This window comes from Pseudoliparis swirei, chromosome 3, assembly GCF_029220125.1.
Source record: "Pseudoliparis swirei isolate HS2019 ecotype Mariana Trench chromosome 3, NWPU_hadal_v1, whole genome shotgun sequence".
NCBI lineage: Eukaryota > Metazoa > Chordata > Actinopteri > Perciformes > Liparidae > Pseudoliparis > Pseudoliparis swirei.
Genome location: NC_079390.1, coordinates 24,335,834 through 24,621,383, shown reverse-complemented (window position 1 = coordinate 24,621,383; position 285,550 = coordinate 24,335,834). Strand labels below are relative to the sequence as shown.

General features: G+C 47.0%; 13 protein-coding genes, 2 long non-coding RNA genes and 1 pseudogene across 28 annotated transcripts; 5 read left to right on the top strand and 11 right to left on the bottom strand.

Moving 5' to 3' along the window:
* Positions 1–8,519: 8,519 nt before the first annotated feature.
* On the bottom strand, positions 8,520–30,197 carry LOC130191014 (stromal interaction molecule 1-like). Of its 2 annotated transcripts, XM_056410688.1 has the most exons (14): positions 30,052–30,194; positions 27,325–27,435; positions 21,121–21,275; positions 20,937–21,051; positions 17,985–18,096; positions 17,634–17,749; positions 17,144–17,318; positions 15,674–15,878; positions 15,422–15,589; positions 14,776–14,876; positions 14,053–14,288; positions 11,948–12,034; positions 10,713–10,776; positions 8,520–9,987 (listed from the first exon to the last, which is right to left on the bottom strand). In XM_056410688.1, exons 2-14 carry the CDS (start codon positions 27,431–27,433, stop codon positions 9,615–9,617), a joined length of 2,016 nt encoding a protein of 671 aa, XP_056266663.1. In that variant the 5' UTR covers positions 27,434–27,435; positions 30,052–30,194; the 3' UTR covers positions 8,520–9,614. The 2 variants fall into 2 exon arrangements, with proteins under 2 accessions (XP_056266663.1, XP_056266668.1); XM_056410693.1 differs by lacking the exons at positions 8,520–9,987; positions 10,713–10,776; positions 11,948–12,034 and having other exon boundaries at positions 14,277–14,364; positions 30,052–30,197.
* A 5,225-nt stretch (positions 30,198–35,422) lies between these two features.
* LOC130191071 (organic cation/carnitine transporter 2-like) lies at positions 35,423–47,490 on the top strand. Its single transcript, XM_056410742.1, has 11 exons — positions 35,423–35,626; positions 40,867–41,049; positions 41,220–41,323; positions 41,534–41,688; positions 41,839–42,010; positions 43,264–43,396; positions 43,615–43,715; positions 45,265–45,479; positions 45,930–46,112; positions 46,933–47,068; positions 47,305–47,490. The coding sequence occupies exons 1-11, from the start codon at positions 35,423–35,425 to the stop codon at positions 47,372–47,374; spliced, it is 1,656 nt and encodes a 551-aa protein (XP_056266717.1). The 3' UTR covers positions 47,375–47,490.
* Positions 47,491–81,387: 33,897 nt separating this feature from the next.
* Positions 81,388–83,822, bottom strand: LOC130191206 (ATP-sensitive inward rectifier potassium channel 1-like; annotated as a pseudogene).
* A 1,050-nt stretch (positions 83,823–84,872) lies between these two features.
* LOC130191324 (uncharacterized) lies at positions 84,873–86,184 on the bottom strand. The gene is made up of 2 exons (XR_008831166.1): positions 86,001–86,184; positions 84,873–85,706 (listed from the first exon to the last, which is right to left on the bottom strand). It is a non-coding gene; the product is annotated as an uncharacterized LOC130191324 (long non-coding RNA).
* A 6,012-nt stretch (positions 86,185–92,196) lies between these two features.
* On the bottom strand, positions 92,197–95,949 carry LOC130191180 (ATP-sensitive inward rectifier potassium channel 1-like). 2 transcript variants are annotated; one of them, XM_056410842.1, is made up of 3 exons: positions 95,002–95,949; positions 94,664–94,922; positions 92,197–93,673 (listed from the first exon to the last, which is right to left on the bottom strand). In XM_056410842.1, the coding sequence occupies exons 2-3, from the start codon at positions 94,678–94,680 to the stop codon at positions 92,518–92,520; spliced, it is 1,173 nt and encodes a 390-aa protein (XP_056266817.1). In that variant the 5' UTR covers positions 94,681–94,922; positions 95,002–95,949; the 3' UTR covers positions 92,197–92,517. The 2 variants fall into 2 exon arrangements, with proteins under 2 accessions (XP_056266817.1, XP_056266814.1); XM_056410839.1 differs by lacking the exons at positions 94,664–94,922; positions 95,002–95,949 and adding an exon at positions 94,354–94,618.
* An 83-nt stretch (positions 95,950–96,032) lies between these two features.
* Positions 96,033–115,927, bottom strand: foxred1 (FAD-dependent oxidoreductase domain containing 1). Of its 2 annotated transcripts, none has more exons than XM_056410779.1 (11): positions 115,640–115,927; positions 108,536–108,756; positions 106,179–106,289; positions 105,937–106,055; positions 104,911–105,005; positions 104,681–104,782; positions 104,133–104,209; positions 103,478–103,638; positions 97,314–97,443; positions 97,141–97,245; positions 96,033–96,854 (listed from the first exon to the last, which is right to left on the bottom strand). In XM_056410779.1, the coding sequence occupies exons 1-11, from the start codon at positions 115,776–115,778 to the stop codon at positions 96,600–96,602; spliced, it is 1,515 nt and encodes a 504-aa protein (XP_056266754.1). In that variant the 5' UTR covers positions 115,779–115,927; the 3' UTR covers positions 96,033–96,599. The 2 variants fall into 2 exon arrangements, with proteins under 2 accessions (XP_056266754.1, XP_056266757.1); XM_056410782.1 differs by having other exon boundaries at positions 108,581–108,756.
* Positions 115,928–117,053: 1,126 nt separating this feature from the next.
* On the top strand, positions 117,054–148,109 carry LOC130190996 (F-BAR and double SH3 domains protein 2-like). The gene is made up of 20 exons (XM_056410673.1): positions 117,054–117,251; positions 119,993–120,090; positions 123,824–123,869; positions 127,296–127,372; positions 127,705–127,849; positions 127,952–128,085; positions 128,785–128,839; positions 128,923–129,051; positions 132,773–132,895; positions 134,531–134,626; positions 137,159–137,275; positions 140,855–140,953; positions 142,048–142,200; positions 142,284–142,418; positions 142,496–142,579; positions 143,207–143,369; positions 143,769–143,983; positions 144,437–144,602; positions 144,703–144,767; positions 146,074–148,109. Exons 1-20 carry the CDS (start codon positions 117,231–117,233, stop codon positions 146,155–146,157), a joined length of 2,205 nt encoding a protein of 734 aa, XP_056266648.1. The 5' UTR covers positions 117,054–117,230; the 3' UTR covers positions 146,158–148,109.
* Positions 148,110–150,613: 2,504 nt separating this feature from the next.
* Positions 150,614–171,333, top strand: rsf1b.1 (remodeling and spacing factor 1b, tandem duplicate 1). Its single transcript, XM_056443905.1, has 16 exons — positions 150,614–151,424; positions 154,444–154,535; positions 155,086–155,178; positions 159,384–159,589; positions 159,675–159,766; positions 160,507–162,935; positions 164,252–164,530; positions 164,601–164,705; positions 166,085–166,164; positions 166,433–166,487; positions 166,566–166,684; positions 166,776–166,843; positions 166,923–167,139; positions 167,206–167,399; positions 167,498–167,677; positions 168,715–171,333. The coding sequence occupies exons 1-16, from the start codon at positions 151,271–151,273 to the stop codon at positions 169,311–169,313; spliced, it is 4,962 nt and encodes a 1,653-aa protein (XP_056299880.1). The 5' UTR covers positions 150,614–151,270; the 3' UTR covers positions 169,314–171,333.
* Positions 171,334–171,676: 343 nt separating this feature from the next.
* LOC130212743 (aquaporin-11-like) lies at positions 171,677–174,430 on the bottom strand. Its single transcript, XM_056443917.1, has 3 exons — positions 173,753–174,430; positions 172,992–173,108; positions 171,677–172,617 (listed from the first exon to the last, which is right to left on the bottom strand). Exons 1-3 carry the CDS (start codon positions 174,342–174,344, stop codon positions 172,520–172,522), a joined length of 807 nt encoding a protein of 268 aa, XP_056299892.1. The 5' UTR covers positions 174,345–174,430; the 3' UTR covers positions 171,677–172,519.
* LOC130212751 (uncharacterized) lies at positions 174,096–176,909 on the top strand. The gene is made up of 3 exons (XR_008835414.1): positions 174,096–174,132; positions 176,274–176,772; positions 176,846–176,909. It is a non-coding gene; the product is annotated as an uncharacterized LOC130212751 (long non-coding RNA).
* A 706-nt stretch (positions 176,910–177,615) lies between these two features.
* Positions 177,616–185,972, bottom strand: vps26c (VPS26 endosomal protein sorting factor C). Of its 2 annotated transcripts, XM_056409299.1 has the most exons (8): positions 185,803–185,970; positions 185,629–185,675; positions 185,236–185,379; positions 181,712–181,942; positions 181,557–181,631; positions 180,871–181,021; positions 180,646–180,798; positions 177,616–177,862 (listed from the first exon to the last, which is right to left on the bottom strand). In XM_056409299.1, exons 3-8 carry the CDS (start codon positions 185,308–185,310, stop codon positions 177,780–177,782), a joined length of 768 nt encoding a protein of 255 aa, XP_056265274.1. In that variant the 5' UTR covers positions 185,311–185,379; positions 185,629–185,675; positions 185,803–185,970; the 3' UTR covers positions 177,616–177,779. The 2 variants fall into 2 exon arrangements, with proteins under 2 accessions (XP_056265274.1, XP_056265266.1); XM_056409291.1 differs by lacking the exon at positions 185,629–185,675 and having other exon boundaries at positions 185,803–185,972.
* Positions 185,973–186,725: 753 nt separating this feature from the next.
* Positions 186,726–188,997, bottom strand: kcnj15 (potassium inwardly rectifying channel subfamily J member 15). Its single transcript, XM_056411353.1, has 2 exons — positions 188,419–188,997; positions 186,726–188,239 (listed from the first exon to the last, which is right to left on the bottom strand). The coding sequence occupies exon 2, from the start codon at positions 188,078–188,080 to the stop codon at positions 187,055–187,057; it is 1,026 nt and encodes a 341-aa protein (XP_056267328.1). The 5' UTR covers positions 188,081–188,239; positions 188,419–188,997; the 3' UTR covers positions 186,726–187,054.
* Positions 188,998–189,102: 105 nt separating this feature from the next.
* Positions 189,103–195,137, bottom strand: smg8 (SMG8 nonsense mediated mRNA decay factor). The gene is made up of 6 exons (XM_056411354.1): positions 194,554–195,137; positions 193,760–194,307; positions 192,405–193,296; positions 192,102–192,247; positions 190,612–191,496; positions 189,103–190,539 (listed from the first exon to the last, which is right to left on the bottom strand). Exons 1-6 carry the CDS (start codon positions 194,894–194,896, stop codon positions 190,327–190,329), a joined length of 3,027 nt encoding a protein of 1,008 aa, XP_056267329.1. The 5' UTR covers positions 194,897–195,137; the 3' UTR covers positions 189,103–190,326.
* A 10,510-nt stretch (positions 195,138–205,647) lies between these two features.
* pdlim4 (PDZ and LIM domain 4) lies at positions 205,648–231,303 on the bottom strand. Its single transcript, XM_056408634.1, has 7 exons — positions 231,011–231,303; positions 224,588–224,739; positions 220,756–220,837; positions 214,243–214,496; positions 213,340–213,497; positions 210,006–210,144; positions 205,648–207,729 (listed from the first exon to the last, which is right to left on the bottom strand). The coding sequence occupies exons 1-7, from the start codon at positions 231,101–231,103 to the stop codon at positions 207,525–207,527; spliced, it is 1,083 nt and encodes a 360-aa protein (XP_056264609.1). The 5' UTR covers positions 231,104–231,303; the 3' UTR covers positions 205,648–207,524.
* Positions 231,304–231,344: 41 nt separating this feature from the next.
* Positions 231,345–240,539, bottom strand: LOC130210013 (uncharacterized protein DDB_G0271670-like). The gene is made up of 3 exons (XM_056439999.1): positions 240,529–240,539; positions 239,127–239,835; positions 231,345–231,371 (listed from the first exon to the last, which is right to left on the bottom strand). The coding sequence occupies exons 1-3, from the start codon at positions 240,537–240,539 to the stop codon at positions 231,345–231,347; spliced, it is 747 nt and encodes a 248-aa protein (XP_056295974.1).
* A 14,294-nt stretch (positions 240,540–254,833) lies between these two features.
* p4ha2 (procollagen-proline, 2-oxoglutarate 4-dioxygenase (proline 4-hydroxylase), alpha polypeptide 2) lies at positions 254,834–285,340 on the top strand. Of its 10 annotated transcripts, none has more exons than XM_056442147.1 (17): positions 254,834–254,977; positions 266,104–266,157; positions 267,106–267,203; positions 267,410–267,506; positions 267,840–267,960; positions 275,292–275,429; positions 275,926–276,165; positions 277,186–277,382; positions 277,482–277,658; positions 278,908–278,978; positions 279,064–279,163; positions 279,338–279,391; positions 282,440–282,499; positions 282,568–282,633; positions 283,489–283,557; positions 283,776–283,872; positions 284,233–285,340. In XM_056442147.1, exons 1-17 carry the CDS (start codon positions 254,858–254,860, stop codon positions 284,307–284,309), a joined length of 1,836 nt encoding a protein of 611 aa, XP_056298122.1. In that variant the 5' UTR covers positions 254,834–254,857; the 3' UTR covers positions 284,310–285,340. The 10 variants fall into 10 exon arrangements, with proteins under 10 accessions (XP_056298122.1, XP_056298131.1, XP_056298165.1 ...); XM_056442190.1 differs by lacking the exon at positions 254,834–254,977 and adding an exon at positions 264,589–264,675 and having other exon boundaries at positions 266,104–266,143; positions 267,809–267,960; XM_056442182.1 differs by lacking the exon at positions 254,834–254,977 and adding an exon at positions 264,589–264,675 and having other exon boundaries at positions 267,809–267,960.
* The last annotated feature ends 210 nt before the right edge of the window (positions 285,341–285,550 follow it).

The window sequence follows — 285,550 nt, the reverse complement described above, 5'->3', positions numbered from 1 at the left end:
AGGGAAGCAGACAGGAAGGAGGAGGGAAGCAGACAGGAAGGAGGAGGAAGCAGAGAGGAAGGAGGAGGGAAGCAGAGGAAGGAGGAGGAAGAGGAAGGAGGAGGGAAGGAGAGGAAGGAGGAGGGGAGGGAAGCAGACAGGAAGGAGGAGGAAGCAGAGGAAGGAGGAGAAGCAGAGGAAGAGGAGGAGGGAAGTAGGCAGGAAGGAGGAGGAAGCAGACAGGAAGGAGGAGGAAGTAGGCAGGAAGGAGGAGGGAAGCAGAGAGGAACGAGGAGGGAAGCAGACAGGAAGGAGGAGGGAAGCAGGCAGGAAGAATGAGGAGAGAGGAAGGAGGAGGGAAGCAGACAGGAAGGAGGAGGGAAGTAGGCAGGAAGGAGGAGGGAAGCAGAGAGGAAGGAGGAGGGAAGTAGGCAGGAAGAAGGAGGGAAGCAGAGAGGAAGGAGGAGGGAAGCAGACAGGAAGGAGGAGGAAGGAGGAGGGAAGCAGAGAGGAAGGAGGAGGGAAGCAGACAGGAAGGAGGAGGAAGGAGGAGGGAAGCAGAGAGGAAGGAGGAGGGAAGCAGACAGGAAGGAGGAGGGAAGCAGACAGGAAGGAGGAGGGAAGCAGACAGGAAGGAGGAGGGAAGTAGGCAGGAAGAAGGAGGAAAGCAGACAGGAAGGAGGAGGGAAGCAGAGAGGAAGGAGGAGGAAGGAAGAAGGAGGAAAGCAGACAGGAAGGAGGAGGAGGGAAGCAGGCAGGAAGAAGGAGGAAAGCAGAGAGGAAGGAGGAGGGAAGCAGACAGGAAGGAGGAGGGAAGCAGACAGGAAGGAGGAGGGAAGGAGGAGGAAAGCAGAGAGAAAGGAGGAGGGAAGGAGGAAAGCAGAGAGGAAGGAGGAGGGAAGCAGACAGGAAGGAGGAAGGAGGGAAGCAGACAGGAAGGAGGAGGGAAGGAGGAGGAAGCAGACAGGAAGGAGGAGGGAAGTAGGCAGGAAGAAGGAGGGAAGCAGACAGGAAGGAGGAGGAGGGAAGCAGGCAGGAAGAAGGAGGAAAGCAGAGGAAGGAGGAGGGAAGGAGGAGGAAGGAGGAGGAAAGCAGAGAGGAAGGAGGAGGGAAGTAGGCAGGAAGGAGGAAAGCAGAGAGGAAGGAGGAGGGAAGCAGACAGGAAGGAGGAGGGAAGCAGACAGGAAGGAGGGAAGCAGAGAGGAAGGAGGAGGGAAGGAGGAGGAAAGCAGAGAGAAAGGAGGAGGAAGGAGGAGGGAAGGAGGAGGAAGGAGGAGGAAAGCAGAGAGAAAGGAGGAGGGAAGTAGGCAGGAAGGAGGAAAGCAGAGAGGAAGGAGGAGGGAAGCAAACAGGAAGGAGGAGGAGGGAAGCAGACAGGAAGGAGGGAAGCATAGAGGAAGGAGGAGGGAAGCAGAAAGGAAGGAGGAGGGAAGCAGACAGGAAGGAGGAGGGAAGGAGAGAGGAAGGAGGAGGAGGGAAGCAGGCAGGAAGAAGGAGGAAAGCAGAGGAAGGAGGAGGGAAGGAGGAGGAAGGAGGAGGAAAGCAGAGAGGAAGGAGGAGGGAAGCAGACAGGAAGGAGGAGGGAAGCAGACAGGAAGAAGGAGGAAGGAGGAAAGCAGACAGGAAGGAGGAGGGAAGCAGAGAGGAAGGAGGAGGGAAGCAGACAGGAAGGAGGAGGGAAGCAGACAGGAAGGAGGGAAGCAGAGAGGAAGGAGGAGGGAAGCAGACAGGAAGAAGGAGGGAAGCAGGCAGGAAGGAGGGAAGCAGAGAGGAAGGAGGAAAGCAGAGAGGAAGGAGGAGGGAAGCAGACAGGAAGGAGGAGGAAGGAGGAGGAAGAGGAGGAAGGAGGAGGGAAGCAGAGAGGAAGGAGGAGGAAGCAGAGGAAGGAGGAGGAAGGAGGAAGGAGGAGGAAGCAGACAGGAAGGAGGGAAGGAGGAGGCAGGAAGGAGGGAAGCAGAGAGGAAGGAGGAGTGAAGCAGACAGGAAGGAGGAGGAAGCAGACAGGAAGAAGGAGGAAGGAAGGAGGGAAGCAGAGAGGAAGGAGGAGGAAGCAGAGAGGAAGGAGGAGGGAAGCAGAGGAAGGAAGGAAGGAGGGAAGCAGACAGGAAGGAGGGAAGGAGGAGGAAAGGAGAGAGGAAGGAGGAGGGAAGGAGGAGGAAGAGGAAGGAGGAGGAAGCAGACAGGAAGGAGGAGCAGAAGGAAGGAGGGAAGCAGAGGAAGAAGGAGAGGAAGCAGGCAGGAAGGAGGAGGAATGCAGAGAGGAAGGAGGAGGGAAGCAGACAGGAAGGAGGAGGGAAGCAGACAGGAAGAAGGAGGAAGGAGGAGGGAAGCAGACAGGAAGAAGGAGGGAAGCAGGCAGGAAGGAGGGAAGCAGAGAGGAAGGAGGAGTGAAGCAGACAGGAAGGAGGAGGGAAGCAGACAGGAAGGAGGAGGGAAGGAGGAGGAATGCAGAGAGGAAGGAGGAGGGAAGCAGACAGGAAGGAGGAGGAGGGAAGCAGGAAGCAGACCGGAAGGAGGGAAGCAGAGAGGAAGGAGGAGGAAGCAGACAGGAAGGAGGAGGGAGGAGGAGGACAGGAAGGAGGAGGAAGGAGGAGGAAAGCAGAGAGGAAGGAGGAGGAAGCAGAGAGGAAGGAGGAGGAAGCAGACAGGAAGGAGGGAAGGAGGAGGAGGAGGAAGCAGACAGGAAGGAGGAGGAAGAGGAAGGAGGAGGAAGCAGACAGGAAGGAGGAGGAAGGAGGAGGAAGAAGCAGGAGGAAGGAGGAGGGAAGAGAGGAAGGAGGAGGGAAGCAGACAGGAAGGAGGGGAAGGAGAGGAAGGGAAGGAGGGAAGGAGGAGGAAGGAAGAGAGAGGAAGGAGGAGGAAGCAGAGAGGAAGGAGGAAGGAGGAGGGGAAGGAGGAGGAAGCAGAGAGGAAAGAGGAGGGAAGCGGACAGGAAGGAGGAGGAAGCAGGAAGGAAGGAGGAAGGAGGAGGAAGCAGAGAGGAAGGAGGAGGAAGCAGACAGGAAGGAGGAGGGAAGCAGACAGGAAGGAGGGAAGAGAGGAAGGAGGAGGAAGGAGGGAAGCAGACAGGAAGGAGGAGGGAAGCAGGAGGAAGGAGGCAGAAGGAAGGAGGAAAGCAGAGAGGAAGGAGGAGGAAGCAGGGAGGAGGAAGCAGACAGGAAGGAAGGAGGAAGGAGGAGGAAGGAAGGAGGGAAGCAGAGAGGAAGGAGGAGGAAGCAGACAGGAAGGAGGAGGAAGGAGGAGGAAGAGACAGGAAGGAGGAGGAAGGAGGAGGAAGCAGAGAGGAAGGAGGAGGGAAGGAGGAGAGACAGGAAGGAGGAGGAAGCAGAGGAGAAGGAGGAGGGAAGTAGACAGGAAGGAGGGAAGCAGACAGGAAGGAGGAGGGGAGGGAAGCAGGCAGGAAGGAGGAGGGAAGCAGGAGGAGGAAGCAGACAGGAAGGAGGAGGAAGCAGAGGAGGAGGAAGCAGAGAGGGAAGGAGGAGGAGGAAGAAGGAGGGAAAGGAAGGAGGAGGAAGGAGGAGGGAAGCAGACAGGAAGAAGGAGGAGGGAAGCAGACAGGAAGGAGGAGGGAAGCAGACAGGAAGGAGGGAAGCAGAGAGGAAGGAGGAGGAAGCAGAGAGGAAGGAGGAGGGAAGCAGAAGGAGGAGGAAGGAGGGAAAGAGGAAGGAGGAGGGAAGGAGGAGGAAGGAGGAGGAAGCAGAGAGGAAGGAGGAGGAAGAGAGGAAGGAGGAGGAAGCAGACAGGAAGGAGGAGGAGGGAAGCAGGAAGGAGGAGGAAGCAGGCAGGAAGGAGGAGGGAAGAGAGGAGGAAGGAGGAGGAAGGAGGAGGAAGCAGACAGGAAGGAGGAGGGAAGCAGAGAGGAATGAGGAGGAAAGCAGAGAGGAAGGAGGAGGGAAGCAGACAGGAAGGAGGAGGGGAGCAGACAGGAAGGAGGGAAGCAGAGAGGAAGGAGGAGGGAAGCAGACAGGAAGGAGGAGGGAAGCAGGCAGGAAGAAGGAGGAAAGCAGAGAGGAAGGAGGAGGGAAGCAGACAGGAAGGAGGAGGGAAGCAGACAGGAAGGAGGAGGGAAGGAGGAGGAAGGAGGAGGAAAGCAGAGAGAAAGGAGGAGGGAAGCAGACAGGAAGGAGGGAAGCAGAGAGGAAGGAGGAGGGAAGTAGGCAGGAAGGAGGAGGGAAGCAGGCAGGAAGGAGGAGGGAAGCAGAGAGGAAGGAGGAGGGAAGGAGGAAGGAGGAGGGAAGCAGAGAGGAAGGAGGAGGGAAGCAGACAGGAAGAAGGAGGGAAGCAGGCAGGAAGGAGGGAAGCAGAGAGGAAGGAGGAGTGAAGCAGACAGGAAGGAGGAGGGAAGCAGAGAGGAAGGAGGAGGGAAGCAGAGAGGAAGGAGGGAAGCAGACAGGAAGGAGGAGGAGGGAAGCAGGCAGGAAGAAGGGGGAAAGCAGAGAGGAAGGAGGAGGGAAGCAGACAGGAAGGAGGAGGAAGGAGGAGGGAAGCAGACAGGAAGGAGGAGGGAAGCAGAGAGGAAGGAGGAGGGAAGCAGACAGGAAGGAGGGAAGCAGACAGGAAGGAGGAGGGAAGCAGACAGGAAGGAGGAGGGAAGCAGACAGGAAGGAGGAGGAAAGCAGAGAGGAAGGAGGAGGAGGAAGGAGGAAGGAGGAGGGAGGAGGAGGGAAGCAGGAAGGAGGAAAGCAGAAGGAGGAAGGAGGAGGGAAGGAGAAGGAAGGAGGAGGAAGGAGGAGGGAAGAGGAAGGAGGAGGAAGGAGGAAGGAGAAGGAGGAGGGAGGAAGGAGGAGGGAAGGAGGAGGAATGCAGAGAGGAAGGAGGAGGGAAGCAGACAGGAAGGAGGGAAGCAGAGAGGAAGGAGGAGGGAAGTAGGCAGGAGAGGAAGGAGGAGGAAGCAGAGAGGAAGGAGGAGGAAGGAGGAGGAAGCAGAGAGGAAGGAGGAGGGAAGCAGACAGGAAGGAGGAGGAAGCAGAGAGGAAGGAGGAGGGAAGCAGGCAGGAAGGAGGAGGGAAGGAGGGAAGCAGAGAGGAAGGAGGAGGGAAGCAGACAGGAAGGAGGAGGGAAGGAGGAGGAATGCAGAGAGGAAGGAGGAGGGAAGCAGACAGGAAGGAGGAGGGAAGCAGACAGGAAGAAGGAGGAAGGAGGAGGAAGGAGGAGGAAGCAGAGAGAAGGAGGAGGGAGGAGGAAGAGGAAGGAAGGGAAGAGGAGGAAGGAGGAGGAAAGCAGGCAGGAAGGAGGAGAGGGAAGGAAGAGAGGAAGGAGGAGGAAGGAGGAGGAAAGCAGAAGGAAGGAGGGAAGCAGGAAGGAGGAAGCAGAGGAAGGAGGAGGGAAGCAGACAGGAAGGAGGGAAGCAGGCAGGAAGGAGGGAAGCAGAGAGGAAGGAGGAGGAAAGCAGAGAGGAAGGAGGGAAGCAGAGAGGAAGGAGGAGGGAAGCAGAGAGGAAGGAGGGAAGCAGACAGGAAGGAGGAGGAGGGAAGCAGGCAGGAAGAAGGGGGAAAGCAGAAAGGAAGGAGGAGGGAAGCAGAGGAAGGAGGAGGGAAGCAGACAGGAAGGAGGAGGGAAGCAGACAGGAAGAAGGAGGAAGGAGGAGGGAAGCAGACAGGAAGGAGGGAAGCAGAGAGGAAGGAGGAGGGAAGCAGAAAGGAAGGAGGAGGAAGGAGGAGGGAAGCAGACAGGAAGGAGGAGGGAAGGAGGAGGAAAGCAGAGAGGAAGGAGGAGGGAAGTAGGCAGGAAGGAGGAAAGCAGAGAGGAAGGAGGAGGGAAGCAGACAGGAAGGAGGAGGGAAGCAGACAGGAAGGAGGGAAGCAGAGAGGAAGGAGGAGGGAAGTAGGCAGGAAGGAGGAGGGAAGCAGGCAGGAAGAAGGAGGGAAGTAGGCAGGAAGGAGGAGGGAAGCAGAGAGGAAGGAGGAGGGAAGCAGACAGGAAGGAGGAGGGAAGGAGGAGGAATGAGGAGGAAAGCAGAGAGGAAGGAGGAGGGAAGCAGACAGGAAGGAGGGAAGCAGAGAGGAAGGAGGAGGGAAGTAGGCAGGAAGAATGAGGGAAGTAGGCAGGAAGGAGGAGGGAAGCAGACAGGAAGGAGGAGGGAAGTAGGCAGGAAGGAGGAGGGAAGCAGAGAGGAAGGAGGAGGGAAGCAGACAGGAAGAAGGAGGGAAGCAGGCAGGAAGGAGGGAAGCAGAGAGGAAGGAGGAGTGAAGCAGACAGGAAGGAGGAGGGAAGCAGAGAGGAAGGAGGAGGGAAGCAGAGAGGAAGGAGGGAAGCAGAGAGGAAGGAGGAGGGAAGCAGACAGGAAGAAGGAGGGAAGCAGAGAGGAAGGAGGAGGGAAGCAGACAGGAAGAAGGGGGGAATCAGGCAGGAAGGAGGAGGGAAGCAGACAGGAAGGAGGAGGGAAGCAGACAGGAAGGAGGAGGGAAGCAGACAGGAAGAAGGAGGGAAGCAGGCAGGAAGGAGGGAAGCAGAGAGGAAGGAGGAGGAAAGCAGAGAGGAAGGAGGAGGGAAGCAGAGAGGAAGAAGGAGGAAGGGAAGAGAGGAGGAGGGAAGGAGGAGGAAGGAGGAGGAAGCAGAGGAAGGAGGAGGAAGCAGGAAGGAGGAAGGAAAGGAAGGAGGAGGGAAGCAGACAGGAAGGAGGAGGGAAGCAGACAGGAAGAAGGAGGAGGGAAGCAGACAGGAAGGAGGAGGAAGGAGGAGGGAAGCAGACAGGAAGGAGGGAAGCAGAGAGGAAGGAGGAGGGAAGCAGAAAGGAAGGAGGAGGAAGGAGGAGGGAAGCAGACAGGAAGGAGGAGGGAAGGAGGAGGAAAGCAGAGAGGAAGGAGGAGGGAAGTAGGCAGGAAGGAGGAAAGCAGAGAGGAAGGAGGAGGGAAGCAGACAGGAAGGAGGAGGGAAGCAGACAGGAAGGAGGGAAGCAGAGAGGAAGGAGGAGGGAAGTAGGCAGGAAGGAGGAGGGAAGCAGGCAGGAAGAAGGAGGGAAGTAGGCAGGAAGGAGGAGGGAAGCAGAGAGGAAGGAGGAGGGAAGCAGACAGGAAGGAGGAGGGAAGGAGGAGGAATGAGGAGGAAAGCAGAGGAAGGAGGAGGGGAGCAGACAGGAAGGAGGGAAGCAGAGAGGAAGGAGGAGGGAAGCAGGCAGGAAGAATGAGGGAAGTAGGCAGGAAGGAGGAGGGAAGCAGACAGGAAGGAGGAGGGAAGTAGGCAGGAAGGAGGAGGGAAGCAGAGAGGAACGAGGAGGGAAGCAGACAGGAAGAAGGAGGGAAGCAGGCAGGAAGGAGGGAAGCAGAGAGGAAGGAGGAGGGAAGCAGGCAGGAAGGAGGAGGGAAGCAGAGAGGAAGGAGGAGGGAAGCAGAGAGGAAGGAGGGAAGCAGAGAAGAAGGAGGAGGGAAGCAGACAGGAAGAAGGAGGGAAGCAGAGAGGAAGGAGGAGGGAAGCAGACAGGAAGAAGGGGGGAATCAGGCAGGAAGGAGGAGGGAAGCAGACAGGAAGGAGGAGGGAAGCAGGCAGGAAGGAGGAGGGAAGCAGACAGGAAGGAGGAGGGAAGCAGGCAGGAAGGAGGAGGGAAGCAGGCAGGAAGGAGGAGGGAAGCAGACAGGAAGGAGGAGGGAAGCAGACAGGAAGGAGGAGTGTGTTAGTCTTAACTTAGAACTTGTTGTTCAATGTTTTTTTTGCTATTTTTGTGACTTTATCTTGAAAAGTTGGACCTTTTATTTTGAAGGAACATTTTGAAGTATTTTCTTTACATTTATGACTGATTCGTTTCTCCTCCTCAGTCTGCTGCTGTTCCTCAGCGGCTCGGTGGCGCCCCCCGGTGGCGAAACGTCCCGAGCAGCTGACAGGTCAGTGAACGCACCACCAGCAGCATATTCAGTTCTAAAGGAAGTGGAGGTTTAATAACTTTTATTTTCAACAGTTTTATCTGTTAAATCATCTGAAGGCTGAAATATTGTTGAGAAAATAGCCAAATTAATTAATTACTACGCTCAAAGACAACAGTAAGTACTGTAAGTGATATTAAGGGACTCAAGCTAATTATTTGATAAAATAATCAAATTAATTCAAGAAAAAAAAGGAATTATTTCGAGAGCATCAAAGTTAAATTTGTGAGCACGATTCAAAGTTATGAGGGAAATTTATTTCAAGAACATTAATAAAAAAATGTTTGATTGAGAACCATTCATTAAATCCAGACTGAATGGAGTTATTTAAGAGCAAGAATAGAGCAACTTGTTTCGTTTTGTTAATTTAATTCTAATTGTTCGTATTATTATTATATCATATTTCCTGTATATATTCTGCATTTTTTAATTGTTTTGCTTAAGTTAAGAGTAACAATGAAGTCATGGAGAGCATTAACGCAATGAGAGAATGTTATATTTATACAACAATTCATTTGACGTCTTAAATTAAACTATTTTTAAAGTGCATCATTTATCAAATTAAGAGCATGAATCTTTAGTTATTAATCAGAGAGTTATTGATTATTAAAGAGCATGAATACAGTTCAGTTGGTCTCCAGCTGCTGTGTTAACAACATAAACAAACCAGAGAAGAAGAAAACATCAACATCAACGTTTGTTTATTGCAAACTCTTCTTCAGGTTCATAAATAGAAACACACGGATGAAACTCCTGCAGGCTGTGGCGACGTGCGAGTTCAGCTTCAGGGCACAGGTGACAGGCATTCTGGGTAATTGAGTCCGCACGTCGCAGCTCCTTAAATAAACACTTTGTGACACTTGTTTGTGTTCAGAGTAAATAAAGTTAAAGTTAAGCTTCACATCCTGTCTCAGAAAACACACACACACACACCAGCTGAGTGTGTGTGTGTGTGTGTGTGTGTGACACACTCGACTTCTAACTAAAACATTTCTTCTACAGGTGAACATCAAACTGAGAATCAGTGAAGGAAGCGACCTAGAAAACAACCATGAACTTTGAATCTCTGATGTTTGTGTTTGGAACCGGACGAGATCGTCGGCTTCGGTTTTGGTCCAAAACGCCCAAAATGTTCAGTTTAACGTCATAAAACAGCTGAAAGTCGTAAATTATCTGAGACTCAAAGGTTTGACTTTTATTTCTGGCAACGGTCTGAAACCATAAATGATCAGAAACGACTTTGTGGTAAAACCGTCACCAAAATAAAAGCCCGTCAACCTTCAACCACTGAACCTCCATAGCATCATAAACTCTGATACACGTGAACCGTGAGATACACTGAAGACCGCGGGAGTTCCCAGCATGCACCTGATGGCCGTGAACTGAAAGGGCGCCGCCGTGGAGGTCTGCCGGTCCCACGACACTTTACAGGAAGTGGACGTCGGTTAATAGGCCGATGTTTTGAAGCCGCCAGTTCGGCCATCTTGTTTTTTGTGCAACGAGCGTACAAGACGGACAGGAAGTTACATACAGGAAGTGACGGACAGACGGCGTATGTCGACCTGTCAATCAGTGTGTAGCCCCGCCCTGAAGCGTACCCTGCCTTATGGTCAGTTTGACTCCAGATGGACGTTCTTCTTCGTTGGTGGGCGTGGGAGGCGTGTCCCGTGTCCTACTTCCTGCCTCGTTACGCCACGTTGGATCTTCACAAGTTTAACGGAGAGAGAAAAAAGATGCATTGCCAGAAGAGTTGCGTAAGAGCGTCCGGCGGGCGGCGGCTCAGTGGCGCCCCTGCTTCTTCTTGAAGACCTTGTTGAAGGCGTTTCTCCTCCGGCTGACGGACGACTCGCTCTCGTCTCCGGCGTCCTCGTCCGCGGGGATCGGGCCGGCGGCGGCGGACGCGACGCAGAGGGAGCGGGTGGAGCTCGAGGAGGCGAGGACGGCGGCGGCGGGGGCGGGGTCGGGGACGAGGCCGCCGCCCCTCAGCTCCCCGAGGCTGGAGCTCTTCTCCAGGCCGCCGAACCCGGAGCCTTGAAACTGCGAGGGGTGGAGCCTGGACGAGAGGAGGAGGGGCTTGGAGCCGTACGAGCCTCGTGATTCGCCGTGAGAGAGCGGGAAGGCGGAGTCAGAGTCCGAGAGGTTCACGATGTCCCTGAGAGACGGAGAGAGAGAACGGCGTCAACACATTCATATCGATATTCTACCGCAGCGCGAACACGACAGCAAACAATATGATTATTGATTAATAGAAGTTTAAATACAGCAGCAAAAACCAGAAGATTAGAAAACAAATATTCTCTTTGAAATTGTTTGTAAAAACAGAAGCAGAGATATATAAGATCAGCCTGTGTTCATGAAACGCGTGAAGACCACTCATGTGTTCGTTTCTAACAGGTTAGATGTTTTGTTAAAGTTAGAGAACTCTGCAAGAAATTAGTTTTTCGAAGGAAAAAAAATGCCAAAATTCAAAAACTCAAATTCTGAAAATTTCAGAAACTCAAAATTCTGCATTTTTCTTCACTCTAAATCCTGAAAACATGTAAAACTCTTAAATCCTCAAAGCTATTAAAACAATACCCAAAGCTGCCGGAGCGGGGCCGCTGCTTCTGGGCGGTCGCAGCGCCCCCTGCAGGCGAGAGGCTGCAAGCCGTCTCCACAGAATGGAAGCAGGAAGACCGCAAGAGCAGAGCCGAAAAGTGGGCGGCGCCCTCAGCGTAGGACGAAGAAAAAGAAGAAGAAGAAGAGGCCGGGGAGGGCACAGCGAGGAACTCTAGCTGGCCAATAGAGAGGCTGCGAATCTGCTGGCCGCTGGGAGGGGGGGGCGGTGCGATCAAGCCACGCCCCTCCGGTTGAGGTAAGCCCTGCCCTTCAACCAACCTCTGAGAGCTGAAGGTCAAACCGGGGTCTACCATCCTCTGTCGCAGGGGCATCAGGCTCTGAGCTGTGGAGACACAAAGAGGCAGAGGAGAGTCGGTTGTTTTATTTTGAAAAGCAGAAACACAGGAAGTTCAGGCACTGAAGAAAAATATGCAAAAGAAGGAAGAAAAAGCTTTTTAAGAGTATTGAAGAGCGTCAAACTGCAGATGAATGTGATTCCAAAACAAGATGCCCAGGATTTAATTTATTCATTTTATAAATCAATGTGACGAAAGCCGTCAAATATTATAAAAATATAAAATGCGATGTTCTAAATAGTTGTAAATGAATCTGTGTTGTGGAATCAAAAGATTCAACTGAAATGAATCGACTTGTGCAAAAGCTGAAATAAAAATAATAACTGATATATATTAATCGAAGCATTAATGTTGTGCTGCTGCAGACCTGGAGGTGGATGTTAGTGCAAAGAGGGAACGCCGGGAAATAGTAAATAGTGTTGAGTGTTCCTCGTCTTCAGAGGTGAAGAGAGGAAGATGTTCTTCTGGGAAACATCCAACAGCTTTGTGGGATCTGGCCAGAGGGAGGAAGAGGAGGAAGGTGGAGGAAGAGGAGGGTGAAGCTGCACAGATGAGGAGGCACTCACATGGACACCTGCTGAAAAGCTAGCCAGTTAGCTAAACAGCTAACGCAAGTCAGCAAAGTTGCCTTACGTTAGCTAAACGGCTAACGTAAGGCAACTAACATGGAAAACAATTTAATCTAATTTAAAATAGCACATGAAATGTATTTTATTTATTTCTAATTTTTCTGTTGACAGTGTAAACTTTGTTAGATCAATTTGATTCCATTGAATTTTGATGAAATTCTCTAAATTCTCTCTAAAGGCATTAAATGATACATTTTATCATGTTATTTATATATATTTAGGCTTTCTAGATGTAATTGTGTTTTTTATAAATGTATATAAATTAACACTTCCACATTAAATATAATTTTTTTTAAAGTCACATATTTTAAGAAAATATTTTTCGGACGTTTAAATTTTTTTCGTAAATCTTTAAATATATTTTAATATTTTTTAAATGCATCTCATATTGCAGTGTTTTGTTTTTCACTTATTTAATCGTAAACTAATCGTGGGAACCCATGGGGGTTCGGGCGCTCGTCAAGTGGACAGCGGTGTGGACCAATCAGATTGTGGGTGAGGGGGAGGGCTGAAAGAGGGAGGGGCTAACCAGAGTGCTTCCATGGTGACTGGGTGTCTGCGATGCCACTCAGGGGCCAGAGGTCGCTCACTCGCCGGTCCATCTGCCACGCTGCGTCTGGAGGGACCCAATCAAGAGACAGATGCCAAGAGAAGAGGAACCAATCAGAGGAGGGGGCGGAGACAACGAGGTCAAAGGTCTTTGATTATTATCTTTTCTTTTTTTGTTGAAGTTCTCAAACAGGAATGTTGCCAGAGTAAATCTCTGGCTCGGTTTGGCCCTCATGAGCCTCCGTAACAACCGGAGGGATAAGAGGCGCTTTAAGGAGATTTAAAGAGACAGTACCACATTGATTACTCAGTTTGAATCACTTCAATGGCCGAAGCATTTTTACCACTTGAAGACGTGAACAGCTCTCAACTTCAGTAGAAGTTCCTCTGATGTTCAACAACTTTAAAAACACATCAAACACGAGTGTTGAGGAGTCAAGAATCAGCGGCTTCGCTCGTATGTTTAATAATAACTATTATAATAATAATAACTATATAATAACTATAATAACAACTATTGTAATAATAACTATTATAGTAATAATAACTATTATAACAATAACTATTATCATAATAATAACTATATAATAATAACTATTATAATAATAATAACTATATAATAACAACTATTATAACAATAATAACTATTATCATAATAACTATTATAACAATAATAACTTAGAATAACAGCTATATAATAATAACTATTATAATAATAATAACTATATAATAACTATTATAACAATAATAACTATTATCATAATAATAACTATATAATAACAATAACTATTATAATAATAACAACTATATAATAACTATATAATAACAACTATTATAACAATAATAACTATTATAATAATAATAATAACTATATAATAACAACTATTATAACAATAATAACTATTATAATAATAATAACAACTATTATAACTAATAACTATTATCATAATAATAACTATTATAATAATAATAACTACTATTATAACAATAATAACTATTATCATAACTATATAACAATTATTATAACAATAATAACTTTTATAATAATAACTATATAATTATATAATAATAACTATATAATAACAACTATTATAATAATAATAACTATATAACTATTATAACAATAATAACTTTTATCATAATAACTATATAACAATTATATAATAATAACTATTATAATAATAATAACTATTATAACAATAACTATTATCATAATAATAACAACTATTATAACAATAATAACTATTATAATAATAACTATAATAATAATAACTATATAATAACAACTATTATAACAATAACAACTATTATAACAATAATAACTATTATCATAATAATAACTATATAATAATAACTATTATAATAATAATAATGACTATTATAACAATAATAACTATTATCATAATAATAACTATATAATAACAACTATTATAACAATAATAACTTTTCTAATAATAACTATATAACAACTATATAATAATAACTATTATAATAATAATAACTATAAAATAACAACTATTATAATAATAATAACTATAATAACAACTATTATAACAATAATAACTTTTATAATAATAACTATATAATAACAACTATATAATAACAATAACTATATAATAACTATTATAACAATAATAACTATTATAATAATAACAACTATATAATAACTATAATAATAACTATATAATAACAACTATTATAACAATAATAACTATTATAATAATAATAACTATTATAACAATAATAACTATTATCATAATAATAACTATTATAATAATAATAACGACTATTATAACAATAATAAAGACTTTTTTTCGTCCCGATGCGCACGCACACGCCGGCATCGGAGCTCTGCAAGTACGCAAAAGCGCGAAGTAACACAAGTGGCATTACGCATTGTTGATTATTTTCGCCCATGCGTACCTGCGTACCAGTTATGTGCACTCCTGATTATAACAATAATAACTATTATCATAATAATAACTATATAATAACAACTATTATAACAGTAATAACTATTCCAAATGATCCACATGTATACTCAGACAGGCGACCAGAGGACAGAACACCTTCCTGTGGACTTACACTGCAGCGTCCCAGGAGACATGATGTCCTCGTCCAGGTCGTCCAGGTCGTCGGACAGCAGCAGGTGCTGCGGGGTCGGAGGTCGCAGGCCCAGGAAGGCCGGGTCCAGGTTGAGGGCGGCGGCCAGCGCGCCCAGCCCCGGGTTGCTGACCAGGCCGAAGCCCGTCAGCGCCTCCAGCTGCTGCCAGCGGTGCAGCTGCTCCCTCAGGGCCGCCGTCACCTCGGCCAGGGCCTGTCTGAGGGGGCGGGGCGTTACCGGGAGGGGGCGGGGCCTCCACAGGTGTGAAGCATGTTCAACGAGTCTTTGGGCTCCTTAGAGGAGAAACGCATCATAGAGCTCAAAATATAACTTTTAGATCTCTGGTTATGATTTTATTGATCGTCAGTGATTATTGATCATCGGTGATTATTGATCATCGGTGATCCGTATGAACAGGTTTAGGAAGTTAAACAGCTCATAATTTATCCCGTATATCTATTTTATTTATTTATTTCATCTGGATTTATTCTAGTGTCAAATGTTTTAAATAAATAATTGAAATAAAACACAATAAATGTTTTCCTGTTGTTGTTCTGCAACTAGTCGAAGCACAACGTTGAGAATGATCGATTTCTTTGTTGTTGCCTGTTTATTATTATTTATTGATTAGCGTAATGTTCTCTGTCCTCACGACGCTCTAAAGGGAACACGTCTCCTCGCCTCCTCGTCTCCTCGTCACTCACTTGGCCGACAGGATCTTGTGGTCGACGTCGTCCAGCGACGAGCTGTGAGCCACGTGGAACGTCCCGAACAGAGAGCTCCTCTTCTTCTTGATCTTCTCAGCCTGAAACACCATCATCATCATCATCATCACCATATATAATATATATATATAATATATGTATATAATATTATATACATATAATTTAATAAATAAATATATATATTATAGACATATATTATAAATAGTACATATAATATATATATATATAATGTATTAATATAACATATATATTATATGTATATAATATATATATATGTAATATAATATATATATATAGTATATATATATTACATATAATATATATATATTACATATAATACATATTATATATTAAATAATGTATTTATACATATATATATTAAATAATGTATATATATAATATATGTGTATAATATGTATATATATACATATATCCTCTGGTTTTTATGTTCCATCTTTAATCCTGAATGTTTAACGTCCCGTTGCTATGAATTGTGGGTAATTCCCTTGGGGCAAAGTCTGCATCTGATGCTGACGTATGGAAAGAGTTCATAAAGGACTCAAGACGTCTCAAACACGCCATGTGACCGTGTTGTTGTTGTTGTTGTTGTTGTTGTGCTCCTCACCCCCTCTCGGGCCTGCAGCAGCTGCCTCTCTGCGCTCTGCTTCTTGAGGGTGTAGTTCTGGACCTCCACCTCGTGGGTCAGCTGCAGCCACGTCTGCAGGCCGTCCGGCGCCGCCCACTGCGCCCGCGACTCCAGCTCCCGCTCCGCCTTCCTGAGCGCCGTGCGCACCTGGGGCCACGGACAGGAAGCAGCGGTGAGGAGGGGGAGGGGGGAGGGGCCGAGACCCGGGTGGGCGGAGCCGACGCCGCCTACCTGGTCCAGCTCCTCCTCGGCGTACTTCTGCCGGCTCCTCTCGTTGCCGGCTCCCCGCCGGCTCCTCTCGTTGCCGGCTCCCCGCCGGAGGTCTCGGAGCCGCCGGGCTTCCTGCTTGGCCGAGTCGATCTCGCTCCGCAGCTCCTCCTCCACCTTCAGCTTCTCCACCCGCACGCTGCGCTGCTCCTCCTGCGCCCGCTGCAGCCTGCAGGGCGAAGCGCTCTGATTGGCTGCTCCAGACAGGAGGTCAGCTAGCTGGTGGTATACTAGCTGCCAGCAGGAGGAGCTGTGCCTCTGCGTGTGTGTGTGTGTGTGTGTGTGTGTGTGTGTGTGTTTGTGTCTGTGTGTGTGTGTGTGTGTAACAGAACACTGGAGGTGACCCGTCCTCAACACATCTCCACCTGTTGTAAACTAATTGTCCGTCACATGAAGTTCTACAAGTTCAACAACAGAACTACAGAACTGCAGAACTACAGAACTACAGATCTGCAGAACTGCAGGTAGTACGAGTAACACTTCCAAGTGGCGTTAACAATACTCATGTCGTCAATAGAGGGTAATAACATGTTAATAACATGTTAATAACATATTAACAACATGTAACAGGAGCAGCAGTAGAGGTAGTACATGTGGTGTGTAGGAGTTGTATTTGTGGTTTAAGGAAACAAAAGTCAGCGGAAGAAGAGAAGAGCTGTGAAACATGTGACCACACACACAGACACACACACACACACTTACACCGTGCAAGTGTGTGTGTGTGTGTGTGTGTGTAGACTGAGCTGTTGGTTATTCTGTGACCATACAGGACTGTCTCAGAAAATTAGAATATTGTGATAAAGTTCTTTATTTTCTGTAATGCAATTAAAAAAACAAAAATGTCATGCATTCTGGATTCATTACAAATCAACTGAAATATTGCAAGCCTTTTATTCTTTTAATATTGCTGATTATGGCTTACAGCTTAAGAAAACTCAAATATCCTATTTCTAAATATTAGAATATCATGAAAAAGTATACTAGTAGGGTATTAAACAAATCACTTGAATTGTCTAATTAACTCGAAACACCTACCTGAAACACATTTTCAAATGTTTGATTTTGTTATAAATTGCTATATAAATCTTTTTCTTTACTTGGTCTGAGGAAATATTCAAATTTTATGAGATAGGATTTTAGAGTTTTCTTAAGCTGTAAGCCATAATCAGCAATATTAAAAGAATAAAAGGCTTGCAATATTTCAGTTGATTTGTAATGAATCCAGAATGCATGACATTTTTGTTTTTTTAATTGCATTACAGAAAATAAAGAACTTTATCACAATATTCTAATTTTCTGAGACAGTCCTGTATAAGGACTCTAGACGAAAAGCTTCTGCGGAGACTGACTGCACTCACACACACACACCTACACTCTCTGACACTCACACTCACACACACACACACACACACACACACACACTCACACACTCACTGCAGCTGCAGGTCCAGCAGGCTCTGCTCGGCCCTCTGCAGACCCTCCAGGTCCTTCAGCAGCCTCCCCAGGTCGTCTCTGGACCGTCTGGTTTGGACGAGGGCGAACCAGCAGCCGGCCATCGCCATGACGACGGACACGGTCAGAACCAGGTCCTTCAAGAGGCTGTGACGGGCTGAGACAGTTATGTATTTATATACATACATGTACAGAAATACACTATATATATATATATATATATCTTCATAAATATATAATATATATACACATATATTATATATATTATATATGTCTATTATGTATGTAAATATATTTTTATATACATAATATATATATGTATTATTTGTGTATATATATATATATATATATTATATAGACACACACAGAGACACACACACACACAGAGACACGCAAACACAAAGACACACACACACACAGAGACACACACACACACACAGAGACACGCAAACACAGAGACACACACACACACCTGGTGGAGGTCCAAACAGAACGATGTCCAGCGCTTTGAGCTGCAGCTTCTGAGCGTGACTTCTGTCCAGAACCTTCAGCACCACCACGGTGAGGGTGGTGTTCTTCACCGCCAGCCTGGACACACACACACACGCACACACACACACACACACACACACACACACACACACACACACACACACACACACACACACACACACACACACACACACACACACACACACACACACACACACACACACACAATGTAAAGATACTCGTTTCTGGGTTCATTGCAGGCCGGAGCTGCTCATAGCTAACGTGGCCCCTCCCCCTCCCCCAGTGCATTGTGGGAAGTGTAGTGCTGTACCTGGGTAAGGCCTTCCCGTCCAGCTGGTGTTTTTTGAAGGTTTCTGTGTACTGAGGAAGCTCCACACTGAGGAGCAGCCAGTCCTCCACCTGCTGCCCCGTCCAGTTATACACTACACACACACACACACACACACACACACACATACACACACACACACACACACACACACTTCCAGTTTTATTAATTTGTCTACGTTTCGTTAAAAATATAAAATATATTTTTATATTTTTCTTCCTTTGTATCTTGTTTTTGTCTCTAATTATTCATCTTTCCTTCTTTCTATCGTTCCTTCCTTCTCTCATCCCTTTTTCCCTTTCCATGCTTTGTTTTGTATCTTCTCTTCTCTTTTCCTCCCTTTCCTTGTTCCTTTATCTCTCTTGTCCATCTTCCTTCCTTGGTCTACATTTTTACTTTGTTTCTGCCATCTGATTTCTTTCCTCCCCTCTTCATTCCCCCTCCCTTCCGCCACCTCCCTCACTCCCTCCCTCCCTCACTCCTTCCTCTCTCCCTCCCTCCTTCCCTCCCTCCCTCCTTCCTCTCTCTCTCTCCTTCCCTCCCTCCCTCCTTCCTCTCTCCCTCCTTCCTCTCTCTCTCTCTCCCTCCCTCCCTCCCTACCTCACTCCTTCCTCTCTCCCTCCCTCCTCCCTCCCTCCCTCCCTCCCCCCTCCCTCCCTCCTTCCTTCCTCCCTCCCTCCCTCCTTCCTCTCTCCATCCCTCCCTCCTCCACTCCCTTCCTGCCTCCCTTCCTCCTTCCTCTCTCCCTCCCTCCTCCCTTCCTCCCTCCCTCACTCCTTCCTTCCTCTCTCCCTCCCTCCTCCACTCCTTCCTTCCTCTCTCCCTCCCTCCTCCACTCCCTTCCTGCCTCCCTCCTTCCTCTCCTCCCTCCCTCCTCCTCCCTTCCTCCCTCCCTCCCTCCCTCACTCCTTCATTCCTCTCTCCCTCCCTCCTCCACTCCCTTCCTGCCTCCCTCCCTCCCTCACTCCTTCCTCTCTCCCTCCCTCCTTCCTCTCTCCCTCCCTCCTCCACTCCCTTCCTCCCTCCCTCCCTCACTCCTTCCTTCCTCCCTCCCTCACTCCTTCCTCTCTCCCTCCTCCCCTCCCTCCCTTCCTCTCTCCCTCCCTCCCTCCTCCCCCCCTAGCAGATCCATCTTCATATCCGACATCTGGAGACATGAACCTTAACTCTGATCCTAGAGGACCGTCTGGTTCCCTGAGCCAACGTGTCGTTGTTTTATTTACAGAGTAAACAAACTTTACTTTGTAAATGAAGTGTTTACTTTGTTTACAAAGTGTTTACTGAGAGGAAACTTGAGACGAGTTCCTGTGTTGATGTTTATGTGTTTTTTTCTTCTTCTGCATTTTATCAGCTAAATTCTCTCAGCAGGAAAATAAGAAGACCATCCATACAGGTCTGTATGTGAAGATATATATACAGATAGACATATATATAAATATAGATATAGAAATATAAATGAATACATTTTTATATAAATATATATTTTTATATAAATGTATATATATACAGGACTGTCTCAGAAAATTTGAATATTGTGATGAAGTTCTTTATTTTCTGTAATGCAATTTAAAAAACAAAAATGTCATGCATTCTGGATTCATTACAAATCAACTGAAATATTGCAAGCCTTTTATTCTGATTTATTGCTGATTATGGTTTACAGCTTAAGAAAACTCAAATATCCTATCTCTAAATATTAGAATATCATGAAAAAGTATACTAGTAGGGTATTAAACAAATCACTTGAATTGTCTAATTAACTCGAAACACCTGCAAGGGTTTCCTGAGCCTTGACAAACACTCAGCTGTTATAAATCTTTTTTTTTACTTGGTCTGAGGAAATATTAAAATTTTATGAGATAGGATTTTAGAGTTTTCTTAAGCTGTAAGCCATAATCAGCAATATTAAAAGAATAAAAGGCTTGCAATATTTCAGTTGATTTGTAATGAATCCAGAATGCATGACATTTTTGTTTTTTTAATTGCATTACAGAAAATAAAGAACTTTATCACAATATTCTAATTTTCTGAGACAGTCCTGTACATATTATATTTATATATAGAAATATATATATATAAAAATATAAATAAATACGTTTTTATATAAATATATATTTTTATATAAATATATATATATACATACAAATTATATTTATATATATATAGATATATATATAAATATATCTATATACATACACATATTATATTTATATATAAATATATACAGGACTGTCTCAGAAAATTAGAATATTGTGAGAAAATTCTTTATTTTCTGTAATGCAATTCAAAAAACAAAAATGTTATGCATTCTGGATTCATTACAAATCAACTGAAATATTGCAAGCCTTTTATTCTTGTAATATTGCTGATTATGGCTTACAGCTTAAGAAAACTCAAATATCCTATCTCTAAATATTAGAATATCATGAAAAAGTATACTAGTAGGGTATTAAACAAATCACTTGAATTGTCTAATTAACTCGAAACACCTGCAAGGGTTTCCTGAGCCTTGACAAACACTCAGCTGTCATAAATCTTTTTTTTAACTTGGTCTGAGGAAATATTCAAATTTTATGAGATAGGATATTAGAGTTTTCTTAAGCTGTAAGCCATAATCAGCAATATTACAAGAATAAAAGGCTTGCAATATTTCAGTTGATTTGTAATGAATCCAGAATGCATGACATTTTTGTTTTTTTAATTGCATTACAGAAAATAAAGAACTTTATCACAATATTCTAATTTTCTGAGACAGTCCTGTATATATATATATAAATACATATGTATATATATATAAATACATATACATATAAGTGTATATATATATAAATATATTTATATCTAAATATGTATATATATTTATATAAAAATATATATTCCTATACATATATATATATATATATATATATATATAAATAAATAAAGGCGTCTCACCCGTGGAGCCCTTCCAGGCCGCCCACATGTCCTCTACGCTGATGTGCAGGTCGGCCCGGTGGAAGCTGCTGTGCTTGGCTTTGGGGTCGTGGGACATCAGGTCCTCCCTGAGGAACTGAGGCAGCGAGCGGTTACAGACACGAGTCCTCGGTCCTCAGTGAGACCTTCTCTCCCGTCCTCTCACCTCGTCCGTCTCCGTCGTGTCCACCGAGCCGTCGGCGTCGTCGTCCATCAGCTGGTGGATGCTGCAGATCGACTGGAAGCTCAGCAGAGAGTTCTGGTCCTCACAGAGAGGCCTGTCGATCACACACAGGTCTGCACCGCCGAGGACACGGTCACCTAGTAGAGAAACAATAGAGAAACAATAGAGAGAAGTAGAGAAACAATAGAGAAACAATAAGAAAACTAGAGAAACAATAAGAAAATAGAGCGCAGTAGAGAAACAATAAAGAGCAGTAGATATATGTATATATATATACAAATATATATGTATATATAAATAAATAAAGAATACAGTCATATACATAAATGAATAAATATGTTAATATAAATGAATAAATACATATAATAAATATATATGAATACATATATATTTATTAGGGCTGTCAGCGTTAACGCGTTAATCTATGTGATTAATTTGGCCGCGTTAACGCACTAAAATATTTTAACGCAATTAACGCAACTTTGTTTACTTCCGGTGTTCGTTGAAGTTTTTACACTCAAACCGAGTGTCAAACCGCGGCAGTACGGTTTAACACTGTTTCCGTTTTTAAAACAATTATTTCTCCACGAAAATAAGGAGCATAAATCAGTTTAAACTGGTGGATGAATCAGTCGGGTTTCCTCCTGCTCCTCCTTCCTCCCGTCTCCCCCTCTGACACACAGAGGAACGGAGGGGCCAGGGTTGCCAGGTCTGTGTGACAAAACCAGTCCAATGGCCAATCAAAACCAGCCCAAACCAGCCCAATGGCCAATAAAACAAGCCCAAAAAACAAGCCCAATATCAGAACTCAAAATATGCCTGTGCCAAACCATATACACTGCTTTTAAAGTCCAACAACATTGCTATCATTTCCAAATGTATTGTAATATCTACAAAGTAACAACAAATGGTTAGTATGCCAGCATTAAAAGCAGTTTTCCCAAAACAGTTATTTCACCTAGGTCCTAAAATGGCCTTGTGTAATTAGATACAGTATATTATCATAAATAAAATATAGCTCTGTGAAGGTGTAGACCAATTCACTGACGGACAAACTAACCTGTTGCTTTGTCTTGAGGCTTTCTTCCTTTTCTCTTCCTCCCTGCCTGGACAACATGAATGTACTGTTTTACTTCATATGCATTTACTGTAGTTAATGCAATACCTTATTTCAACTGAAACACCTTATGTTGCTTCACTATATTTTTATCATATACTTATAGTTCAAACAATGTACGACTCGACAACTGGAGAACGGAGCAGCATTTTGAATGTGTTTCCCGCTTTGCTGTGGTTTTGGAGATCACTGTGGTGCGCACGAATCTCGGTTTTGCAGTACCGACAAAAAGCTTTGGTATCATCCCCAGCCACACGTTCTATCCATTCTTTAATTCCGTTTTCACTTTCCCATTCTTTCGTATATTTCTTCCCGTATTTAGCCCACTTACCGGGTGGCATGTTTCCCAGTGTAGCTAGCTACACTAACTACCAGACCAGAGTTGGGATCGAGCGGTCATGGGAGGAGCGAGAGCTTTAGGTGCGTGTGTGTATGTGGGCGTGTCCCATGTCCATGTGTGTACGTGCTGATCTGGAGTCAGTTTGGTAGGATTTGGGTAGAAATAAATTATTTCATTTAAAATATGGATTTTTATTTAAAGATATTCATGTAATTTGCATGCAAAATAGGTCTACCCGAACCAGCGGACAAGAAATTTAACCCGCGGCAACACTTCAAAAGTAGCCCAATTCCGCGGGAAAACCGCGGACCTGGCAACACTGGGAGGGGCGACGTGTCGGGGGACGCGGCGCGGAAAGAACTCGTCACACGAAACCTTCACCGTGATTGGTCAATCCGTTTGTCTGTCAACATTTTGGGAAAAAAACAACCAATGAACACTCAGTAAATCACAAAGGACCTCCCACCTCACAGGTGAGGCTCATTAGCAGCCTGTCAGTCAGAGAGCAGAGAACACGGAGTGAGGACAATGAGCCTCATTGAATAGAGCTGAGATTGTTCTGGAATGTTTGATGTGTAACACGTGGGGGTGTGTCATATGCAAACGCCTTTAAAAGGTGAATTTAATTTGTTTTGGTAAAATGTATAAAATGCCCCCAGCCTCCAGAGGGTTAACGTGACATATTTGAATGTCAGTCAGTTACCAAGGCCACTGGTTCTGCTGTTCAATGTTAAAGATGACAGGACCAATGGGGTCTCAATATACTTTTTTTAAATTACTAATCTGATGTTTCACTGAAGAAACAATTTATCATCCACAATATTAAATACCTCGCTGGCACTTTATAGGTAGGAGCCTCTTTGAAAACACAGCTCTGTGTGAAGTTTGGTCTTTAAAAAGAATGAACTTTTAACTTTTAACTTTTAATTGCGATTAATCGCGATTAATGAATTTCAAAATGTGCGATTAATTAGTTAAATTTTTTTAATCGATTGACAGCCCTAATATTTATGCATATAAATTAATAAATACATATATATCTATATATACAAAAATAACTATATAAATGAATATATAAATATATAAATGAATATAAATATATATAAATGAATATAAATATATATAAATGAATATATATATATTCACAAAAACTGAATACACTCATCAACATCAGGAAGAACTTCCGTTAGCCTCCGTTAGCAGTTAGCGTTGGCTCCTCAAACAGAACTTCATTCATGCCTGTTCATGGTCATCCAGCCTCCAGAAGCATCGGAGAGGCTCTGCATGATCGCTCAGCTGAGAGTGTGTGTGTGTGTGCGTGTGTGTATGTGTGTGCGTGTGCGTGTGTGTGTGTGTGATACTCTGATGTGTGTCTCCAGTTGATGACATCATGATGGAGGCGACTTGCTGCGTCGAATGTTTCACACTTTTCACTCTCAAACACAGTAGAGAGCAGTAGAGAAACAATAGAGTCCATTGAAGAAACAATAGAGTAGAAAAGAAACAATAGAATCCATAAAAGAAACAGAAGAGAGCAGTAAAGAAACAATAGAGTCCATTAAAGAAACAGTAGAGAGTAGTAAAGAAACAATAGAATCCATTAAAGAAACAGAAGAGAGCAGTAAAGAAACAATAGAATCCATTAAAGAAACAGTAGAGAGTAGTAAAGAAACAATAGAGTCCATTAAAGAAACAGTAGAGAGCAGTAAAGAAACAATAGAGTCCATTCAAGAAACAGTAGAGAACAATAAAGAAACAATAGTCCATTAAAGAAACAGGAGAGAACAATAAAGAAACAATAGAGAGCAGTAAATAAATGATAGAGAATAGTAAATAAAAAATAGAGAGCAGTAAAGACACATTAGAGTGCATTGAAGACACAATATCACTTCTTTATCTTCAGTAAACACTTCTTAGTTTTAAAGTCGTGTTTTAAGGTGGAATCACTTCTTTATCTAGTTACTGTCGTTTGGGCCGATGATGTCGCCGCTCACAGAGAAATGACTCGGCCCAATCAATAATATATATACATTAGGGCTGTGAAACGATTAAAATTTTTAATCGGGTTAATCACAGGTTTTTGTGGATTAACCATGATTAATCACATATTACCGATATTCTCGGTATATTTTGTGAGAACATAGAGATTTATGACAAAAGACGGATATATACATTTATACATTCTTCTATACAATGGTGCTGCAACTCAGCAGTTATTTAGCAGTTTTCTTCCATATGGAACATTAATACATCTTCATCCTAAACAGAATGTTTAACCCTCCTGTTACCTTTAGGGTCACTTTGACCCCATTCAATGTTTAATGTCGGTGTTCTTTGGGGTCAATTTGACCCCAGGCTGTTTTTCACTGTGTCAAACATATAAGAAATATCAACTTTTTTATTTATTTAAAGGGCTATTTAGGTAGTCAACAAACAAACATAAAGTACCTCACACTTAAACTTGGGAAGCAATATTAATTCTAATAATTTTCTGGAGGTTTTAATTGCTGGGGTCAAATTGACCCCGAGGGTAAAATATGTTAGTAAATGTAAAGGTAACAGGAGGGTTAAACAGAGCATGTTTCTCTTGTTTGTCAACCATTAACTCCACCATGATACAATCTAAAGGCCTCTAGTCTTCCTCTAGCAGCTGCTGAGGCAAACTGACTGTGTGGGTTTTCTTCATGAACTGGGCCGTGATGAAAGGGACGGCGGGACACCGCTGCAAAGCTGAAACCTCACCGCCCGGACAGGTGGACAGATTGACAAGTGACTTTTTTTTTGTTCGGTCCCGATGCGCGCGCACGGAGCTCTGTGGCGCGCGAGACGGAGATCGATAAGGGTTAACGCAACGCGAAGAGACAGAAATGACATGCTGCTGTGGAGATACGATCAACAACAGACGTTTAGTTTAATAAAAGAACAAAGACGTGCTCTAGAGAACATGTCAGGGGGCGGGCCAATCTCTTTAATGTCATGTGATCTACCGACACTACGCCGCGATCGACTGGCAGGTCGCGATCGACGTGTTGAGACCCTGATCTACAGGAAGTAAAAGTCGTCACAAGGTTTCCGGAGGTGAACCTGCGGAAGGATCATTACCGATGAACAGACCGTCTGCATGAGAGCGGACAGAGTTCAGATTGAAGTGGTGGATTGGAAGCTCATTTTGCAAGTGACTTTTTTTTCGTCCCGTCGACCAATAACAGACGGATTGGAAGCTCATTCTGCGCATGCGTTAAATGCGTAAAAAAAAAAAAAACTAGTTAAACCTGTAATTGAATTAACTGAGTTAACGCGTTATTTTTCACAGCACAAATATACATATATGTATTTTGTTCTTTATTTCTCTCTCTCTCCCTCTATATATATATATATATATATATATATATATATATATATAAATATTTATAAACATATATATATGTATATAAATATATATATATAAATATTTCTATACATATATTTATATATATATGTATATCTAGAAATATATATATATATTTATATATGTATATATACATTAATAGATGGCCGTGAAGCTGCTGAGAAATCAGAGGAACTAGGTTCCTTTAAACTGATGAACTTTTGAAGAGTTCTGAGAGTTCTCTTTAGTTTCAAGGCCTCTCAGAGATACTTGTACATACATCAACGTGTACTTGTACATACATGAACGTGTGCTTGTACATACATGAACGTGTACTTGTACATACATCAACGTGTACTTTGCATAGTTTTAATCTTTTAATAGGGGGGGGGGGGCATGTGCGGCTGCCTTCACACCAACAGTACCAGTCTGGAATGTGACACTGACTGTGACCGCGCAGCACCACAGAAGAAGACGGGAGGCTCAGAGGGACAGGTGAGGAGGCGGAGTCAGATAACGGTCTGAGTTTAGTGCGAGGATTAAGATCAACAACTGTGAGGATAAAATACTGAATTAACACGACAAGAGGAAGGTTGAAGCCAAGGTCACAAATACATACATATATATATATATATACACGTATATATGAATGTATATATACATATAAATATATATATACACACACACGTATATATGAATGTATACATATAAATATATATATAAATACACACGTATATATGAATGTATATATATAAATATATATATACACACACACGTATATATGAATGTATACATATAAATATATATATATACACACGTATATATGAATGTATATATATATTTACATTCATATATACACGTATGTATGTGTATAGATATATACATGTGTCCATATACATAAATGTATATATATACACAGACACATATTTATATTCATGTATATATATATGAATAACTTTGACTTCAAAACAAGATAACTGACTAACTAGTCAACAAGATAACTGACTAACTAGTCAACTTACGAACTGTGTAACTAGTCAACTAAGTAACTAGTAAACTAACTAGCTAACCAGTAAACTGGCGAGCTTCAATCAAACAGTTCAAACTAAAGCCATTAAATGTCCGTTCTAAATCTGACTGAGAAGACTTCACTTCCCATCATGCACCTGTTAAATAAGAGTCGAGCGGATCAAGCAAAGTGAAAGCAGAACTTCCAGGTTCTCGAGGACAGAGAGCGTCCAACAACGACTCAGAGACAGGAAGTGACGAGACTTCACTTCCTGTTGGCCTCCTCTGTTCCTCCAGGAAGCTGAGGGGCAGCGATGTCTGCCACGCACACGGCGAGAGGAAGTGGCGTCCTACCTGAGGCGGGCACCAGGTGATGGTGCTGGTCCAGGTGGGCGTGGTCACTTGATGAACCGTGAGCCCAGCCCAACACACTGAGCACACACAGCAGCACACACACCGCCATGTCTGTGGAGAGTCAAAACACACACTTCACACATTTCAAAATAAAAGTTTATATTACTTAGGTATTGTTTTTAGTCTCTTTGAGGTCGTTCTGAGTCTTTGTGGTCGTCTGGAGTCTCTTTGAGGTCGTTCTGAGTCTTTGAGGTCGTCTGGAGTCTCTTTGAGGTCGTTCTGAGTCTTTGTGGTCGTCTGGAGTCTCTTTGAGGTCGTTCTGAGTCTTTGTGGTCGTCTGGAGTCTCTTTGAGGTCGTTCTGAGTCTTTGAGGTCGTCTGGAGTCTCTTTGAGGTCGTTCTGAGTCTTTGTGGTCGTCTGGAGTCTCTTTGAGGTCGTTCTGAGTCTTTGTGGTCGTCTGGAGTCTCTTTGAGGTCGTTCTGAGTCTTTGAGGTCGTCTGGAGTCTCTTTGAGGTCGTTCTGAGTCTTTGTGGTCGTCTGGAGTCTCTTTGAGGTCGTTCTGAGTCTTTGAGGTCGTCTGGAGTCTCTTTGAGGTCATTCTGAGTCTTTGAGGTCGTCTGGAGTCTCTTTGAGGTCGTTCTGAGTCTTTGTGGTCGTCTGGAGTCTCTTTGAGGTCGTCTGGAGTCTCTTTGAGGTCGTTCTGAGTCTTTGTGGTCGTCTGGAGTCTCTTTGAGGTCGTTCTGAGTCTTTGAGGTCGTCTGGAGTCTCTTTGAGGTCGTTCTGAGTCTTTGTGGTCGTCTGGAGTCTCTTTGAGGTCGTTCTGAGTCTTTGAGGTCGTCTGGAGTCTCTTTGAGGTCATTCGAGTCTTTGAGGTCGTCTGGAGTCTCTTTGAGGTCGTTCTGAGTCTTTGTGGTCGTCTGGAGTCTCTTTGAGGTCGTCTGGAGTCTCTTTGAGGTCGTTCTGAGTCTTTGAGGTCGTCTGGAGTCTCTTTGAGGTCATTCTGAGTCTTTGAGGTCGTCTGGAGTCTCTTTGAGGTCGTTCTGAGTCTTTGAGGTCGTCTGGAGTCTCTTTGAGGTCGTCTGGAGTCTCTTTGAGGTCGTTATCAGTCTTTGTGCGATTGTTTTTATTCCTCTGGTCGGTTTTTTACCTTCGCATTGAAAATGCCGGAAGGTTATGTTTTGATCGCCGTGTATTTATTTATTTATTTATTTATTTATTTGTATGCGTGTTATTCGCAAATCTCAAAAAGTATTGAACCGAATCGCATGAAATTTGGTGGGATGATTGTTTATTATCCGGGGACCAGTTGATTAGATTTTGGGATCGATCGGGTCAAAGGTCAAAGGTCATGAACAGGTCAAAATCTTTCGCAGAACTCAAAAAGTATTGAACCGAATCGCATGAAATTTGGTGGGATGATTGTTTATTATCCGGGGACCAGTTGATTAGATTTTGGGATCGATCGGGTCAAAGGTCAAAGGTCATGAACAGGTCAAAATCTTTCGCAGAACTCAAAAAGTATTGAACCGAATCGCATGAAATTTGGTGGGATGATTGTTTATTATCCCGGGACCAGTTGACTAGATTTTGGGATCGATCGGGTCAAAGGTCAAGGTCAAAGGTCATGAACAGGTCAAAATGTTCTTGAATCGCATGAAATTTGGTGGGATGATTGGTTATTATCCGGGGACCATTTGATTAGATTTTGGGATCAATCGGGTCAAAGGTCAAGGTCATGGAAAGGTCAAACTCTTTTTTTTACCATAGCACGATACATTTTTGTCCAATTGGCATGCAACTAATGCCTAAATGTTCATAATTCAATGCCCAATCTTGTGATATGCGAAGGTATGCGCTCTACCGAGTGCCCATTCTAGTTGTGGTTGTTTTTGTCACTTTAAAGTTGTTTTGAGGTTGTTTTGTGTCTCTTTCTGGTTGATTTGAGTCTTTTTGTTGTATCTTTGTTTCTCTTTCTGATTGTTTTTACTGGTTGAGGTTGTTTTGTTTTCATTCATGCCTCTCCAATAGTTTCCTGTCTTTTTGTGGTTATTTGAGGTGTTTTTGTGGTTGTCTTTTTGCCTCTTTGAAGTTGTTGCGAGTCTGTTGTGTCTCTTGACAGGAGCATGTTGACACGGTCGTCATCCATCACGTCATGGAACAAACAAACAATAAATAACTGGGTTTCTAAAACCCAAAAGGTTTTCCTTGGTAAACCGTCGGTCGACTATTTTATGTGTTCTGAATGAAGTTTAAAGAATATATATTTTAAGTTAAATTTCTAAATTTTTATCTAAAGGTAATACATATATTATGGGGTTAAATTCAAGGAGCCAGTTTGTTTGTTCTTTTAGACAATAGTTACACAAACAAAGTCATGTTTAAATGACCTGGAGAACAAACGAAGAGGCGTTCACGGTCTTCTGAAACACCCGGAACAAGTAAATCAACTCAGAAAGGTTTGTTTGAGCCGTAAATGAGCCTCAAATCAATTAAGAAACCTCTCATTAACGTCAGGAGCCTGAAGCCGCTCAGATATCACTCCGTTATTGCTCTTCTCTATTCCGGCATCACGTGATTCATCCACGTCCATCTGCCTTGTGAATCAAGGGAAGCTGGTGAAGGACTCCAAGAGGTCAGAGGTCAAACAGCTGTGCAGTTTCACATCGAAAAGCAGCTTCCTCTCCCGAAACGCTGCAGAAAAACGCGCGTGAAGCCGTCATCACTCACCTCTGATGCAGCTCTCCTCTAATCCATCGATCCGATCAGCTCCGATCGATCCGACCACGAGCCGATCGAAAGGTCTCGAGACGGATGATGAGGAAACAAGTTAGTTAGAGGCTCAGTTCTCAAACTCAACAAACTGCTGGTGAGAAGAAGCAGAAGAAAAAACACGAGGAGTTCCGCCTATGCTGCGTTCAGGGGCCCGCAGAAAAGTCAGAAATGACATAATAATTTGTTCATATCTGTATAATTCTAGAAAACATCTTAAAATAGAAATTGTCATATCATTTGGTCAAAATGTATTTAATAAGAATGTGTACAAAAATAATAAAAACGTATTTCCATGATACTAACTTTTATTTAAAATCAAGTGTTTTTGTCATACTTTATAAATGCTAATTATAGTAAATTCATCTTCATTACAAAAAATGTAACCTTCAATATTTTTTAAAGAGAATGTTGAGTACACAATTAACTTAAATCGTAGTTTATTATTCTATTATTATACTATTACTCTATTAAAGTTACCAGCTGGCGCTGTTGTCATGGTAACTTTAATGCAAATATATACTTTAATGCAAATATACATGCAAATATCTATATATAGATAAAAACATTTATATTCTTATTTCCGACAGCACGGAAAGGCAGCAGACGTCCATATCGGCGGTGTAATGCCGCCCCCCTGCGGCCAGAGAGGAGAGGTGCAGGAGAAACGACAGGGATTCCCTTCAGGTGGAGTTTCAGTGTCAATAACAACAACCTTAAACCTCACATACTAGAACCTCTCTAAGAATGTTCGACTGTACTTGATCAATGTCAAACTGTACAGAGAGACTGGTAACATGTTGGTGTATGATATGGTCAAGTTAAAGCTTTATTCATTATAAAATGCATTATAAACAGATATTCATCCTGGAAGTCTATTACTTATTTTTCATCTTTTCTGTGTCCACAACTTTTAACCAGTAACACAAATATTGTTTTTACACGTGTTAACTAATATGACAAGTAATAATAATAATAATAATAATAATAATAATAATAATAATAATAGTAATTAAAGCTGTGAGCAGCGATGAACCTCGCTCATTTGCGCCGGTCTGGGGCGCCGGCGGGACGCTGGCCCGCTCGGCCGAGGACGCGAGCACGCCGGTCGGACGTTTCGCGGTTTGTCACGTAACGCTGTATTTATTTCGCCAGTAGGTAGCGCTGTGACTAAGAGTGCAATTAGGCTTGTTGATAAACTCAGGCCGTGACTTGTAACGAGCACGACAAGTTTGGGGCAGATTCGACAAAGTCCAGTTTAGCCACTAGGTGGCGCTTTAACTACGTGAACATATTCATGCATCATGTGTCCCTACCTGAAATGTAGACCACGTCATGTAAATTCAATGTAAAAAACAATGCATGTGCTCCACCGTCCACTCCCTCATTACATATTATTCCTCGTCACTCAGTTTAACCCTGTCCCAGTTCAAGCCGGTTACTTTAAGGCAGGGGTGTCCAAACTTTTTGCAATGAGGGCCAATTGTGATAAAGTCAAGATGCCCGAGGGCCAATAGTTCATTTAGACATTTTTTTAAACCACAAAAGTTACATGAATATAGACTGTTATAAAACAATGTATTTTAACTGTCACAATTACTTTTATTTTTTAAATGACAATGTAACCACATATAATAGAACCAAGTCTGCCTTTCATTCAGTCAGATAACAATGAAAACGCTGTATATAGAATACCTTACATATCTATGAGTTACATAACGTTGCTTAATGAACATTTTAAACAGGAGTTATGAATAATGCAAAGTGGTCTGTTATCATTACACTTACAAACTAATTAATTTTGCCCTTATCTTTTACTAGATCTTTTCAGAAACACAATAGTTTGTCACATCTACAGGTTTTTCACTGTTAATGACATATGTTACCGTTCAACACACTTCACATTTATCTTTTTGTGGTTGCAATTAACCTGTTTTGCACTGAATACCTTTTCAAGATAATATCAATAAAGTGCAACCTGTGACAAATTAAACCAAATAAGATCAAGAATTTGGGCATAAAGAGTTTTACTGAGTCTTAGTTACACTGCATATATTTTCAAAATAACAAAAACGCGCAACCTTTGAAAAACAAAACAAGTGCAGATATGTTTGAGTCATCACGTTTTACTCTGTGTGATGAAATGGGCTTTCCACTACACCTCTTTTTAAAATGGGGTTGCAGGCTTGATACGGCCACTCTGAATAAAGCTCAATGTTGAGCTCTTGTTTTGAAGGGCAACAGCTGGAACGCTGAGAGGTAACACCTGGCAAGTCGCCAAGAATCTCGTCTGTCGCGCATGCGCAGCGTAACCGGTTAACGTCGTAACGTACACGTTTACACGAAAGTCGGCGACAGGCATTTCGCTCTTTATTTATTAATGACTTAGTTTTATGTCCGTGTAGTTTGTAATATGTGAAGTTCTCAAACAAGGTCTTGAAATAAAAGAATCAGCATTCCCCCTCGCGCCCCACCTCGTCTCTGCTCTTGAACCCGGAGCAGAGAGCGACTCTGAGACGGCGTGTCTTCACCACCGTGGGAACGCAGAGGTGTCGGTTTGCTGTTCCCGCGACATATTGGACGCTCTCTGCCGGCTGGTTGGAGCGCGCTCACCTGTCTGTGCGCACCTGTCTGTGCGCATGGGGGCGGAGCTCCGCCGCGATACCGAGAGCCAGGAGAAGTGTGAACGCCAACACGTAGAGACAGAAATGACATGCCGCTGTGTCGATACGATCAATAATATACGACCGTTTAGTTGAATAAAACAACCTGACATTACTTATGTTGTAATCTGGCGCTATAGAGAACATGTCAGTGGGGCGGACCCCCACCCTGTTCTCATGGGAGGGGAAACACTCGTAATTCCCACCGCTCCTGAAAGCGGCGGCCCTCACTGTCAACTTTTCTCCTTTTTTTTGCCGTCGCCATGGCAAATAGGTTTCGAGAAGGGTTCACGCCACGGATGCAGAGCCAGATACATTAGAAAGGAGGAATTACGTCTTTCAAGTTTTTATGATATATTTATTCTGACAGATCTGGCGGGCCACAAATAACACATTATATGACCGATGTCGCGGGCCGTATGAAATCTGACCGCGGGCCGCCATTGGCTCGCGGGCCGGACTTTGGACACCCCTGCTTTAAGGAATGTAGAAGTTGAATCTAATCTAACCTCATCTAATCTTAGGTTAGATTAGACGTCTCCCCCCTCGTCTCTCTGATCGTTATCTGTCTCAGCATCCCGGCCCTCGCTCTGCAGTCTCCTCTCTACCTGTTAATTCTGGACCAGCACCAGGCCGCTGGGTCTGTCTCTGTCTGCCGTTCTTGTACCTTGTGTTAGGGAGAGAGCTGTGTGTGCCCTCTAGGTCATCTGTGCAGTTGTAATTTAAGCCTAATATAACACAATGGAAAAGTTTAACACACACTATTTGTATATGTTGTGGAAGCACACAATTCAAAACATTATATCCACCACAAATATAACAAATTGAGGTCAGAGTTATATCACTGAAAGCCTGAACTCACAAATATCCAAAGTTCTCACGCTGGTGAGTCCAAATCATTGCAGAATGTTTGATGCTTATATTATAATTGCTTATAATTATATACTAGATAACTTGCGTGAAAATATCACAGCAAACAGTGCAGCAACATAAAACAATTATGTGTCCAATCACCTGGACCGTCCCTGTGTATTTAAGCCCTGTTTGTCTCATTCCCCAGTGTTGGTTTGTACTGTTGGCTTGTGCGTTGTTGACCTGTTATTTTGTAATGAATTAAGAAGATACAAGTTTCTGTGGAACGTTGTCAGCTTTCGGGTCCCCTCTCTCTCTGGCTACAACAGTTGTGACAGTCCGGGGTCGTTTGGGGAAAGTTCGGCCTTTGAGCCAATTCGCTGGTCCTTCCGCAAATCTCCTGAAAATCACCTCAGGGTCACCAAGTTGTCGTGTTCAACATTTTCAAGAGAGTAATAAGGACGTCTTGGATAGGTACTTATTATATAAAATGTATTTATGAACTAGGTTGTAATACAGAGTATGGTATCAGCTGAGGTTGCATAGGTTTCCTTGGTCCACAGTCTGCAAGCAGTTCTCTGTCTACACATTCACTTATCTGCCCCAAACTGAAATTGCAGACATGTCAAATACTTTCAGGTGACTTCCCCATTGGTCAAGAATACAAGCAATACATTGGCGCAAAGTTTACATATAGGTGGAGTCGTCTTGGTTGCTTACAGTTGGTGCACCGGCATGTCGACGCCTCTTGGCACGTGATCCCCATCTCCGACATCACTCAAAATAGTCAATAGCGTTGCGTCCGGTTCTTTCTTTCGAGGCCGCCTGTCAAACCATAACACCGCCATGAAAACAAATATGAAGTACATAACAAATACAACCCACCATTACCCTGAATTATCGCCATATTATTCAATATGAAAATAACCTGGAGCAGTGAACACGTATTTTAAGCAGGACCCCTGATATTGCTTTCTTTTTCTTGTAAGTCGTAGCTCTTCTTCTGTCTCCTCATTGGGCCTTTTCCCATTACAAAGAAGCTCTCCAAAGATTTTGTCTTTTTATTCGCTTGTAATCGCTTACGGGATTTAGTTTCAGGGGAAACGTGTCACGTGACCAAGACGAGCGTCTTGACCTGCGCCAAGAGGCACAAGCGGATGTATCCGGTCATTTTTCTAAAGAAAACATCTTTCACACCGTGATAATAAACACAATATGTTTTTCATTCATTCTTTCTGTGCGGCCCGATACCAAAGGACCCATAGACCACATGATCTCAACCTTTTTCCAGTGATGAACCGCCTGTGAAATATATTTCTAAACCATTTTTTAATGGATGCTAATTTTAAATCTTTTGTGTCCCCTGGAGTGGCTCCACGTACCGCAGTTTGAGAACCACTGGTCTAAATCACAGTTGATTTCTGATTATAATTGTTTATGGTTGTTCTTGAGGAATATTACACAAGACAATATTAGACTGTATTGTAAAACATAATAAATACATGAAATGTTCATTTAAATTGCCGAACACCAACAACCCCCAACGGTGCTTTATTGGCTTGTTTTTCAAAAGATATGGACTCCACGTCTATGGCTTTCATATACGGGCTGATGTTTTTCATCCTCATTGGGAAATAGAAACACACACACACGTGAAACACTAACTGACACATACACAGTTAAAGATAACAAAGTTATATCTGACAAGGCGTGGCTTGTATGCATGAGATGGGAGCGTAAAACTCTCTTTGTTCCGTTGCAGTAGAAAACAAGTCCACAGCCTCCACACGGTGGACGGTCTGGGCTCTGAGACCATGAAGGATTACGAAGACTCCGTCGCTTTTCTGGGCCAGTGGGGACGTTTCCAGCAGGTCGTCTTCTTCCTGCTCTGTTCCAGCATTTTTCCCAATGGATTCACTTTCTCTGTTGTCTTCTTGACTGACGCTCCCCGTCACCACTGCCTGGTTCCTGAAGTCAACTTGACCCAAGACTGGCACAACGCCAGCATCCCGATAGAGGTAGTTATTTTATGTTGCTACACTGGTTTCTCATTATAAGTTATAAGTAGGGCTGTCAATTGATTAAAACAAATTAACTAATTAATCGCACATTTTGAAATTCATTAATCGCGATTAAAAGTTTTTTTTCTTCTAAAGACTAAATCTTCTAAATGAACGAGTAATCCCTTCAGACAGCGTGTATTTCAGACACTTGTTTTATTGTATTCTTTTTTAAAGACCAAACTTCACACAGAGCTGTGTTTTTAAAGAGGCTCCTACCTATAAAGTGCCAGCGAGGTATTTAATATCGTGGATGATAAATTGTTTCTTCAGTGAAACATCAGATTAGTAAAACAAGGTGTATTAGAGACCCCATTGGTCCTGTCATCTTTAACACTGAGCAGCAGAACCAGTGGCCTTGGTAACTGACACATATGTCATGTTAACCCTCTGGAGGCTGGGGGCATTTACTCCATTTTACAAAACAATGTAAATTCACCTTTTAAAGTCTTTTGCATGTGACACATCCCAGTGTTTCCCCACCATTCTATCAGGGTGAGGCCCCGCCCCCCTGTTATGTTCTCTATAGCGCCAGATTACAGCTGAAGTAACGTACGGTTCTTTCCTTAGAGACGTCTTTGTTCTTTATTAAACTAAACGTCTGTTGTTGGTCGTCTCTCCAGCAGAAGTAATGTACGGTTCTTTCCTTAGAGACGTCTTTGTTCTTTATTAAACTAAACGTCTGTTGGTCGTCTCTAAAGCAGAAGTAATGTACGGTTCTTTCCTTAGAGATGTCTTTGTTCTTTATTAAACTAAACGTCTGTTGTTGGTCGTCTCTCCAGCAGAAGTAATGTACGGTTCTTTCCTTCAAGACGTCTTTGTTCTTTATTAAACTAAACGTCTGTTGCTGGTCGTCTCTCCAGCAGAAGTAATGTACGGTTCTTTCCTTAGACGTCTTTGTTCTTTATTAAACTAAATGTCTGTTGTTGGTCGCCTCTAGCAGAAGTAATGTACGGTTCTTTCCTTCAAGACGCCTTTGTTCTTTATTAAACTAAACGTCTGTTGTTGGTCGCCTCCAGCAGAAGTAATGTACGGTTCTTTCCTTCAAGACGCCTTTGTTCTTTATTAAACTAAACGTCTGTTGTTGGTCGCCTCCAGCAGAAGTAATGTACGGTTCTTTCCTTCAAGACGCCTTTGTTCTTTATTAAACTAAACGTCTGTTGTTGGTCGCCTCCAGCAGAAGTAATGTACGGTTCTTTCCTTAGAGACGCCTTTGTTCTTTATTAAACTAAACGTCTGTTGTTGGTCGCCTCCAGCAGAAGTAATGTACGGTTCTTTCCTTCAAGACGTCTTTGTTCTTCATTAAACTAAACGTCTGTTGTTGGTCGCCTCCAGCAGAAGTAATGTACGGTTCTTTCCTTAGAGACGCCTTTGTTCTTTATTAAACTAAACGTCTGTTGTTGGTCGCCTCCAGCAGAAGTAATGTACGGTTCTTTCCTTAGACGCCTTTGTTCTTCATTAAACTAAACGTCTGTTGTGGGTCGCCTCCAGCAGAAGTAATGTACGGTTCTTTCCTTAGAGACGTCTTTGTTCTTGTATTAAACTAAACATCTGTTCTTGGTCGTCCCTACAGCAGAAGTAATGTACGGTTCTTTCCTTAGAGACGTCTTTGTTCTTTATTAAACTAAACGTCTGTTGTTGGTCGTCTCTCCAGCAGAAGTAATGTACGGTTCTTTCCTTAGACGTCTTTGTTCTTGTATTAAACTAAACATCTGTTCTTGGTCGTCCCTACAGCAGAAGTAATGTACGGTTCTTTCCTTCAAGACGTCTTTGTTCTTTATTAAACTAAACGTCTGTTGTTGGTCGTCTCTACAGCAGAAGTAATGTACGGTTCTTTCCTTAGACGTCTTTGTTCTTTATTAAACTAAACGTCTGTTGTTGGTCGTCTCTCCAGCAGAAGTAATGTACGGTTCTTTCCTTCAAGACGGCTTTGTTCATTATTAAACTCGACGTCTGTTGTTGGTCGTCGCTCCAGCAGAAGTAATGTACGGTTCTTTCCTTAGAGACCTCTTTGTTCTTTATTAAACTAAACGTCTGTTGTTGGTCGCCTCCAGCAGAAGTAATGTACGGTTCTTTCCTTAGACGCTTTGTTCTTTATTAAACTAAACGCCTGTTGTTGGTCGCCTCCAGCAGAAGTAATGTACGGTTCTTTCCTTCAAGACGTCTTTGTTCTTTATTAAACTAAACGTCTGTTGTTGGTCGTCTCTCCAGCAGAAGTAATGTACGGTTCTTTCCTTAAGACGTCTTTGTTCTTTATTAAACTAAACGTCTGTTGTTGGTCGTCTCTCCAGCAGAAGTAATGTACGGTTCTTTCCTTAGAGACCTCTTTGTTCTTTTATTAAACTAAACGTCTGTTGTTGGTCGTCTCTACAGCAGCATGTCATTCTGTCTCTAGTGTCGGTCACTCTTCTCTCTCCGTCCCGCGCGCCGCAGAGCTCCATGCCAGCGTGTGTGCGCGCGCATCGGGGCGGAGCAACAACAAAGTCCCCTTCACCTTCCGCCCCGCGTCACCGACAGGTCGCCCTCTGCTCCTCTGTGAATATGGAGGAGCAGACGGGAGGAAGGAGGCGGACTGCCGCGGCTTGACACTCAGAGGAGTGCAACAACTTCAACGACACCGGAAGGAAACAAAGTTGCGTTAATTGCGTTAAAATATTTTAGTGCGTTAATCGCGGCCAAATTAATCGCATAGATTAACGCGTTAACGCTGACAGCCCTAGTTATAAGCTATAATTATAAGCAATTATAATATAAGCATCAAACATTCTGCAATGATTTGGACTCACCAGCGTGAGAACTTTGGATATTTGTGAGTTCAGGCTTTCAGTGATATAACTCTTACCTCAATTTGTTATATTTGTGGTGGATATAATGTTTTGAATTGTGTGCTTCCACAACATATACAAATAGTGTGTGTTAAACTTTTCCATTGTGTTATATTAGGCTTAAATTACAGCTGCACAGATGACCTAGAGGGCACACAGCCTCTCCCTAACACAAGGTACAAGAACGGCAGACAGAGACAGACCCAGCGGCCTGGTGCTGATCCAGAATTAACCGGTAGAGAGGAGACTGCAGAGCGAGGGCCGGGATGCTGAGACAGATAACGATCAGAGAGACGAGGGGACGTCTAATCTAACCTAAGATTAGATGAGGTTAGATTAGATTCAACTTCTACGTTCCTTAAAGTAACCGGCTTGAAATGGGACAGGGTTAAACTGAGTGACGAGGAATAATATGTAATGAGGGAGTGGACGGTGGAGCACATGCATTGAGTGTGATGTATAAATAATATGTTTGTTCGGCAGTTGGTAAAGACAGATGTGGGGAGGTCGTTGTTTTTAATACCCAGCTCAGGTCTATTTGTGAAACTGTTGGTTACAAATAAATCTCCATGAAGTGAACTCTGATCCAAACTCTCTGTGTCCTGTGGGTGTTACGGAGGTCCAGAGGGTGAGTCTCCTGTGTGTGTGTGTGTGTGTGTGTGAGTCTCCTGTGTGTGTGTGTGTGAGTCTCCTGTGTGTGTGTGTGTGTGTGTGAGTCTCCTGTGTGTGTGTGTGTGTGTGTGTGTGAGTCTCCTGTGGCGTCTCAGCAGCAGTCAGATAGAGAGAAACACGTTTATATGCATCAGGTTAAGAGATCAGTCAGAATCGACTAGAAGGAAGAAATCCAGCCACAACATATTACAATACTTTGATAATCAAATGTGTGGCTTTGGAGTTAATTAATGTACAGTGTTTTTCTGCATCTGCAGTATAAAGTTTAACCTTTTGAAAACCACTCGAAAAAGAAGCACTTTCAAGATGAATATCTCTTGGAAGGAAGCACAGCAAAGGCCTAAAATCAGCCATATAATAGCACAACTTGTGGACAGTCTCTCTGCAAAATGTGACTTTGAAAAAGTAATATAATAATAATAATCATTTATTTTATATAGCGCTTCTCTAGACACTCGAAGTCGCTTTACAGAGTGCAGAGTCCAGTAGTCACACACAGTCGTCCCGGTGGTGGAGCTACATCAGGAGCCACAGCTGCCCTGGAGCAGACTGACGGAAGCGTGGCAGCCAATCAGCGCCTCCGGCCCCTCCCCCACCACCAACACTCATTCACATCCATACGAACCGGGGTGAGGCTGCGGTGCATGTCTTTATGATGGAGGGGGAAACCGGAGGACCCGGAGGAAACCCACACAGGCACGAGGAGAACATGCAAACTCCACACAGAAAGGACCTGGAACGACCGGGATTCGAACCCAGGGCCTTCTTGCTGTGAGGAGACAGTGCTAACCACTGAGCCACCGTGCTGCCCAAAAGTGAAACAGAAAGCAGCGAGGGAGTTTTTAGTAAAGAGTTCTTCAAAATGTGCATTTTAGCACCATCTCATCACCATTTGACTTTTCTCATGTACCAAACCATATATTTCACTTGTATATTACTTATGGTGTTCAATACATCTAAACACATTAGTCTGTGGCTTTACAACAGTAAACCAAAGATAAAAGAACGATAAAACAAAGTGGTGTGTGTCCTCTGCGTTATGGATATTCTCCTCTCTGTCACTTCTGAGCTGTTGCTAGGCAGATATCTCTGCAGGGGAAGGGTGGGTTTGAAAGAACAACACGTCTTAAAACAAGATTGACAGCAATGTGAGCCAATAGGATACAGAAAGGCGTCGCCATATTTGAAACATGGAATCCGATATGCTGAAATCGAAATGCCTCAAAGCTGATTTTCACGTCTTCTCCAAATGTCCGCCATGTTTTTTAAAGGGACATACACGGAACATATGTTCTTTAGCTCATATCTCTGTGATGCTTTGGTGCAGAATGATTCTGTAAAGATATTTAGAACCTGTGTGGAGTCTTCTTGCTTTCTAACTTTTCTTTTTTTCCAATAGCACGTAGCTACATGTCGCTAGTTCCGGAAACATTCTAAATAGGCCGTCTCCGACAAAATTATGATTATGATATTTTAATGATTATTTTAGTTGGTGTTTGAGTTGTGTTGAAATGGCTAACTGGTTTTTATAGCCCAAGTTGTGTTCTTTATTTTGATGTCCAACTTCAATTTATATTCTCATGTTTATTATCATGTTTTAGACGGTTTAACCACAAAGTCCAAAAAGTCCCCCGACGGTTTACGGTTTTATGTAAAACATGACTAACGCCACTAACAGGTGTGTGCCGTTGTGCCCGTGAGGTGGTGAATGGGAACCAGCAGCTGAGCAGGTGCAGCAGGTTCAGGCTGGACGTGGTCAGAAATCTCTCCGCTCAGGGATTGGTTCCTGGCCGGGACGTCAACCTGACGGACCTGGAGCAGGAGGGCTGTGTGGACGGGTGGAGCTACAGCAGAGACGTCTACCAGTCCACCATCGTCTCGGAGGTGAGGGTTGTTGTATGTAAGCCTACAGTTCAGTAACTGGACTAAAGTCAATCAATAAACCTCAATGGAACACAAACTCAACTGTGATTTGCTAAGGAAGGAAATGTTTGGTGTATTTTTACATTTTTTGTATAAACGGAGGTTATTTGTCTTTGTTCACGCTCCTCCAGTTTGACCTGGTGTGTGGAGAGCAGTGGAAGCAGCCGTTCACCACAACAGTTTTCTTACTGGGGGTTCTGGTTGGATCCTTCTTCTCAGGACAGCTCTCAGACAGGCACTGAACACACCATCTCATATTACAAATCATGTACACATCATATTCCTAAAGCCTTTTCATTCTTGATGAAAATGTCCATGCTTAACTTTTGCCAAATAAAAAAACACAGTAGATAAAAAATGGATACATTTAAACTGAAAGGATCTTTAGTAACCGTTAGTGTAAAGGATTCAAAAATGTTGTTGCTCCTATTACTTCTCATTCTAGGTTTGGAAGAAAGCCTGTTTTTTTTTGCACAATGGCAGTTCAGACCATTTTTTCTTTTTTTCAAATCTTTTCGACTTCATGGATTGTGTTCACCATCCTCGGCTTCATCAGTGGAATTGGACAGATCTCCAACTATGTGTCTGCTTTTGTGCTGGGTAAATGTTTACATGTTGTGCTGTTGAACAAGAAATACTACCGTTAGTGATGTTGAACAATTTACATATATTGTGTGTACTGTGCAAGTCCTGTTGTACCACTTCTTATAACTAACTTCACCTATTTGCCTGCATTTCTCTCTCTTTCAGGCAATGAGATCTTGACTGGTAATGTACGGGTCCTGTTCTCTTCTCTGGGGGTGTGTCTGGGGTATGCCTTTGGCTACATGATGCTGCCTCTTTTGGCTTACTTCTTCAGGGGCTGGAAGTCTCTCCTGCTGGCTATCTCTCTGCCTGGCCTGCTCTACATACCGCTCTGGTGGTAGGTTGTACTCATGACAATAAAGCATGGTTTCATATTAACTTTACCATATCATCCATCCTTTTACTTCCCCTTATCTGGGGCTGGTTAACATTGGCAGAAGGCTATGCAAGATAGTCAAGGTACCCCTCACTCCAGCAACGTTTCCCAGCTCTTCCTGGGGATCTTTTGGGGTTCCCAGGCCAGATAATATATATAATCCCACCAACGTGTTTATGGTCTTCTACTAGTTGGACATGCCCAGAAAACCTCCAAAGTAAAGTGCCCCGGAGGCATACTGACCACTTCAACTAGCTCTTTATGAAGGTGAAAAAGCTTTTTGAGATCCTTCCGAATGTCTGAGCCCCTCTTGCGATCTCTGAAGTTAAGCCCAACCACCCTATGGAGGAAAGTAATCTTACCCGCAATTGTAGTCTTTCGACCACTTGAAAGGTTGAATGATAATTTAATTAGTAACAACCTTGGCAGACGCCAATAATCGGCAAGAACAAATTTGACATTGTGCTGAGAACACAAAAACAGCTTTCAGTCAAGGAATGTACAAGGAATGTAAGACCAACAGTCCGGTGCCCCATACTCTCGCAATACTCCCCGCAGGAGTCCGTAAGGGAACCTATTGTAAGCCCCCAAGTCCACAAAACACATGAACCTGGGCAAACCCTGAGCTGTTGAGTGTCCTGCATGAGGTAGGAGGTGTTGTCCATCAGGGATGATAGCTTCGCCATCACTAGCCATTATTTGGTGCTCCAGAAGACCCCTGATTTTGCTCCTGTCAGAAGATGAAAATAAAGTAATTGTATATTTTTACAGGGACAATGCACACCAATCAAGAGTAACACTATAAGTGAGCCAGAGTTAGCCAGAGAGGTTCATTTTCATCTGCTGTCCCAGACCAGATTCGTTTGAAGGCAGCCAGAAATTACAACATTTCTAATAACATAGATAGACAGACAGTAATATATGGACAAAAACATTTCACATAAAAGCAAAGGAAAAGTGTAGCTACAGTATGAGTACATATATATCACAGAGGCACATAACATACATCAACACTGAACAAGACAAATGCACGTATGTACCAAACAAGCAACCAGGACAGAGGGTACATTAATGTGTCCTTAAGGTTATGTTTTAATGTTTAATATTAATGTGCCTAATTTACTATATAAATATCCTAACTTGTCTTCACGTGTCATTTAAGCCTCTCTGATCCGACTCGAACCTTTTTGCCTCCCTCTTTCAAACTGAGGCAGGTTCATCCCAGAGTCTCCTCGTTGGTTGCTCTCTCAGGGAAGAGTGGAGGAGGCTGAGAACATTGTGAGAAAAGCTGCGAAATGGAACAAAGTCGATGCTCCACTGGTCATCTTTGAGGACTACGGCGTACATGTAGGTCTGCCCAAACCTAAATCGTGTAGGACCGGACACTGAACACAATGTGTGCTTCAAGAGACACACTGTTAGAACTATAAATGCCATTAGTAGCAATGTACGTATCACATTTCATGACAATTCTTCTGCCAGTTGTTGAGATATTTCATTCTGGACCAAAGTGGTGGAATGATACGGTAAACTACTGGTGAGATGAAGGTTTTTGTATGTTGCAGGTTGATGAGACAAAGACGAACCCGAAGGAACAGCACAATGTCTTCAACCTGGTGAAGACAAAAAACATCAGAAACACGACGTTCATTCTGTGCCTGCTGTGGTGAGTGTGTATTTGTAACAACTCCTGTCACAATCCCCAGGGTCCCCCCCCCCCCTTTAGCGTGATGTTTGGCAAGATACTTTATTCAGTGTCTCTGCTCTGCCGGTCTCGTTCTTCCATCTCCATTGCAGCTGATATAGGGGAGAGACACAATAGCCCTGATTCCCTACAGCTGCGGCCAATTAGGCCTCTTCAAGGCACCTGTTTTCTGAGCCACTCCCCCACTCCACTCGGCAGCTGAGCCTAACCACCACATACCCCCACCGCCTGACTTAGGATAGGGTGCCATCTGGCCTACTGTCAGTCTGCCGAGTAAAAGGGAGAGAGAAGTTAGGTGTATGAAGGAGTGCTTCCCCACAGAGAGTTTGTTTTACCTCCTCAAATACCAACTGGCACTGCTCCGTCCACTGGACCGGAGGCACCTTTCTGGGTCAGGTCAGTCATGGGGATGCCCAAGTCGTACCCCAGATACCGTACCTCCCTCTGTCCAACTGCACACTTCCCTGGGTTGGTGGTGAGCCCTGCCTGCCTCAAGGATTCCAGCACCGTGTCCACCCGCTGAACATGCTCCACCCAGTTGGTGCTGTGGATAACTACGTCATCCAAGTAGGCCACAGCATATGCAGCCTGCGGACGCAGAACCTGGTCCGTGAGGTGTTGAAAAGTAGCTGGGGCCACGAACAACCCAAAGGGAAGTGTGGTGAATTTGTATAAACCAAACGGAGTGGAGAAGGCCATTTTTTCCTTGGACTCTGGCTATAGAGGAATCTGCCAGTCGCCCTTGGTTAAATGCAGGGTCGTAAAGAAACTCACAGTGCCCAGCCGGTCCAGGGGTTCGTCGATCCGAGGCATTAGGTAGGCTTCAAAACGTGACACAGGAGGCAGGAGTGAGAACATGTCAGCAAACTGCTCTTGCAACTGGGCAATGTCTGTTCTCTGGGTCCCGAAGAGATGGTCTTCGCAACTGGATTGGTGCATTTTGGGACCTCAGGCCCCAGCTCCTCTCTCTCAGATACCGAGGACACCAGAGAAACAGACTCCGCCTCCCTCTATGCTTTTAGGAGGTTGAGGTGGTAAAGCTGTGTAGCTCCGCCCCTGTCAGAACGCACCACGTCATAGTCAACATCCCCCACTCCCTGTGTGACCACAAAGGGCCCTTGCCACTTGGTGAGGAGTTTAGAGCTGGAATAAGGAAGCAATACAAGTACCTTTTCTCCCGGTGTGAATTGTCTCATTGCAGCTGATATAGGGATAGACACAATAGCCCTGATTCCCTACAGCTGAGGCCAATTAGGCCTTTTCCCGGCACCTGTTCCCTGAACCACTCCCTCACTCACCACCGCAGCTGAGCCTAACAATGCCCCAGCCACCAGAGTATTGTTTTTACATTCACTCATTTACAACGAGGAAATTACTTGGTTTTTTTCCTTGGTTAGTTTTATTTCTCTCTTTTTACGTGAAAGTACTGAGTTTAATCGTTTTGGTCATGTCAAATGTTGTTTCTGTGCTAATTTCCATTGATACCTCTTGGTTGTCTGTATCTCCCCAGGTTGACTCTCAGTATGGGATACTATGGCCTGTCCCTGAACACATCCCGACTTCATGCTAACCCCTACATCAGCTGCTTCCTCTCAGCAGCTGTAGAGGTACCAGCATACACTTCCAGCTGGCTGGCGCTGCGATACTTCCCACGACGGCTTTCTGTTGTTTCTACTTTGCTCGTTGGAGGATTGTCGCTGTATTTCCTTCAACTGGTGCCTGAAAGTAAGCAGTGACGTGACGTGTGGTGCATCATGGCACTTTTATATTTCCAAGCAAATATATCAAGCCCTCCTTAACTAGAGTACTTAACAGATTCAAAATTGCACTCCTATAACATTTAGAATTGTTTTAATTTGTTTTATGTATGCAGCAGACCCAAAGATATTCCTTATTTGTACCATGCATCATTCCTATTATTTAGAATCTGGTGCACGCATTAAACAGAACGCAATCCCAACTGTCTGTGTCATGCTAGTAGAAGCTAATAATGTAGTCTTGAGCTACTTGGTTTCTGAGGTTAAAGACTTGTTAAGAAGGCTTTGGAGTTTTTAAAGCAGCAGAGAAAATGGTTTTATTGAGTGAAGGCATGGGTACAAAATGTCACAAATGCATCTGATCTGCTGCTGTGGATCATTCAGGAGCTTTCTCAGACAAACTGTTCTCTCCTTTCAGGTTTATCAGAACTGGCTGTTGCTCTGGAGATGCTGGGTAAATTTGCCATGACTGCTGGTTTTACCCTGATGTATGCCTACACTGCAGAGCTTTACCCCACTGTGCTCAGGAACACAGCGACAGGGACATGCAGTGCTGTTTCCAAAGTGGGCAGTTCCATTGCTCCTTTTTTGTCACAGCTAAGTGAGTCATTGGTTACCCTGAAATATCATTTAAAGTTACTTCAAGGGATTTTTAACCGATTATGAAACTGTCTCAAATCAAGACTAAATCCTCTACATGACCGTCATAGATTGGGTTTTCCTTCATAGTTATTCTTAATACTTGTCATCAGGGCCGCCGGGTCGGTTTCCATGCTTTTCATTTAGCTGCTGCTTTTATCCAAAGCGACTTAAATGTTACAGTCATACACCGTAGATAGAGATACAGTGAACAATTCAGGGTTCAGTGTCTTACTCAAGGACCGCCAATCCCCTGATTGAATGACGGACCTGTGAACCACAGTCGCCCACAAAATGCAAAGTTGAAACCATGCAGGTTCACCAGAAACTCATCGGTCCAGACACCAGTTGGGCCTCCGGCAACGACCGAAACAAGCTTCACTGCAGATTTTAACCTGGCTGACCGGAGGAGAGTTCTCCAAAATCTGTCCGGGAGCAGAGCGTCACTTTGCTGCCGGTATCCCCTGGTAGTCGACACCGACACCCCGCTGCTGGAGACCCTGGCTATACTAATAGACCCACTGGAGGAAAAGGAGGCACCAGAACCAGGACCAATCAGAGCATGCCTCTCCTGAAGTAAAATTAGGTTTTATAAAGTGACCCTGGTGCTCTTTTGACCACAGGAACCGCCAAAATCAACACCAAATTGTTCCTTGGAGTAACTTCAAATAGAAAAGCATCTGATTTGCTATACACACTGATTCATTCACATACAGTAAATAGTAACAGTGCACAATAAACACAGGACTTCCTTCATCCAAATGTCCTCTTCTCTTTCACAGGTGGAGACTTTGAGTACCTCCCTTATGTTGTCATGGGGACTCTGGCTGTTGTGTCGGCCTTTGCTGCGCTCTTCCTTCCAGAGACTTTAGGACGACCTCTACCTCAAACTATTCAACAGATGCACAAAAGACAAAGGTGGGTTCCTTAAGGAATACATACGTCTTCGTAAATGCATCCTATGTCAATACTCGTATACTGTCGAAGTAGAAACTGAAATGTTGATTTATATGCACCGTCACTGGAAAATTATTAAATAAATGAACATTAAATATAATTTAGTAGACAGTCACCGTGGCTTGAAAAATATAAAAAATACATATTAAAAGCTTCTGATATAATTTGGTTTGTTTATGTGTCTTTTGTCTCTACAGCTTGAAGTGTCCATTCATCACAAGAAGAGGGCATTCAAACCCTCAGGTGCTTCTCCAAAGTCGCCTCTGATTGTCTAAAACAGGGGTGCTCAATACGTCGATCGCGGCGACCTGCCAGTCGATGGCGGCGTAGTGTTGGTAGATCGCATGACATTAAAAAAAATTGGTCCGCCCCCCTGAAATTTTCTCTATAGCACGTCTTTGTTCTTTTATTAAACTAAACGTCTGTTGTTGATCATCTCTACAACAACATGTCATTTCTGTCTCTACGTGTCGCGTTAACACTTCTCGGCTCTCCGTCTCGCGCGCCGCAGACTGTGCCCATCGGGAAGGAGCAAAAAAAAAGTCTTTTTTACTGTATTTTAATGCCGCAAAACTTTACTCCAGTTTGGTGGACATATTTAAAACATTATATTGTTTCTCTCGCATTCCTCGGCCCGGTTGTGGTCACATAAAAATCCAGTGACAAATGAATCCTCTTCAGTTTTTCCTGACAAGTTTCCAGAAACATGGACGGAGACGTGATGGCCGCCCAGTTATGAACTATTATTCACTCAAAGTGGATATTGGTGGGCCTACGTGCTCAAGGGACAACCGACGACTTCCAGCTCCAACATCACCGACCACCGTCCCAGTTGAACATCCTGTGGTCTGCCTGTGAGATAGTCAGTGATCCAGTAGACCAGGGGTCCTCAAACCTTTTCCTGTGAGGGCCACATAACTTTCCCCTTCTCTGATGGGGGCCGGGGTCAGTTTGTCACAGAAAAAGTGTGATGATCGCAGGGGTGCCTAAATGTAAACATTTATTGTTTTCCAGAAAGCCACACATAACCAAATATTAATAACCCTTTCCGGGATCTTACCCCACCTTTTCGCCATTATTCCACCCCACTTAGCAGGGGAAGGACAAACATACAAAAGGTTGGTGAGAATGGTAGACTAATCCAATTTATATCTAGATGTTTCCAATGTACCTAAAAAAATAGTTTGAACATGTATTTTTCATTAAAACGAGTGAGTTATCCTGATTGAACTCTGATCTATGGAGAGGTGACTAACGTAAGTTATGTCCATAACTACGGATCTATGAGACCGAAGGATGACCGTCACCACGGTCTTCACCTTGAATGAAGCCTTCTTCTTCCTATCTGCGAGATCATAATATCAAAAATGTCATGTGACTGACCGTAAGAGGCTGGCCGTAGGCTATAAAGCAACCGGAAAACCACGCCTCTTCCTCCTGCCTGAAACGCCTCAGCCCATTCTGAGCGACAAGAGATGGTGACGGTCATCCTTCGGTCTCATAGATCCGTAGTTATGGACATAACTTACGATCTATTTCGACCTCACTCTGACCGTCACCACGGTCTTCACCTTGGATGACTAATATCAGCATTGTCGCGAGGAACGGAAGATTCCACCGCCTCACCAACATGCTCGGCGGCCGACATGAGAACTGTGGCACCAATTGCCATAGACGTTACATTGACTCTATAAAACCTTGCAAACGTGCATGGAGTACTCCATGATGCTGCTGCACAAATGTCCCCAACAGCAACTCCCTTTAGAGCTGCCCATGAAGTAGCAACACTGCGTGTGGAGTGGGCCACCAGACCTTCTGGGACCGGGAAATCTTGGTTAGAGTAAGCCTGAGCAATTGTCTCCACCAACCAGTGGGACAGACGCTGCTTAGACAGGGGGTGACCAAACTTCTTGCCCCCATAACAAACGAACAGCTGAGTGTGTGCCTGCCTCAGCGTCCGAGTACGATCAACATAGGCCTTCAGTGCCCTTACTGGACACAATGTATGAAGAGCCACTCCCTCTTGGCAAGATGGATCAGGTTGGAATGTTTCCATTTCAATCGCCTGATTCACTGTCTGAGGGCTTACCACTTTAGGGAGGAAGAACGGGTTCGGCCACAGAGACACCCCTGCATATTCTGCTCTCCACCTCAAGCACTCGCTGCTCACAGACAGTGCGTGTAGCTCCCTCACCCTCTTGGCAGAGCAAATGGCCAAAAGGAATGCAGTTTTGTGTGACAGAAACTTAAAATCTGACTGTTCCAGTGGTTCGTATGGGGCTGGAGCCAAGGACCTCAACACCAAGGGTAGGTCCCATGATGGAGCCCGTAAACTCCTGCCTGGGCGCAGGCGGTTAGCACCTTTTAGAATCTGGGACACTATGGGGTGCTTCCCTACCGAAAGCCCCCCCAGTGTGTCATGGAAAGTAGAAATAGCCACAGTCTAGCCCCTCGGGGTGCTAGCTGCCCTACCTGCCTCCAGCAGCGACTGGAGGAAGTCAAGTACCAAAGCCACCGGGCAGGTGACGGGATCTGCCCCTTTATGGTGGCACCATGATGAGAACAATTTCCACCTTTGCTTGTAATTGTAGCGTGTGGAGGGTGCTCTAGCATTATCTATGGTCTCCCGAACAGCTTCACTCAGGTCATGAGAGACGGACTGAGAAGGGGCCAAGCCCACAGCTGCATTACAGCTGGCTTGGGGTTCCAAATTTTTCCTCCCGCCTGGGACAGAAGGTCCGCCCTGAGTGGCAAGGGCCAAAGTCGGCCGTGAACCAGGCGAAGGAGGGCCGGAAACCAATGTCTCCCCGGCCACCGTGGGGCTACCAACAGAACCTTGTAGTGCCCCCGGTTGATTCTGTCCAACACATGAGGAATCAATGGTAGTGGGGGGAAAGCGTACAGTAACCCCTCCGGCCACTCGTGAGACAGAGCATCCAGGCCCAGAGGACCGCCTGGGGGCCTCAGGGAAAACCACAGCTGGCAATGGGCTGTTTCCTTGGATGCAAACAGGTCTACCTGAGCCATGCCAAATTGAGTCGACAAACTCGCTACCACTTCTGGGTGTAGTCTCCATTCCCCCGGGAGAGGCCCCGATCTGGAGAGGAGGTCTGCAGCCTGATTCAGCACCCCTGGTACATAGACAGCCTTTAGCGAGGCCAGGTGTGGAAAAGCCCAAGGCAGAAGCCTCTGTGCAACCTTGAGGCAACGAAGAGACTTCGTGCCTCCTTGATGATTGACATGGTAAACTGCGGCAGAGCTGTCCGACTTCACCAGGACATGCCTGCCACGTATGAATGGGAGAAAGGCCCTGAGAGCCAGATGCACAGCCCTCAGCTCGAGCACATTGATGTGTTCGGTGTCCCATGGAGGTTTCCAAACACCTCTCGCCATTCTGCCCTCCCAGACTGCTCCCCAGCCTGTCATGGAGGCATCTGTGGACACCAACGTCCTCCTTGAAGGCAGATTGCCCAAGGGTACACCTTGTGTGAGCAACTTGTGGCCTCAAAGCTTTCTGACATGACTGAGTCACTCTGAGCTTCACCTGCCTGTCCCTCCGTGGATGGAGGTTGAACGCATTCAGCCACCGCTGTAGGGGCCGAGCCCTGAGCAGGCCCAGCGGAATCACCAACACTGCTGCTGATATCAATCCCAGCAGTCTCTGAAAGTGAACCAACTGTAGGCGTTTGCCCAGTCGTAAGATACGCAAGACCGCTTGGATTCTCGCCACCCTCTGAGGGGTAAGGGACGCCTTCATCATAAGAGAGTTCAGGTAAAGCCCCAGGAATACAGTTTCCTGCCTCGGTTCGAGGTTGCTTTTCTTTAAGTTCACCCTGAAACCAAGGGCTTGGACATGAGCTAAGACCCTCCCGGTATGCTGCATGACCTGTTCGCGAGATGAAGCGCAGACCAGCCAGTCGTCCAGGTATGGCAGGATCTTTAAACCTGCCCTCTGGAGTGGTGACAGAGCGGCTGCTACCACTCGGGTGAAGACTCTCGGAGAAAGGGAGAGACCAAACGGAAGGACCTTGAACTCGTAAGCTTGCCCTTGAAAAGCGAACCGTAGAAACTGCCAATGTGCCCGACAAATGGGGACGTGGAAGTACGCGTCTTCTAGATCGATAGTGGTGAACCATTCCCCTTGCTCTATCGACTCTAGAATGTGCCGTGTGTGCAGCATTTTGAACGGCAGAACCTTTATGTAAGAATTTAGTCGCCGCAGGTCCAGGATGGGACGTATCCCACCATCTTTTTTGGGAACAAGGAAATATGTTGAATAAAAGCCAGCTTGCTGTTCGCTGGGCCTTACCTTCGCAATTACTTTCTTCCGAAGGAGGTTTGCAATCTCCTCGGACAGAACTTTTGCCTGGACTGGGTGCTTAACTAACGTCATATGGACGCTGGAAAAAGGTGGCCTGATCACCTGCACTAGCGGTCCTTCTGAGCACTGCTAACAAAAGCGCGAGTGCATTTCCTGCACGTGCCTCGCGGGTTGCTGCATTATAGGACCTACAAACCAATTGGTCTGTCTTCTTGCACTCCTTACGAGGACAGTGTGGATCAGTGGTCACCCTATCTGGGCCTAGAGGGGTTAAAGCTGCCATTTCCCTCTCTACAGGCGGCATATCACCCAAACCAGACTCATGGGGGTACTGTGCCTTGGCTAGCCTCCTGCACCCTGAATTAAACTGAGGGGCGCCACCAGGATTATTCCATGACCTCCTTAGCATCTGACAATAATCCTCGGCTGCAGGAATAGTCACTGAGGGGCGAGACTGCGAGATGCCAGCCCAGACTCCCTCCGATGAGCTAGGGGTTTCAATTGGAATTGAAAAGCCTGTAATCTTAGCCGCACTCAAAACCCTTGAAAACACATCACTGGGAACACCATCGCCAGTACCATTGTCTATGGACGCAGACTCACCTGCGTTAGATAGGCTAAGGCAATGTGACTCTTTGGCAATCTCTGGGTGGCACTCGTCCCCCAAGAGAGAAACCTGTGCGTAAAGTGATAAAGCATCAGGGTGATCTGTCTGATGGTCTTCATATGCCGGCAAGTCCCAAGGGGAGATCCCCCCCGAACAAGCCGCAGTCAGTGGAGCTGCTCTCTGAGCTTCCATTCTACTCACCCTGTCTGCCAGACCACGGATGGCGGCCAGGATTTGACACTGAGTATCCTCCTGCCCCCCTGCCCCATCTATAGGTGGGGCTGGACTCTGCAGTGGCTTAGAGTTAGTCTCTGGGGCACGTTTTTTTCCCTGGGAGTGCCCCCGTTTACGCTTGCGGGAGTGGCTTTCCATGCAACGCTCTCGTTCCCTACTAGGGGGAGCAGCTGTCACAGTGTGTTGGGAATGCCCCTCAAGCCTAGCCCTTCGGGCCCTTTCTTCCAGAGGCAGATCAATGGCTGCTGAACATGGGCAATCAACGTCATCCATTAAATGGGCCATGCCCAAACAAGACGGACACTCACGGTGACCGTCACGAATGTCCATGGCTGCCCCACAGAACCGACAGGTCTGGGGAGCCATAATAGTACCAAGTAACCCCTCCTGCTGCGAACAGTAGTCAATGGGGATATATGCTCACTGGCTCGAAGTATAAACAAAAATACAGTTCATAAGAACCCAAAATCACCCCTTTCCTGTACGCGGACGTACCAGGGGGAACAAATGACCAAACCCACGTCAATGGGGATATATGCTCACTGGTTTGAAGTATAAACAAAAATACAGCTCATAAGAACTCTAAATCACCCCTTTCCTGTACGCGGACGTACCAGGGGGAACAAATGACGAGACCCACCTACTGCGCACAGAGGTTTAAGGGTAAAATGAAAACGCCCTTTTAAATACAAGGGGAATGCAAGGCAAAATTCTTGGCTAAAATAAGAAATGCCGAGGGTGGATTCGAACCTCGGTCTACCGCTTACCGCAGCTAGAGCGCTCGCTCTACCAGGTGAGCTAAAACACTCAGTGGCAAAAAATTGCGCGCCACTATTTAAATACAGACACCACTCGTGTACGCACGTGTACGAAGAGCAGAAACTTAATTTGCGAAACAGCTGAAAGCAATAACTCCTCTCTTGCAACTGCTTCCAAGAGGAGAAATAAGCAAAGATACTCACCCAAACGTCAGCTTATGCAAAAATACCAAACAGGCTATGGGCAATCAGCCGCAGGTGATATCATTTATCTTACCTGCAACAGCCAGAGAGTTACATACATAACTCATGGGAAAAACCACAGAAATCCTCAGGGACACGAGGCACCTGCACACTAAGTGACGGATTATTGGCTTCCCGACATACTTACCGATCTCCGATGAGGCGAGAAGGCAAAGAGGAAGAGGCGTGGTTTTCCGGTTGCTTTATAGCCTACGGCCAGCCTCTTACGGTCATGACATGACATTTTTGATATTATGATCTCGCAGATAGGAAGAAGAAGGCTTCATTCAAGGTGAAGACCGTGGTGACGGTCAGAGTGAGGTCGAAATAGATCTCCATTCCACTAAAAACTGCTTGAATTGTTAGTAATGGTGTTGGTAATGAGGTACAAACTATATTTCTTAGGATTATTTGGTTACATTGACGTGACATGAAACATATGTGAAATCACCATCATTGCTGTACCGAAGAAACAAACTTAACAGAAGGGTTTTCTACAATAGCTAACTACTGCTAGCTAAACTTTGCCCTAAACAATGTCTTAAATGTCATTAAAAACTATTTACTCCAAGCATATCCGGCATGACGAACAATCGAGGTTAGTAAGTAGTTATTACAAGTGTTGTTTCCTCTTGCCTTTACTCGTTTCAGCCTCTGTAATTAAACTGGAACAGACCAAACAAAGAGAAATACATCATGGAGCATTTCGGGGAGTAATTCTCACAAATAAATGCCCCGTCAGATAGGGGTCTACCTGTGCACGAGCCTGCTGACGAGGGGTCTACCTGTGCACGAGCCTGCTGCCTAGAGGTCTACCTGTGCACGAGCCTGCTGCCTAGAGGTCTACCTGTGCACCTAACTGGAGAAGAGAAGTTTATAATAATGTTTGTTTATGCTTATCGTGTTAAATCGCATTCGCCCTCTGGCGCCCTCTAGTGGACAGGCGGGTTTCTGCTCGAGTTCAAATGGTGTCTCAAGTATAGTTATCCCCCTGCCTCCCTTAATGATAACGATACATGCAACAAGTGTAGTTTATTTGCTAGGTTGGAGGCAGGTCTAAGTGGGTTAGATGCACGGCTCCGCGCTATCGAAGCTCAGACAGCTATGCTAGTTAGCCCGCCCTCTCCCGTAGTCGGCGCGGAGCTACAGTCAGCTGTTAGCTGTTCCCCGGCGGTAACCGTGCAGCCGGATGGTTGGGTAACTGTTCGCAGGAGTAGTAAGTCTACACAGAAGCCCGCTGTGCACCAACCACTTCACGTTTCCAACCAGTTTTCCCTGCTCAGCGACACACCCGCTGAGGAACACACCCTGGTTATCGGGAGCTCTATAGTCAGGAACGTGAAGATAGCGAAGCCGCGGACCACAGTCGTGTGCCTCCCGGGGACCAGAGCGGGCGACGTGGAGTCTTGTTTGAAGCTGCTGGCTAAGGACAAGCGGAGATACAGTCAGATTGTAATACACGCCGGTGGTAATGACGCCCGAGCCCGTCGGTCGGAAGTCACTAAAATTAATGTGGAATCGGTGTGTGCTTATGCCAAGACGTTGTCGGACACCGTAATTTTCTCTGGCCCTCTCCCAAATTTGCAGACAGACGAATTGTATAGCCGAATGTCGTCTTTCAACCGCTGGCTGTCGAGGTGCCCAGCGAATAATGTGGGCTACGAGACAACTGGAAGACTTTCTGGGGAAAACCTGATCTGATGAGGAGAGACGGCATTCATCCCACGTTGGACGGAGCGCCTCATTTCTGCGAATATGACCAAGTTGATCACCGGACTTAATCTATGACAACCCAGGGTTCAGATCAGGAACCGGGAGCAGAGTTGTAGTTTAACACCCTTCTCTGCTCTTCCATTCGAGCAGTTACCCACCCATGACTTTAGAGTAGAGACTGTGTCTGTCCCACGGCCACTTCAATTAAATAAATCAAAAGTAAGCAGAAGAGGAGTCGGACACAATAACCTTATACAAGTTAACACCATTATTTCAGCAGTGCAACAAAACAGGACTATTAAATGTGGTCTCCTAAATATTAGATCTCTGTCATCTAAAGCTGTGTTACTAAATGATTTAATATCAGATAATCACATTGATTTATGTTGCCTAACTGAAACCTGGCTGAGCCATGAAGAATATGTCTGCCTGAATGAATCGACTCCTCCAAGTCATATTAATACTCACATTCCTCGAGGCACCGGTCGAGGAGGTGGAGTAGCAGCCATCTTTGAATCGAGCCTATTAATTAATCCTCAACCAAAATTACACTACACCTCATTTGAAAGCCTTGTTCTTAGTCTTTCACATCCAAACTGGAAAACACTACAGCCAATTCTATTTGTGATTCTGTACCGGCCACCAGGTCCATATTCAGAGTTTATATCTGAATTCTCAGAATTTATATCTAGTTTGGTTCTTAAAACCGATAAAGTTATTATTGTTGGAGATTTTAATATCCATGTGGATGTTGATAATGATTGCCTTAGTGCTGCATTCATCTCCTTGTTGGACTCGATTGGCTTCTGTCAGAGAGTACAGAAACCCACTCACAGCTTTGGCCACACGCTTGATCTTGTTCTTACTTATGGCGTTGACATTGAGCATTTGAACGCCATCCCACAGAATCCTCTTCTGTCAGACCACAACCTCATAACTTTTGAATTTATACTACCGGAGTGTACTCCGTTAGTCAAAAGTTTCTACACCAGATGTCTAACTGACAGTGCTGTAGCTAAATTTAAAGAAGCGATTCCTTCTGTATTTGATTCGATACCACGTCTCAATATAACAGAGGACTCCTGGTCTAACTTTAGTCCGTCCCAGATTGATCATCTTGTTGACAGTGCCACAGGCTCTCTGAGAATGACACTGGACTCGATAGCCCTCTGAAGAAGAAGACAGTGAGGAAGAGGAGGTTTGCTCCTGGTATAACCCTCAGACCCGCAAACTGAAGCAACGTCACGAAGCTTGAACGCATATGGCTCAACTAATCTCGAAGAATCCCGCTTAGTTTGGCGAGATAGTCTTAAAACATATAAGAAGGCCCTCCGTAATGCCAGAGCAGCCTATTACTCATCAGTAATAGAAAAAAATAAAAACAACCCCAGGTTTCTCTTCAGCACTGTAGCCAGGCTGACAGAGAGTCACAGCTCTGTGGAGCCGAGCATTCCTATAGACCTCAGTGGTAATGACTTCATGAACTTCTTTAATGAAAAGATTTTAGGGACAAGATTAATATTCTCTTGCCCATAACCAGTGCCAATCTGTCCTCAAGTGGAATGGCCTTGGAAACCGCTGTATGCCCTGGTGTATATTTGAGGGCTTTTCTCCCATCAACCGTGACCAATTATCTTCAACGGTTTCTACTTGAACACGTCTACCTGTCTCTTGGACCCCGCTCACCTGTCTCTTGGACCCCCATCCCGACGAGGCTGCTTAAAGACGTTTTGCCTTTAATTGGCAGCTCTCTATTAGATATTATCAATGTGTCTCTGCTAACAGGCCACGTACCACACTCCTTCAAGGTGGCTGTTATTAAACCTCTCCTGAAGAAGCCCACTCTGGATCCAGAGGTGTTGGCTAACTACAGACCGATCTCTAACCTCCGTTCCTCTCCAAGATCCTTGAGAAAGTGGTCGCAAATCAGTTGTGCGACTTTCTACATCATAATAGTTTATTTGAGAAATTTCAATCAGGATTTAGAAAACACCACAGCACCGAGACGGCACTGGTGAAAGTTACAAATGACCTCTTAATGGCAGCAGATAAAGGACTCCTCTCTGTCCTGGTCTTGTTAGACCTTAGTGCTGCATTCGACACCATTGACCATGACATCCTGTTACAGAGACTGGAGCAGTCGATTGGCATTTCAGGCACGGCACTAATTTGGTTTACACCTATTTATCAGATCGATCTCAGTTTGTATTTGTAAACATGACGCCTCGATAACCACCAACGTTAATCACGGAGTTCCACGGTTCTGTGCTTGGACCAATTTTATTTACCTTATACATGCTTCCTTTGGGCAATATTATCAGGAAACACTCCATAAACTTTCATTGTTATGCAGATGATACTCAACTATATTTATCGATAAAACCAGAGGAGAGCAACCAACTCGGTAAAATTCAAGCATGTCTTAAAGACATAAAACCATGGATGACCTGCAACATCTTGATGTTAAACTCAGACAAAACCAAGTAATTTTAATCGCCCTGAGCACCTCAGAGATCAATTATCTGGTGATGTGGATTCTGTAGACGGCATTGCCCTGGCATCCAACACCACTGTAAAGAATCTTGGCGTTATCTTTGATCTACGTGCAGCCTTTAACTCCCACGTAAAGCAAATCTCAAGGACTGCATTCTTTCATCTACGTAATATTTCAAAATCAGGCACATCTTGCCTCAAAAAGATGCAGAAAAATTGGTTCACGCGTTCGTTACTTCGAGACTGGATTACTGCAACTCCTTATTATCAGGCTGCTCTAATAAGTCTCTTAGGTCCCTCCAGTTGATCCAGAATGCTGCAGCTCGTGTTCTCACTAAAACTAAGAAAGAGATCACATCACTCCTGCACTAGCTGCTCTGCACTGGCTCCCAGTAAAATCAAGAATCACTTTTTAAATTATTCTCTTAACGTACAAAGCCTTGATTGGTGATGCACCATCATATCTTAAGGAGCTTGTAGTACCATATTGCCCCACTAGAGAGCTACGCTCACTAAATGCAGGACTACTTGTAGTTCCTAGAGTCTTAAAAAGTAGAATGGGAGCCAGAGCCTTTAGTTATCAAGCTCCTCTTTTATGGAACCAGCTTCCACCTTCAGTCCGGGAGGCAGACACAGTCACCTCGTTTAAGAGTAGACTTAAGACCTTCCTCTTTGACAGAGCTTATAGTTAGGGCTGAATCAGGTTCACCTGGTCCAGCCCCTTGATATGCTGCTATAGGCTTATAGCTGCCGGGGGACGTTTTAGGATGCACTGAGCTCCTCTCTCCTCTTTTTTCTCTCCTTAAGGATGAATTTTCATCTCTCAATCACACGTTACTAACTCTGCTTTCTCCCCGGAAGTCCTTTTGACTTCACGTCTCATGGGGTCATCGGACCCTATGAGACGGCATAGATCCTATCTGCCTGATGGATCATCGAGGTCTGGGTCGTGGAATTCCTGCTCCTGACTACGCCACTGTCCTGTTGAGACTCCGCCCACTGTTGAGACTCCGCCCACTCCTCCTCCCCACCGCCATCTGTCTGATGTTGGTCGCCTCCAGCAGAAGTAATGTACGGTTCTTTCCTTAGAGACCCTTTGTTCTTTATTAAACTAAACGCCTGTTGTTGGTCGCCTCCAGCAGAAGTAATGTACGGTTCTTTCCTTAAAACCCTTTGTTCTTTATTAAACTAAACGCCTGTTGTTGGTCGCCTCCAGCAGAAGTAATGTACGGTTCTTTCCTTAAGACGCCTTTTGTTCTTTATTAAACTAAACGCCTGTTGTTGGTCGCCTCCAGCAGAAGTAATGTACGGTTCTTTCCTTAAGACCCTTTGTTCTTTATTAAACTAAACGCCTGTTGTTGGTCGCCCTCCAGCAGAAGTAATGTACGGTTCTTTCCTTAGAGACCTTTTGTTCTTTATTAAACAAACGCTGTTGTTGGTCGCCTCCAGCAGCATGTCATTCTGTCTCTAGTGTCGGTCACTCTTCTCTCCGCCCCCGCGCGCCGCAGAGCTCCATGCCGCGTGGCGCGCATCGGGCGGAGCAACAACAAAGTCCCTTCACCTTCCCCCCGGTCACCGACAGTGCCCTCTGCTCCTCTGTGAATATGGAGGAGCAGAGGGGAGGAAGGAGGCGGAGGCCCCTTGACACTCAGAGGAGTGCAACAACTTCAACGACACCGGAAGGAAACAAAGTTGCGTTAATTGCGTTAAAATATTTTAGTGCGTTAATCGCGGCCAAATTAATCGCATAGATTAACGCGTTAACGCTGACAGCCCTAGTTATAAGCTATAATTATAAGCAATTATAATATAAGCATCAAACATTCTGCAATGATTTGGACTCACCAGCGTGAGAACTTTGGATATTTGTGAGTTCAGGCTTTCAGTGATATAACTCTTACCTCAATTTGTTATATTTGTGGTGGATATAATGTTTTGAATTGTGTGCTTCCACAACATATACAAATAGTGTGTGTTAAACTTTTCCATTGTGTTATATTAGGCTTAAATTACAGCTGCACAGATGACCTAGAGGGCACACACAGCTCTCTCCCTAACACAAGGTACAAGAACGGCAGACAGAGACAGACCCAGCGGCCTGGTGCTGATCCAGAATTAACCGGTAGAGAGGAGACTGCAGAGCGAGGGCCGGGATGCTGAGACAGATAACGATCAGAGAGACGAGGGGGGAGACGTCTAATCTAACCTAAGATTAGATGAGGTTAGATTAGATTCAACTTCTACGTTCCTTAAAGTAACCGGCTTGAAATGGGACAGGGTTAAACTGAGTGACGAGGAATAATATGTAATGAGGGAGTGGACGGTGGAGCACATGCATTGAGTGTGATGTATAAATAATATGTTTGTTCGGCAGTTGGTAAAGACAGATGTGGGGGAGGTCGTTGTTTTTAATACCCAGCTCAGGTCTATTTGTGAAACTGTTGGTTACAAATAAATCTCCATGAAGTGAACTCTGATCCAAACTCTCTGTGTCCTGTGGGTGTTACGGAGGTCCAGAGGGTGAGTCTCCTGTGTGTGTGTGTGTGTGTGTGTGAGTCTCCTGTGTGTGTGTGTGTGAGTCTCCTGTGTGTGTGTGTGTGTGTGTGAGTCTCCTGTGTGTGTGTGTGTGTGTGTGTGTGAGTCTCCTGTGGCGTCTCAGCAGCAGTCAGATAGGAGAGAGAAACACGTTTATATGCATCAGGTTAAGAGATCAGTCAGAATCGACTAGAAGGAAGAAATCCAGCCACAACATATTACAATACTTTGATAATCAAATGTGTGGCTTTGGAGTTAATTAATGTACAGTGTTTTTCTGCATCTGCAGTATAAAGTTTAACCTTTTGAAAACCACTCGAAAAAGAAGCACTTTCAAGATGAATATCTCTTGGAAGGAAGCACAGCAAAGGCCTAAAATCAGCCATATAATAGCACAACTTGTGGACAGTCTCTCTGCAAAATGTGACTTTGAAAAAGTAATATAATAATAATAATCATTTATTTTATATAGCGCTTCTCTAGACACTCGAAGTCGCTTTACAGAGTGCAGAGTCCAGTAGTCACACACAGTCGTCCCGGTGGTGGAGCTACATCAGGAGCCACAGCTGCCCTGGAGCAGACTGAGGGGGTGGCAGCCAATCAGCGCCCGGCCCTCCCCACCACCAACACTCATTCACATCCATACGAACCGGGGTGAGGCTCCCATGTCTTTATGATGGGGGGGAAACCGGAGGACCCGGAGGAAACCCACACAGGCACGAGGAGAAATGCAAACTCCACACAGAAAGGACCTGAACGCCCGGGGATTCAACCCAGGGCCTTCTTGCTGTGAGGAGACAGTGCTAACCACTGAGCCACCGTGCTGCCCAAAAGTGAAACAGAAAGCAGCGAGGGAGTTTTTAGTAAAGAGTTCTTCAAAATGTGCATTTTAGCACCATCTCATCACCATTTGACTTTTCTCATGTACCAAACCATATATTTCACTTGTATATTACTTATGGTGTTCAATACATCTAAACACATTAGTCTGTGGCTTTACAACAGTAAACCAAAGATAAAAGAACGATAAAACAAAGTGGTGTGTGTCCTCTGCGTTATGGATATTCTCCTCTGTCACTTCTGAGTGTTGCTAGGCAGATATCTCTGCAGGGAAGGGTGGGTTTGAAAGAACAACACGTCTTAAAACAAGATTGACAGCAATGTGAGCCAATAGGATACAGAAAGGCGTCGCCATATTTGAAACATGGAATCCGATATGCTGAAATCAAAATGCCTCAAAGCTGATTTTCACGTCTTCCAAATGTCCGCCATGTTTTTTAAAGGGACATACACGGAACATATGTTCTTTAGCTCATATCTCTGTGATGCTTTGGTGCAGAATGATTCTGTAAAGATATTTAGAACCTGTGTGGAGTCTTCTTGCTTTCTAACTTTTCTTTTTTTCCAATAGCACGTAGCTACATGTCGCTAGTTCCGGAAACATTCTAAATAGGCCGTCTCCGACAAAATTATGATTATGATATTTTAATGATTATTTTAGTTGGTGTTTGAGTTGTGTTGAAATGGCTAACTGGTTTTTATAGCCCAAGTTGTGTTCTTTATTTTGATGTCCAACTTCAATTTATATTCTCATGTTTATTATCATGTTTTAGACGGTTTAACCACAAAGTCCAAAAAGTCCCCCGACGGTTTACGGTTTTATGTAAAACATGACTAACGCCACTAACAGGTGTGTGCCGTTGTGCCCGTGAGGTGGTGAATGGGAACCAGCAGCTGAGCAGGTGCAGCAGGTTCAGGCTGGACGTGGTCAGAAATCTCCGCTCAGGGATTGGTTCCGGGCCCGGGGACGTCAACCTGACGGACCTGGAGCAGGGGGGCTGTGTGGACGGGTGGAGCTACAGCAGAGCGTCACCAGTCCACCATCGCTCGGAGGTGAGGGTTGTTGTATGTAAGCCTACAGTTCAGTAACTGGACTAAAGTAATCAATAAACCTCAATGGAACACAAACTCAACTGTGATTTGCTAAGGAAGGAAATGTTTGGTGTTTTTTTACATTTTTGTATAAACGGAGGTTATTTGTCTTTGTTCACGCTCCTCCAGTTTGACCTGGTGTGTGGAGAGCAGGGAAGCACCCGTTCACCACAACAGTTTTCTTACTGGGGTTCTGGTTGGATCCTTCTTCTCAGGACAGCTCTCAGACAGGCACTGAACACACCATCTCATATTACAAATCATGTACACATCATATTCCTAAAGCCTTTTCATTCTTGATGAAAATGTCCATGCTTAATTTTTGCCAAATAAAAAACACAGTAGATAAAAATGGATACATTTAAACTGAAAGGATCTTTAGAAACCCTTTAGTGTAAAGGATTCAAAATGTTTTGCTCCTATTACTTCTCATTCTAGGTTTGGAAGAAAGCCTGTTTTTTTTTGCACAATGGCAGTTCAGACCATTTTTCTTTTTCAAATTTTTTCGACTTCATGGATTGTGTTCACCATCCTGGCTTCATCAGTGGAATTGGACAGATCTCCAACTATGTGTCTGCTTTTGTGCTGGGTAAATGTTTACATGTTGTGCTGTTGAACAAGAAATACTACCGTTAGTGATGTTGAACAATTTACATATATTGTGTGTACTGTGCAAGTCCTGTTGTACCACTTTTTAAACTAACTTCACCTATTTGCCTGCATTTCTCTCTTTTTCAGGCAATGAGATCTTGACTGGTAATGTACGGGTCCTGTTCTTTTCTCTGGGGTGTGTCTGGGGTATGCCTTTGGCTACATGATGCTGCCTCTTTGGCTTACTTCTTCAGGGCTGGAAGTCTCTCCTGCTGGCTATCTTTTGCCTGGCCTGCTCTACATACCGCTCTGGTGGTAGGTTGTACTCATGACAATAAAGCATGGTTTCATATTAACTTTACCATATCATCCACCCTTTTTACTTCCCTTATCGGGGGCTGGTTAACATTGGCAGAAGGCTATGCAAGATAGTCAAGGTCCCCTCACTCCAGCAACGTTTCCCAGCTCTTCCTGGGGATTTTTTTAGGCCAGATAATATATATAATCCCACCAACGTGTTTATGGTCTTCTACTAGTTGGACATGCCCAGAAAACCTCCAAAGTAAAGTCCCCCGGAGGCATACTGACCACTTCAACTAGCTCTTTATGAAGGTAAAAAGCTTTTGAGATCCTTCCGAATGTCTGAGCCTCTTGCGATCTCTGAAGTTAAGCCCAACCACCCTATGGAGGAAAGTAATCTTACCGCAATTGTAGTCTTTCGACCACTTGAAAGGTTGAATGATAATTTAATTAGTAACCCTTGGCAGAAATAATCGGCAAGAACAAATTTGACATTGTGCTGAGAACACAAAACAGCTTTCAGTCAAGGAATGTACAAGGAATGTAAGACCAACAGCCCGGGTGCCCCATACTCTAATACTCCCCGCAGGAGTCCGTAAGGGAACCTATTGTAAGCCCCCAAGTCCACAAAACACATGAACCTGGGCAAACCCTGAGCTGTTGAGTGTCCTGCATGAGGTAGGAGGTGTTGTCCATCAGGGATGATAGCTTCGCCATCACTAGCCATTATTTGGTGCTCCAGAAGACCCCTGATTTTGCTCCTGTCAGAAGATGAAAATAAAGTAATTGTATATTTTTACAGGGACAATGCACACCAATCAAGAGTAACACTATAAGTGAGCCAGAGTTAGCCAGAGAGGTTCATTTTCATCTGCTGTCCCAGACCAGATTCGTTTGAAGGCAGCCAGAAATTACAACATTTCTAATAACATAGATAGACAGACAGTAATATATGGACAAAAACATTTCACATAAAAGCAAAGGAAAAGTGTAGCTACAGTATGAGTACATATATATCACAGAGGCACATAACATACATCAACACTGAACAAGACAAATGCACGTATGTACCAAACAAGCAACCAGGACAGAGGGTACATTAATGTGTCCTTAAGGTTATGTTTTAATGTTTAATATTAATGTGCCTAATTTACTATATAAATATCCTAACTTGTCTTCACGTGTCATTTAAGCCTTTTGATCCGACTCGAACCTTTTGCCTCCTCTTTCAAACTGAGGCAGGTTCATCCCAGAGTCTCCTCGTTGGTTGCTCTCTCGGGGAAGAGTGGAGGAGGCTGAGAACATTGTGAGAAAAGCTGCGAAATGGAACAAAGTCGATGCTCCACTGGTCATCTTTGAGGACTACGGCGTACATGTAGGTCTGCCCAAACCTAAATCGTGGGACCGGACACTGAACACAATGTGTGCTTCAAGAGACACACTGTTAGAACTATAAATGCCATTAGTAGCAATGTACGTATCACATTTCATGACAATTCTTCTGCCAGTTGTTGAGATATTTCATTCTGGACCAAAGTGGTGGAATGATACGGTAAACTACTGGTGAGATGAAGGTTTTTGTATGTTGCAGGTTGATGAGACAAAGACGAACCCGAAGGAACAGCACAATGTCTTCAACCTGGTGAAGACAAAAAACATCAGAAACACGACGTTCATTCTGTGCCTGCTGTGGTGAGTGTGTATTTGTAACAACTCCTGTCACAATCCCCAGGGTCCCCTTTAGCGTGATGTTTGGCAAGATACTTTATTCAGTGTCTCTGCTCTGCCGGTCTCGTTCTTCCATCTCCATTGCAGCTGATATAGGGGAGAGACACAATAGCCCTGATTCCCTACAGCTGCGGCCAATTAGGCCTCTTCAAGGCACCTGTTTTCTGAGCCACTCCCCCACTCCACTCGGCAGCTGAGCCTAACCACCACATACCCCCACCGCCTGACTTAGGATAGGGTGCCATCTGGCCTACTGTCAGTCTGCCGAGTAAAAGGGAGAGAGAAGTTAGGTGTATGAAGGAGTGCTTCCCCACAGAGAGTTTGTTTTACCTCCTCAAATACCAACTGGCACTGCTCCGTCCACTGGACCGGAGGCACCTTTCTGGGTCAGGTCAGTCATGGGGATGCCCAAGTCGTACCCCAGATACCGTACCTCCCTCTGTCCAACTGCACACTTCCCTGGGTTGGTGGTGAGCCCTGCCTGCCTCAAGGATTCCAGCACCGTGTCCACCCGCTGAACATGCCCAATCTAGTTGGTGCTGTGGATAACACGTCATCCAAGTAGCCACAGCATATGCAGCTCATGGACGAGAACCCGGGTCCGTGAGGTGTTGAAAGTAGCTGAAGCAATAACCCAAAAGGGAAGTGTGGTGAATTTCCATAAACCAAACGGAGTGGAGAAGGCTATTTTTCCTTGGACTTGCCAGGAGGAATCGCCAGTCACTTGGTTAAAAATGCAGGTCGAAGAAACTCACAGTGCCCAGCCGGCCCAGGGGTTCGGCTGATCCGAGGCACCAGGTAGGCTTCAAAACGTGACACAGGAGGCAGGAGTGAGGAAGGCTGCAACTGTTTCTTGTAACTGGGCAATGTCTGTTCTCTGGGTCCCGGGAGAGATGTAATCAAGAATTGATTGGTGCATTTTGGGACCCCAGGCCCCAGCTCCTCTCTCAGATACCGAGGACACTAGAGAAACAGACTCGCCTCCTCTATGCTTTTAGGAGGTTGGAAGCTGTGTAGTCTGTCAGAACGCACTACGTCATAGTCAACATCCCCACTCCTGTGTGACCAAAGGGTCTGCCACTTGGTGAGGAGTTTAGAGCTGAAATAAGGAAGCAAATATGCACCTTTCTCCCGGTGTGAATTGTCTCTCATTGCAGCTTGATAGGATTGTAATAGCCCTGATTCTCATAGCTGAGGCCAATTAGGCCTTTTCCGCACTCCGTTCCCTGAACCACCCCTCACTCACCACCGCAGCTGAGCTCTGCCAATGCCCCAGCCACTAGAGTATTGTTTTACATTCACCATTTACACCCAGGAAATTACTTGTTTTTTTCCTTGGTTAGTTTTATTTCTCTCTTTACGTGAAAGTAATTGAGTTTAATTGCTTTGGTCATGTCAACAAGTTGTTTCTGTGCTTAATTCCATTGATACTCTTTTGGTTGAAGTCTGTATCTCCCCAGGCTGACCCCTCAGTATGGGATACTATGGCCTCCGTCCCTGAACACATCCCGACTTCATGCTAACCCCTACATCAGCGTTTCTCTCAGCAGCTGTAGAGGTACCCAGTATACACTTCCAGCTGGCTGGCGCCAAGGGACATTCCCACGACGCTTTCTGTTGTTTCTACTTTGCCTGGAGGATTGTCACATTTCCTTCAATCTCGGTGCCTGAAAAGCAGTGACGGTATCATGCACTTCTTTATATTTAAGAAATATATTGCTTCCTCTGAATTCAGAGTACTTAATAGATTCAAATTGCACTCCTATAACATTTAGAATTGTTTTAATTTGTTTTATGTATGCAGCAGACCTAAAGATATTCCTATTTGCATTTGCTTAATCATTCCTATTATTTAGAATCTGTGCACGATTAAACAGAACGCAATCCCAACTGTCTGTGCTGCTAGTAGAAGCACACGTCTGAGCTACTTACTGGAGGTTAAAGACTTGTTAAGAAGGCTTTGAGTTTTAAAGCAGCAGAGAAAATGGTTTTATTGAGTGAAGTACGGCACAAATGTCACAAACGCATCTGATCTGCTGCTTTGATCATTCAGAGCTTTCAGACAAACTGTCTCCTTTTCAGGTTTACTGTGAACTGGCTGTTGCTCTGGAGATGCTGGGTAAATTTGCCATGACTGCTGGTTTTACCCTGATGTATGCCTCTACTGCAGAGCTTTACCCACTGTGCCCAGGAACACACAGGATATGCAGTGCTGTTTCAAAGTGGCAGTTCCATTGCTCCTTTTGTCACAGCTTATGAGTCATTGGTTACCCTAGTATCATTTAAAGTTAGCCTGGCGATTTTAACCCATTATGAAATTGTCCTAAATCAAGACTAAATCTCTACATGACCGTCATAGATTGGGTTTTCCTTCATAGTTATTCTTAATATTGCTACTAGGGTTGGCCAATGGTTTCTATGCTTTCATTTAGCTGCTGCTTTATCCAAAGTGACTTAAATGTTACAGCCATACACCGAGATAGATACAGTGAACAATCTAGGGTTCAGGGTTTTACCTATGACCGCCAACTTCTGATTGAATGATCGGACCTGTGGAACCATACCACAAAAATGCAAAAAGGAAACCGATGCAGGTTCACCAGAAACTCATCGGTCCAGACACCAGTTGGGCCTCCGCAACGATCAAACAAGCTTCACTGCAGATTTTAACTGGCTGACCGGAGGAGAGTTCTCCAAAATCTGTCCGAGCAGAGCGTTACTTTGCTGCCGGGTATCCCTGGTAGTCGGATGACCACACTCCCGCTGTTGAGACCCTGGCTATACTTAATAGACCCACTGGAGGCAAGGAGGCACCAGAACCAGGACCAATCAGAGCATGCCTCTCCTGAAGTAAAATTAGGTTTATAAGTGACCTGGTGCTCTTTTGACCACAGAACCATGCAAATCAATAATTAAATTGTTCCTTGGAGAATCTCAAATAGAAAAAGCATCTGATTTGCTATACACACTGATTCATTCACATACAGTAAATAGTAAGTAATAATAAACACAGTACCTTTCCCTTCATCCAATGTCCTCTTTCCTTTCTGTTGCAGGTGGGAGACTTTGAGCCTCCCTTATGTTGTCATGGGGGACTTGGCTGTTGTGTCGCTTTGCTGCGCTTCTCTTCCTTCCAGAGACTTTAGGACGACTCCTACCAAACTATTCAACAGATGCACAAAAGATACAAAGGTGGTTCCTTTAAGGAATATATACCGTAATGCATCCCAGTGTCAATACTCAGATACTGTCAAGTAGAAACTGAATGTTGATTTATATGTAATCACTGGAAAAATTATTACGAATAAATGAACAGTATAATTTAGTAGATGTCACCGTGGCTTGAAAAATATAAAACATATATTAAAAGCTTCTAGATATAATTTGGTTTGTTTATGTGTCTTTTGTCTCTAAGCAGCTAGTGTCCATTCATCAAGAAGAGGGGCATTCAAACCCTCAGGTGCTTCTCCAAAGTCGCTTCTGATTGTCTAAAACAGGGTGTCAATACGATCGCGATGCACTCGCCAGCTCTAGATGGCGGCGTAGTGCTGGTAGAACGATGACATTAAAAAAATTGGTCCTACTTCTGGAACTCTTCTATAGCACGCCTTAATTTTTTATTAACTAAACGCCTGTTGTTGATCGCTCCTACAACAACATGTCATTTCTGTTCCCAGCGTGTCGCTGGGTTAACACTTCTCGGCCTCCGCCTCGCAGACTGTGCCCATCAAGGAGCAAAAAAAGTCTTTTTACTGTATTTTAATGCTGCAAACTTTACTCCAGTTTGGTGGATATATTTAAAACATTATATTGTTTCTCTCGATTCCTCGCCCGCTGTGGTCAGCATAAAATCCAGTGACAAATGAATCCCTTCAGTTTTTCCTGACAGTTTGTGAAACATGGACGGAGACGTGATGGCTGCCAGGAAACTATTATTCACCAAAGTGGATAGTCAGGCCTTACGGTTTGCGACAACCGACGACTTCCAGTTTTACTATCACCGACCACCGCTTCCCAGTTGAACATCCTGTGGTCTGCCTGTGAGATAGCCAGCATCCAGTAGACTAGGGTCTCAAACCTTTCCTGTGAGGGCTACAATCCTCTTTCCCCTCTGATGGGGGGCCGGGGTCAGTTTGTCACAGAAAAGTGTGATGATCGCAGGGTGCCTAAATGTAAACATTTATTGTTTTCAGAAAGCCACAGTTACAATCAGCCATCAACCCTTTCCCGGATCTTACCCCACCTTTTCGCCATCATTCCACCCCACTTAGCTATGGAAGGACAAACATACAAAAGGTTGGTGAGAATGGTAGACTAATCCAATTTATATCTAGATGTTTCCAATGTACCTAAAAAAATAGTTTGAACATGTATTTTTCATTAAAACGAGTGAGTTATCCTGATTGAACTCTGATCTATGGAGAGGTGACTAACGTAAGTTATGTCCATAACTACGGATCTATGAGACCGAAGGATGACCGTCACCACGGTCTTCACCTTGAATGAAGCCTTCTTCCTATCTGCGAGATCATAATATCAAAATGTCATGTGACTGACCGTAAGAGGCTGGCAGAGTATAAAGCAACCGGAAAACCACGCCTCTTCCTCCTGCCTGAAACGCCTCAGCCCATTCTGGCGATTAAGAGATGGTGACGGTCATCCTTCGGTCTCATAGATCCGTAGTTATGGACATAACTTACGATCTATTTCGACCTCACTCTGACCGTCACCACGGTCTTCACTGGATGACTAATATCAGCATTGTCGCGAGGAACGGAAGATTCCACCGCCTCACCAACATGCTCGGCGGCCGACATGAGAACTGTGGCGCCAATTGCCATAGACGTCACATTGACTCTATAAAACCTTGCAAACATGCATGGAGTACTCCATGATGCTGCTGCACAATGTCCCCAACAGCAACTCCCTTTAGAGCTGCCCATGAAGTAGCAACACTGCGTGTGGAGGGCCACCAGACCTTCTGGGACTGGGAAATCTTGGTTAGAGTAAGCCTGAGCAATTGTCTCCACCAACCAGTGGGACAGACGCTGCTTAGACAGTGGGTGACCAAACTTGCCCCCATAACAAACGAACAGCTGAGTGTGTGCCTGCCTCAGGCCCCGAGTACGATCAACAGGGCCTCAGTGCCCTTACTGGACACAATGTATGAAGAGCCACTCCCTCTTGGCAAGATGGATCAGGTTGGAATATTTCCATTTCAATCGCCTGATTCACTGTCTGAGGCTTACCACTTTAGGGAGGAAGAACGGGTTGGCCACAGAGACACCCCTGCATATTCTGCTCTCCACCTCAAGCACTCGCTGCTCACAGACAGTGCGTAGCTCCCTCACCCTCTTGGCAGAGCAAATGGCCAAAAGGAATACAGTTTTGTGTGACAGAAACTTAAAATCTGACTGTTCCAGTGGTTCAGATGGGGCTGGAGCCAAGGACCTCAACACCAAGGTAGGTCCCATGATGGAGCCCGTAAACTCCTGCCTGGGCGCAGGCGGTTTAGCACCTTTAGAATCTGGGACACTATGGGGTGCTTCCTACCGAAAGCCCCCAGTGTGTCATGGAAAGTAGAAATAGCCACAGTCTAGCCCCGGGTGCTAGCCTACCTGCCTCCAGCAGCGACTGGAGGAAGTCATACCAAAAGCCACTGGGCAGGTGACGGGATCTGCCCTTTATGGTGGCACCATGATGAGAACAATTTCCACCTTTGCTTGTAATTGTAGCGTGTGGAGGGTGCTCTAGCATTATCTATGGTCTCCGAACAGCTTCACCAGGTCATGAGAGACGGACTGAGAAGGGGCTGCCCACAGCTGCATTACAGCTGGCTTGGGGTTCAAATTTTCCTCCCGCCTGGGACAGAAGGTCCGCCCTGAGTGGCAAGGGCCAAAGTCGGCCGTGAACCAGGCGAAGGAGGGCGGAAACCAATGTCTCCCGGCCACCGTGGGGCTACCAACAGAACCTTGTAGTGCCCCGGTTGATTCTGTCCAACACATGAGGAATCAATGGTGGGGAAAGCGACAGTAACCCCGGCCACTCGTGAGACAGAGCATCCAGGCCCAGAGGACCGCCTGGGGCCTCAGGAAAACCACAGCTGGCAATGGGCTGTTTCCTTGGATGCAAACAGGTCTACCTGAGCCATGCCAAATTGAGTCGACAAACTCGCTACCACTTCTGGGTGTAGTCTCATTCCCGGAGAGGCCCGATCTGGAGAGGAGGTCTGCAGCCTGATTCAGCACCCCTGGTACATAGACAGCCTTTAGCGAGGCCAGGCGTGGAAAAGCCCAAGGCAGAAGCCTCTGTGTAACCTTGAGGCAACGAAGAGACTTCGCCTCCTTGATGATTGACATGGTAAACTGCGGCAGAGCTGTCCGACTTCACCAGGACATGCCTGCCGCGTATGAATGGGAGAAAAGCCCTGAGAGCCAGATGCACATCCCTCAGCTCGAGCACATTGATGTGTTCGTGTCCCATGGAGGTTTCCAAACACCTCTCGCCATTCTGCCCTCCCAGACTGCTCCCCAGCCTGTCATGGAGGCATCTGTGGACACCAACGTCCTCCTTGAAGGCAGATTGCCCAAGGTACACCTTGTGTGAGCAACTTGTGGCCTCAAAGCTTTCTGACATGACTGAGTCACTCTGAGCTTCACCTGCCTGTCCCTCCGTGGATGGAGGTTGAACGCATTCAGCCACCGCTGTAGGGGCCGAGCCCTGAGCAGGCCCAGCGGAATCACCAACACTGCTGCTGATATCAATCCCAGCAGTCTCTGAAAGTGAACCAACTGTAGGCGTTTGCCCAGTCGTAAGATACACAAGACCGCTTGGATTCTCGCCACCCTCTGAGGGGTAAGGGACGCCTTCATCATAAGAGAGTTCAGGTAAAGCCCCAGGAATACAGTTTCCTGCCTCGGTTCGAGGTTGCTTTTCTTTAAGTTCACCCTGAAACCAAGGGCTTGGACATGAGCTAAGACCTCCCGGTATGCTGCATGACCTGTTCGCGAGATGAAGCGCAGACCAGCCAGTCGTCCAGGTATGGCAGGATCTTTAAACCTGCCCTCTGGAGTGGTGACAGAGCAGCTGCTACCACTCGGGTGAAGACTCTCGGAGAAAGGGAGAGACCAAACGGAAGGACCTTGAACTCGTAAGCTTGCCTTGAAAAGCGAACCGTGAAACTGCCAATGTGCCCGACAAATGGGGACGTGGAAGACGCTCTTCTAGATCGATAGTGGTGAACCATTCCCCTTGCTCTATCGACTCTAGAATGTGCCGTGTGTGCAGCATTTTGAACGGCAGAACCTTTATGTAAGAATTTAGTCGTCACGAGGTCCAGGATGGGGCGATCCCACCATCTTTTTGGGAACAAGGAAATATGTTGAATAAAAGCCAGCTTGCTGTTCGCTGGGCCTTACCTTCAAATTACTTTCTTCGAAGGAGGTTTGCAATCTCCTCGGACAGAACTTTGCCTGGACTGGGTGCTTAACTAACGCCATATGGACGCTGGAAAAAGGTGGCCTGATCACCTGCACTAGCGGTCCTTCTGAGCACTGCTAAAAAAGCGCGAGTGCATTTCCTGCACGTGCCTCATGGGTTGCTGCATTATAGGACCTACAAACCAATTGGTCTGTCTTCTTGCACTCATACGAGGACAGTGTGGATCAGTGGTCACCCTATCTGGGCCTAGAGGGTTAAAGCTGCCATTTCCTCTCTACAGGCGGCATATCACCCAAACCAGACTCATGGGGTACTGTGCCTTGGCTAGCCTCCTGCACCCTGAATTAAACTGAGGCGCCACCAGGATTATTCCATGACCTCCTTAGCATCTGACAATAATCCTCGGCTGCAGGAATAGTCACTGAGGGCGAGACTGCGAGATGCCAGCCCAGACTCCTCCGATGAGCTAGGGGTTTCAATTGAATTGAAAAGCCTGTAATCTTAGCCGCACTCAAAACCCTTGAAAACACATCACTGGGAACACCATCGCCAGTACCATTGTCTATGGACGAGACTCACCTAGATAGGCTAAGGCAATGTGACTCTTTGGCAATCTCTGGGTGGCACTCGTCCCCAAGAGAGAAACCCAGCGTAAAGTGATAAAGCATCAGGGTGATCTGTCTGATGGTCTTCATATGCCGGCAAGTCCCAAGGAGATCCCCGGACAAGCCGCCGTCAGTGGAGCTGCTCTCTGAGCTTCCATTCTACTCACCCTGTCTGCCAGACCACGGAAGGCGGCCAGGATTTGACACTGAGTATCCTCCTGCCCCTGCCCCATCTATAGGTGGGGCTGGACTCTGCAGTGGCTTAGAGTTAGTCTCTGGGGCACGTTTTTTCCTGGAGTGCCCCGTTTACGCTATGGGTGGCTTTCCATGCAACGCTCTCGTTCCCTACTAGGGGGAGCAGCTGTCACAGTGTGTTGGGAATGCCCCTCAAGCCTAGCCCTTCGGGCCCTTTCTTCCAGAGGCAGATCAATGGCTGCTGAACATGGGCAATCAACGTCATCCATTAAATGGGCCATGCCCAAACAAGACGGACACTCACGGTGACCGTCACGAATGTCCATGGCTGCCCCACAGAACCGACAGGTCTGGGGAGCCATAATAGTACCAAGTAACCCCTCCTGCTGCGAACAGTAGTCAATGGGGATATATGCTCACTGGCTCGAAGTATAAACAAAAATACAGTTCATAAGAACCCCAAATCACCCCTTTCCTGTACGCGGACGTACCAGGGGGAACAAATGACCAAACCCACGTCAATGGGGATATATGCTCACTGGTTTGAAGTATAAACAAAAATACAGCTCATAAGAACTCTAAATCACCCCTTTCCTGTCGGGACGGTATCAGGGGAACAATGACGAGACCCACCTACTGCGCACAGAGGTTTAAGGGTAAAATGAAAACGCCCTTTTAAATACAAGGGAATGCAAGGCAAAATTCTTGGCTAAAATAAGAAATGCCGAGGGTGGATTCGAACCTCGGTCTACCGCTACCGCAGCTAGAGCGCTCGCTCTACCAGGTGAGCTAAAACACTCAGTGGCAAAACTTGCGCCACTATTTAAATACAGACACCACTCGTGTACGCACGTGTACGAAGAGCAGAAACTTAATTTGCGAAACAGCTGAAAGCAATAACTCCTCTCTTGCAACTGCTTCCAAGAGGAGAAATAAGCAAAGATACTCACCCAAACGTCAGCTTATGCAAAAATACCAAACAGGCTATGGGCAATCAGCCGCAGGTGATATCATTTATCTTACCTGCAACAGCCAGAGAGTTACATACATAACTCATGGGAAAAACCACAGAAATCCTCAGGGACACGAGGCACCTGCACACTAAGTGACGGATTATTGGCTTCCCGACATACTTACCGATCTCCGATGAGGCGAGAAGGCAAAGAGGAAGAGGCGTGGTTTTCCGGTTGCTTTATAGCCTACGGCCAGCCTCTTACGGTCATGACATGACATTTTTGATATTATGATCTCGCAGATAGGAAGAAGAAGGCTTCATTCAAGGTGAAGACCGTGGTGACGGTCAGAGTGAGGTCGAAATAGATCTCCATTCCACTAAAAACTGCTTGAATTGTTAGTAATGGTGTTGGTAATGAGGTACAAACTATATTTCTTAGGATTATTTGGTTACATTGACGTGACATGAAACATATGTGAAATCACCATCATTGCTGTACCGAAGAAACAAACTTAACAGAAGGGTTTTCTACAATAGCTAACTACTGCTAGCTAAACTTTGCCCTAAACAATGTCTTAAATGTCATTAAAAACTATTTACTCCAAGCATATCCGGCATGACGAACAATCGAGGTTAGTAAGTAGTTATTACAAGTGTTGTTTCCTCTTGCCTTTACTCGTTTCAGCCTCTGTAATTAAACTGGAACAGACCAAACAAAGAGAAATACACCGCGGAGCATTTCGGGGAGTAATTCTCACAAATAAATGCCCCGTCAGATAGGGGTCTACCTGTGCACGAGCCTGCTGACGAGGGGTCTACCTGTGCACGAGCCTGCTGCCTAGAGGTCTACCTGTGCACGAGCCTGCTGCCTAGAGGTCTACCTGTGCACCTAACTGGAGAAGAGAAGTTTATAATAATGTTTGTTTATGCTTATCGTGTTAAATCGCATTCGCCCTCTGGCGCCCTCTAGTGGACAGGCGGGTTTCTGCTCGAGTTCAAATGGTGTCTCAAGTATAGTTATCCCCCTGCCTCCTTAATGATAACGATACATGCAACAAGTGTAGTTTATTTGCTAGGTTGGAGGCAGGTCTAAGTGGGTTAGATGCACGGCTCGCTATCGAAGCTCAGACAGCTATGCTAGTTAGCCCGCCTCCCGTAGTCGGCGGAGCTACAGTCAGCTGTTAGCTGTTCCCCGCGGTAACCGTGCAGCCGGATGGTTGGGTAACTGTTCGCAGGAGTAGTAAGTCTACACAGAAGCCGCTGTGCACCAACCACTTCACGTTTCAACCAGTTTTCCTGCTCAGCGACACACCCGCTGAGGAACACACCCTGGTTATCGGGAGCTCTATAGTCAGGAACGTGAAGATAGCGGCCGCGGACCACAGTCGTGTGCCTCCCGGGACCAGAGCGGGCGACGTGGAGTCTTGTTTGAAGCTGCTGGCTAAGGACAAGCGGAGATACAGTCAGATTGTAATACACGCCGGTGGTAATGACGCCCGAGCCCGTCGGTCGGAAGTCACTAAAATTAATGTGGAATCGGTGTGTGCTTATGCCAAGACGTTGTCGGACACCGTAATTTTCTCTGGCCCTCTCCCAAATTTGCAGACAGACGAATTGTATAGCCGAATGTCGTCTTTCAACCGCTGGCTGTCGAGGTGCCCAGAATAATGTGGGCTACGAGACAACTGGAAGACTTTCTGGGGAAAACCTGATCTGATGAGGAGAGCGGCATTCATCCCACGTTGGACGGAGCTCGTCTCATTTCTGCGAATATGACCAAGTTGATCACCGGACTTAATCTATGACAACCCAGGGTTCAGATCAGGAACCGGGAGCAGAGTTGTAGTTTAACACCCTTCTCTGCTCTTCCATTCGAGCAGTTACCCACCCATGACTTTAGAGTAGAGACTGTGTCTGTCCCACGGCCACTTCAATTAAATAAATCAAAAGTAAGCAGAAGAGGAGTACACAATAACCTTATACAAGTTAACACCATTATTTCAGCAGTGCAACAAAACAGGACTATTAAATGTGGTCTCCTAAATATTAGATCTCTGTCATCTAAAGCTGTGTTACTAAATGATTTAATATCAGATAATCACATTGATTTATGTTGCCTAACTGAAACCTGGCTGAGCCATGAAGAATATGTCTGCCTGAATGAATCGACACCTCCAAGTCATATTAATACTCACATTCCTCGAGGCACCGGTCGAGGAGGTGGAGTAGCAGCCATCTTTGAATCGAGCCTATTAATTAATCCTCAACCAAAATTACACTACACCTCATTTGAAAGCCTTGTTCTTAGTCTTTCACATCCAAACTGGAAAACACTACAGCCAATTCTATTTGTGATTCTGTACCGGCCACCAGGTCCATATTCAGAGTTTATATCTGAATTCTCAGAATTTATATCTAGTTTGGTTCTTAAAAACCGATAAAGTTATTATTGTTGGAGATTTTAATATCCATGTGGATGTTGATAATGATTGCCTTAGTGCTGCATTCATCTCCTTGTTGGACTCGATTGGCTTCTGTCAGAGAGTACAGAAACCCACTCACAGCTTTGGCCACACGCTTGATCTTGTTCTTACTTATGGCGTTGACATTGAGCATTTGAACGTCTTCCCACAGAATCCTCTTCTGTCAGACCACAACCTCATAACTTTTGAATTTATACTACCGGAGTGTACTCCGTTAGTCAAAAGTTTCTACACCAGATGTCTAACTGACAGTGCTGTAGCTAAATTTAAAGAAGCGATTCCTTCTGTATTTGATTCGATACCACGTCTCAATATAACAGAGGACTCCTGGTCTAACTTTAGTCCGTCCCAGATTGATCATCTTGTTGACAGTGCCACAGGCTCTCTGAGAATGACACTGGACTCGATAGCCCTCTGAAGAAGAAGACAGTGAGGAAGAGGAGGTTTGCTCCTGGTATAACCCTCAGACCCGCAAACTGAAGCAACGTCAAAAGCTTGAACGCATATGGCGTTCAACTAATCTCGAAGAATCCCGCTTAGTTTGGCGAGATAGTCTTAAAACATATAAGAAGGCCCTCCGTAATGCCAGAGCAGCCTATTACTCATCAGTAATAGAAAAATAAAAACAACCCCAGGTTTCTCTTCAGCACTGTAGCCAGGCTGACAGAGAGTCACAGCTCTGTGGAGCCGAGCATTCCTATAGACCTCAGTGGTAATGACTTCATGAACTTCTTTAATGAAAAGATTTTAGGGACAAGATTAATATTCTCTTGCCCATAACCAGTGCCAATCTGTCCTCAAGTGGAATGGCCTTGGAAACCGCTGTATGCCCTGGTGTATATTTGGAGGGCTTTTCTCCCATCAACCGTGACCAATTATCTTCAACGGTTTCTACTTCGAACACGTCTACCTGTCTCTTGGACCCCGTCTACCTGTCTCTTGGACCCCATCCCGACGAGGCTGCTTAAAGACGTTTTGCCTTTAATTGGCAGCTCTCTATTAGATATTATCAATGTGTCTCTGCTAACAGGCCACGTACCACACTCCTTCAAGGTGGCTGTTATTAAACCTCTCCTGAAGAAGCCCACTCTGGATCCAGAGGTGTTGGCTAACTACAGACCGATCTCTAACCTCCCCTTCCTCTCCAAGATCCTTGAGAAAGTGGTCGCAAATCAGTTGTGCGACTTTCTACATCATAATAGTTTATTTGAGAAATTTCAATCAGGATTTAGAAAACACCACAGCACCGAGACGGCACTGGTGAAAATTACAAATGACCTCTTAATGGCAGCAAATAAAGGACTCCTCTGTCCTGGTCTTGTTAGACCTTAGTGCTGCATTCGACACCATTGACCATGACATCCTGTTACAGAGACTGGAGCAGTCGATTGGCATTTCAGGCACTTTACTAATTTGGTTTAAATCCTATTTATCAGATCGATCTCAGTTTGTATTTGTAAGCGATGACGCCTCCATAACCACCAACGTTAATCACGGAGTTCCACAAGGTTCTGTGCTTGGACCAATTTTATTTACCTTATACATGCTTCCTTTGGGCAATATTATCAGGAAACACTCCATAAACTTTCATTGTTATGCAGATGATACTCAACTATATTTATCGATAAAACCAGAGGAGAGCAACCAACTCGGTAAAATTCAAGCATGTCTTAAAGACATAAAACATGGATGACCTGCAACTTCTTGATGTTAAACTCAGACAAAACCAAGTAATTTTAATCGCCCTGAGCACCTCAGAGATCAATTATCTGGTGATGTGGATTCTGTAGACGGCATTGCCCTGGCATCCAACACCACTGTAAAGAATCTTGGCGTTATCTTTGATCGACTTGTCCTTTAACTCCCACGTAGCAAATCTCAAGGACTGCATTCTTTCATCTACGTAATATTTCAAAATCAGGCACATCTTGTCTCAAAAGATGCAGAAAATTGGTTCACGTTCGTTACTTGAGACTGGATTACTGCAACTCCTTATTATCAGGCTGCTCTAATAAGTCTCTTAGGTCCCTCCAGTTGATCCAGAATGCTGCAGCTCGTGTTCTCACTAAAACTAAGAAAAGAGATCACATCACTCCTGCACTAGCTGCTCTGCACTGGCTCCCAGTAAAATCAAGAATCACTTTTAAATTATTCTCTTAACACAAAGCCTTGATTGGTGATGCACCATCATATCTTAAGGAGCTTGTAGTACCATATTGCCCCACTAGAGAGCTACGCTCACTAAATGCAGGACTACTTGTAGTTCCTAGAGTCTTAAAAGTAGAATGGGAGCCAGAGCCTTTAGTTATCAAGCTCCTTTATGGAACCAGCTTCCACCTTCAGTCCGGGAGGCAGACACAGTCACCTCGTTTAAGAGTAGACTTAAGACCTTCCTCTTTGACAGAGCTTATAGTTAGGGCTGAATCAGGTTCACCTGGTCCAGCCTTGATATGCTGCTATAGGCTTATAGCTGCCGGGGACGTTTAGGATGCACTGAGCTCCTCTCCTCTTTTTCTCTCCTTAAGGATGAATTTTCATCTCTCAATCACACGTTACTAACTCTGCTTTCTCCCGGAGTCCTTGACTTCACGTCTCATGGGGTCATCGGACCCTATGAGACAGCATAGATCCCATCTGCCTGATGGATCATCGAGGTCTGGGTCGTGGAATTCCTGCTCTGACTACGCCACTGTCCTGTTGAGACTCCGCCCACTGTTGAGACTCCGCCCTCCTCCTCCCACCGCCATCTGTCTGATGGATCGTGGAGGTCTCCATCGTGGAATATGCCTACTATGAACTATTCATCCACTCTGTCATATTCATTGAATGTATTTTAACTCTAAATCTGTCCTTCTGTACACATGACATCTATTGCATCTGTCCATCCTGGAGAGGGATCCTCCTCTGTTGCTCTCCTGCAGGTTTCTTCCTTTTTCCCTGAAGGGTTATTTGGGAGTTTTTCCTGGTCCGATGTGAGGTTTTGGGGCAGGGATGTCTATGTGTACAGATTGTAAAGCACTCCGAGACAAATTTGTAATTTGTGAAATTGGGCTATACAAATAAACTGAATTGAAATTGAATTGAATTGTAAGTATTTATTTAAATACCATGTTATACATGTGAGGGAGAGGGGATTATTTATATGAGACAAAAGGAGGGTGTTAAAAAAGTATTCAGATCTTTTACTCAAAGATAATAAAATACAACAATGTGGAAACGCTCTCTTCTGAGTAAAAGTCCATCAAATATACAAATGTCTGGATTATAATTGTAGAAGCATTAAAAGTGTAAACATCTCTATAGTTGCAGCTGGTAAACATGGATATTGTTTTAATTGTTACCTCGATTTGCTGTTTTCAGTGTCATTATTTATTAGGAATAAAAATGTTGTTGTTGTTGTCGGTCACGGTTGAGCTCATTTAAAAAACGTTATATTAGATTTATCCTGACGATAATAATCATTATTGATTTGTGTGTCGATTACTGGGATTAATTGATGAATTATTAGTTTTATTAAATGGTAAAAAATATCTGCCACAATTTTTCAAATCTTGTTTTTTTATCCTGAAGACAGTAAATTATTGATCTATTGAATTATTGATCTATTGAATTATTGATCTATTGAATATCTCATATCCTCAAAGTTACACGAGAGCAGTTTACAACCATAAAAGATGAAAGGAAACCATAACATGTGTTTAGTGGTGGATTCAGTATACAGGACTGTCTCAGAAAATTAGAATATTGTGATAAAGTTCTTTATTTTCTGTAATGCAATTTTAAAAAAAAAATGTCATGCATTCTGGATTCATTACAAATCAACTGAAATATTGCAAGCCTTTTATTCTTTTAATATTGCTGATTATGGCTTACAGCTTAAGAAAACTCTAAAATCCTATCTCATAAAATTTTAATATTTCCTCAGACCAAGTAAAAAAAAAGATTTATAACAGCTGAGTGTTTGTCAAGGCTCAGGAAACCCTTGCAGGTGTTTCGAGTTAATTAGACAATTCAAGTGATTTGTTTAATACCCTACTAGTATACTTTTCATGATATTCTAATATTTAGAGATAGGATATTTGAGTTTTCTTAAGCTGTAAACCATAATCAGCAATAAATCAGAATAAAAGGCTTGCAATATTTCAGTTGATTTGTAATGAATCCAGAATGCATGACATTTTGTTTTTAATTGCATTACAGAAAATAAAGAACTTCATCACAATATTCTAATTTTCTGAGACAGTCCTGTATATGTTGATACATATATACATATGTATATATGTGTATACATATGTATATATACACATATATACATATGTATACATATATATATATACACACACATATAGACATATATATATTTACATATATATATATACACATACACATATATACACATATATATATTTACATATATATATTTACATATACATATGTATTTATAGACATATACATAAACACATATATATACATATATACACATATGCATACATATATATATATATATATATATACATATATATGTATATATATATTTTCTTTTCAAAGTAGCTAGCAGATTATGAATTACATTTTGACTGCAAGAAAAAAATCATATTTCTAAAGTAGCTACAATTGAAGAAAAGTATTTATAATTCTAAATTAGTAATCGGTATTAATCATAATTCTGATATTCCTGCATAATCAGACAACATATTCAATGTAGAATACTAAAAGGACATGAAGAACAAACACAAATGCAAAGACTTGTGAAAGGTTATTTAAATAAAAGGTTATTTAAAAATATATTGTTTGCCCGAGAAGAAGTTTCATAGATACGACAGAACGATGGTCACAATTGAAATAATCTCATTTATTTAGCAGCTGGGTTCAGTTCCCTCGTACAGAGCGTTTTAGTTTGACTAATGACAAAACTCCAGTAACTCCCCCCCCCCCCTTCTCTTCCACATTACCTAGAAGAGTCCAAAGAGCTTAACTTTCATCCACACTTTGACTGTTTCTGCTATTACAGGCAAATACAAATAAAAGTGCTGACGAATATCTGAAAAACTGACTGGAGGAGCCGATGTCCGTGTCCAGAGAGCCTGAACAGTGAGGCTCAGAGAGGAAGCAGGAAATGGATCTTCACAGTGTCCTTCCCACCTGTCTCACACCTTGGTGATGTCCATGCAGTCGTGAATGTCGATCACCTGAAACCCAAATTTGTCGATCCCAGACTTCTGCTGCTGGTCGTGGTTCTCGCCGTCGAGGCCGCCGTGGTTTCTCTGGTCGGCGTCCGTCCTCAAGCATCGGGCGCAGTGTGGCGGTGACCGGACGCTTCTAGAAAAGTTGGAGAAGTCCACGCGGTACTTCCCGTCTTGGTGCGGGAGATGATGGGCAGGAAACTGAACCCCACTGGATCTCCTGAGGGACGAGGGAGGTCCGGACCTGACAGCAAGAGCTGGTGGACTCGGCCGTGCCGTCAAAAACACCACCAACTCAAAGTCCTGGTGGGAAGGGAGTCCGCCGACAGCTCGTGAAGGACTCGACCGGTCGATCACGTGGTAGAGGGTCATCGGGCAAACAAAGAACAAGTTGTCCTTTCGGCGTCGACCATGAAGTCGATGTCCACCTGGTCCAGAATGACGGTGTCTCCGTCCGCGTGGTGGTCGTCCTCAGCAGCTTGCCGTAGATCTGGCTGCCGATCAACAAGGTCTTCGAAGGTTCGCCACTCGGATCAGGAGACACAGACGTCCTTTCTTCAGGCAGACGGCCGTGTCGCTGAAGGTCACCGTCTTCGCCTATTTTTGGGCAAGGAGATCTTGGCCAGGATGACGCCGCACATGAAGCAGTTGATGAAGACGCCGATCAGCGATTGGACGACGAGGAGAGCCACGGTGCCGCGCGGTGGCCCGGCGCCGCCGCCGCATACCGATGGTGGTCTGGGTCTCCAGGGAGTAGAGGAACGCCGTGGTGAGGCCGTCCACGTTGTCCACGCACCGGACGTGTCCGGCGGCGCGGTCCTGCCCCGTCAGATCCCCGTTGCTCTTGGCGATCCAGTACCACAGCAGGCTGAAGAGGAACCAGCTGCCCGTGAACGACGCCACGAACAGGAGGAGGACGAAGCGCCAGCGGATCTCCACGAACGTGGTCCAGAAGTCCACGAGGTACGCCACGTGGTTGCTGTATTCAATGTTGCCGAACTCGATGTTGCAACGGCCGTCTTTGCTGACCAGGCGGGTTTTGCGGCTTCGGTGTCCAGCCGGCTGGATGTGACCCTGGAGCACCTGGAACATCCTGGAGCTGCAGGGAACAGGAGGTCGGGACCCATGAGCACCGACGGCTTCAGAGCAGACAAAGTCCCCCAAATCACTCGTGTGGCTAAAAAGGTTCAAATCAGGAAAGAAACCAACTGAGCCCCAAACAGTCTAAACTAAAACATGCTGAATATCTGCATATATTTTATCATTCAATTCACTTTGTTTGTGTTTCCACTGTAAACCGAGGACGAGTCTGCAGAAGTCTATATTCCTCTTTCTGTTTTTGAACTAACTCTTGATTATATAACTGAAGACATTTCCGTCGTGTTGCTCCGTCTTTTCGAGCTGTCAGCATAATATCGCTGTGCAAAATAATCCCCAAACATAAGCACTTTTACTCTTGTTTGAGTCAGGTATAAAAAATAAAAAGAGAACATGAAGTCCTTTCAACCCAACGACGGAGCTCAACGTCCTCCAGCCGTCAGAACACAAACAGAGAGAATGAAAGACACCCGTCTCCCGCTCATCAGATCAGTGAGACGGGATGAAGCCGGGTCGGACCACTCGGTCCACTCTGAGTCCACTTTGAGTGTTGCGTAACAAGATTTACATTTCAGGAAAGAAAATGGGGGACAACTTGAAAAACGAATATTTCTGCAATACAAACGTTTTCAACGTTGATAATAATCTTAAATCTTCCAACTGTTTTCAATCGCACCAAAGTATAGTTCTCATTAAGTCGTCTCCGGGGAGAACTGCTTGTGCTTGTTGTGGTTTTTCCAGCTTGAAGGTCCCGTTAGCTTTGGATTCCTCTTGTGTTTGCATTACATCATCGGCAACGCCACGACTGAAAATTCTGCTCGGGAGTTTACAATCAGAGAGAAGATATCAATGTTGAGGTAACTTTGTTCTGAGCAGCTGTACTTCAAACACAACGTTTTAAAGGTGGATATTCGTCTCATTTGGGTTGTTAGAGAAATGAAAAACAGTGAAAAATGAATCCCCCGCGCTCGAGGGAACAAAGGACCTACCTGCTTGGGGAGACCATGGGCCCAGAGTGCTCCTTGCATCCGGACTCGTTGCAACGATTTTAATCCACAGTGAAATGTCCTAATCCCAGCCACATGCCGCCGTGTACACCGGCTCCAGGAGCCAGCCGGAGAGCTCCCACCGGGCGTCACTTCAGGGCGACTCCCGTCAGCACGGGCGGGTCGGCGACGAGAGGAACACGCATCCATTGAAGGGGCCTCCGGGGCCCGAGCAGCACCCATGCTGCTTTTGTTTTCAGCCCTGAGAACATTTGGGATTTGCTTTGGGCCTCACAAAGAAATCCCTCAATTGAGTTTCCCCTGCCCCCCCCCCCCTCACATTTGCATTAAAATGAAGAGCTGCAGGGACAAAATGTCTTGTACATGCAGAAGATCCCCCTGATGTGTGATTGAGTGGATGAGCTGCATGTCGATGAAGGAGATGGAGGAAGACGTTGAGGCCTCTTCACCGTCTCCAGAACCAGTCACCCTGAGAAGATTAAAAAATAAACAAAAACCAGATCAGTGTTGCTGTTTCCTTCCCAATGAAAGTCCTTCAGTCATCAGCGCTGAGTCACTTCACTGGACTTCACTTCACTCACTTCACTCACTTCAGGCCTCTTTTCAAGACTCACCCCAAAATGATAAATGTGAACCAAAACATGTATATGTTTATTTGCATATTGTTCTGACTCACAGCTATAAAGAAAACAGCTGTTAGAAGACTCCAATGATGTGAGTAGCTGAAACCTCTCCTGACCACCAGGGGGCGACTCCTCTGGTTGTATAGAAGTATATGCTTCATGTGTTAAAGCTGCATTCTCTCCTGACCACCAGGGGCGACTCCTCTGGTTGTATAGAAGTCTATGCTTCATGTGTTAAAGCTGCATTCTCTCTCCTGACCACCAGGGGGCGACTCCTCTGGTTGTATAGAAGTATATGCTTCATATGTTAAAGCTGCATTCTCTCCTGACCACCAGGGGGCGACTCTTCTGGTTGCATAGAAGTCTATGCTTCATGTGTTAAAGCTGCATTCTCTCTCCTGACCACCAGGGGGCGACTCTTCTGGTTGTATAGAAGTCTGTTTCCTGCATTTGTGCTAAGCTAACTGTCCTACCGTAGCTTCATATTTACCATTAAAACATGCGCGCTATAAAACTCTTCCTCCATAAATCTAATTTCATTTATAAGTTACTCTCCCAGGATTCAGATTTGACTTCTGTACTTTCTTTAAATCGGGTTGCAGGAGGAACTCTGCATGGTAAAACCATCAGTAAACAGAGCGATATGTAGACGACTTCCATCATCATGTAGGGTTTTTCAAGCTTAATGTGCCAAATATGAGCTCAATGAATAAGTGACGAGTTAAAGAATTAAACAATTATTTTTATTATCATAGATTAAAAAAGAGAAAGGAGTACACGGTAATGGTCACACATTAATGTTTCCAATTATATGACATGTACTATGTTAAATTAGGCCAATTGCATGAAGTGTATTTAAATCCCTTTTATTTTTAATAATTAAGATACTATGCAGTTATACATCACCTTAAACATTACTTTAGTCTTTTCTTGGGGTTTCATACGTTTTCTTGTTGTATTAATTTGCACGTGTCGTCATGTCAACGGTCTAATAGCTTCATTTCTCTTCACCGTCGTCTGGTTCCGGCTGCCAGCGCTAATTAAATATCACTAATACCACAAATATTTAAAAACATACATTTTATTTGCCACTTTCTCAAGATGTTTAAAGTCAAGAGGACAGGAAGCCGGACACAGCCTTTTGGTTACAAGCTAAATGTAATGTAGTGTAGTAGTGATAAGCGTGTTTTGTTCCAGTCACACCAGCAAGACCGGAGAAACCAGAGACTGATCCAGTCGATCACCACAGGTCAGAGTTCTTCATCCGGTGCGTTCAATGTCACTAGAAAAAGACCGGCTCCTACACGATGTTCCTCTCCAGCCTGGGCTCCCGGGCCAGGATGCGCTGGAAGCCGAGGCTGCTCAGGTTCAGCGTGGTGAAGTTCCCGTCCAGGATCAGCTCGGCCACGGAGCGGCCCACGGCGGGCGCGTGCTGCAGGCCGTGGCCGCTGAAGCCGGTGGCGAAGTACATGTTGTTGATCAGCGGGTGCATCCCGATGATGCCGTTCTGGTCGAAGGTGTTGTAGTCGTAGTAACCGGCCCACGCACTCGTCACCTGAGGGAGAGGTTCAGATGCCTTAAGTGGACCTCCCTAAGGGGACCGCCTTAAGAGGACCGCCCTAAGGGGACCGGCCTAAGAGGACCGCCCTAAGGGGACCGCCTTAAGAGGACCGCCCTAAGGGGACCGGCCTAAGAGGACCGCCCTAAGGGGACCGCCTTAAGATGACCGCCCTAAACAGACCGCCTTAAGAGGACCGCCCTAAGGGGACCGGCCTAAGAGGATTGCCTTAAGAGGACCGCCTAGGAGGTAAGCCCTAAGGGACCCCTAAGGGACCGGCCTAAAACCGACCTTCAGCTTCTCGAAGGCTGGGCAGGGAGGCCAAGCTGGGCCAGATCTTGTCCTCAAAGAACTGGTGGTCCACCTCCAGGTTGCTGGTGTCTGGCTCCTCCCCCTTGGAGGAACAAAAACACTTTATTTATTACATCATGAAGCAGTGATCTCTTTATGAGGGGAACAAACCTCCTCTGGCGACGCCCCCAATGTAGTTCCCTCCCAAGCCTTCTCTCCTGAAGTAGATGCCGGAGTAGTCAACCACGAAGGGCGTGTCGAGGCCCGGGCCGTCGGCAGTGGTACACATACACAAACCTGGGAAATAAACGGGATATGTCTTACATTCAAAATATATTCTGATAGTCCTGATACTTTTTGGCATGAAAACCGTGAACATTTGAAGTGCTTTTCATTCCGTGGAAAAGCTCCAACAAAAGCGTCCGTTCGGGCCGAGAGCCTCCTGAGGACTTGGGGGGTTGAGCTGGAGCCAGGAAGGAAACTTGGTTTTTATGACCGGCTGCTGCCCGACACGTTGAACTGATCTGCGGCCATTGTTCACTTCAGACTTGACCTCCGAACACAGCTGGTGTTCACGAGGTTCGTTGGGATCAAGATAGCTAGATAGATACTTTATTAATCCCCAAGGGGAAATTTGTCGTAACAGTAGCAGCACCAATAAACTAAACACAAGAATAAAAAATAAAATATAAAAAACAGGGATGAAAGATATAGATATATACAAGAAGTATACAAAGTAAAATATAAAATATATATACAACATATATGCATACACAATACTAATGACAAATTAAATTAAATATAAAAATATTAAATATAGACAGTGTGCAAAATGAAAAGTGTGTGTAGTGTAAATAAATGAAATGTGTGAAGTTCAGATCAACATAGTGTAAATATTACGATCTGGCAAGAGGTGATCTGTTGTAGAGCCTCATAGCCGTCGGCAGGTTCTCCTGTATCTGTCCTTGTGGCAGCGTGAGGAGACGTCTGGAGAAAGTCCTCCTCTGTCCCTGCAGGAGGTGGTGGAGAGGGTGGTCCGGGTGGTCCGGGTGGTCCAGTATGGACAGCAGTTTCTTCAACGTCCTCCTCTCCACCACCTGTTCCAGGTGCTCCAGCCTTCCTAACCAGTCTGTTAGACGGCTGGTGTCACCGGCTCCGATGCTGCTCCCCCAGCAGACAATGGCAAAGTGCAGCACACTGGCCACGCCCACTGGCCACGCCCACTGGGAGAATAACTCCAGCATCTTGCTGCACACGTTGAAGGATCGAAGCTTTCTCAGGAAAAAGAGTAGACTCCTCCCCTTCTTGTACACAGCGTTGATGTTGGCCTTCCAGTTCAGTCGATGGAGACGCCCAGGTACTGGTCCTCCACCAGGTACTGGTCCTCCTCCACCAGGTACTGGTCCTCCTCCACCATGTCCACGTCCACTCCCAGGACACTCAGAGGGGGAGGAGCTCTTCCTCCTGAAGTCCACCACCATCTCTCTGGTCTTGGCCACGTTCAGCCGCAGGTGGTTCTCATCGGCCCACTTTACAAAGTCGCTCACCACTGCCCTGTACTCCTCCTCCCGTCCATCCCTAATACACCCGACCACTGCAGAGTCATCAGAGTACTTCTGCAGATGGCATGACTCCGTGTTGTACTGGAAGTCACTGGTGTACAGGGTGAAGAGGAAGGGAGACAGAACAGTTCCCTGTGGGGCTCCAGCATCACTGACCCCCGTTCAGCACATGGCCCATTCTGACAAACTGTGGCCTGTGAGGTCGTCAGTGATCCAGGAGATGGTGGACGTCCACACGCCACCGCAGCTTCTCACTCAGCAGCAGTGGCTGGATGGTGTTAAATGCACTGGAGAAGTCAAAGAAAGTGACTCTCACAGAGACACCGGTTCCATCCAGGTGCGACTGAGCTCGTTGCAGCAGGTAGATGATGGCGTCGTCCACTCCCACATGAGGCTGGGAAGCAAATTGCAGAGGGTCCAGCGACGATTTCACCTGCGGCCGGAGGTGGGCCAAGACCAGCCTCCAGCACCTTCATCACATGGGAGGTGAGGGCGACCGGTCGGTAGTCGTTGAGGCCAGATGGTGTTGACTTCTTTGGGACAGGGACCAGGCACGACGTCTTCCACCGGGACCTCCTCCTGCCTCAGGCTGAGGTTGAAGAGGTGCTGCAGGACACCAGACAGCTGGGTGGCGCAGGTCTTTAGGACCCTGGGGCTGATGCCATCAGGACCTTCCGCCCTGCGCTGGTGTAGTTTCTCCAGCTGTCTTCTCACTTGACTCAAAGCAGTCCTGCAGAGCGTCGTCAGCCTCCAGAGACCACCTCCTCACAGTCCTGGTGGTCACAGCCTCTTCACCAGAGGAACAGACCTGGTGTCAGCCGGACCAGGTCATGATCAGACCTGCCGAGGGGGGGAAGGGCAGTGGCGCTGTATGCGTCCTTAGTATTAGCATACAGCAAGTCCAGAGCTGTATTGTTCCTTGTTGGGCAGTCTATATACTGATGGAAGGTTGGCAGAGCTTTATCCAGTGTGGTGTGGTTAAAGTCACCAGTGATAGTCATGAATGCTCCAGGCTGATGATTCAGCAGAGCAGACACAGTGGAGTGGATGGTGTCCACAGCTTCCTCAGCGTCAGCTGATGGCGGCACGCACACGACAACCACAATGGCGGACGTGAACTCCCTCGGCAAATAATAAGGGCGCATCCCCACGGCCAGCAGTTCAATGTTCCGGCTACAGAAGCGCTGCTTCACGCACACATGGTCTGGATTACACCACCGTTCATTCACATAAACAGCGATCCCGCCCCCCCTCTTCTTACCGCTCAGTGTAGCTTTATTTACCTTATACATGCTTCCTTTGGGCAATATTATCAGGAAACACTCCATAAACTTTCATTGTTATGCAGATGATACTCAACTATATTTATCGATAAAACCAGAGGAGAGCAACCAACTCGGTAAAATTCAAGCATGTCTTAAAGACATAAAACATGGATGACCTGCAACTTCTTGATGTTAAACTCAGACAAAACCAAGTAATTTTAATCGGCCCTGAGCACCTCAGAGATCAATTATCTGGTGATGTGGATTCTGTAGACGGCATTGCCCTGGCATCCAACACCACTGTAAAGAATCTTGGCGTTATCTTTGATCGGGACTTGTCCTTTAACTCCCACGTAAAGCAAATCTCAAGGACTGCATTCTTTCATCTACGTAATATTTCAAAAATCAGGCACATCTTGTCTCAAAAAATGCAGAAAAATTGGTTCACGCTGTCGTTACTTCGAGACTGGATTACTGCAACTCCTTATTATCAGGCTGCTCTAATAAGTCTCTTAGGTCCCTCCAGTTGATCCAGAATGCTGCAGCTCGTGTTCTCACTAAAACTAAGAAAAGAGATCACATCACTCCTGCACTAGCTGCTCTGCACTGGCTCCCAGTAAAATCAAGAATCACTTTTTAAATTATTCTCTTAACGTACAAAGCCTTGATTGGTGATGCACCATCATATCTTAAGGAGCTTGTAGTACCATATTGCCCCACTAGAGAGCTACGCTCACTAAATGCAGGACTACTTGTAGTTCCTAGAGTCTTAAAAAGTAGAATGGGAGCCAGAGCCTTTAGTTATCAAGCTCCTCTTTTATGGAACCAGCTTCCACCTTCAGTCCGGGAGGCAGACACAGTCACCTCGTTTAAGAGTAGACTTAAGACCTTCCTCTTTGACAGAGCTTATAGTTAGGGCTGAATCAGGTTCACCTGGTCCAGCCCCTTGATATGCTGCTATAGGCTTATAGCTGCCGGGGGACGTTTAGGATGCACTGAGCTCCTCTCTCCTCTTTTCTCTCCTTAAGGATGAATTTTCATCTCTCAATCACACGTTACTAACTCTGCTTTCTCCCCGGAGTCCTTTTGACTTCACGTCTCATGGGGTCATCGGACCCTATGAGACGGCATAGATCCTATCTGCCTGATGGATCATCGAGGTCTGGGTCGTGGAATTCCTGCTCCTGACTACGCCACTGTCCTGTTGAGACTCCGCCCACTGTTGAGACTCCGCCCACTCCTCCTCCCCACCGCCATCTGTCTGATGGATCGTGGAGGTCTCCATCGTGGAATATGCCTACTATGAACTATTCATCCACTCTGTCATATTCATTGAATGTATTTTAACTCTAAATCTGTCCTTCTGTACACATGACATCTATTGCATCTGTCCATCCTGGAGAGGGATCCTCCTCTGTTGCTCTCCTGCAGGTTTCTTCCCTTTTTTTCCCCTGAAGGGTTATTTGGGAGTTTTTCCTGGTCCGATGTGAGGTTTTGGGGCAGGGATGTCTATGTGTACAGATTGTAAAGCACTCCGAGACAAATTTGTAATTTGTGAAATTGGGCTATACAAATAAACTGAATTGAAATTGAATTGAATTGTAAGTATTTATTTAAATACCATGTTATACATGTGAGGGAGAGGGGGATTATTTATATGAGACAAAAGGAGGGGTGTTGCGAAAAGAAGTATTCAGATCTTTTACTCAAAGATAATAAAAATACAACAATGTGGAAACGCTCTCTTCTGAGTAAAAGTCCATCAAATATACAAATGTCTGGATTATAATTGTAGAAGCATTAAAAGTGTAAACATCTCTATAGTTGCAGCTGGTAAACATGGATATTGTTTTAATTGTTACCTCGATTTGCTGTTTTCAGTGTCATTATTTATTAGGAATAAAAAATGTTGTTGTTGTTGTCGGTCACGGTTGAGCTCATTTAAAAAACGTTATATTAGATTTATCCTGACGATAATAATCATTATTGATTTGTGTGTCGATTACTGGGATTAATTGATGAATTATTAGTTTTATTAAATGGTAAAAAATATCTGCCACAATTTTTCAAATCTTGTTTTTTTATCCTGAAGACAGTAAATTATTGATCTATTGAATTATTGATCTATTGAATTATTGATCTATTGAATATCTCATATCCTCAAAGTTACACGAGAGCAGTTTACAACCATAAAAGATGAAAGGAAACCATAACATGTGTTTAGTGGTGGATTCAGTATATACAGGACTGTCTCAGAAAATTAGAATATTGTGATAAAGTTCTTTATTTTCTGTAATGCAATTAAAAAAACAAAAATGTCATGCATTCTGGATTCATTACAAATCAACTGAAATATTGCAAGCCTTTTATTCTTTTAATATTGCTGATTATGGCTTACAGCTTAAGAAAACTCTAAAATCCTATCTCATAAAATTTTAATATTTCCTCAGACCAAGTAAAAAAAAAGATTTATAACAGCTGAGTGTTTGTCAAGGCTCAGGAAACCCTTGCAGGTGTTTCGAGTTAATTAGACAATTCAAGTGATTTGTTTAATACCCTACTAGTATACTTTTTCATGATATTCTAATATTTAGAGATAGGATATTTGAGTTTTCTTAAGCTGTAAACCATAATCAGCAATAAATCAGAATAAAAGGCTTGCAATATTTCAGTTGATTTGTAATGAATCCAGAATGCATGACATTTTTGTTTTTTTAATTGCATTACAGAAAATAAAGAACTTCATCACAATATTCTAATTTTCTGAGACAGTCCTGTATATGTTGATACACATATATACATATGTATATATGTGTATACATATGTATATATACACATATATACATATGTATACATATATATATATATACACACACATATAGACATATATATATTTACATATACATATATACACACACACATATATACACACATATATATATTTACATATATATATTTACATATACATATGTATTTATAGACATATACATAAACACATATATATACATATATACACATATGCATACATATATATATATACATATATATATACATATATATGTATATATATATATTCTTTTCAAAGTAACTAGCAGATTATGAATTACATTTTGACTGCAAGAAAAAAATCATATTTCTAAAGTAGCTACAATTGAAGAAAAAGTATTTATAATTCTAAATTAGTAATCGGTATTAATCATAATTCTGATATTCCTGCATAATCAGACAACATATTCAATGTAGAATACTAAAAGGACATGAAGAACAAACACAAATGCAAAGACTTGTGAAAGGTTATTTAAATAAAAGGTTATTTAAAAATATATTGTTTGCCCGAGAAGAAGTTTCATAGATACGACAGAACGATGGTCACAATTGAAATAATCTCATTTATTTAGCAGCTGGGTTCAGTTCCCTCGTACAGAGCGTTTTAGTTTGACTAATGACAAAACTCCAGTAACTCCCCCCCCCCCCCTTCTCTTCCACACATTACCTAGAAGAGTCCAAAGAGCTTAACTTTCATCCACACTTTGACTGTTTCTGCTATTACAGGCAAATACAAATAAAAGTGCTGACGAATATCTGAAAAACTGACTGGAGGAGCCGATGTCCGTCGTCTAGAGAGCCTGAACAGTGAGGCTCAGAGAGGGAAGCAGGAAATGGATCTTCACAGTGTCCTTCCCACCTGTCTCACACCTTGGTGATGTCCATGCAGTCGTGAATGTCGATCACCTGAAACCCAAAGTTGTCGATCCCAGACTTCTGCTGCTGGTCGTGGTTCTCGCCGTCGAGGCCGTCGTGGTTTCTCTGGTCGGCGTCCGTCTCGAAGCATCGGGCGCAGTGTGGCGCGGTGACCCGGACGCTTCTAGAAAAGTTGGAGAAGTCCACGCGGTACTTCCCCGTCTTGGTGCGGGAGATGATGGGCAGGAAACTGAACCCCCACTGGATCTCCTGAGGGACGTAGGAGGTCCGGACCTGACAGCAAGAGCTGGTGGACTCGGCCGTGCCGTCCAAAAACACCACCAACTCAAAGTCCTGGTGGGGAAGGGAGTCCGCCGACAGCTCGTAGAAGGGACTCGACCGGTCGATCACGTGGTAGAGGGTCATCGGGCAAACAAAGAACAAGTTGTCCTTTCCGGCGTCGACCATGAAGTCGATGTCCACCTGGTCCAGAATGACGGTGTCTCCGTCCGGCGTGGTGGTCGTCCTCAGCAGCTTGCCGTAGATCTGGCTGCCGATCAACAAGGTCTTCCGAAGGTTCGCCACTCGGATCAGGAGACACAGACGTCCTTTCTTCAGGCAGACGACGGCCGTGTCGCTGAAGGTCACCGTCTTCGCCCTATTTTTGGGCAAGGAGATCTTGGCCAGGATGACGCCGCACATGAAGCAGTTGATGAAGACGCCGATCAGCGATTGGACGACGAGGAGAGCCACGGTGCCGGCGCAGTGGCCCGTCGGCGCCCGGCCGCCGTACCCGATGGTGGTCTGGGTCTCCAGGGAGTAGAGGAACGCCGTGGTGAGGCCGTCCACGTTGTCCACGCACCGGACGTGTCCGGCGGCGCGGTCCTGCCCCGTCAGATCCCCGTTGCTCTTGGCGATCCAGTACCACAGCAGGCTGAAGAGGAACCAGCTGCCCGTGAACGACGCCACGAACAGGAGGAGGACGAAGCGCCAGCGGATCTCCACGAACGTGGTCCAGAAGTCCACGAGGTACGCCACGTGGTTGCTGTATTCAATGTTGCCGAACTCGATGTTGCAACGGCCGTCTTTGCTGACCAGGCGGGTTTTGCGGCTTCGGTGTCCAGCCGGCTGGATGTGACCCTGGAGCACCTGGAACATCCTGGAGCTGCAGGGAACAGGAGGTCGGGACCCATGAGCACCGACGGCTTCAGAGCAGACAAAGTCCCCCAAATCACTCGTGTGGCTAAAAAGGTTCAAATCAGGAAAGAAACCAACTGAGCCCCAAACAGTCTAAACTAAAACATGCTGAATATCTGCATATATTTTATCATTCAATTCACTTTGTTTGTGTTTCCACTGTAAACCGAGGACGAGTCTGCAGAAGTCTATATTCCTCTTTCTGTTTTTGAACTAACTCTTGATTATATAACTGAAGACATTTCCGTCGTGTTGCTCCGTCTTTTCGAGCTGTCAGCATAATATCGCTGTGCAAAATAATCCCCAAACATAAGCACTTTTTACTCTTGTTTGAGTCGCGTATAAAAAAATAAAAAAGAGAACATGAAGTCCTTTCAACCCAACGACGGAGCTCAACGTCCTCCAGCCGTCAGAACACAAACAGAGAGAATGAAAGACACCCGTCTCCCTCGCTCATCAGATCAGTGAGACGGGATGAAGCCGGGTCGGACCACTCGGTCCACTCTGAGTCCACTTTGAGTGTTGCGTAACAAGATTTACATTTCAGGAAAGAAAATGGGGGACAACTTGAAAAACGAATATTTCTGCAATACAAACGTTTTCAACGTTGATAATAATCTTAAATCTTCCAACTGTTTTCAATCGCACCAAAGTATAGTTCTCATTAAGTCGTCTCCGGGGAGAACTGCTTGTGCTTGTTGTGGTTTTTCCAGCTTGAAGGTCCCGTTAGCTTTGGATTCCTCTTGTGTTTGCATTACATCATCGGCAACGCCACGACTGAAAATTCTGCTCGGGAGTTTACAATCAGAGAGAAGATATCAATGTTGAGGTAACTTTGTTCTGAGCAGCTGTACTTCAAACACAACGTTTTAAAGGTGGATATTCGTCTCATTTGGGTTGTTAGAGAAATGAAAAACAGTGAAAAATGAATCCCAGCTCGAGGGAACAAAGGACCTACCTGCTTGGGGAGACCATGGGCCCAGAGTGCTCCTTGCATCCGGACTCGTTGCAACGATTTTAATCCACAGTGAAATGTCCTAATCCCAGCCACATGCCGCCGTGTACACCGGCTCCAGGAGCCAGCCGGAGAGCTCCCACCGGGCGTCACTTCAGGGCGACTCCCGTCAGCACGGGCGGGTCGGCGACGAGAGGAACACGCATCCATTGAAGGGGCCTCCGGGGCCCGAGCAGCACCCATGCTGCTTTTGTTTTCAGCCCTGAGAACATTTGGGATTTGCTTTGGGCCTCACAAAGAAATCCCTCAATTGAGTTTCCCCTGCCCCCCCCCCCCCTCACATTTGCATTAAAATGAAGAGCTGCAGGGACAAAATGTCTTGTACATGCAGAAGATCCCCCTGATGTGTGATTGAGTGGATGAGCTGCATGTCGATGAAGGGAGATGGAGGAAGACGTTGAGGCCTCTTCACCGCCGTCTCCAGAACCAGTCACCCTGAGAAGATTAAAAAATAAACAAAAACCAGATCAGTGTTGCTGTTTCCTTCCCAATGAAAGTCCTTCAGTCATCAGCGCTGAGTCACTTCACTGGACTTCACTTCACTCACTTCACTCACTTCAGGCCTCTTTTCAAGACTCACCCCAAAATGATAAATGTGAACCAAAACATGTATATGTTTATTTGCATATTGTTCTGACTCACAGCTATAAAGAAAACAGCTGTTAGAAGACTCCAATGATGTGAGTAGCTGAAACCTCTCCTGACCACCAGGGGGCGACTCCTCTGGTTGTATAGAAGTATATGCTTCATGTGTTAAAGCTGCATTCTCTCTCCTGACCACCAGGGGCGACTCCTCTGGTTGTATAGAAGTCTATGCTTCATGTGTTAAAGCTGCATTCTCTCTCCTGACCACCAGGGGGCGACTCCTCTGGTTGTATAGAAGTATATGCTTCATATGTTAAAGCTGCATTCTCTCCTGACCACCAGGGGGCGACTCTTCTGGTTGCATAGAAGTCTATGCTTCATGTGTTAAAGCTGCATTCTCTCTCCTGACCACCAGGGGGCGACTCTTCTGGTTGTATAGAAGTCTGTTTCCTGCATTTGTGCTAAGCTAACTGTCCTACCGTAGCTTCATATTTACCATTAAAACATGCGCGCTATAAAACTCTTCCTCCATAAATCTAATTTCATTTATAAATTACTCTCCCAGGATTCAGATTTGACTTCTGTACTTTCTTTAAATCGGGTTGCAGGAGGAACTCTGCATGGTAAAACCATCAGTAAACAGCGCGATATGTAGACGACTTCCATCATCATGTAGGGTTTTTCAAGCTTAATGTGCCAAATATGAGCTCAATGAATAAGTGACGAGTTAAAGAATTAAACAATTATTTTTATTATCATAGATTAAAAAAGAGAAAGGAGTACACGGTAATGGTCACACATTAATGTTTCCAATTATATGACATGTACTATGTTAAATTAGGCCAATTGCATGAAGTGTATTTAAATCCCTTTTATTTTTAATAATTAAGATACTATGCAGTTATACATCACTTTAGTCTTTTCTTGGGGTTTCATACGTTTTCTTGTTGTATTAATTTGCACGTGTCGTCATGTCAACGGTCTAATAGCTTCATTTCTCTTCACCGTCGTCTGGTTCCGGCTGCCAGCGCTAATTAAATATCACTAATACCACAAATATTTAAAAACATACATTTTATTTGCCACTTTCTCAAGATGTTTAAAGTCAAGAGGACAGGAAGCCGGACACAGCCTTTTGGTTACAAGCTAAATGTAATGTAGTGTAGTAGTGATAAGCGTGTTTTGTTCCAGTCACACCAGCAAGACCGGAGAAACCAGAGACTGATCCAGTCGATCACCACAGGTCAGAGTTCTTCATCCGGTGCGTTCAATGTCACTAGAAAAAGACCGGCTCCTACACGATGTTCCTCTCCAGCCTGGGCTCCCGGGCCAGGATGCGCTGGAAGCCGAGGCTGCTCAGGTTCAGCGTGGTGAAGTTCCCGTCCAGGATCAGCTCGGCCACGGAGCGGCCCACGGCGGGCGCGTGCTGCAGGCCGTGGCCGCTGAAGCCGGTGGCGAAGTACATGTTGTTGATCAGCGGGTGCATCCCGATGATGCCGTTCTGGTCGAAGGTGTTGTAGTCGTAGTAACCGGCCCACGCACTCGTCACCTGAGGGAGAGGTTCAGATGCCTTAAGTGGACCTCCCTAAGGGGACCGCCTTAAGAGGACCGCCCTAAGGGGACCGGCCTAAGAGGACCGCCCTAAGGGGACCGCCCTAAGGGGACCGGCCTAAGAGGACCGCCCTAAGGGGACCGCCTTAAGATGACCGCCCTAAACAGACCGCCTTAAGAGGACCGCCCTAAGGGGACCGGCCTAAGAGGATTGCCTTAAGAGGACCGCCCTAGGAGGTAAGCCCTAAGGGGACCCCCCTAAGGGGACCGGCCTAAAAACCGACCTTCAGCTTCTCGAAGGCTGGAACGCGGGAGGCCAAGCTGGGCCAGATCTTGTCCTCAAAGAACTGGTGGTCCACCTCCAGGTTGCTGGTGTCTGGCTCCTCCCCCTTGGAGGAACAAAAACACTTTATTTATTACATCATGAAGCAGTGATCTCTTTATGAGGGGAACAAACCTCCTCTGGCGACGCCCCCGCAATGTAGTTCCCTCCCAAGCCTTCTCTCCTGAAGTAGATGCCGGAGTAGTCAACCACGAAGGGCGTGTCGAGGCCCGGGCCGTCGGGGCAGTGGTACACATACACAAACCTGGGGAAATAAACGGGATATGTCTTACATTCAAAATATATTCTGATAGTCCTGATACTTTTTGGCATGAAAACCGTGAACATTTGAAGTGCTTTTCATTCCGTGGAAAAGCTCCAACAAAAGCGTCCGTTCGGGCCGAGAGCCTCCTGAGGACTTGGGGGGTTGAGCTGGAGCCAGGAAGGAAACTTGGTTTTTATGACCGGCTGCTGCCCGACACGTTGAACTGATCTGCGGCCATTGTTCACTTCAGACTTGACCTCCGAACACAGCTGGTGTTCACGAGGTTCGTTGGGATCAAGATAGCTAGATAGATACTTTATTAATCCCCAAGGGGAAATTTGTCGTAACAGTAGCAGCACCAATAAACTAAACACAAGAATAAAAAATAAAATATAAAAAACAGGGATGAAAGATATAGATATATACAAGAAGTATACAAAGTAAAATATAAAATATATATACAACATATATGCATACACAATACTAATGACAAATTAAATTAAATATAAAAATATTAAATATAGACAGTGTGCAAAATGAAAAGTGTGTGTAGTGTAAATAAATGAAATGTGTGAAGTTCAGATCAACATAGTGTAAATATTACGATCTGGCAAGAGGTGATCTGTTGTAGAGCCTCATAGCCGTCGGCAGGTTCTCCTGTATCTGTCCTTGTGGCAGCGTGAGGAGACGTCTGGAGAAAGTCCTCCTCTGTCCCTGCAGGAGGTGGTGGAGAGGGTGGTCCGGGTGGTCCGGGTGGTCCAGTATGGACAGCAGTTTCTTCAACGTCCTCCTCTCCACCACCTGTTCCAGGTGCTCCAGCCTTCCTAACCAGTCTGTTAGACGGCTGGTGTCACCGGCTCCGATGCTGCTCCCCCAGCAGACAATGGCAAAGTGCAGCACACTGGCCACAACCGACTGGGAGAATAACTCCAGCATCTTGCTGCACACGTTGAAGGATCGAAGCTTTCTCAGGAAAAAGAGTCGACTCCTCCCCTTCTTGTACACAGCGTTGATGTTGGCCTTCCAGTTCAGTCGATGGAGACGCCCAGGTACTGGTCCTCCTCCACCAGGTACTGGTCCTCCTCCACCATGTCCACGTCCACTCCCAGGACACTCAGAGGGGGAGGAGCTCTTCCTCCTGAAGTCCACCACCATCTCTCTGGTCTTGGCCACGTTCAGCCGCAGGTGGTTCTCATCGGCCCACTTTACAAAGTCGCTCACCACTGCCCTGTACTCCTCCTCCCGTCCATCCCTAATACACCCGACCACTGCAGAGTCATCAGAGTACTTCTGCAGATGGCATGACTCCGTGTTGTACTGGAAGTCACTGGTGTACAGGGTGAAGAGGAAGGGAGACAGAACAGTTCCCTGTGGGGCTCCAGCATCACTGACCCCCGTTCAGCACATGGCCCATTCTGACAAACTGTGGCCTGTGAGGTCGTCAGTGATCCAGGAGATGGTGGACGCGTCCACACCGGCCACCCGCAGCTTCTCACTCAGCAGCAGTGGCTGGATGGTGTTAAATGCACTGGAGAAGTCAAAGAAAGTGACTCTCACAGAGACACCGGTTCCATCCAGGTGCGACTGAGCTCGTTGCAGCAGGTAGATGATGGCGTCGTCCACTCCCACATGAGGCTGGGAAGCAAATTGCAGAGGGTCCAGCGACGATTTCACCTGCGGCCGGAGGTGGGCCAAGACCAGCCTCTCCAGCACCTTCATCACATGGGAGGTGAGGGCGACCGGTCGGTAGTCGTTGAGGCCAGATGGTGTTGACTTCTTTGGGACAGGGACCAGGCACGACGTCTTCCACCGGGACCTCCTCCTGCCTCAGGCTGAGGTTGAAGAGGTGCTGCAGGACACCAGACAGCTGGGTGGCGCAGGTCTTTAGGACCCTGGGGCTGATGCCATCAGGACCTTCCGCCCTGCGCTGGTGTAGTTTCTCCAGCTGTCTTCTCACTTGACTCAAAGCAGTCCTGCAGAGCGTCGTCAGCCTCCAGAGACCACCTCCTCACAGTCCTGGTGGTCACAGCCTCTTCACCAGAGGAACAGACCTGGTGTCAGCCGGACCAGGTCATGATCAGACCTGCCGAGGGGGGGAAGGGCAGTGGCGCTGTATGCGTCCTTAGTATTAGCATACAGCAAGTCCAGAGCTGTATTGTTCCTTGTTGGGCAGTCTATATACTGATGGAAGGTTGGCAGAGCTTTATCCAGTGTGGTGTGGTTAAAGTCACCAATGATGGTCATGAATGCTCCAGGCTGATGATTCAGCAGAGCAGACACAGTGGAGTGGATGGTGTCCACAGCTTCCTCAGCGTCAGCTGATGGCGGCACGCACACGACAACCACAATGGCGGACGTGAACTCCCTCGGCAAATAGTACGGGCGCATCCCCACGGCCAGCAGTTCAATGTTCCGGCTACAGAAGCGCTGCTTCACGCACACATGGTCTGGATTACACCACCGTTCATTCACATAAACAGCGATCCCGCCCCCCCTCTTCTTACCGCTCAGTGTAGCTTTATTTACCTTATACATGCTTCCTTTGGGCAATATTATCAGGAAACACTCCATAAACTTTCATTGTTATGCAGATGATACTCAACTATATTTATCGATAAAACCAGAGGAGAGCAACCAACTCGGTAAAATTCAAGCATGTCTTAAAGACATAAAAACATGGATGACCTGCAACTTCTTGATGTTAAACTCAGACAAAACCGAAGTAATTTTAATCGGCCCTGAGCACCTCAGAGATCAATTATCTGGTGATGTGGATTCTGTAGACGGCATTGCCCTGGCATCCAACACCACTGTAAAGAATCTTGGCGTTATCTTTGATCGGGACTTGTCCTTTAACTCCCACGTAAAGCAAATCTCAAGGACTGCATTCTTTCATCTACGTAATATTTCAAAATCAGGCACATCTTGTCTCAAAAGATGCAGAAAAATTGGTTCACGTTCGTTACTTGAGACTGGATTACTGCAACTCCTTATTATCAGGCTGCTTTAATAAGTCTCTTAGGTCCCTCAGTTGATCCAGAATGCTGCAGCTCGTGTTCTCACTAAAACTAAGAAAAGAGATCACATCACTCCTGCACTAGCTGCTCTGCACTGGCTCCCAGTAAAATCAAGAATCACTTTTTAAATTCTTCTCTTAACGTACAAAGCCTTGATTGGTGATGCACCATCATATCTTAAGGAGCTTGTAGTACCATATTGCCCCACTAGAGAGCTACACTCACTAAATGCAGGACTACTTGTAGTTCCTAGAGTCTTAAAAAGTAGAATGGGAGCCAGAGCCTTTAGTTATCAAGCTCCTCTTTTATGGAACCAGCTTCCAATTTCAGTCCGGGAGGCAGACACAGTCACCTCGTTTAAGAGTAGACTTAAGACCTTCCTCTTTGACAGAGCTTATAGTCAGGGCTGAATCAGGTTCACCTGGTCCAGCCCCTTGATATGCTGCTATAGGCTTATAGCTGCCGGGGGACGTTTTAGGATGCACTGAGCTCCTCTCTCCTCTTTTCTCTCCTTAAGGATGAATTTTCATCTCTCAATCACACGTTACTAACTCTGCTTTCTCCCCGGAGTCCTTTTGACTTCACGTCTCATGGGGTCATCGGACCCTATGAGACGGCATAGATCCTATCTGCTGATGGATCATCGAGGTCTGGGTCGTGGAATTCCTGCTCCTGACTGCGCCACTGTCCTGTTGAGACTCCGCCCACTGTTGAGACTCCACCCACTCCTCCTCCCCACCGCCATCTGCCTGATGGATCGTGGAGGTCTCCATCGTGGAATATGCCTACTATGAACTATTCATACACTCTGTCATATTCATTGAATGTATTTTAACTCTAAATCTGTCCTTCTGTACACATTACATCTATTGTTCTGTCCATCCTGGAGAGGGATCCTCCTCTGTTGCTCTCCTGAAGGTTTCTTCCCTTTTTTTCCCCTGAAGGGTTATTTGGGAGTTTTTCCTGGTCCGATGTGAGGTTTTGGGGCAGGGATGTCTATGTGTACAGATTGTAAAGCACTCCGAGACAAATTTGTAATTTGTGAAATTGGGCTATACAAATAAACTGAATTGAATTGAATTGTAGCGTCTCTGTCCGCCCGAACAGTCCTGAAGCCGGGTACAGACGCGCTGTGATCCGGATAGTCCGCGTGTAGCCACGTCTCAGTAAAACACAAGAGACTGCTCTCACGGAAGATCCTCTCAGTCATTACCAGCGCGCCGAGCTCATCCGTCTTATTCGCCAAAGACCTCACGTTCCCCATTATGATTGCCGGTACCGAGGGTTTGTATCTCCTCGTTTTAGCCCTTCTCCCGGCACCCGATCTGCAGCCGCGAGCTCTTCTCCGTAGCTCCACCGGGATCACAGGTCTGTCTCCAGGCAGAAGCTGCGGCCTGCACAGCGATCAGCTGAGCGCGCGAGTAGACAACGGACCCAGTCATTGTTTGTTGTGGCTCTCCGATACAAACGACAAAGTGAACAAAAGCCACGGGAAAAGTTGCGAAAAAAGTAGTTACTGTCCATTGTCCGACCGTAACTTAGACCAACGTGAAAGAAAAGGAAAAGAAAGAGGAAAAGTGGAAAAAAAGACAATAAAATACAAAGCATATGGGCAGCTACTGCGACAGGCAGCCGTTGGCACGGCGCCATCTTGCAAAGTCGAACAATAAACAAGAAAAGCTGTTCAGTTCATCAATGAGTCTTAGAGATAACAGATCCTCAAGGATCCCAAAGAGGTCACCCAAACTGATCTCTAATCTGGAATACGTTCAGCAGAACATTCTCACTCATCTAGTGCAGTAATACACAGACTGTGTACAAGTACACACAAAAACATCATCCACGTTAAACATTCAACACCAGACCGACGAGCATTAAAGATACAGCGTTAGTCTGTAGTTAAAAGATACAGCGTTACAGTCTGTTGTTTAAAGATACAGCGTGACAGTCTGTTGTTTAAAGATACAGCATGACAGTCTGTTTAAAGATACAGCGTGACAGTCTGTTGTTTAAAGATACAGCGTGACAGTCTGTTATTTAAAGATACAGCATTACAGTCTGTAGTTTAAAGATACAGCGTGACAGTTTGTTGTTTAAAGATACAGCGTTACAGTCTGTAGTTTAAAGATACAGCGTTACAGTCTGTAGTTTAAAGATACAGCGTTACAGTCTGTTGTTTAAAGATACAGCGTGACAGTCTGTCGTTTAAAGATACAGCGTGACAGTCTGTAGTTTAAAGATACAGCGTGAGTCTGTTGTTTAAAGATACAGCGTGACAGTCTGTTATTTAAAGATACAGCATTACAGTCTGTAGTTAAAAGATACAGCGTTACAGTCTGTTGTTTAAAGATAAAGCGTGACAGTCTGTCATTTAAAGATACAGCGTGACAGTCTGTAGTTTAAAGATACAACGTGAGTCTGTTGTTTAAAGATACAGCGTGACAGTCTGTTATTTAAAGATACAGCATTACAGTCTGTAGTTTAAAGATACAGCGTGACAGTTTGTTGTTTAAAGATACAGCGTTACAGTCTGTAGTTTAAAGATACAGCGTTACAGTCTGTAGTTTAAAGATACAGCGTTACAGTCTGTTGTTTAAAGATACAGCGTGACAGTCTGTCGTTTAAAGATACAGCGTGAGTCTGTTGTTTAAAGATACAGCGTTACAGTCTGTAGTTTAAAGATACAGCGTTACAGTCTGTTGTTCAAAGATACAGCGTGACAGTCTGTTGTTCAAAGATACAGCGTGACAGTCTGTTGTTTAAAGATACAGCGTTACAGTCTGTTGTTTAAAGATACAGCGTTACAGTCTGTCGTTTAAAGATACAGCGTGACAGTGTTGTTTAAAGATACAGCGTTACAGTCTGTTGTTTAAAGATACAGCGTTACAGTCTGTTGTTTAAAGTGATGAACTTGTTTCTCTTAAGGAGGCGCCGCTCGTCCCTTTCACAGACAGACATGTGGACATGTACCAGCGCTCGCCGGTTGTCGAGCTGTACACAGACCGTCGGCGCTTCACCTTTTGCGCGGCTCGACGGGCAGCGGCACGCCGGCCACCGAGTCTTTGGGGCCGAAGCCGATCCCCAGCTTCTCCACCAGCCGAGCAGAAAAGGCTCCGGCTGCGTTCACCACGATGGCACATTCCACCGGCTGGTACTCCAGACTGTTGGGCATCTGCACCTGCTCGACACCACAGGACGCCACCGTGTGGACACGCTGCTCTACACACACACTCCCTTTAAGATGTCTTCATTTGCAATATTCAGTGTTTCATTGTGTTGTGTTTACAGAACACAGAAATACCACCTTTAAAAAAATTACCAGAATATTAAAAAAAGTGAAAAGGGAAGATAAATCTTTTTTTTTTTTTAAAGGAACAATCTGTCTTATCTGACCATGTAAACTAAGTTCTTTAAGAGGCTCTTAAATGTTCCACCATGTCCCCCAACATGTGAATTAATTCTCCTGAACTGGCCTCCTTCATCTCGACATTAAATACACAAACAGACACATTCATGTTCAGATTTTGGTTTTCCTTGTGGACAAAAGAAAGGCCAATATTTATGGAAAATGTTATTACTTCTTTAGATCTCCAGGTTTTGGTCTTTTATTAGACAGATTCTGGTTTTAAAGAACAACTTGGTCAACACATTTGTATTTTAACGCTGACTCACTTTCACAGATTTGATCCTCCTGAGATCCATTTCCTTTCCATCGGGGGACAGAACTCGGCTGGTTACGTAGTTAAAATCTGGGGAGGAAATAAAAACGTAAGAAACATTCAGGCAGCAGGAAGGAGAACACGACGGCGGAGTTTAGTTTCTTTTGCACAATTTCAATATAAAAACGTACATTTTAACTTATTCTGGGGTCAGATACACAACACTGGGCCTCGACGTTTACTTTAATTGTAACATGAATGTCGCCCAGCCGTCGACTAATAATGATGTCTGCTAATGAAATTACATTTTTAATGCAATAAAAGTTTCCATTTCCTTTTATTCCCGTGGAAAGTTTCCACCCCGAGACTCAACGCGTTTCTAGGAGTCGTTGATGTTTAACTGGAAGACTTCAAACTGCATATTAATGAGGTAAAGAGAAGATGCAACGTAAAAAAAGTAAAATATTGTTAACCAAGTTGGATGCTGAGCGTCTATTAGATATTAATAATAATATATAATAAAGTGATACTTGAACTGAATCTAAGACAACAACAACAAACCTGTGACTTCTCCGCGGCACTGAATGACCCCCATGGAGACGGCCTTCCTCCTGAAGGCGTTCAGCAGAGTCCACGGGTCGAACGAGCCCTCGTTCTCCAGCCCTGGAAGACCGAGAGGTCAGGTTTACTGGTGTGTGTGTGTGTGTGTGAGAGAGTGAGAGAGTGTGTGTGTGTGAGAGAGTGAGAGAGTGTGTGAGTGTGTGTGTGTGTGTGTGTGTGTGTGTTCTCACCGTATGAAGCCAGTGCCACGCCGGCTGTGTTGATCCACGGGAACTTCTGCTTCACTTGTGCCGGAGAGAGAAGCAACACTTTGGCTCCGGCGCCCCTAAGACCACAAAATGTTTCAGTCACAATAAACCTGAAGCCAGGAGGTCCCTAGAGAGTCTAGACCCCCAAGGTCCAAAGAGAGTCTGGACCCTGAAGCCAGAAGGACCAAACAGAGTCTGGACCCTGAAGCCAGAAGGTCCAAAGAGAGTCTGGACCCCGAAGGTCCAAAGAGAGTCTGGACCCTGAAGCCAGAAGGTCCAAAGAGAGTCTGGACCCTGAAGCCAGAAGGTCCAAAGAGAGTCTGGACCCTGAAGCCAGAAGGTCCAAAGAGAGACTGGACCCTGAAGGTCCAAAGAGAGTCTGGACCCTGAAGCCAGGAGGTCCCAAGAGAGTCTGGACCCTGAAGCCAGAAGGTCCAAAGAGAGTCTGGACCCCGAAGCCAGGAGGTCTCAAGAGAGTCTGGACCCTGAAGCCAGAAGGTCCAAAGAGAGTCTGGACCCAGAAGGTCCAAAGAGAGTCTGGACCCTCGAGCCAGAAGGACCAAAGAGTGTCTGGACCCCGAAGGTCCAAAGAGAGTCTGGACCCTCAAGCCAGAAGGACCAAAGAGAGTCTGGACCCCGAAGGTCCAAAGAGAGTCTGGACCCTCAAGCCAGAAGGACCAAAGAGAGTCTGGACCCTGAAGCCAGAAGGTCCAAAGAGAGTCTGGACCCTGAAGCCAGGAGGTCCCAAGAGAGTCTGGACCCTGAAGCCAGAAGGACCAAAGAGAGTCTGGACCCTGAAGCCAGAAGGACCAAAGAGAGTCTGGACCCTGAAGCCAGAAGGACCAAAGAGAGTCTGGACCCTGAAGCCAGAAGGACCAAAGAGAGTCTGGACCCAGAAGGTCCAAAGAGAGTCAGGACCCTGAAGCCAGAAGGTCCAAAGAGAGTCTGGACCCAGAAGGTCCAAGGAGAGTCTGGACCCTGAAGCCAGTGGCAGTCTGGAGGAGTCACCTCTGGGTGCTGTAGTTCTCCTCCATGATGTGAGCCACCTTCTCACTGGCCAGGAAGAGGTACCCCGACTGGTTGAACTGGAGGTCCACCGGGTCGTCGTTCAACACGCCGAGATGTTCCTGAGGCGACACGGAGGAACCGACGGCAAGTTAAAATGTTTAACGATGTCAGAACCCGGCGAGGGAGGACCGCCACACATTGTTCTTTCATTAATCATTCAGCTGTTTTTAAATATGACCCACGTTGATGTTCCTCATGAAGTCCGCCGAGGCCAGAGACAGGTGGATGTTCTCAGGAAGAGAGAACTGCTGCCGGATCCCCCCAGCAGACAGAACCGTGGAGGCCTGGGAGTACTGGGACAACCAGGAAGGAAGCAGTCAACAAGGGAACAGGGACAACCAGGAAGGAAGCAGTCAACAACGGAACAGGGACAACCAGGAAGGAAGCAGTCAACAAGGGAACAGGGACAACTAGGAAGGGAACAGGGACAACCAGGAAGGAAGCAGTCAACAAGGGAACAGGGACAACCAGGAAGGAAGCAGTCAACAAGGGAACAGGGACAACCAGTAAGGAAGCAGTCAACAAGGGAACAGGGACAACCAGTAAGGAAGCAGTCAACAAGGGAACAGGGACAACCAGGAAGGAAGCAGTCAACAAGGGAACAGGGACAACCAGTAAGGAAGCAGTCAACAAGGGAACAGGGACAACCAGTAAGGAAGCAGTCAACAAGGGAACAGGGACAACCAGGAAGAAGCAGTCAACAAGGGAACAGGGACAACTAGGAAGAAGCAGTCAACAAGGGAACAGGGACAACTAGGAAGGGAACAGGGACAACCAGGAAGGAAGCAGTCAACAAGGGAACAGGGACAACAGGAAGGAAGCAGTCAACAAGGGAACAGGGACAACCAGGAAGGAAGCAGTCAACAAGGGAACAGGGACAACCAGTAAGGAAGCAGTCAACAAGGGAACAGGGACAACCAGTAAGGAAGCAGTCAACAAGGGAACAGGGACAACCAGGAAAGAAGCAGTCAACAAGGGAACAGGGACAACCAGTAAGGAAGCAGTCAACAAGGGAACAGGGACAACCAGGAAGGAAGCAGTCAACAAGGGAACAGGGACAACCAGTAAGGAAGCAGTCAACAAGGGAACAGGGACAACCAGGAAGGAAGCAGTCAACAAGGGAACAGGGACAACCAGGAAGAAGCAGTCAACAAGGGAACAGGGACAACTAGGAAGAAGCAGTCAACAAGGGAACAGGGACAACCAGGAAGGAAGCAGTCAACAAGGGAACAGGGACAACTAGGAATGGAACAGGGACAACCAGGAAGGAAGCAGTCAACAAGGGAACAGGGACAACCAGGAAGAAGCAGTCAACAAGGGAACAGGGACAACTAGGAAGGGAACAGGGACAACCAGGAAGGAAGCAATCAACAAGGGAACAGGGACAACAGGAAGGAAGCAGTCAACAAGGGAACAGGGACAACTAGGAAGGGAACAGGGACAACCAGGAAGGAAGTAGTCAACAAGGGAACAGGGACAACCAGTAAGGAAGTAGTCAACAAGGGAACAGGGACAACCAGTAAGGAAGCAGTCAACAAGGGAACAGGGACAACTAGGAAGGGAACAGGGACAACCAGGAAGGAAGCAGTCAACAAGGGAACAGGGACAACAGGAAGGAAGCAGTCAACAAGGGAACAGGGACAACCAGGAAGGAAGCAGTCAACAAGGGAACAGGGACAACCAGGAAGAAGCAGTCAACAAGGGAACAGGGACAACTAGGAAGAAGCAGTCAACAAGGGAACAGGGACAACTAGGAAGAAGCAGTCAACAAGGGAACAGGGACAACTAGGAAGGGAACAGGGACAACCAGGAAGGAAGCAGTCAACAAGGGAACAGGGACAACCAGTAAGGAAGCAGTCAACAAGGGAACAGGGACAACCAGGAAGGAAGCAGTCAACAAGGGAACAGGGACAACCAGTAAGGAAGCAGTCAACAAGGGAACAGGGACAACCAGGAAGAAAGCAGTCAACAAGGGAACAGGGACAACCAGTAAGGAAGCAGTCAACAAGGGAACAGGGACAGCCACGAAGGAAGCAGTCAACAAGGGAACAGGGACAACCAGGAAGGAAGCAGTCAACAAGGGAACAGGGACAACCAGGAAGGAAGCAGTCAACAAGGGAACAGGGACAACCAGGAAGGAAGCAGTCAACAAGGGAACAGGGACAACTAGGAATGGAACAGGGACAACCAGGAAGGAAGCAGTCAACAAGGGAACAGGGACAACTAGGAAGGGAACAGGGACAACCAGGAAGGAAGCAGTCAACAAGGGAACAGGGACAACCAGGAAGAAGCAGTCAACAAGGGAACAGGGACAACTAGGAAGGGAACATGGACAACCAGGAAGGAAGCAGTCAACAAGGGAACAGGGACAACAGGAAGGAAGCAGTCAACAAGGGAACAGGGACAACAGGAAGGAAGCAGTCAACAAGGGAACAGGGACAACCAGGAAGGAAGCAGTCAACAAGGGAACAGGGACAACCAGGAAGGAAGCAGTCAGCAAGGGAACAGGGACAACCAGGAAGGAAGCAGTGGTTCTCACCGTGAGGTCCTTCTCCACCACGATCACCTTGACCCCCCCCCTCACCCTCTCCTTCTGCTTGAGCCAGTAGGCGACGGACCAGCCCACCACGCCGCCGCCCACGATCACGATGTCGGCCCTCTCGGGCGCCAGGTCCGGGTTCTCCTGCAGGGGGGTCCAGCTGCCCCCCGGCAGCGCATCGGACGCCTTCTTCCTCATCGCCGCCAGCTGAGTCTCCAGGTCTGGAGGCGCAGAAGCAAGAGCTTTGTGATCTCGCCGTGAGAGAAGTGAGCCGGCTGCACGCTGAAGCAGAACTCATGGAGTCCTGGACAGGATGTCAGGAGCAGGTGGAGCAGGTGGAGCAGGTGGAGCAGCACCCAGCAGGTGATTAGTGGCCGGTCACTGCGACCCCGTCTGAGCCAGCGGTCAGAGAGGGAAACAAAACCTGGACCTCAAAGGAGATCAGTGGCCCCGACCAGAAGGACTGGCCCCAGCTCTCCAGGCCTTCACTGTGTGGCGAGTCATGTGACTCTGATTATGTTGTGTATTTAGGACATGGTGTTTATTCATGTCCCATGAGGTCCTTAGTGCCCTGCTGTATATGTACCTGCTGCTGCCTCTGGGCAGCTCGTCCCGGAGAGGAGACTCGGTTCTCAGGTGGTTCACCTGGGTCAGTAAAGGTCATACATATACACATATATATACAGTGGTGTATAGTAACGAAGTAGAAATACTTCGTGACTTTACTTAAGTCGTTTTTTTGCGTATCTGTACTTTATTTTACTACTTATATTTCTGTTTACTTTTACTTTTACTTCACTACATTTTGCAATGAAAACTTGTACTTTTACTCCGATACATTTCCCCTGAAACAGTATCGTTACTCGTTTCTCCGGAAAAAAATAATCATGAGACTGTTGTGGAACACACCGCAGCGCACCTGAACGCAGCACGAACACCAGGTTGGGGATCAGTGGTCCTTGCCGCGTGTTTTCTCTTCCCAGTGATACCCAGGATGCTAGCGAGCGAGCGGCTACAGAGACGACTCATTTCATGTGGAGCAGCAATGGAAGCTACTCGTTCAACCACGGGGACCAAGATCAACGTCCGTGGCCATATTTGAGCGAACTCTTTTCTTTTGTCGGAGTGAAAGTTTCTTCCTACCGGATGAAATGCCTCTTATGCCGACGGAAAGCTACAGAGATATTGCCTTCAACAACTCACCAACCTCAGGAAACACATTGAGGTAAATTAAGATTAATCCCATGAGCCGCAACGTTAATGTTTAGTCATCATAAACCTGTTAAGATATCTAGCAGTGTTGCCCTCAGGATTGTAGTCAGTTATATCTTTGGCAGGAGGGGGGAGGCAGGTGTCTGATTGTCCTACGCATGTTGTACGTTAGGCTAACGTTCGCTAGCTATCGTCAATTAAATGAGACAATCAGCGTGAGTGGAGCAGACGGATCGCTAGCGAGTTAATGAGCTGAAGAAGTGTTGACAGTTGTGAGAATTTGTTGATTTGAGTTGTCTTAGCTATAATATAATGCTAATCATTACAGCATTATTGTCATTATTTGTTTTAATATTATAAGAGTGACGGTCCAGTAATGGCGACGATATTGATTTGGGACTGTTGCTGTGTTTAACTACAGATACAAGTACATATTCACAAATCAACTCTGGATGCACGGACAGTGCATTAAACTAAATGCATAAACCTCAAATTAAAACAAACTATTTTGTACAAAACTGTTGGTTGGGTCATGACATGTTAGGAAGTGTTATTAATTATATCATGTCTGTAATACTCTCACTTTATTTCAGGAATGGACTACATCAAGCAGCACATGGAAGAACCCTCCCTGCAGCTATGTGATGCCACCAGGTCCAGTTCATCTGATGAAGAGGACTTCTTCATCATCTCAAGCGCATGACAGCAGCAAACAGCTGGATGGAGACGTGGATCACGTTGACTTGCTGAAATGCTTCCCAACTGTGTGCAGGCTGTCTGTGAAGCTAGACACACTCTACCTGCACCATCAGGGCCTGTGAAGCTAGACACACTCTACCTGCATCAGGGCCTGTGAAGCTAGACACACTCTACCTGCATCAGGGCCTGTGAAGCTAGACACACTCTACCTGCATCAGGGCCTGTGAAGCTAGACACACTCTACCTGCACCAGGGTCTGTGAAACTAGACACACTCTACCTGCATCAGGGCCTGTGAAGCTAGACACACTCTACCTGCATCAGGGCCTGTGAAGCTAGACACACTCTACCTGCATCAGGGCCTGTGAAGCTAGACACACTCTACCTGCATCAGGGCCTGTGAAGCTAGACACACTCTACCTGCATCAGGGCCTGTGAAGCTAGACACACTCTACCTGCACCAGGGCCTGTGAAGCTAGACACACTCTACCTGCATCAGGGCCTGTGAAGCTAGACACACTCTACCTGCATCAGGGCCTGTGAAGCTAGACACACTCTACCTGCACCAGGGCCTGTGAAGCTAGACACACTCTACCTGCACCAGGGCCTGTGAAGCTAGACACACTCTACCTGCACCATCAGGGCCTGTGAAGCTAGACACACTCTACCTGCATCAGGGCCTGTGAAGCTAGACACACTCTACCTGCATCAGGGCCTGTGAAGCTAGACACACTCTACCTGCACCATCAGGGCCTGTGAAGCTAGACACACTCTACCTGCATCAGGGCCTGTGAAGCTAGACACACTCTACCTGCATCAGGGCCTGTGAAGCTAGACACACTCTACCTGCACCATCAGGGCCTGTTTAGCTAGACACACTCTACCTGCACCATCAGGGCCTGTGAGGCTAGACACACTCTACCTGCATTAGGGCCTGTGAAGCTAGACACACTCTACCTGCATCAGGGCCTGTGAAGCTAGATACTCTACCTCAGGGGTCTCAAACTCAACTTACCTGGGGGCCGCTGGAGGTAGACTCTGGGTGAAGCTGGGCCGCATCAAGTATTCCACAAAAAAAGGGTTTCAAGTATTCAAAAAAAAACTGACAACTGATCCAATCTTCTCAATCTTTACTAATAATAAGTCAGAACGTGCAGAACATTAACGGTTCTTCAGAACATAGGCTTCAAGTATTTAAAAAAAACTGACAACTGATCCAATCTTCTCAATCTTTACTAATAAGTCAGAACGTGCAGAACATGAACGGTTCTTCAGAACATAAGCTTAACTTACTTCCTCCTACTCCTTGATGCCAGAGACTTGGCAGCGCTTCCTCTCACACAGCTGATCCACATTTGGCTTGAGGGAGGAAGCAACTGAGACCCTCAGTATGGCTTTAAGATGGTCATCTTTAAGTTTGGACCTGAACTTTGATTTATTAAAGTTCATTGTGGAGAAGAGCTTTTCACACAGATAGGTGCTGCCAAAAAGGCACATGATCCGCTTAAACATCCTGGAAAGCTCAGGGAAGGTGGGGGGCAATTCTCTCAAAAATTGTCCAAGCTTGTCTGTTTTTCCACTCACCTCTCTGAACTTGGCTTTGAGTTCAGAATTGCACTGCAGGTCAATTAGCTCCATCTGAAGCACAGGGGGGGGCATCTTCCACATCGAAAGAGAAGGGGTCAGCAAAAATTTGAAAAGTGGCTGTGTGTCTTGAAGTCTGCAAACCTGTTGTCAAATTCATCCTGTAGCTTTCCAATGGTATCAGCATACTTCTCACCACTGAATGTTGTGCCTGAATCCATGAGTGCCTTGCATGCTGGGAAATGGCAGAGGTTTGTCTGGGAAAGCTGGGCTTTCCATAATACAATTTTTGTGGAGAATGCTCTGACATTGTCATATGCAGCACTTACAAGCTGGCCCTGGCCTTGTAACTTCTTATTAAGTACATTCAGCTCCTGTGTGATGTCAACCAGAAAAGCTAAGTCCATTAGCCATTTGGGATCACTTAGTACAGGAACAGTCATCCCATCCTTCTCCATGAAGGCTTTCACTTCTGCTCTCAACTCAAAAAACCTCTTCAATACCTTCCCCTACTAAGCAACGTACCTCGGTGAAGTAGAGCACGTCCTCATATGCTGAATCTATTTCCTCCAAAAAAGCGCGAAACTGCCGGTGCTTTAAACCCCTGGATCTGATATGGTTGATGAATTTCACAACGTCAAACATCACATTGTCAAACTTCAGGCATTTGCTGCAAAGGGCCTGCTGGTGGATAATGCAGTGCAGAGTAATGGCCTCTTCCACACCCTCCTCTTCCAGTTTTTTTTTAACAAGTGCCACCAGTCCATTTTTCCTCCCTGTCATTGATGGCGCTCCGTCAGTTGTTATTCCAGCAAAACGCTTCCATAGTAAGCCGGCATCCACAATGGAATCACACAGCTGGCGGAATATTTCCTGACCGGTGGTCTGGCCATGCATTGGAATCATTGTGAGCAACTCCTCCGTCACTTCAAAATTATCAACACCACGGACATATATTGCGAGCTGCGCAGTGTCAGTGACGTCTGTGCTCTCATCAAGAGCGAGTGAGAATGAATGGAAATGTTTAGCTTTCTCACGCAGTTGATCGTAAATGTTTCCTGACATGTCAGAAATGCGCTCTGCCACTGTGTTGGCTGAAATGCTAATATTACTAAACTGTCCCTTTTTTTCCGGGCAGACTATACTTGCAGCCTGTAACATGCACTGTTTGATGAACTCGTCTTTGAATGGCTTTCCTGCCTTAGCGATCATCTCACTCACCACGTAACTAGCTTTGACAGCCGCATCACTCTCTTTGCTTGCTTTCTTGAAAAACCTTGTTGCCTCAGTAGACATGTTTTAAGTCTGGCGACCGGTCCTCTCGCTCATCTCCCAGGTATTTTGCATACTCCTCAGCATGTTTAGTTGAGTAATGCCGTCTGATATTATACTCCTTGTGCACCGCAACTTTATCCGTGCATATTAGACACGTTGGGATGCCCCTGTGCTCAACAAAAATATTCCGCTCCCACTTCTCCTGAAATTGTCTGTGCTCATCGCCAACTTTTCTCTTCACAGCAGGTTTAGAAAAAGACATGACTGGGGCTGGGTGAAAAAAACCGTATAGCACTGGGTGACAGGATATATTTTCCCTCCACTCGGTGACAGTCCCGAAATATGTTACAAGTGACCAATTGCTAATTCGCGTTGTTGTCACGAGCCTGAGCTATGGTAGCCCACAAGTGTTAAAAAAAATAGAAAACGCCCAGATGCATGTGAGAAAAAAACGCGCGGGCCGCACTAACACCAAGCTTTGATTTCAGGCAGGGGGCCACAAAATATCGTTCTGCGGGCCGCAATTGGCCCGTGAGTCTGAGACCCCTGCTCTACCTGCATCAGGGCCTGTGAAGCTAGACACACTCTACCTGCATCAGGGCCTGTGAAGCTAGACACACTCTACCTGCACCAGGGCCTGTGAAGCTAGACACACTCTACCTGCACCAGGGCCTGTGAAGCTAGACACACTCTACCTGCATCAGGGTCTGTGAAGCTAGACACACTCTACCTGCATCAGGGCCTGTGAAGCTAGACACACTCTACCTGCATCATCAGGGCCTGTGAAGCTAGACACACTCTACCTGCACCAGGGCCTGTGAAGCTAGACACACTCTACCTGCATCAGGGCCTGTGAAGCTAGACACACTCTACCTGCACCATCAGGGCCTGTGAAGCTAGACACACTCTACCTGCATCAGGGCCTGTGAAGCTAGACACACTCTACCTGCACCATCAGGGCCTGTGAAGATAGACACACTCTACCTGCACCAGGGTCTGTGAAGCTAGACACACTCTACCTGCATCAGGGCCTGTGAAGCTAGACACACTCTACCTGCACCATCAGGGCCTGTGAAGCTAGACACACTCTACCTGCATCAGGGCCTGTGAAGCTAGACACACTCTACCTGCACCATCAGGGCCTGTGAAGCTAGACACACTCTACCTGCACCAGGGCCTGTGAAGCTAGACACACTCTACCTGCATCAGGGCCTGTGAAGCTAGACACACTCTACCTGCATCATCAGGGCCTGTGAAGCTAGACACACTCTACCTGCATCAGGGCCTGTGAAGCTAGACACACTCTACCTGCATCAGGGCCTGTGAAGCTAGACACACTCTACCTGCACCAGGGCCTGTGAAGCTAGACACACTCTACCTGCACCAGGGTCTGTGAAGCTAGACACACTCTACCTGCATCAGGGCCTGTGAAGCTAGACACACTCTACCTGCATCAGGGCCTGTGAAGCTAGACACACTCTACCTGCACCATCAGGGCCTGTGAAGCTAGACACACTCTACCTGCATCAGGGCCTGTGAAGCTAGACACACTCTACCTGCATCATCAGGGCCTGTGAAGCTAGACACACTCTACCTGCATCAGGGCCTGTGAAGCTAGACACATTCTACCTGCACCAGGGCCTGTGAAGCTAGACACACTCTACCTGCACCATCAGGGCCTGTGAAGCTAGACACACTCTACCTGCACCATCAGGGCCTGTGAAGCTAGACACACTCTACCTGCACCATCAGGGTCTGTGAAGCTAGACACACTCTACCTGCATCAGGGCCTGTGAAGCTAGACACACTCTACCTGCATCAGGGCCTGTGAAGCTAGACACACTCTACCTGCACCAGGGCCTGTGAAGCTAGACACACTCTACCTGCATCAGGGCCTGTGAAGCTAGACACACTCTACCTGCACCATCAGGGCCTGTGAAGCTAGACACACTCTACCTGCACCAGGGTCTGTGAAGCTAGACACACTCTACCTGCATCAGGGCCTGTGAAGCTAGACACACTCTACCTGCACCAGGGCCTGTGAAGCTAGACACACTCTACCTGCACTCTTCTGACCCTTTGTTTTAGTTTTTAACAGTATTTACTTTTACTTTCAATACTTAAGTACATTTAAGATCAGAAAATTACTTTTGATACTTAAGTACAAAAAAATCAGATACTTTAATACTTTTACTCAAGTAGTATTCTCATAGGTGACTTTTACTTTTACTTGAGTAATTTTCCAGTCAAGTATCTTTACTTTTACTCAAGTATGACTTTTGGGTACTTTATACACCACTGTATATATATATATATATATATATTAAAGGCTCACCTTTGAAGAAGTCATTCCGGAGAGGTGAGCCAGTACTCAGGCTCCGGCTCCACTCTGCGGCTCCTTGTTCGGGTCGTCTGGGGGCAAAGAGTCCGCGAGCCGCGCGCACCGTCGCGTGCAGCCTGCGCCACGAGGACATCACCGCGAGCGGACGAGCTACTGAGACGGTCCGCTAACTGAACCGGAACCCGCTGCGATGCGGGACCACATGTCCCCTCGAGAGGGTCTGCGCGGGTCCAGAGGTCCAGTCCGAGGGAGAGCTGTCAGCGAGGTCGACTTAAAGTCGGAATAATCACAAGGAGGAAGCGGAATAGCGGCTCCACGGCGCGTGCTTTCAAAATAAAAGCGCATGTTTGTATTGGGCTCCTCTAGTTTGTTAATACTGAGGTTCACACATTGGTGGAAAATTAAGCAATATTTTATTCTGGAAACTGTTGATTCGTTTCATTCACGCTTGATCCTGGTTCGTGACGAAGGCAGTGGCTCGTCACGTGACGGCAGAGGACCAATCAGACGTGGGGCACAGCGGTTTACGGCGTTTCTTTCCATTACATATAATTTTAGGCAAAATAAGAGGGAAACAAATGTATACACACACGATGTATGTATACATATATATGTGTGTGTATATGTATTTATATATATTTGTATATATATACATATATATGTATAAAGTATACATACATTAAGTGATCCACGTTAGAGAGGACAGAGCCACTAGAGGGCTCACGAAGATGATTTATGGAGAGAAGATTTAATTCAATACAAAACAAGTTCCACGGCAAACAAACAATCAATGTGTGTTTTTATTGGGTGTCTCCCATTCCTACGTACAATTTCTTCTGTACATGACACGTTTATAGATTCAGATCATTCCAGACTTCCAGTCAGACTTTTCTTTGCTGCTGTCATATCGAGTAAAAACATTTAAAAGTGGCACAATACATCACTTTTGAGTTGTGTAATAAATTATAATAAAGTCTAATAATCTCTCTCAATTAAATAATATATTAAACAATACTTTTTTGGCATTACGAAGCCACTGAAATGTAGTAATAGGCATAAGTGTGAGACCTGAAGACGTATCAGTGTCTCGTGGAATAATCTGCAACTTTTTACAAAACTTTTAATAGGTGGCCACTTATCATAATAATGCTTTATTAATATAGCACATTCAAAAAGTGCTTCATATAATAATAATAAATACATTATATTTACTTAATGTGTATGAATGACATAACATGTATTATAACGTGTTATTGATGAGGATAAACATTTTAGGAAGAACAACTTTTATTTTGAAGTCTGTACACGGAAATAGCATTTCAGCTTCATACATTGTTTTATTTTGAAAAATACGCCCGGAAGTCGCGCCTAACCCTTCTGCCGCCAGCTTGACGCTGGTGTTTTCTTTTCCCCGGGGCCACAGTGTTTTCAACGGGACTCAACTCACCCGGACCTGCCATGGCCGCCTGACCCGGGCCGAAGATCCTCGTTCCCGTTACAATCTGTTCCAAACCGTTCGGCGCTAAACTTTTCTACCGGACGCAACTTTCTCCTTTCCGGTTAGTTTGTATGTCAAGAAATAAGGATGCAGCCCCCACCGAGGAAGGTGAGTTCGCCCAGTCGACGAAGTGCTGCATATTTAACGGGAAGAGAAAACGTTCCGCTTTGTTGCTGCTCGGCCGTTTGAACCACTGAACTCGCTTACTGAGTGAATCCTGCACGCGCAACCAGTTCTCTGTCGTGCGACTTTCATGAGATTCTGTTTCTTTAAATGGCAACGAAGAAAAACTTGTTTTAAAAAAAAGTCCCATGTGCCACTTTTTTTAATTTTTTTAGGGAACCGCATCGTTCCCTCGGAGGAGAGAACCGGTGTTACGGTTCAACCGGCTCCCCCCGACGGGCCGAGTGAGACGTTATTCACGGCGTGGCGGAGGTGATGCGTTCAGGGGAGCATCTTTAAAGTGCAGGAGCGAAAGACTGTGCAGACAGCGCCGAGCAGCTCGTTACGACGTTTATCCGAATCACGCGCAATTATTGATCAGGAATGCAATCTGCACTTCCTAATTGATCTCCTGGCCAATGGGAAGCCGTCGCCGCGGCAACGAGAGGAGCATCTTCACCAACGTCATGCTGAACGAGTACTTTATATTTAAAATATGCAGAATTAACTTTTGTTATGTGACGAATGTTCTCCTGATTCTTATGTTGAGATCAGGAGAGAAGGTACCTGTAAAGTACTGTAGAAAAGGTACTTGTAGAGAAGGTACTTGTAGAGTAGGAACTTGTAGAGAAGGTTCCTGTAGAGAAGGCACTTGTAGAGTACTGTAGAGAAGGTACTTGTAGAGTAGGAACTTGTAGAGTACTGTAGAGAAGGTACTTGTTGAGAAGGTACTTGTAGAGTAGGAACTTGTAGAGTACTGTAGAGAAGGTACTTGTAGAGTAATGTTGAGAAGGTACTTGTAGAGTAGGAACTTGTAGAGTACTGTTGAGAAGGTACTTGTAGAGTAGGAACTTGTAGAGTACAGTAGAGAAGGTACTTGTAGAGTACTGTAGAGAAGGTACTTGTAGAATGCTTGTAGAGAAGGTACTTGTAGAGTAGGAACTTGTAGCGTACAGTAGAGAAGGTACTTGTAGAGAAGGTACTTGTAGAGTAGGAACTTGTAGAGTACTGTAGAGAAGGTACTGTAGAGAAGGTACTTGTAGAGAAGGTACTTGTAGAGTAGGAACTTGTAGAGTACTGTGGAAGGTGCTTGTAGAGTGCAGTGGAAGGTGCTTGTAGAGTGGGAACTTGTAGAGTACAGTGGAGAAGGTGCTTGTAGAGTGCTTGTGGAAGGTGCTTGTAGAGTAGGAACTTGTAGAGTACAGTGGAGAGGCTTGTAGGTGCTTGTAGAGTGGACTGTGGAAGGTGCTTGTAGAGTAGGACTTGTAGAGTACTTGTGGAGAAGGTGCTTGTAGAGTAGGAACTTGTAGAGTACAGTAGAGAAGGTGCTTGTAGGAGTGAGTACTGTAGAGAAGGTGCTTGTAGAGTGGGAACTTGTAGAGTACAGTGGAGAAGGTACTTGTAGAGTAGGAACTTGTAGAGTGCTGTGAGAAGGTACTTGAAGAGTTGGAACTTGTAGAGTGCTGTAGAGAAGGTGCTTGTAGGTAGGACTTGTAGTGTACTGTAGAGAAGGTGCTTGTAGTGTAGGCACTTGTGGAGTACTGTAGAGAAGGTGCTTGTAGAGGTGGAACTTGTAGTGCAGTGAGAAGGTACTTGTAGAGTAGGAACTTGTAGAGTACTGTAGAGAAGGTACTTGTAGAGTAGGAACTTGTAGAGTACAGTAGAGAAGGTACTTGTAGAGTACAGTAGAGAAGGTACTTGTAGAGTACTGTAGAGAAGGTACTTGTAGAGTAGGAACTTGTAGAGTACAGTAGAGAAGGTACTTGTAGAGTAGGAACTTGTAGAGTACTGTAGAGAAGGTACTTGTAGAGTAGGAACTTGTAGAGTACTGTAGAGAAGGTACTTGTAGAGAAGGTACTGTAGAGAAGGTACTTCAGGTAGGAACTTGTTCTAGTTTCCTCCTCCAACAAACCAGATGTTCCACGGCTGCTTTTATCTGTCTGAAAACTTAAGGATACAATATATTTTAAATAGATGGTTTATGTGGATACTTTGATGACATCGTTGCTGGTTGTTTTTCTTCTCACTAATTGACAGAAGCCACTATGTAGAACAAATGTTCTTCAGGTATAATAAACATTTACTGTTTCACTGCCAGATCTTCACACTAAAGAAACATCAGCACTAAAGATTTATCATTTCTGCTAAATTTCAACGACCATTTAATCACCAAATAAAGATATTTGTGTTATTAATGAGACGCGTTCTTTCGTCATTAACTGTAGTTTACACGGGGCCTCGGCCATAAATACTCCCCAGATGGGGTATTAAGCCGCCGCTAAAAATAGTCCCTAAAAAATGCACCATTGCTCCAGCATGACAGACGGAGGAGAAGGTGAGTCATGTGACCCGGGAGAAGATGTAGGTCCTGAAGAGGAGATCCAAACCCAGATATCCAGTAACACATCTGTTGAGTCAGAAAAACATTGATTATCTATGCATTTGCTCATTATGTTAATAATTATATCTTATTGGTTGCATATGTTAACCTTACCTCCGGCTCATAATGGAAGTAAAGGATCCTCCCAGTTGACAGTAATGAGACCCAGTCAGTGTTCTTCATCATTAATCTAACAGCCAATTAGAGGCCGACTCTCACCCGGCTGCAGCTGTGAGCTCCGGAGTCGTTGGTAAAGAAATATTGAGCCAACGTCTCTTTAATAAACCGTCTTTTCTTCCCTCTGCAGGTCCGGGTCGCCCAGGAGCTGAAACACACTCACGCAGAGCAGATGAGTCGACTCCAAGCGAAACACCAGACAGAGTGTGAGCTCCTGGAGGACCTGAGGTGAGCTGCATTCTCTCTCTGACCACCAGGGGGCGACTCCTCTGGTTGTATAGAAGTCTATGATTCATGTGTTAAAGCTGCATTCTCTCTCTGACCACCAGGGGGCGACTCCTCTGGTTGTATAGAAGTCTATGCTTCATGTGTTAACGATGCATTCTCTCTCCTGACCACCAGGGGGCGACTCCTCTGGTTGTATAGAAGTCTATGATTCATGTGTTAAAGCTGCATTCTCTCTCCTGACCACCAGGGGGCTTCTCTGGTTGTATAGAAGTCTATGCTTCATGTGTTAAAGCTGCATTCTCTCTCCTGACCACCAGGGGGCTCCTCTGGTTGTATAGAAGTCTATGCTTCATGTGTTAAAGCTGCATTCTCTCTCCTGACCACCAGGGGGCTTCTCTGGTTGTATAGAAGTCTATATAGTGACTCTACTTCTCTTGATGTATTCCCTCAGTAAACATTGTAAACATGAGTTCATGTCTCAGTCTCTAGTTTCCAGTCTTCTTCTATACAGCATGATGTCATCATTGATACTTTATGGTCATTTAGAGTCAGACCATAAAGCAGGGGACGCTTTAGGGGCGGAGCTACAGGGTGATTGACAGCGTCCAGATACGGTCACTTCCTGTTCACTGGTTGTAAAAAAACAAGATGGCGACGGCCCGAATCACGAATTTGATGCTTCAAAATGTCCACAAACCAATGAGAAAGAACACAAATATAATGTGTAGTGAGCATATTTGTTGTTGCCAGCGGCAACTTGAAGGTGCCCTCAATTTCACACATGCTCTGAATTAACCCCCCGCTGTAGCTCGTCTAGTTCTTGTCCTTTGAGCTGCTGTGACTCGGGGATCTGCTGTGTGAACAGGTGACGAGCTGAAGTTGCTTCTTTGCACCAGTCGTTGTTCTTTTGGGCGCATCGAGTTGCAAACGCTGCGTTTTGACCTCCAGACTATCTGCACTGGTATGTTTCCACTTTAGTGACCTGAGGTCTCTATATTGGGTTCTGAAGAACATCTGCAGCGCAAACCAAAGATCAAAGAGTGAACGTGTTGCATCGCCAGACCGGCGTGTTGCAGCTGGAAGAGCCAACGGCCGCAGTTGAGTTTGAGCTGACCACTTCCTGTCGCTGGCGAAGCGCCGAACCGCCAAACAGCTGGAAGGTCGAGACGTCGATGCGAGCTCACGGCGGCCCGTAGGCACGGGCCGGTCGCCTGAGGAGACACGCCGAGTCGGCAAACTGGAAACTGCATCTGCTCGTAGCAGAAGCGACAGGAAGTGAATGTTTGGAGGGAGGGGGGGGGAGGAGGAAGAGGGGGAAGCTCCCAGGAAGTAGGCCAGATTGTCGAGTGGGGTGGAGCGGCGCTGCCGTGTCTCGGCACGTCTGAAGACTCGGTGATGAGCTGTTGTTCCCAGAGCTCTGACCTCTGACCCCTCCTGAGGCTCTGAGGGAATCTGATGGATTCATCCACCGCCGGCTTCCTGAGGCCGAAACATTTTAGGAATGTTTTTGAAAGGAGACGAACATTTAGGAACGTCTAGCAGGCGAACAGGAAGTGACCGTTTCATGGAGGGACGAAACGCCTCTTTAAGTCACACGTTACAACGACAGAGAAGGTACTTTCTCTAAAGTACTCTACAGTACCTTCTCTAACGTACTCTACAGTACCTTCTCTAAAGTACTCTACAGTACCTTCTCTAACGTACTCTACAGTACCTTCTCTAAAGTACTCTACAGTACTTTCTCTAAAGTACTCTACAGTACCTTCTCTAACGTACTCTACAGTACCTTCTCTAACGTACTCTACAGTACCTTCTCTAACGTACTCTACAGTACCTTCTCTAACGTACTCTACAGTACCTTCTCTAACGTACTCTACAGTACCTTCTCTAAAGTACTCTACAGTACCTTCTCTAACGTACTCTACAGTACCTTCTCTAAAGTACTCTACAGTACTTTCTCTAAAGTACTCTACAGTACCTTCTCTAACGTACTCTACAGTACCTTCTCTAAAGTACTCTACAGTACCTTCTCTAACGTACTCTACAGTACCTTCTCTAACGTACTCTACAGTACCTTCTCTAAAGTACTCTACAGTACCTTCTCTAAAGTACTCTACAGTACCTTCTCTAACGTACTCTACAGGTACCTTCTCTAAAGTACTCTACAGTACCTTCTCTAACGTACTCTACAGTACCTTCTCTAACGTACTCTACAGCACCTTCTCTAAAGCACTCTACAGGTACCTTCTCAACGTGCTCTACAGCACCTTCTCTAACGTGCACTCTACAGTACCTTCTCTAACGACTCTACAGCACCTTCTCTAGCGTGCTCTACAGGTGCCTTCTCTAACGCTCTACAGTACCTTCTCTAAAGTACTCTACAGCACCTTCTCTAAGCACTCTACAGTACCTCTCTAAAGCACTCTACAGCACCTTCTCTAAAGTACTCTACAGTACCTTCTCTAAAGTACTCTACAGTACCTTCTCTAACGCACTCTACAGTGCCTTCTCTAAAGTACTCTACAGTACCTTCTCTAACGTGCTCTACAGTACCTTCTCTAAGACTCTACAGGTACTTCTCTACTCTACAGTACCTTCTCTAAAGTACTCTACAGGTACCTTCTCTAACGTACTCTACAGTACCTTCTCTAACGTACTCTACAGTACCTTCTCTAAAGTACTCTACAGTACCTTCTCTAACGTACTCTACAGGTACCTTCTCTAACGTACTCTACAGTACCTTCTCTAACGTACTCTACAGTACCTTCTCTAAAGTACTCTACAGGTACCTTCTCTAACGTACTCTACAGTACCTTCTCTAACGTACTCTACAGTACCTTCTCTAATGTACTCTACAGTACCTTCTTTAAAGTACTCTACAGTACCTTCTTTAAAGTACTCTACAAGTACATACTTTACAGGTACACACTCTACAGGTACCTTACTTATCTACAGTACTCAACAAGTACCTTCTTTACAGTACCCTACAGGTACCTTCTCTACAGTACTCTACAGGTACCTTCTTTACAGTCCTCTACAGGTACCTTCTCTACAGTACTCTACAAGTACCTTCTTTACAGTACCCTACAGGTACCTTCTCTAAAGTACTCTACAGGTACCTTCTTTACAGTCCTCTACAGGTACCTTCTCTACAGTACCTTCTCTACAGTACTCTTCAGGTACCTTCTCTACAGTACCTTCTCTACAGCACTCTACAGGTACCTTCTTTACAGTCCTCTACAGTACCTTCTCTACAGGTACCTTCTCTAAAGTACTCTACAGTCCTCTACAGTACATTCTCTACAGTACTCTACAAGTACCTTCTTTACAGTCCTCTACAGTACCTTCTCTACAGGTACCTTTTCTAAAGTACTCTACAGGTACCTTCTCTACAGGCTCCTCAAATTCCTCCTTGACGGCCTTCATGACTCGAGGCCTTCAGGTCGTCCGGTGGCTTCATTAGATTGAATCCCGTGTTGAGCGCCGCAGGAAGAGGGAGGCGGGGAATACAAACACCCGCTGTGAGCCGTGTGTTCCTGCAATGAATCATGTGTCCTGAGATGTTGTTGCATCATCAGGACTGGACTGCCGTCAATTAATAAGTTATTTGGAGAAACTAACATTTACTTTTTAAGAGTATGTGATGTGAAATATTGAGTGAAATTATACCAATACGGTCAATGTGTATATTAAAATGTTTTCTATAATTTGTGTTCCGTTTCTCTTTTTTTAGGACTTTCAGCCAAAAGCGGGCGGCTGTGGAGCGAGACTACGCCCAGGTGAGCAAACCATCGCCGCCCTGCCTCGTCATTAGTCGGCTTTTATGACGGCGTCCCCTGAAGACGCCTTATGACACGGTGGGGGGGGGGGGGTTGAGGATCCCTGCTGGCCTCTTGCCATGTTCACGTTTTTCGCAGCGCTGTGAGGAATGTCCACCGCGGCTGTGAAGAGAGGGGCGTGTCTGCCGTTATCCAACCAGCAACCTCACATTTCTGTTTGCCCATGAGCATCTGGTCCTGGGGGGGGGGGTTTGTTCAAAGAGCAGCAGTTGTTGTGAACGTCTGGTTTTAAATGAGCCAGACTGAACCAGTGTTAGAAAAAGTTGCTTTACTTTGAGTCCATTTCATTACTTTATGTAACAATGTCAATTAAATGGAAATCTGTACGAGAGAAAAGCCAGATGGCCACTAGGAGGCGACTCCTCTGGTTCTGTAGAAGTCTATGCTTCATGTGTTAAAGCTGCATTCTCTCTCCTGACCACCAGGGGGCAACTCCTCTGGTTGTATAGAAGTCTATGCTTCATGTGTTAAAGCTGCATTCTCTCTCCTGACCACCAGGGGGCGACTCCTCTGGTTGTATAGAAGTCTATGCTTCATGTGTTAAAGCTGCATTCTCTCCTGACCACCAGGGGCGACTCCTCTGGTTGTATAGAAGTCTATGCTTCATGTGTTAAAGCTGCATTCTCTCTCCTGACCACCAGGGGGCGACTCCTCTGGTTGTATAGAAGTCTATGCTTCGTGTGTTAAAGCTGCATTCTCTCTCCTGACTACCAGGGGGCTCCTCTGGTTGTATAGAAGTCTATATAGTGACTCTACTTCTCTTGATGTATTCCCTCAGTAAACATTGTAAACATGAGTTTATGTCTCAGTCTCTAGTTTCAAGTCTTCTTCTATACAGCATGATGTCATCATTTATACTTTATGGTCATTTAGAATCATAAAGCAGGAGATGCTTTAGGGGCGGGGCTACCGGTGATTGACAGCTGATTCTTTAGGGGCGGGGCTACCGGTGATTGACAGCTGATGCTTTAGGGGCGGGGCTACCCGGTGATTGACAGCTGATGCTTTAGTTAACACAACATGGAGTCAAACTGACATCTTTTGGACAGCGATTGCTAAACACTAAAAAGAGGAAACGATGAAAATCTTTGACGCCCGTTTGTACGTTATTTAAGTTATTGTGTCACCTCGAATACATGATTCACGAGGTGTGCGTGTGTGTGGGGACAGGAAACATGTATTTAAATGCTGTGAGGATGTAAAAGGAAAAAAACTGATGAATTCAGGTCTGAGATCTCTCGTTGCAGCGTCTCAGGTGTGAATATTTTACGAAGTCGGGATTAACAGTTGTTGTTGTGAAATCCAGATTTGTGTTGACAATGAAGCTCTAAGATGGAGGAGGAACCTAAAGTAATTAAAGTTTAAGTTATATTCTGTAAGTATAGTTTGTGATCTGGAGATCGGCTTCATTAGTTTCTCCCCGATGACGAGGAAACGTGAGCTAGAAGCTTCACGAGGAGGTTAAGTGATGCGTTCAGGCTCCATTCAGCAAAACAAGTAAAGTGTGTTTTCATAATGTGTTTAAACAGATCCAGTTGTTTTGAAGACGTTTTCACATTAATGTAAAACAGATGTAGGAGATGAATTATTGAAACTAGTTTATAATACATCAGTAAAAACTGCAAATGAAATATTTTAATTCCCAATTGAATTGTGTGTTTTTATGCAAATAACATCTAAGTAATCTTAAGTAAAAGGAAATGGTTGATTATAAATATTTTCCGAAATATTCTGGTTAAATGAGATTTCCTCTGCCAATAATTACAATATGAACATTTAATAATGTGATATTCCTAAGTACACCTCATGGACAGTAAATTGATTAATTGAGAAACACAACGTCAACGCTGAAAATAATCAATTATTGGAGAGTGTAGTGGACGGTTGTGAAACTATTAATAGATCAACTAAATGAAGCCCCAGATATCTGAACCATTGGTTAATTAAACAGATTAATATGTTTGGATTTCACGATGTTGATTGAATAACAAAGAAATATGAAGATGTCGCCATTTTTATAGATGAAACAATAAATTGGTTAATTGGAAAATAATGATTTACATCCAGTAAGTGTGTCAGTCATGTGATCATTTAAAACGTGTCAGTCATGATCAATAAAACTCGAAAACGTGTCAGTCAGAGCGTCGCTGCAACTCTTCGTCCTCTTTCTGGTTTCAGGCTCTTCTTTATTTTTATTTTTTTCTGGGTTCTCTTCCACCTGCGAGCTGCTTCATCCACGAGCCCATTGCTATTCCACTCACACAGTGGAGATAAAATGTCCTCCTCTGTGTGGCTCTTCCTCCTCCTCCTCCTCTGATCCCACAATGGTCGTGTTTGTGGCGGCTTTTTGAGGCGTTGGCAGCGAGCTGAGGCCGGTGTTTCCTCCTCAGGGCTTCAGAGGAAGCATGGACGCCGCTCAGTTCCTTGATGGGAACGCCGGCGTGTATCTCAAAAACATAAATAAAATGTAGATATTAAATTCACAAGTGGGAATTTACCACATTTATACACGGACACTGTTGACGAACAAGCATCAAGTGACGGACAGGCGAGGGTCGGGTGACGGACAGGCGATGGTCTGGTGACGGGCAGGCGAGGGTCGGATGACGGACAGGCGAGGGTCGGGTGTCGGACAGGCGAGGGTCGGATGACGGACAGGCGAGGGTCGGGTGACGGACAGGCGAGGGTCGGGTGACGGACAGGCGAGGGTCGGATGACGGACAGGCGAGGGTCGGGTGACGGACAGGCGATGGTCTGGTGACGGACAGGCGATGGTCTGGTGACGGACAGGCGATGGTCTGGTGACGGACAGGCGAGGGTCTGGTGACGGACAGGCGAGGGTCGGGTGACGGACAGGCGATGGTCTGGTGACGGACAGGCGATGGTCTGGTGACGGACAGGCGAGGGTCGGGTGACGGACAGGCGATGGTCTGGTGACGGACAGGCGATGGTCTGGTGACGGACAGGCGAGGGTCGGATGACGGACAGGCGAGGGTCGGGTGACGGACAGGCGATGGTCTGGTGACGGACAGGCGATGGTCTGGTGACGGACAGGCGAGGGTCGGATGACGGACAGGCGAGGGTCGGGTGACGGACAGGCGAGGGTCGGGTGTCGGACAGGCGAGGGTCGGGTGACGGACAGGCGAGGGTCGGGTGACGGACAGGCGAGGGTCGGGTGACGGACAGGCGAGGGTCGGGTGACGGACAGGCGATGGTCTGGTGACGGACAGGCGAGGGTCGGATGACGGACAGGCGATGTGAAGACGAGGTCAAAGGTCACCCTCTTGATGTGAAGACGAGGTCAAAGGTCACCCTCTTGATGTGAAGACGAGGTCAAAGGTCACCCTCTTGCTTTGTGTCTTCCAGGCCCTCCAGAAATTGGCCTATCAGTATCTGAAGAGGGAGTGGCCCGACAGCTTGACGGAAGAACCAGCAGACGAACGGTAATTGTCTTGTTGTTTTTTTACCCTTTGGCTAAGTCCCGCCCCTCACAAGCAAACTCACCAATCAGAGCGCAGCATCGGCTCTGACTTCTATCCGTCTCTTTCCCTCAGCTTCTCAAATATTAATTTCTTTATAAAAACCTGTGGAGCTCAACATCACAGGAACCTTTTAGTTTCCCAAACGGGATCAAAGGTCACCGTGACCTCACGAAAGAACCAAAAGTCCAGTTCTAGTTTTAAGAAAACTTTAGCTGTCTCCAGTTTCAGAACTGTGAGGATTTATTTAGTCATTCTCCGCGTATGAAAGTAAACTCATGGTGTGTGTGTTTTAGGAACATGTACTGGGTGTGGAGGGCCTACCTGGAGGGCACGGTCCAGGTCACCCAGTCCAGAATCGGCTCCTGTGACAACTACAAAGTCCAGATCGCCGATCCGGCCAAGACGGGCCGCATGCAGAAGGAACAGCAGCTGAGGAAGGTAATGCGGGTCAAAGGGACGGGGTCTTGGTCCTCTGGGGATGAGGTCTTTGTCTTCTGTGGACGGGGTCTTCGTCCTTATATTATTACCCCCTCCCCCCAGTGCATAGACCAGCTGGCGGTGGTCCAAGCCGAGGTGCAGGACTCGGTGAAGGAGCTGACGAAGAGCAGGAAGAAGTACCAGGAGGCCGAGACGATGGCTCAGGCCGTCAGAGAGAAGGCGGAGCTGGACGCCAAGTAAGACCCCAAAGACCGGTGACGCTTCTCTAGAGGTCAAAGGGTCAACATGTCCCCTCGTTGAAACAATACCAGAAAGTTAAAACGACCAAATAAAATATATGAAATAATCTTGCGTCATCGCAGGAGGAACATCTTTCCAACGACACCGTGGGGCGGATTGTGTCTCAAAGTTCTGGTGTTCATCTCCACCAAAACAACACAAGAGGCTCAATAGATTAGTCGTGTTCCATATGGTCTTTCAATAAGTTTAATTACTGAAATAAATAAATAAATCGACAGCACTTTATAATCTTCTAACTAAAAGTGTGTAAAGATGACAACAGATAGAAGAAAAGCAAAGACACAAGAAAAAGAAAAATTATTCTAGAACTCTTTCAGTGGAAGTCTAGATTTCTGTAATTCAGGTTCCTGGTTTTTTGATCATTTAAAGAGACAGTGTGTCGGGTCTAGCGCCCCCTAGTGGTGAGGTTCAGATTGTTTGTCCGCTCTGGGCTCCGGTAGAAACGCGGCGACTCCTTGAAGCTCCTGTTGGACATGAAGGCTCATTCTGAGATAGTGACAACACAACTATTAGTTTCAGGTGATTTATAAACTAATAACAATGTAGTTTGAATATTGTATTACATTTCGGCCAATGGATGCCCAGGTGTGCGTCACGCTGGCCCTTTAAGGAAGTCTCATGTCTATTCTCTTCAGGTCCAGACTCAGCCTCTTCCAGTCCAGGTCCAGCCTCCAGAGGGCCAGTGTGAAGGTGAGACCGCGTCCATCACACAGAACACCCCAAAGCTCTCCTTGTTGTCTGTGAGTCAGCCGCCGTGACCTTTGACCTTCCAGCTGAAGGCCAAGAGGAGCGAGTGCAACTCCAACGCCACGCACGCCCGGAACGACTACCTGCTAATGCTAGCCGCCGCTAACGCCCACCAGCAGCGCTACTATGACACCGACCTCATGGACTGCATCAAGGTGAGGGGGGGGGGGGATGGAAGGATGGAGGGATGTATAGTTGGAGGGATGGATGGTGATAGGGATGGAGAGAGGGAGAGAGGGATGGAGAGAGGGGTGTGTAGTGGTAGGGAGGGAGGTAATGGCTGGAAGGATGGAGGGATGTGTGGTTGAAGGTAGGGATGGAGGGATGTATAGGGATGGATGGATGGAGGGAATAAAAGGAGGGAGGTAGGGCGACGTGGACTGTAAACATGTGTGTCTTGGTGTGCAGCTGTCGGATGAAGGATGGATGAAGGATGGATGGAGGTGGAGGTCTAACGTGTGTCTCCTGCAGCTGTCTGATGGATGAAGGATGGATGGAGGTGGAGGTCTAACGTGTGTCTCCTGCAGCTGTCTGATGGATGAAGGATGGATGAAGGATGGATGGAGGTGGAGGTCTAACGTGTGTCTCCTGCAGCTGTCTGATGGATGGATGAAGGATGGATGGAGGTGGAGGTCTAACGTGTGTCTCCTGCAGTTGTCTGACGGATGGATGAAGGATGGATGGAGGTGGAGGTCTAACGTGTGTCTCCTGCAGCTGTCTGACGGATGGATGAAGGATGGATGGAGGTGGAGGTCTAACGTGTGTCTCCTGCAGCTGTCTGACGGATGGATGAAGGATGGATGGAGGTGGAGGTCTAACGTGTGTCTCCTGCAGCTGTCTGATGGATGGATGAAGGATGGATGGAGGTGGAGGTCTAACGTGTGTCTCCTGCAGCTGTCTGATGGATGGATGAAGGATGGATGGAGGTGGAGGTCTAACGTGTGTCTCCTGCAGCTGTCGGAGGGATGGATGGAGGTGGAGGTCTAACGTGTGTCTCCTGCAGCTGTCTGATGGATGGATGGAGGAGGGATGGAGGTGGAGGTCTAACGTGTGTCTCCTGCAGCTGTCTGATGGATGGATGGAGGAGGGATGGAGGTGGAGGTCTAACGTGTGTCTCCTGCAGCTGTCTGATGGATGGATGAAGGATGGATGGAGGTGGAGGTCTAACGTGTGTCTCCTGCAGCTGTCTGATGGATGGATGAAGGATGGATGGAGGTGGAGGTCTAACGTGTGTCTCCTGCAGCTGTCTGATGGATGGATGAAGGAGGGATGGAGGTGGAGGTCTAACGTGTGTCTCCTGCAGCTGTCTGATGGATGGATGGAGGATGGATGGAGGTGGAGGTCTAACGTGTGTCTCCTGCAGCTGTCTGATGGATGGATGAAGGATGGATGGAGGTGGAGGTCTAACGTGTGTCTCCTGCAGCTGTCTGATGGATGGATGAAGGATGGATGGAGGTGGAGGTCTAACGTGTGTCTCCTGCAGCTGTCTGATGGATGGATGAAGGATGGATGGAGGTGGAGGTCTAACGTGTGTCTCCTGCAGCTGTCTGATGGATGGATGAAGGATGGATGGAGGTGGAGGTCTAACGTGTGTCTCCTGCAGCTGTCTGATGGATGGATGAAGGATGGATGGAGGTGGAGGTCTAACGTGTGTCTCCTGCAGCTGTCTGATGGATGGATGAAGGATGGATGGAGGTGGAGGTCTAACGTGTGTCTCCTGCAGCTGTCTGATGGATGGATGGATGGAGGTGGAGGTCTAACGTGTGTCTCCTGCAGCTGTCTGATGGATGGATGAAGGATGGATGGAGGTGGAGGTCTAACGTGTGTCTCCTGCAGCTGTCGGATGGATGGATGGAGGATGGATGGAGGTGGAGGTCTAACGTGTGTCTCCTGCAGCTGTCTGATGGATGGATGAAGGATGGATGGAGGTGGAGGTCTAACGTGTGTCTCCTGCAGCTGTCTGATGGATGGATGAAGGATGGATGGAGGTGGAGGTCTAACGTGTGTCTCCTGCAGCTGTCTGATGGATGGATGAAGGATGGATGGAGGTGGAGGTCTAACGTGTGTCTCCTGCAGCTGTCTGATGGATGGATGAAGGATGGATGGAGGTGGAGGTCTAACGTGTGTCTCCTGCAGCTGTCTGATGGATGGATGGATGAAGGATGGATGGAGGTGGAGGTCTAACGTGTGTCTCCTGCAGCTGTCTGATGGATGGATGAAGGATGGATGGAGGTGGAGGTCTAACGTGTGTCTCCTGCAGCTGTCTGATGGATGGATGAAGGATGGATGGAGGTGGAGGTCTAACGTGTGTCTCCTGCAGCTGTCTGATGGATGGATGAAGGATGGATGGAGGTGGAGGTCTAACGTGTGTCTCCTGCAGCTGTCTGATGGATGGATGAAGGATGGATGGAGGTGGAGGTCTAACGTGTGTCTCCTGCAGCTGTCTGATGGATGGATGAAGGATGGATGGAGGTGGAGGTCTAACGTGTGTCTCCTGCAGCTGTCTGATGGATGGATGAAGGATGGATGGAGGTGGAGGTCTAACGTGTGTCTCCTGCAGCTGTCTGATGGATGGATGAAGGATGGATGGAGGTGGAGGTCTAACGTGTGTCTCCTGCAGCTGTCTGATGGATGGATGAAGGATGGATGGAGGTGGAGGTCTAACGTGTGTCTCCTGCAGCTGTCTGATGGATGGATGAAGGATGGATGGAGGTGGAGGTCTAACGTGTGTCTCCTGCAGCTGTCTGATGGATGGATGAAGGATGGATGGAGGTGGAGGTCTAACGTGTGTCTCCTGCAGCTGTCTGATGGATGGATGAAGGATGGATGGAGGTGGAGGTCTAACGTGTGTCTCCTGCAGCTGTCTGATGGATGGATGAAGGATGGATGGAGGTGGAGGTCTAACGTGTGTCTCCTGCAGCTGTCTGATGGATGGATGAAGGATGGATGGAGGTGGAGGTCTAACGTGTGTCTCCTGCAGCTGTCTGATGGATGGATGAAGGATGGATGGAGGTGGAGGTCTAACGTGTGTCTCCTGCAGCTGTCTGATGGATGGATGAAGGATGGATGGAGGTGGAGGTCTAACGTGTGTCTCCTGCAGCTGTCTGATGGATGGATGAAGGATGGATGGAGGTGGAGGTCTAACGTGTGTCTCCTGCAGCTGTCTGATGGATGGATGAAGGATGGATGGAGGTGGAGGTCTAACGTGTGTCTCCTGCAGCTGTCTGATGGATGGATGAAGGATGGATGGAGGTGGAGGTCTAACGTGTGTCTCCTGCAGCTGTCTGATGGATGGATGAAGGATGGATGGAGGTGGAGGTCTAACGTGTCTCCTGCAGCTGTCTGATGGATGGATGAAGGATGGATGGAGGTGGAGGTCTAACGTGTGTCTCCTGCAGCTGTCTGATGGATGGATGAAGGATGGATGGAGGTGGAGGTCTAACGTGTGTCTCCTGCAGCTGTCTGATGGATGGATGAAGGATGGATGGAGGTGGAGGTCTAACGTGTGTCTCCTGCAGCTGTCTGATGGATGGATGAAGGATGGATGGAGGTGGAGGTCTAACGTGTCTCCTGCAGCTGTCTGATGGATGGATGAAGGATGGATGGAGGTGGAGGTCTAACGTGTGTCTCCTGCAGCTGTCTGATGGATGGATGAAGGATGGATGGAGGTGGAGGTCTAACGTGTGTCTCCTGCAGCTGTCTGATGGATGGATGAAGGATGGATGGAGGTGGAGGTCTAACGTGTGTCTCCTGCAGCTGTCTGATGGATGGATGAAGGATGGATGGAGGTGGAGGTCTAACGTGTGTCTCCTGCAGCTGTCTGATGGATGGATGAAGGATGGATGGAGGTGGAGGTCTAACGTGTGTCTCCTGCAGCTGTCTGACGGGCGGCTCTTCGACCAGGTGAAGGACTACCTGGTGTCTCTGTGCCAAACGGAGCTGGACGGTCACCGAGAAGTCAACGACACCTTCAGCCAGCTGCTGAGCCGCTCCAATGGGGTGAGGCTCCGCCTCCAGCTGCTGTCCAATCAGCTGCTGCTCTGCTTCTATTAGCCACACACACACACACACGGGTCAACGATCCTCATATGCACGGAGCGGCAGAAAAAATACATACTTTATTTATTAAAAGATTCAACACATTAAGTTGATCGTTAAACTGAAAAGAGAAGAGGTGTCACTCTGTTGGAACCTAGAAACACAAACCCACTCTTTGTGATTACAGACGTTTTTAAGTTTGAAGGTTAATTATTGATCCAGCTGCCGTGAAGTAAAGCTGTGATCTGATTGGATCCCTAGTGACAGACGTCAAGGATTCAAGAGCAGAGAATGTCCCACTGCAGGCGGCTCAACACTCCATGAGTTAGAGGTTCTGTTGAGGATCCTTTCCCAAAGGGTTCTCTGGCTGCAGCTGTTCTTCAGGAAGAACCTCAGCCCTTCAGGTAGAACCTTCTCTCAGCCCGAAGTGGACCTTTGAGCCCATGCAGCCAGATCGTCTCCGATGCCGACCTTCAGGGTGCGTTCAGGGTCACTCGATTTCTTCGGCCGGCTCCTTTTGGAAGGTGTGCGTTACCGCTCGGCTCCTCGGTTACCTGAACCCGAGCCGCCGGCCTGGTCCGGTCAGGCTCAGCTTTCCTCGCCGGAGCCGCTCTGACATTAGTTCTTCTGCCAGAAGACGGAGGAAGCGTCCGAGAGGGAAGCGTGGCGTCTCCAGCTTCCTGTGAAGCGTGGCGTCTCCAGCTTCCTGTGAAGCGTGGCGTCTCCAGCTTCCTGTGAAGCGTGGCGTCTCCACAGCTTCCTGTGAAGCGTGGCGTCTCCAGCTTCCTGTGAAGCGTGGCGTCTCCACAGCTTCATGTGAAGCGTGGCGTCTCCACAGCTTCATGTGAAGCGTGGCGTCTCCACAGCTTCCTGTGAAGCGTGGCGTCTCCAGCTTCCTGTGAAGCGTGGCGTCTCCAGCTTCCTGTGAAGCGTGGCGTCTCCAGCTTCCTGTGAAGCGTGGCGTCTCCAGCTTCCTGTGAAGCGTGGCGTCTCCACAGCTTCATGTGAAGCGTGGCGTCTCCACAGCTTCATGTGAAGCGTGGCGTCTCCACAGCTTCATGTGAAGCGTGGCGTCTCCACAGCTTCCTGTGAAGCGTGGCGTCTCCAGCTTCCTGTGAAGCGTGGCGTCTCCACAGCTTCCTGTGAAGCGTGGCGTCTCCACAGCTTCCTGTGAAGCGTGGCGTCTCCACAGCTTCCTGTGAAGCGTGGCGTCTCCACAGCTTCCTGTGAAGCGTGGCGTCTCCACAGCTTCCTGTGAAGCGTGGCGTGTGTTTGGTGGACGTCGGTTTGACTCGTTGTGTTTCACTGGATCGATTTCACTCACACAAATCTGGGGAAACTGAACCGGTGAATCTGAGAAGTGGACGAAGCCTTTCCAGATGAAGTTACATGCCGCGTGGGACGCCCCCTGCAGGGCGTTGTCCTTCATTCAGGCTCCGCCCCCATGAAACCAGAGGCCTTCGTCTCTGAAAGAGACTCAATGAGCACAAAGAAACCACAGAAAGGAGGTTTTAAAATGTATTTAATGTGCATAAAGAGTTCAGCTTCACTGGCATGGGGCCTGAACGTGTTTCCTCTTCCCCTCAACACTCACAGGTTCAGCAGGAGTTCCACCAGCAGCAGTTCGTCCTGAAGAACCTCGTGTTCCAGAGAGCGCCCGACTTCTGCTTCCAGCCCATCGACGCCGACACGGTGAGCCCTCTGCTCTGTGGGCCCTCACGGGGGGGGGGGTCAATGGAGGTCAATGGAGGGAGTCAATGGGGGTGGATTCAATGAAAGTGGATTCAATGTATATTTTGGTTGCTTAGAGTTGCATGACGTGTCCGTGCCGTCGTTGGACACCTGAACGTCACGCTCTGGTTTCACAGACGTTGGCTAACTCTAAATATAGCCGCTGAGCCTGAGGGGAACGGATCACCTCCAGCTCCATGGTGCATGGAAAATATGAAATAATAAGAAAATATGAAATAATAAGAAAATATGAAATAATAAGTTTTTGCTCGACAGAAAAACTCTTTCAAGTCGAGATGTTAAAGAACTTTAGTCGTGACCCGGAGGCTGAAGCTTGGTGTTGATGGACGGTTCTGACCGGGGTCACCGGGGGTCACCGGACCTTTCCTCAAGTGAAACATCTGGACACCGGCCCAGTAATTTGAGATGATGAAGAGACGGATATCTTGTGGAAGGTCTTCCTCATTGAAGGTCTCGGCCAACAGGAAACCCTTTAAGGAGCTTCAGCTTCATGGAGCTTCAGCTTCAAGGAGCTTCAGCTTCATGGAGCTTCAGCTGGACCTCCTCGGCTTGTGTTTCAGGATTTCACAGCAGCCCTGTTGGTTTGTGTCTGATTCTCCCGCTGAAATCTTATCAAAGTCTGCTCTCCCAGCTGTGTTGCCCCCAACGTGTGTGTGTGTGTGTGTGTGTGTGTGTGTGTGTGTGTGTGTGTGTGTGTGTGTGTGTGTGTGTGTGTGTGTGTGTGTGTGTGTGTGTGTGTGTGTGTGTGTGTGTGTGTGTGTGTGTGTGTGTGTGTGTGTGTGTGTGTGTGTGTGTTAATTACAGCTTCACACACTTGTTCAGCGAGTCCGTGGCGTCTCGGCTTTCCACCCAAAGTGTGATTTATAGCGTTGAAACCTTAAACATCTGCATAAGTGTCGAGGCAGCGTCTCACTCGGCGCGTGGATCGTCCCGCGGTGTTTGGCTGCACTTGAACGCAGCATCGCGGCCCGTCGCCGGTCAACACTGGACAATTTGTTCAAACTGCAAAATACTGACGTTGTTTTCGTTGGAAGTCAAACAAGCAGCAGCTTGTTCCTCAAGAAAACATTAGTGGTGGAGAGAGAGCCTCCCTCGCTCCCTCCCTCCTTCCCCACCTCCCTCCCAAACCTCTTGCACCAGACAGAGGGATCCGGTAAGGAATAGAGCTGAACTAGGAGGGAGGGGCAGGAGGTGGCCGGGCCCAGTGGACCTCTGTGAAAAGGGGTCATTGTGAGTGCCCCCCCCCCCCCCCCATGCACACACTGCTGTTGTCATGACGAAACCTCCCTCACATTTTAGGGATGTTTGAACCTAAAAAGTCAAATGAAGGACTTCTTGCACATGACCTGTCTAATCAATTTCTAAGACTGTTTTATCACGACTTCTGTTATTAGAGCTTTATTTCTATTTTATTACATTTAAGTGGTTAAATTCTTATTTTTTTTGCTCTGTTATCTCGGTCCACACTCGAGTCATGAGTGGAACACTTCTAACTGCACTGCATGTCAGCTGCTCCCCAATAAAGTGGGAATGATTGAATTGATTAAGGGGGGATGATACATTTTTTAAACTATTTTATTTAATGTATTTAGATCAATTATTCACAAACAGTTCTTCAGAGCCCCCAGGAGGCATTTCTCCAACAGGAGAAGCATGAAGCTTTAACACATGAAGCACAGACTTCTACACAACCAGAGGAGTCGCCCCCTGGTGGTCAGGAGAGAGAAGGCAGCTTTAAGACATGAAGTATAGACTTCTATACAACCAGAGGAGTCGCCCCCTGGTGGTCAGTTGAGAGAAGGCAGCTTTCTTACATGAAGCACATACTTCTATACAACCAGAGGAGTCGCCCTCTGGTGGTCAGGAGAGAGAATGCAGCTCTAACACATGAAGCATAGACTTCTATACAACCAGATGAGTCGCCCCCTGGTGGTCAGGAGAGAGAAGGCAGCTTTAAGATACTTGTAGGAACGTGGAAACGCCCAAATAGAAATCCAATCAATCCGTCTGTGTAAATGTATATTTGTTCTCTCTTCCTCTGATATAGTTGAGAGGCAGCTGGGTTTGGACTTTGTGGTTCAGATGAATGTTTGGAGGAGGAGGAGGAGGAGGAGGAGGAGGAGGAGGAGGAGGAGGAGGAGGAGGAGGAGGGGGTACCACCTAGCAGGCTGCAGAATGAACCTGCATGAGCGCTGGTAAAAGCTCCTGTGTGTATTTCCACCCTGACACAACAACAGGGTGGAACTCACACTGGTGTCTGGCCTCTTGGGAAACCACAAGCACCTCTTAGAGGGGTTCTGGTGGGTCAGAACGTCAAACCAAAGATTTTATTTTGGAAACATTCATTTTACAATGAAGTATTTGTACTTCTATGTGACGGAATTAGCGGGAAATGTATTATCTACGTCTACGTGAGTCTGAGTCCGACTTTGAGCTCTTCTCTGATATTGTATGTGCCGTCTGTGTTTGTAGGTGATGCAGCTGCAGAAGGAGAGTGGAACGTCGGAGGAGCACAGTCTGGACAAGGAGGCGAGGAAGTGGGCGAGCCGCGTGGCCCGGGAGTACAAGAGCGCCATCCACACCCAGCGGGTGAGAGCCGATCACATGGGCACCTCCTTTTATAAAAGATAAGCTCATAGGCCATCTAGGACTCGATGCGGTTCCTCCGTGTCACGGGGAGAAACCCCTTAATGCGGTTCCTCCATGTCACGGGGAGAAACCCCCTCAATGCGGTTCCTCCGTGTCACGGGGAGAAACCCCCTCAATGCGGTTCCTCCGTGTCACGGGGAGAAACCCCTTAATGCGGTTCCTCTGTGTCACGGGGAGAAACCCCCTCAATGCGGTTCCTCTGTGTCACGGGGAGAAACCCCTTAATGCGGTTCCTCCGTGTCACGGGGAGAAACCCCCTAAATGCTGTTCCTCTGTGTCACGGGGAGAAACCCCCTAAATGCTGTTCCTCTGTCACGGGGAGAAACCCCTTAATGCAGTTCCTCCGTGTCACGGGGAGAAACCCCTAAATGCTGTTCCTCTGTGTCACGGGGAGAAACCCCTTAATGCAGTTCCTCTGTGTCACTGGGAGAAACCCCCTAAATGCTGTTCCTCTGTGTCACGGGGAGAAACCCCCTTAATGCTGTTCCTCTGTGTCACGGGGAGAAACCCCCTTAATGCGGTTCCTCCGTGTTACGGGGAGAAACCCCTTAATGCTGTTCCTCCGTGTCACTGGGAGAAACCCCTCAATGCGGTTCCTCTGTGTCACGGGGAGAAACCCCCTCAATGCGGTTCCTCCGTGTTACGGGGAGAAACCCCTTAATGCTGTTCCTCCGTGTCACTGGGAGAAACCCCTAAATGCTGTTCCTCTGTGTCACGGGGAGAAACCCCTTAATGCAGTTCCTCCGTGTCACGGGGAGAAACCCCTAAATGCTGTTCCTCCGTGTCACGGGGAGAAACCCCTTAATGCAGTTCCTCTGTGTCACTGGGAGAAACCCCCTAAATGCTGTTCCTCTGTGTCACGGGGAGAAACCCCCTTAATGCTGTTCCTCTGTGTCACGGGGAGAAACCCCCTTAATGCGGTTCCTCCGTGTTACGGGGAGAAACCCCTTAATGCTGTTCCTCCGTGTCACTGGGAGAAACCCCTCAATGCGGTTCCTCTGTGTCACGGGGAGAAACCCCCTCAATGCGGTTCCTCTGTGTCACGGGGAGAAACCCCCTAAATGCTGTTCCTCCGTGTCAAAGGGAGAAACCCCCTTAATGCGGTTCCTCCGTGTCACGGGGAGAAACCCCTTAATGCGGTTCCTCCGTGTCACGGGGAGAAACCCCTTAATGCGGTTCCTCCGTGTCACGGGGAGAAACCCCTTAATGCGGTTCCTCTGTGTCACGGGGAGAAACCCCCTCAATGCGGTTCCTCCGTGTCACAGGTAGAAACCCCTTAATGCGGTTCCTCCGTGTCACGGGGAGAAACCCCCTCAGTGCGGTTCCTCCGTGTCACGGGGAGAAACCCCTCAATGCGGTTCCTCCGTGTCACGGGGAGAAACCCCTTAATGCGATTCTTCCGTGTCACGGGGAGAAACCCCCTCAATGCGGTTCCTCCGTGTCACGGGGAGAAACCCCTTAATGCGGTTCCTCTGTGTCACGGGGAGAAACCCCCTAAATGCTGTTCCTCTGTGTCACGGGGAGAAACCCCTTAATGCGGTTCCTCCGTGTCACGGGGAGAAACCCCCTAAATGCTGTTCCTCTGTGTCACAGGGAGAAACCCCATAATGCGGTTCCTCCGTGTCACAGGGAGAAACCCCTTAATGCGGTTCCTCCGTGTCACGGGGAGAAACCCCCTCAATGCGGTTCCTCCGTGTCACGGGGAGAAACCCCTTAATGCGGTTCCTCCGTGTCACGGAGAGAAACCCCTCAATGCGGTTCCTCCGTGTCACGGGGAGAAACCCCTCAATGCGGTTCCTCCGTGTCACGGGGAGAAACCCCTCAATGCGATTCCTCCGTGTCACGGGGAGAAACCCCTTAATGCGGTTCCTCCGTGTCACGGGGAGAAACCCCTTAATGCGGTTCCTCCGTGTCACGGGGAGAAACCCCTCAATGCGGTTCCTCCGTGTCACGGGAGAAACCCTCAATGCGGTTCCTCCGTGTCACGGGGAGAAACCCCTCAATGCGGTTCCTCCGTGTCACGGGGAGAAACCCCTCAATGCGGTTCCTCCGTGTCACGGGGAGAAACCCCTCAATGCGGTTCCTCCGTGTCACTGGGAGAAACCCCTTAATGCGGTTCCTCCGTGTCACGGGGAGAAACCCCCTCAGTGCGGTTCCTCCGTGTCACGGGGAGAAACCCCCTCAGTGCGGTTCCTCCGTGTCACGGGGAGAAACCCCTCAATGCGGTTCCTCCGTGTCACGGGGAGAAACCCCTTAATGCGATTCCTCCGTGTCACGGGGAGAAACCCCTCAATGCGGTTCCTCCGTGTCACGGGAGAAACCCTCAATGCGGTTCCTCTGTGTCACGGGAGAAACCCCTAATGCTGTTCCTCTGTGTCACGGGGAGAAACCCCTCAATGCGGTTCCTCCGTGTCACGGGGAGAAACCCCTTAATGCGGTTCCTCCGTGTCACGGGGAGAAACCCCCTCAATGCGGTTCCTCCGTGTCACGGGGAGAAACCCCTTAATGCGGTTCCTCCGTGTCACGGGGAGAAACCCCTCAATGCGGTTCCTCCGTGTCACTGGGAGAAACCCCTCAATGCTGTTCCTCCGTGTCACGGAGAGAAACCCCTCAATGCTGTTCCTCCGTGTCACGGGGAGAAACCCCTTAATTCCTATTTTTTTTTACGACTCTTAAAAAGCTTCTAAATAGTATTTACTGATGTATTTTATGTCGGAGATCAAAACTTTAAAATCTCTCCAGCTCTTGTTGAAACACCTCATTTCATGCACCCAACCACAAACACTTAAAAACAACAATAACAACAACATGGACTAAGGAACCGTAAGAGCAGAGCAATCATTTTCAGGTTTTAGGACTAGTTGTTAACGCAGTGAACAAGTCGACGTCGTCGGGCCGTAAATCCCGTTGATTAATTATGAAAGCGTCGTAACGTTGAGTCATTTCCTCGTGCGCTGCAACAACAACAGATATCGTATCAGTTATCTGAGATAGGAGAAACTATGAAGTGTTTTATTGCGCTACAATAAATAATATTGGGCTTTGAACCAGGAAAGAACCAGTTACTCCACAGATAAGAAAATATAAAACATCAGCAACCTGGAAGAGTTTCCATAGCAACGGTCTGAATTCACTACGGTGCAACTTCAGATGTGAAGAACGTTGGACAGCCGATGTTACTGAAACGAGCACATCTTAAAGTTTTGCAAAGCTTTATGTGTTTCCCATGTGTGAACAGTGTTTAATGACGTCCTGTAGACATACGAGTGATCCGCTTAGAGAGGAACGACGTTTCCAACGGCGGTCAGTTTGATAACGGATCATATAGTCTTCCAGCTAGTGATGACGCAATACAGAGATAACTCCTCTTCATCACCTTTTAACCCCTCTAAGGGTGAAAGTCAACAGGTAAACTGTTTTCATTGAACAGGAAGTGAGTCACTCACTGAGCGCCATCGAATTCAATCAATCGATGTGTTTTATTGTTGTTGTTTTACACATGTTGTTGTTTGTGTTCAGGCTCTGGAGGGACTCGGGACGCCGGAGCCATCGGAGAACAACAACACTGAGCTGGAGACCAAGATGGAGGCGGCCAGGCAGAGCCTACGCCGGGCGGAGGTGTGTGTGTGTGTGTGTGCATGTCTCTGTATGTGTGTGTGTCTCTGTGTGTGTGTGTGCATGTCTCTGTATGTGTGTGTGTCTCTGTGTGTGTGTGTGTGCATGTCTCTGTATGTGTGTGTGTGTGCATGTCTCTGTATGTGTGTGTGTCTCTGTGTGTGTGTGTGCATGTCTCTATGTGTGTGTGTGTGTGTGTGCATGTCTCTGTATGTGTGTGTGTCTGTGTGTGTGTGTGTGTGCATGTCTCTGTATGTGTGTGTGTGCATGTCTCTGTATGTGTGTGTGCATGTCTCTATGTGTGTGTGTGTGTGTGCATGTCTCTGTATGTGTGTGTGTGTGTGTGTGTGTGTGTGCATGTCTCTGTATGTGTGTGTGTGTGTGTGCATGTCTCTGTGTGTGTGTGTGTGTATGCATGTGTGTGTGTGTGTGCATGTCTCTGTATGTGTGTGTGTCTATGTATGTGTGTGTGTGTGCATGTCTCTGTATGTGTGTGTGTGTGTGCATGTCTCTGTATGTGTGTGTGTCTCTGTGTGTGTGTGTGTGTGTGTGTGTGCATGTCTCTGTATGTGTGTGTGTGTGTGTGCATGTCTCTGTATGTGTGCGTGTTTGTGTGTGTGTGTGTGTGCATGTCTCTGTATGTGTGTGTATGTGTGTGTGTGTGTGTGCATGTCTCTATGTGTGTGTGTGTGTGTGTGCATGTCTCTGTATGTGTGCGTGTTTGTGTGTGTGTGTGTGCATGTCTCTGTATGTGTGTGTGTATGTGTGTGTGTGTGTGTGTGTGTGTGCATGTCTCTGGATGTGTGTGTGCATGTCTCTGTATGTGTGTGTGTGTGTGTGTGTGTGCATGTCTGTATGTGTGCGTGTGTGTGTGTGTGTCTGTATGTGTGTGTGTGTGTGTGTCCTGTACTTAGTGGCCCCAGTGCGCCCCCTGCTGGTTACAATGATGAATCAACAAAGTAGTAAATATAAAATGAAACAATTATTTTGTCCAATTAATCGCGAAAATAATCTTGAGATGAATTAATGAAGATCGTCGTTAAACAAGAGGCTCAACATGACAACAACCTTGTTGTTGTTGTTGTTTGTTGTTGCAGACGGTCAAAGTGAAAGCCGAGGCGCGGCTGGACCTGCTGAGGCAGGCAGGCGTTGCCGTGGAGACGTGGCTGAAGAGCGCCATGAACCAGGTGATGGAGGAGCTGGAGAACGAGCGCTGGAACAACCTGGGGACCCACGACACCTCGCTCTCCGTGAGGACCGCCGCTCACGACCTCCACGACCCGTACGGACTTATTAACGAACCAAATCACCGAGCCGCCGGGTCTTTGTTTAGGGGACGGCGGACCTGGAGCGAGAGGACGAGGAGGAGCCGGAGGTCAGCGGGGAGGTGATGGACGACAGCAGCTCCAGCCCCTCCAGCACCTTGAGGAACTACCCGCTCACCTGCAAAGTGCTCTACTCCTACAAGGTACGCACGCGGCCAGAACCTCCAGAACCGTGTGAGCCGTGAACCGTGTTCTGACCCGGCTCCGTGTTTCCCTCCAGGCGTCGCAGCCGGACGAGCTGACCATCGAGGAGCAGGAGGTCCTGGAGGTCATCGACGACGGGGACATGGAGGACTGGGTCAAGGTACTTGGACCGAGGGAACGTTCCCTGACCGAGAGACGGGGAACCTCCAGGGAACTGTGTTCTACACACACAAGAAAGTCTCTGGTCGGGAGATACTACCTTAAAGAAAATACGACCTTAAAGAAGAATAGTACCGTAAAGAAGAATACTACCTTAAATATGAATACTACCTTAAAGAAAAATACCGTAAATATGAATAGTACCTTAAATAAAGATACTACCGTAAATAAGAACTACCGTAAAGAAGAATACTACCTTAAAGAAAAATAGTACCTTGAAGAAGAATACTACCTTAAAGAACAATTATACTGTAAAGAAAAATAGTACCTTAAAGAAGAACACTACCTGAAAGAAGTTTACCACCTTAAAGAAGAAATCTGAAAGAAGAATTATAATGTAAAGAAGAATACTAGCTAAAAGAAAAATACAACCGTAAAGAAAAACACTACCTTAAAGAAGAATACTACCTTAAGGAAGGCCCCCTGTTAGCCTCCGAGAGACGAGTAGTTTCACGATTGTTTGTACGTTCTAAAGCTCGATTAACCAGATGCCTCATTGTGGAGAACCGGGACCGACGCTACCGGGAACTCCTTGTGAGTAACGAGGTTCTCTGTTCCGGTTCTCCAGGCCCGGAGCCGCGGCGGCCAGGTGGGCTACGTGCCGGAGAAGTACCTGCAGCTGCCGTCCTCCAACAGCCTGCTCAGCATGCTGCAGGCGCTGGCCGCGCTGGACGCCCGCTCACACTCCTCCAGCAACTCCACGGAGCCGGAGGGCGACGCGGCGGCTGGCGGTGAGGCTGCTCTGGAATACAGTATTCCCTCTAGGGGGCAACTGGGGTACTGCTAGTCAGGATGTAGACACAGTATTCCCTCTAGGGGGCAACTAGGGTACTGCTAGTCAGGATGTAGACACAGTATACCCTCTAGGGGGCAACTGGGGTACTGCTAGTCAGGATGTAGACACATTATACCCTCTAGGGGGCAACTAGGGTTCTGCTAGTGAGGATTTAGACAATATATATATATACCCTCTAGGGGGCAACTAGGGTACTGCTAGTATGGATGTAGACACAGTATACCCTCTAGGGGGCAACTGGGGTACTGCTAGTGAGGATTTAGACTCAATATACCCTCTAGGGGGCAACTAGGGTAGTATATATATATATAATGTTAAACCTGCCCCCCCTCAGTGGCCTTCGCCAAGGCGCTGTACGACTACGCGGGCCAGACGGAGGGCGAGCTGTCTTTCCCTGAAGGCGCCATCATCCGCGTCCTGAGCCGCGAGACGCGCGAGGACGACGGCTTCTGGGAGGGCGAGTTCAACGGCGTGGTGGGCGTGTTCCCGGCGGTGCTGGTGGAGGAGCTCACCGGAGCCAGCAGCGACAACGGAGACGCAAGCTCACAGGTATGTTTTGATGCTGAGGACAACAACAACAACAAAGACGGTAACCGGGGAGAAACGTGCTTCTCCTACGTGTTTGTTCTGATTTGTTGGAGTACGATTAAAAAATGTTTGGCTTGTGCCTAAGTCCTGACTAGCAGTACCCTAGTTGCCCCCTAGAGGGAATACTGTATCTACATCCTCACTAGCAGTACCCTAGTTGACCTCTAGGCGGTATATTGTGCCTAAGTCCTGACTAGCAGTACCCTAGTTGCCCCCCTAGAGGGAATACTGTATCTACATCCTCACTAGCAGTACCCTAGTTGACCTCTAGGCGGTATATTGTGCCTAAGTCCTGACTAGCAGTACCCTAGTTGACCTCTAGGGGGTATATTGTGCCTAAGTCCTGACTCGCAGTACCCTAGTTGCCCCCTTGGTGGTATCTAGTGTCCTCACTCGTCCTCTTGCTGTGCTCAGTCTCCTCAGACTCCCTTCCAGCCCCTCCACAGCAGCCCCCTGCAGACCCCCACCACGCCCTCCCCTCTGTCCAGCCCCTGCAGCGCCACGGCGTCTCCCATTGGCCGACCGCCCTCCTATCACAACGGACACCACCGGCCGGCGCCGCACAAGAGCCCCTTTCAGAGTAAGAGCCCCTTTCAGAATAAGAGCTCCTGATCTGCGTCTAGACGGGTTGGACGTCTGGGGGTCTGAGGGTTGATGTGTGTCCCCCTTGTGGTCTGCAGGTCCGGTCCAAGGCTCCCCTCAACCCCCCAAGTACCCAGAGACCAGCTCCGGCACCATTCGGCCGGTGAGTCATCAACAACAACAACAACAACAACCCAAAGTTTACATTTTATTGAAAGATGCTCGATTTACAGAAGAATTTTCTTTTGTGAGATACATTAACTTCTATTTTTAATAATATTTTGAGAATGTTTTGTTTTGAATACTGAGAAAAAAAATCTTCTTTTTTTTACATTTTATTCTCATATTATTCAGGTAGTATTTCATGTTCGTTTCACGTATTTACATTTTAATGTTTCGGATATTTTTTTAGGCATTTTATCAAAACAATCTCCACATTGACTATATATATAAATATATACATAGAAACATATACATATATATGTATATATATATATATATACATACATATATAAACATATATATATTATATAAACATAAATATATATAAACATATATATTTATTATATAAACGTATATAAACATATATATACATATATATGTTTGTATAAATATATACAAATATATATATAAACATATATGTATTATACAGGACTGTCTCAGAAAATTAGAATATTGTGATGAAGTTCTTTATTTTCTGTAATGCAATTAAAAAAACAAAAATGTCATGCATTCTGGATTCATTACAAATCAACTGAAATATTGCAAGCCTTTTATTCTTTTAATATTGCTGATTATGGCTTACAGCTTAAGAAAACTCTAAAATCCTATCTCATAAAATTTTAATATTTCCTCAGACCAAGTAAAAAAAAAGATTTATAACAGCTGAGTGTTTGTCAAGGCTCAGGAAACCCTTGCAGGTGTTTCGAGTTAATTAGACAATTCAAGTGATTTGTTTAATACCCTACTAGTATACTTTTTCATGATATTCTAATATTTAGAGATAGGATATTTGAGTTTTCTTAAGCTGTAAGCCATAATCAGCAATAAATCAAAATAAAAGGCTTGCAATATTTCAGTTGATTTGTAATGAATCCAGAATGCATGACATTTTTGTTTTTTTAATTGCATTACAGAAAATAAAGAACTTCATCACAATATTCTAATTTTCTGAGACAGTCCTGTATATATATAATATAAACATATATATATTATATAAACATATCTAAATATATATAAACATATATTATATAAACGTATATATATAATATAAACATAAATATATATTATATAACCATATATTATATAAACATATCTAAATATATATATATATATTGTATAAACATATATATATTATATAAACATATACATTATTTAAACATATATATAATATAAACATATATATATTATATAAAAATATATGTATAAACATATATATAAAATGTTTCACGACCACTGGCTGTCTGCAGGTGCGGGCCGCCCCTCCGCCCCCGAAGCAGCACCCTCGTGGGCAGGTGAAGCGGAGGGAGGAGGTAGAGATCACGCTGGTGTGACGGTGTTCTGCTGGGACTGAACGTTCCCCCAAAGGAACCGAGAGAACCCCCTGAAGGCGCCATGAGGCCCGTTGAGGGTCCGTGTGGAGGAGGAACATCTTCCTCGAACAGACTCCATGTCCTCCTCTTCTGGACCGGAATCACCTTCACCCACAGACTCAGACACCTTGATCACGGCTTCACACCTCCAGGTGTCGCTGTTCACATCCTGATCAGGTGATGGCCGCCCTCACGTCCAATCAGACGCCGTCACGTCTTCACGCCATTCACTCGTTTACTGACGATACATTTCTGGATTCACAAAAAGAGGCTAGCTGTTTCCCCCCGTTTCCAGTCTTTGTGCTAAGCTACGCTAACTGGGCGGAGCTTCATATTTACCGTAAACACCCGACATCGATACGAGTCATTCCCAAAGTCTTTGACTAACCGCTCGGCTCCATTGATCGGACGGCTGATCAATACTTAGTGATTATAGGAAAACATCCTCCGAACTTCAGCCGATCAAGAATGAGGATTCAAACCATACGCAGCTCGCGGCCTAACTTCCTGTCTTCCTCTCCGGTTTCTTCTATGCAAAGACGTCAGACTTTATCGGAGGTCAAAGGTCGCCGAAGGTCGTCGAGGTCACGGAGCCTCGACACCGGACATCTGGTCGTCTCCACACACCCGATCAATAAATAATAAATCAATAACCCCTCGGGGGACGAGGCTGGTCCTCTCCTCCAACACGCAAACAAGGGAAAAGTGGCAATTTGAGTTGAGTGATTGTTGTGGAAGGTTGTGATCACAGCGATGGATCCGTGATCGGTTTATTGATCCCGTTGGCTAACCGCGTTCCTCGTCTTTGCACCGAATGTTCACAAAATCCTAAAAGGGAGAAAAACGTGTAAAATAAAGATCTAGAAAGGTTGTTATGACACTAATGTTATACGATGGAAGCCCATTGACGCCCACGTGGAAGGATAACGCTCAGATCCCGTAAGTTATTAAAATCAGAGACTTTCTGAGAATAAGGATAAACTTTCTGAAAATAATTAAACCAATTCTGAAAATGGAAACAAATTCTAAAAATATTCTGAAATAATAACTATCTCAAAATAATTGACTTTCTGAAAATAATGAGTTGGTGTCTCAGAAATAATGACAAACTTTCTCAAAACATTGAGACTTTCTTGAAATGAAGGGAAACTCAAAATAATGAACTAGTTTGTCCCAAAATATTGAGAAAAGTAAATACAAATAAAAATACAGACTTGATTTCCCGATAATAAATCATTATTCCGAGAAGCAGAGAGAGAGTTATGGCGAAAGGGTCTTTTTTTAAGTGTTCCTCTTCACTGGTGGGGATGGGTTTCCATAGCAACCAGTCAAATGCTGGTGGTGACAGTTTACACTGAAGTATTGTGCAGTTTAAACGCGCCTTTATTTTGAAGGAGGGGAACATCCTGAGCTGCTAGCTGTCAAATAAAGTGAGAAAAAGATGTATACTGTCATAGTGAAGCACTTTCTGATGCCTTGTGGTTCCCTCTCAGTATTGTTGATCCTACGTTGTTCAATATTTGTTGCTTTTGTTTACCTATATATTGGTATGAATACTTTTCTGTTATTTAGCCTTAAATAGCCGTTGAGCGTCTGATTGAAACGCCGATAGTTTACAGAGAAGGAGAGATCTGTACAAATTATAGCTCAGCTTTTTTTAATGTTTCCCTTATGTTGTTAGGATTTAGTGTTTTTGAGAACCTGTTGAGCCGTTTCAGTTGATGTGAGGAAAGAGGAGATGTTGATCTCCTGGAGATCTGATGACATGAACTTATTTTTGAAGTTTGCCCCGTTGTATTAAAGCAGAAACACGTCGAGCTGAGACTAACTCACACATTTCAACATGGAGTGTTTAACTGTATTTATTGTGTACAAATAAATGTGAAATAAAGATAGCTTAAATAATAACAAGACTCTGTCCTCGTGTTTCTATTGTGTCTGTTGGTTTTTAATCAAGCCTCCCAAGAAAAAACCGCGGAAATACCACTTCCGGGTCAGTCACGTGACATAACAATAGCGGCTAAAAATAACTTATTTCCCTCCCCTCACAGACTTCTAGCAACACATTAACAGCTGTTATTTAAATACTAATAACAATACTTCGCCCTCAAAGTTTCTAAATGCACTCAAAGATGAATCCAGAGTTATTTTCTTTCCGTTCATGTGAATGAGAACCAAGCTGCAGCGGGACGGAGGGCAGGGGGCGTGGCTAGAGAACTCCCAGTGCGCATGCTCTGCGGGCCTCGGAATGCGGAAGATCCGGGTCACTTCATCTGAATCGTATACCCGGAAGTCGAACGTCTTTTTGCATCGTGCGCCACTAATTTAGGGAGCAAAACGAGTACATGTAGTGTACTTAAGTACACATTCGAGGTACTTGTACCTGAGTATTTACCTGTTATGCTCCTGTATACTTCTGCTCCACTAGCATACTTCACCTCATTTATCTTTTTTGATGCTTTATTTTTAATTAAGAAACATTTTAAATGCAGTATTTTCAGTGTGTTATTAGTAGAATTATGTGTGTTATGAGTAGAAGTATTAGTGTGGTATTAGTACCATGATTAGTGTGGTATTAGTACCATTATTAGTATGGTATAAGTACCATGATTAGTGTGGTATTAGTACCATGATTAGTGTGGTACTAGTGCAATATTAGTGTGGTATTAGTACATTATTAGTGTGGTATTAGTACCATGATTAGTGTGGTACTAGTGCAATATTAGTGTGGTATTAGTACATTATTAGTGTGGTATTAGTACCATGATCAGTGTGGTATTAGTACCATGATTAGTGTGGTATTAGTACATTATTAGTGTGGTATTAGTACATTATTAGGGCGGTATTAGTACCACACTTAGTGCTGTTTGTCCTGAAGATCAATGAAGATGATCACTGAGATGAGCCAATACACATTCATCCGTGGGTCAGTGAACGCATCTCCGGGAGCAGAAATTAAAACCATGATCTCGTTTGTTTACATTGATTTTTTTAGCTGCAGATTATCATCAAGAGAAAATAATTAAAATCACCCACTTCCTGTCAGAACTTTCAAAGTAAAACACATGTTATTTTGATCAACGTAAAATTCCTGAATAAATCTAAATACATATTTAGGAAACAATTGTTGGTAAAAGTAAACAACAATATATTTGGGTGAAATTATGCTTTGGTGCTTGTTTTTAATTGTGTAAAAAATATAATATTTGTGTGGTGTTCAAAAAAATACCAACAAAGATGAAATTACGCAAACCTAATAAGCCGAATATGTCCAACGTTAAAATAATTAAAGGTGTATTTTTCTTTATTTGTGAAAGGATTGCTACACGTCTGGTTCGGCAGAGACAACTCCCGCGAGCTTGACATAAACTCTCTTTTAGTTTTATGTTGAATTATTAACAGAATTAACAAGATAGAAAAGAGGAAATAAATTAACATGAACGTGAAGATTTAGACATTTTATCAAAATAACTTTATTGTTTAATTTAGTAAATGTTTCTGTTATTTTATCGATTAAAAGCGTTGTGAATAATTCCACTTCATTCTACACTTCCACAGAATTATGTCAAACTATACAGAAATATGTTTTTCGATGAGAAAAAGTTAAAACTGTATTAGTAAAATTATTTAAATGATATGTATGGAGTTGTATTTGTTTTAATTTATGTTTTCTTTTGTCGTCCCATTATTATATTTTATTTTTTTAATTCTTTACCTTTATAAATATAATTAAAACAACAGCATACTCGGAAACACAATTAATCTTTACAATATCTAAAAAACAGACAAATGTGTATTCGGAAATAAGATTTCAGTTTTAAAAAAGTATAAATTGAGAGCGAGATATTTTTAGTGGGGCGACAAAAGGAAAACATCCCGCTCCGCACTGCCCCCTGGTGGCGGCGCAACAGAACACAGGTTACTCCCCCAACGTGAGCGCACAACGTCCCTCTGACCCACAGTGCATTGTTATTAAATCACAATCAAGGTGTGAAACCTGTGCCTTTTATATAATAAATGATATAAATTTTGCTAAATAAAAAAATAAAAAACGTACATTTTGTGTTCAAAATTAAGAAAAAAGCTTTATGTGACAATATAACAAAAATACTATAATAAATATTACTATGATGCAAAGGTTGAAGTTTACAAGCAAGACAGTTGAAGTCTGTCACACTGAAAGATACGTAAAAAAGTGTGTTAAGTTGAATGTTTATTTGTAATATAAATGAGCAGGTAGGTTGTTTAATTTATTTTCCAAAGTCTGTTTTTGTGTCCAGTCCATTTGTATAATTTGTATTCATCCATGTTTATTAGAAAACCTAAATAAAACTGAATACAAGTTAAAAAAGAGCAGACTAAAATAAATGTTATGGGTTCACATACAACATTCTAATATATATATAATATGTAGATGCCTTTCAATAATTATGTAAATTGCGCTTCATTATTATGTTACACATACACAGAATTGTATTTTGTTGAAAGGTGCGTAACAAGAAACAAAAACAATAAACACGGTACAATAACATGAGACGCACATATATATTTTGTATGTACACTACAAATATGGTAAACAACCAAACAACAGTACTCCAAAACAAGTGTATAATCAAAGGGGCCATTTAGATATAACAGTTTCTAAATTAGTGGAGATATTATTTGTATTTGTTGTCATTTGCATCTGGGGCAATCAAAAAACGTTTGTGTAGATTACAATGTGTTAAAACAGGATGAGCATTGTGTACGATGTGTACTGTACACATCTGTTGTACTTCCCGATGGAGGGACCCTCCTGTTTCTTCCCAGGTCCGATGTGAGGTCCCAGCACAGAGGATGTGGTATCTGCACCGATAGTTGTTGTTGTTTGTTTACCATGTTTATATTGGACACTTTAATATGTTTATATTTTGTAACGACGTTTTAATTTATTGTACTGTTTTTTTGTGCAGTGTTTACAGTCCTGTGACTTTAAAACAATACTACAACAAAAATCGATCGGCGCTTTTATTTTGTTAACACCGGAAGTGCCGCGCTCCAATTCCGGCCGGCTTGACACTGGTGTGGAAAAAAGATGGCTGCTTCGGCGGCAACGGCGAGTTCTTCCCCCAGCCTGTGTCCGAATTACGCCGCGATCTGCTCCTTTCTGGAGCGGTACGGAGCGCTGCTGGACCTGCCGGAGCTCACCTTCCCCCAGCTGGAGCGATACCTCCGGGACACGTCGGCAGGTGAGGCCCGCGAAACCCTCCGCGACGGCCAGCGTGGAGGAGGCGCGTCGCTGCGCCGAGCTAACGGGCACGAGCGCGTTGTGTGTTATTGTGCGTTCCTCCGCTTCTTCTCCACTTACATCAAACTCACAACGTCCCGCCGCCGCCACTCGAAGTGGAAAACACGCCCCGCGTCAGAAGACGAGTATTCGGTCGCTAAACGGCCGCATTCGTCGAGGTTTTCTTTCACTTTCTAGCTTTTCTTCTTTTGAATAAGGGGGCTTAATTATGTCCTCCAGCCTCTTTTCATTCTCTGCCGTTAAACGCAGACGGAGCTGCGTGCGCGAGGCGGGAAAAGATGGCGCTGGGTTTGGGGTTTAATTGGAGGCGGCGGCGTCGTCGTCTCGCGGGCGCGCGATTGTGCACTTTATTTACAGTTAACGTGGTTTTTTTCCGCCGTGTAGTGGCGTCCACGGGAGCTTCCGTCACGCTGAAAGCCAACGACTTCCGGTGGACGCTTTCAAAATAAAGATGCGATAAGATAAGAAATTAGCTATTAAAATAAAGATATTCATATTAAATGTCATAGTTTTATATATATATATATCAACACACATATATATATATATATCAACACACATTTAAATAATCTGTCTTTGAAGAACGTAGTAAAAATATCTTTAGTGGATTTTATAGCTCTTTAAAATATCTTTAGTGGATTATATATATATATATATATTTCTCCAGTGGATGCTTTTATATAAGTTAAAGAAATTATCTATTTAAAAAAAGATATATGTAAAAAATTTTTTTTTTACGATGTACAAAATGTCTTTCTTTAAAAAAAAAAAAATCATGTATAAGTGGGTGTAAAGTGTGTATATATAAGCGGTTTGAAGTATATATGAGTGGGTTGAAAGTGTATATAAGTTAACAATATATAAGTGGGTTAAGAGTATATATATATATATGTGTGTGTTGAGTATAGTGCATTTAAAGTATATATAAGTGGGTTTAGAGTGTATATAAGTGGATTAAAGAATATACAAGCGGTTTAAAAGTTTATATAAGCGGTTTAAATCATATACAAGTGTTTTAAGAGTGTATATGTGTGTTAAAAGTATAAACATATAAGTGAGTTTAAAGTATGTCTGTTTGTGTATATATCTATATATATATATATATTCATGTTTCTTTGACTATGAATTAATCTCTTGTTTTGGTAGAAGTGAATGTGTTAAAGTAACATGATGTAACAATTGTACCTTAAAATAACAGCTTGAAAAAAATTGTGCCGCTACAATGACTTTTAATATGGCGATTTGCGGCTCCGTCATCGGGGGTCTGTGGGGAAATAACTCCGCTATGTAGGGTTCTGGAGCCGCCCGCTCCGGGGCGGATGGACTTCGACCTGCTTTCCGGCAGTGATTACGCAATGTCATATAGTGCCACTCCACGCTCGCAGCTCCAGTATAAGGGAAGCTTTTTTATCTAGCTTTTTGGTGTTGTCAACAATATTGTATCCGATCACACGTACTCCACATTCAAACATTTAGAAAACAACGTATATAGGCTGTAAACGCGATCGGTCTTTCATCTAAACTAAATGTCATTCTTTTGGTTATGTTGTAACAATTCGCCCTTAGCAACTCAATCAAGGGGAAAAGGTACAATACGCTAAAAAAAAGGGAATGGGCGGATCTGCGAATTCTGGTGTTAACTCTCTCATCTCAAATGGTCGTGAAAGAAAAACACAGTCGATATGCGGAAACCCAAATGTTATTATATTAAATCAAATTCAATGCATCTGCAAGCCCCCAAAATGAACACATACACTAAAAAATCAAACCCACTCAAAACGAAGTATAATCCCCGGATCCCGACAGTCCCAAAGTCTTTGCAGTCCCCCAAAACAAAAGTAAATGACTGCACGCGCACCCCCCCCCCCTCCCCCCAAAAGCCGGTAAACAGCTGACCGACCAGGCGGAAACGTGGCGAGGCGCCGCGTTCACTCTCCGCGCTCCTTCACCCTGGTCCGGTAGGTGCTGGCCCAGTTCAGTCTTCCTGCCAGTCTTCTATTAGTGATCCCGCCCGTTGGTATAAATCCAAAATAGAAACAGTCGCCGGATTGCTTCTACCGGGCTGCATCTATCGTAACTGGGTATTTACGACACTGAAGTAAACATTAAATACCTCAAAAACTGAAAGGGGCGCTAAAAGGGAAAAACTACATAATGGGGCTTTAAAGATGTGAGTTTCCAATAAAAACAATATCTCGGGGTTCATCTCTGGTTCTGCACGTTGTAAATATGAATTTCTCGAACAATTACAATCTTTTTAATAACTCACTATACGTATAATAACATGTTTTATTAACTCGGTATAGGTATAATAAAATGTTTTAATAACTCAATATATATAATAACATGTTTAATAACCCAGTATATATATATATATATATATATATAATAACATCTTTAATAACTCAGTATATAGATAACTTGTTTAATAACCCTATATATATATAATAACATCTTTAATAACTCAGTATATAGATAACTTGTTTAATAACCCTATATATATATAATAACATCTTTAATAACTCAGTATATAGATAACTTGTTTAATAACCCTATATATATATAATAACATCTTTAATAACTCAGTATATAGATAACTTGTTTAATAACCCTATATATATATAATAACATCTTTAATAACTCAGTATATAGATAACTTGTTTAATAACCCTATATATAGATATAATAACATCTTTAATAACTCAGTATATAGATAACTTGTTTAATAACCCTATATATATATGTATATATACATATATAATAACATGTTTAATAACTCAGTATATGTATATAATATATATAAACATGTTTCATAACTCAGTATATATATGACATGTTTAATAACTCAGTGTATATCTATATCTATATATATATATAAACATGTTTAATAACTCAGTAGATATATAACATGTTTAATAACTCAGTGTATATATAAAATAACATGTTTTAATTCCCCTCAGTGCCGAAGCTGCTCGTCGATCTTCACGTGAAGCTGCTGAGGAAGATCGGAAAGTCTGTGTCTGCCGACCGGTGGGAGAAATACCTGGTGAAGGTATTTGAGCTTTATGATTATCACCTTCATGTTCATCACTTTTCTGTTCATCACTTTCATGTAAAGGACATCACGGGACAGTTTGTTACAAACATTTAAAACACAATCAAAACTGCATGTTTCTTTACATAGTTATGGGTTTGTTTTTATTCTTTTGAACAAACATCTAATATATTATTTTATATATATATTTTATATATCACCTTCTCATAAAGAAAACGTCCGACACGTCCAGCCGGTGCAAAAGAAACAACATAAGAGTTAATTTAGAGAATTTAAAGGGATCTTTTGTAGGATTTTAGGGGATTTATTTGGAGTAATGCGATTATAATATTCATAAACATGTTGTCATTAACGTTTCTTATCGACGTCAACCCAAAACAATTGGTTGGTTTCACACGACAATCATTATCTTCAGATTAAAAGTCGACCTTCAAACCCTCATCAGTCACGACGTTTACATCCCATCGCCATGACGACGTCCGACAGGCGGGAAGACGGCCGACGGGTTTCACGCGTGAAGCTGATTGAAGTCTTCTTTCTCCTGCAGATCTGCCAGGACTTGAACACAACGTGGGCGTGGGAGCTGGAGCAGAGCGGCTACAAGGAGCTGTCTCTGGAGAGGAAGACGGGCATCCTGAAGGTGGATGTTTAGTCTGGAGCAGTACTCTTTAGTCTAGAGCAGTACTCTTTAGTCTGGAGCAGTACTCTTTAGTCTGGAGCAGTACTCTTTGGTCTAGAGCAGTACTCTTTAGTCTGGAGCAGTACTCTTTAGTCTAGAGCAGTACTCTTTAGTCTGGAGCAGTACTCTTTAGTCTAGAGCAGTACTCTTTAGTCTAGAGCAGTACTCTTTAGTCTGGAGCAGTACTCTTTAGTCTGGAGCAGTACTCTTTAGTCTAGAGTAGTACTCTTTAGTCTAGAGCAGTACTCTTTAGTCTGGAGCAGTACTCTTTAGTCTAGAGCAGTACTCTTTAGTCTAGAGCAGTACTCTTTAGTCTGGAGCAGTACTCTTTAGTCTAGAGCAGTACTCTTTAGTCTAGAGCAGTACTCTTTAGTCTGGAGCAGTACTCTTTAGTCTGGAGCAGTACTCTTTAGTCTAGAGCAGTACTCTTTAGTCTAGAGCAGTACTCTTTAGTCTGGAGCAGTACTCTTTAGTCTAGAGCAGTACTCTTTAGTCTAGAGCAGTACTCTTTAGTCTGGAGCAGTACTCTTTAGTCTGGAGCAGTACTCTTTAGTCTGGAGCAGTACTCTTTAGTCTAGAGCAGTACTCTTTAGTCTAGAGCAGTACTCTTTAGTCTGGAGCAGTACTCTTTAGTCTGGAGCAGTACTCTTTAGTCTAGAGCAGTACTCTTTAGTCTGGAGCAGTACTCTTTAGTCTAGAGCAGTACTCTTTGGTCTAGAGCAGTACTCTTTAGTCTGGAGCAGTACTCTTTAGTCTGGAGCAGTACTCTTTAGTCTAGAGCAGTACTCTTTAGTCTGGAGCAGTACTCTTTAGTCTAGAGCAGTACTCTTTAGTCTGGAGCAGTACTCTTTAGTCTAGAGCAGTACTCTTTAGTCTAGAGCAGTACTCTTTAGTCTGGAGCAGTACTCTTTAGTCTAGAGCAGTACTCTTTAGTCTGGAGCAGTACTCTTTAGTCTGGAGCAGTACTCTTTAGTCTAGAGCAGTACTCTTTGGTCTGGAGTAGTACTCTTTAGTCTGGAGCAGTACTCTTTAGTCTAGAGCAGTACTCTTTAGTCTAGAGCAGTACTCTTTGGTCTGGAGCAGTACTCTTTAGTCTGGAGCAGTACTCTTTAGTCTGGAGCAGTACTCTTTAGTCTAGAGTAGTACTCTTTAGTCTGGAGCAGTACTCTTTAGTCTAGAGCCGTACTCTTTAGTCTGGAGCAGTACTCTTTAGTCTGGAGCAGTACTCTTTAGTCTAGAGCAGTACTCTTTAGTCTAGAGCAGTACTCTTTAGTCTGGAGCAGTACTCTTTAGTCTGGAGCAGTACTCTTTAGTCTAGAGCAGTACTCTTTGGTCTAGAGCAGTACTCTTTAGTCTGGAGTAGTACTCTTTAGTCTGGAGCAGTACTCTTTGGTCTAGAGTAGTACTTCTCCTTTAGTTTAGAGAAGTACTTTGTATGTTGTTTTAGGGAAAGGGGGATTACACTTCTCAATTATTAATATATCCTAAAAAATACCCTCAAAAAAACATATTTCATTTAAAGTATGTAACAATTGTACCTTAAAATAACAGCTTGAAAAAAATTGTGCCGCTACAATGACTTTTAATATGACGATTTGCGCCTCCGCTATTGCCATCGGGGGTCTGTGGGGAAATAACTCCGCTATGTAGGATTCTGGAGCCGCCCGCTCCGGGGCGGATGTACTTCGACCTGCTTTCCGGCAGTGATTACGCAATGTCATAAAGTGCCACTCCACGCTCGCAGCTCCAGTATAAGGGGAGCTTTTTCATGTAGCTTTTTGGTGTTGTCAACAATATTGTATTCGATCACACGTACTCCACATTCAAACATTTAGAAAACAACGTATATAGGCTGAAAACGCGATCGGTATTTCATCTAAACCAGGGGTGGGCAAACTTTTTGACTTGCGGGCCACAATCGGTTCTAAAATCTGACAGAGGGGCCGGGCCAGGAGCATTTGGACACGCAATGTAATTTATTAAACCTGGAGATTGCGTCTGATTTTTATACATTTCAATTAAAGGTGCAAAGTTAAAGAAATCAACATTTACTGAAAAAAGATCAATGGAATCACTTTCTACATTCAAAACATGTTATTACCCAACGAAATATTCAAGCTCAATAATTTCTAATTGTTTTAAACCCCGCAAAATAATGGACGGATTGTCTCAGCTCTATATAATGAGGCACAATTGTCTTCAGGTACAAGTGGAAAGAGAAAATATGGCCCTAAAGCTGAAAATTGAAGTTCGATTTTTTAAAATTCTTCATATCGCTTCTGGAAATACACCTTTACTCATGTGGACCAACTGTTTTTGTAATTGGTTTACCAAAGGTCATAGGTTCACAAAAGCAGTGAAATATCTGAATACAATGCTAGATACATGTAAATAAATGTGGAAAACTACATTTTGTATTATCGTTTTGAGTAAAAAATTATGTGGTCTGTCACACATTCACCAAAATGATAAAGATGGGACTGAGAAATTACTTCATATTGCAGATAAAGCTTCATGAGTTGTGTACAAATAAAAAATGACCATTACATATTTTTTTTTCTTCAAATAAATATGTATTGTACATAAATAAATAAAAAAATCTACATTATATACATGTTGAGAAATATGAAACAGAACACAACTATTGGCACACACTATTTACAATATGGCTTCACTATAATAACATGTCATCGTGTCACGAGAGCTCTCTGCTGGCCGGGCAGGTGGAGCTGCAGGTGGAGCTTAAGGTTGAGCTGTAGGCGCTGGTGAATCCTCTCTGTAAAATACAATACTAGTCAGCAGTGCGCACGCGTAACGGACACCGTGACGGGACACGTAACAGACACTGTAAAACAGACACGTAACGTGTAGTAAAGACTCTTACCCGGTCCAAGTGGCTCTCTTCTGGCTGCGTGTTCCTCCTCGTGGCTCTGCAGCTCCTCCAGGCTCCGCGCTGCTCGCCAAAATCACTGCGGCTGTTTCTAAATGAGCCTCACCAGTGTGGTGGGCGGGTCCTTTGTGATTTACTGAGTGTTCATTGGTTGTTTTTTTCGCAAAATGTTGACAGACAAACGGATTGACAAATCACGGTGAAGGGTTTTGTGTGATGAGTTCTTTCCGCGCCAACGCACACCGGAAGTAAACAAAGTCGCGATTTGGACAAGTTCGGCGGGCCGGATTAAAAAGCCTAACGGGCCGGATGTGGCCCGCGGGCCGTAGTTTGCCCATGTCTGATCTAAACTAAATGTTGTCATTCTTTTGGTTATGTTGTAACAATTCGCCCTTAGCAACTCAATCAAGGGGAAAAGGTACAATACGCTAAAAAAAAGAAGGGAATGGGCGGATCTGCGAATTCTGGTGTTAACTCTCTCTGCTCAAATGGTCGTAAAAGAAAAACACACAGTCGATATGCGGAAACCCAAATGTTATTAGATTAAATCAAATTCAATGCATCTGCAAGCCCCCAAAATGAACACATATCTACAAACAATCAAACCCACTCAAAACGAAGTATAATCCCCGGATCCCGACAGTCCCCAAAGTCTTTGCAGTCCCCCAAAATGACTGCACGCGCACACACACCCCCCTCCCCCCAAAAGCCGGTAAACAGCTGAGCGACCAGGCGGAAACGTGGCGAGGCGCCGCGTTCAATCCCCGCGCTCCTTCACCCTAGTCCGGTAGGTGCTGGCCCAGTTCAGTGTTCCTGCCAGTCTTCGTATTAGCAGGGCTCTCAAGTTTTGAAGACAGGCAAGAGTGACATTTCCATCAGCATGTTTGGAGCGCGCCTGTCAGCGCGCTCCAAACAAAAAAAAACTCGCGTCACCTCCCCCTCGTCACCTTTTATAACCCGTGACACGTACAAATAATAACAATAATTATAATTATAATACAGGACAACACACGATCCCAACTCAATACAAGTGTATGCGAGGCTGCATCTATCGTAACTGGGTATTTACGACACTGAAGTAAACGTTAAATACCTCAAAAACTGAAGGGGGCGCTAAAAGGGAAAAACTACATAATGGGGCTTTAAATCCACCGTTGTCACAGTGAACCTTTTATTGATTATTTCCTCCTCCTTCTACCGTTACTTCTTCTTCTTCTACCTCTTCTCCTCCAATCTTTTCTCCTTGTTCTTCTCCATTTCCTCCTCCTTCTTTCAGTATTTGTGTGAGTGTCAGTTTGATGAAAATGTCAAGTTCAAAACCGCCGTCAATGACGAGGAACCGGACAAGATGCGCCTGCAGCCGATTGGCCGCGACAAAGACGGCCAGATGTACTGGTTCCAGCTGGACCAGGAGGACAACGTGCGGGTCTACCTGGAGGAGCAGGACGACGTGGACGGGTCCTCCTGGAAGTGCATCGTCAGGTGAGCGACTCCACCTGCACCGGGTTTATGTTAAGAGAAGTGGTTATGTTTATTCATCCTCCTCTTCATCCTCCTCTTCCTGCAGAGAGAGGAACGACCTGGCCGAGGTTCTGGCTCTGCTGAAGACACAAATCGACCCCGAGCTGCTAAAAAAAGATCAAGAAAACAAACCTGAAGGTGAGAGAAGACTTTACTGGTCTGATAAAGTATTCTGATAGAGGTCTGCGGAGGGTCTGATAGAGGTCTGTGGAGGGTCTGATAGAAGTCTGATAGAGGTCTGATAGAGGTCTGATAGAAGTCTGATAGAGGTCTGATAGAGGTCTGATAGAAGTCTGATAGAGGTCTGATAGAAGGTTGATGGAAGTCTGAAGTCTGATAGAAGTCTGATAGAGGTCTGATAGAAGGTTGATGGAAGTCTGAAGTCTGATAGAGGTCTGATAGAAGTCTGATAGAGGTCTGATAGAGGTCTGATAGAAGTCTGATAGAGGTCTGATAGAAGTCTGATAGAGGTCTGATAGAGGTCTGATAGAGGTCTGATAGAGGTCTGATAGAAGGTTGATGGAAGTCTGAAGTCTGAGAGAAGTCTGATAGAAGTCTGATAGAAGGTTGATGGAAGTCTGATTGAAGTCTGATATAGGGCTGATAGATGTCTGATAGAGGTCTGTGGAGGATCTGGAGGGACCGGGTCTGGGTTTTCTCTAAGGAACCACAAGCCGAGTGAAACACGGTCCAATATGATGGAGATGAACGCCTCTAAAACATGACGACGCACACCAAAATGATTAACAGAGGATTTTGGCGTGGACGTCTCTCAAACGAGCCGACCAATCACACGTCGGCACCTTCTTAAACCTTCATGTCACAGTTTAGTTTCATGTCTCTATTATATAAAACCGTGTGATTTGCTTCCGTTCCAGGTGAAGTGAAAAAGGTTGAGGATACCTCGGATGAAGACTGCAAAGACTCCACCAAGGCCGTCGCCCCGAAGACGGAGAACCTGGAGAACCCGGAGAACCTGACGCAGAAAGAGGACCTGAAGTCAGAACCTTCCGACGCCAAGTCGTCCCTGAACGGCGTCGCCGAGGGAGGAAGTGAAGCCGAGCTCCACTCGGAGAAGTCTGCGGTGGATCTGGACATCGGAGATAAAGCCCAGAGCATCAAAGAGGAGCCGATGGAGGAGACGGACGCCGGAACCACGACGATCACCACGACGACCACAACGGCCGGCCAACCCGTCTCCGAGACGCCGCGCTTACCGGTGAAGGCTGAGCAACGAGAGGAGGCCAAGAAGAGCACGGCGGACGGGATCCAACAGGCTCTGAACGACCAGCAGGCCAAGATCCCCCTGAAGAAACGGGGGATGAAGTTCACTGAAGACTTTGAGAAGAAGAGCGGCTTCGTGGCACAGAACCCGGCGGCGGCGGTTGTGAACGTGAATGGAGAAGCTCCACCAGCTGAAGGAAAGAGAGGCGAGGAAGCAATGGGGAAAAGAGAGGAAGAGAAGAACAAAGAAGGCTCGGGCAAAAATAATCCAGATCCGGAAAGCGCTCCACCAAAAGAGAAGGCGGAGCCTCCAACAGGACCGCCCCTTTTACCGAAAGACGCGAATAACGCGGCGGAGAAGCCGTCCGATCACGAAGAGCGAGAAAGAATAAAAGAAACTGCAAAAGAGTCAAAGAAAACCGGAGAGCCGGTGAAGGTCAAAGCCAAAAATGTCGAGTCGACAGTGGCGCCGCGCGCCGCGGAGAAGTCCCCGGCTAACGGAACGCCGGGCGTCATCAAACCGACGCCGTGCGAAGACAGAGGCGCCGCAAAGAAACCTGACGACCTGCCGTCCGTCATCAAGAAGACGGACGCTCTGAAAGACGCTGACGGTGCGCTCATCAAGGTCAGCGAGGTCATCAAGGTCAGCGAGGTCATCAGAAAGGCAGACGGACCGTTCGTCTGTGAGCGATCCGGACGAGAGAACGTCGGGTCTTCTGTCATTAAGAAGCTAGACGCGTCGTGTAAATCTGCCGAGAAGAACGATGACACCGAAGAGGCGGAGCCAAGTAAGAAGACGGTGGCCTGTGAGGACCGAGCGGTGCGTCATGTTTCCAAGATGGCTGCACCCGGACCGGTGGAGGCCGCCAAACTCTATCCAAAGCCTCGAGGAGACGACAAGGCAGAGACCTCAGTGGCAAAAAGGAAAGAGGAAGCTTCTGGAGGATCTGATAACTCATCCAGGGCCTCCAAAGAAAGTGATAAAACAACCGACAGACCAGACCAGGAAACAGAAAGAACAGAACGCCCGTCATCAGAGAGTAAAAAGGACACAGACATTGGAAAGAAAAAGGACACAGACAAGGACACATCTACTGACCAGAAGAAGGACACAGACATTGGAAAGAAAAAGGACACAGACAAGGAAACATCAACTGGCCAGAAAAAGGACACGGACATTGGAAAGAAAAAGGACACAGACAAGGACACATGCACTGGCCAGAAAAAGGACACAGACAAGGAAACATCTACTGACCAGAAGAAGGACACGGACATTGGAAAGAAAAAGGACACAGACAAGGACACATGCACTGGCCAGAAAAAGGACACAGACAAGGAAACATCCACTGGCCAGAAGAAGGACACAGACGTTGGGCAGAAAAAGGACACAGACAAGGACACATCTACTGACCAGAAAAAGGACACAGACATTGGACAGAAAAAGGACACAGGTGAGGAAACGAAAAAGGACACAGATGAGGAAATGAAAAAGGACACAGGTGAGGAAACGAAAAAGGACACAGATGAGGAAATGAAAAAGGACACAGACGAGGAAACGAAAAAGGACACAGACGTTGGAAAACAAAGGAATCAGAAACTGTGTCAGAAGAATAAACCTCCAGAAACAAAAGGGAACAAACGCGCTCACAAAGAAACTGAATCTTTGACCAAATCCTCAACCGAAGCGTTGAAAGACGGCAAAAAGCCCGCCGGCGAGGACGAGGACTCTGTAGCCCCGAAAGAGGTGGCGAACGGCGACGACGCTCTGACTTCCCGTCGCCTCATCCGGCCCCGGGGCCACCGGAGGAAGGTCCGGCTCCAGAGAGAAGAGAGACCGGCGGACTCAGAGTCCGACGCCAACACGGGGAGGTCTCTCCGGAGATCGCCGAGGATCTCCAGACCCACGGCGAAGGCGGTGGAGATCCACGACCGGAAGCTGGAGAGGACGCACGGCGAAGAGAAGGAGGAGAGCGAGGGGGAAAAGGAAAAAGAGGAGGACAAGGAGGAGGAAGAGGAGGTGAAAGCTGTTCAGAAGAAACCGAGAGAGAAAAAGGTGGATCAGGAGGGTCAGCCCAAACCGAAGGTAAGACACAAAATAGATTACAACTGCGAGTAACTGAGTGGAAACAGGCGTGTCGGGATCCTCAGGCTGCGACTTGTAACAAGCACGACAAGTTTAGGGCCGATATGAGCAAGTCCAGTTGAGCCAGTAGGTGGCGCTGTGACCATGAACATGTATCATGTGTCTCTGCGTGAAGACCACTTGCCCTGGCTTGGACGTGAACTCGAGTCTGTGGGTCACTGGGCGAACGCTTATCCTGTTGAGCCACCGATCAGAGGGAAAACTGTTTGCGTTTACCGACTATAGAGATAATATTACGCTCTAAGTAGAATACATTATGGTCTCAAACTTGTCATTTTATGTTTTTAGAAGGTGTTCCTGTGACCAATGATTATGTTTCTTCATGTAAATGTGTTCAGGCATCATGCATGATTATTTTTGAAAGGATTGGATCAGTTTAAGCTTTAGTCTGAACATAAGTTATAGAAAGTGGACGTTTATTGGGGTCCACATAACGTCTCGGTCTTGCGGTGAACAGACACCGTTCTGAACTTTGAGGCCTTCAGATCGTCTTTGAACTAGATTGAAGTCGATGGAAGTCGTTTTGAGGGAGGGGCTCATTACTGTATATTGGTGAAAATTGGCAATCAAGCAAAAGATCGCCCAACTTTGGCAAATGACTGTAGCGCCCCCTATTGTTTAAATCGCAGAAGATGTGTGGTGCAGGTTCCAGGATGCAATGTGCACATTTACTGCAAGTTTGGAGTGATTACTCCCAAAAGCGTTGAAGTTATGAGCATGGAAAAACAAGACACGCCCCTAAGAGGTTCATTGGTCCATATCATCTCAACACGATGAGATATCAGAGAGTTGTTCATGTATCTAGTCGATATAGATTCATTCATGATCCACAAGACGTTTGGTGTGAATCTGACCCAGCGGGTAGGAGAACTGATCAATTGTGTTTTTCACAAAATTCAAAATGGCGGAAAATCTAAGTAGGTGGAGCTTAGGGGTCTGAGAGGCTTTTTTGTAGAGCAGGTCCAAGTGGACATGTGTGACATTGTGGGTGAGGGGCGTCCCCAGTCAAACCTTTAGGGGGCGCTAGTGAGCAAAAAAAAAATGTACCCACAATTTGACATCTTTGTACGTAATCGTTTCAAGTTTGGGCAAAACGCTCCATAAGAGTGAAAACTGACAGAGCACCCTCTGCTGGACCAGAAGGTGAACTACAGTTCGAGCCATAACTTCCATATTGATTATTGATCATGTTGAACCGGAGCCTGGAGGAATCGGTGGCTTCCCGAGCGACCCTCAACACGCTGTTCTTCTTCAAGGGGAGGAAGAGGAGGAGGGTCCGGTGGTCCAACACGAGGACGCGCCGCAAAAAGAAAGGCTCCGAAGACGACGGCAGCGACGGGGAGTCCAGCGAGGAGGAGGACGAGGAGGAGAGCGAGGACGACAGCGACGAAGACTACAAGGTGGAGCGGAGCAAGAAGAGGCGGAGTCGCCACCGAGAAAGACGAAGCTCGGACTCGGCGACGTCCACGGACGACGACCTGCCGCCCAACGACGACCCCTGTAAACACTGCGGTCTCCCCAACCAACCCGAGCTGGTGGGTCCCCTCGCCTTCACATCTCATCAATAGTGAGGAAGAGGATGGTGACTGAGTAACCTCTCTGCAGATCTTGCTGTGTGACTCCTGTGACAACGGGTACCACACCGCCTGCCTGAGGCCGCCGCTCATGATCATCCCCGATGGAGAGTGGTACTGCCCGCCCTGTCAACACGTAGGTTATTAGAGATTATAGAGACACCACATGTAGTTTATAGAGATACCTCATGATGTAGATTATAGAGACACCACATGTAGATTATAGAGATACCTCATGATGTAGATTATAGAGACACCACATGTAGATTATAGAGACACCACATGTAGATTATAGAGACACCTCATTATGTAGATTATAGCGACACCACATGTAGATTATAGAGATACCTCTAGATGATAGAGATACCTCATTATGTAGATTATAGAGACACCACATGTAGATTATAGAGACACCACATGTAGATTATAGAGATACCTCATTATGTAGATTATAGAGACACCACATGTAGATTATAGAGATACCTCTATGTAGATGATAGAGATACCTCATTATGTAGATTATAGAGACACCACATGTAGATTATAGAGACACCACATGTAGATTATAGAGATACCTCATTATGTAGATTATAGAGACACCACATGTAGATTATAGAGACACCACATGTAGATTATAGAGATACCACATGTAGATTATAAAGATACACCACATGTAGTTTATAGAGATACCTCATGATGTAGATTATAGAGACACTACATGTAGATTATAGAGATACCTCATTATGTAGATTATAGAGACACCACATGTAGATTATAGATACCTCATTATGTAGATTATAGAGACACCACATGTAGATTATAGAGATACCTCATGTAGATTATAGAGATACCTCATTATGTAGATTATAGAGATACCACATGTAGATTATAGAGATACCTCATTATGTAGATTATAGAGACACCACATGTAGATTATAGAGATACCTCATTATGTAGAGATACCACATGTAGAGATTATAGAGATATCACATGTAGATTAGAGACACCTCATTATGTAGAGATACCACATCTAGAGATTATAGAGATACATCATTATTTAGATTATTAAAATACCTCACGTAGAGATTATATAGATATCTCATTATGTAGATTATAGAGATATCTCATTATGTAGATTGTAGAGATATCTCATTATGTAGATTATAGAGATACCCGTATTATGTAGAGATACCACATTATGTAGATATTATAGAGATACCACACTGTATATTATAGAGATACCTCATTATGCAGATTATAGATATACCTCATGTAGATATTATAGAGATACCACACTATGAAGATTATTGAGATTCCACAGTATGTATATTATAGAGGTACCTCATGTAGAGATTAGAGATACCACACTATGAAGATTATAGAGATACCTCGTAGAGATTATAGAGATTACAGAGATACCTCATTATGTAGATTATAGAGATTCCACATTATGTAGAGATTATGAGATCATTAATAAGAAACGTGTTCTAACATTTTTATGAATCTCTTCTGCAGAAACTGCTCTGCGACAAATTAGAAGAGCAGCTCACGAACCTCGACGCTGCTTTGAAGAAGAAGGAACGGGCCGAGAGAAGGTGAGGAGGAGGAGGAAGAGGAGGATGACATCATTCTCTCATTGCAGACTTTATTGACTTACTCGTACACTTCTTCTTACACACTTATTATTATTCATCTTTGACCAAACTGGCACAATAAATTATAAATCGTACCTTTTTATTGTGAAATCTCAGCTCCTTCACAATAAAAGCTTTGAACACCAACGTGATGTGAATCATCATAACAATGAAAGCATGTTTGGCACATTCCACCTTGTTGACGGTGACGTTTCTTTGTGTTCTCCAGGAAAGAGCGTCTCATCTATGTCGGCATCAGCCTGGAGAACATCATCGAGCCCTCGGTAGGTGCATCATGGGAGATCTGAACGTCTCGACTGTTGATCTGTGGACGTTTGTGTAACGCTCGCTCCTTCCTCCAGGGGGAGGTGGAGGAGGTGGAGGAGGAGGAGAAGCCCGAGATCATCATCAAGGAGGAGAAGAAGCGGAGAGGGAGCTGGGGTCGAAGGTCAACGAGGACGAAGAAGTCCATCAGCTACAGGTCCGTGCACTAATATATTTAAATATAAACTTATTCTGTTTATTTTGTACAATTAATGGTACATAAAATGTATTTCTTGTTTTTTTACTAGATTTGATGAATTCGACGAGGCCATCGAGGAGGCGATCGAGGAAGACCTCAAAGAAGCGGAGGGCGGAGGTACGAGTCCCGGAACCTTTAATGTGGAGTAAGAGCGACCAAAGAGACGACTCCTCTTCCTCCTCCTCTTCTCCTCCAGGAGCCGGGCGGGGCAAAGACATGGCCAACATCACGGGCCACCGAGGGAAGGACATGTCCACCATCCTGCAGGCGGACGAGGGCAAAGAGGACGCCCCCCCGCCTCGCCCCGCCCCCGTCGGCCCGCGCAGGAAGAAGCGCCGGCGGCTGAACGACCTGGACAGCGACAGCACGACGGAGGAGGAGGAGAGCGAGGACGAGTTCCGCGTCAGCGAGAGGTGAGTTATTTCAAAATAAAAGCCCGAGTGGCGAGCGCTCCGGCCCGACGCTCCGTCTCCGCGCAGCTCGGAGGAAGAGTTCGTCGTGTCGGAGAACGAGACGGACGGCGAGTCGGAGTCCAACAGCGAGGCGGGCGGCGGCGCCAAGCGGCGCGGGAAGCCGCTGAAACGGCGGCGCAGCGTCAGGAAGAGGCGGAGGCCGAGAGGATACTCGGACGACGAAGAGGAGGAAACGGACGAGGAGGACGAGGAAGAAATAGGTATATTTCATTAAAGGATCGCAAGCTAATTATTATTGAAATAAGTGAACGTTATTGAATCATTTCCTCCGTAACCCTCGTGGTCGTTGTGGTTCCAGTGACCGAAGGCTCCAGCGGCTACAGCGACAGCGACCTGGATGTGAGTCGCCGGCGGTCTCGGCGGAGTCAGAAGAAGCAGGTCAACTACCACGAGACCTCCGAGTCCGACGGCTCCCGCAAGGAGAGCAACCGGCCCAGGATGAGGCCCAAAGCCCGGCCGGACAGCTCGGACAGCTCGGGTCAGAACAATGACTTGTGTTAGCATGGATACGAGCGCTAACAGCTAATGTTAGCAATCGGCTAAAGTTAGAAATTGGTTAATGTTAGCCACCGTCTCATGTTAGCTACCGGCTAATGTTAGCTACCGTCTCATGTTAGCTACCGGCTAATGTTAGCTACCGTCTCATGTTAGCTACCGGCTAATGTTAGCTACCGTCTCATGTTAGCTACCGGCTCATGTTAGCTACCGGCTCATGTTAGCTACCGTCTCATGTTAGCTACCGGCTCATGTTAGCTACCGGCTAATGTTAGCTACCGTCTCATGTTAGCTACCGTCTCATGTTAGCTACCGGCTCATGTTAGCTACCGTCTCATGTTAGCTACCGGCTCATGTTAGCTACCGTCTCATGTTAGCTACCGGCTCATGTTAGCTACCGGCTCATGTTAGCTACCGGCTCATGTTAGCTACCGGCTCATGTTAGCTACCGTCTCATGTTAGCTACCGGCTCATGTTAGCTACCGTCTCATGTTAGCTACCGGCTAATGTTAGCTACCGTCTCATGTTAGCTACCGGCTCATGTTAGCTACCGGCTCATGTTAGCTACCGTCTCATGTTAGCTACCGTCTCATGTTAGCTACCGGCTAATGTTAGCTACCGTCTCATGTTAGCTACCGGCTAATGTTAGCTACCGTCTCATGTTAGCTACCGGCTAATGTTAGCAATTTGCTAATGTTAGCAATCGACTAATGTTAGCTACCGTCTCATGTTAGCACCGCCTGATGTTAATGTTAGCAATTGGCTAATGTTAGCGATAAAGGGGAAAGAAAAGCTAAAACAATAGAATTCAAGATTAAAAATGTGCACAACAGCACATGTAATCTAAGTGCCAGTCAATATATAATAATATTGGAATATTTGAGGAGTCTGAAAAGGGGGCGGTCTTAACGCTCCAGAGGGGCGTCGGCTTTCATCAGCTGTTTAATTGTTTAAAACATTAAATACATTGAAGGTCAGCCAGAGGTCATTGTATTGACGCCGTTTGTTTGTTTTCTTCAGAGAGTTCCTCCAGAGGCTCGGAGGAGGAGTCGCGGCATCGGAGGGTGAAGAGGAGAGCCGACTCCTCGGAGGAAGAGGAGAAGGAGGAAGGCTCCCGGCAGCGGCGCCGGCGGCTCGCTCTGAAGCGCCGGAGAACCTCCGAACGCGACGACTCGGACGACTCGTCGGACGACTCGTCGGAGGAGGACCGCCCGGTCCGCAAACGGGTGAACCGCATCGACTCCGACGACAGCGAGGAGGAGGAGGAGAAACAGAAGGAGGGGGGGAAAGAGGAGGAAGAGGAAGGGAAAGAGGAGGCGAAGCAGCAGGAGGAAGAACCAAAGGAGGAGGAAACGAAAGAGAAGAAAACGGCTGAAAAAGCAGACGAGGAGTCAAAGGGGACAGCCCCGGTGGGCGGAGCCCCGGTGGGCGGAGCCCCGACGGAGCCGACGCCCACCAACAGAAAGAGCCCGGCAGCGAAGGGCCTGGAGGGCGGAGCCAAGAACACGGGCGCCAACGGGCAGGCCGGCCCGGAGGCGGCGCCGCAGGAGGAAGACGAAGACGACCTGCTGGGGGTCACCGACCTCGTGGATTACGTCTGCAATAACGAAGATTTGTAAAAACAACAACAAAAACAAATGTGTACTGTTTCATTTTTTGTGGTATTGTATTTTTATATTGCTTAACTTTATTATTCCCACCAACACTCATCTGGACCTCGAGGCTCCAGCCCGTCCCTGTGGGACGGTTCTACGGCTCTTCCTCCTTTACCCTCATCTTCGTCTTCATCGTCGTCCAGCTCTACTGCCAAACCACTTCTTTTTTTTACCGGTTTTATCTCACAGCCACATAGATGGAAAATGAAATGAAGATCTGAACTGTGACTTTCAGTTCTCTCACGACTAAAATAACTTGTTTTTAAATGATTTTATGATAATCTCGATGGTCATTTTTTCCCCGTGAAATCAGTTTGACTTAAAGTCATTAATGTGACTTCAGGCAGCAGCCGCTTAGCTTAGCTTAGCTAGCAGGGGGCCTGTTTCTCTGGGTCACGTCTGCTTCTAGCTAGCGTGACTATGCTAACGGCGATTTTGTTCCGTGCTCGATCTTTTAATAATTATGTTAATGAGCGACCAACAACATGAATTAAAACATGAAAGTGATAAACTTTTAAATCTTTTTTTTGTTTTCCATAAATCATTGTTATCTGACACGACAGTCGAGATGTAACGCGAGCAGTTCCCCCCACTTCCAGTCTTGCTAAGCTAAGCTAGCGACATGTTTTTCATGTTTGTGTAAACTGTTGGATGTTTGTTGACCTCTGGACTCGACCTCCAGCTGTGATGGTCGCTCTGTATATCGTACACATCGTTACTCCACCTGAGTCGGGTTGACTCCGCCCTCATAACCTTCAGCTCTAGTCTAGTTTCCAGTTATTACAATTATGTTAACTTTTATTTTTTAAATGTTTTTATTATATCTACTTTTATTTTATTCGTCTGAGCGAAATGTAAAGTGTCTTATTTTTTATTTGTACATCGTCCTTCATAGAAATGTTAAAACACGTTTTTATTAACTAAAATGACATTAAGCTCCAAAAACGCCCTTTTTCCTCTCTTCCTCTTCCTCCTCTTCCTCCTCTGGATCTCCCTGGTCCCTCTTCACATTCTCTATTTCCAGGAGTTATTTGGGACTTAAGACCTGAAATCAATATTGTGCAGAAATAACCAACTTAATGTTTAGTTTTTATGCGACGGAAACAAACCAAGGACATCGTGGTGACATCACGATGACATCACGTGACGTCGCGATGACATCACGTGATGTCACGATGACATCATGTGACGTCGCGATGACATCACGTGATGTCACGGTGACGGCACTGACCTCTGCTGAATCAGTCTGTATCTGTAGTTCTTCTTTCTGTAATATATTTAGAAGCATTTTTTTTTTTTTATCATGGAAAAATATATATATTGGGCAATTCTTTGGGATTGCATGAGTTTGTAATAGTTTTATTTTGTAGGTTTTATCGGCTCAGACCCACAAAGCGTGGGCGAGTTAAGGATCCTCTCAACCCGTTAAGGATTTAGAGAGAGAGAGAGGATCCCCATGGAAGTTAATCTAGAACGCCCGCTTGTAAAATATGTTGTACAATAGTCTGCATGGTCAAAAACCACTTTATCGTTTTATAAACCGACTTAGAGATCCCCACGAAACCGTTGTGTGGTTCTGGCCGTGCACACACACACACACACACACACAGCTTTTAGATTAGCCTGACCGAAACAAACCAATTCTACAAATGTAATAATAGAGGTTTGTGTTCTGGGGGAACGTATTAACGTACGAAGATAACGTATTAACGTACGAAGAGAACGTATTAACGTACGAAGAGAACGTATTGTCGTAAGGGGAGGGCGTATTGACGCACTACGGTGCATCGCGGTTCTGAAGAACCTTTGCGGGAGGAGGAGTGGCGGCTGCGACGCGGCGGAGGTGAAGCGTCGTTACCTCGTGGCGCCGGAGAGGCGCTAGTCCGCTGGTTGTTGGTGTTTCATCTGCTTACTTTTGTTAACTTTACTGTTATTTCATATGAATCTTGTACATTTGTCATAATAAAATGAGTTTCAAGCCTCACGTCTCGCCGACTTTTGCCGTGTAAGCAATTAATGTCAATATATTTATTTATTGGGCAAATTGAAACGAGCAGGTAGTTTTTCTGGGCTAAATGCTAACGTTAGCATGATGAAGCTCCAGAGACGTCTTTAAAGAGGCGACGCATGAGGGGGGGGGGGGGCACAAAGGTCGTGTACATACCGAGCCGGTCAACGGTCAGGAGGTTTCATGTTTTGTGTCTCGAGGTATTTAAACACGTGTTGAGGTACTTGTACTTCACTCGAGTACTTCACTACATGTACTAGATTGCGCAATAATACAATTTAAAACAAAACTTTCTAAGAACCGTAAACCAGACAACGTGAAGTTTTAAAATAAATCTTTTATTTAAAATCTGAATGTATGAGACGTTACAGATGAATTCAACTCGCAGCTGTTCTCTAAACCCCGTGACGTTCAGCTGATCACGTGATCACCACCACAGCTGCTGGTTGATCACCAGACGTCAGGGAGGTTTAAAGTTGTTCTTGTTCACACAAAGAAAATCAAGTCCCAGAAACCTTTTGGTTGAACACTTAAATAATTATAAACCATGAAAATCACAAAACCCCAAACCGAGAACACATAATTCACCTCAAAACCCTCTCGACCATTTAAAGCGTGTAAGTGTGTTACGTCGTGTTGTTGTTGTTGCACACCTGAGTCTCATCAGGTTCATGAGTGGATCAGACGTCCATGACGTCACATTAACCCCGTGTGTGCTGCTCTGACGTCTCAAAGTGTTGAGTAACTCCGTGACACGGCGACTCCACGGGACGTTGTGCTAGAGATATAAAGTCCTTCAGGACAAAAATACATCGATATGCCTGGAGTGAATGTCCTGTGTGTGTGTGTGTGTGTGTGTGTGTACATGTGTGTGTGTACATGTGTGTGTACTTTGCTCCCTGAGTTAAACATTAAAACATTTAAACTTGAGCGTTCTGAAGTCGTTTGTTCTCAGACTTTGAGGCATATTGAATCTATAATTATCAAATGAAGATAAAACCCTGTGGAGAGTTAGAGCTGTGTAAAGGTCAAAGGTCAGAGACCTCGTCCTGCACTCTATTGTAGTGTTAAATTTAAAAGATATAAAAGTCTGCTGTATTTTGCACTAAGACACGTGGAATAAAAATCTTAAGACACAAACATGAATATGACGCTTCTTCTTCTACTGCATCTTCTTCTTCTGGACCTCCGGCCTGACGGCGTTCTGTCCAGACAGGAAGGGGAGGAGCTTCTCAAACAGCAGAATGCAGCTCGCCATTCCTGAGGACAGGAGGTCAAAGGTTGGTGGAAGTACAGGAGGAACAGAGATATATATATATATATTTATATACATTATTTAAATTATATATATTATTTATATTATATATATACACATTATATAATATGAATTATATATATGTAATATAAATTATATATATGTATATTATATATATAAGTAAAATATATATACTATATATAATATATATATATATATTATATAAATAATATATATATTATATATATATATATAATATTAGATATTATGAATAATATATATTATAAATAATATAGAAATATTAAAAATATAAAATATAAATTATACATATATATTATATATAAATAAAAAGCTGTATTTCACTGGAGGGGCCACAGACCTAGCCCGGGTCCCAGCCAGTACACAAAGCCGTACTCCAGGTACGTGTGTCCGCTGCAGGGGAACTGGACAGAGAAGGCCAGGACGGGGTTAAAGATGGCTCCAGACACACCTCCACCTGCAGAAGGAGCACCTGTTACACAGCGCTGGGCTCTGGAGAGCTCCTCAATACAACCATGTCAGTTATTACTTCAATGATTGACTTAAAATCCTGTAACCTGAGAACTGATCCCAGGTAAGAGACGCTTCACGCCTGTTAGGAGTTTAAAAAAAAACATTTGCAGCAATTTGGACATTTTAATCCCTCTAAAGTATTTAAATCTTCTGGTTCCAGTTTCTCCACTGAGAATATTTGCAGGTTTTCTCAGGCTTATAAAATAGTAAATTAAATGTTGTAAAATAAAAGGGAACTTGTGGTTGTCGTTTCTTATTTTCTTGCATTTTAAGCAACGATAATTTACTCGCAGCCCCATTTGTGTTACATGCTGTTTATTTAAGTTTTGTCTTTACAATAGTTTCTCCTCTTTTATAGTTATTTATTAATTTGACTGGTTTTCTTCATGAGTAAATTAAATGTGTTTTGGACAACTTGTGACTCATAAAGTTCTTCTTTTAACCACTATTTACTAACGTTATCGTATTTTATTTTAATGTAATTCTTTTATTTTATTTAGAATGATTCACTTTATTATGCAGCTATTTATATTATTCTGTTCGGGTCGAGTGGATGAGCGTGAAGTGAGCGCCAGGTAATCAACACACCTGTGTACACCAGAGCGGTGATGACAGCGGCGATGAAGTGAAGGCGAAGTTTTTCGTCCAGCTTGTGCGCGTGCATGGCGGCGGCTTGGACCGCGAAGGCGCAGCCGAGCTCCACGGCCGCGGCCTCCAGCAGAGTCCCGCCGAGTGGGTCGAAGCATCGGAACCCGAACCTCTGGTGCCGGACGTGGAGGTCAGAGAGACCCAGCGACCAGACGGAGGCGGCGAAATACTGCGCGGCGACCCCGGCGGCGAACTGACAGGCGATGAGGACGGCGGCCGCGCCGACGCCGCTCACGCCGCGGCAGACGCCCTCCAGAGCCGCGTAGGGGCTGCACGTGGCCCCGCGGAAAGTGGCCAGGTGGACCGCCGTCATGACGTAGGTGAGCGTGAGCCCGAGCGGCAGCCCGAGCGGCACCGCGCCGCTCAGCAGCTTCAGCTCGTGCGTGCAGCTGCAGAGCTGGAAGGTGGCCGCCGCCTCCAGCGCGCAGCGCCAGTAAACTCCTGGAAGCAGGCGCGCGGCGGTGCAGCGCGCCGCCTCGCTGAGCAGCACCGCGGCGCCCACCGCCGCCAGGGACACGCGCAGGTCCGCCATGTCTCCGGTGGGTCCGGCCGAACCTCGCGGTACCGATCCGTTCCGTCGGGATGCAACTTTTTAGAAAGCTGCTCAAAGTTGCTCAACGCCGCGGCGGCTGCGTCAAGCGCGCGCGCGGCGCAACAGGAAGCGAGGCGGGTACGCCTTCACAATAAAAGCACCATTGTGAATCGCAGCGCCTCCAGTTGTTGTATAAGTTAAAGTAGCAGTACTCCAGTGTGGAGTTACTGTAGTACAAGTACACGCTATGCATCAGTACTAGTACATAAAGTATTAGCAGTATAACTCGTCGTCGTGTCCTTTATTCACTCGTCATGCACAAGATTTCAGCAGCAAGCAAGATTTCATTTTGGCAGGCAACAGGATGTGCTGTTGTTAATTGTGAAGTGATCGATGCTTGATGTTGTGTGTGTGTGTGTGGGGGGGGGCATAGTGTGAACTATGTACACCGTGTGAAATATGTACTTTATGAGGAAACCGTGTTGGCACTGAAGCTGTCGTTTGATAAGAGCCGGAGGCCCAACGTTCACGGAACGAGCTTTTATTGTGAAAATATAAATACTGTGGCACATTTTCCACTGAGTGTGTATGCCCATAATCCTAATGAAAGTCTTCTTTATGGGGATTAAGAATATAATCCGTCCAGATTGAGTGTTTGCCTTAAATAGACAAAGTTAATGTAAAATATTTACAAATAGATTCTTTTTAAAAGGCTTCAAAACACGAATGATCGTAACATAATTTCATCCTGAAGGAGCTCAATTTAAAAGAAATATAGCATTTAGTTTTTCTGAGTAATTCTTGTTCTTTTTGAAGAGCTTCAGTTTTCATAGAACGTGACGTCTTATTCTGTTAAAACTTTTATTACAATAAGTCACCTCACAGTTCTCATGACGGTTAATTAAGCAGAACAACAGATAACTAGAACGGGCACTCGGTAGAGCGCATACCTTCGCATATCACAAGATCGGGCATTGAATTATGAACATTTTGGCATTAGTTGCATGCCAATTGGACAAAAATGTATCGTGCTATGGTAAAAAAAAAGATTTTGACCTTTCCATGACCTTGACCTTTGACACGATTGATCCCAAAATCTAATCAAATGGTCCCCGGATAATAACCAATCATCCCACCAAATTCCATGTGATTTAAGAAGATTTGACCTGTTCATGACCTTTGACCTTGACCTTTGACCCGATCGATCCCAAAATCTAATCAACTGGTCCCCGGATAATAAACAATCATCCCACCAAATTTCATGCGATTCGGTTCAATACTTTTTGAGTTCTGCGAAAGATTTTGACCTGTTCATGACCTTTGACCTTGACCTTTGACCCGATCGATCCCAAAATCTCATCAACTGGTCCCCGGATAATAAACAATCATTCCACCAAATTTCATGCGATTCGGTTCAATACTTTTTGAGTTTTGCGAATAACACGCATACAAATAAATAAATAAATACACGGCGATCAAAACATAACCTTCCGGCATTTTCAATGCGAAGGTAACTAAAAGAACCACGACCCAGATTCACTAAACCCAGTTTATTACTTTTAGAGTAGTCAAGTGATTCACACTTAACTTTCTATATTTTTATAAATGTATTTAAGCTTTTCAAAGAACATGTTTTTTTGCTATACTTTCTTTTTCCATATTATCATTTTTTCTCCCCATATTAAAACATTTATCTCAGAGTAGATTTTCTCCATCATGTTTGACTTTGTTTTGTTTTTATTAATATTACATTGTGCCTTCAGTTTGTTTTTTGAAGCAGAAAATCCAAAACTAAGCAACATTCATAATTACATCTTTTATTCTGAAACATAAATATACATTTGTATTAATCTCTGCACAAAAACAACAAAATGCTTCTTGATGATAATACAGTTATAAACTGTTCACTGTGTTTTTCTGTTTTTACAGAGACACCTGGATCCAACGCGCGCCGGACGTGGTCCAGAACGAGTTCTCCATCAACCAGGTGAGCTGCTGCCGCTGCGTGGAGGGGAGGAAAGCATCATGTCTCTTTAAAGACGGGGTGTGTGTTTGTGCGTGTGCATCTGTGTGTGTGTGTGTACCAGGTCCTGTGGCTCCCCCAGAGCTCCGGTCTCTGGTCCAGGGCCTGGTCCCAGACCTCCAGCAGGCCTCAGGCAGCCGGCTCCCCCTGGTGGAGCTTCTGAGTCAACACATCGTCACCCTGAACCTGCACGACAGCGCCATGTCCAGCCAGCTCACCAGGTGAGCGCTAACGATGGCCCCGCCCCCTCTGACCCCTGACCTCTGCCCCCTGCCCAGTGCGCACGCCGCGGTGAACATCAGCACCAACCTGTACGTAGGGAGTCAGCCGTGGCTCTTCTCTCTGGCCTGGTGCTGTGGCGTCCAATCAGTGACCAGCAACGCCCCCCAGCTGCTGGGCGCCATGGTAACACCAAGTACACCAAGTACACGCTTAAGTATAAAACTGTAGCCGGTACTGACTTCCTGTCTGAGTCCAGGCCCGTTCACCGTGATGTGGGTCCGTCCCTGGTGCTCGTCTTCATCATCTTCATCTTCCACTGGCGAGTGAAACTATGTATTCATATTATTATATATAATTCCTATTATTAATATTACTATAAATCAGTCCTATTATATATAATTGGATTGTTATGACATTCTTTTAATCTGATGATTATTTTATCGGTTTATTTATAGATTTTTTGGGGGTGAAGAAAATCTAATATGAATCTGAAAGGGAGATATATATATATATATATATAGTATTCTCTTCTCGTAGGTGGAGAGAAGAACGTCGTTCTCCTCGAGTAAACTGTTTCATGTGAATTTATTAATCTGTCAAACTATATTAATATGTATGTTAAACTATACTAATATATTTATTAATATGTATACTTCTGATTTTATCCTTGGGGATTAATAAAGTATATATCTATCTATCTATCTATTATGGGATGTTCTCCTCATCCCTCCTTGTGTTCCTCCTCAGGGCTCCGCCCCCCCGCCAGCGGTCCTGGGTCCTCCTTCTCAGGGCTCCGCCCCCTCAGCCGGTCTGAACCAGTTCTACAATAAATATTTTAATCACTTTGTTCTGAATTATTTGTTCAATCAACTTTAAACTCTTTAAAAGTTTGTATTGTTTTACCAAATAAAAAAGTCACAAAAATAACAATTAAATAATTGTCAGGATTATAATAAACAGTCTATATTTACTACTTATAGTTTACCATAAAGATGTCAGAATATTAAAAAAGAATAATACCACACGTCATTTTAATAAAGTTAGTTTATTAGTTCATTAAAAGTCAAGCATACAGATATCAACAAGTGAAGTTAGAGTAAATCATAATCATAAAACATTTATAGTAACTAACAAGAGGAACGCTCTGTGTGACGATGTTTATATTCACGATGTTTCAGAGTTCTTGAGCTTCAGACGCGGCTCAGCTTCAGGGGGAAGTTCTCTGTGATCAGGAGGTCGTCTTGAAGCACGAGGACCACGTTCACCTCGAACTCTGAAACAGAAACAGACCTGTAGACCACGAGACCTGTAGACCACGAGACCTCTAGACCTGTAGACCACGAGACCTGTAGACTACTAGACCTGTAGACCACGAGACCTGTAGACCACTAGACCTGTAGACCACGAGACCTGTAGACTACTAGACCTGTAGACCACGAGACCTGTAGACCACTAGACCTGTAGACCACGAGACCTGTAGACCACGAGACCTGTAGACCACGAGACCTGTAGACCACGAGACCTGTAGACCACGAGACCTGTAGACTACTAGACCTGTAGACCACGAGACCTGTAGACCACGAGACCTGTAGACCACTAGACCTGTAGACCACGAGACCTGTAGACCACTAGACCTGTAGACCACGAGACCTGTAGACTACTAGACCTGTAGACCACGAGACCTGTAGACCACGAGACCTGTAGACTACTAGACCTGTAGACCACGAGACCTGTAGACCACTAGACCTGTAGACCATGAGACCTGTAGACTACTAGACCTGTAGACCACTAGACCTGTAGACCACGAGACCTGTAGACTACTAGACCTGTAGACCACGAGACCTGTAGACTACTAGACCTGTAGACCACTAGACCTGTAGACCACGAGAACTGTAGACCACTAGACCTGTAGACCACTAGACCTGTAGACCACGAGACCTGTAGACCACTAGACCTGTAGACCACGAGACCTGTAGACTACTAGACCTGTAGACCACGAGACCTGTAGACTACTAGACCTGTAGACCACGAGACCTGTAGACCACTAGACCTGTAGACCACTAGACCTGTAGACTACTAGACCTGTAGACTACTAGACCTGTAGACCACGAGACCTGTAGACCACGAGACCTGTAGACTACTAGACCTGTAGACCACGAGACCTGTAGACCACGAGACCTGTAGACCACTAGACCTGTAGACCACGAGACCTGTAGACCACTAGACCTGTAGACCACGAGACCTGTAGACCACTAGACCTGTAGACCACGAGACCTGTAGACCACGAGACCTGTAGACCACTAGACCACGAGACCTGTAGACCACTAGACCTGTAGACCACAAGACCTGTAGACCACTAGACCTGTAGACCACGAGACCTGTAGACCACTAGACCTGTAGACCACAAGACCTGTAGACCGCTAGACCTGTAGACCAAGTGACCTGTAGACCACTAGACCTGTAGACCACGAGACCTGTAGACCACTAGACCTGTAGACCACGAGACCTGTAGACCACGAGACCTGTAGACCACTAGACCTGTAGACCACTAGACCTGTAGACCACGAGACCTGTAGACCACGAGACCTGTAGACCACTAGACCTGTAGACCACGAGACCTGTAGACCACTAGACCTGTAGACCACGAGACCTGTAGACCACGAGACCTGTAGACCACGAGACCTGTAGACCACTAGACCTGTAGACCACTAGACCTGTAGACCACTAGACCTGTAGACCACTAGACCACTAGACCTGTAGACCACTAGACCTGTAGACCACTAGACCTGTAGACCACTAGACCTGTAGACCACTAGACCTGTAGACCACGAGACCTGTAGACCACGAGACCTCTAGACCTGTAGACCACTAGACCTGTAGACCACTAGACCTGTAGACCACTAGACCTGTAGACCACTAGACCTGTAGACCACGAGACCTGTAGACCACGAGACCTGTAGACTACGAGACCTGTAGACTACGAGACCTGTAGACCACGAGACCTGTAGACCACTAGACCTGTAGACCACGAGACCTGTAGACCACGAGACCTGTAGACCACGAGACCTGTAGACCACTAGACCTGTAGACCACGAGACCTGTAGACCACTAGACCTGTAGACCACTAGACCTGTAGACCACGAGACCTGTAGACCACTAGACCTGTAGACCACTAGACCTGTAGACCACGAGACCTGTAGACCACTAGACCTGTAGACCACAAGACCTGTAGACCACTAGACCTGTAGACCACGAGACCTGTAGACCACTAGACCACAAGACCTGTAGACCGCTAGACCTGTAGACCACGAGACCTGTAGACCACTAGACCTGTAGACCACGAGACCTGTAGACCACTAGACCTGTAGACCACGAGACCACTAGACCTGTAGACCACGAGACCTGTAGACCACGAGACCTGTAGACCACGAGACCTGTAGACTACTAGACCACGAGACCTGTAGACCACGAGACCTGTAGACCACTAGACCTGTAGACCACTAGACCTGTAGACCACGAGACCTGTAGACCACTAGACCTGTAGACCACGAGACCTGTAGACCACTAGACCTGTAGACCACTAGACCTGTAGACCACGAGACCTGTAGACCACTAGACCTGTAGACCACGAGACCTGTAGACCACGAGACCTGTAGACCACTAGACCTGTAGACCACGAGACCTGTAGACCACGAGACCTGTAGACCACTAGACCTGTAGACCACTAGACCTGTAGACCACGAGACCTGTAGACCACGAGACCTGTAGACCACTAGACCTGTAGACCACGAGACCTGTAGACCACGAGACCTCTAGACCTGTAGACCACTAGACCTGTAGACCACTAGACCTGTAGACCACTAGACCTGTAGACCACTAGACCTGTAGACCACTAGACCTGTAGACCACTAGACCTGTAGACCACTAGACCTGTAGACCACTAGACCTGTAGACCACTAGACCTGTAGACCACTAGACCTGTAGACCACGAGACCTGTAGACCACTAGACCTGTAGACTACTAGACCTGTAGACCAGGACCTGAGCGCAGACTGACCGACTTTGAAGTTGGTGGTCTCCAGCGTGGGGCAGGTGAAGAGCCGGGGGAACACCATGTGGATGGGGACGGCGAGGCCGTGGCACACGTCGCCCTCGGCGATCTGGATGTTCTGGATCTCCGTGGTGTCTCGGGCGTAACCTTCAGCGCAGCCTGGACACGCAGCGACAATCAGAACCCCGCGGTGCCGCACGGTGACCCGCGTCCCACTGTCCCTGAACTCACCGCAGGTCTCCACCCGGACCAGCTGCAGCTCGATGCTCTTCACCGGGACCTCGGAGTTCTCCACCACCAGCTCGCCGGTCAGCGGCCGGCCGATGTCACAGCTGGTGGCGTCCAGACGACCTTTGACCAGGAACTTGGGGAGTAAACTCCTCTGAAGGAAGAACGTCCTCCATGAAACAGTTCCCCCCCCAACACCATATTATATAATATATATATATAATAATAATAATACATAACATTTCTATAGCGCTTTTCATAGTACTCAAAGACGCTTATATATATGAATATATACATGTTGTTTATAGATATATAAATATATAAAGTAAACAAAAATATATATAAAGATATATATAAATATATTTTGTATTGTATATTTATACAGATAAAATATAAATATTTATATAAATAAAATATATACATAATGAAATATATATACATATCTTTTTTATCTATATATAAATATATATATAAATATAGAAACTAAAACAAAAAATATATACAGATATATATATATATATAAACACTTTTTTATATATATTTAATATATATATATATACACACATATTTTTACCTATAATATCAATATCATCAGATTCCGACAATAAAAAAATAAAAAAAGTAACTCAAATAAAGTCCACATTTAATTTCCACGTTGAAATATGAAACCTGAAGGTCGCGCTCCTCACCTCGCGGGCGTTCTGCAGCGTTGCCGGGGTGATGGTGAAGTGGACCGGCGCCGGCACCACTTTCTCTTTCTGAGGCTTCACCGAGGGACGAGAGGAGATGAAGATCAACCGGCAGACACGGAGAGCGCCGCGCGATCACCTGCAGCGCCGCTCACCTGGCTGTGCACGATGAACTCACAGCTCCGGCTCAGGTCCTTGGCCAGCAGGGGGCGCTTCATGTCGCAGCGCAGCGTGTACTGGATGTTCACGAAGACGCCGTGGTACGTCTCGTACAGAACTTTGTTCCCTTTGCCGCTCAGAGGGAACTCGAAGGGGATCTCCGTCTTCCCCGCCGGGATCTTGCCGGCCTTCGCCACCTCCACTACACTGCTGACGAGCGGGATGGGCTATCGGACACACGGACAGGAGGATATCGGACACACGGACAGGAGGATATCGGACACACGGACAGGAGGATATCGGACACACGGACAGGAGGATATCGGACACACGGACAGGAGGATATCGGACACACGGACAGGAGGATATCGGACACACGGACAGGAGGATATCGGACACAGGGACAGGAGGATATCGGACACACGGACAGGAGGATATCGGACACACGGACAGGAGGATATCGGACACACGGACAGGAGGATATCGGACACACGGACAGGAGGATATCGGACACACGGACAGGAGGATATCGGACACACGGACAGGAGGATATCGGACACACGGACAGGAGGATATCGGACACACGGCAGGAGGATATCGGACACACGGCAGGAGGATATCGGACACGCGGACAGGAGGATATCGGACACGCGGACAGGAGGATATCGGACACGCGGACAGGAGGATATCGGACACACGGACAGGAGGATATCGGACACACGGACAGGAGGATATCGGACACACGGACAGGAGGATATCGGACACAGGGCAGGAGGATATCGGACACACGGACAGGAGGATATCGGACACACGGCAGGAGGATATCGGACACACGGAGGATATCGGACACGGCAGGAGGATATCGGACACACGGACAGGAGGATATCGGACACACGGACAGGAGGATATCGGACACACGGACAGGAGGATATCGGACACACGGACAGGAGGATATCGGACACAGGGCAGGAGGATATCGGACACACGGACAGGAGGAGGATATCGGACACACGGACAGGAGGATATCGGACACAGGGACAGGAGGATATCGGACACACGGACAGGAGGATATCGGACACACGGACAGGAGGATATCGGACACACGGACAGGAGGATATCGGACACACGGACAGGAGGATATCGGACACACGGACAGGAGGATATCGGACACACGGACAGGAGGATATCGGACACACGGACAGGGGGATATCGGACACACGGACAGGAGGATATCGGACACGGACAGGAGGATATCGGACACAGGGACAGGAGGATATCGGACACAGGGACAGGAGGATATCGGACACACGGCAGGAGGATATCGGACACACGGACAGGAGGATATCGGACACACGGACAGGGGGATATCGGACACACGGACAGGAGGATATCGGACACACGGACAGGAGGATATCGGACACAGGGACAGGAGGATATCGGACACAGGGACAGGAGGATATCGGACACACAGACAGGAGGATATCGGACACACGGACAGGAGGATATCGGACACACAGACAGGAGGATATCGGACACACAGACAGGAGGATATCGGACACACGGACAGGAGGATATCGGACACACGGCAGGAGGATATCGGACACACGGACAGGGGGATATCGGACACACGGCCAGGAGGATATCGGACACGCGGACAGGAGGATATCGGACACACAGACAGGAGGATATCGGACACACGGCAGGAGGATATCGGACACAGGGACAGGAGGATATCGGACACACGGACAGGAGGATATCGGACACATGGACAGGAGGATATCGGACACACGGACAGGAGGATATCGGACACACAGACAGGAGGATATCGGACACACGGCAGGAGGATATCGGACACAGGGACAGGAGGATATCGGACACACGGACAGGAGGATATCGGACACACGGACAGGAGGATATCGGACACACGGCAGGAGGATATCGGACACACGGCAGGAGGATATCGGACACACGGCAGGAGGATATCGGACACACGGACAGGAGGATATCGGACACACGGACAGGAGGATATCGGACACACGGACAGGAGGATATCGGACACACGGACAGGAGGATATCGGACACACGGACAGGAGGATATCGGACACACGGCAGGAGGATATCGGACACACGGCAGGAGGATATCGGACACACGGACAGGAGGATATCGGACACACGGACAGGAGGATATCGGACACACGGACAGGAGGATATATCAGACACACGGCAGGAGGATATCGGACACGGCAGGAGGATATCGGACACACGGACAGGAGGATATCGACACACGGACAGGAGGATATCGGACACGCGGACAGGAGGATATCGGACACAGGGACAGGAGGATATCGGACACACAGACAGGAGGATATCGGACACACGGACAGGAGGATATCGGACACACAGACAGGAGGATATCGGACACACAGACAGGAGGATATCGGACACACGGCAGGAGGATATCGGACACACGGACAGGAGGATATCGGACACACGGACAGGGGGATATCGGACACACGGCAGGAGGATATCGGACACAGGGACAGGAGGATATCGGACACACGGACAGGAGGATATCGGACACACGGACAGGAGGATATCAGACACACGGCAGGAGGATATCGGACACACGGCAGGAGGATATCGGACACACGGCAGGAGGATATCGGACACACGGACAGGAGGATATCGGACACACGGACAGGAGGATATCGGACACACGGACAGGAGGATATCGGACACAGGGACAGGAGGATATCGGACACACAGACAGGAGGATATCGGACACACGGACAGGAGGATATCGGACACACAGACAGGAGGATATCGGACACACAGACAGGAGGATATCGGACACACGGCAGGAGGATATCGGACACACGGACAGGAGGATATCGGACACACGGACAGGGGGATATCGGACACACGGCAGGAGGATATCGGACACACGGACAGGAGGATATCGGACACGCGGACAGGAGGATATCGGACACACAGACAGGAGGATATCGGACACACGGACAGGAGGATATCGGACACACGGACAGGAGGATATCGGACACACGGACAGGAGGATATCGGACACACGGACAGGAGGATATCGGACACACGGACAGGAGGATATCGGACACACGGACAGGAGGATATCGGACACACGGACAGGAGGATATCGGACACACGGACAGGAGGATATCGGACACACGGACAGGAGGATATCGGACACACGGACAGGAGGATATCGGACACACGGACAGGAGGATATCGGACACACGGACAGGAGGATATCGGACACACGGACAGGAGGATATCGGACACACGGACAGGAGGATATCGGACACACGGACAGGAGGATATCGGACACACGGACAGGAGGATATCGGACACACGGCAGGAGGATATCGGACACACGGACAGGAGGATATCGGACACACGGACAGGAGGATATCGGACACAGGGCAGGAGGATATCGGACACACGGGCAGGGGGCGGTAGGACACCTGTTCCCATGGCGATGTGGCCTCACCTTGACGGAGTTGTAGAACGCCTCGAACACGCCAACGCTCTTGGAGCTCAGCTGCAGGTTGACCAGCCCCTCCATCGTCAGGGCGATGCCGTGGTGCTGCAGCGCCTCCTTACACACCAGCAGGATGACGCCGGCCACCACTTCCTGTCCGCCACGAGCCAATCAGAGGTTGAGCATAGAATAATATATATTATAGAGTTTAATATACATCAGAAACTGTATAAATATAATAATCAATTAATGTGTTGCTGTTACTACACTGCTAATAATGACAATACATAATAATACTCTAGTTGATTTTTTTATTTTATTAACAATCTAAAGCTGTCAAAATAAATGCAGTGTAAACAAATGTAGTAAAAAAAAAGCATTAAATGGAAATACTCAAAGTACCTCAAAATGACATAATGTATTTAAAGTAAAAGCACGTCGCTGATCAGCTGTTGGTCACGAGCAGAGCGGGAGACGATAAAAGAGGGTTAGGTTGGAAACTAATTTACGACAGTGTCGTAAACCCGCCCGACGGCTCGTTAGCTGAGCGCAGCTAGCCGCGGCTAACGGCCTCACCCCGTCGCGGTACACTTTGTTGGCTCTCTTCAGCCGGATGTCCAGAGTCACGCTCATGTCGGCCGTCACGCTGCAGGCCGGGGTCCGCGACGCACACGAAGGAGTTACGTGTTGTCTTCCGGTTGATATCCAACACTTTCCGCTCGGCGGCAACGGCGATTCAACTTCCGGGTTCAGTTTTTCAGAATAAGAAGCGGTAATTTCAGGTGAAACGGCTTCAGTGGTCAAAATCCTTCAGAATAAAAGCCCCAAACAAACACAAGCAACTTTGTTTCCCCCTGTGGGAAGAAGTTTAGGTACTAATACGACAAATACAAGTATTAAAGACGTTTAAGTCCTATGACAATGGAAATGTAGGTACACATTTACAACAGCAGGTGGCGTAGTTTCCCCATTTATCGGGATTTAACCTTTTCAACGACGTTACACATGAACTTTAAAAGGTTCCTCGTTACTCCTCGGCCACATCTCGAGGTTAAATATTCACTGGAAATAATCTCAGTGTTTTAATATCCTAAGAATATAAAAATAACTCAACTTTAAATGTCTGTAACAGACGCTCTGACATGAGAGGAGGAGGGCTCCAATAACCAGTTTATCAGAGGGAAGATCAGCTGTGTTTAGGTCTGAGGGATTGTTTTGACCACACACACACACACACACACTCTGTGTTGCTACAACAAAGGAGGACCTGAGACGCTCCGGGTTGAACCGGTTCCTCTCATTCTGGGTCAGAGGAGCTGAGCAGGTATCGAGAACCACGAGTACCAACACACGACGGCTGTTTGAATATGAGGGCTCCTAGGTCTAGTCCTGGTCCTCTTTAAGACCTCCAGACCTCTAGACCTCCAGACCTCCAGACCTCTAGACCTCCAGGGGGCGGACTAGCTTCTAGTTCTGTTTTTGCAACAAATAAAAAAACATTTGATTTGCACTTTTACTTTATTTACAGAACAACACGTCTTGTTTACAACGTCAACACAACGTCAACACAACGTCACACAGCTGACACTGAGAATCTCCTCAGGCTTCAGACCCTGTGACCTTTGACCTCCCGCCACCTGAGAGGAGGACTCTGATTGGTTCCTCACGTCTGTCAAAATAAACTATTTAAAGTCTTTAAAGAGTTTCATCACTATCATTTAAGATGTTGTTACTCCTCCTCTAGTCCTACTTAATCTCCTCCTCTACTGCTCCTCCCCCTCCTCTACTCCTCCTCCCCCCCTCCTTTACTCCTCCTTGAACTCCACCTCTACTCCTCCTCCCCCTCCTCCTCCTCCAGCTTCAGCTTCTCCGCGTTGCCCCCGGCGACGAAGGCGGCGTCGTTGCTGGGCTGCACCTTGTCGAAGAAGTTGAAGTCGGCGACGTAGCGCCCCCCGGTGGTGGAGAAGAGCACCGGCTGCAGCTCGTAGCCCCACAGGATCTCCTGCGGCACGTAGGAGGTGCGGCTCTGGCAGGTGGCGGCGGTGGACTCCATGGTGGCGTTGAGCGTCACCAGCAGCTCGAAGTCGCGCGTGCGCAGGTTCCCGGCGGTGAGGCCGGCCAGCGGGCTGCGCTCGTCCAGCACGTGGTAGAAGGTGAGCGGCAGGATGAGGAAGGGGCACTCGCCGCTGGCGTCCATGAAGAAGTCCACGGCGCTCTGGTGCACCTGCGTCTTCTCGCCCTCCTGCGTGACGTTGGAGTGCAGCAGCTTCCCGGCGAGCTGGCACTGGATGAGGAGGCTCTTCCTCATGTTGGCCACGCGCACCATGAGGCACAGGGCGCCGCGGCGCCGGCACACCACGGCGACGCGGCTGAACTTGATGGTCTCCGCCCGCTTCTTGGGCCGCGCCAGCTTGGCGAGGAAGGCGCCGGTGACGAAGATCTCCGCCAGGCCGGTGATGACGAGCTGCGCCACCAGCGTGAAGATGGCGAGCGGGCACTCGTCCGAGATGTAGCGGAAGCCGTAGCCGATGGTCGTCTGGGACTCCAGCGAGAACAGGAAGGCGCCGGTGAGCGTCGCCACGTTCACCACGCAGGGCGCCGTGCGGTTGGCGCCCGGCTCCAGGTCCCCGTTGCCCATGCCGATGAAGTAGAAGACCACGCCGAAGATGAACCACGTGGTGACGAAGGTGGAGGCGAACAGCGTGAGCTTGTAGCGCCACTTCATGTCCACCACGGTGGTCCACAGGTCGTGCAGGTACAGCTTCACCATGCCCTCCACGTTGTCCACGCGCACGTTGTTGTGGCCGTCTTTGGACACGATGCGGCGCGCCACCTCGGCCGGCCGGGTCGCCATGGGGACGGCCCGCGGGGGGCGGGGCTGTGGGAGGGGGCGGAGCTGTGGGAGGCGGGCGGGGCTATGGAAGGTAGGCGGAGCTATGCGAGCTGGGCGGAGCTATGGAAGGTAGGCGGAGCTATGGCAGGTGGGCGGAGCTATGGCAGGTGGATCGATGCGCTGCAGGTTTCAGGAGAAAATGTGAAGATTTTACTTTTAGATATCAAAGATACATCAATATACAGAGAGTACACAGGAGTACATGTACATGTGTACTTTACAGAGACACACTCGCACACACACACACACACTCTAGTGATCCATTGAGGAACAGCGTTAATAATCGGTGTTGTACTCACGGCTTCGTCTGTCGAGGTGATCATGAGGAAGAGGAAGAAGAAAGAAGCCGGGTTGTAAACTGTGGTCTGCGTGCTGGACTCCTCCTCCTCCTCCTCAGTCTCACTCCTCCTCCCTTGTTGCTATAAACAACCTCTCCCTCTGTTCTGCCTCCACGTTGTTTATTTTAAGATGTAAGTCATGAAAGATGAAAGTGATGAAGAGTCTGACTCCTCAGTTTGAAGAAGATCATCTGGAGCTCTGAAAGGAGTTGAAGTGAATCCACTCAAACTTCTTTGATCTCCTTCATTTCATTCTTTTCTACTTGTTAAAAGGTCAAAGCTGTAAATTACAGACTGAACCTGAATGCATCACTTTACACACAAAATCCTTCTGCAGAGGTGGAGGTGGAGCTTTGGTTCTTTGCTCCAGAGATGTAAACAGAAGAACATGAAGTGCCGTGTGCAAAACAACCTGCAACACGAATGTGTCTTTAATGTCGACTAGAGGTCGTTTAACTTTATGACCGCAGATCGTCTGAGCTTCATTATTAACCTCATCGGAACGCCCGCATTCCTGAGAGAGCCAGTGTGTGTGTGTGAGATTGATTCCTTTGAAGGTACACGAGTCATACAACTCATATTTAATATCAAAACATTAAATGTTTATTTTCTAGTGATTCAGAAATAAATGACGTCGCTTCAAAGTCAGATTATAACTTTTAATGCTGTAAAAATTAAGAAAAATATTAAATTAAATCCTGAATGCCAGGAAAGCGTTAAAGTGTCCAGATTAAAACTGAGAACAAAAGGAATAAAAACAACAGAAGTAAATCCGTCTCCCGGTTGAACCTCGCGGAGCACAGCGCACCCTGGTGGACACACCGGAGAATGCACTTTATCATCCTGACAAGCACTTGTTTTATTTACAGAAAAACATGAACACGTGAAGAAGTACACATAGTACACATAGTACACATGTATATTTATTATTTGTTTACGTACGAGTCTGAAAACGTTTTGTTTGTTTGTTTCGGTATAAAACTAAAAGTTAGCATAATTTATGAAGTGTGTCAAATAAATGATCTTAAAGGTTTTATTGTCTTCATTCAGTTTGTTTCAGACTTTAATAAAAAGGATTTATTCCACTGAATTAAAGATGTTCAACTCGTTTAAACATAAAATACTTTTTTTTGGGAATGTGAAACTAAACCAGAAAATAAACGATTCAAAAATAAAGTAAAAACTTCAAAGTTTAAATCTCAAAATAGAAAATGTTCTTCCTCTGGGAGCAAAGTGGGTTTATTTAAATGTGTGTGTAAAAACTAACGAGAGGTCCGACCCGACGGGGTCTGTAGGGGTCTGAAGGGGTCTGTAGGGGTCTGAAGGGGTCTGTAGGGGTCTGTAGGGGACTGTAGGGGTCTGTAGGGGACTGAAGGGGAGTCTGAAGGGGGGACTGAAGGGGAGTCTGAAGGGGGGACTGAAGGGGAGTCTGAAGGAGTCTGAAGGGGTCTGTAGGGGTCTGAAGGGGTCTGTAGGGGTCTGAAGGGGTCTGATAGGGGTCTGAAGGGGTCTGAAGGGGTCTGAAGGGGTCTGTAGGGGTCTGTAGGGGTCTGTAGGGGTCTGAAGGGGTCTGAAGGGGTCTGATAGGGGTCTGATAGGGGTCTGATAGGGGTCTGATAGGGGTCTGTAGGGGTCTGAAGGGGTCTGAAGGGGTCTGAAGGGGTCTGAAGGGGTCTGAAGGGGTCTGTAGGGGTCTGTAGGGGTCTGTAGGGGTCTGAAGGGGTCTGAAGGGGTCTGTAGGGGTCTGATAGGGGTCTGATAGGGGTCTGATAGGGTCTGATAGGGTCTGATAGGGTCTGGGTTTCAGCGACTGTTAAACTCAAACCTTCTGCTCCCGAGTAAAGAACCCTTCCTCCAGGCGGTCTGGGCTCACTGGGGGGGCGGGTTGGCGGCGGTGGCCTTCAGGATGCCTCGCAGCACCTTGTGGTTGTTGAGGGGCTGGTTCTCCTTGGGGGGGTAACAGGGACCGCGCTCCGTCGAGTAGGAATAAGGGAACCGCAGAACCCAAAAGCCGTCAGGCGGCAGCACCAAGTCCGTCTGCTCGGGGTGGAACACCGGGCAGGGGGCGGGGCCGGGCTGCACCTGGAGACGGGGAGAAGACCGTCACGAGGGGGACCGGGTCCACAAGAGGTCTCGGCGGTGACGCGGGCTCACCTGAGGGTTGAGGGTCACCTCCAGCGGGGCGTCGGGCACCACCACGAAGAGCCGGGTCAGCTGGGCGAAGTGGGCCTTGAGGCCGCGGCCCTGCGAGGGCGACGGGATGTAGAGCGGCATGTCGGTGTTCAGGACCCGGGAGGCAGAGTCCTTGGCGCCGCCCGGACCCAGAACCTTCACGATCTTGTCCGGGCCGCAGCTGATGAAGCGCCGGCCGCGGGCGTCCTCGTACTCGAAGCCCACGAAGAGCCGCGCCACGTCGTCCCTCCGGCGGCTGCGGCCGAGCCCCCCGGCGCTCCCTCGCTTCCCGGCCGGCGTCTTGTTGGGCGCCGGCCAGGAGGAGGCGGCGCCGTCCAGCGGCTCCGTCAGCCCCGAGTCCTCCTCCGACCGAGACCGGATCACCAGGTCCCACGGCAACAGGAAGGAGGAGCCGGGGAGGAAGCCCGGCTGCTCCAGGCCGGCGTGGCAGTTGTAGGCCTTGGCCGGGCCCAGCTGGAGGAGCGCCCAGCTGGAGAAGGTGGGCAGGAGGCCCTTGGGGCAGCCCTTGTGCATCATGCCGGGGAGGTACTCCACCGTGGACGGCTGCCGGTCCACCAGGCTGGGCCTCTTCTGCTGGACCGGGGTCTCGGCGCCCTCGGCGTCCCCGTAGGGGCCCAGGCTGTCGGTGGACTGGCCCAGACTCAGAGCCAGGCTGAGGCTGGCGTCCGGGGGGGTGTGGCTGTGGGCGGCGCCCGGCTCCTTCAGCCGCTCCGCGTCGCTGGCCGCCGAGGCCTCGCCGGGGGGGCCCGGGGCCCGGTTACAGGCCGGGGCCGGGTCGGGGGTGCTGGGCTGGAACACGGGGAACTCGATCCGCTCCAGCTTCCCGCAGCATTTCTCCTCCAGCAGCTGAAATGAGATTTAATGTTTAATTAAGTGAAATATATTTAATTTTGGATTAAGTAAATTATATTGAATTAGGTCAATCATATTTAATAATTAATCAAGTAATTTATATTTAATTAAGTAAATTAAATGTAATATATCATTGAGTAAATTATATTGAATTAGGTAAATTATATTACATTTTTGATCAAGTAAATTATATTGAATTAAGTCAATCATATTTAATAATTAATTAACTGAATCATATTTAATAATTAATTAGGAAATTATATTTACTTAAGAAAGTAAATTATATTTTATATTTACTTAAGAACATTATATTTAATCAAGTAACTTATATTTAATATTTAATTGAGTAAATTATATTTAATAATTATATTTAATTAAGTAAATGATATTTAACAAAGTAAATTATATTAAAATATTGCATTAAGTAGATAATAATAGATCTCGGTTTTATTTAATAGGAATGTTGTTTTAACTTCAGCTGCAAAATAAATTAAATGAGAAACTAAGTGCAATATGTTCCTTCTATAAAGTATAAAGTTACATGTGATACCTATATGTATGTCTTCTATAAAGTATAAAGTTCTTCTATACATCCTGACCTGGTAGAAGTCGTAGTTGGCGCCCTGAGCGTCAAACGGGTCGTCGCGCGGCGCCTGCTTCCTGCCGCAGTTACAGGCGCTGGTGGAGCGCCCCCTGCTGTTGTGGTGAAGGACGGGCGGGTTGCGCTCCATGTCCGTCTTCTCTCCTGCAGGGAAGTCAAGACGTGATGTCATGACGTGATGTCATGACGTGATAATGATGTCACGACATGATAATTATGTCACAAAGTGATAAAGATGTCATGACGTGATAATGATATCATGACCTCACAGAGGTCATCAAAGGTCACGTGCCCCGCTCACCCGGCTGCGGCAGCAGGTGGAACTTGTGGACGCAGTGCTGGTCCGAGAGGCTGCGCTCCTCACACAGCTGGTGTCCGTTGCTCCAGAACTTGTAGCAGTCCTCGTGGAGCTGCAGGGCGTAGCGCTGGAAGGCCACGCCCCTGGCGTGCTGGCTGTACACCCTGAGCGCCTGCGCCAGCTGGTTCTTGTGCACCGTGGTGGTGTAGTTGTGGGGCAGGTTGGCCTGGTAGGCGCTGTGGGCCAGCGGCAGCGCCTTCTGGCACCGGTTGTCAGAGAACTTGGCGTCGGCGTCGAGGAAGCCCTCCAGCACCTTCAGCTGGCCCCGCACCTTCGCCGCCAGCTCGGCGACGTCCTCCTCGGCGGCGTCGCCGACCAGCACCTGGTGGATCCGGGAGGCCACCTGGACCCACTTGGAGAAGGCCGGCAGCTCGAAGTGCGCCGGCTGCGGGTTGCGCCCGACGCTGTCGTCGAAGCCCTTCTTGGTGAGCACCAGCTCCACGTGCTGCCAGAGGAACTCCGCCATGCTGCAGTCGGCCGGCTGGCCGCCCAGCAATACGCCTCCGCCGCCGTCGGGCGGCCGCGCCGAGCGCCGCGTCTGCTGGTAGCGCCGTGGCCCGGACACCGGGGGGGCGGAGTCCGGCTCACGCAGGGCGCAGTTGGAGCGCAGCTGGCTGAGCAGGGCGCCCACCGGGTCCTCGTCCACCGCCGGCACCACGTACACGAAGGCCTGGTTGGCGGGCACGGTGAACAGGCAGTTGCTGCTCTGGTTGGTCAACACGCGGCTCTTCCGGAAGATGCGGTAGATCTGGTCCTCCAGCGCGTGCTGCAGGCGGCGCCGCGGGGAGTGCTTCTTGGGCTTGTCGGGGTTTCCTCCGGACTCGGTGGCCGAGACCTGGAGGACAAAAAGATTCACGAGGACCGCAATGAGGTTCTGAGGCAACCTCTCATTGAAGAGCTAAAATATTATTTATATATTTATTATTATTATTATATGCTGTTTAAAAAGACGATATAATTAATAATATATAAATAATATATATATATATATAATAGTGAATAAATATATTTAATTTATATATATGTATATATTATATAAATAATAATATACATAACAATATATAAATAATATTGATAATACATATAGATAATATTTACATATATAGAAATAATAATATATATTTATATAAATAATAATAATGAATAACATATATATATATAGAAATAATAATATATGTAAATAATAATATATGTGTAAACAAATAATAATAGATATAAATAATAATATATCTAAATATAAATTATAATAGAGGTATATATATAAATATAAATAATATATATATATAAAAATAGCGCACCTTCAGAGAGCCGTTCATGTGGAACACGAACAGCAGCCTGGGGGGACATGGCCGACAGTTGAGCTTCCACTCTTTGGACACCGGGCAGTCCTTGATGGCCGCGCGGACCAGGGGCAGCACCTTCTGCCGCAGTGCGTCCAGGGCCCGGAACAGCCGGTCGTGGGTCACGTCGAAGGTCTGGTTGGGGTGCACGAGCAGCAGCACGTGGCACACGGAGAACAGGTACAGCAGGTGCAGGCAGTGCTGCCGGTCCAGGTCCTTCCACACGTCGTGCGCGTCCGCGTGGCTCGTGCCCGCGCCCAGGGCCTCGCAGGCCCGCAGCAGCTGCCGGCTGTCGCCCACGGAGGACAGCAGCAGGTACAGCACGCGGCCCTCCCGGTGGTGGAAGGCCTGGATGCGGCTGTCCGCCGTGCCGCCGTCCTCCGGCCCGCCGAACAGCGGGAACAGGTGCTTGTCCGCCAGGTCGTTGAGCACCGACTCCTTCTGGGGCCCGAGCTGCGAGCCGCTCTTCCCGAACACCCCCACCACGCACAGGCCGGCGTCCCGGGGCCCGGCCGCGGGGTCCCGGGGCCCGGTCGCGGGGTCCCGGGGTCCGGCCAGGTCAGGGTCCGGTCGCGGGGTCGGGCCGGTCCGGGTCCTGGGTCCGGTCGCGGGGTCCCGGGGCCCGGTCGCGGGGTCCCGGGGTCCGGCCGCGGGGTCCCGGGGTCCGGTCGCGGGGTCCCGGGGCCCGGCCGCGGGGTCTCGGGGTCCGGTCGCGGGGTCCCGGGGACCGGTCGCGGGGTCCCGGGGCCCGGTCGCGGGGTCCTCCAGGAGGGCCGCCCGCAGCAGCGCGCCCATGCTCACCGGGAGAGCCGAGGGGAACTCCTTCATGCTGGAGACCGAGGGGGGGGAATGAAAACAACGACGCACACGTTTCCGGTGTAGCGATACTAAAAGTGTCCGAGTAGATACATCGTGTGCTTCACTGGTTCCTCTGTTGGGCTGACACTGTTTTACTTTACGGCAGGAAGTTACAGTTCCTTTCGATCGCTTCACGCCTCCCTGCTCAGGAAAGGCTTTTATTTTGAAATTGAGGCCGTGAAGTATCCTCATCTGCATCCGGTCAGATCCACTGAAACCAAAGTCCACGCCAGTCATCCCGATGTAAAAACAACAACAACAACAACGGTGTTTCTGGGTTTGAGGATATATTTAGAATTCTTAAAAACTTTCAGTTTAGTCGTGAACTGTAAAAACTAATCGCTCTGTTTATGAAAAAGAGGAGCGACTACATTTTTTCTTTTACAATAAATTAATATATCTATATATATGTACATATGTTATTTGTATTATTTATTATATATATATATTAATATATATATAATAACAAAGAATAATAACATACAATTGTCATTATTTATTATATATATATAAGACACATAATAACAATAATAATGTTATTATTATTTATTGTATACATATATATAAAATACATAATAATAATGTTATTATTTATTGTATACATATATATCATACATAATAATAACATGTTATTATCATATATATCTTTTGTTTAAGATACCCGAAAATATAAAAAGGAGGTTTCTCCCACTTTTCCTGGATACTTTTTCAGATAGGTTTATTTTTACTTTATCTTCATTTTAAAGGCACATTTTTAAGAAGTGGTTCTGTGTCTGGATGAGTTTTTGATATGTGGAGAAACTATTTACACATTTATTTGATCACCACAACCTGAAAGTGACCTGAAGCCTGCAGTGATCCTCTCTGACCACCAGGCGGCGCCAAAGCCTCGTTCATAACCCAATAACTCAATTACCTCACGAGCTTCAGGACTTTAAATGTTTTCAAGGACACGAGTCACGTGACCTCTTTATTCTTTCTTATCTCAAACCTCAAAGTGGCAACAACACGCAGCTCAAAGCTTCTGTGTGAGAAACAGCCCTGATTGTAATGTTTTATCTCCGGGGAACAAAGCCGTGGACCACAATGCATTTAGACAAACTGCAACAAAATAAAAAAACATTCAAAGCTCAAACGAGCTAAAATATGAAGTGTGGCAAAGATGCAAAAAACTGCATAAAACACTCAAATGTCTAAATCAATAAAAATGACTATACAGAATAAAAGTTCTAATGTTAAATGAGCACGAGACGCGTGAGGTTGAACCGTTAACTCTGCAGACTCACGGTGTTTGTGGTTTGAATGAGTAACAATGTGAGGAGCAAAGAGTTCTTTACTGACGGAGCGTCTCGTCGGTCCTTTAACACGACCTTCCTCCTCAGAGGAGGTCACACGCGTCCTGGATCTCTTTCCTGAGAAAGAAACAACTCACCGTCAGCCTGGTGGAGGAGAGAGGAAGTGCACTGGGTGTACTGGCCGTGGTCCCGTGGGCCCGTGGTTCTGGTTCCCTTCAACCCTCATCTCCTCCTCCACTCGTGAGGTTCCGGAGCTGCGTTGAGCCGTCAGTCGGTTCCCCGTCTGACACAAACACGCCGAACGCCGCCGAGCGCGACACTCAGGTCGTCTGGAGGAACGCTCTGTGTTTAACGGAGGCAGCGAGCCGAGGGCCCCCCTCTGAGCCGAGGGCCCCCCTCTGAGCCGGGGGCCCCCCTCTGAGCCGAGGGCCCCCCTCTGAGCCGGGGGCCACAAGGTCACAAGAGCAGCAGCCGGCCGGCGACTTGGCCTCGAGTTCTGAGGAGGAGGAGTTTAGTTTCCTCCTCCAGGCCTCTGGTCCTCCTCCAGGTCTCTGGTCCTCCTCCAGGTCTCTGGTCCTCCTCCAGGCCTCTGGTCCTCCTCCAGGTCTCTGGTCCTCCTCCAGGCCTCTGGTCCTCCTCCAGGCCTCTGGTCCTCCTCCAGGTCTCTGGTCCTCCTCCAGGCCTCTGGTCCTCCTCCAGGCCTCTGGTCCTCCTCCAGGCCTCTGGTCCTCCTCCAGGCCTCTGGTCCTCCTCCAGGCCTCTGGTCCTCCTCCAGGTCTCTGGTCCTCCTCCAGGTCTCTGGTCCTCCTCCAGGCCTCTGGTCCTCCTCCAGGCCTCTGGTCCTCCTCCAGGTCTCTGGTCCTCCTCCAGGTCTCTGGTCCTCCTCCAGGCCTCTGGTCCTCCTCCAGGCCTCTGGTCCTCCTCCAGGTCTCTGGTCCTCCTCCAGGCCTCTGGTCCTCCTCCAGGTCTCTGGTCCTCCTCCAGGTCTCTGGTCCTCCTCCAGGTCTCTGGTCCTCCTCCAGGCCTCTGGTCCTCCTCCAGGCCTCTGGTCCTCCTCCAGGTCTCTGGTCCTCCTCCAGGTCTCTGGTCCTCCTCCAGGCCTCTGGTCCTCCTCCAGGTCTCTGGTCCTCCTCCAGGCCTCCAACACACTGACCCACATGCAGCGGCCGAGACACAAATACAGTGTGTACTTAAATATAATGAGACCTTCGTGGGAGAATGTGTCTAAACTCCTGAATATCATCTGTATCTCTCTCCTGACCACCAGGGGGCGACTCCTCTGGTTGTATAGAAGTCTCTGCTTCATGTGTTAAAGCTGTATTTATTGAGACGTATCATTATAAACATCCACCTCAACCTAACGCGTCACTTCTCAGGCTCAACCTTGTTGTTTCGTTTCCATGGCAACCTTTCAACAGTCCCTGCCGCCCGATTGGCCCATGACATCACAGGTCAGAGTGCACCGATTGGTTCGGCAGCAACGACGAGCGCCCCGTCGGGCCGAGGTTGTGTCACGGCTCCCTTATCGGGAAAAGCCTCTCGGCCAATCAGAAGAGGCCGCGCCTCCTGGCCCTCCTCCAGCTGGAAACGAGATAAACGGGTCAAGGAGAAGGTTTATGGCACATTGTTATGAATGTACAGTGGGTCCATTACAAAGACTCTTATCTCCCTGTGGGGGGGGGGGGGGGGGAGGCTCCACAGGGTCAGAACATAACTCAATACGATGACATCATCAAACCGCCTCGGAGGCAGCGCCGCCCTGATAGCAACTCAACAGAAGTATTTACACGCCATAAAACACTTTATTATATTCACTGTTACTTTTCCACAGCAGAGAAGCTCCGCCTCCTGTTCTCACGCTCACCGCCTCCTGGATGGGAAGAATGAAACCAGCAAGAGGTATAGGTGTTGTTGGGCTTCAGGGGAATACTTTATATATACACACATATATATGTGTATACATATATTTTTATATATATGTATATATTTATATTTAGATATAAATACATATATAAGTATATACATATATATATAAATATATACTTATATATATGTATACATATATGTGTATATATATATACTTATATATATATATGTATATATTTATATTTAGATATAAATACATATATATATACATATAAGTATAAGTACATATATATAAGCTGAGCAGCCTCTCAGCTGATCCAGTTAATAGCCCGGCCCCCCAGAGGGAGCTGTGGGTTCATGTCATCGTTCAGGCAGCTTGAGTGATGAGAAGAAAAGGAGAAGCTGTAATGTTCAGTCATGGATGATCTCTCCGAGCAGAGAGGAGGCCCGCTCAGGTCCACGCTGAGGATCGGACTGGTTGCTCCTCGTTGTTGGACCTTGGTAGGAAACGGAGGGGGTGACCTCTGGTGAGATAGAGGAACGCTGACATCACCGCCGTCTCCACGCCGACCGGCTCTCATGAGCTCACGTGATGGAGAGCGCTGCCTTCGGTTGATTGGACTCATCCAGGGAGCCTCCGGAGGAAAAGGTGCTTCCCCATGAATCTCCTCTGAGGCTTGAGGGAGGAAGACAGTGGTACTCTGTTCTTCTTCCTCGAGGCTTCGAGAGTCCAGCATCTGGACCCCAGGTCCTGGTCCTCTACGGTCAGGGCCTCTGATCATGTTCACTGCTTTGGGATTTATTTATTACACTTGAGTCCTAACCTGTGACACGAGTCTCAGCCAAGTCTTGATCCAAGCCACGGTCTGACGTCTGGACCTCCTTTTGTTCCGACGTCTCCTTCAGCAGGGAAGCCAGAGACCCGTTGGACCTGGAGGCCGGTTCCTCCTCAGAGGGTTTCCTGTGGCCTCTGGAATAACTGAGATCAGGTCACATGACACTCTGATCGAGATCAATATTAATAACACGGAGGGCGGCTGCCAACTCCTCAGGGCAGCGCAGAGAGACTGGGAACATCACGAGTTCTACTTCCCTCAGAGGACCTGGGACCCAAAGGAAGTGGGTCGACTGGACTCTACTCAAAGGAAGTGGGTCGACTGGACTCTATTCAAAGGAAGTGGGTCGACTGGACTCTACTCAAAGGAAGTGGGTCGACTGGACTCTACTCAAAGGAAGTGGGTCGACTGGACTCTACTCAAAGGAAGTGGGTCGACTGGACTCTATTCAAAGGAAGTGGGTCGACTGGACTCTACTCAAAGGAAGTGGGTCGACTGGACTCTACTCAAAGGAAGTGGGTCGACTGGACTCTACTCAAAGGAAGTGGGTCGACTGGACTCTACTCAAAGGAAGTGAGTCGACTGGACTCTACTTAAAGGAAGTGGGTCGACTGGACTCTACTCAAAGGAAGTGGGTCGACTGGACTCTACTTAAAGGAAGTGGGTCGACTGGACTCTACTTAAAGGAAGTGGGTCGACTGGACTCTACTCAAAGGAAGTGGGTCGACTGGACTACTTAAAGGAAGTGGGTCGACTGGACTCTACTCAAAGGAAGTGGGTCGACTGGACTCTACTCAAAGGAAGTGGGTCGACTGGACTCTACTCAAAGGAAGTGGGTCGACTGGACTCTACTCAAAGGAAGTGGGTCGACTGGACTACTTAAAGGAAGTGGGTCGACTGGACTCTACTTAAAGGAAGTGGGTCGACTGGACTCTACTCAAAGGAAGTGGGTCGACTGGACTCTACTCAAAGGAAGTGGGTCGACTGGACTACTTAAAGGAAGTGGGTCGACTGGACTCTACTCAAAGGAAGTGGGTCGACTGGACTACTTAAAGGAAGTGGGTCGACTGGACTCTACTCAAAGGAAGTGGGTCGACTGGACTCTACTCAAAGGAAGTGGGTCGACTGGACTCTACCCAAAGGAAGTGGGTCGACTGGACTCTACCCAAAGGAAGTGGGTCGACTGGACTCTACCCAAAGGAAGTGGGTCGACTGGACTCTACCCAAAGGAAGTGGGTCGACTGGACTCTACTCAAAGGAAGTGGGTCGACTGGACTCTACCCAAAGGAAGTGGGTCGACTGGACTCTACTCAAAGGAAGTGGGTCGACTGGACTCTACTCAAAGGAAGTGGGTCGATTGGACTCTACTCAAAGGAAGTGGGTCGACTGGACTCTACCCAAAGGAAGTGGGTCGACTGGACTCTACTTAAAGGAAGTGGGTCGACTGGACTCTACTCAAAGGAAGTGGGTCGACTGGACTCTACTCAAAGGAAGTGGGTCGACTGGACTCTTTAACCAGAGGAAGTGGGTCGACTGGACTCTACCCAGAGGAAGTGGGTCGACTGGACTCTTTAACCAGAGGAAGTGGGTCGACTGGACTCTTTACCCAGAGGAAGTGGGTCGACTGGACTCTACCCAGAGGAAGTGGGTTACCTGGACTATATTTTACTAGTTCTCAACTCAACGTGGAGAATCGGAGGAAGAGGAAGGAGAACATCTTCACACTTGAAGGTCGTTACTCTTCCTCTCAGCTGACCTGGGATGAGGTCATGTTCCTGAAGCAGCTTCACCCGGCGGTCTGAGGAAACACGCACGCGTCTGTGGGTGGATCGAACATTATGTCATATTAACACAACTATAATTACACAATCCCTATCATTTACCCTGGGTGGCTCCCTGTTCCCGGTGTGTGCGTGTGCGTGCGTGTGTGTGTGTGTGTGTGTGAACCAAACTTCTCATCAGGTTTTTGGACTTTTCACAAACGCCTCTGGTGTAAATCATCCTGTAGGAATGAAGTGATTAAACCTCATGACGCTTTATCTATGCACACTTTATTTCTCCGCCTCCTTCGTGAACACATCGTCACCGCGTGGTCATCGTCTCCGTGGCCGCGGTCCCTGAACACAACGCGCCGTCACCTTTAAGCCGTATAACGTCGGCGCTCATGTGGAGCTGCAGGTGTGTCGTTGAGTTTGAAGCTGCAGCGGCTCGTCTGCAGATCACTTTCACGATTCAATCCTGCAGCGTCGTCGACATCCACACCTCTTCTTCTTCATCACTCGTCTTCGCTGCAGGTCCTGACCCGTTACTGCAGAGAGACACTCACCGAACCCTCAGGAGTCTTCACTCCTATTGTTGTTGTTTAGACCAAGAGACTCAACGTGTTCTTAAAGCCTCCTTGGCTGCTGCATGAGGTCCAGGCCGAGCGGAAAGACTCTGTTCTCTCCGCTAGAGACGTCAGGAAGGGAGCAGGAGACACAAAAGGAAGCGAGAAAGTGAAATAAAGAGGCAGAACGAAGCGATCGTCCTGCTGGGCGCCCGCTGGGGACCTTTTCATGGGGTCGCTATGGCAACCGCTGAGACAGGGGCCACTGCTCATGAGGGTGATGTGGAGGTTAAAGGGGGTTGTGCTTCAGTTGTGTCTTTAAAAAGTTACCAAGGGCAGAAGGACGTGGAGGAGAGAAGGACAGAGGAGGTGAAGTCTTGGTTGGCTTGCTGTGATTGGTTCAGCTCGATTGGGTTTCCTGTCCCGAAATGTCACAAAATAAAAGCCTGACAAGGACTACGAGCGTCGAGTCGTCATTTTTCTTCCTAATGTGTGTATTTTATTTAGTCCATTCATATTTGCAATTTCCATTTCAGGGAGAAAAATCAGATGAACGAGAAGCGAAGCTCAGAAAAGCGTTTACAGCTCCTCGGAGACACAAGGCCGTTCTGATTAATTTGGCCAAACGAGCGAAGTGAAACGTTGTGGGGAATAAGAGCCGTCGTGACGTCGCTGTACGATCCACCGTCGGCTCGTCCTTCAGCTCCGTCAGCCGGAGCCACACATCTGCTTTCCTTCAGCGTCAAAGAAACGAGATGCATGTGTCGGGAAACCCGCCGAGCGAAGATATTAATATCGACATGTCGTTGTGGCCGTCGGCCTCGAGGCGGCACACACACAACGGACCGGCTCACACACAACGGACCGGCACACACACAACGGACCGGCTCACACACAACGGACCGGCTCACACACAACGGACCGGCACACACACAACGGACCGGCTCACACACAACGGACCGGCTCACACACAACGGACCGGCACACACACAACGGGCCGGCACACACACAACGGGCCGGCTCACACAACGGACCGGCACACACAACGGACGGCACACACAACGGACCGGCTCACACAACGGGCCGGCTACACACAACGGACCGGCTCACACACAACGGACCGGCTCACACAACGGACTGCACACACACAACGGGGCGGGACACACACAACGGACCGGCTCACACACAACGGACCGGCACACACACAACGGGCCGGCACACACACAACGGACCGGCACACACACAACGGGCCGGCTCACACACAACGGACCGGCTCACACACAACGGACCGGCTCACACACAACGGACTGCACACACAACGGACCGCACACACACAACGGACCGGCACACACAACGGACCGGCACACACAACGGACCGGCTCACACAACGGACCGGCACACACAACGGACCGGCTCACACACACGGGCCGGCACACACAACGGACCGGCTCACACAACGGGCGGCTCACACAACGGGTCGGCTCACACAACGGGCGGCACACAACGGGCGTCACACACAACGGACCGGCACACACAACGGACGGCTCACACAACGGGTCGGCTCACACACAACGGACCGGCTCACACAACGGACCGGCACACACAACGGGCCGGCTCACACAACGGGCGGCTCACACAACGGACCGGCACACACATCCGACCGGCTCACACACCACGGACCGGCACACACACAACCGGCCGGCTCACACACAACGGACCGGCTCACACACAACGGAACGGCACACACACAACGGACGGCTCACACTACGGAACGGCACACACACAACGGACCGGCTCACACACAACGGAACGGCACACACAACGGACCGGCTCACACACAACGGACCGGCACACACACAACGGACCGGCTCACACACAACGGACCGGCACACACACAACGGACCGGCTCACACACAACGGGCCGGCTCACACACAACGGACCGGCTCACACACAACGGGCCGGCTCACACACAACGGGCCGGCACACACACAACGGGCCGGCTCACACACAACGGACCGGCTCACACACAACGGACCGGCTCACACACAACGGGCCGGCTCACACACAACGGGTCGGCGCCGCATCCAGTAAAACAAGGTGTGGTCCTTTGGTCCCGTGGGCCAGAGCGCTTTGGTTTCAGGGAAAAAACGACTTCAGAAAACTCATGTTTACATGTTTACTGAGGGATACATCAAGAGAGAAGGAGAGTCACAACATATACTTCTATACAACCAGAGGAGTCGCCCCCTGGTGGTCAGGAGAGAGAATGCAGCTTTAACACATGAAGCGTAGACTTCTATACAACCAGAGGAGTTGTTTGGTTCGATCTAACAGCCTTTTAAACATTCTAAGATACTTATATTTGTTGTGGCTGCCCCGGCTTCACAACGATTGGCTCGTCTGACAGCGAGGGCTGTGATGTCATCCTGTGGGCGTGTCCAGACCACCGACTGACTCTTTTCTAAATCCTTGTTTAATGAGAATCAAAGCGAAGCTCAACTCAAAGCTTCCTGCGTCCACGAGGCCAAACGCCACTAAGAGGATCAGGAGACATTCATCCTCCAGAGTTCAGTTGCGACACGAAGACCAACACAACCTCCTCCGGCCTCCAGCCGTCAACCATCTGACAATCGCTGATTGAAAGAAACGTTTCAGGACGTTTTCCACACTTGCGTTCTTCCCGCGTCGGACCCAGTAACACGGCGTCTCCGGTACCGCCGCCGCGTTACACCCCCATGACGGAGGGAAGGGTGAATGATTCGTCATCGAGTGTTCAACCAATCACGAGAGCCGAGCTGCTGCCTTCTGATGACCCTCTGAAACGTCAGCAGGCCACGACACCCGAAACAAGAGTCACTCAGGTGGTCCTCCTCACACCGGCCAATGAGATTGGTTGACTCGAGTCCTTGTCCGTCCCCCCGAGCGGATCCGAAGCATTTATTTTTAAAAGTGGAATAAATGTTTAGAGACGTGAAAAAAGCAGAATTCTTTCGGTGAGGTCGAGTTCAGTTTCTCTTCGTTCATCCCTCAGCGCCACGGAAGATGTGAAGCTCTTCACCCAGATTCACTGTGCAGGCTGTAAAGAAGGAATGCACACACACACACACACACACACACACACACACACACACACACACACACACACACACACACACACACACACACACACACACACACACACACACACACACACACACACACACACACACACACACACACACACACACACACACACACACACACCTTTAATGGTCGGGCCTCTCGCCTCCTGCTCCCGATGAAGAGGATTCCCTCGACCCGGCAACACCAGACGCCTCCGACGTGATGAAGGTTAACATGTTCACGGCGCCGCTGCAGAGTACGAGGGTACTTAAGCACCGCTGGCCCGCTTCCCAGAATGCATTAGGCCGACTTCTCGGTTAAAGTGCCTCTGTTAAACCGCATGAACTCCAATTGGCTTGTGATCCGGCGTGTGATGAAGAGCATCGTATTCGTTAACGATTAGCGACGAAACGACGGATCAAAGGAACCTCCAGCAGCGCGGGAACACGTCCCGTCAAGAAGTCGTTATTCACTGAAAGGAGCACAAACCCTGAAAGTTTAGAACATTCCCTTCATCAAGCGTTTACGATGTGTCCTCCGCGTGTTACGACGGCTTCGTTTGGGCCGGAGATTTAGGATACGGGTTTCCAGATGAACGTAGCGGGTCGTCACAGCGGCGGCCGTTCGTGCGCGTATCCTCGGCGTACCTCGCTGCAGTAGCGTTGTAGTAACACAGGTACAAATATTCAACAACTTAACGCGTCAGCCGCACAACGTGGGAACGCACAATGCTAACTTTATACGACCGTTTCTGTAACCGCTGAAGATTTAAAGCACAGCAGAATCAGAAAAAGCTCACTAATTAGCAGGCAGCTAGCTCGCTAATTAGCGTGTAGCTAGCTCGCTAATTAGCGGGCAGTTAGCTCACTAATTAGCAGGCAGCTAGCTCGCTAATTAGCGTGTAGTTAGCTCGCTAATTAGCGGGCAGTTAGCTCACTAATTAGCAGGCAGCTAGCTCGCTAATTAGCAGGCAGCTAGCTCGCTCACTCAGCGGTCTGGCGTCCCTCCGCTTCCGCCGTTAGCTAACTGGCTAACTAGCATCTATTCGTCTCTGGTTCACATCCCAGACGTCAACAACAAATCCACCATTTTGTTTTGCACTCGCAGAGAATCTTCCGCGGAGAACCTTCCACTCCTATATACTCCTGTGTGCCGTCTGCACACCCACCGAGTAACGACTACGAGAGACTCAATTACATCTAGTGTCACTCTGTAATCCAGAAGTTACGACTCTTAAACTGTGTTTCACTTTTAAAACCAGGGATCAACTTCTGGATTAAAGCTGGCTCCTGGATGTAAACACCGGCTGTGGTTTAATGTCAGAGGCCGACTGCGTGTCTCTCGACTCACTTTTTATTTTACTGTTGTTTATGATCTAAAAGTTAAAAACCAGATTTCTGCTCGTGGGCTTCAACGTTGAAACACGAGAAGATTTTGAAGCCCAGATCTGAGACGTTTGAGGATTCACGTTGAACACAAACATATGGAAAAACAAACACAAGACCGACTTCCTTGTTGTCAGCTCTTGATTTTAAGACCAGTGAAGAATGTGAGACGTCACAGTAATTAATACCACTTCTCATTTTATTTAGATTTTTAGAAAATACAACAAGCAAATAAAGAAGCTCGGGAACAAAAGAAGAAACACTTGTTGGTAGAAACAATAAGTTAAACAAGAAGAAGAGTGAAAACCGTCTGCCGAAGCGCTCCAAACTAATATGTACAACACCGGAGAAACGTGGTAGCAATATAATTTTCACATAATTTACAAGATGACCAGTACAGATGGCATACCAGACGCTACGCAACACTACGAAGGTGTTAGGACCATTTCTAAGATTAAGAACTCCACCCAGTTCACTACAAGACGACGGGTCGGCCACACGGAGTATAATTCATCTGCGTTGTGGACTCGGCTGTGAGCTGAAATCTGAGTTCAGAACAGGAAGTGTCCGACTTCTATTTTCCATATACACACTTGATATTACTGCCACATGAAGCACATATTTGTTTGAGTTGCCGTGAGAGGAGGAGGAGCTTATTGTTGCCTGTTGAAGTTGCGTCATCATTAAAGTTGTTTATGAAAGGAGAACCTCGGGGTGTATTTACACTTCACAAGGCGGTGCTTGGACAGCTGCATGCGGAGGCCTTGATTACAGTTCACCCGTTCACCGGGAGATCACCGGGATTATGCTCCTTACACATCTGCTTGTTATGGATTATTGCTGAAGAATAAGCAGAGAAAGTGCCCATCAAAGAGGCGTTTCTCCAAAAGTCTGAACAACGGGAGTTACAAAATGCAAAAGTTCACCTGCAACACGATGATGTTTAAAAACACAGAAGAACCTTGAGACCTTCAGCGGTCAGCACACCTCACCGACGTGGCACGAATGTGATCAAAACGGAGAAGGCAACGCAAGATAAGAATGCAAAATGAGTCCCAAAGACAAACAACACCAATCATCCAGATCTCACTGGATCCTGTGAGGCTTCCATGGCCCTCACCACAGAACTCACATCTATAAATATATATTTTACATACGGTAATCAACAGCGATCATTTTACATCCCGTTAGAATTGTGATGTTTGACGGTTTAAAAGATAATGTTGCAGGTCATGAAAGTGGCACTTTAATGTATAATTGTGTATAAAAGTGTCTCGCTCGTGTTTTAGTTTCCTCTCATAAGGATTGTAGTTAGCTGTGTTGTCGTTAGCCGTGTTGTCGTTAGCTGTGTTGTCGTTAGCCGTGTTGTAGTTAGCTGTGTTGTCGTTAGCCGTGTTGTCGTTAGCTGAACTGTCGTTAGCCGTGTTGTCGTTAGCCGTGTTGTCGTTAGCTGAACTGTAGTTAGCTGTGTTGTCGTTAGCCGTGTTGTAGTTAGCCGTGTTGTCGTTAGCCGTGTTGTCATTAGCTGTGTTGTCGTTAGCTGAACTGTCGTTAGCCGTGTTGTCGTTAGCCGTGTTGTCGTTAGCTGAACTGTAGTTAGCCGTGTTGTTGTTAGCCGTGTTGTCGTTAGCCGTGTTGTCGTTAGCTGAACTGTAGTTAGACGTGTTGTCGTTAGCCGTGTTGTCGTTAGCCGTGTTGTCGTTAGCTGAACTGTAGTTAGCCGTGTTGTCGTTAGCCGTGTTGTCGTTAGCTGAGCTGCTTCACACAAAACTAAATGCAACTGCAACATAATTATCTTTTAAATTGACAAACATCAAGTGTGTAATTCGTGGCTCAATTCAAAGGTGATTACGTTGTTGCCCCGCCCCTCTTCTGAATATCATGCTGGTAGAAAACTCGTTGCTGGTTGTTAGAATCTACACAAACGTGTCGTTCTAATATCTGCAGACGTTAGCCGCGGCTGCATTTCCTGTTTTGAATGATGAATAATATTGTGGTGATAACCAGCGTTCCTCTCTCGGCGTTCACCGACGTGTCACCGGCGCCCCGTGGACTCAGAGCAGCTCCACCTTGGCGTTGGGGTACACGGCCACCACGTCGTAGCCCTCGGGCGGCTGCACGCGCGCCATGGCGTGGGCCTCGCAGCACAGGCTCTGCTCCATGAAGAAGTAGCCCCTCTGCTTCAGGTTCACGCCGCAGTCGTCGCACATGAAGCACTCGGGGTGGTACAGCTTGTCCCGGGCCTTCACGATGGTGCCGCTGCAGTCACAAGAGACAACAGAAGCGTGTGAGCAACGTTTCCTCTTGTGCAGGGAACAAACTCGTGTTCCCTGAATGCATCACAACGGGGCGATTGAAGCCTGATTGGCCAATCACAGCCCAACGCTAGAAACCTTAAAAGACATTTTTATTCATGTGTGAAAGGTGATCTCGTTTGTAGAGCTGAAGGGACCTAAAGGGACCTGAAGGAACCTAAAGGGACCTGAAGGAACCTGAAGGGACCTTAAGGGACCTTAAGGGACCTGAAGGAACCTAAAGGGACCTAAAGGGACCTGAAGGGACCTCAAGGGACCTGAAGGAACCTAAAGGGACCTAAAGGGACCTGAAGGGACCTGAAGGAACCTAAAGGGACCTCAAGGAACCTAAAGGGACCTGAAGGAACCTAAAGGGACCTAAAGGGACCTAAAGGGACCTGGATGGACCTGATGGACCCTGGATGGACCTGATGGACCCTGGATGGACCTGATGGGCCCTGAATGGAACTATAGGGACCTGAAGGGACCTGGATGGACCTGATGGGACCTGAAGGGAACTAAAGGGAACTAAAGGGAACTAAAGGGACCTGGATGGACCTGATGGACCTGATGGACCCTGAATGGGCCTGGGTGGACCTGAAGGGAACTAAAGGGACCTGGATGGACCTGGATGGACCTTTTTATTTTTATTTTATTTATTTATTTAACCAGGAAATGCCTCATTGAGATTAAAAATCTCCTTTACAAGAGTGTCCTGGCCAAGACAGCAGCAGCAGCACGTCACACAAAGTTTATACAATACAACATAAAACATAAAACAGTGACAGACAATATATAAAATGAAAAACTAAATCACAGCATGAATAAAACCAAAACTAAGTCTCAAGCCAACACAACCCAGCTCACACAGGAGCACATACCTCCGTCATATAAAACATCGACAGCTAGACAGCTGAAGGGAACTAAAGGGACCTGGATGGACCTGATGGGCCCTGAAGGGAACTAAAGGGACCTGCATGGACCTGAAGGGACCTGGATGGACCTGCATGGACCTGCATGGACCTGATGGGCCCTGAATGGGCCTGGGTGGACCTGAAGGGACCTGGGTGGACCCCATGTGTGTGTCAGTGTGTTCTGTGCCCTGGTGGAGCTCTTGAGGGCCTCATGGGTAACAACATTATTATTATTTCTAACGTGTGTGCAAAGCCTCAGTGTCGTGACCTCCATGGAGCTCTGGAGGAAGAAGTCCAACCGCCACCCGCTGCTTCACACGCAACCTTATAAGGACAACAGGAAGTGGGTTGGGGAGGTGCCTTCAGGAACACACTCTAAAAGGAAGTAAGGGAGGACTGCTTGTGAGCGACTGCTGTTTATCTGTTTATCATCATCGCTGAGCGGTCCATATTTATTCTGTGAAGCTCTCTGTTCCCAGACTGGGACCACGGTGGGTCCTCCCACAAGGCCTCCTGCTAACCAGCCGATGACATCACCGCTCACCTGCAGCCGCTTTCATAGAGGGGGATTACCGGGGCGTGTGTGTGTGTGTGTGTGTGTGTGTGTGTGGCTCGGTTTAATCATTACGTGATTCATGTGAAGGTGTTTCCGGAGCTGAAGGCTTGTTGCTGCAGGCCGAGCAGCTCCCTCACCACGTTAACCCTTTAACCCTTTCCACTTCATGACCTCTCAGTGATAAACCACGCAGCGGCCTCTCATTCACACTTCACTGAGCAGCTTTGTTTACAGTAACTAGAACACGGGACAGCATGATGTGTTCTACGTTATAAACCTGTCTGGAGTCAAACTGGAGGGTGCATCGAGGTCTCTGACCAATGAGAATATCACATGAGGTCCCCTGAGGTCCCATGAGGGCCGATGAGGTCCCCCGAGGGCCCATGAGGGCCCATGAGGTCCCCCGAGGGCCCATGAGGTCCCCCGAGGGCCGATGAGGTCCCCCGAGGGCCCATGAGGTCCGATGAGGGCCCATGAGGTCCCATGAGGTCCGATGAGGTCCCCCGAGGGCCCATGAGGGCCCATGAGGTCCCATGAGGTCCGATGAGGTCCCCCGAGGGCCCATGAGGTCCGATGAGGTCCCCCGAGGGCCCATGAGGTCCGATGAGGGCCCATGAGGTCCCATGAGGTCCGATGAGGTCCCCCGAGGGCCCATGGGGGCCCATGAGGTCCGATGAGGTCCCCCGAGGGCCCATGAGGGCCCATGAGGTCCCATGAGGTCCCCCGAGGGCCCATGAGGTCCCATGAGGGCCCACGAGGGCCTGTACTCACACAATGCCGTTGCAGCAGCGTGTGCACTGGGGCAGCTTCTGGAGCCCAGCCAGGGGACCGGGGATGGGGCTCCCCAGTTTGGGGATGGGAGAGCGGACTGGAGACTTCAGGTTTCTCATCCTGTCGGTTGGGGACAAGCCTAGAAAAGAAAACAAAAACAACAACAACAACAGAGTGAATACGGGACCATAAACCATGAAGCTGTACATGTTCATATAGACGTCAAAGTGTCCTCCCCCCCCCCCACTGAGAGCCCTTTGCGCTGCGTCTGTTTACCTTCACCTGTCGTGAGTTCAACACAACTCCAGAGCGTGGACACAATAATGGAGACGGCCTCGTCTGATAAACTGAGCTGAACGATGAATAAATAACGTGGAGGAGGAGGAGGTGGATTCCCCCTCAAAGGTCCGTGGAGCTGTTTATTTACTTTTCCATCTTGTGGACCAACACAGCGCCTCCTCCCCCCCCCCTCCCCACACACACATTCACCTCCTTATGAAGGCGGAGATGATTATAATATAGAGAACAAATCCTTCCCATCCGACATCGTGGAGCGTTTCTCTTGGTCCTCGTTGTTTCACTCAGTGAAACACGTCTCAGGTGAGACCTCCAGACGCTTTCATCAACATCTCCTCCCAATCATGGCTGAGGAATTCTGTGTAAACGGACACTTGTTTGCTTTAACTTTAAAAGCCCCTGAAAGTCAACATGGGGGGGGGGGGGGCTGTGAGTTAAGGGCCCGGCGGCGAGGTATGTGGTCTCGTTTCTGAAACGACAGACTCGCGTTTCATCGACCCGCCCCTCCAGACCTCTGGACCAATCAGCTGTGTCTGCGGCCGGGACTCTATTCTTCTTCTGGAAATCATGACAGGAAACTGTTGACAGCTGGACTGTTGTTGTCTCTGCTTGTTTATCACGCGTGTCAACACGACGTTGACAGTTTAACGTCGTGTCATCGCACCGGAGAACTGAGAACTGCTCTGGGACACGTTGAGATCCCCACGATAAATAAATATGCCTTGTTTTGTGAAGTGTTGCGCAATATTTATCACTTTATTCTCTCTCTCTCTCCCCTCTCCCTCTCTCTCTCCTCTCTCTCTCGCTCCTCCCTCTCCTCCCTCTCTCCTCCCTCTCTCCTCCCTCTCTCCTCTCTCGCTCCTCTCTCCTCCCTCTCTCCTCTCTCCCTCTCTCCTCTCTCTCCTCTCTCTCTCCTCTCTCTCTCCTCTCTCCCTAAAAGGTAAACTATGCCAGTAAAACAGAGAGAAGCTTCCTGAGTTCCTCCGTCTGGAACCTCAGGAGGAAATATTTACTCTGAGCACATAAAGACACTTTGATCTGCTCCTCAGTTAGTCCTGCAGGACCAGGACCAGGACCAGGTCCCCTGAGGAGACCCTTTAGTCCTCTAACCTGTCTCACACACACATGAGCCTCCACACGGCGTCCCTACCTCCATCCTTTAACCCGTCTCTCACGTGTGTCCCTACCTCCATCCTTTAACCCGTCTCTCACGTGTCCCTACCTCCATCCTTTAACCCGTCTCACGTGTGTTCCTACCTCCATCCTTTAACCCGTCTCTCACATGTGTCCCTACCTCCGTCCTTTAACCCGTCTCTCACGTGTGTTCCTACCTCCATCCTTTAACCCGTCTCTCACATGTGTCCCTACCTCCATCCTTTAACCTGCCTCACGTGTGTTCCTACCTCCATCCTTTAACCTGCCTCTCATGTGTCCCTACCTCCATCCTTTAACCTGTCCTCTCACATGGTCCTACCTCCATCATTTAACCCGTCTCTCACATGTGTCCCTACCTCCATCCTTTAACCCGTCTCTCACGTGTGTCCCTACCTCCATCCTTTAACCCGTCTCTCACATGTGTCCCTACCTCCATCCTTTAACCCGTCTCTCACGTGTGTTCCTACCTCCATCCTTTAACCCGTCTCTCACATGTGTCCCTACCTCCATCCTTTAACCCGTCTCTCACGTGTGTCCCTACCTCCGTCCTTTAACCCGTCTCACGTGTGTCCCTACCTCCATCCTTTAACCCGTCTCTCACGTGTGTCCCTACCTCCGTCCTTTAACCCGTCTCTCACGTGTGTCCCTACCTCCGTCCTTTAACCCGTCTCTCACATGCGTCCCTACCTCCGTCCTTTAACCCGTCTCTCACATGCGTCCCTACCTCCGTCCTTTAACCCGTCTCTCACATGTGTCCCTACCTCCGTCCTTTAACCCGTCTCTCACATGTGTCCCTACCTCCATCCTTTAACCCGTCTCTCACATGTGTCCCTACCTCCATCCTTTAACCCGTCTCACGTGTGTCCCTACCTCCGTCCTTTAACCCGTCTCACGTGTGTCCCTACCTCCGTCCTTTAACCCGTCTCTCACATGTGTCCCTACCTCCGTCCTTTAACCCGTCTCACACATGTGTCCCTACCTCCATCCTTTAACCCGTCTCTCACGTGTGTTCCTACCTCCGTCCTTTAACCCGTCTCACGTGTGTCCCTACCTCCGTCCTTTAACCCGTCTCTCACATGTGTCCCTACCTCCGCCTTTAACCTGCCTCTCACATGTGTCCCTACCTCCATCCTTTAACCTGCCTCACGTGGCCCTACCTCCGTCCTTAACCGTCTCACATGTGTCCCTACCTCATCCTTTAACCTGCCTCTCACATGTGTCCCTACCTCCGTCCTTTAACCCGTCTCACACATGTGTCCCTACCTCCATCCTTTAACCCGTCTCTCACGTGTGTTCCTACCTCCATCCTTTAACCCGTCTCACGTGTGTCCCTACCTCCGTCCTTTAACCCGTCTCTCACATGTGTCCCTACCTCCATCCTTTAACCCGTCTCACGTGCGTCCCTACCTCCGTCCTTTAACCCGTCTCACGTGTGTCCCTACCTCCGTCCTTTAACCCGTCTCTCACATGTGTCCCTACCTCCGTCCTTTAACCCGTCTCACACATGCGTCCCTACCTCCGTCCTTTAACCCGTCTCACGTGTGTCCCTACCTCCATCCTTTAACTCGTCTCTCACGTGTGTCCCTACCTCCGTCCTTTAACCCGTCTCTCACATGTGTCCCTACCTCCGTCCTTTAACCCGTCTCACACATGTGTCCCTACCTCCATCCTTTAACCCGTCTCACGTGTGTCCCTACCTCCGTCCTTTAACCCGTCTCACACATGTGTCCCTACCTCCATCCTTTAACCCGTCTCTCACATGTGTCCCTACCTCCATCCTTTAACCCGTCTCTCACATGAGTCCCTACCTCCATCCTTTAACCCGTCTCACACATGTGTTCCTACCTCCATCCTTTAACCCGTCTCTCACGTGTGTTCCTACCTCCGTCCTCCGCCTCTAGGATTCCCTGGAGGTATTTGAAGGAGCCGGACTGTTTGGGGGCCGAGGCCGGCTCCTCGTAGTCCTGCAGCATCTTGTAGACGTCCGACTGCGGGTCGAATCCGTTGCGGCCCCCGGGGGACAGGGCGGGAGGCTCCGGGCTGAGGGACACGAGGGAGATCAATCAATGGGACTCAGGGGACGGGTCCAGAACCCTGAGACTCTCGTGCATTATTATCTTTAAATGGTCTTTATTTCAAAGTTGTACGTCTGTTATGTCCCAACAATCTCTCTCAGTCATAAAGTGAAGACAACAAAGGAGCTGAAGTGGCTGCTTGGTGGTCTTGTGTCTCGTATCAGGTCCCGATGTCTGAACGAGCCGAACAAAAAGGGTTTAGCAGAAGACAGATGCCGGAGCACCGGAGAAAGGAAAGAACCCTGCGGCAGCGAAACGTCCGCATGTGATTCCACCGGCAGGAGGTCGTCATCACAGCCGCAGGTCTCCACGCTCACTCATCCATCAAGCTGCAGCCGGCCGGCGGACCCAGATCACAACGCGCATTTAAACTTCTGGCAGGACTGCTAAGTGTGTGTGTGTGTGTGTGTGTGTGGGGGGGGGGGGGGGGGTTAGCGAACTCTAGGAACGCTGCAAAGGATGTTCACCAGGAGGCCAACACGTTAGCTCGTGGGCCGCCGCTTTGAAGCCTTAAGATTCTATTTGGGGGTCGCCATCTTGTTCTTTTTGCAACCAGCGAACGGAAGTGACCATATTAAGACGGCAACCGGAAGAGTCGCCCCCTGCTGGTCAGGTAGAGAGAGTGCACACTTAAGGCACGCATTCCCTTCACTCTTCAGAACCGGAGGTTGCCGCCCGGTCCAGGCGTTACATCGTGGAGCGGTTCTCACCTGAGGCTGAGGCCGCCCATCTTGCTCGGCAGAGATCTGTCTCGTTTGTGGTAAAGCCCGGCCGGGTTGTTGTACTGAGCCGGCCCGTTGCCGTAACCCTGGCTGTGGCCGTTGTTGGGTCTGGGGTGGCCGTTGTTCAGGTGAGTGGACTGGGGAGCCTGCTGGTACTGGAGGCCCTGGTGGAACTGGGGTTCAGGGGTGTACGAGGGTTTGCGACCGGAACCGCCGTATCCGCTGGTGATGGGATGGAAATTCTACAAAGAGAGAAGAAGAAGAAGAAAAAGAAGATTATCACAAGATATCCCCCACTTCACCATCAGACACGGAAACCAGCGAAGAAGAGCGAGCGCGCGTTGCATCAGAGGAGTCACTGATGAAGCCGTCAGGAGCGTGAAACCCAAACATCTTCAAAGGTCGTTCCTGAACGAGGATCCGGTTAAGGAAAAGCGTTCACAGCTTGTTCAGAAGGAGCTGGCCGAACATCTGCTGCAGATGTTTCTGTCAAAACAAATTAACTGGCGTGCTGTAAACATTGAGGACATGTTTGTTCCTCCGCGGCCGCTTCCTTAATGGATTGAAGAGTTTATAGAAGCTGACGAAGAGCCGAGATACCGCGAAAGGAATCAGAGTTATTATCTTCAGACTCTTCTACATTCTCGCCGCGCAGATGTTCGGCTGGAGGAGTTAATGCAGAACAGATGTTCAGACGCCTGACGGCGCCATGTGGAGATGAGGAGTGGGCGGAGTCACCGGGACCAATCGGGTTGTGGAACGAGATTCTGAAGCCTCGAATTAGACGTCTCAGTTTCTGCAAGAGCGACAGGAAGTACAACTAAACGCTTGATAGCCCCGCCCCTAAAGCAGCCCCTGAATGCAGCTTCAACACATGAAGCATAGACTTCTATACAACCAGAGGAGTCGCCCCCTGGTGGTCAGGAGAGAGAATGCAGGTCATCTTTACTCAGGAGCAGTGAGGAGCAGTGAGGAGCAGTGAGGAGCTGTGAGGAGCAGTGAGGAGCAGTGAGGAGCTGTGAGGAGCTGGTTCCTGTCTATCTGCTTTGAGGTTGATGAGGCAGAACATCTGGTGCTGGTCTTATATAAGTCCAGTTCACTCTGAGCGGTGAGCCGACTGTCCGATAAAGAGATGGATTCCACCTCTTTATCTGCAGGTTTAATGGAGCTTTACTCTTAAAGAGACAGTGACGTTTATCTGACGTCCTCACCCCCCTGGAAACCTTATCTTGCTTTCCCAACGTAGTCAAAACAGTTTAAAGTTTAATATGTTGAGCCATGTGAGGTCATCTCTCCTCCTCTCCTTCATTCCATCACTCCTTTGGTTTGAGGAACGAGGAAAGAGGAGCAGAGCAGCTCGAGGAGGAGCGTCTCCTCCTCCAAGTCTCATTCACTGGGTCTCTTAAATTCACTAAAATTTCACATTATAATGCCTCATTTGCATATTCTTAAGTAATCAACTGAGGGAGTTTCATGGTGATATATATTAGTTTATATATATATTTATAATTGTTAACCCTATTCACCTGTCTGACCCTAATAATGGAGGAGGAGAAAATAGGGGAGGACCTTAATTTAAATCATGTCTTTAACCTCGGCCTGCCTCACCACACACACCCCCCCCCCCCCCCCCCCCCGGGACCTTTTATAAATTAAGCTTTTCAGATGGCTCTGCACCACTAACCAAACACAAGCCATTCCTGTATGGCTCCCTGGGCCGGACCCGGGGCCCCTCTGGGGGGGGTGGGGGGCCGGGAAATAGTTTCAGGGCTTCTGGCCAGGAGCCCCTCTGGTCGATAGCACAGCATTACAATGTGATTTAAACTATTAAATACAGCTTTCACAATACATCCACTTCCATAAGTCACAACAGGGTTGAGTCAAATGAATGGCGCCCCCTGTGGACGAACGTGGTAGTGTTGGTTCTGGACCCCCTGTGGTCTAAAATTGTAGTGTTGGTTCTGGCGCCCCCTGTGGACTAAAGTGGTAGTGTTGGTTCTGGCACCCCCTGTGGACTAACGTGGTAGTGTTGGTTCTGGTGCCCCCTGTGGACTAACGTGGTAGTGTTGGTTCTGGTGCCCCCTGTGGACTAACGTGGTAGTGTTGGTTCTGGTGCCCCCTGTGGACTAAAGTGGTAGTGTTGGATCAGCTAAAAGTTCCTTTCAGTAATTCCTTTCTCCATTTTCATAGCAGTGTCATTATAAATCTTCTGTCTCTCCCCCCCCCACACACACACACACACACACACATTCTGGGGCTTTCGTCTGATTGGTGAACATACAACCCCACACAGGGGTGTGAGGCCTGTGACTGAACGGGTCTCTGGCAGTGGGACCAGTAAACATGTTCTGGCAGCCAATGAGAACCCTCTAAACCCTTTAATGGCCCCGGTGGTCTTTATGGGGTACTTGTTGATCCAGTCTTTGCACGAGAAGCGGCCACAGGATCCCCGTCAGCATGAACGTGCAGCTTTGACTCATTATGTTTACAACTATCTGTGTTTGTTGTTTTGTTTCTTCACCACACAAAATGAAAATACCATTCACAAAAATCCAGTCTTCTTCTCTTTTTTGTGTGTGCATTACTCAATTAAATACCGAGCAGTGAACTCTCTCTCTCTCTCTCTCTCTCGCCGAGCGACACATCCCCCATATTACATGTCAAGAAACAGACAGTTTGGCTTCCACAGCGACCGATAGGCTCCTCCCATCTGCTCCAAGCTGCCACCGAGTGCATTTCAAGGGACGGTGCTCTGGGAGCCGCAGAACCAGTTGCAACTCGCTCGCTTTCTCACTGGAAAATGAAACGAGAGGAGATTTGTTTCGGCGCTCATCGGTAAACAACAACAGCATTAAGGCTAAAAGCGAGTAAAGTCCGCCTCCATCATTTTAGTGGTCAGACCGTCACATTCACAGACACGCTGACCACCAATAATGACCCTCCGGCCATCTTGATTTAGAATCATCAACTGACGGATTGATTGACACACAGTTGATGCTTCACTCTCGAGACGACGGCCTTCATCGAATGGACACTTGAACTGGTTTGAATAGGGAGGACCAGGGTGACCGGGGACAGGTGAAGCTAGTGAGGGGGCAGGGCAAACACTCAAGAGGCAGGAAGTAAAATATGAGAACAGGAAACACTCAAACTGAATGGAACATCCTATAATAAGTCCTGATTCCATACTCTCACACACAAACACCTCTTCAGACCAACAATGGAGCGTTTCCTCGTCGACCTTCACGAGGCTCTCCCGTGTTTCCCAAGGTGAAAGGAAACGCCTAGTGGCTTCCACATGTCACTTCCTGTCCGTCACTTCCTGTCTGCTGGAGGCCGTCATCGGACTCTATTCGGGAGCCTTTCCACGTCTCGGCGTCGGCAGGTTGTGGACGTCGTCTTCCTCATCCGGGGATTAGATGGATTTGATTGGTCTGAGCCGGGTCGTCATCGGAGGAACCGGGCCGACGGTTCTGGTACAAGCGGAGCGGATCGCGTTTCCATCGGGGAACAATCGGCATTGTTGTGCGTCGGGAGGAAGGAGCCGAGAGACTTTTACGTGATGCTTCCTCTCGTCCAGCTGGAGCGTGACGCTCCATCAGAGGAAAGCCGGAACGTTTCCTCCGAGGGAGGAAGAGACGGATTCCTCCTCTCCTGCTCAGAGCTGATGGCTCCTCCCTCACTGCTTTGTTTTCATCGAACTTATGGCGTAAAGCCAATGAAGTGCCTGGAACCTGCATTCTCACTCTGGTTGTATAGAAGTATATGCTTCAAGCTGCATTCTTTCTACTGACCTCTAGGGGGCGACTCCTCTGGTTGTATAGAAGTCTATGCTTCATGTGTTAAAGCTGCATTCTCTCCTGACCACCAGGGGGTGACTCCTCTGGTTGTATAGAAGTCTATGCTTCATGTGTTAAAGCTGCATTATCTCTCCTGACCACCAGGGGGCTCCTCTGGTTGTATAGAAGTCTATATAGTGACTCTACTTCTCTTGATGTATTCCCTCAGTAAACATTGTAAACATGAGTTCATGTCTCAATCTCTAGTTTCCAGTCTTCTTCTATACAGCATGATGTCATCATTTATACTTTATGGTCATTTAGAGTCAGACCATAAAGCAGGGGACGCTTTAGGGGCGGGGCTAAAGGGTGATTGACAGGTTGGTCCGGTCTTGGACTTTAACACAGAAGTGTCTCCACCTTGACGGCCATCAACCAACACGGAGATGGACCAATGGGTGAGCTCCGCTGCCTACATACACACTCACATCAGACGTGTAACCGGATACATAAACACTCACGTCTTTCTGCCAGGAGACCGGCTCCGGCTCTTTGAGGCCTTCAGACCGCCGCCGGTGTCGGATGTCTCTACACATTGTTCACCGATTGGTAATTTCAGAATAAAAGTCTCCTGGGAACAGAGAATGTGAGCCGGACCTCAAACAGACGAGTTACAGCCTCTGAAGCTCTTTGTGCGTCTGCAACGCCCTTCAGACAACTCCCACAATGCAACGCTACACCAACAGACCCGCACACGTCCAGCCACAATACGCTCATTGTCTCCTCTTGGCCTCAAGAAGAAGAAACCCGTCTGCCAGAGTCTGGAGGACAATCCACAACCTCTCAGAACCTCCCAGAGCCTCCCACAACCTCTCAGAACCTCCCAGAACCTCTCAGAACCTCTACAGGGACCGTTGGAGGCTTCATCTCATTCAGGACCGCGGGAACGCCACGTAAACGCAATGTAGGGACCGAGTGTTGCCATGGATACCGATTGTGATGTAAACAGAGAGAAGGAGGTCTCACAGCCAGAGGAGGTCTCACGCCCAGAGGAGGTCTCACGCCCAGAGGAGGTCTCACACCCAGAGGAGGTCTCACGCCCAGAGGAGGTCTCACGCCCAGAGGAGGTCTCACAGCCAGAGGAGGTCTCACACCCAGAGGAGGTCTCACGCCCAGAGGAGGTCTCACGCCCAGAGGAGGTCTCACGCCCAGAGGAGGTCTCACGCCCAGAGGAGGTCTCACGCCCAGAGGAGGTCTCACGCCCAGAGGAGGTCTCACGCCCAGAGGAGGTCTCACGCCCAGAGGAGGTCTCACACCCAGAGGAGGTCTCACAGCCAGAGGAGGTCTCACAGCCAGAGGAGGTCTCACACCCAGAGGAGGTCTCACACCCAGAGGAGGTCTCACAGCCAGAGGAGGTCTCACACCCAGAGGAGGTCTCACAGCCAGAGGAGGTCTCACAGCCAGAGGAGGTCTCACAGCCAGAGGAGGTCTCACAGCCAGAGGAGGTCTCACAGCCAGAGGAGGTCTCACAGCCAGAGGAGGTCTCACAGCCAGAGGAGGTCTCACGCCCAGAGGAGGTCTCACAGCCAGAGGAGGTCTCACGCCCAGAGGAGGTCTCCCAACACATTGGCACATTGCTGCGTTGTGTTTGTTACCTTCGCATTGAAAATGCCGGAAGGTTATGTTTTGATCGCCGTGTATTTATTTATTTATTTATTTGTATGCGTGTTATTCGCAAAACTCAAAAAGTATTGAACCGAATCGCATGAAATTTGGTGGGATGATTGTTTATTATCCGGGGACCAGTTGATTAGATTTTGGGATCGATCGGGTCAAAGGTCATGAACAGGTCAAAATCTTTCGCAGAACTCAAAAAGTATTGAACCGAATCGCATGAAATTTGGTGGGATGATTGTTTATTATCCGGGGACCAGTTGATTAGATTTTGGGATCGATCGGGTCAAAGGTCAAGAACAGGTCAAAATCTTTTGCAGAACTCAAAAAGTATTGAACCGAATCGCATGAAATTTGGTGGAATGATTGTTTATTATCCGGGGACCAATTGACTAGATTTTGGGATCGATCGGGTCAAAGGTCAAGGTCAAAGGTCATGAACAGGTCAAAATGTTCTTGAATCGCATGAAATTTGGTGGGATGATTGGTTATTATCCGGGGAACATTTGATTAGATTTTGGGATCAATCGGGTCAAAGGTCAAGGTCAAGGAAAGGTCAAACTCTTTTTTTACCATAGCACGATACATTTTTGTCCAATTGGCATGCAACTAATGCCAAAATGTTCATAATTCAATGCCCAATCTTGTGATATGCGAAGGTATGCGCTCTACCGAGTGCCCATTCTAGTTCTACATTTGTTTGCCTGTTTTTTACCCACAATCCTCTGCGGGGCAGATAAATGAGCCAGAGGGTCAAAGGTCAGAGCGCCGTGATGAAGTCACAGCTGAACGCAAACTGCACACGACAGAACACACAGTGTGAGGCCTAACAGCACCTTGTGTTCATCAGAGGTGTGTGTGTATGTTTCCCAGAGGTATCTGTGTGTGTGTGTTCATCAGAAGGTGTGTGTGTGTGCGTTTCCCAGAGGTGTGTGTTTCCCAGAGGGTTGTGTGTGTGTTTCCCAGACGTGTGTGTTTGTGTTTCCCAGAGGTGTGTGTGTGCGTGTGTGTGTGTGTGGGGGGGGGGGGGGGGGGTAACTCTGCTCACCTGCGAGTCGGGCTCCATGTACGGGCTCGTCTTGCCGTCCTTCCTCACCGTGGGCGACCACACTCTGTTTCCTGGTCCCGACCTGCAAGACAAAGGCCAGGGCACAGAGTCAGCGGGGGCTGTTGATACACTTCAGCCCAGCTGGGGTCAAGTTGGGTCAAGTTGGGTTAATTTGGGTCAGGTTGGGGCGAGTTGGGTCGAGTTGGGTCGAGTTGGGTCGAGTTGGGTCAGGTTGGGGCGAGTTGGGTCAGGTTGGGGCGAGTTGGGTCAGGTTGGGGCGAGTTGGGTCGAGTTGGGTCGAGTTGGGTCGAGTTGGGTCAGGTTGGGGCGAGTTGGGGCGAGTTGGGTCGAGTTGGGTCGAGTTGGGTCAGGTTGGGGCGAGTTGGGTCAGGTTGGGGCGAGTTGGGTCGAGTTGGGTCAGGTTGGGGCGAGTTGGGTCAGGTTGGGGCGAGTTGGGTCAGGTTGGGGCGAGTTGGGTCAGGTTGGGTCAGGTTGGGGCGAGTTGGGTCGAGTTGGGTCAGGTTGGGGCGAGTTGGGTCGAGTTGGGTGACAATAAGCAGACGAGCATGAGGTGGTGGCGCTCCGGCTCCTCCCACTGGGCCCACATGAAGTCTCCGTCACGTCAGAACTCCAGGGAAACATTTCCTCTAGAGCCAGAGTCGAGTCCGAGGTGGTGATGGGTGCGTCGGCGCCATCGGAGGCTCCGCCCCTCTCCTAATGGACTCCAGTTGCATTTCTTTAAAAAGCAAAAGATCTATGGAGCGGCGATGATGAAACCCAGAACTCGCATCACTACTGTGCAGCACTGACGGAGGAGTGGAGGAGGCGGAGGAAAACACGGCGGTCATCTCCGGAGGTGACGCGTTGCCGTGGCGACGGTCTGCTCATCGGATCAGGTCTGAGGGGTTCTGAGGTTCTGAGGGGCACCTCGTCAGAGGGAAAGCATCCGACTCACAGGAAGGGGTGACCAGAGGACACTGTGTGTGTGTGTGTGTGTGTGCACGTCGACTCTGTGGAGAGTCCAAGTCCAGAGGGCGATGATGTCATCCATCAACACTTCAGATGTGGAGCGCGGAGGCGTTGCCCATCAAAGACGCTCTTATGAGGCGGCGGGCGCCTGGTGGAAGGCGTGGGACGCCGCCGCCCCCCCCCTCCATTAGAAAGCCTTCTGTTTTCAGATTCTGTGGTTTCCATGGCGACGACACAAACAGCCCATTGAAGCCCCATTTATAAATGACCTTTACTACGTGGTTTGGTATTATTGATGATGTCAAACGTTGCCTCAGGCCTCTTGAGCCTCACATGCCCCCCCCCTCCTCTCATTGGTCGCCTGCCCCCCCCCCCCCCCGATGATATAGAACCAGACCATCCTCCTCTGACTCCACGCATCAATGTCACGATGAATAAAGACGAATGGAAAGAAAGAAGAAAGTCTCCAGTCATCACAAATCTTTCCTCTGCTCATATTTTCCCTTGTATAACCCCCCTCTCTCTCTCCCTCCCCCCTCTCTCTCTCTCTCTCTTCCCCCCCCCCCCCCCAGTTCAATTTCCTGACTGGGTAGATCTGGTTTTCCTGAGTGTACTTTGGCCGCTCTGCTTCGCCGTGTTGGAGGAGGAGCACGAGACGGACGGCTGAGAAAATAAATACAAATACCCTCAAATTAAGATGTGGCCGATCACTGCAGGGTTCAGGGGGGAGGCGAACCATTAGAAACCAGTTAGAAACCATTAGGAACCATAAGGAACCATTAGAAACCATAAGGAACCATTAGGAACCATAAGGAACCATTAGAAAACAATGTGCTAAAGCTGCATTCTCTCTCCTGACCACCAGGGGGCGACTCCTCTGGTTGTATAGAAGCCTCTGGCCGCTGGGCCTCCTCCAACAAGCTCTGGCAGGAGAAAAGGGGAAACTGGCGGCAGGTTGGAAGAGGAGACGAGGAGAGAAGAGAGAGGTGCGGTACGGAGAGGTCAGGGACGCCCAGGAGGTCAGAGGAATGATGGATGGAGGAGGAGGAAGAGGAGGAGGTTTCACCCACAGCTGGCCCACATATTGAAGGATATAAAAAACCTCGTGTGTCCTCTGACGTTACAGCGGCGGCCATCTTTCCATGAGATCACCGACGCCGGGAACCAGCCGAACCCGGCGAGGGTGTCTCAGCTCGCAGAGCGCCGAGGGCCCCGGGGCCCGAGGGCGGGAAGCCAGACGCTGCGGCAGAGCGCCGACCTCAGAGCGGCTTTCTATTTCAGTCTTTCCTTTTACTCACATTCACGACCGCGGAAACTCTCGAGAATTTAGTTTGCAGAGGCCCCTCAAAGTCTCCTCAGGAGCCCCCGGTGGCCGTTATTATAGTGCATCTTGATTATCGAGCATTATTATTATATATATACAGAGGGAAACAATAAGTAGAAATGTTCTCATAGACTTCTATACAACCAGAGGAGTCACCCCCTGGTGGTCAGGAGAGAGAATGCAGCTTCAACACATGAAACAGACTTCTATACAACCAGAGGAGCCCCCTGGTGGTCAGGAGAGAGAATGCAGCGTTAACACATGAAGCATAGACTTCTATACAACCAGAGGAGTCGCCCCCTGGTGGTCAGGAGAGAGAATGCAGCTTCAACACATGAAACAGACTTCTATACAACCAGAGGAGCCCCCTGGTGGTCAGGAGAGAGAATGCAGCGTTAACACAAGAAGCATAGACTTCTATACAACCAGAGGAGTCGCCCGCTTTAATGACAACATTCTTTGAGGGAAGCTGCTCGCCCGTCTTTATTTCCTGACGAGCTCCTGGGGGCCCGGTCCCCCCCCCGGCGCTCTTAAACTCTCCGTGATAGGAATAGTTTCTATTTTTTTTAAACTGGGTCATAAAAAGTAATGTATGCGTAGAAGTTGCAACGAGACGTTCTCAGAGGAATCCAGAGTTCATTCATTTGGTCCTCAGACTCGTTCCTGTGGTCCATCGCCAGGAGCTCAAACGACCCGTCTGTCCCCCAGAGACTCGCTGCACGTCTCCACGGGGGCGGAGTCAGTGACCTCGGTGACCTTTGACCTCTGAGGTCTGACTCGTCCTCCAGATGAGGTGTTAGCGCCAAATGGGACGAACTCTTTAAATGATGAAGAGTCCTGCTCAACATTTCATTTTCATTGCGTCTCGCTCCACGTCTTCTTCTCCGTACATTTAGTCCGTTTCCCATAACAACGCCACGCACTGCATGCTGGGAGGATGGCGGACTGGAGGAGCTCAGCGCTGAGAATCTCTGTGGTTCTCGTCTCCAGACGAGCAGCTGAGGAACCGAGGCCACGCGGCTAGGCCGCCAGATTCACTCGACGCTCTCCAGCTCTGGCAACCCGCCGAGCGCCGTCTTATCGGCATGTGGGGAGCGGCGGCTCCTCCTCCTCCTCCTCCTCCTCCCGTCATGAACTCTTCAGATGGACGAGTTCCACTCGGCCGTGTTGACGGGAACACGTCCGCCAGAGGTCTAGTCCTCAGCCAGAGGTCTAGTCCTCAGCCAGAGGTCTAGTCCTCAGCCAGAGGTCTAGTCCTCAGCCAGAGGTCTAGTCCTCCGCTAGAGGCCGGGTCCTCGTCCTTGGGTCCAGAAGCCCGTGAACTGAAGGGGGAACACTTAAAGTCTGTTCCTAAAGGTCTAGCCTGCAGAACCACAGAACCAGCACGTGGCCCTGGTCCTCGACTCGATGCCTCTAGCGGGCCTGAAGGCCGCCGAGCTTCTACTTCGACTCTTTCACCACCACCACCCCCCCCCACGGGAGACGAGCTCACATTAATCATGAAGTCTGCGGCCGGGCGGCGGTTCGATTCCCCCGTACCTGACGATGTGGAGCGCCAGCTGCTGGGTGCAGGTCTTGATCCGGTTCTGGGCCTCCATGTGCGTCATGAGCTCCGTGCTGCCGCCGTTGATGGCCAGGATGGTGTCGCCCGGACGCAGATCCCCCTGGGCCGCCTTGCCGCCGGGCGTCACCTGCAGGAAGCGAGCAGAGGGAGAGGGGGTCACGCCGCCAGTCGGATACGAAAACGTTTAAGAACGTAATGAAGCAGCTGCGGCGAGGCGGACGCTCCTCTGATCTACGGGACATTTCCTGGTTTCGCTTCTCGTCCTCTGAGAGGAGTGAGACGTCGCTCCGCTGTTTGTTTTCTTTGACGCTCCCTCTTTTAAATTCTGTTAAAATCTTCCCGATCACTCAGATGAACCTCGAACCCGTCTGTGTGTAATGTTGGACCAACATCTGCTCCATGTGTTCTGTAGCTCCGCCCCCTCCACACACACACAGATCTGATTGGCTTTGATCTTGTAAAACGTGTCCACGTCCCCTTCATTGTGTGATGTCTGAGCCTCTGGACAGTGTGAAGGTCACACACATACCAACACACACACACACACAACCTACACACACAAAGACACACACACACACGACCTGCCAGAATAAACTACCAATCAAATCATCCGACCGAGACGTCCACAGTAAAACATGGTGAAGCAAGAAAGTAAGAAAGTAATAAATATATAACTATATCAATATATCTGACTTTACTAGCAGTGAATCAACAGCGGTAATAAAAGGTGAAGTTTTCCAGGAGTTTCAGATGTTCAGCATCTGGATGTCGTGGTGAGTTGTCACGCTGAGGAGGCGCTCCAACGTGGTTCATGTTCAACCAATCACGGAGAGCCTTCATGACGTGACGTTATGACACATTGTTGGGGGCGGAGCTAAGGTTGAGGACGATTGATTCTCTGAACGCGTTAGCTAACGTTTGGTTGGCGTGTTTTATGAGTTAGCCGGCTACTTCCCGTGACTGATGGAATTAGCAAAGTAGCTCGCTAACTAGCCCGCCGCTTCTGGTCACATGACATCTATTGTTCATCTGGTCATTAGCAGGCTTTCCGTTAGCTAGCTAGCTAGCCAGATAATGAGCACTGATGCTATGATGTCACGTCCTGTGCGGTGACTGTAATGCTACACAGCGCTTACTGTAGAGGTAAAAACAATAGACTATTATATTTAATTAGCTACATTAGTCCCAAACTGTCGACTCGATTACGGCTGATTTAAAACAATAAATGCCGTGAGGTAAGAGTCCACATTAACGGCAGCATTGAAGCGTTTCATCATAATAAAGTTATATCATTTAGTTTAAAGCAGTTACTCTGTGTGTGTGTGTCTGTGTGTGTCTGTGTGTGTGTGTCTTGGGGTTGTGCCCAGGTTGTGTCGTAGTGGGCCGAAGTTCATGCAACCCCTCCAAACAAAGTGATTTATTTCACCTCAGGGTCGGACCATGAAAAGCAGGGTATGAGTCACACACACACACACACACAGTGTGATGTCATGGCTTCTCTAATTATGCTTTTACAAACATTTTTATTTTAGCCTTCCTCTTCACATGAAGGAACCAAATCAAAGCTAAAATTAGAAAAAGGAGACGGCGGTCTCCTTAAAACACGACGCCGCAACTATAGATTAAGAGTTATTAGAATAAAGAGTTATCGGAAGCTGATGTGGACGAACGAGAAATAGTTTCTAGATGGAAATATGTGGGAAGTGAAGAAATAAGAGAATAAATTCAACAAAATATAGGTTATAGGTATATTAGTATTCATGTAAATATATAAATATGCACTTTTTCAGCATCAAGCGTCAAACTTTTCAACAAACTTTATTTCTCGCTTCAACCGGCGCAGACCAGAGAAGCTCTTTCCATTCTTACCTTTCACAATAAAAGCTCTGGGTGAACACAGCGCCTGACTGTTAACCAGAAGGAAAGTCAAATAACTGGCAGCAGCTCAGAATATAAAACAGACACGAGTCAGACGGAGAGATCAGTGGGATGTTTGTTCCTCTAGACGCACACTTCTTATTAACTCTATTCATAGTTTCAATGGAAAATATTAATTTTCTTGGCCGTTCACGGTCATAACCTCGTGTGAAGGCCTTGAGTCGGCATTCCTTCCCTGCGTGCGTCTCCTCATGCGTGAATCCCAGACGAGATGCTTTCTGCTGCACGATAGTTCCTGGAAACACGTCAGGAGCCTTTCGTTTGCCCGTTGGCCTCTGACAACCACAACCAAGGTCACAACCTCAGCGGCACGCTGGAAAGGCCTCACGTAGCCTCACGTAGCATCATGTAGCCTCACGTAGCCTCACGTAACATCATGTAGCCTCACGTAGTCTCATGTAGCATCACGTAGCATCATGTAGCCTCACGTAGTCTCATGTAGCATCACGTAGCCTCACGTAGCATCACGTAGCCTAATGTAGCATCACGTAGCCTCATGTAGCATCACATAGCCTCATGTAGCATCACATAGCCTCACGTAGCATCATGTAGCCTCACGTAGCCTCATGTAACATCATGTAGCCTCACGTAGTCTCATGTAGCATCACGTAGCCTCACGTAGCATCATGTAACATCATGTAGCCTCACGTAGCCTCATGTAACATCATGTAGCCTCACGTAGTCTCATGTAGCATCACGTAGCCTCATGTAGCATCATGTAGCCTCACGTAGTCTCATGTAGCATCACGTAGCCTCACGTAGCATCACATAGCCTCATGTAGCATCACATAGCCTAATGTAGCATCACATAGCCTCATGTAGCATCATGTAGCCTCACGTAGCATCACATAGCCTAGTGTAGCATCATGTAGCATCACATAGCCTCATGTAGCATCACAGAGCCTCACGTAGCATCATGTAGCATCACAGAGCCATTAGTTAAATTATGAAGCAGGTGGATTAAATATGAACATGAGCAGATGGAATGATGAAGACGAAGGTGTAGAACGAGCCGGTGCTACTCGTCACGCGGGCGGCCATCAACTTAAATCTGTCGTCAGATGATTGGTCACTAGTCTGGTTGGCAAGGAGGAAACGCAGTAACACCGACTTCCTGTCCAGTTGTTTGAGGGTTGACCTCCTGATACCCGGGTCAATGATGGAGGTCCTGATACCCGGGTCAATGATGGAGATTCTGATACCCGGGTCAATGATGGAGGTCCTGATACCCGGGTCAATGGTCAATGATGGAGGTCCTGATACCCGGGTCAATGGTCAATGATGGAGGTCCTGATACCCGGGTCAATGGATGGAGGTCATGATACCCGGGTCAATGGTCAATGATGGAGGTCCTGATACCCGGGTCAATGATGGAGGTCTTGATACCCGGGTCAATGATGGAGGTTCTGATACCCAGGTCAATGATGGAGGTCCTGATACCCGGGTCAATGGTCAATGATGGAGGTCCTGATACCCGGGTCAATGATGGAGGTCTTGATACCCGAGTCAATGGATGGAGGTCCTGATACCCGGGTCAATGATGGAGGTCCTGATACCCGGGTCAATGATGGAGGTCCTGATACCCGAGTCAATGATGGAGGTCCTGATACCCGGGTCAATGATGGAGGTCTTGATACCCGGGTCAATGGATGGAGGTCCTGATACCCGGGTCAATGATGGAGGTCTTGATACCCGGGTCAATGATGGAGGTCCTGATACCCAGGTCAATGGTTGGAGGTCCTGATACCCGGGTCAATGATGGAGGTCCTGATACCCGGGTCAATGATGGAGGTCCTGATACCCGGGTCAATGATGGAGGTCCTGATACCCGAGTCAATGATGGAGGTCCTGATACCCGGGTCAATGATGGAGATCCTGATACCCGGGTCAATGATGGAGGTCTTGATACCCGGGTCAATGATGGAGGTCTTGATACCTGGGTCGATGGATGGAGGTCCTGATACCCGGGTCAATGATGGAGATCCTGATACCCGGGTCAATGATGGAGATCCTGATACCCGGGTCAATGATGGAGGTCTTGATACCAAGGTCAATGGATGGAGGTCCTGATACCCGGGTCAATGATGGAGGTCCTGATACCCGGGTCAATGATGGAGATCCTGATACCCGGGTCAATGATGGAGATCCTGATACCCGGGTCAATGATGGAGATCCTGATACCCGGGTCAATGATGGAGGTCTTGATACCCGGGTCAATGGATGGAGGTCCTGATACCCGGGTCAATGATGGAGGTCCTGATACCCGGGTCAATGATGGAGGTCTTGATACCCGGGTCAATGACGGAGGTCCTGAGGAAGTCCCTGAACCTACCATGCCATCGTTAAATGTGCCAAACAAGCAGCAGTTTGTCTGAAAGCTGCACAGACGGTAAAAAAAAGGTGTCAAGTTATTTACCCGACGCCCGAACACGAAACGCCCACATTCAACACGGCATCACTACATAACACACACACACACACACACACACACACCAGTGGGAAACAAACAGCTGCTGCCATCACAAACTGATTTCTGGTAATTACAACTTTCACTATGTCCATTATATTGGTTGGATTGCGAAATATATAAAAACGACCATGAGGTAGAGAGAGGAGTCGCCCCCTGGTGGTCAGGAGAGAGAATGCAGCTTTAAGCATATACTTCATATGTTCCAGTGCTCCAGTGTTTCGGCTCCCAGGTGGAGGAGGATCTGTTGGTGTTGGTGCTTCAGAGCGTGAGAATGAGCGTCTTCAGGAGGAAGAGGAGGCTTCTCACCGGCGGCCTTCAGCCTCGGGCGTTACACACCGAGAGAAACATGTTTCACCAGCTGCTTCCGTCTGCAGGGCCGAAGCCAAGAGACGGAATGAAGGCAGACGCCTCCGCGTCTAAAGAACCTTCAGCGTGACCATCTTCATCTTCACCAACAGCATCATCAACAGCATCCTCTTCATCGTCACTCGGTTACGCAACACGGTGTCAAAGTGGTGAACACAGAAGCTGCTGTATAGAAGCTGCAGCTCGTCAACCGTAACTAAAGGAGGTGTAGAGGAGCTGAAGCTGCACGAGGAAACGCTTCGACTGGAAGACGAAACAAACTTCTGTTTTCAGATAAACTCATAAAAAGTGAAATCGTCCTGAAGCGCGTCGCTTTTGTTTTTGTCGGTTTGGTTTTTGTTATTTTTGTTGGTTTTAATGTTGCTCAGCACGACAACAAAGACACCGAAGCTGAACTCAGCGACCGGCCCGGTGTTACCCATCAGCCTCCATTGTGTCGCAGCTGGTCCCGGTCCAACCGGGCTTTGAGTGGTTCCTGAATCCGACGTTTGTTTTGTTGCGCAACGCAAACCGACTTGTTGTCTCCGTACACAAAAACAAAAGTCCAGCTTGGAGTTGGACTCAACCACAGAAACGTCTCAGACTGCTTAGAACTCTGATGGAGGAACCGCCCAGACCCAGACGAGTGGAAGTGGACCTCGGCCTCGACCTCTCTGTTCTCCGTCCGGAGCGCGGCGCCCTTCAGGTGACCTCCTAGCTGTAAATCTTTAACACGCCGCCGCTGGCGTGCAGCGGGGCTGTAGCTCCGGGCTGCAGCGGAGCTCACCACCTGGAAGCCCTCAGCAGCACCAGATGATGTGATGAGAAACAAATGTCAGCAGCACACACACACACACACACACACACACACACACACACACACACACACACACACACACACACACACACACACACACACACACACACACACACACACACACACACACACACACACACACACACACACACACACACACACACACACACACACACACACAGTTTACCCTGGACCGGCGGCTCCTGCCAGATGCACCGCACACTGAATCTTGACCCATATTCTGTGGGTCGGGGAAGTTCATGCCCGATGTGTCCACCGCGACTTATACGTCTATATCGATCACTAATTAAAGAACACCCTCATGCTGAAGGTCACCGGCTGAGGTCACCGAGCAACGACTCTAATATAGTTTAGAGCCGTTTATTCGATTGGTTGTCAGCTATTTAATTAATTGCCAGCTATTTTGACCACTTTAATTAAAATAATGCTCTGATTCCAGCTCCTAGAATATGAATCATACCCGTTGTATTTACTCCTCTAGTCAACTGAATATATTTAGATTTGTGCAAGAAATAAAAAACAATTTATTTGCACTTTTCTAAGATTTTATAAACAGAGCAAACAACTAAGCGAGAAAACTATTGGCAGATGAATCTGGTAGTTTCATTCCTGATGAAGTTTACATGATGACAATAAACTGTTGTTGTTGTTTTGTCCTCGTCCCCCATGGGGCCAGGGATTAGACGGGCCCCACCGTCAGCTGGTCAAACTCTTTGTTATGATTAAACTTTTCTGAAAACCTTTGTTGTGTGAATGAATGGACACGGGCACGCGCATACACACGCGCACGCGCGCAGGTCCACCTACCCTGGACACGGTGAGCGGCGTGCTGAAGTCCCGTCCGCCCACCAGCCGGAAGCCCCACGGAGACGGTCCCGTTAGCGTCACGGTCTGGCTCATGCTGCCGGGAGTCTGCGGCCGGTCACCGGGCAGGAGGGGGAGGCCGGGGGGGTATATCCACGGTCCCTGAGCGACGGAGCGGCGTGGAGAGAGGCGGAGAGAGGCGGAGAGAGGAGGAGAAAAGAGGAGAAAAGAGGAGAAAGTAGAATAAAGGAGGAGAACGAAGGCGTAGAGTCCGGTGCGCGTGCTGTGCAGCTCTGCTTTCACCGCTTTGAAGCACGTTTAAATAACGAAGCGGCCTTCACCCGCTGATGACGGGCCGGCCCGCCTCCAGGGGGAGGAGCCAGGGGGCGGGGCCACGGGAGGGGGCGGGGCCAGAGGGTCATTAGTCAGACTGTCGTTCAGGTTGTCAAAGGGGGGCAACGAGAACCTGAATCCTCCTTCAGCTCTGGTGCTGCAGTGAAGATTTATTATCATATTAATCACGAGCTCCACTTTATTATTATAATATTAAAATAATATTATTATAATGATTATTATTATAATTGTATTATTATTACCGTTTTTCTCGATTGCTTAAACACATGTTTTGAAAGCATGCCTCGTTTTCTCAAAACTCTAAACACAAATCCCAAAACCACTCACACAAAATACAAAACCCTTTATATCTCCTGCAAAATGCAACTTTGCTTTCAAAACAGTGTTATGTCACCTCAAAAGGGTATTTTGTTTTCAAATGACAAACACAGCCCATTATATGAGTAGACATTCTGAGCATCGATTGAACACTGATGTGCTCAATGGAAAACACGACGATGCAATGGGAAAACACCAGTATGAAGGCCTTTTCAGGAGCATTATGCCTTTCCATGTCCAGTGGTACTGTACGCTTTCTCCTGTTGTAAAATATTGTAAATGTATAATGTTTTAACTCAAAATATAAAACAACACACAAATATACAACAAAAATGTTTCTTTCTTTTTTCAAATTTTTTCACAGAACAAACAATAGAAAATAGACCATTACAGTCAACAACAACAAACAGAAAAGTGTAAATAAAAAAGGAAAACAAAAAGACTCCTCTGCCTCTCTGGTCTCCTCTACCTTCCATGTTTTCATCCATTCTTCTTCAAATCAGGAGGTCACCTGTGGCCCTGATATTGTTTGATTCCAAATTGCACAACAGCCGTGGAAATGGAAGTTTTGCCAATTGAACAGCAGTGTGTTCTGTCTGAACACAAGGAGGTTTTGGCATTGATGACGTGTGCAAAGTAGAGAGGATGGTGTTTAGTGTTTTGAAGAAAGTGTTGTTAACAATTGAAATCTGTGTCTAAAGCAGATACTTGTGCTTATAGTTTAGCAGAATTGGTTTAGGGAGTTGGCACATGAGTTACAGGTTGTGGTCATTGTGTTCTAAGTTCCAGTTTTTGTGTGTAATCAATCGAGAAAAACTGTATTAGATTATTATTCTAATAATAATTAGATTATTATTAGATTATTATAATAATTATTATTATTAGATTATTATTGTTATTATTAGATTATTATTATTATTATTATTAGATTATTATAATTATCATTAGTAGTAGATTATTATTAGATTATTTAAATATTAATGATTGAGCACGAGTTACACTTTATTTTAATATTAATGTGATGTTGAAGTATAAGACTGTGACACATCGTTAGAAAAACCACAAACATGTGTCTGTGTGTGTGTGTGTGTGTGTGTGTGTCTGTGTGTGTCTGTGTGTCTGTGTGTGTCTGTGTGTACTACAGTTTAAAGATGTTCTTGATGTACAACATGATTTATGCTTTAAGGCGTCTGATCCCGAGCAGCTCAACAAGACTCAGGCCGTGTATTATAATATAATATTTAATAACTCACGGGTCTGAAGCGGAATCAAATGAAGATGTCGGGTCGTAGCGACCAAGACCTCTCCCCTCAGTAGAGGGAGGGGGGGGGGGGAGGGCTCCCCTCGGCCCAGCAGAGGGGAGGGGGGGGGGGGGGCTTCCAGCAGTGAGTCACTGGACCTTCTGCTGCAGAGCGGATGATCTCATGGCATTCCTGGGAATCTGCCCGCCAGACAAACTGCAGGTCTGAGTCAACTTGAGTCAGCCCCCCCCCCCCGCCCCCCCAGGCCCCCCGATCCGGTTCCTGTGGTAAAACAGTGGCTGTGATGTCACAGCGGCTGCAGCTCCACATCAGGCGTCATCGCCTCCACGGGTGTGAACCTGAGCTACTTTACAGGATTTACATGTAACACGATAACACTGTAACATCTGTAACATCTGTACATATATACAGATGTTACATACTTTACAGGTTTTACACATGTAACACGATAACATGTGGGCCGAGTACGATTCCATGAGGAACCCCAGAGAAGTGGAAAGTAACCAAGGAGTATTATATTATTAAAGTCACTTCATCCAGTTAATGCTGCATTTTAATTCTACATAATCCACTTCAGGGGGAGAGAAGCAGAGACAGTTAGTTCTGACTTGGAGAGGTCTGGCACACCCTACAGATGTTACAGATGTTACATACTTTACAGGTTTTACACATGTAACACTATAACATATGTTACATAGGAAACATCTGTACTTATATACAGATGTTACATATGTTACATGTGACAGATGTTACAGATGTTTTTCAACAAAGATCTTCTTCACTGTTTTCTTTAGGGTCCCACATGTGGAGAGAGAACAACTGATGCTCGAGGTAGAATATCCTTTATTGTGTGTGGGAGGTGTGAGGGTGTGTGTGTGTGAGTGTGAGTGGGGAGTGTGAGTGTGTGGGAGTGTGTGTGTGAGTGGAGGTGATGGAGTGTGTGTGAAGGTGAGGGGTGTGAGTGTGTGAGTGTGTGTGTGGAGGTGAGGTGTGTGAGTGGTGCGTTTTGTGATGAGTGTTGTGTTTAGGAGTAGGAGGCAGGGGAGTGTAGTGGAGTGAAGTTAAGTGGTATTGTTCAAGTTTTTGTGTGTAATATCAGAAAAACTGTAAAAGTGTTTTTCTTCTTTAAGGTCTAATTTAAAGAGGTGTAATTTATAGAGGTTAATTTATAGAGGTCTAATTAAAGAAGTCTAATTTAAAGAGGTCTAATTTATAGAGGTCTAATTTATAGAGGTCTAATTTAAAGAGGTCTAATTTATAGAGGTCTAATTTATAGAGGTCTAATTTAAAGAGGTCTAATTTATAGAGGTCTAATTTATAGGTCTAACTTAAAGAGGTTATTTATAGAGGTCTAATTTAAGGAGGTCTAATTTAAAGACCAAGACAGAGTCCTAAATAGAGACTAGAGCTAGAACCAGAACGTCTAGAGTTACTAGATGCTAGAGAGTTGAGACTAGAGACAGGTCCTGAGACTTTAGGTAGAGACCAGAGATGTGGAACTGAGAAGAGCCAAACTAGAACAGAGTACTGAATTAGACTAGAGTCTGAGATTTAAGATCTAAATAGAGGTCTAAGTTACTAGAGTCTAATAAGAGTCTAGATAAGAGCTAATTTAGAACTTAAGACCAGAGTCCAGGACCGGACTGGACTAGAGGACAGGACTAAGACTGAGACTGAGACTAGACTAGAGCCAGACTCTGGACTAGACCGGCCTAGATACCAGAGACCAGGCTAACTGAACAGAGACCTGAGACTAGACTGAGACGAGACTAGGACTAGAGACCAGAGACTAGAGACTAGACGGCTAGAGACAGAGACTCAGATACAGAGACCAGAGACCAGAGACTAGAGACCAGGACCAGAGACTAGAGACCAGAGGACTAGAACCGAGACTAGAGACTAGAGACCAGAGACCAGAGACCCAGAGACTAGAGACCCAGAGACCAGAGACCTAGAGACCAGAGACCCAGAGACCTAGAGACCAGAGACCAGAGACCTAGAGACCAGAGACCAGAGACCAGAGACCAGAGACCAGAGACCAGAGACCAGAGACTAGAGACCAGAGACCAGAGACCAGAGACCTAGAGACCCAGAGACCTAGAGACCAGAGACCTAGAGACCCAGAGACTAGAGACAGAGACAGAGACCAGAGACCAGGTGAGACAGAGACCAGGTGAGACAGAGACCAGAGACCAGAGACTAGAGACCAGAGACCAGAGACTAGAGACCAGAGACCAGAGACTAGAGACTAGAGACCAGAGACCAGAGACCAGAGACCAGAGACCAGAGACCAGAGACAGAGACAGAGACCAGAGACCAGAGACTAGAGACCAGAGACCAGAGACTAGAGACAGGACAGGACTTGAGACCAGGATCTCAGAAGGACTAGGACTCGGACTCAGAGACCAGGACCAGAGACTAGGACTGACCAGGACCTAGGAGGCCAGAGACCAGAGACTAGAGACCAGAGACCTAGACGACCAGAGACCGTTCTGAGAGCCATGGACCAGAGACCGGACTGGCGGCAGGACCAGGCCTGAAGACTAGAGACGCCAGAATCAGACCTGATGTACAGATTATGACAATCACGGTCTTCAACGACCCTGTTTTAGACCGCGCCAGGCAGTGAGAGACCTGGACGGCCAGAGACGCAGAGACCGAGACCAGAGACCGAGCAGAGACAGAGACCAGATCCTGCTGAGCTCAGAGCGCAACACAGCCAGATTTATGACAGACTTCCATTCTAATCATGCTCTGTGCCAAGACTTGGAACCAAGGTGCCTCAGGTAGCAGGAACGGACAACGATGAGGGCCGGGAAACGAGTAGAGACGTGACTCAGAGGGTCGAGAGTGACGATCAGAGGCATAGAGAGTGACATCAGAGGGTAGAGTGACATCAGAGGGTAGAGAGTGACATCAAAGGTAGAGAGTGACATCAGAGGGTAGAGAGTGACATCAGAGGTAAGAGTGACATCAAGAGGTATAGAGTGACATCAGAGGGTAAAGAGTGACATCAGAAGGTAGAGAGTGACATCAGAGGGTAAGAGTGACATCAGAGGGTAGAGAGTGACATCAGAGGGTAAGAGTGACATCAGAGGTAGAGAGTGACATCAGAGGGTAGAGAGTGACATCAGAAGGTAGAGAGTGACATCAGAGGGTAGAAGAGTGACATCAGAGGGTAGAGAGTGACATCAGAGGTGAGAGTGACATCAGAGGGTAAGAGTGACATCAGAGGTAGAGAGTGACATCAGAGGGTAGAGAGTGACATCAGAGGGTAGAGAGTGACATCAGAGGGTAAAGAGTGACATCAGAAGGTGAGAGTGACATCAGAGGGTAAGAGTGACATCAGAGGTAGAGAGTGACATCAGAGGTAGAGAGTGACATCAGAGGGTAGAGAGTGACATCAGAGGTGAGAGTGACATCAGAGAGGTAAGAGTGACATCAGAGGGTAAGAGTGACATCAGAGGTAGAGAGTGACATCAGAGGTGAGAGTGACATCAGAGGTAAGAGTGACATCAGAAGGTAGAGAGTGACATCAGAGGGTAGAGAGTGACATCAGAGGTAGAGAGTGACATCAGAGGGTAAGAGTGACATCAGAGGGTGAGAGTGACATCAGAGGGTGAGAGTGACATAGAAGAAGAGTGACATCAAAAGGTAGAGAGTGACATCAGAGGGTAGAGAGTGACATCAGAGGGTAGAGAGTGACATCAGAAGGTAGAGAGTGACGTCAGAGGGTAGAGAGTGACATCAGAGGGTAGAGAGTGACATCAGAGGGTAGAGAGTGACATCAGAGGTAAGAGTGACATCAGAGGGTAAAGAGTGACATCAGAGGGTAGAGAGTGACATCAGAGAGGACTCAGAGGAGATGACATCAGAAGGTGAGAGTGACATCAGAGGGTAAAGAGTGACATCAGAGGGTGAGAGTGACATCAGAGGTAGAGAGTGACATCAGAGGGTAAAGAGTGACATCAGAGGGTGAAAGAGTGACATCAGAGGGTGAGAGTGACATCAGAGGGTGAGAGTGACATCAGAAGGTAGAGAGTGACATCAGAGGGTAAAGAGTGACATCAGAGGGTAGAGAGTGACATCAGAGGGTAGAGAGTGACATCAGAGGGTAGAGAGTGACATCAGAAGGTAGAGAGTGACATCAGAGGGTAGAGAGTGACATCAGAGGGTAGAGAGTGACATCAGAGGGTAAAGAGTGACATCAGAGGGTAGAGAGTGACATCAGAAGGTAGAGAGTGACATCAGAGGGTAGAGAGTGACATCAGAGGGTAGAGAGTGACATCAGAAGGTAAAGAGTGACATCAGAGGTGAGAGTGACATCAGAGGGTAGAGAGTGACATCAGAGGGTAGAGAGTGACATCAGAGGGTAGAGAGTGACATCAGAGGTGAGAGTGACATCAGAGGTGAGAGTGACATCAGAGGTGAGAGTGACATCAGAGGGTAGAGAGTGACATCAGAGGTAGAGAGTGACATCAGAGGGTAGAGAGTGACATCAGAGGTGAGAGTGACATCAGAGGGTAGAGAGTGACATCAGAGGGTAGAGAGTGACATCAGAGGTAGAGAGTGACATCAGAGGTAGAGAGTGACATCAGAGGGTAGAGAGTGACATCAGAGGTAGAGAGTGACATCAGAGGGTAGAGAGTGACATCAGAGGTAGAGAGTGACATCAGAGGTAGAGAGTGACATCAGAGGGTAGAGAGTGACATCAGAAGGTAGAGAGTGACATCAGAAGGTAGAGAGTGACATCAGAGGTAGAGAGTGACATCAGAGGGCAGAGAGTGACATCAGAGGGTAGAGAGTGACATCAGAAGGTAGAGAGTGACATCAGAGGTAGAGAGTGACATCAGAGGGTAGAGAGTGACATCAGAGGTAGAGAGTGACATCAGAGGGTAGAGAGTGACATCAGAAGGTGAGAGTGACATCAGAGGGTAGAGAGTGACATCAGAGGGTAAAGAGTGACATCAGAAGGTAGAGAGTGACATCAGAGGGTAGAGAGTGACATCAGAAGGTAGAGAGTGACATCAGAGGGTAGAGAGTGACATCAGAGGGTAAAGAGTGACATCAGAAGGTAGAGAGTGACATCAGAGGGTAAAGAGTGACATCAGAAGGTAGAGAGTGACATCAGAGGGTAGAGAGTGACATCAGAAGGTAGATGACATCAAGGAGAGAGTGACATCAGAGGGTAAAGAGTGACATCAGAAGGTAGAGAGTGACATCAGAGGGTGAGAGTGACATCAGAAGGTAGAGAGTGACATCAGAGGGTAGAGTGACATCAGAGGTGAGTGACATCAGAGGGTAGAGTGACATCAGAGGTAGAGTGACATCAGAGGGAGAGTGACATCAGAAGGTAGAGTGACATCAGAGGGTAGAGAGTGACATCAGAGGGTAGAGTGACTAGAGGTAGAGAGTGACATCAGAAGGTAGAGAGTGACATCAGAGGGTAGAGAGTGACATCAGAAGGTAGAGAGTGACATCAGAGGGTAAAGAGTGACATCAGAGGGTAGAGAGTGACATCAGAGGGTAGAGAGTGACATCAGAAGGTAGAGAGTGACATCAGAGGGTAGAGAGTGACATCAGAAGGTAGAGAGTGACATCAGAGGGTAGAGAGTGACATCAGAGGGTAAAGAGTGACATCAGAGGGTAGAGAGTGACATCAGAGGGTAAAGAGTGACATCAGAGTGTAGAGAGTGACATCAGAGGTTAGAGAGTGACATCAGATGGTAGAGAGTGATACCTGGTGAGCAATAAACTGGTTTTGTTTCTCACGTCATGTCAGTCGGGAGTTCCAGAACTTTTTGGTTTGTGACTCATTAAAATAAAATTTAAAAACAAAACAAAAGCTAAATATAACTTCATGTTCAACAGAAGGAAGCAACTGAAGAAGCAGAGCACTCCCCCTCTGTACCCTAATCACAAAGGGGCCCCTAGTGGAGCCCCCTGGTGGTGACCCCTGGTGTTGCCCCCTAGTGTTGATCCCAAGTGGAGCCCCCTAGTGGAGCCCCCTGGTCGTGACCCCGATTGAGCCCTCTGGTGTTGCCCCCTGGTGGAGCTCCCTGGTGTTGCCCCCTGGTGGAGCTCCCTGGTGTTGCCCCCTGGTGGAGCTCCCTGGTGTTGCCCCCTGGTGGAGCTCCTTGGTGTTGCCCCCTGGTGTTGCCCCCTGGTGGAGCTCCCTGGTGTACTGAGGTACTAGAGGTACTAGAGGTACTGGAGGAACTGGAGATACTGGAAGTACTAGAGGTACTGGAGGTACAGAAGGTACTGAAGAAAATAGAGGTAGTAAAGGTACTAGAGGTACTAGAGGTACTAGAGGTACTGGCGGAACTAGAGGTCCTAGAGGTACTAAAAGTACTAGAGGTACTGAAGGAAATAGAGGTACTAAAGGTACTAGGGGTACTAGAGATACTGGAGGAACTGGAGGTGCTGAAGGTACTGGAGGTACTGGAGGAACTGGAGGTGCTAAAGGTACTGGAGGTACTGGAAGTACTAGAGGTACTAAATGTACTGAACTTACTGAAGGTACTGGAGGTACTTGAGGTACTAGAGCTACTGGAGGAACTAAAGGAACTGGAGGTACTGGAGGTACTGGAAGTACTAGAGGTACTGGAGGAACTAAATGTACTAGAAGTACTAGAGGAACTGAAGGTACTAGAGCTACTGGAGGAACTAGAGGTAGTAGAGGTACTAGAAGTACTAGAAGTACTGAAGTTACTGAAGGAACTAGAGGAACGAGAGGTACTAGAAATACTAGAGGAACTGAAGGTACTAGAGGTACTGGAGGAACAAGGGGTACTAGAGGTACTAGAAGTACTAGAGGTACTGAAGGAACTAGAGGAACTAAAGGTACTAGAAGTACTAGAGGTACTGAAGGTACTGAAGGAACTAGAGGAACTGAAAGTGTTGGGTGTCTTTAATTCGTTGCATTCTGCTGACACCTAGTGGTCATTTAGAGACGGTGCAGCTTCCTTCTTCCTCAGTTATAATCAGCTCTTTATTCCCTTAGATATGTATCATCTGTTGACGCACAGCGACACCTGCTGGTCAAAACAAGCGCTCACAAGATACTTTTTGTTATATTTAAAAAAAATGTTAAACATTAAATACATGGATAACTAAATCTACCAGTATGATACATAAATAAAGATGGAAATCAAAGCCTTGAATATCAAATAAATATGCAGGTTAGCATTAAAGTAAATACATATGCACATATTTAATAAAAATAGGGAAGAAAATGGAAAGAAATGGAAACATTTGAAATATAATTAGTTATAAAAATGAATGAATACAAAAATAAGTAATTTCTCACGTAGAAAAATAAATGTACACATTATTTATTAATATTTTCTATTTCTGTGCATATTTATTATTTTTCCCATTAATCACCACAACATGAGTGATAACTGAGGCTTCTTTTCCAACGTTATTTATTCATTCATTTATTCATCATTATTTATATATTTTTTGATTTTATTTATATGATTATATTTTATATAATGTTATAATGTCAGTTTGTCCTCGATATGCATAAAGTGTATAATTTTTTATTATTAAGTTATTTAATATAGAACATTTCTTACTGACCAAAACGCCATTTTCAAAGAAAACAATACAAACAGTTTGTTTTTAAACATAATGTCGCGCGTGGCAGAGGCTCGTGCACGTGTGTGACGTGCTCCCCGTGCGTGTTGATCACGTGGGCCTCAAGATCAGCGGTAACCTTTGAAGCGCGTCCTCGCGCGTTCTGCTCGCCTGACAGTGCGCAGGACCGTAAACGTGACTTTACCGTAAAGAACGTGACACTGCCGTAAAGCCTCTAAAAGATGAGAAGAGGCGTACGTGCGTTTTGAATGTTCTCCATCTACGACGCGTGGCTCTCTTTACAAAGAGGCTTTTATCAATTATTATTATTATTAATTATTATACCTGACATGTAGAGACTGGGAATAAAACGTTGGTTGCACATAATTAATACATTTAAATACAATTTTGAATAGTTCCGTATACCTTTCACTCCTCTATGTATCCGATGGCTTTAATTACTATTTATTTGAGCATGTTCAGACTTTACATACGTGTTATATGTAAAGTGTTCCCGCCTCAAGCAGCTGCAGTAATAACTCAATGACACAATAATAACTCAATGACACAATAATAACTAAATAACACATTCATAACTCAATAACACATTCATAACTCAATAACACATGAATAACTCAATAACACATGAATAACTCAATAACACATTCATAACTCAATAACACATTCATAACTTAATAACACATTCATAACTCAATGACACAATACTAACTCAATAACACATTCATAACTCAATGACACAATAATAACTCAATGACACAATAATAACTCAATAACACATTAATAACTCAATAACACATTCATAACTCAATAACACATGAATAACTCAATAACACATTCATAACTCAATGACACAATAATAACTCAATGACACAATAATAACTCAATAACACATTAATAACTCAATAACATTCATAACTCAATAACACATGAATAACTCAATAACACATTCATAACTCAATGACACAATAATAACTCAATAACACATTAATAACTCAATAACACATTCATAACTCAATGACACAATAATAACTCAATAACACATTCATAACTCAATAACACATTCATAACTCAATAACACATGAATAACTCAATAACACAATAATAACTCAATAACACATTAATAACTCAATAACACATTCATAACTCAATGACACAATAATAACTCAATAACACATTCATAACTCAATAACACATTAATAACTCAATGACACATTCATAACTCAATGACACAATAATAACTCAATAACACATTCATAACTCAATAACACATGAATAACTCAATAACACATTCATAACTCAATGACACAATAATAACTCAACACATGAATAACTCAATAACACATTAATAACTCAATAACATATTAATAACTCAATAACATATTAATAACTCAATAACACAGTAATAACTCAAACATAGAGGACGGGAATCACACGAATCAGCACAAAAAAAACACGCGCGCGCACAGCCTGAGGAATGTCCGTGCGCGTGTCCTCGCAGCTTTACGGTAGTCCCTCCCGTCGGTCGGTACGTGGCAGCGTCCGGAGCCCGGAGCCTCCCCAGCTGCTCAGAACCGGGTCCGCGTCCAGAGTCACGGTAAGACCGCGGGGCGCTCACGGCGCGCGCGCGCTGTCGAACACGCGGGGCGGTTGTCAATAACTGGGGTTTGTGCGTGTGCGCGCCGCCTGTGTGTGTGCGCCTGTGTGTGTGTGTGTGTGTGTGTGTGTGTGTGTGTGTGTGCGTGTGCGTGGAGGAACAATGTTTCACAGAAACTGAAACAATGTTTCACAGCGAGAGAAACACGAGGTGGAAGAAAGCTGCAGCTGCTGCTGCTGCTGTTGTTGTTGTTGTTGTTGTTGTGTGTGTGTGTGTGGGGGGGGGGGGGGGCGTCATCACGCAGGTCCTTCAGAAGGAGAGTTATTTTGAACGTTGCCGCTGTTGATGCAGAACAGAGACGTGGAAAGAGTCGAGGATTCTAGAAACGACTGTGTGACGTCACCGGGACGGCTGGAGGAGGGGGGGGGGGTTCTCGAGGAAGTGTCTTAAAACATGCCTTCTTTCTGGTTGTATAGAAGTCTATGCTTTATGTGTTACAGCTGCATTCTCTCTCCTGACCACCAGGGGACGACTCCTCTGGTTGTATAGAAGTCTATATAGTGACTCTACTCTCTTGATGTATTCAATTCAATTCAATTCAGTTTATTTGTATAGCCCAATTTCACAAATTACGAATTTGTCTCGGAGTGCTTTACAATCTGTACACATAGACATCCCTGCCCCAAAACCTCACATCGGACCAGGAAAAACTCCCAAATAACCCTTCAGGGGAAAAAGGAAGAAACCTGGAGGAGAGCAACAGAGGAGGATCCCTCTCCAGGATGGACAGATGCAATAGATGTAATGTGTACAGAAGGACAGATTTAGAGTTTAAAATACATTCAATGAATATGACAGAGTGTATGAATAGTTCATAGTAGGCATATTCCACGATGGAGACCTCCACGATCCATCAGGCAGATGGCGGTGGGGAGGAGGAGTGGGCGGAGTCTCAACAGGACAGTGGCGTAGTCATGAGCAGGAATTCCACGACCCAGACGATCCATCAGGCAGATAGATCTATGCCGTCTCATAGGGTCCGATGACCCCATGAGACGTAAAGTCAAAAGGACTTCCGGGGAGAAAGCAGAGTTAGTAACGTGTGATTGAGAGATGAAAATTCATCCTTAAGGAGAGAAAAGAGGAGATAGGTACTCAGTGCATCCTAAAACGTCCCCCGGCAGCTATAAGCCTATAGCAGCATATCAAGGGGCTGGACCAGGGCAAACCTGATTCAGCCCTAACTATAAGCTCTGTCAAAGAGGAAGGTCTTAAGTCTACTCTTAAACGAGGTGACTGTGTCTGCCTCCCGGACTGAAATTGGAAGCTGGTTCCATAAAAGAGGAGCTTGATAACTAAAGGCTAAATATTCCCTCAGTAAACATTGTAAACATGAGTTCATGTCTCAGTCTCTAGTTTCCAGTCTTCTTCTATACAGCATGATGTCATCATTTATACTTTATGGTCATTTAGAGTCAGACCATAAAGCAGGGGACACTTTAGGGGCGGGGCTACAGGGTGATTGACAGGTGGCTGCCTCCCAGAAGAACTCTATAGAACCAGACCATCTTCTCTCTGAGGGTCTGGTTCACTGATGGAGGTCTAGAAAGGACCAGGACTACACTGAGGTCTATAGAGGACCAGGACTGAACTAAGACTGGTTCAGAATCAGATCAAAGTTCCAGCTTTGAGTCCGAGAACCCTCTCCCCATTGGGGACCTTGGGTCCTCCCCAGAAGGAGAACACTCTCCCCATTGGGGACCTTGGGTCCTCCCCAGAAGGAGAACCCTCTCCCCGTTGGGGACCTTGGGTCCTCCCCAGAAGGAGAACCCTCTCCCCATTGGGGACCTTGGGTCCTGCAGTGTCTCCGTTCCCACGGCAACCCGTCTGTCCTCTCCAGACCCCCCTGGCCCTCGGTGCCGGCCCAGGGGGGGTCGGGGGTCTGGGCCGTAAACGGGCCTCCCTCCAGGAATGTGACACGATGCTGCAGGAGGGCTGTAAACTACTGAGACCTGGTCCTTCCACTTGGAGCAGGGCATTGTGGGTAATATTCGAGCTGCCACTCATTGATCTCTGTGGTCCCAGAGACCAGATCCAAGAGTCCAGAGACCAGAGACTAGAGACTAGAGACCAGAGACCAGAGACCAGAGACTAGAGACCTGAGACCAGAGACCAGAGACCAGAGACCAGAGACCAGAGACCAGAGACTAGAGACCAGAGACCAGAGACCAGAGTCCAGAGACCAGAGACCAGAGACCAGAGACCAGAGACTAGAGACCAGAGACCAGAGACCAGAGACCAGAGACCAGAGACCAGAGACCAGAGACCAGAGACCTGAGACTAGAGACTAGAGACCAGAGACTAGAGACTAGAGACCAGAGACCAGAGACCAGAGACTAGAGACCAGAGACCAGAGACTAGAGACTAGAGACCAGAGACCAGAGACCAGAGACCAGAGACCAGAGACTAGAGACCAGAGACTAGAGACCAGAGACCAGAGACCCTTTGCTGCAGTCAGACCCAAACCGATATGTAATATACTTACTTACTTACTTTATATATAAATATATATTTATATATAAATATACATATATTAAAATATATAAATACATATATAAATATATATATATATATATGTATGAATATATATATATATACATATATATTTGTAGATAAGTATATTAAATATCGCTTTGGGTCTGACTGCAGCAAAGGGTCAGTTTATTTTGTATAGCCCATTATCACAAACTACAAATGTGCCTCAGAGGGTTTTACAAACTGTACACATAATCATCCCTGACCTTTGACCTCACATCGGAGATATGTACAACACATTTTAAAATCTACAAACAATGCATAGCGAGTAATACATCAACATGTGGACCGCGACGTACCGACGCTAGCCTCTTTACGAGCTTGTTAGCTCCTTACCACAGAAGTCAATGGAGCAGCGTTAGCTCGCGTTAGCTTGCATTTGCGCAAACTCGGCTTTATTTGACTTCGCCTTTGTGCGGATTTACGTAATTTGTGAACTCAATATAGTGATTGCCTTTCATCTCGTTTTAGGACGCATCAAAACTGACCAAGATTATACATTTAGAGACAATAGATGGTATACCAACATTTAGAGACGATCGTTGGGCCAGCTTCTCCTTTTTACCGTTAAATGTTCGCTCCACTTCCTGTTACCTGTCTGTGATCCAGGGGGCGGGGCCAGATTTGGAAATCCCAATCTGCCGGTATCAGGATCACTCTGATCCAATCCGGCAACGTTTTGAAATACCGGGATGGATCAGGTGGATCCATGGCTGAGGACCGGGGGATCTGGTTATCAGGGGGATCTGGTTATCAGGGGGATCTGGTTATCAGAGGGATCTGGTTATCAGGGGGATCTGGTTATCAGGGGAATCTGGTTATCAGTGGGATCTGATTATCAGAGGGATCTGGTTATCAGGGGGATCTGATTATCAGAGGGATCTGGTTATCAGGGGGATCTGGTTATCAGGGGGATCTGGTTATCAGGGGGATCTGGTTATCCGGATCATTCTGATCTGGATTACAAGATCGGGGCGTCCCTTTCCTTAAGGATTCAAGGATTCAAGGGTTCAAGGATCCTTTCTGGTCATGAAGCTGTGCAGCTCTGCTTTCACCGCTTTGAAGCAGGTTTAAATAACGAAGCGGCCTTCACCCGCTGATGACGGGCCGGCCCGCCTCCAGGGGGAGGAGCCAGGGGCGGGGCCACGGGAGGGGGCGGGGCCAGAGGGTCATTAGTCAGACTGTCGTTCAGGTTGTCAAAGGGGGGCAACGAGAACCTGAATCCTCCTTCAGCTCTGGTGCTGCAGTGAAGATTTATTATCATATTAATCACGAGCTCCACTTTATTATTATAATATTAAAATAATATTATTATAATGATTATTATTATAATTGTATTATTATTACCGTTTTTCTCGATTGCTTAAACACATGTTTTGAAAGCATGCCTCGTTTTCTCAAAACTCTAAACACAAATCCCAAAACCACTCACACAAAATACAAAACCCTTTATATCTCCTGCAAAATGCAACTTTGCTTTCAAAACAGTGTTATGTCACCTCAAAAGGGTATTTTGTTTTCAAATGACAAACACAGCCCATTATATGAGTAGACATTCTGAGCATCGATTGAACACTGATGTGCTCAATGGAAAACACGACGATGCAATGGGAAAACACCAGTATGAAGGCCTTTTCAGGAGCATTATGCCTGTTCATGTCCAGTGGTACTGTACGCTTTCTCCTGTTCTAAAATATTGTAAATGTATAATGTTTTAACTCAAAATATAAAACACACACATATACAACAAAAATGTTTCTTTCTTTTTTCAAATTTTTTCACAGAACAAACAATAGAAAATAGACCATTACAGTCAACAACAACAAACAGAAAAGTGTAAATAAAAAAGGACAACAAAAAGACTCCTCTGCCTCTCTGGTCTCCTCTACCTTCCATGTTTTCATCCATTCTTCTTCAAATCAGGAGGTCACCCGTGGCCCTGATATTGTTTGATTCCAAATTGCACAACAGCCGTGGAAATGGAAGTTTTGCCAATTGAACAGCAGTGTGTTCTGTCTGAACACAAGGAGGTTTTGGCATTGATGAAGTGTGCCAAGTAGAGAGGATGGTGTTTAGTGTTTTGAAGAAAGTGTTGTTAACAATTGAAATTTGTGTCTAAAGCAGATAATTGTGCTTATAGTTTAGCAGAATTGGTTTAGGGAGTTGGCACATGAGTTACAGGTTGTGGTCATTGTGTTATAGGTTCCAGTTTTTGTGTGTAATCAATCGAGAAAAACTGTAAAAGATGTTTTTCTTCTTCTTTTAGAGGTCTAATTTAAAGAGGTCTAATTTATAGAGGTCTAATTTATAGAGGTCTAATTTAAAGAAGTCTAATTTAAAGAGGTCTAATTTATAGAGGTCTAATTTATAGAGGTCTAATTTAAAGAGGTCTAATTTATAGAGGTCTAATTTATAGAGGTCTAATTTAAAGAGGTCTAATTTATAGAGGTCTAATTTATAGAGGTCTAACTTAAAGAGGTCTAATTTATAGAGGTCTAATTTAAGGAGGTCTAATTTAAAGACCAGAGACCAGAGACCAGAGACTAGAGACTAGAGACCAGAGACCAGAGACCAGAGACTAGAGACTAGAGACCAGAGACCTGAGACTAGAGACCAGAGACCAGAGACCAGAGACTAGAGACTAGAGACCAGAGACCAGAGACCAGAGACTAGAGACTAGAGACTAGAGACCAGAGACTAGAGACTAGAGACTAGAGACTAGAGACCAGAGACCAGAGACCAGAGACCAGAGACCAGAGACCAGAGACCAGAGACCAGAGACTAGAGACCAGGACTAGAGACTAGAGACTAGAGACTAGAGACCAGAGACCAGAGACCAGAGACCAGAGACCAGAGACCAGAGACCAGAGACCAGAGACTAGAGACTAGAGACCAGAGACCTGAGACTAGAGACTAGAGACCAGAGACCAGAGACCAGAGACCAGAGACTAGAGACTAGAGACCAGAGACCAGAGACCAGAGACCAGATACCAGAGACCAGAGACCAGAGACTAGAGACCAGAGACCAGAGACTAGAGACCAGAGACTAGAGACCTGAGACTAGAGACTAGAGACCAGAGACCAGAGACCAGAGACTAGAGACCAGAGACCAGAGACTAGAGACTAGAGACCAGAGACCAGAGACCAGAGACTAGAGACTAGAGACCAGAGACCAGAGACTAGAGACCAGAGACCAGAGACCAGAGACCAGAGACCTGAGACCTGAGACTAGAGACCAGAGACCAGAGACCAGAGACTAGAGACCAGAGACCAGAGACCAGAGACCAGAGACCAGAGACTAGAGACTAGAGACTAGAGACCAGAGACCAGAGACCAGAGACCAGAGACTAGAGACCAGGGACCAGGGACCAGGGACCAGAGACTAGAGACCAGGGACCAGGGACTAGAGACTAGAGACCTGAGACCAGAGACCAGAGACCAGAGACCAGAGACCAGAGACTAGAGACTAGAGACCAGAGACCAGAGACTAGAGACCAGAGACTAGAGACCTGAGACCAGTTTCTTTGGGGTTCTTCAGAAGGTCTCCGTGTGCGTTCCTTCCTCATAATCATGTGTGTGTTCCCTAAATCATCTCTGACCCCGGTGACCTTCAGGAGGCCGAACGAGACATCTGGAACGCTTTAACCTTGACGAGCAGACGCTCGGTTCTCTGAAGTCATGTGACCGACGCATTCCTCGCTGCGCGGCGGCGCTCGGCCCTCTGAAGTGTTTCTGATGCGCCAGACATTCAGTCCTCGATGTGTAATTATGAAATCACGGTTTCACGACCTCTGTTTTTAGCGCTGCGCTCAGGTGTTGAATTACCTGGCGGCCGGCGAGTGCGTCCTGCAGCCGGCGGCCGCATACCTTCCTGCTGAGCTCAGCACGCCGCGTCAACACAGCCAGATTTATGACAGCTTCCATTCTTCTGCTCTGTGAAGACTGTGGGAACGAAGGCTCGCCTCAGGTAGAGGAAACGGACACGATGGGGCCGGGAAACGAGTAGAGAGTGACATCAGAGGGTAGAGAGTGACATCAGAGGGTAGAGAGTGACATCAGAGGGTAGAGAGTGACATCAGAGGGTAGAGAGTGACATCAAAAGGTAGAGAGTGACATCAGAGGGTAGAGAGTGACATCAGAGGGTAAAGAGTGACATCAGAGGGTATAGAGTGACATCAGAGGGTAAAGAGTGACATCAGAAGGTAGAGAGTGACATCAGAGGGTAAAGAGTGACATCAGAGGGTAGAGAGTGACATCAGAGGGTAAAGAGTGACATCAGAAGGTAGAGAGTGACATCAGAGGGTAGAGAGTGACATCAGAAGGTAGAGAGTGACATCAGAGGGTAAAGAGTGACATCAGAGGGTAGAGAGTGACATCAGAAGGTAGAGAGTGACATCAGAGGGTAGAGAGTGACATCAGAGGGTAGAGAGTGACATCAGAAGGTAGAGAGTGACATCAGAGGGTAGAGAGTGACATCAGAGGGTAAAGAGTGACATCAGAAGGTAGAGAGTGACATCAGAGGGTAAAGAGTGACATCAGAGGGTGAGAGTGACATCAGAAGGTGAGAGTGACATCAGAGGGTGAGAGTGACATCAGAGGGTGAGAGTGACATCAGAAGGTAAAGAGTGACATCAGAGGGTAAGAGTGACATCAGAGGGTGAGAGTGACATCAGAGGGTGAGAGTGACATCAGAAGGTAGAGAGTGACATCAGAGGGTAGAGAGTGACATCAGAAGGTAGAGAGTGACATCAGAGGGTAAAGAGTGACATCAGAGGGTAGAGAGTGACATCAGAGGGTAAAGAGTGACATCAGAGGGTAGAGAGTGACATCAGAGGGTAGAGAGTGACATCAGAGGGTAAAGAGTGACATCAGAAGGTAGAGAGTGACATCAGAGGGTAAAGAGTGACATCAGAGGGTAGAGAGTGACATCAGAGGGTAGAGAGTGACATCAGAAGGTAAAGAGTGACATCAGAGGGTAAAGAGTGACATCAGAGGGTAGAGAGTGACATCAGAAGGTAGAGAGTGACATCAGAAGGTAGAGAGTGACATCAGAGGGTAAAGAGTGACATCAGAGGGTAGAGAGTGACATCAGAAGGTAGAGAGTGACATCAGAGGGTAAAGAGTGACATCAGAGGGTAGAGAGTGACATCAGAGGGTAGAGTGACATCAGAGGGTAGAGAGTGACATCAGAAGGTAGAGAGTGACATCAGAGGGTAAAGAGTGACATCAGATGGTAGAGAGTGACATCAGAGGGTAGAGAGTGACATCAGAGGGTAGAGAGTGACATCAAAAGGTAGAGAGTGACATCAGAGGGTAGAGAGTGACATCAGAGGGTAGAGAGTGACATCAGAAGGTAGAGAGTGACATCAGAGGGTGAGAGTGACATCAGAGGGTGAGAGTGACATCAGAGGGTGAGAGTGACATCAGAGGTAGAGAGTGACATCAGAGGGTAGAGAGTGACATCAGAGGGTGAGAGTGACATCAGAAGGTAGAGAGTGACATCAGAGGGAGAGAGTGACATCAGAAGGTAGAGAGTGACATCAGAGGGTAAAGAGTGACATCAGAGGGTAAAGAGTGACATCAGAGGGTAGAGAGTGACATCAGAAGGTAGAGAGTGACATCAGAGGGTAGAGAGTGACATCAGAAGGTAGAGAGTGACATCAGAGGGTAAAGAGTGACATCAGAGGGTAGAGAGTGACATCAGAGGGTAGAGAGTGACATCAGAAGGTAGAGAGTGACATCAGAGGGTAGAGAGTGACATCAGAGGGTAGAGAGTGACATCAGAAGGTAGAGAGTGACATCAAAAGGTAGAGAGTGACATCAGAGGGTAGAGAGTGACATCAGAAGGTAGAGAGTGACATCAAAAGGTAGAGAGTGACATCAGAGGGTAGAGAGTGACATCAGAGGGCAGAGAGTGACATCAGAGGGTAGAGAGTGACATCAAAAGGTAGAGAGTGACATCAGAGGGTAGAGAGTGACATCAGAGGGTAGAGAGTGACATCAGAAGGTAGAGAGTGACATCAGAGGGTAGAGAGTGACATCAGAAGGTAGAGAGTGACATCAGAGGGTAGAGAGTGACATCAGAGGGTAAAGAGTGACATCAGAAGGTAGAGAGTGACATCAGAGGGTAAAGAGTGACATCAGAAGGTAGAGAGTGACATCAGAGGGTAGAGAGTGACATCAGAAGGTAAAGAGTGACATCAAAAGGTAGAGAGTGACATCAGAGGGTAAAGAGTGACATCAGAAGGTAGAGAGTGACATCAGAGGGTAGAGAGTGACATCAGAGGGTAGAGAGTGACATCAGAGGGTAAAGAGTGACATCAGAAGGTAGAGAATGACATCAGAGGGTAGAGAGTGACATCAGAAGGTAGAGAGTGACATCAGAGGGTAAAGAGTGACATCAGAAGGTAGAGAGTGACATCAGAGGGTAAAGAGTGACATCAGAGGGTAGAGAGTGACATCAGAAGGTAGAGAGTGACATCAGAAGGTAGAGAGTGACATCAGAGGGTAGAGAGTGACATCAGAAGGTAGAGAGTGACATCAGAGGGTAAAGAGTGACATCAGAGGGTAGAGAGTGACATCAGAGGGTAGAGAGTGACATCAGAAGGTAGAGAGTGACATCAGAGGGTAGAGAGTGACATCAGAAGGTAGAGAGTGACATCAGAGGGTAGAGAGTGACATCAGAGGGTAAAGAGTGACATCAGAGGGTAGAGAGTGACATCAGAGGGTAAAGAGTGACATCAGAGTGTAGAGAGTGACATCAGAGGTTAGAGAGTGACATCAGATGGTAGAGAGTGATACCTGGTGAGCAATAAACTGGTTTTGTTTCTCACGTCATGTCAGTCGGGAGTTCCAGAACTTTTTGGTTTGTGACTCATTAAAATAAAATTTAAAACAAAACAAAAGCTAAATATAACTTCATGTTCAACAGAAGGAAGCAACTGAAGAAGCAGAGCACTCCCCTCTGTACCCTAATCACAAAGGGGCCCCTAGTGGAGCCCCTGGTGGTGACCCCTGGTGTTGCCCCTAGTGTTGATCCCAAGTGGAGCCCCTAGTGGAGCCCCTGGTCGTGACCCCGATTGAGCCCTCTGGTGTTGCCCCTGGTGGAGCTCCCTGGTGTTGCCCTGGTGGAGCTCCTGGTGTTGCCCCCTGGTGGAGCTCCTGGTGTTGCCCCCTGGTGGAGCTCCTTGGTGTTGCCCCTGGTGTTGCCCCCTGGTGGAGCTCCCTGGTGTACTGAGGTACTAGAGGTACTAGAGGTACTGGAGGAACTGGAGATACTGGAAGTACTAGAGGTACTGGAGGTACAGAAGGTACTGAAGAAAATAGAGGTAGTAAAGGTACTAGAGGTACTAGAGGTACTAGAGGTACTGGCGGAACTAGAGGTCCTAGAGGTACTAAAAGTACTAGAGGTACTGAAGGAAATAGAGGTACTAAAGGTACTAGGGGTACTAGAGATACTGGAGGAACTGGAGGTGCTGAAGGTACTGGAGGTACTGGAGGAACTGGAGGTGCTGAAGGTACTGGAGGTACTGGAAGTACTAGAGGTACTAAATGTACTGAACTTACTGAAGGTACTGGAGGTACTTGAGGTACTAGAGCTACTGGAGGAACTAAAGGAACTGGAGGTACTGGAGGTACTGGAAGTACTAGAGGTACTGGAGGAACTAAATGTACTAGAAGTACTAGAGGAACTGAAGGTACTAGAGCTACTGGAGGAACTAGAGGTAGTAGAGGTACTAGAAGTACTAGAAGTACTGAAGTTACTGAAGGAACTAGAGGAACGAGAGGTACTAGAAATACTAGAGGAACTGAAGGTACTAGAGGTACTGGAGGAACAAGGGTACTAGAGGTACTAGAAGTACTAGAGGTACTGAAGGAACTAGAGGAACTAAAGGTACTAGAAGTACTAGAGGTACTGAAGGTACTGAAGGAACTAGAGGAACTGAAAGTGTTGGGTGTCTTTAATTCGTTGCATTCTGCTGACACCTAGTGGTCATTTAGAGACGGTGCAGCTTCCTTCTTCCTCAGTTATAATCAGCTCTTTATTCCTTAGATATGTATCATCTGTTGACGCACAGCGACACCTGCTGGTCAAAACAAGCGCTCACTAGGTACTTTTTGTTATATTTAAAAAAATGTTAAACATTAAATACATGGATAACTAAATCTACCAGTATGATACATAAATAAAGATGGAAATCAAAGCCTTGAATATCAAATAAATATGCAGGTTAGCATTAAAGTAAATACATATGCACATATTTAATAAAAATAGGGAAGAAAATGGAAAGAAATGAAACATTTGAAATATAATTAGTTATAAAATGAATGAATACAAAATAAGTAATTTCTCACGTAGAAAAATAAATGTACACATTATTTATTAATATTTTCTATTTCTGTGCATATTTATTATTTTTCCCATTAATCACCACAACATGAGTGATAACTGAGGCTTCTTTTCCAACGTTATTTATTCATTCATTTATTCATCATTATTTATATATTTTTTGATTTTATTTATATGATTATATTTTATATAATGTTATAATGTCAGTTTGTCCTCGATATGCATAAAGTGTATAATTTTTATTATTAAGTTATTTAATATAGAACATTTCTTACTGACCAAAACGCCATTTTCAAAGAAAACAATACAAACAGTTTGTTTTTAAACATAATGTCGCGCGTGGCAGAGGCTCGTGCACGTGTGTGACGTGCTCCCCGTGCGTGTTGATCACGTGGGCCTCAAGATCAGCGGTAACCTTTGAAGCGCGTCCTCGCGCGTTCTGCTCGCCTGACAGTGCGCAGGACCGTAAACGTGACTTTACCGTAAAGAACGTGACACTGCCGTAAAGCCTCTAAAAGATGAGAAGAGGCGTACGTGCGTTTTGAATGTTCTCCATCTACGACGCGTGGCTCTCTTTACAAAGAGGCTTTTATCAATTATTATTATTATTAATTATTATACCTGACATGTAGAGACTGGGAATAAAACGTTGGTTGCACATAATTAATACATTTAAATACAATTTTGAATAGTTCCGTATACCTTTCACTCCTCTATGTATCCGATGGCTTTAATTACTATTTATTTGAGCATGTTCAGACTTTACATACGTGTTATATGTAAAGTGTTCCGCCTCAAGCAGCTGCAGTAATAACTCAATGACACAATAATAACTCAATGACACAATAATAACTAAATAACACATTCATAACTCAATAACACATTCATAACTCAATAACACATGAATAACTCAATAACACATGAATAACTCAATAACACATTCATAACTCAATAACACATTCATAACTTAATAACACATTCATAACTCAATGACACAATACTAACTCAATAACACATTCATAACTCAATGACACAATAATAACTCAATGACACAATAATAACTCAATAACACATTAATAACTCAATAACACATTCATAACTCAATAACACATGAATAACTCAATAACACATTCATAACTCAATGACACAATAATAACTCAATGACACAATAATAACTCAATAACACATTAATAACTCAATAACACATTCATAACTCAATAACACATGAATAACTCAATAACACATTCATAACTCAATGACACAATAATAACTCAATAACACATTAATAACTCAATAACACATTCATAACTCAATGACACAATAATAACTCAATAACACATTCATAACTCAATAACACATTCATAACTCAATAACACATGAATAACTCAATAACACAATAATAACTCAATAACACATTAATAACTCAATAACACATTCATAACTCAATGACACAATAATAACTCAATAACACATTCATAACTCAATAACACATTAATAACTCAATGACACATTCATAACTCAATGACACAATAATAACTCAATAACACATTCATAACTCAATAACACATGAATAACTCAATAACACATTCATAACTCAATGACACAATAATAACTCAACACATGAATAACTCAATAACACATTAATAACTCAATAACATATTAATAACTCAATAACATATTAATAACTCAATAACACAGTAATAACTCAAACATAGAGGACGGGAATCACACGAATCAGCACAAAAAAAACACGCGCGCGCACAGCCTGAGGAATGTCCGTGCGCGTGTCCTCGCAGCTTTACGGTAGTCCCTCCCGTCGGTCGGTACGTGGCAGCGTCCGGAGCCCGGAGCCTCCCCAGCTGCTCAGAACCGGGTCCGCGTCCAGAGTCACGGTAAGACCGCGGGGCGCTCACGGCGCGCGCGCGCTGTCGAACACGCGGGGCGGTTGTCAATAACTGGGGTTTGTGCGTGTGCGCGCGCGCCTGTGTGTGTGTGCGCCTGTGTGTGTGTGTGTGTGTGTGTGTGTGTGTGTGTGTGTGCGTGTGCGTGGAGGAACAATGTTTCACAGAAACTGAAACAATGTTTCACAGCGAGAGAAACACGAGGTGGAAGAAAGCTGCAGCTGCTGCTGCTGCTGTTGTTGTTGTTGTTGTTGTTGTGTGTGTGTGTGTGGGGCGTCATCACGCAGGTCCTTCAGAAGGAGAGTTATTTTGAACGTTGCCGCTGTTGATGCAGAACAGAGACGTGGAAAGAGTCGAGGATTCTAGAAACGACTGTGTGACGTCACCGGGACGGCTGGAGGAGGGGGGGGGGGTTCTCGAGGAAGTGTCTTAAAACATGCCTTCTTTCTGGTTGTATAGAAGTCTATGCTTTATGTGTTACAGCTGCATTCTCTCTCCTGACCACCAGGGGACGACTCCTCTGGTTGTATAGAAGTCTATATAGTGACTCTACTTCTCTTGATGTATTCAATTCAATTCAATTCAGTTTATTTGTATAGCCCAATTTCACAAATTACGAATTTGTCTCGGAGTGCTTTACAATCTGTACACATAGACATCCCTGCCCCAAAACCTCACATCGGACCAGGAAAAACTCCCAAATAACCCTTCAGGGGAAAAAGGAAGAAACCTGGAGGAGAGCAACAGAGGAGGATCCCTCTCCAGGATGGACAGATGCAATAGATGTAATGTGTACAGAAGGACAGATTTAGAGTTTAAAATACATTCAATGAATATGACAGAGTGTATGAATAGTTCATAGTAGGCATATTCCACGATGGAGACCTCCACGATCCATCAGGCAGATGGCGGTGGGGAGGAGTGGGCGGAGTCTCAACAGGACAGTGGCGTAGTCATGAGCAGGAATTCCACGACCCAGACGATCCATCAGGCAGATAGGATCTATGCCGTCTCATAGGGTCCGATGACCCCATGAGACGTAAAGTCAAAAGGACTTCCGGGAGAAAGCAGAGTTAGTAACGTGTGATTGAGAGATGAAAATTCATCCTTAAGGAGAGAAAAGAGGAGATAGGTACTCAGTGCATCCTAAAACGTCCCCGGCAGCTATAAGCCTATAGCAGCATATCAAGGGGCTGGACCAGGGCAAACCTGATTCAGCCCTAACTATAAGCTCTGTCAAAGAGGAAGGTCTTAAGTCTACTCTTAAACGAGGTGACTGTGTCTGCCTCCCGGACTGAAATTGGAAGCTGGTTCCATAAAGAGGAGCTTGATAACTAAAGGCTAAATATTCCCTCAGTAAACATTGTAAACATGAGTTCATGTCTCAGTCTCTAGTTTCCAGTCTTCTTCTATACAGCATGATGTCATCATTTATACTTTATGGTCATTTAGAGTCAGACCATAAAGCAGGGGACACTTTAGGGGCGGGGCTACAGGGTGATTGACAGGTGGCTGCCTCCCAGAAGAACTCTATAGAACCAGACCATCTTCTCTCTGAGGGTCTGGTTCACTGATGGAGGTCTAGAAAGGACCAGGACTACACTGAGGTCTATAGAGGACCAGGACTGAACTAAGACTGGTTCAGAATCAGATCAAAGTTCCAGCTTTGAGTCCGAGAACCCTCTCCCATTGGGGACCTTGGGTCCTCCCAGAAGGAGAACACTCTCCCCATTGGGGACCTTGGGTCCTCCCCAGAAGGAGAACCCTCTCCCCGTTGGGGACCTTGGGTCCTCCCCAGAAGGAGAACCCTCTCCCCATTGGGGACCTTGGGTCCTGCAGTGTCTCCGTTCCCACGGCAACCCGTCTGTCCTCTCCAGACCCCCCTGGCCCTCGGTGCCGGCCCAGGGGGGGTCGGGGGTCTGGGCCGTAAACGGGCCTCCCTCCAGGAATGTGACACGATGCTGCAGGAGGGCTGTAAACTACTGAGACCTGGTCCTTCCACTTGGAGCAGGGCATTGTGGGTAATATTCGAGCTGCCACTCATTGATCTCTGTGGTCCCAGAGACCAGATCCAAGAGTCCAGAGACCAGAGACTAGAGACTAGAGACCAGAGACCAGAGACCAGAGACTAGAGACCTGAGACCAGAGACCAGAGACCAGAGACCAGAGACTAGAGACCAGAGACCAGAGACCAGAGTCCAGAGTCCAGAGTCCAGAGACCAGAGACCAGAGACCAGAGACCAGAGACTAGAGACCAGAGACCAGAGACCAGAGACCAGAGACCAGAGACCAGAGACCAGAGACCAGAGACCTGAGACTAGAGACTAGAGACCAGAGACTAGAGACTAGAGACCAGAGACCAGAGACCAGAGACTAGAGACCAGAGACCAGAGACTAGAGACTAGAGACCAGAGACCAGAGACCAGAGACCAGAGACCAGAGACCAGAGACTAGAGACCAGAGACTAGAGACCAGAGACCAGAGACCCTTTGCTGCAGTCAGACCCAAACCGATATGTAATATACTTACTTACTTACTTTATATATAAATATATATTTATATATAAATATACATATATTAAAATATATAAATACATATATAAATATATATATATATATATGTATGAATATATATATATATACATATATATTTGTAGATAAGTATATTAAATATCGCTTTGGGTCTGACTGCAGCAAAGGGTCAGTTTATTTTGTATAGCCCATTATCACAAACTACAAATGTGCCTCAGAGGGTTTTACAAACTGTACACATAATCATCCCTGACCTTTGACCTCACATCGGAGATATGTACAACACATTTTAAAATCTACAAACAATGCATAGCGAGTAATACATCAACATGTGGACCGCGACGCATCGACGCTAGCCTCTTCTACGAGCTTGTTAGCTCCTTACCACAGAAGTCAATGGAGCAGCGTTAGCTCGCGTTAGCTTGCATTTGCGCAAACTCGGCTTTATTTGACTTCACCTTTGTGCGGATTCGTAATTTGTGAACTCAATATAGTGATTGCCTTTCATCTCGTTTTAGGACGCATCAAAACTGACCAAGATTATACATTTAGAGACAATAGATGGTATACCAACATTTAGAGACGATCGTTGGGCCAGCTTCTCCTTTTACCGTTAAATGTTCGCTCCACTTCCTGTTACCTGTCTGTGATCCAGGGGCGGGCCAGATTTGGAAATCCCAATCTGCCGGTATCAGGATCACTCTGATCCAATCCGCAACGTTTTGAAATACCGGGATGGATCAGGTGGATCCATGGCTGAGGACCGGGATCTGGTTATCAGGGGATCTGGTTATCAGGGGATCTGGTTATCAGAGGATCTGGTTATCAGGGGATCTGGTTATCAGGGAATCTGGTTATCAGTGGGATCTGATTATCAGAGGATCTGGTTATCAGGGGATCTGATTATCAGAGGGATCTGGTTATCAGGGGGATCTGGTTATCAGGGGGATCTGGTTATCAGGGGGATCTGGTTATCCGGATCATTCTGATCTGGATTACAAGATCGGGGCGTCCCTTTCCTTAAGGATTCAAGGATTCAAGGGTTCAAGGATCCTTTCTGGTCATGAAGCTGTGCAACAGGACTTTCTCTCATTAATCATCTGTCAGTTTTAAACTCACATTTTATTCAACTAAATATTCAGTTTCAATCCATTTTTGTCGCTGTTTAACTTTAAAAAACTAACTTTCCACCGCGATCACAACGTGATGTCACAGTTTCAGCTCCACACCCTCCTCACTCCCCGTCGTCAGTCTAACTCTCTTCACCTGTTCACACACCTGTTGTCATAGTTCAGCTCCTCACTCTGTGGTTCAGTCACTCCCACCTCGTCAGTCTGACTTCCTTCACCTGTTCACACACCTGTCTTTGATCACTAATCAAATCCCAATATAGTCTCCTGCCTCACACACACACATTGCCAGATTGTTCTTCCTTTTCTATGCCAGACTCTCCAGCACTTATTTCTAGCCGGATTTCCTGTCGCCGACCCTGCCTGTCCCTGGTTAACCCGCTAGTCCGACTCCCCGAGAACCTACCAGCCCTTCGTCCTGTTGATACTCTGCCTGCCGTTTCCAGAGTGTGGAATATAAGTTCGAAGGATCCCTGGAGTCGAGGGTGCATTTGGGTCTACACACGAGTCGTTACATTACAATCTGGCCAGTCATGGACCCAGCACAGACTCCTGCACCGGCGAGCCGATTCGAGAGGATCGAGGGGGCTCTACAGCAGCACGAGGCGCAGATGGCCAGCTTCACCGCTGAGGGGCGTCAGTCGGCAGGAGCCCAGGAGCGGGCTATGTCGGCATTGACAGCTCAGGTACAACAGCTCACTACTGTCCTGACCCAGCAGGTTGCCTCAGCTACGCCTCCTGTCTTTCCGCTGTCTGCTCCAGCACACGAGCCCCGTGTGGGAACCCCAGAGCGCTATGCTGGAGAACCTGAGGGCTGCAATCCGTTCATCACCAACTGCTCCATCTTGTTTTCCCTGCAGCCGTACACGTTTGCCTCGGAGGAGGCTAAGGTAGCCTTTACCATAAATCACCTGTCCGGCAGGGCACGTTTGTGGTACCGCTGAATGGGAGAGACGCGCCAGCCTGTTCTTCGTTCCCTCTGTCTTGGGCCGAGCTACGCAAGGTGTTCGGGGCGGTCTCCAAGGGCCCGGATCCCACCGGGGGACTGGTGGAACTGCGTCAGGGAGACCGGACAGTGGCGGATTATGCTCTTGAGTTTCGCACAAGAGCACGTCTGAGCGACTGGAACTCGGCAGCACAGTGCGAGGTGTTCTTGGCTGGATTAGCTGAATACATTAAGGACGAACTGATTTCTTTCGACTTATCTTCCGACCTGGATGGCTTAGTGGAACTGACTTCTCGAGTGGACAGATGCATCCAGGCAAGGCGACAAGAGCGACGTAAGTGGGAGACAGATTGCCGTCCCTCCACCTGGCTTCAACGCCCGCCAGCAGCTACCAGCACCTCAGGGTCGGAGCCAGGGGAGGTTGAACCCATGGAAGTAGGGGAGGTACTGTTGAGCCGAACCACACGACTCTCTTCCCATCAAAGACCCCTGTGCCATGTTCAGTTTCTGCTCGCAGACGGATCCCATACCCTGTCCATGCTCATTGACTCCGGCGCTGACGACAACTTCCTTGACGAGAACCTAGCTCGCCAGCTGGGTATCGAGCGGATACTTCTGCCATGCCCTGTTCCTGCCAATGCCCTGGATGACCACCTACTGGGGACAGTGACTCACCAGACCATGCCAGTCCGGATGCTCCTGTCTGGTAACCACCATGAGACCATCCGGTTTCTTATCCTGTGGTCACCACAGCATCCATTAATTCTGAGGTACCCCTGGCTCCGCCGCCATAACCCCCACATTGACTGGACCACAGGAGCCATCCTGGGATGGAGTTCATCCTGTCACCTGATTTGCCTGAAACAGGGTGCTGCACCTCGGCAGTCAGCCGGCCCCAGCTCGGCTTTGGACCTGTCGGGGGTGCCTACTGAATACCATGACTATCGGGAGGTATTCAGTAAGGTCAAGGCCTCATCTCTGCCTCCACATCGACCCTACGACTGCGCCATTAACCTGCAACCGGGTACCACTCCACCCAGGGGTGGCCTGTATTCCTTATCTGCTCCTGAGAGGGAGGCCATGGAGGCTTACATTAATTCCTCTCTGGCTACTGGGATCATCCGTCCCTCCTCTTCTCCTGTAGATGCGGGGTTCTTCTTCGTAGGAAAGAAGGACAAGTCACTGAGGCCTTGCATTGACTACAGGGGCCTCAACGGCATTACCATTAAAAACCGCTACCCACTTCCACTCATCTCTTCTGCCTTCGAGTTGCTGCGAGGGGCTACCATATTCACCAAGCTAGACCTGCGTAACGCCTATCACCTGGTCCGGATCCGAGAGGGTGATGAGTGGAAGACAGCCTTCAACACCCCCACCGGACATTACGAATACCTGGTTATGCCCTTTGGTCTCACCAATGCCCCGGCCGTTTTCCAGGCCCTAGTGAATGATGTGCTAAGAGACATGTTGAATAAGCAGGTGTTTGTCTACCTAGACAACATTCTTATTTTCTCTAAGTCCCGAGAGGAGCACGTTCACCATGTTCAAGCAGTCCTCCAATGCCTCCTGAAGAATGCCCTGTTCGTTAAGGCAGAGAAGTGCGAATTCCACGTCTCTTCAGTCTCCTTCCTGGGGTACATCGTGGGACAGGGGATCGTGGAGATGGATCCTGCCAAGGTGTTAGCTGTTACGTCCTGGCCCATTCCTGACTCACGTAAACAGCTGCAATGATTCCTGGGATTTGCGAACTTCTACAGGAGGTTTATCCGTGGCTATAGCACCGTAGCGGCCCCACTCACAGCCCTGACCTCATCCAAGGTGCAGTTCCAGTGATCATCCTCGGCTGAGGAGGCCTTCCAGAACCTTAAGGCCCGGTTTACTTCTGCCCCCATCCTCCAAGTTCCTGACCCAGAGAGACAGTTTGTTGTGGAGGTGGACACCTCCGATGTGGGGGTGGGGGCCATCCTATCTCAGCGGGCTGCTAGTGACCAGAAGCTCCATCCCTGTGCCTTCTTTTCTAGGCGGCTCGCCCCTGCTGAAAGAAACTACGATGTGGGTAACCGGGAGCTGCTTGCTGTGAAGCTGGCCCTCGAGGAGTGGCGCCACTGGCTGGAGGGGACCAGTCTGCCCTTTTTGTGTTGAACTGACCACAAGAACCTGGAGTACATTCAGTCCGCCAAGAGACTGAACTCTCGGCAAGCCAGATGGTCTGTTTTTCACCCGATTCAACTTTTCTCTCTGTTACAGGCCTGCACCGCAACGTCAAGCCTGACGCCCTGTCCCGCCAGTTTGGGGACAAGGGGGATTCCACCCCTTGCAAGGATACTATCCTTCCTGCCCCCGTCTTGGTTGCCTCGATCACCTGGGAGATAGAGGAGAGAGTCAAGGCCGCCCTGGAGGACCAGGCCGGTCCTAGCTCCTGTCCTCCTGATCACCTGTTTGTCCCTCAGACCTTGAGGTCTGATGTCCTTCAGTGGGCCCATAACTCCAGACTCACCTGCCACCCCGGGAGCCAGTGTACGAGGGATGTCTTGCTGCAGAGATTCTGGTGGTCTACTCTGGAGAGAGACACCCGGGAGTTCGTCAACGCCTGCCCTGTCTGCAACCAGCATAAACCATCTCACCAGGCTCCTGCAGGTCTTCTGCAACCTCTGTCTGTGCCCCATCGGCCCTGGTCGCACATCTCCTTGGACTTTGTTACCGGTCTCCCGCTGTCCAATAAACATACCACCATCCTGACAGTGGTAGATCGCTTCAGTAAGATAGCTCACTTCGTGCCCTTGCCCAAGCTCCCCTCGGCCAAGGAGACTGCTGAGCTGGTCCTGCTGCATGTCTTCCGGCTTCATGGTTTTCCCACGGACGTGGTCTCTGACCGGGGTCCACAGTTTACATCAGTCTTCTGGAGGGAGTTCTGCACGCTTATCGGGGCCACTGCAAGCCTGTCATCGGGATTCCACCCACAGTCTAACGGCCAGACGGAGCGCAAGAACCAGGAGATGGAGACGGCTCTAAGGTGCTTGGTCTCCGAGCATCTGGCGTCTTGGTCCCAGCAACTCTTGTGGGTGGAGTATGCCCACAACTCCCTGACCAGCTCTGCCACTGGGATGTCCCCGTTCCAGTGTGCCTACGGGTTCCAGCCTCCACTGTTTCCTGCCCTGGAGAAGGAGGTTTCCTGCCCCTCGGTCCAGGCTTTTGTCCGCCGCTGCCGCCGTACCTGGGCTGAGGCCAGAGCTGCGCTTCTTCGCTTGGTCAACCGTTATTCCGCGGCAGCCAACCGGCGCCGCTCTGAAGCCCCCAGTTACCAGGCTGGCCAGAGGGTATGGCTTTCGACCCGAGACCTTCCCTTGCGGGTAGAATGTAAGAAATTGGGACCCAGGTTCATTGGACCGTTCGAGATCCTGAAGGTCATCAATCCTGCAGTGGTGAGGCTCAAACTGCGCCGGGCCTTGCGGGTCCATCCATCGTTCCACGTCGCCAGGGTGAAGCCGGTTCGGGAGTCCCCACTGGTTCCTGCTGTCCATCGTCCACCACCACGGTTCGTCGATGGAGGTTTGACTTACACTTGTTCGCCGCCTACTTCGTTCCCGCCGGCGTGGGAGAGGGCTACAATACCGGGTTGACTGGGAGGGTTATGGTCCAGAGGAGAGATCCTGGGTTCCGGCGCGACAGTCTGGATCCCCCTCTCATCAGTGAGTTTCACCGCAGCCACCCTGACCAGCCCGCCAAGGGTCCTGTGGCCACAGTGGCTACACAGCCAAACCCTGTTCCCTCTCGGTCATCGACTGAGTCAGATGTTGAAGAGGACGAGGAGGCGTCGTCTTCTGATCACGACAACTCACCCGTCGGGGAGGAGAGGATGGGGAGGTTGGATGAGTATTAACCCCTGGACTGTTCCTGTCGTGCCGCAAATTCCCTCCTCCGGGCCCCCGCCACCCACCCTAGGAGGCCGAAGATTTTTAGTTTTTTTTTAGTTTTTCTTTCTTGTTTTGGGTTGTCTGGGGGCTTCCGGTTTGAGTATGTAGCGAGCAGACGCGTGCGGAGAAGCTCCCGACTACTTTTTGTATTTGACCTCCAAGACCTTCTTTGTGTCACACGTTTTACCATACGACAAGTTTCCAAACCTTCTAAAAGACAACCAGACGAAAAAATGCCACCGAAACACAAACAACAACAAAGCTCGCAAAGCCAAGCAACTCATGCTACTCCTTCGCTAGCTGGAAACTAGCGCTAGCGCTAGCTAAAATGGCTGCGAGCGAATCCCCAGGTGAGGAAACCCACTCAGCCCCTGAGAGCGTGGGGGAGCCCGTCACGATGCGGCAGCTGTCGTCCCTCCTGGAAACCCACCGTACCGGGATGAAGGAAGACATGACGGCGCTGATACAGACTTCATCTCAGTCACTCCGGGTCTTGATGGACGCGCTGCGAGGGGATGTGATTTCATTTAATAAGCGTCTCACCGACACGGAGACGATAGTGGGTACGAACTTTGAACGGCTCACTTCGGTCGAAGCGACCATTAAAGCCATGCAGGCCCGGAATAAACTGCTCCACTACCGTGTGGAGGACCTGGAAAACAGGTCCCGAAGGTCCAACCTCCGTATTGTCAACGTACCAGAGGGCAGCGAAAATGGCAGGGACCCGAAGCAGTTTATGGCGGACCTGCTAATGGAGACGGCGGGGCGGGAGGTGTTCGCTTCACCTCCGCTGATTGACCGCGCACATCGCACCGGACCGGTACCAGAACGAGGCTCCACCAAGTCCAGGTCTTTTATTGTGTGCTTTCATAGCTATTCGGATAAGGACAAAATGTTAAGATGGGCCATGAAACACAAACTAAAGTTCCGCAATGTGTCTTTGAGAGTGTACCAGGACAGCGCTTCCCTTGCCAAACAGAGAGCGGCGTTCAATGACATTAAGCAAGAACTGTACAGAAAAGGCGTCCGCTTCGGACTGCTCCACCCGGCCCGCCTGCGCGTCGCCTTTGAAGGAGAAACCGTCTACTTTGACACCCCGGACGAAGCAAGAGCCTTCTACGCCCGACGGATAGCCGGCTAAAGGGCACGATCACGGTCATATGAACAGGTACACGGGGTAGTTATATGTACAGGCTCTGCTCCTGATAAGAGGACTATTTTATTTTTCAGTTTATCACCAGTGGTTATTTATTATACCCGCTCCTATTATTGATACGGTGTGAGCCACTCTTTTCTTTTGCTTTCTAAAATACACACCACCCTGTGTAGTACAAGCTTACGGTTTGATACATTTCCACATGTACTTGTTGTGTGTAATTATACTTTACGCTTTATTGTGATGTCACAAAGTTGGTCTTGCACACTAATTTAATGTGTTGGGAGAATCTCCCAGTTAGGAGAAATTAAGGAAGACCTTACCGGAAGTACCAAGTTAAGGGAGTCCTGCGGCTAGCCCCTGTTAGGGAGTCCAGCATAGGAATGGTGTTTTATGTTCAAGATGTTGTAGTTTTTAGTGTTTGATATAGTTCAATATTGTACAGCAATCGCACTGCCCCCATGTCAAAACTAACCTTTAACCGTAAGCACAAAGTAGACATGTCAAATGTAATCGTGACAGGAGGAGGTAATACCAGAATTGTCAGCTGGAATGTCAAAGGACTAAATGGCCCCATTAAAAGAGCTAGTCTTTGCTCACCTGAAAATACTCAAGGCCGAAATCATTTTCCTTCAAGAGACACATCTATCAACAGCAAACCAAGTAAGACTACGAAAACCGTGGATTGGTCAAATCTTCCACTCTAACTTTAATAGTAAATCAAGGGGCGTGTCTATCCTTCATAAAAAAGTTCAATTCACTGCAGCAGACATCATCTCAGATCCAAATGGCCGTTATATTATAATCTCAGGTTCACTCTTCCACACACCAGTGATACTGGTTAATGTATATGCTCCTAACTGGGATGATGAAAACTTCATAAAGAAAATGATCTCCAGTTTTGGGTCGTCTGGGATCCGACCCTTAGAGGGGGGGGGGTTCTGTCACAGTTTCAGCTCCACACCCTCCTCACTCCCTGTCGTCAGTCTAACTCTCTTCACCTGTTCACACACCTGTTGTCATAGTTCAGCTCCTCACTCTGTGGTTCAGTCACTCCCACCTCGTCAGTCTGACTTCCTTCACCTGTTCACACACCTGTCTTTGATCACTAATCAAATCCCTATATAGTCTCCTGCCTCACACACACACACACACACACATTGCCAGATTGTTCTTCCTTTTCTATGCCAGACTCTCCAGCACTTGTTTCTAGACGGATTTCCTGTTGCCGACCCTGCCTGGCCCTGGTTAACCCGCTAGTCCGACTCCCCGAGAACCTACCAGCCCTTCGTCCTGTTGATACTCTGCCTGCCGTTTCCAGAGTGTGGAATATAAGTTCGAAGGATCCCTGGAGTCGAGGGTGCATTTGGGTCTACACACGAGTCGTTACACGTGAGTTACATCCATGAAGCTCGCTGAACGTCTCCCCTCACACTGCAGGAACCCGACTCCTCGGCTCTGATTGGTTGTCTTCCTCCAGGTGAGGAAGAAGTGGTGAGCCCCCCCCCCCCCCCCGTGTCTCTAAAGCTCACTAAGCGTTCAGGGTGACTTCCTGTCAGCAGGTGTCGTGTCAGGGAAATTATTTTCATGTTTCACCTGCAGCAGATTCCTCTCAGTTATTACCACGGCAACAACGATGGTGAGCTTTGTTCTGCCGCCTCTCTGAGCCTTTGATTAGACGTGTGTGTGTGTGTGTGCTGCGCTCTGTGGTGAGTCCCAGAGGAGAAAGTGGAGCAGGAACCACAAACAAAGTTATCTTTGAAGCTCTTTGGTTGAACGACTGAAGGAAACTTCTGACACCATATGTCATCAAATATAAAATAACCGTTTGCTTGGTTTTGATACGGTTTACGCGGTCTGGGACCAACTGGTTCACCCGGTGGAGCGATGAGTGGCTGAAGAACACAGTCGAATACTGTAAAGTACAGTCCAACTCTAGAAACACTGTAAAACACAGAAACACTGTAAAACACCATAAAACATAGGAAAACACAGCAACACTGTAAAAAAAGTAAAACACTGTAAAAACACAGTAAATCACAAGAAAACACTGTAAAACCGTAAAACATAGTAAAACACTGTAAAACACTGTAAAAACACAGTAAATCACAAGAAAACACTGTAAAACCGTAAAACTCCGTAAAACATAAAATACAGTAAAACTCCGTAAAGGAGCTCCAGGAAGAAGAGGAGACCGTATCGGACGAACATCCCTCCAGTTGATTGATGATGTTTTATGAATCCTATTCGGCTCCTCCAGGCAGAGAATATGACTGACACTGACCTCCAGGACATGGAATCAGGTTACCGGCACCTCGACGGGCGCGGACCAATCGTGGCTCTTGAATGCTGCAGAGGGCGGGTCTTACCAAGCCGTGTTGAGTCGCGTGTTGAAGGTGGTCACCGCACTTCGAGGCCTGTAACTTGGTTTTGTCCTCGCAGGTCGATCCACAGAGACGGAATGAGGAAGCGCTGGTCCCTCGTCCTCTGGGCGCTTCTCTGCTGCTCGACCACCAGGGCGGAGATCTTCACCTCCATCAGTGGGTTTGATCTTTGGTCCATTGTGGCTCAGAGGCTCTTCCTGAAGGACCCGGTCAGCTCAGTCCTTCCGTCCAATCAGGCGGGGGGATTCAAGGCTGAGGCCAACGGGGTTTACCGGGAATACCTTTTGTTGCTTCGGGAAGTTCTGAATTGGAAACGCTCGATAAAACCGAACGCCTCTCGCTCACCTTCAGTGTCTCTGCAGGCCAAATGACAGATCTGATCCACATGGAGAAAGAGCTGGTCCAGTCCCTGAGGGACTACATTCAAGAGGAGGAGACCAAGCTGGCTGCGGTCAAAAGGTACCGTATAGTCTCAAAGGGTACCTTCTAGTCTCAAAAGGTACTTTCTAGTCTTAAAGGTACCTTCTAGTCTTAAAGGGTACTGTATAGTCTCATATGATGACATAATAGACTAAGTCAATATGAGGTGATAAATGTATGTAGAATTATAACATCTGTCTTACTGTCTCTCTGCCTTTCTGCTTGTCTGTCTCTCTGTCCGTCTGTCTGTCTCTGTCTGTCTCTGTCCGTCTGTCTGCCTGCCTCTCTGCCTGTCTATCTGCCTGTCTCTCTCTCTGTGTGTCTGCCTGTCTGTCTCACAGCTGGGCCAACAAACTTGACTCTCTGTCCAAGGTGTCCACCTCTGACCCGGAGGGCTACCTGGCCCACCCGGTCAACGCCTACAAGCTGATGAAGAGACTCAACACAGAGTGGTCTGAACTGGAGTCTCTGGTGCTGCAGAACCCGTCTGATGGTAAGGAAGGAAGGAAGGAATGAGTGGACAAGTCTGCTGTGGTTGTACTTGGGGCCCTGTGGGATGAGTTGGTTGTGGAGCTGCACTACCTTTTCAACATTAGTTTGAACTGGCACAGGTTCCCAGTGGGCGTCGGCCTTCCCAGGGTCGACCTCCGTCGCCTCAGAACTCTTTGCAGATGGTGTGGTTCTGTCTGTTCCTGAAGAACGTGGCCTCCAGCGTGCGGTGAAGTGCTGGATATGCGGACAGAGAGTAGATGAATAAAGCAAGTGATGAAGAGTCTCCCCTCATCGATGTGGGATAGACGAGATGTTAGAAGAGACTGTTGTGGGGGGGGGGGGGGGGGGGGGCTGAACCGTTAATAACCACGATGGTGCCAACGGTTATGAGGCGTTTGTGATGATGAAGGATAACAGTCCAACGACCAGTCGCTGGAATCTAGTCCAGTGAGTCCTGTGACTCTAGGTTCTGGTCTGCATCTGGTCCAGTGAGTCCTGTGACTCTAGGTTCTGGTCTGCAGCTGGTCTTCGTCTCTGCATATCTTGGCCCATGTTCTCCTTCTCCGACGTGTTGTTTGGACTTCTGGAATCTGGGTAGCAGATATCAAGAATGATGTAAGGCCAATGAGTCTGTACACGTGGCCTCGAGTCAGAGAGATGGATGTGAAGCTCTGGAGGAAGACGAGCAGCAGCTTCAGTGTTTGGTTCAGAGAAAAAAACTGAAATAAAGGTTGAAACTCAAAAAGGAATCTGGACTTTTGCCAATCATTAACACTCAGTTCAGAACATTAACTCAGGTTTTGAATAAAATCAATAAAGTTTTATTTATTTAGCACTTATTTATTTAATAATGAAAATGTGAAGAGAATAACGAACAAACACTACCAGTTTAGTCCACGGGGCGCCAGATCCACCACGACCAGTTTAGTCCACAGGGGGGTGCCAGAACCAGCACTACCAGTTTAGTCCACAGGGGGGTGCCAGAACCAGCACTACCACTTTAGTCCACAGGGGGTGCCAGATCCACCACTACCACTTTAGTCCACAGGGGGCGCCAGATCCACCACTACCGCTTTAGTCCACAGGGGGCAGCAGAACCATCACTACCGCTTTAGTCCACAGGGGGCGCCAGATCCACCACTACCGCTTTAGTCCACAGGGGGCGCCAGAACCAGCACTACCGCTTTAGTCCACAGGGGGCGCCAGATCCACCACTACCACTTTAGTCCACAGGGGGCGCCAGAACCAACACTACCACTTTAGTCCACAGGGGGTGCCAGAACCAACACTACCACTTTAGTCCACAGGGGGTGCCAGAACCAACAATACCACTTTAGTCCACAGGGGGCGCCAGAACCAACACTACCACTTTAGTCCACATGATGGCGCGGCTGTGTCCAGACGCCGTCGTGGTAGCTCCGCGGAGATTGTGCGCTCTTTTAGTTTTTGTGTTTATTTTTAATATTTTCTTTGCCACAAACACATCGGCACTAACAACATCTGACGCAGCACACTTTTGGACATAAACTTTGCGCAAAACAAGGGTTTTGTCCACTTTTTCCATCGATCCAGCGTGGCGGCAGAGATCGTTTAGCGAACCACAACAACAACAGTGGAGCCGCTACTACGGGAGGCAGACGAAAACATCGAGGGAACGGAGCGAATTGAACAGACTGAGAGTTCAAGCCCACCGTCCACCTCTGCCCAGCATCCTTCTTGCTAACGTCCAGTCTCTGGAAAATAAGCTGGATGATGTTAGGGCAAGGATCAGATTGCAACGGGACATGAGGGACTGTAACATCTTTGTCTGACGGAAACATGGCTGACCGCTGGTGCGGATCGAGTCATATGCCCAACCGAGTCCTTCTCTGTTTTCCGTGCAGACAGAACGGAAGAGTCTGGTAAATCTAAGGGTGGAGGGTTTGCTTCATGACTAACAACAAGTGGTGCAACCCCAAGGACATTAAAACTCTTTCTCGTTCCTGCTCGCCAACCTGGAACATCTGACGATCTCATGCCGTCCATTCTACCTTCCCGGGAGTTCAGCTCGGTCATCACCACAGCCGTCTACATACCACCACAAGCGGACACCGACGTAGCACTATCGGACCTACATGATGTGTTATGTCGGCATCAGAACAAGTATCCCGACGCGGCTGTGGTGGTGGCTGGGGACTTTAATAGGGCAAACCTAAAAAAAGTCATGCCGAACTTTCACCAGCACATTACGTGTGCTACCAGAGGAAAGAACGTTGGACCACTGCTATACGCCATTCAAGAGAGGCTACAAGGCTGTCTCTCTCCTCCGCTCGCAAATCGGACCATGCCGCCATTTTCCTGCCACCGGAGTACCAACAAAGGATAGCACGGAAGCGGTAGTGACGAGGGACGAAGCGGTGGTCTGACCAATCAGAGGCTGAGCTACAGGACGCTCTGCGTGTCGCCGACTGGGACATGATCCAATCCAGTTCCAGTGACGCCAGCGAGTTTGGACGTAGCAATGAGCCTCATAGCAACGCTTAGCGGACACCATCGCCCCACGGTAAAAGTTAGGGTCTTTCCTAACCAAAAGCCGTGGGTTGATAGATCCATCCGTGAAGCTGTGAACGCCTGCATGCTGCCTATAACTCCGGTCTTGTATCCGCAACATGGACAGTACAAGGCAGCGGTCTATGGACTGAGGAGGCGGTGAAGGACGCCAAAGGAGGTACCGAGACAGAGTGGAATCACAGATGGAGCAGCGACACCAGGCGCCTATGGCAGGGGCTACGGACTATCACAGACTACCAGAGCAGACCCGCGCTATGGTGAGTGCCGACGCATCCCTAGCGGACGACCTGAACTCATTTTATGCACGGTTTGAGGCTAGCAACAACAGCGCTAGCTCGCGCCAACAACAACACCGTAGCGAGCCGAGGTGAGTTCTACCGCTGGGATGAACACACACTCTCTGTGACCGAGCACAGTGTGAGGAGGGCTCTGTTGAGGGTGAACACCAGGAAAGCTGCAGGTCCAGATGGCATATCTGGGCGAGTACTGAAGACCTGTGCTAACCAGCTAGCTCCAGTGTTCACCACAATATTCAACCTCTCCCTGGCTGAGTCCGTGGTCCCCGCCTGCTTCAAGAGATCCACTATTGTCCCTGTGCCCAAGAATGCTTCTCAGCATGTATGAATGACTACCGACCGGTGGCCCTCACCTCGGTGGTCATGAAATGCTTTGAGAGGCTGATAAAGGACTACATCTGCGCCTTCCTCCCTTCCTCCATGGACCCGCTGCAGTTTGCTTATCGCCCAAACAGATCCACGGATGATGCTGTCTCCCAGGTACTGCACACCACACTCTCTCATCTGGACAGCCAGAGGGGGGGGCTATGTGAGACTGCTGTTCATTGATTATAGTTCAGCTTTCACCACCATAGTCCCCTCCAGACTGGCGGCAAGCTGATTGAGCTGGGACTGAACACCCCTGTGTGCTTGGATCCTGGCCTACCTGCCCACCAGGCCACAGGTAGACAGGGAGGGCAGACCCCCGTCCAAACACCACACCCTGAACACAGGATCACCCGAGGGTTGCGTCCTCAGCCCCTACTGTACTCCCTGTACACACATGACTGTGTGGCCAGGTTCAGCTCCAACACCATCATCAAGTTTGGATGACACAGTGGTGGTGGGCCTGATCTCCACAACCACGAGAAGGCCTACCTGGAGGAAGTTGCTGATCTGTCACTCTGGTGCCGGACAACAGCCTCTCATGAATGTCACCAAAACTAAGGAGCTGATTGTGGACTTTAGGAGGGTACAACAACAGAGGACGTACTCACCACTGGGGGCGCCAGAACCAGCACTACCGCTTTAGTCCACAGGGGGCGCCAGATCCACCACTACCACTTTAGTCCACAGGGGGCGCCAGAACCAACACTACCACTTTAGTCCACAGGGGGTGCCAGAACCAACACTACCACTTTAGTCCACAGGGGGTGCCAGAACCAACAATACCACTTTAGTCCACAGGGGGCGCCAGAACCAACACTACCACTTTAGTCCACATGATGGCGCGGCTGTGTCCAGACGCCGTCGTGGTAGCTCCGCGGAGATTGTGCGCTCTTTTAGTTTTTGTGTTTATTTTTAATATTTTCGCCACAAACACATCGGCACTAACAACATACAACGCAGCACACTTTTTGACATAAACTTTTGCAAAACAAGGGTTTGTCCACTTTTCCATCGATCCAGCGTGGTCGGCAGAGATCGACGGCGAACCACAACAACAACAGTGGAGCCGCACTACGGGAGACGACGAAAACATCGAGGGAAACGGAGCGAATTCGGAACAGACTGAGAGTTCAAGCCCACCGGCCACCTCTGCCCAGCATCCTTCTTGCTAACGCCCAGTCTCTGGAAAATAAGCTGATGATGTTAGGCAAGGATCAGATTCCAACGGGACATGAGGGACTGTAACATCTTTGTCTGACGGAAACATGGCTGACCACAGCGGATCGAGTCATATGCCCAACCGAGTCCTTCTGTTTTCCGTGCAGACAGAACGGAAGAGTCTGGTAAATCTAAGGGTGGAGGGGTTTGCTTCATGACTAACAACAAGTTGTGCAACCCCAAAGACATTAAGACTCTTTCTCGTCCTGCTCACGTAACCTGGAACATCTGACGATCTCATGCCGCCCATTCTACTCTTCCCGGGAGTTCAGCTCGTCATCACCACAGCCGCCTACATACCACCACAAGCGGACACCGACGTAGCACCATCGGACCTACATGATGTGTTATGTCGGCATCAGAACAAGTATCCCACGCTGCTGTGGTGGTGGCTGGGGACTTTAATAGGGCAAACCTAAAAAGTCATGCGAACTTTCACCAGCACATTACGGTGCTACCAGAGGGGAAAGAACGTTGACCACTGCTATACGCCATTCAAGAGAGGCTACAAGGCTGTCTCTCTCCCTCCGCTCGCAAATCGGACCATGCCGCCATTTTCCTGCTACCGAGTACCAACAAAGGATAGCACGGAAGCGTAGTGACGAGGGACGAAAGCGGTGGTCTGACCAATCAGAGGCTGAGCTACAGGACGCCATGCGTCGCCGACTGGGACATGATCCAATCCAGTTCCAGTGACGCTAGCGAGTTTATGGACGTAGCAATGAGCCTCATAGCGCTTAGCGACACCATCGCCCCACGGTAAAAGTTAGGGTCTTTCCAACCAAAAGCCGTGGGCTGATAGATCCATCCGTGAAGCTGTGAACGCCTGCACTGCTGCCTATAACTCCGGTCTTGTATCCGGCAACATGGACAGTACAAGGCAGCGGTCTATGGACTGAGGAGGGCGTGAAGGACGCCAAAGGAGGTACCGAGACAGAGTGGAATCACAGATGGAGCAGCGCGACACCAGGCGCCTATGGCAGGCGCTACGGACTACCACATACTCCCAGACCAGACCTCGCGCACTGGTGAGTGCCGACGCATCCCCAGCGCACGCCCTGACCCCATTTTATGCGGTTTGAGGTTAGCAACAACAGCGCTAGCTCAGTTGCTAACAACAACACCAAGAAGCGCAGCCGAGGTGAGTTCTACCGCTGGATGAACACACACCTCTGTGACCGAGCACAGTGTGAGGAGGGCTCTGCTGAGGGTGAACACCAGGAAAGCTGCAGGTCCAGATGGCATATCTGGGCAGTACTGAAGACCTGTGCTAACCAGCTAGCTCCAGTGTTCACCACAATATTCAACCTCTCCCTGGCTGAGTCCGTGGTCCCCGCCTGCTTCAAGAGATCCACTATTGTCCCTGTGCCCAAGAATGCTTCTCAGCATGTATGAATGACTACCGACCGTGGCCTCACCTCGGTGGTCATGAAATGCTTTGAGAGGCTGATAAAGGACTACATCTGCGCCTTCCTCCCTTCCTCCATGGACCCGCTGCAGTTTGCTTATCGCCCAAACAGATCCACGGATGATGCTGTCTCCCAGGTACTGCACACCACACTCTCTCATCTGGACAGCCAGAGGGGGGGCTATGTGAGACTGCTGTTCATTGATTATAGTTCAGCTTTCAACACCATAGTCCCCTCCAGACTGGCCGGCAAGCTGATTGAGCTGGGACTGAACACCCCCTGTGTGCTTGGATCCTGACTTCCTGACCGCCAGGCCCCAGGTGGCCAGGTTGGGCAGACACACCTCCAAACCCCTCACCCTGAACACAGGATCCCCCTACTGTACTCCCTGTACACACATGACTGTGTGGCCAGGTTCAGCTCCAACACCATCATCAAGTTTACGGATGACACAGTGGTGGTGGGCCTGATCTCCGACAACCAGAAGGCCTACCTGAGGAAGTTGCTGATCTGTCACTCTGGTGCCGGGACAACAGCCTCTCATGAATGTCACCAAAACTAAGGAGCTGATTGTGACTTTAGGAGGGTACAACAACAGAGGACGACCACCACTGGGGATTAACGGGACTACTGTGGAGAGGGTGAGCGGCATAAATACCTGGGAGTCCACATCACCGAGGATCTGACATGGTCACTAACACAGACACTCTGGTGAGAAAGGCAAGGCAGCGCTTCACCACCTCAGGCAGCTGAGGAAATTTAAAGTTTCCCAGAGGATCCTTCAGTCCTTCTACTCTGAGCTGTAGAGAGCGCCCTGACAGGAAGCATCACAGCCTGGTTTGGCAACTGCCCGCCCAGGACAGGAAGGCTTCAGAGTAGTGCTCGGCTGAACGACTATTGGAACTACACTCCCACCCTGCAGGACTTGTACACCAGGAGGTGCAGAACCAGAGCCGCAGGATCAAGGAAGGATCCTCACCACCCCAACAACAGACTGTTTCAGCTGCTGCGGTCAGGCAGGCGCCCGTAGTCACGCTGCAAGAACAGAGAGACTGAGACGGAGTTTCTTCTCAGGCCATCAGGACTGTGAACTCCGACCTCACCAGGACCCCCACATAGACCCACACAACTGCCCCTCTTAGGCACACACACACACACACACACACTTAGTATAAATATTGTACTGTAAATATTGTGTTTTTTATTGTAAATAGTGTGTACTTGTTGCCCTTGCACATTCCTGCTGAGCATTGCCACTTTCATTTCACTGCACACCCTGTGTGTGTATGTGACAAATAAAACATCTTGAATCTTGAATCTTGAACCAACAATACCACTTTAGTCCACAGGGGGGCATCAGAACCAACAATACCACTTTAGTCCACAGGGGGCGTCAGAACCAACAATACCACTTTAGTCCACAGGGGGCGCTATAATCTCCTCTGAATTGAAGCCAGTGCCTTAGTGGACTTCCCTTGGCGTGTCTGCAGGGTTCATCTCCAACATGTCCGTACACCGGCAGCTGTTCCCGGATGCAGAGGACGAGACGGGGGCAGCCAAGGCGCTGATGCGTCTGCAGGACACGTACCAACTGGATTCTGAGGCCTTCTCCAGAGGAAAGCTGCCAGGTAACCGAGGACTGAGCGAACCAGAGGAATGCACCACCCACCAGCGATGGGGTTAAAGGTGTAAATACGCCACCGTGCTGCTGTGACTCCTCAAGGCTTCCGGTAGTTTGAGCTGCTTGATACTCCGGCTCTGGATTGAGGATGAAGGAAACAAAGGAATCTAGTTCATCTTTATAAGGAGATGGTCTTGTCTTTTTCTTATTCAAGAAACCATACAAATTGAGTCAGAATCCAGTCCCCAGAGGACCGCCCTCACGTCTCAACCTGCCCTCAAACCACTTTTAATTTACATCATTATAAAAGAGGAAGGGCAAGCATTAGGAACCATGTGCAAGAAAATATGCGTAATATCGTAAACTAAAGTACTAAATATATTCTAAGCATCTGATTTATCTCCCAAATGAATCATTTGGAAGAAATATCGTCAATAAAACACGTTCAATGATTAAAACGTGATGAATATATCGTGACTCTTGGTTCATTGGATCCCGCCCAGGTATGCACGCCGACGCCTTACTGACGGTGGACGACTGCGTCTTTATGGGCAGGACGGGCTACAACGACGCCGACTACTACCACGCCGTGCTGTGGATGCAGCAGGCCCTGAAGCAGCTGGACGGGGGGGAGGAGGCCGTGGTGAGCAAGGCGGACATCTTGGACTACCTCAGCTACTCCGTTTACCAGATGGGAGACCTGCCGCGAGCCATTGAGCTGACCCGGAGGCTGGTGGCTGTTGGTGAGTTGTATAGAAGTCTATGCTTCATGTGTTAAAGATGCATTCTCTCTCCTGACCACCAGGGGCTGACTCCTCTGGTTGTATAGAAGTCTATATAGTGACTCTACTTCTCTTGATGTATTCCCTCAGTAAACATTGTAAACATGAGTTTATGTCTCAGTCTCTAGTTTCCAGTCTTCTTCTATACAGCATGATGTCATCATTTATACTTTATGGTCATTTAGAGTCAGACCATAAAGCAGGGGACGCTTTAGGGGCGGAGCTACAGGTGATTGACAGCTCTCCACCAGGTCATTCCAGTCCTCACACTGATCGTTGCAGTTCTGTCTTTGAGGTTTTAAAGCTTTCGGTGGAAGTTGGGATTCAACCACAGAACCATCAGCCTTGAGAACACATTTAGAATAGCACTTGTATTTAAGTATTTAACTCCCTCCTCCTCCCTCACACACACACACACCGGCCAGCCGACCGATCTGTGAGCTAATTGGTGGGTTGCTGAGGTCGGCCTGCAGGGTGTTGTCCCTCTGAAGGAGGGCGTGGTTAGTGACCCTCATCCAACGAAGGAAAACCCTGAAACACTCACAATGTCCTTCTAGTCCCCAAAAGTCAAAGTACTCGGTATTTACATGGTACATGGTATTTATTTCACTAATTCATCTTGTGTTTTGCGTTTATAGCTTTTAAATAAAATTGGTTGTGGTAAATATTTCCCTCCCGAGTTGTAGCAGAGAAGAAGTTTTAAACTTAAAATGAACCCTCAGAATCTGGTTATTTCTGACGCCTCTGCAGTTGATTGAAAGTGTGTTTGTATTTGCTGCTGCCACTCTGGGGATTGTGTCCTCCCCAATGAAACCAGACAGCAGTAAATAACATCAAGTAAATAATATAAAGTGAATAATATAAAGTAAATAACATAATGCAGCTTTAAGCTCAAGCTGGAGAAGTGAGAAGCTGATAAATTGTTTCTCCCTGTTTTTAATCCTGAATATTCATTTAACCAGCGTTTCATTGCACTGACAGCCCCCGGCCACCAGAGGGCGGGAGCAAACCTGCGTTACTTTGAGCGCATCCTGTGGAAGCAGCTCAAAGAGCAGGACCAGGACCAGCCGCCGGCCTCCGAGGAGCCCATCCTGCTGGGGACCTACAAGAGACCCAAAGACCACCTCCCGGAGAGGGAGGTCTACGAGGCCCTGTGCCGAGGGGAGGGACTCCAAATGGTGCGGGAACACTCATCACGCGACGCTTCAGCAGAACGCGGGGTCAGAACGTGACCTCACATCGCCACGGTTACCATCACATGTCCCGTGCTCCACCAGGACGACGCGCGCCGCAGCCGGTTGTTCTGCCGCCTCCACGACGGGAGGAGGAACCCGCGCCTCCTGCTGCAGCCCGTGAAGGAGGAGGACGAGTGGGACAGTCCGCACATCGTCCGCTACCTGGAGGTGCTGTCGCCCGCGGAGACGAGGAAGATCAAAGAGCTGGCGAAACCCAGAGTGAGTCCACAACATGTGACTACGAGGACACATATACGGTTACTGACACACTGAGATGAGGGACTATGAGGACACATATACGGTTACTGACACTGAGATGAGGGACTATGAGGACACATATATGGTTACTGACACACTGAGATGAGGGACTATGAGGACACATATATGGTTACTGACACACTGAGATGAGGGACTATATGAGGACACATATATGGTTACTGACACTCTGAGATGAGGGACTACGAGGACACAGATACGGTTACTGACACACTGAGATGAGGGACTATATGAGGACACATATACGGTTACTGACACACTGAGATGAGGGACTATGAGGACACATATATAGTTACTGACACACTGAGATGAGGGACTATGAGGACACATATACGGTTACTGACACACTGAGATGAGGGACTATGAGGACACATATATGATTACTGACACACTGAGATGAGGGACTATATGAGGACACATATATGGTTACTGACACACTGAGATGAGGGACTATATGAGGACACATATATGGTTACTGACACTGAGATGAGGGACTATGAGGACACATATATGGTTACTGACACACTGAGATGAGGGACTATATGAGGACACATATATGGTTACTGACACACTGAGATGAGGGACTATGAGGACACGTATATGGTTACTGAGATGAGGGACTATATGAAGACACATATATGGTTACTGACACACTGAGATGAGGGACTATATGAGGACACATATATGGTTACTGACACTGAGATGAGGGACTATGAGGACACATATATGGTTACTGACACACTGAGATGAGGGACTATGAGGACACATATATGGTTACTGACACACTGAGATGAGGGACTATATGAGGACACGTATATGGTTACTGACACACTGAGATGAGGGACTATATGAGGACACATATATGGTTACTGACACACTGAGATGAGGGACTATATGAGGACACATATATGGTTACTGACACTGAGATGAGGGACTATGAGGACACATATATGGTTACTGACACACTGAGATGAGGGACTATGAGGACACATATATGGTTACTGAGATGAGGGACTATATGAAGACACATATATGGTTACTGACACACTGAGATGAAGGACTATGAGGACACATATATGGTTACTGACACTCTGAGATGAGGGACTATGAGGACACATATATGGTTACTGAGATGAGGGACTATATGAGGACAGAGACTTTATTCCTGTGTTTTATCTCTTCTTTCTTTCAGCTGGCCAGAGCGACGGTCCGTGACCCCAAAACCGGCGTCCTGACCACGGCCAACTACCGCATCTCGAAGAGGTGACGAGAGGTTCCTCTCAGAAAGGTCATGACACGAGACGTTCACTCCACGGAGGTTAAAGTGTGTGTGTGTGTGTGTGTGCAGTGCGTGGCTGGAGGAAGTGGACGACCCGGTCATCGTGAGAGTCAACCAGAGGATAGAAGACATCACGGGCCTCGAGGTCGACACTGCAGAGTTACTGCAGGTGAAGTCACTCAGTCACTGGACACGCACCTCTACAGACTAAGTATTACGGCCCAGGTAGTGAGAACACACGTTCTACTTCTTAAAGGTACACACACATGCGTTATGGTTGCCAGTGACTATCTTCTAATGTCTTTAATAAAAAAATTAATCATGTTTTCCGATTGATCGCCAGGTCGCTAACTATGGCGTCGGAGGACAGTACGAGCCTCATTTTGACTTCTCGAGGGTGAGTTTGTGTGTGTGTGTGTGTGTGTGTGTGTGTTGTATTCATATGCTGCTCAGTTTGAGCATTTTAATTCTGCACAATGTCTTAATTCTTTGCTTGTTGTTCATCTTTAACACGCATGAAGCCTCATCGGAATGTTCCACTTTGGAAATCTGAGACTGTTGTTTCCTCTGTGTGTGACACCTGTAACAGCCACTGCTACCTGTAACAGCCACTGCTACCTGTAACAGCCACTGCTACCTGTAACAGCCACTGCTACCTGTAACAACCACTGCTACCTGTAACAGCCACTGCTACCTGTAACAGCCACTGCTACCTGTAACAGCCACTGCTACCTGTAACAACCACTGCTACCTGTAACAGCCACTGCTACCTGTAACAGCCACTGCTACCTGTAACAACCACTGCTACCTGTAACAGCCACTGCTACCTGTAACAGCCACTGCTACCTGTAACAACCACTGCTACCTGTAACAGCCACTGCTACCTGTAACAACCACTGCTACCTGTAACAGCCACTGCTACCTGTAACAGCCACTGCTACCTGTAACAGCCACTGCTACCTGTAACAGCCACTGCTACCTGTAACAACCACTGCTACCTGTAACAGCCACTGCTACCTGTAACAACCACTGCTACCTGTAACAGCCACTGCTACCTGTAACAGCCACTGCTACCTGTAACAACCACTGCTACCTGTAACAGCCACTGCTACCTGTAACAACCACTGCTACCTGTAACAGCCACTGCTACCTGTAACAACCACTGCCACCTGTAACAACCACTGCTACCTGTAACAGCCACTGCCACCTGTAACAGCCACTCCTACCTGTAACAACCACTGCTACCTGTAACAGCCACTGCTACCTGTAACAGCCACTGCTACCTGTAACAACCACTGCTACCTGTAACAACCACTGCTACCTGTAACAGCCACTGCTACCTGTAACAGCCACTGCTACCTGTAACAACCACTGCTACCTGTAACAACCACTGCTACCTATAACAACCACTGCTACCTGTAACAGCCACTGCTACCTGTAACAACCACTGCTACCTGTAACAACCACTGCTACCTGTAACAGCCACTGCTACCTGTAACAACCACTGCTACCTGTAACAGCCACTGCTACCTGTAACAGCCACTGCTACCTATAACAACCACTGCTACCTGTAACAGCCACTGCTACCTGTAACAACCACTGCTACCTGTAACAGCCACTGCTACCTGTAACAGCCACTGCTACCTGTAACAACCACTGCTACCTGTAACAGCCACTGCTACCTGTAACAACCACTGCTATCTATAACCACTGCTACCTGTAACAGCCACTGCTACCTGTAACAACCACTGCTACCTGTAACAACCACTGCTACCTGTAACAGCCACTGCTACCTGTAACAACCACTGCTACCTGTAACAGCCACTGCTACCTGTAACAGCCACTGCTACCTGTAACAGCCACTGCTACCTGTAACAACCACTGCTACCTGTAACAACCACTGCTACCTGTAACAGCCACTGCTACCTGTAACAACCACTGCTACCTGTAACAGCCACTGCTACCTGTAACAACCACTGCTACCTGTAACAGCCACTGCTACCTGTAACAGCCACTGCTACCTGTAACAACCACTGCTACCTGTAACAACCACTGCTACCTGTAACAACCACTGCTACCTGTAACAGCCACTGCTACCTGTAACAGCCACTGCTACCTGTAACAACCACTGCTACCTGTAACAGCCACTGCTACCTGTAACAGCCACTGCTACCTGTAACAACCACTGCTACCTGTAACAGCCACTGCTACCTGTAACAGCCACTGCTACCTGTAACAGCCACTGCTACCTGTAACAACCACTGCTACCTGTAACAACCACTGCTACCTGTAACAGCCACTGCTACCTGTAACAACCACTGCTACCTATAACAACCACTGCTACCTGTAACAACCACTGCTACCTGTAACAGCCACTGCTACCTGTAACAACCACTGCTACCTGTAACAGCCACTGCTACCTGTAACAACCACTGCTACCTGTAACAACCACTGCTACCTGTAACAGCCACTGCTACCTGTAACAACCACTGCTACCTGTAACAGCCACTGCTACCTGTAACAACCACTGATACCTGTAACAACCACTGCTACCTATAACAACCACTGCTACCTGTAACAACCACTGCTACCTGTAACAACCACTGCTACCTGTAACAACCACTGCTACCTGTAACAGCCACTGCTACCTGTAACAGCCACTGCTACCTGTAACAACCACTGCTACCTGTAACAACCACTGCTACCTGTAACAGCCACTGCTACCTGTAACAACCACTGCTACCTGTAACAGCCACTGCTACCTGTAACAACCACTGCTACCTGTAACAACCACTGCTACCTATAACAACCACTGCTACCTGTAACAACCACTGCTACCTGTAACAACCACTGCTACCTGTAACAGCCACTGCTACCTGTAACAGCCACTGCTACCTGTAACAACCACTGCTACCTGTAACAGCCACTGCTACCTGTAACAACCACTGCTACCTGTAACAGCCACTGCTACCTGTAACAACCACTGCTACCTGTAACAACCACTGCTACCTATAACAACCACTGCTACCTGTAACAGCCACTGCTACCTGTAACAACCACTGCTACCTGTAACAACCACTGCTACCTGTAACAGCCACTGCTACCTGTAACAACCACTGCTACCTGTAACAGCCACTGCTACCTGTAACAACCACTGCTATCTATAACCACTGCTACCTGTAACAGCCACTGCTACCTGTAACAACCACTGCTACCTGTAACAACCACTGCTACCTGTAACAACCACTGCTACCTGTAACAGCCACTGCTACCTGTAACAACCACTGCTACCTGTAACAACCACTGCTACCTATAACCACTGCTACCTGTAACAGCCACTGCTACCTGTAACAACCACTGCTACCTGTAACAGCCACTGCTACCTGTAACAGCGTTGTCGCCTTCGGGCCCCGGTGCCGGTTGACCTTCTCGCCGTCTGTTGCAGCGTCTTTCCACCAGCAGCCTCGAGCGCGACAGGAACCGAGTCGCCATCTTCCTGATCTACGTGAGTCCTCTGCTGCGGCGAGCGCTGTTCTCATGCTGTGTTTCTGCTCTTTAATTCTCTCCTTGTAGAGAGATGAGCCCGATGCTTTCAAAAGATTAGGCACTGGAAATCGCGTGGCCACTTTTTTAAACTACGTGAGTACGTGCATCCCGCCGCCGCTGAGTGAAGGTCGTGTGGCGCGACCCTAAAACACATCAAACACGCGGCCTCCAGAGACCTGGACTTGGGTTGACTGACTTTCCCCTTGGTTCTAAACCTCGAGCTGCTCGCCGTCACGGCCGAGAGGCTGGGAGGACTTCACTCTAGATCCCATCAGGAGAAACATGGCAAACAAATATCTCAGAATGTTCCAGTGAAGATCGTAACATGAGGGAGAAGACGCTCACATACCAGGACAATACAATAACTGACTGTTGAATGAGGTTCGCAGGTTTTTCTCTCTCCAGTGATTGATTGAAGTTTACTGAACATTAATAATCTCTATCATCAGCATTTAAACAAGGATTGAACCGAATAACAGGACAGAGTGCATGGGAACCAGGACAGGGAGAGAGTAGCTATAATAATATAGTAATATAGCAGCAGATGCTACATACATAAACCTCAGAGTTTCAGCTATAAATGCCTCTATAACGTGAGAATAATGGATTATTTACTATTATTTATGCTTAATACTACAGTTACAGTAACTAGTTACATACTAGCTATTAGCATTAGTGCTAGCACGTAGCATACATGATGTACAGGTAAAAACACATTTCAATTAATACGAGACGAGAATAATTCACCAACCTGTTGTCATTATTATCACATCATTAATGCTAAAGAGAGTATTATTTAATGACATTAATATGTTATTATTATAGGTTAAGTAAAACAAAGGTATACAGTATTTTGCTGAGAAAATAAAAAAGCATCTTTATAGAGCAGAGTTTATTTTTTAAAGAACAAACACAGAAAGTTTCCAAATGTTTGTTTTGTTTCCTCAGCTGAGCGACGTGGAGGCGGGCGGGGCCACGGTGTTCCCCGACCTGGGGGCCGCCATCTGGCCGCGGCAGGTCAGTGGCTGTGTGAGTGAGTGTGTGTATGTTGTGAGTGTGTATGTGTAATAGTGTATGTGTGAGTAGGTGTTGAGTGTGCGTTGAGTGTGTGTGTGTGTGTACCTCTGTCTGTCCGTGGCTAATACACAATATTTAGAGTATAGTTATGACTGTATTCATATTGCATCATTCGGCTCCTCTAACTCTTCCTCCTCCTCCTCCTCCTCCTCCTCCAGGGCACGGCGGTGTTCTGGTACAACCTGTTCCGTAACGGTGAGGGCGACTACCGGACCCGACACGCAGCCTGCCCGGTGTTGGTGGGGAGCAAATGGGGTGAGTCGAGGTTCAGAAAACAACAACAACAACCAGTATTGAATATGAACACGTTGAGGAGGGTTTATGGAAGGATGTGAACTCGTAACCAGGGCAACCTGAGAGCAGCTGATGAGGACCAGCAGAGCATCGAGACAGAGGAGACGGTTCTTTAGGAATTCAGTTGCAGAAATTGACATTTTAAAGAAATGCTCCTGATAAACAAGAACGAGTAAAGATTCTGTGATTCCTGTGTGAATGCGTGTGTGTGTGTGTGAATGCGTGTGTGTGTGTGAACGTGTGTGTGTGAATGTGTGTGTTCGTGACGGTTCGTCGTGTTTCTGTTATAAAAACTATTTACAGTGTTTTTTTTGCTTTCAGTGTCCAACAAGTGGATTCACGAGCGTGGACAAGAGTTCAGGAGACCATGTGGCCTATCACAGGAGGACCGGGAGTGAACCCCCCCCCCCACACACACACACACACACACACCTGCATTAATGCCAACAACTTCTCTCCCTCGTCTCGACTTCATGATCGAGAAATACTTCATGAGACAATGTTATCTTGGGGACTGGCTGGAAAATGATGTCATGATGTTTATCAACCACCAGAAACAGAACCAGGGTCTCCGTCACGTCTCCGTCTCTTTATTCCGATGGGTGAAATGACCCTCCGCTAAGTCCCGCCTCCTGCCACGGCTGTGAGAGCTATGTTGTCATGGAGACCAAACGGTCCCTCACTGCACCAAAGTGATCAAATCTTTGGAAAACACTCCATGTTTAGCCAGGATGAGTTTCATCGAGTTTCCTTTGTGTGAATATCTCTGACCAAAACAAAGGTTTAAAAATATAAAAAAGTGCAAAAGAAGAAGAATATTTTTCTTGCAAGCGGGCTTTTGAGAGGCGGAGCTTAACAAAAGGTTTCCGTACATAGATTCAACTAAGTCTCATTTTACAATCATTCAAATCTGATCAAGTAACCAGTAGATTTAAATGTTTGCGGCCTCTGAACTAGAAGCTCCTCCTCCTCCTCCGCTCGGCAAAAGAGTTTCTCAAGTTTTCAAAGTAAAAGCTTTGGCGTTGGTGGCGATGCAGACGAGCCCTTATTTAAACTAACTCTAACCAACATGAAGTGTGACAGAAACCTGATGAAATGTCACGTCTACATGTTTAAGAGAGAATATATACTTTTAACATTTCTGGTTAAGAAGCAGAAACGGAAGTAAAGTTTTATTATTTTGAAAGAGCTTTGGAAGTCCTCAAACTGACTTCACTGGTCACAACGCTGTGTTTGACCTAAAGACTTCTGCCACTTCCTTCTTCTTCTTCAGTTTCCTTCAAACACAACAGAAAAAAACACATTTCCTCCAAATCATGTCCACAATGTTTTTATTTATATGGCGTTTAAATTATTACACTGTTGTTTCACATTGTGTGCTCTTTCTACCAGTCAATAAACAATGTCTTTTATTAAAATGTTGGATGTCTTTCCTGTTTCTCACATCTTTCCACCAAGGGGCGACTCCTCTGGTTGTATAGAAGTCTATGCTTCATGTGTTACAGCTGCATTCTCTCTCCTGACTACCAGGGGGCTCCTCTGGTTGTATAGAAGTCTATATAGTGACTCTACTTCTCTTGATGTATTCCCTTAGTAAACATTGTAAACATGAGTTTATGTCTCAGTCTCTAGTTTCTAG

Coding starts and splice junctions, on each gene's coding strand:
- LOC130191014 (XM_056410688.1), bottom strand. CDS start 27,433: ATGGCGGTGTGTGTGCTGCTGTGTGTGCTCAGTGTGTTGGGCTGGGCT. Junction 21,276..27,324: donor TCACCTGGTGCCCGCCTCAG/GTAGGACGCCAC, acceptor TTTCTCTACTAG/GTGACCGTGTCCTCGGCGGT. Junction 21,052..21,120: donor ACACGACGGAGACGGACGAG/GTGAGAGGACGG, acceptor TCGCTGCCTCAG/TTCCTCAGGGAGGACCTGAT.
- LOC130191071 (XM_056410742.1), top strand. CDS start 35,423: ATGAAGGATTACGAAGACTCCGTCGCTTTTCTGGGCCAGTGGGGACGT. Junction 41,689..41,838: donor TGTGTCTGCTTTTGTGCTGG/GTAAATGTTTAC, acceptor TCTCTCTTTCAG/GCAATGAGATCTTGACTGGT. Junction 46,113..46,932: donor TCCTTTTTTGTCACAGCTAA/GTGAGTCATTGG, acceptor TCTCTTTCACAG/GTGGAGACTTTGAGTACCTC.
- LOC130191180 (XM_056410839.1), bottom strand. CDS start 94,460: ATGCAAACACAAGAGGAATCCAAAGCTAACGGGACCTTCAAGCTGGAA. Junction 93,674..94,353: donor TTAATGAGAACTATACTTTG/GTGCGATTGAAA, acceptor TGTTCCCTGCAG/CTCCAGGATGTTCCAGGTGC.
- foxred1 (XM_056410779.1), bottom strand. CDS start 115,778: ATGTCCTCGTGGCGCAGGCTGCACGCGACGGTGCGCGCGGCTCGCGGA. Junction 104,210..104,680: donor GTGCCGCGGAGAAGTCACAG/GTTTGTTGTTGT, acceptor TTTCCTCCCCAG/ATTTTAACTACGTAACCAGC. Junction 97,444..103,477: donor CCCGTCGAGCCGCGCAAAAG/GTGAAGCGCCGA, acceptor TTATTTCCCCAG/GTTTGTGTATGTGTACCACT.
- LOC130190996 (XM_056410673.1), top strand. CDS start 117,231: ATGCAGCCCCCACCGAGGAAG. Junction 120,091..123,823: donor GAGCTCCTGGAGGACCTGAG/GTGAGCTGCATT, acceptor CTCTTTTTTTAG/GACTTTCAGCCAAAAGCGGG. Junction 142,201..142,283: donor CCCACGACACCTCGCTCTCC/GTGAGGACCGCC, acceptor GTCTTTGTTTAG/GGGACGGCGGACCTGGAGCG.
- rsf1b.1 (XM_056443905.1), top strand. CDS start 151,271: ATGGCTGCTTCGGCGGCAACGGCGAGTTCTTCCCCCAGCCTGTGTCCG. Junction 159,767..160,506: donor TCAAGAAAACAAACCTGAAG/GTGAGAGAAGAC, acceptor CTTCCGTTCCAG/GTGAAGTGAAAAAGGTTGAG. Junction 166,488..166,565: donor AGAACATCATCGAGCCCTCG/GTAGGTGCATCA, acceptor TCCTTCCTCCAG/GGGGAGGTGGAGGAGGTGGA.
- LOC130212743 (XM_056443917.1), bottom strand. CDS start 174,344: ATGGCGGACCTGCGCGTGTCCCTGGCGGCGGTGGGCGCCGCGGTGCTG. Junction 173,109..173,752: donor CACCGCTCTGGTGTACACAG/GTGTGTTGATTA, acceptor CTCCTTCTGCAG/GTGGAGGTGTGTCTGGAGCC. Junction 172,618..172,991: donor CTGGCTGGGACCCGGGCTAG/GTCTGTGGCCCC, acceptor TCCTGTCCTCAG/GAATGGCGAGCTGCATTCTG.
- vps26c (XM_056409291.1), bottom strand. CDS start 185,859: ATGAGCGTGACTCTGGACATCCGGCTGAAGAGAGCCAACAAAGTGTAC. Junction 185,380..185,802: donor ACAAAGTGTACCGCGACGGG/GTGAGGCCGTTA, acceptor CGTGGCGGACAG/GAAGTGGTGGCCGGCGTCAT. Junction 181,943..185,235: donor CGTTCTACAACTCCGTCAAG/GTGAGGCCACAT, acceptor TGTGTCCGATAG/CCCATCCCGCTCGTCAGCAG.
- kcnj15 (XM_056411353.1), bottom strand. CDS start 188,080: ATGGCGACCCGGCCGGCCGAGGTGGCGCGCCGCATCGTGTCCAAAGAC.
- smg8 (XM_056411354.1), bottom strand. CDS start 194,896: ATGACTGGCGTGGACTTTGGTTTCAGTGGATCTGACCGGATGCAGATG. Junction 194,308..194,553: donor CCTCCTGGAGGACCCCGCGA/CCGGGCCCCGGG, acceptor CCGCGGCCGGGC/CCCGGGACGCCGGCCTGTGC. Junction 191,497..192,101: donor CCAACTACGACTTCTACCAG/GTCAGGATGTAT, acceptor ATCTCATTTCAG/CTGCTGGAGGAGAAATGCTG.
- pdlim4 (XM_056408634.1), bottom strand. CDS start 231,103: ATGAGCCAGACCGTGACGCTAACGGGACCGTCTCCGTGGGGCTTCCGG. Junction 220,838..224,587: donor CTGGCGCTCCACATCGTCAG/GTACGGGGGAAT, acceptor TTTGTCTTGCAG/GTCGGGACCAGGAAACAGAG. Junction 207,730..210,005: donor CGCTGCTGCAACGGCATTGT/GTGAGTACAGGC, acceptor TTGTGACTGCAG/CGGCACCATCGTGAAGGCCC.
- LOC130210013 (XM_056439999.1), bottom strand. Junction 231,372..239,126: donor CTAGTACCTCTAGTACCTCA/GTACACCAGGGA, acceptor CTCCCCCTGGAG/GCGGGCCGGCCCGTCATCAG.
- p4ha2 (XM_056442145.1), top strand. CDS start 266,900: ATGAATCCTATTCGGCTCCTCCAGGCAGAGAATATGACTGACACTGAC. Junction 279,164..279,337: donor ACACTGCAGAGTTACTGCAG/GTGAAGTCACTC, acceptor ATTGATCGCCAG/GTCGCTAACTATGGCGTCGG. Junction 283,873..284,232: donor GTTGGTGGGGAGCAAATGGG/GTGAGTCGAGGT, acceptor TTTTGCTTTCAG/TGTCCAACAAGTGGATTCAC.